This window comes from Pleurodeles waltl, chromosome 6, assembly GCF_031143425.1.
Source record: "Pleurodeles waltl isolate 20211129_DDA chromosome 6, aPleWal1.hap1.20221129, whole genome shotgun sequence".
NCBI classification, from domain to species: Eukaryota; Metazoa; Chordata; class Amphibia; order Caudata; family Salamandridae; genus Pleurodeles; species Pleurodeles waltl.
This window is the reverse complement of record NC_090445.1, coordinates 438,916,192-439,200,991: the sequence shown is the minus strand read 5'-3', so window position 1 is coordinate 439,200,991 and position 284,800 is coordinate 438,916,192. Positions and strand designations below refer to the sequence as shown.

Below are 284,800 nucleotides of genomic sequence, written 5' to 3'. Positions count from 1 at the left end.
TTGACAGATCTTTTTTGGTGATTCTCCATTCCTTTTTAGGGTCGAGGGCGCAAGTGCTCTAGCCTGCTGTAATCTCTCTGTGGGCTTTTAACCACGCCCATCAGTTTTGTTGGTTCGTGGCCTTGCCTTTTTAAAAATCGATTACTTTAATTTGTGAAAGGCATGCATACATCATGCCTTTTCTGTTGTTTAGCCCTCCTTGAGCGCACCGACCAGCTACTGAAAATATATGAGGTTCCATGTTTTCCCTATGGCTTCTGGACTCCTTTTTAAAAATTTCCTATGCAGCGCGATCTCGCTGGACAGTAGTTGTGCGCTTTGAATGACATCAACCATGTTACATGTTACATGGATAACTGTACATTTTCCAATACATTTGATGGCAAGTGAACTGTTTCCTTTTGTGTATTCCTTCATGCTCATGGCGTGACTTGCATATGTAAATCTGTATTACTTTTCCTTTTTAATTTATGTGGCAATAAAAGTCTGGTTAGGATTTTACAACGCTAATAGCTCTTAGTCGAGCAAATGCGAGATCCTTTGCATTGCAAATGCTTGTTTCCTTTGGTTTCCATTCTCACATTTCCTTTCTATGTTACATCTACAGTTGTTCCATCAGTTCTATCCTTTTACTTTGCCTCTTTTCAGTCCAGAACACCAGAAGACAGATGTCCTAATATAACAAAAAATAAAGATGCTTAGAGAAGAGAGCTGCCCTATACCTAACTGAAACTACCAAGAGATTTCCAGATAAGCAATGTAAACAGCTAATTATATAAATTGAATGACAAGGTCTGGGTATCAAAAAATTTCTTCCTGCAGGGCTCCCACACTATGTTATTTCCTATGTTTTTTGATCCTTTGTGTGTTTTAGCTGCTAGTGTGCCCTGTGGGCCCCTAGCCTTGTGGGTCCTGAAAGTGGATTCCTATAGTGGGTCCTGTAGCCTTGAGACTGGAACACTGAAACATTCCAATTGCAGTGATACACACTTCCAGGGTCAAACCTGCAGTTTCCTCTGGCCCACCAAATCATTTGCCTGTCCTCATTGATGGTACTGTGGAGGTTGAAGTAGGTGGTATCTGCAGAGACCAATTACAATTGCTTGTCTCGTCGAGGGGTGTATGGTTATACTTTTGAGTGATTGTGAAAGCTGTCTTCATCTGTTCATGTTTCCAAATCTGTGGCTAATTTTCGCTGGGGATTTCTTTATCAGTCTTCACTGAAGTCCAGCAAGGAGGAGAGTTCCCCTGGAGGGTGTGAGAGGTGCTGCCAGTTTTCATTTGTTTGGAGTCCTCTTTTGGCTTCCATCAGGGGTGCTCTTTTAGAACAAGTTTGTAATAATGAAACCTGCCCTTCATCATAGGACACTCTCCTGCAGGAATAATGATGGGTTGTCCTCTTGACAAGGTACTGTTGACAAGTGGACCTGTGCCTTCCTATCTGCCTCTCTCTAAAGGCACGCTTGTAATCATATGGCTTATATCTTTAGATACAATCAGACACAGCCATGCCCAACACAGGTTGGTGAATGTACTGAATATAGTTGCATGGGCCCTATGAATAAAACATTTGACTCTTTCTTTGCCAGGCAGCGCATAAGCCATGGATACTGTGATCAAGCCCTAATTAAACTCTGGGATCTCCCTTGCAGGTCTTATGCGAACATTCACATACCTCAGGTATGAGTACAATACCATTTCCATACAGTGACACTACAATGGTTCTAGTGGCAGATGGCAGTGTTAAGGGGTGGGTGTGGGAGGGAGGGTTAAATAAAAATGAACTTACCTTTCCCAACACTGCCAGACACCTCGCGCTCCTCTTCTGATGGTGTCCCAAAAGTCCCTGGGACACCAGCACATGCTCCCCACGCAATCTTGGTGGTGCTCTCATGGTATAACTAGCATGAGAGCAGCGTCAGGATTGGTCAGAACAGCATAATTTGCTGCTCAGACACTACGCTGGAGTCTGCACAGTTTCTCCAACTCGACTGTGTAACACAGCTGGGTTGGAGAAACCTAAGTACGCATATCAGTTTGGCCGGCCGTCTTCAAACATGCGCACTTAGGTGCATTCCACTCCTCCTCCCTCTTCCCTCGCCCATGGCCCAGCCCCACCCCTCCCTTCACACGCTGACTCAGCTGAGCGAGCAGCTGAAAAATAAAATTAAATATCGTTTTATTTCTCAGCTACGGGCTCTTAGCCATTGGGGTGCTGTTGCAGAGGAGCCGCCGCTGGGTAAAGGTGGGAGAATTGCCCTTCTTTTCTTTGAGCTTGAGCCAGAGAAGTCTCATTAGGCTTTTCAAAGCCCCGCGGAGAACCAGCTCGATGAGAGTGTAGACGAACTTGGGTGCCTCATTTCCCTTCTTATTGTGGCCTGCATAGATTGTTCATGCTGGTGAAGTCCTTCAATGCTTTGATTTTGGCATTGAAGTTCACCAGGTTGTCATAGAACTGGCATGATGGCCTGTCTGTGGTCATTTTACTCTCCATGAACAGGTGACAGGACAGGTGCACTAGTCTTCTATGCAAGGTCAAGGCAAATGAAAATTCCACTTTTGCTTTTTAGACAGTCTTCTCAGTAAAAAGGTTGTCACTGTTGGGCTCTTGGCACCATTGCTTTAGGAGTATGCCAGTTTGGATATATCTTCTCCAAGAACTATGCTGACAGTACTGATCTGGTAAACAAGCACTCTGCTGTCAGTACCACAGCTGCCACCTGCAGGGCCAGTGAGTTGGGTGGCCACAAGTGTCAGACTGGCCTGCATTGAAATCAGGCAGTGCCCAACGGGCTGGTCTAGCAGCTCAGCATGTGGGCAGTTTGTGGGCCCGTTTTCCGTTTTTCTGGATCGGTTTTAACTGTTGGTATCCCTGATATGAAAATACATTTTGCCTGCAGCAAGCTCAACCCCATCCATACCATACAAAACACTTTTACAGCGCATCTTTATAAGTTCAAAGCTGTGCCAGTTTGCAAGCATAGGACACTTTCTTTTTAGCTATCTAATTCATTAATGGGGGATGGCACCTTTTTTTGGTGCTCAGGACTATTTTCTGTCCCATTCCAACCTTGGTGGCCACTATAGTCCCTATGCATGGTTCAGGTCTTCTATTCACCAGTGTGGTGATATCCAACTCTGCCTGATTTGTATAGATTGAGAATAATTATTATGACATTGTTGTCAGATTACCAGATCAGTGAAGTTAGATCTAGTCCTAGCATTATCTGTGCCTTAGAGATGAGTGCAGAAGTGCCTCCCACAGTCATTTTCATAGACCAGCTGCCTTCTGAGGTGATCCAAAGGCACATGATCCACTTTGCTTCATATATCAGTTGTGCCTCCACTGGTGCAAAAAATGCAGCAGGCATCTGCCACTTTGCAGGAAAAAAGTTACAGAAAATAGAGGGGTGCTGGCGACAGTGGTAGGAAATCATATGGGTGGCTATAATTTTATAGAGGTCTCATCGTCCTGGCGCTGTCATAGTTTGACTCTTGCTCTAGGCAAGACTGCTGGCTTAAGGATGAAAGTACTTATGTTTGTAGGTGACTATGCCAATCCTACAACAAGTCGCAACTCTCGTCCCAACCCTCCCGGCTGACAAGCAGCACCTCACGTAAAACCCCAAACAGTAAAAGGTGATTTTTGGCAGCCTTTACGCATGAACTCAAGAGTGAAACATCTCAGGAAATGTCGTGGCTAAACGGAGATTACCCCTTTCTCACATGAACAACATCTCTCAATCAAACACAGGCAATGAAGGAGATGCAATAAAGTTTTCAATAGGTTTTATTAACAAAATTGCAAGCTACTATAAGTTGCATGGGCTGCAATGATTAGGATAATGAACAGTGCAATAAACATAATTCTGAAGACGGGAGGCATTAATACAAAGACCCCCACCATCTTACAATAACATGAAATGACATAATATGTGAAGTATGTCCTAATGCCCTCATATGATGAACCTAATCTCTAACCTAAAAAGAGCTAGGTGTGTTAAACCAGATCTGCCAATGCCATGTCCACGAGAAGAGACCCTGTAGGTGGTTGGCCTGGCTTATAGTGGGTACCTGATGGTACTTGCACCTTGTGCCAGGTCCAGTTATCCCTTATTAGTAGATTAGTAGTGTTCTAGCAGCTTAGGCTGATAGAGGTAGCTATAGCAGAGCAGCTTAGGCTGAACTAAGAGACATTCAAAGCACCTACTATACCACTTATATCATATAAGTACTATATTATGAGAAACACAATACTCTGAGTTACTAAAAATCAAGGTACTATTTTAGTGACAATGTGCCAAAAATATCTCATAGGATATACTCCCTTAGGAGGTAACTAAAATACACAAAATATACACACAAACCAAAATCAGGTGAGTAAAACAGTTAGAAAGTAGTGCAAACACTGAAGAATACAATAGGATGCAATAGGCCTAGGGGCAACACAAACCATATACTAAGAAAGTGGAATGCGAACCACAAATGGACCCCTAGGCTAGTGTAGTGTGTAGAGGGTCGCTGGGAGTGTAAGCAAACACTAAGGGTGTCCAAGATACCCCATCCCAAGACCCTGGAAAGTAGGAGTAAAGTACTGCTATTTCCCCAGGAACACACTAAACTCGTGACAGAGGATTCTGCAAAGACCACAACAGACTGCAAAGCACTGAAGACCGATTCCTGGACCTGAGGACCTGCAAAGAAAGGGGACCAAGTCCAAGAGTTGTGAAAGTGTCCAGTGGGGGCAGGAGCCCACTAAACCCCAGATGAAGGTGCAAAATGGCTGCATCTGGATGGAAGAAGCTGGAGATTCTGCAACAACGAAATGTGCTAGGAACTTCTCCTTCGTGCACAAGATGTTCCAGGGAGTGCTGGAGGATGCAGAGTTGTTTCTTTGGAGAAAGACCGCAAACAATCCTTGCTAGCTGCAAGAGTTGCGGATGAAGAAAAAGGATGCTGCCCAGGCCCAGGAAGGACCAGGATGTCACCACTTGGGAGAGGAGACAGAAGGGGACATCAGCAACGTAGAGAGCCCACGCACAGGAAGGTAGCACCCGCAGAAGTCCTTGAACACGGGTTCAAGAAGACTGAGCACAGCGGTCATCTCAACACTACAAAAGAGCGTCCCACGAAACTAGAGGTCAACTCATGGAGTTGAGCAATGCAGGATGGAGTGCTGGGGACCTGGGCTTGGCTGTGCATGAAGGATTCCTTGGAAGGGTGCACAGAAGCCCTAGCAGCTGCAGTTTACGCAGTGCACAGGATTACTGTCTGGAGAGGGGAGGCAAGGACTTACCTCCTCCAAATTTGGACAGTTGGTTCAACTGGTTCACTGGACAGTGTGGGTCACTTGGGTCCACGAACTGTGTTCCAGGGGCCACGCTTGTTAGGATGAGAGGGGTCCGGGTCTACCGGTGATGCAGAAGTTTGGTGCCTGCTGGAGCAGGGGGGCGATTCTATCAACCCACAGGAGATTTCTTTGTGGCTTCCAGTGGAGGATGAAGGCAGGCAGTCCCCAAAGCATGCACCACCAGGAAAGAATTGAGAAAGCCGGCAGAATTAGGCGCTACAATGTCGCTGGTAGTCTTCTTGCTACTTTGTTGCAGTTTTGCAGGCATCCTGGAGCAGTCAGCGGTTGATCCTTGGCAGAGGTCGAAGAGAGGTGCAGAGGAACTCTGGTGAATTCTTGCAAGTCGTTATCTGAGGAAAGGCCCACAGGAGAGACCCTAAATAGTCCTCAGAGGAGGATTGGCCACCTAGTCAGGTAAGCACCTATCAGGAGGGGTCTCTGACATCACCTGCTGGCACTGGCCACTCAGAGGCCTCCATTGTGCCCTCACATCTCTGGATTCAAGATGGCAGAGGTCTGGGACACACTGGAGCAGCCCTGGGCACCACCCCTGGGGTGATGATGGACAGGGGAGTGGTCACTCCCCTTTCCTTTGTCCAGTTTTGCACCACAGCAGGGACTGGGGCTTCCCTGAACCGGTGTAGACTGGCTTATTCAAGGAGGGCACCATCTGTGCCCTTCAAAGCATTTCCAGAGGCTGGGGGAGGGTACTCCTCCCCAGCCCTTAACACCTATTTCCAAAGGGAGAGGGTGTCACACTGTCCGTCAGAAGAAATTCTTTGTTCTGCCTTCCTGGGCTGCCCACACCCCATGAGGGCAAAACCCTGTCTGTTGGTTGGCAGCAGCGGTAGCTGTAGAGAATATTCCAGAGAGCTGGTTTGGCAGTACCCGGGGATCCCCGGGGATGCATGGGATTGGCACCCCAATACCAGATTTGGCATGGGGGGACAATTCCATGATCTTAGACATGTTACATGGCCATATTCTGAGTTACCATTGTGAAGCTACATATAGGTATTGACCTATATCTAGTGCATGCTGGTAATGATATCCCCGCGCTCACAAAGCCCAGGGAAATTGCCCTGAACTATGTGGGGTCACCTCTGCTAGTGCAAGGGTGCCCTTACACTTAGTAACTTTGCCCCTAACCTTCACCAAGTGAAGGTTAGACATATAGGTGACTTAAGTGCTGTGAAAAATGCCTGTGAAATAACGTGTACTTTATTTCACTCAGGCTGCAGTGGCAGTCCTGTGTAAGATTTGTCTGAGCTCCCTATGGGTGGCAAAAGAAACGCTTCAGCCCATAGGGATCTCCTGGAACCCCAATACCCTGGGTACCTAGGTACCATATACTAGGGAATTATAAGTATGTTCCAGTGTGCCAATTAGAATTGGTAAAAGTGGTCACTAGCCTATAGTGACAAATTTAAAGGCAGAGAGAGCATAAGCACTGAGGTTCTGATTAGCAGAGCCTCAGTGACACAGTTAGGCACTACACAGGTATACACATTCAGGCCACAAACTATGAGCACTGGAGTCCTGGCTAGCAGGATCCCAGTGAGAAAGGCAAAAACATACTTACATACATGTAAAAATGGGGGTAACATGCCAGGCAAGATGGTACTTTCCTACAGCCCCCCAACCCTCGTTACCTTGGGATGAGGTCTCTAGCTCAGACTCTGTAGGGACATGAAGACTGGGTCATCGTCAAGGCAATGTGCAGCATCAATAATAGCAATGGCATCTGGTCGGAATCCCTCTGACTATCTGTCTAAGTGAGGTGGATTTATGCAGATCTGCTCAAAACCCTTGACGTAGTTCTGTTCCCAAACAATAGATAACAAGACATGCTTGGGACTGCAATTTATGTAAACAATTCCCTCGAAGGCGTGAAGAGGGAAAATACCTAATGTGAATTCCTACAGTTTGTTTATCTTTGTAACTTGATAGTGACGCCTTAGCGTGGTGGCACTGATAACGTGAAACTAAAACATTGGCCTAACTAGAAACAATGCAGACATCTTGGAAACATACACTTAAACAATTGCGCTAAAACAGAGCAAGTTAAGTAGGGTAAAAGTCACTAGGTGATGGGTCACAGGTCCGCAAGCCAGAAGGCTAAGCTAACTCCTATTTCCCATTAAAACAAAATAGGATTCACTAAAGTGCATGTGGGATAGATGTTGTAATCTAAGGGTTTGAATTGGGGTTCAAACATTCTTGCGTTACACAACTCATTATTTGCGCTATACTTATATGTGGTCCCTCTTCTTTGCAAAAGGGTAATTAAAATAGACTTGCATCTACTACCATACACAGCGTCACCAAAGAGGGTGCGCCAATCAAAGCGCTATGTTGGTGCTTACATTAGGGCCCTTTGAAGAATTTTCTGGTCCAGGGCCATCACAAGTGGGGATGTGGTGCTAAAGGGGCCATTTTCGCGGTCTCCCTTAAAAAAAAATATTTCTAGATTTTTTATTGCAATCAAGCCTGCTACCTTCATTACAAATGAGGTAGGTTGAGTGGCCACACCACTAGACATGTTTTCACTTTCCCTGCTGAGCATCTTATTTTAATATATAGGAACAGGTACTGCTTTTTGGGATTGTGAGCAGCATGGTAGGTCTTGAAGGGAGCTGCAGTGATAAATGAGAATAAGTGTTGAGCAGTGCCGGTTGTTGATGCAGCAATCCTGCAAGAAATTGCAGTTTGAAGTGTCAGTGATGAAGGGATGGACAGGCTGGCAACCACAGGAGGGAAGTATAAAAACAGATGATCACTGTGGCAGACAGGGATAAAGAACAGAAAGAAACTAAGACTTGTGCAATTTAGCAACTCTCCTAAAAAGGTAAAGACCTATCCCACCAAGGGAACTTTTAAGAGACTTCCCCCTGGGCCCTCCCTGAAACAGAGAACAAAAACCAGAAAAGTCTTAGAGTTTCTTGATGATTTTCTGGGCAGAAGTGCTTAATTTGAGCCAGTGGGTGCCAGTTAGGACCACTGTTACTCATTTTTGGGGACAGACACTTGTTTTTCTGCTTCACACAGTTACAGAGCATGTGAAGGAAAAACAGACAGAGAGGAGAGACGGAGGAAGAGAAAGACAGAAAAACTGTTACAAAAGAAGAAAGCATGAACCTGTAAACATGAGATAAAGGGACAGGGAGTGTCTGGAAGCAGATTAAAAAGGCCTGAGGTGGATTCAAAACTAGCCTTGACCTTGAGCTCACCACCTTTTAATTGCATCAACTGTGGGCTTCTGAGTAGAGTTGTGGACACTGGCACTCATTCTCTCACAAATTAAGCACTGCTGGGCAGCATGCACAAAAGCACATGCTGGGTGGAGAATCTTGTAGGTTTAAAGATTCTCAGCTGAAAGATGTGCAGTGACAGTTTGCACCACTGAAATCAAAGGGGTATGTTTTTGCTCCAAAGAGACTCATTAGGTGCCTGGCTATCAGGAGGGTTGGCCTCCACGCCTACCAACAATCTTCATCCTTTTTGTTTCTCTCAAAGAGCAAAAGAGCCCCTGTCTACAGAGCCCTGTCGACCCGCCCAGCCTCAGGTTGAGGCCAGGCTGGATGGCCAGTCCCCAATGATTACTATGCTCACCAAATGGAATCCCTTCCCTAAAGTAGGTGAAGCAGCAGTTCTCTGGTGGATTAGAGAGAGTCCACAGATATTGTAAACCAGTCAGACCTTAGTGCTCTGTACTGTTTCCTTTTTCATGTCTCTCTGAAGACAATTCATCCCTGGATTTGGGGCGTTCATAGACCGAGGTTCCAAGGTCTACCTGCACAGGCCAGACACAGAAAAAGCACAGACAGCTCTAACTGGAAAAGGCTATTCCCCTCCAACTTAACAGGATTTCCTGTAAAGGTGCCAACTGAACTTGTGCACATGCATGTGACAAGAGATGGTATTTTGAAATGGTTTGTGAGTTTTGTGATTGCTTGCACAGCACAGATTGTGAATGATGTGTCTAATGTAGTTGCTTTAATGAGTCACTTGCCCATAGAAGGTACTATAGTCATTGGGAAAATCCCTGTAATTGATCAGATGAACTATGAGCACATGAAGGAATCTCTGATAAGATGGTTTGTACTAGCTCTAGCTGTGTACTTTCCAAGATTCAAAGAAAGCAAGAGAGCTGATGGTATTCCATTTGAAACTTGAATTCATGGTGTGTTGCATAATTGGAACGAGCAGATAAGACGGATGGGGGCATATGATTTTCATGGCCATCACCAACTGATGATAACAGAGAAACTCAGAATTGGGTGCTCTACCCCACTTTGGCAATACCTCTCTGATTTGACAGAGATGGATCCAGAGAAACTTGCAGTGTTGTCTTAAAAGTGGTTTGTTTACAGGGTTAGCTGAAGGCTGGGACAGCACAGCTCCAAGCCAAAGGAGAGATTCAATCTCAACAGACTGGTTTCAAACCAAAGGGCAAGGACCAGAGCAATTCCAAAGGGTCCAAAGGAGGAAACAGGCAGAAAGGAATTGCTTTTCAGGCCAGGAACAGAATGACAAACAGAAAAACATTTTCCTCCAGGCCGAAAGTGATTACCTGATATAGGTATCAAGTATGGTCATTACAAAAGAGAATGTCAGGTGAAGACACTGCATCAGGGCATCCATTATAGTGACCGTGTTGATTATGGATGAACAGACCCAAGAGGACCCTGTGGTGCTCAACCTAGTGGCTATGGACATTTGGAAAAGAGATCCAGGTTCCTTAAAATACACTTTTCCAAATACCATGTGATTTGTATTAGAAGTAAGTATAAATGGGAGTAATGTTCCTGCTCTTAGGCACATGGGTGGTTACAGGAACATGGTAGAGAGGAGGTCTCTCAAACTTGAAGAGATTGTCACTTGTGCCACTAGCACAGACTTGGTAGCAAGTGGGACGACATTGAGGGGCATTTTTATACTCGGTTTGCGCCGAATGTGCGTCAAAACTTTTGACGTACATTCGGCGCAAACCGTGCACCATATTTGAACTTTGACGCCCGAGCCCGCGAACGCCAAAATTCCACCATGTGCGTCATTTTCTGGATGCGGGAAACCGCCTTGCGTCAATGACATGCAAGGTAGGCGTTCCCATCCAAAAAATGACTTAAACGCCTGTGCGCCTTATTTATGCTACCGCGCAAAAATGACACACGGCCGGGAGGCGGAGGCGGAAAATGACGCACAACCCAATTTGTGTCAAAAAATAACACCTGGGTCAGGGCAGGCGTTAAAATGGGGCAAACACACCTGTACTTAAGGAAAACACACAGAAGCATCAGCAGAGCTCCAAAAGGAAGACATGGAGGTTCTTTTCATCCAGCATGCATGCAGACGCAGAGCACAGGACCAACAACAGCAGCTTCCACAACACCAGCAGGGACCCCAAAGGCAACACAGAAGGCAGGAGAGGATATTCTACACCAGGGCAACCCTTCTGGGACTCCGCCAACAAGACATCATTCAGAGGTACAGGCTCAACTGGCAAGCCATTCAGCAGCTGCTGCGCAACATTGAACACAGTTGGCACACAGCTTGCAGACACCCCGCACCATTCCACCAGAAACCAAGCTGCTAGTTGTACTCCACATGTTGGCAAGTGGCTCCTTCCAAACCACTGGTGTCCTGGTTGCCGGGATCTCACAGCCATCATTCTCCGCCTTCGTACCCAAGGTACTGGATGCTATCATCTCCCTCACATCCCACCACATCAGCTTCCCCAACACACAGCCGAAGCAGCAGGAGACAAAACAGGGGTTTTACCAAATTAATGGCTTCCCACACGTCCTTGGTGCCATTGACTACTAACATGTACGCATTGTGCCACCTGCTGCAACCGAACCTCTATACCGCAACAGGAAGCACACACACTTCATTAATGTGCAGGCCATTGTCGATCACCAGGGTTTGATCACCAACATCGTGGCAAAGTATCCTGGGAGTGTACATGATTCATTCATCTACCATCACTGCACCATCAATCAACACTTCCAGGATGGACGGTATGGAAATGGCCTACTTGTTGGTAAGTACAGAAACCTACTTATATACACACTGCATAGCAACCCTCTAGGACACACAACATATACACCACGACATCGACACATGGACAGGAACACACTGAGGTTGTGACACTGCTAGGCATGTTTGATATCCTCACCCAATGGGAGACACACCTAGGAACAAATGACAGTTCCAAATAAAAACAGATGCCACTCCACAGACACAAGGGAAACATTTTAAACAACACAATGACAAAGACATGGCCCCAACTGGCAGTACATTTGGGAAGATTAATCTTTCAATATCACATCAACAACACTCAATCCAACACCCTTCAAACCAATACGTACTGTGTAAGGGGTGTGTAATGTGTTTTGCTGCAGGTCAAACACCATGACCCACATAGCATGATGATGACTCCAATGAAGGTTACGTGCAAACATTGAGGCTGTACCAATATCTCACATCACTCATTCTCTCACATTGCCCACTACCAAGAAGCAAGTGGACTGTGCGAAGAACACATATTGAAGGGACAATATTGTGAGTGCACATTCTTACACATACGCATTGCAACAAATTAACACACACGCATCAGATGTACTTGCATACGGACCTTCTGAAACTCTAAATGATAACCTCACAACCAAGTTAGCCATCTGAACTAGAACATGTTCAGTAGTATAGGTACACGTTACAACATGAGTTGACTTGGCAAGGGCAGAGAAATAGGTCTGCAGTGAATTTGTCACACATGTGTAATTAGTGCATAGTCAATTGTTAACATGTCAGTGCTCACACGTACGGAGATGTTTTGCACATTGTCACCTTGCAATATCTAAGGGTCTCACTGATGGTTAAATAATTCTATTGCATATGTAAAATTGTTTGGGATGTCCAGAGTATATAGATGCAACCGTGTTACCACCACTGTCAAATTAAGACACAGGGACACCTATTTCACAAGTCACAATGCAAGGGAGTACACACTGTACTGCAACTCTACAAAAATACTGCTGACATCCGGTCAACAGCCAAACACCCGTTCAGATAAGGAAACTACCCAATGCTGATGGTACATCCTAGAAGCCTAGGAATCCACACAATAACATAAACACCAATGAGTCACAGACAACACAAGAGAACAACTGCCATGCAAAGCGATATTTATGGTGCAAGGTACATCAACATGTTCTCACTCATTTTCTCTTTCAGCTGATCAGGGGTATGGGATCCAGCCATGGATCATGACCCCATTTGCAAACCCAAGCACAGCATCATAGCGTGCCTATAATGAGGCACATAGAAGGACACACACCATAGTCGAGAGGACCTTTGGCATCCTGAAGTCATTCCCCTATATGAACCTGACCCACAAATGCCTGAAGAGGAGGAAGAGGAGGATGCTGTCCATCAACATGAGGGGGACCATCCAAACACAGCTGCAGGATTGCGTTGGAGACAACATATTGCCCAAAGTTTATTTTAACTCTACTCACCCATCACCACTGTCTTACCATATGTGAATAAACACCTATAGTAATCACTATATCATGGTCTGGATAATCATTTCTGCATAACATTATCTCTAACTATCAGAATCAAAGTGTAGCCTAATGGAGCATTGCTGAAATACCGATTGGGACACAGAACATTCCTAAACTAGTTTGATGCTTATGAATGTACAGCCACATTCACTCACACTGTAAATGACATATATCCTGTACATTTCACATTTGAAGGGCAATAGCAGAGGACCACACCTATTTCACACATACATGTTGGCAACATGGTTCATCGCAGCATATGGCACACAACTAAGACACCATCAGTCAATAAGGTAAGAAAATGCCTCATACATGAGGCAGTGGATGTGCTATTGCATTGGTAACAGGAATGTATGACCAGACCCTTGACAGCAGTAAGTCTTACATCACCTATCTTTGCAAGGACTATGTGTGACTAGATTTCCATATAAGCAGCAGATTCATAGCACAAGTGACCCAGGTATGACTAGCATTTCTCACATGATCTCCCCTGCACATGGCAGCCCATGTCCTAAGTCCAGACACACCCTTGTTCCCGGTCTCACCCCACCCTTCTCCAGAGGTCCCTGGAATGGGAATATGTGTCCCCAGATAATCCCTCCTCTACATACTCCCAGACTCACAACGTAAATCCATTGTGCTTCCCTCTTTAGTATGGTATGCCATAGTCATTGTACTTCTGTATGCATGGACATCAGGTTAAATAATGCACTGACTTGTAGTCTCTAGGACCTGTTATCACCTGTACATTGCTTCCCACGTGAAAGGTACTGTTGGCCCTTTGAACTTGAATCTCACCTACAGGACTTGTGAGAGACTGATGCTGCACACACCTGTGAGCACCTCCATGGAGACCAGCCATTTGAACATGCACTGCCCTTGCAGCTGCTTGGAACAGATAGAAGCAGCCATGTTATCTATAACACTGTTATGCCTTGCTGTATAAATCAGTTGTGTAACACAGCTCTTGGGTTAATGTGTTATGTTCCAACACACAGGACAAACACAGTTTTCCGTTTCCACTGTCTCTTACCTCCTTTGACCAGTCTCAGTATGACCACTGTGTATTTACCTTGTGAAATGTTTGGATCCTGATTGACCCTGCATCCTGTTAGCCTGACTTGCTCCTGTCTTTGCGTTACCCTAAAGTTTCCTTGGGCCTACATTTGTATCATAGCAGCTTTCCCAACCCTCATATTCCTCCTGGGGTATTGTGTCAGGTGGGCCTACAATGCATACTCAAATACATTGTATAGCATAATCAGTTTATTTATTGTACCATGGGGGTGAACTTGTCTCCAAATAGCTGAATCATGGCCTATCCCTTGTCTGGGTCTCATGTATGCCTGAGTGACAAATTGTGACAGTGTACCATGGCTGTATGCATGGATTGGGTTGACAAACAACGTCAGATAATGTGCATGAAATGTCCACACATGTTACGACCCAGACAGTCCACACGCTGATTCACATTGCTCCCAGCATATTGATGGGGCTTGTGTGGTGAATAGCTGGGAGATTAATCAGCACAGAGGCACTGATGTTCCCAGATGCAGTGGGAATTTTAGAGGCCAACCTGTGTACAAATGTTGTGAGGAAACCTGCTGGTATAAGAATCCTGAGACATTAACTTTGTCAGCACACCAAGGTTGCCCTGTTGACAGTCTCATAACACGTCTGCAGTGACAGGGTTGGACCATCCCTATGTGTGTTCTCAAATCCTCATTGCCTTTCCTTCTATTGATCTGCGAAGGATACTTTGTAGATACAGGAAATGGCTCCACAGACTCATGACTAGACCTGCACGTATCTGTGACAACATAGACCCCAATAATTATACAGGCTACACACTGGCCCACACACATGAACCAGACACCTCTGTGCATTTTATCACTGGAAATATGTGAACACATGCTGCTTGGTCTGCTGGTCCTCCACCGCCACAGGAGAGACATGGCTCAATTATATGACTCCAACTGTGGCATAACATTACAATTGTGTATTTTATTTGGGACTCCGTGTCACAAACACGGTACCCGCATAGTATGATTCCATGGCTGACCTTTGGTGGGTTAACAAACAAGTGCAGAGGAAGTAGTATCCAACATTCCAGGACATGTGATGGCTAAGTTTTGTGAAATTGACATGAACAACCATTTGCTATCTATCCAGTGCATGCTTTGTCATTGGTGGTGTTTATGTTCCAAAAAACCTAGGAAGTGCACACAGCAGTTGTTGCTATGGGTATGACTAACACATGTACTCTCTCATTTCCACACTGACTTGCATCTGAAGGTTGGACACATTGGCTCCACATGCATACAAGCAGATTGTGATGCTCACACAGTGGGTCAACAATAATAGTAGTAGCCAAATCACACACATTGACCCAAAGGCATCGAGTTATTGTAGTGAGCTGCGTCTCCTTGCTATCCTCTCTTGACGCAAAACATGCCCAAACTGGGTAATACATAATTGTATCCCACACGTTTGGCCATCTATTGCGTCAGTCAAGAGTGAAAATCCGGTACACCAAGTAGAGGATCATGGTCCGCAGTAGTATGATCTGTCACATGTGCCCATACACTGTAATGCCCAATGTGGGTGCAATCAGCCTATCTCTGTATTGTCACAACTGTCACGTCCCATTAAAAATGAGAAATTACCCAAACCCAGTTAATGACAGAAATTTTGATGCATACGCGTTAAAAAAAGACGCACATGCATCTAAAAATGATGCATATGCGTTGAAATATGAGGCACAATGCCCTGAAACATCCATGGGCCCTGAGCGGTAATTCCCGCACTGTACCCCTGGAAATTGGTTAAGTATGAACATATTTAACAATATGGATGCAGGGTTATTTCTAATCATGTGCGTAAAAAAAATGACGCACAGACTGTAAGCGTCATAATATTTTAACGCATAACAAGAAAAAGGCTCCGCATTTGAGGCAGGAAGTGATGTAAAAGGGTATCCTGTTTACAGACTTGGTAGAGTGGGTGTACTTTTACTTTCACTTTGCAGTCTGTGATATTTCCTGACTGTGTGGCTGTGTTTAGACTTGTCTCTTTGTGCACTTTGTGATTTTGTCTCCAGTGTGGTCTTTAAATTGTCTTTTTGTGTATAATAACTGTCTGTGGTATCCTGTCTGAGTGTTTTTTTGGTCATTTGTGTTGTCAATATTTGTCTTTGTTGTGTTAGGAGTCTGTTGTGGGTAGCGGCAGTGTGGGTATAGTTGGGCTGTGTTCTTAGTTATTTTGCATTTTCCTGTCCTACTTTCCCTCTATTCTCCTTTGCAGCCCTTTATCCTCTCTTTATTTTTGGTGCAAAAATGTTGGGTAGGCCTTGTCTTGGCAGGATGGGAGAGGTTGAGCTGGGTGGGTTTATTTGGCTGTTGTGCCACTTCCTACCCATGATGATAGAGGCAGGTGGTCGTGTGATCCAAGGCTATCACACAGAGGCAAGGAGGCTCCGGTGGGCAAAGGTGTTGTACCATCTGCAGAGAATATACAACACACCGCGAAATGACCACCAGCTGAAACACCGCTGGGCTGACCTTGTTGCCAGGGAGCAAGATCTGCTGGACCACCTGGGGATTGTGATTGGTGGCCTGTGAGGCATACAAATTTCCTACACATGACCGTCATTTGTTGACGCAACAGCTAGACTAACTTTCTAAACACAACAGGAGCCTGAAAATTAGTGCTGGCTTCACGTCAATTGATGATGGCAATGTGGCTCAAACATATGTTTTATGTGTGGTCGATGAGTGTATCAGGAAACATATCTTGGAATTCCAGAAATTTTCAAGAAATATTGTGTCCCTCAATTGTTTTCGGAGACATGTCTGAACTGGATTCTGACACATACGTATCAAGTTTAAACTTACCTCAGGTAACATCTTAGACTGATATTTTGAGTTTGTAGTGCCACATTTCAATTAGGCATGGCTGGCAAAAGGTATGCACACAGGTCCATATCTCTATGGTTGGTGCAACTCACCATAGCTGTGGCACATCAAATGAAGAAAATTATACAAATTGAGAGCTAACAACTGTCCCTGGCCCTCTGGTCATTGTACCTGTGTGTCTAAAATTGGTCTTAGTCACAATGTCTGGGTGACTGGTATTGCAGTCCTCACAGAAAGTGGCTTTGCATGTCTCTCATGGATACACATGATGAGAGGAATACACTCCATGATTTTGTCTGCTCACTAATGAAGGAGCATGTTTGCCACCACATGATAGTTAGGGCCACTGCATGTGTGCGGATATGTGTGTATCACTCACTTGAGTCCCCGGGTCTGTACATGTTTGCAGTGGTATGTAGGATGCAGTATCATCATGCCTGAGAAGCTTTACTTTCTGAGTTATTATTACACATAGTATTTGTATTTTGAAGTGTTGTACAGTGCACAGGCATTGAGCACGTTTCTCCCTTCCATGCCTTACAGGTGGACCTGCACCCTACACTATTGGAGAGGTGGCTCGATTTGTGGACCCAGACATCTCCAGTAAGTGTTGATATTTCTGTTCTGTGTTGTGTTTGCTGATGATGTGTGATTGACTCCTGTGTGTTGGACACATAGCAAGGTGTGATGCGCTGGTCAATCATCTGTTTTGTTCCTTGAGTGGAGTATCATTTTTTCCCCATCTTTGAGTTGTCCAATCCTTATCGTATTGTCATATTTTGGGATTCTAGGTCAGTCCTGTAGGCAAGGCAATGTGAATAGGGATGAGTTATGTGGATAAAACTTAAAATCTGAAAATGTAGCAGTGGACCACATTAGTGATTTAGTCAGCCAGTCAGACCCTGATTCTCCCAGAATAGGGATGCCAAAGTCTTACCCACAGACTTCAGCTTCCCTATTCACTAATGAACATGTTTGACTGTATGTTTAACTTCCTAGCAGCATGTAGCTCCACATGTTGTGCTACGAGTATTAGGCACTTGAGTACAATGGCCTAGGTGTGCCTGCAGCTCATGGCCAGAGGTGTGCCTGCATCTATCTGTTTGTTGTAAGTCATGGCTTACTGGTAGGAAATGATGTAGACAATGGTCTGCATTTCCACCGATAAGTGTTGATGGGATTGCCTAAGGTTTGGGTGTATCCTATTTGGAGTTCCTCCTTACCTGTGGTGTGCTGGCCAAACCAATGTACAGCTTTCCAAAGCTTCCTGGGTGTCCTTGTTGTTAGAAATTATTAGTTGCTTTGTCCACCCCCCCACTTCAGGCACAGGCGTAGGGTTGTGAATAGTGTACCTAGGACTGATGATCCAAGTTTGGTACACAGACATGTAAATCAGTAAATCACTTGTCCAAACCTAGGATACCCACTCATGATTAGCACATGCATTCTATACTGGCAATTCCATTTACAACTCGCAGATCTTGTGGCCCTAGATTGCCATCCAGAACATAGAAATTTGTTGGCCTGTCAGTGGTGGAGGATATGCAGTATGATTTTTACCTGACAAGTGGCAGAACAATGATGCCAAAGTCATTCCAGTTGTTACCCATCTTGTAGGGTTTGGATGTGCTATTTGATATAGTACATGTGTAGGCTGGCTTGCCATGTACTTACTCAGGGACTATCAGTGATCTGTATGATGATATGGGCTGTTACAGGTACATTAGATGTATTGTCTGATTTACTTCTTGAGCCATTTCACACAATGAAGTACCTAATGTTTGGTTTTCTATTTGTCTTAACAGCTGCCAATATGACTCCCATCCAGCTTCGAGAGTTTCAGCGCAGGGCAATGCGTTACCGCCACATTCTGGATGTGGAGTCTGGGTACTGCAACATGGCAAGACGATATCGCCATGAAAGAGCCTTCGGAGTGTGGAGGGCATTTGCACAAGGGGGCCCTTCCGTGTCCACCACAGCCACCACCACCAGCACCAACACCACCACCCAGGTGGCACCAACAGTAGCTGGGACCTTTGCTGGACCATCTACAGCAACAGGTCCAGGACCAGTCACAGGACCACCTGCACCTCAGCCTACGGACATGGCACCGTCAAGGGCCCATACTTCATCCACTGGCACCCAGACCACCCCTGCTGCAGCCATAGACCCTGCAGCTTTTGCCCAGATGCAAAGGAACTTGGACCGTGTCCTACGGAAAATGACCAGACTGCAGCAGGAGGTGGCACAAGTTAACCGGAGGGTGTGTGCCATCAAAAAGACCCTGAGGAGGGCCAACTTGTAGGCTTATACCCAGACATAATTCCCTCCCCTCCCTCCTCTTTCCTGGTTCTTTAACATAGTGGGTTTAGGGGGCTTAGTGTTAGGTTAGTATAGGCTGTTAGTTTAGTTAGTAGTAGTGGGTGGGTGGTGGGAGTTTCATACTTTTTTCTACTGTTTTTTATTATGTTTGTGGGTTGGTGGGTGGGGGCAATGTTGGGGTTTTGGTGTTTTAAAAAAAATAGAAAAAAAAATTACAAAAAAATATATATTTGTTTAGTATTAGATAGTATGTGTTTAGGTTAGTATCTGTTGTCCTCCATGTTTCCTGTTTTATAAGGGGGTTGGGGGGTTGGGGAGTTGATGCTTAGATCATTTCTTTAAATGTGATCAGCAAGTTTAGCTTAGGTTAGTTAGGGACAGTTATGGATAATGTGTAGTTAGAGTAGATTAGGTTAGGTTAGGTTAGGTGTTTCCCCTGGTTTTAGCTTCTGTTTTTACTGTTTAATAAATATCTAGGTAACCCTTTACAGTATGTGTCAAAGGCTTGTAGATCAGGGCCCTGCCATGAGTAAACAGTGTCTCTTTTGTATTAGCTTTTGTGTCCCATGCTGCAACCGTATCCCAACTGAGCTGTTACATTGGCAGCTGCACCAAAGCTACTCAGATAAGATTCGGCCATCCATTGCACCCACCACTCAAGGTTACTATGGACCCCAAAGTGTGGTTATTTTGTGCTGTATGTTTTCAATGTCACATACTTTGCTACCAGATTTGGTATTGGGGACACTGTGTTAAGTCTGCCTGCAGCCTGATGTCCAAGCAAATCCTTATAAGGTGAGTGGTAGTATGCTCTCATGTAGTATGGTATACATAACTCACACATATCATTTGTGACAATGTTCAGCACAGTTACTTATTTGTATGGAAACTCATACACATCCCTTCATGCTGTTTGGTGTGTGTTAGGTAAAAATTGGCGAAAATGTCACATACATAAGTTTTGACTTTCAGTAACAATCGAAGGCACTATTTTCTGGCTTAGACATCCCTTGAGGAGGCATTATTCTGTACAACACAGCTTTTGGTGTATAGTTTATATTTTCCTCAGAAATAACCCTCAGCGAGGGCAGATGATGGTACAGTCCAGGCCACTGTGCATAGTTATCAGCCAAGATTCGTTCAGGTCAGGTGTATGGACAATCAGTGATCTTTGACCTGAGGTTAACATCACTGATGACCATCACAGTTGATGTGTCACACTACACAGAGACAAAGTTGTTGTGTAAGTGCTATTTATTTAAAAGTGCTGTAGTACTATGTGTACATTGTCCATGATTGTGAGTCCATTAGTGTGACATCGTCCATTGTGATCCTACACAAGTGCAAAAGGACATGTCATTGGACATGCTGGGGTGAAGTGTCAAACAGTGCAGAGGGACAGGATTTGGCAATCAATTAGTGAGAGACAATCACAGGGCAGGCTGACAAGATAAACAGTGGGTTGAAGAACAGTGCTTGAGTACAGTTGTTGCAAGACTGGCATGTTACAAAGCACAGGACCTTGGTAATAGGTGGCCATGTGGCAGGGACTAGTGCTACCGGGTACTCTTACGGGTAAAGGTGATCTGCTCCACGTCTTAATCTTCTGATGTGTGTGTAGTCTCCTCTGCCCTTGGTGGTGGTGGTTGTGAAGGGGCAACACACACCTCAGTGTTTGAAGATGTGGAGTCAGACATCCCAGTAGCTGCTAACTGTAGGGGTCTTAAGGGCAGTACTGCAGCAAGGAGGAGCTGCTGATTCTTAAGAATAGCAGCCACATCATGGTGGTGGGCAGCCAGGTCGGCCCTGAGGGGTTCAATATTGCATTTGTGCACGCGTTGACAGGATTGTTGTTGTAGGTGTTGGGTCAACTCTATTACAGCTGTGCTGATTTCCTTCATCCTTTTTTCAACTTCCTGCAAGATTGTTGTTCGCCCTTGCATAGCTGCTGCCTGTTCTTCAGTTGACATCAGGCATGAACGCACCCCCTCTAGGCTGGCTGCCATAGTTTGCATCCCCACCCGAACCTCCTGGGCCAGCTCCCGCTGTACTCCCACTACAGTTCGCTCAAAGCTGGTGCCAGGGTCGTCAGAGTCCTCAGCTGTGCTGGAGCTGGCAGGTAGTACAATTGTGGTGGTGGGTGGATCCTCTGTGATGGCTGCTGTATCTGTGCTCCTTCTTGTGACTGAAAGTGGGGTCTGGAGGGTTACAAGGACATCTTGGAGGGTCTGCTGGCTGATGTTTGTCAGCTCATCATCCATGTCATCAGGGAAGTCCAGGACAGGCATATCAGCAGGAAAGCCATCGTCCTTTGCCATGAGATACAGTGCAATTAGTGTGTCTGTGTTGTGGGCTTTGTAATGTGACATGCCTGCCTTCCGATTATTTTAACATTGTGATCTTGGTTCCTGTTCATTGTTCCTGTCTTTCATATTAGCATTCTCCCAGGCCTATGCCCCACCTGCATGTCACATGTATTGTGGTCAGTTTGTGGACTTGTCAGCATCACATCCTCTAGGTGTTGGTTCAGGGCAAATTGTGAATTGCCACCTTCTTGTCCTACTCAACCCTCTGTCTACTTCCATTCTCATGGTGAGGCCTTTCACTGGCTGTGGGTGTTCTGAGGGCACTAGCACCACACTTAACAATCTGGACCTGCCCCAGTCTCTGATCTTTCACATCCACCTATATGTAGTTGAGATGTAGCATATACTATGTCTAGCTTTGTTATGGAACAATATGGATGTCAGCATTGGTAATGTGTACTGCTGATGTTGGGGAATGTGTGGTACATTGGATTGCACTAATAGTCTGTAGCAGTGTTCTACTTCCGCCTCTGACTGTGCAGGTGTATTTCTGTAACTGTCCCCCTCAATGCTGTTGTCTGAGCAGTATGACATTTGGGATGTTGCATGGTGTCATTGGAGCTATTGTGACCCAGGCACAGGGTGGACCCTGACATATGCAGCATGGGTATGACATTAGTGCTGTGTACCTCCTAATGTTAATGACAATGGCTGATGTTTGTAGCAACTTTGGACAGTCACATTTGACTGGATTTCAGGGGATTCATAACATTGTCATCCTCAACCTCTAATTTGGGTGTGTTTGATCCATGGGGACGTTACTGCCATTAGCTACTTGACCTGCACACACAGCAGAGGTGGTAGTGGCAACTGTTGTCAATGTTACATTCCACTTGCAGGTATGGCCAGAGGTTGTTAATTGGGCCCTAGTTACTGTAGGGAGAATACTGGCTGACGTGTGATGAGCTGCCAGTTTTACGTAGTACCCTGCTCTCCTGGCCTGGCTTTACCTTTGCAACATCCTTGGCATGGCAGCATACCCCCATGCAAAGGTTGTTGGTGTTGTGTGCCCCCGTGCCGTGCCCCTTTACCCATTCCACTCCATGAATATCATGACTTACATGCATTGTGTAGTAGGTATGTCCAACCCCCCCCTGCTTACAGTTAACATTTGTGCATTTTAATTCCCCATGCTACTTACCCTGCATGTGCGTTGTCTCCTGGTAGTCTGCGCTGTCCTGTCCTTGAATCCCTGTGAAGATCTCCTCAGGGATGACGGCTGCCACCATCTCCTCCATCTGGTCAGGGGCCTCCTGGTGTGCTGGACTCCCACCTCCAGTCTGCAGTGCTGCCTTCCTGTTCCTGGCCATCTTTTCCTTGGTCCCGCGCTTGCAGTCAGGCCAGCGTTTCTTGCACTCGATGACTGTTCTCCGTACTTCTGCCACACTGTTGATCTTGTCAACAATTTGTTGCCATATTGCCTCTCTCCTACTGATTGGCAACTTTGATGTGACAAACAGTTGGTGCTGGTGTTCCGTCACCTCTTTAACCAGAATTTCCTGCTCCTCTGCACTAAAGCAACACTTTCTTTTCTTCTTCTCCCTGTTCTTGGTCTTCTGTGGGTCCTCCTGGCTGGTTCCTGGTCTGTTGTCATCTTCCTAGGGTCTGTGCAAGCATCTGGGATCCATTTTGGCTCTCCTATGCACATTTTGCAGTGTTTGCGGCGCTTTTTGACGCAATTGCGTAAAAAAACGGCGCGTATCCGGTTTGCGGCATCATAAACCGGCTCACAGTCATTTTCGACGCGTTAATCTCGTTTTCCTTTATGACGTGACGCAGTGGTTTGAGTGAAAAAAAAGACTCACCCCTGTGGTTTGCGCCGCCGTGCGTCAAAGTATAAATTTGCCGCCCACACGGCGCAAAGAAATGGTGTTAGCCGGAGGTAATATTGTTGACGCAAAACTGCGTCGGTGCAGTTTTGCTTCAGAAAGTATAACTATGGCCCTGAGTACCTGATTGCCTAAATTGAGGTTGAAATCAATGGCAAGTAAGCAATGATTGATAAAGGGGTAAGAGAGAGGCCAGGTGATGGATGTCTCTTGGGCAGTCATTTGATTGTTCCTGTTTTAGTTCCATGACCAGAAGCCTACATGGCTTGGACCCATGCCAGTTGCGGTGATGAGGGCTCGTGAAAGTTAAATTATGCTGGCATAAGTCATGTAATTTTTGGAATTCCGCTGTATGCTTGTTATGGGAATTTCCCAGAATTATGCCATTATCCCTCCTAATTAAATTATGGGGGTCATTACGACCCTGGAGGTCGGTGTAATAGTGACTGTAGTACCGCCAACAGGCTGGCGGTACATACCGGCACTATTATGACATTGGTGGTTTGGCCAAAGCCAAACCACCAAGTTAACACACCGACCACCACGGCGGTAACGACCGCAGGGCTGGAGACGACAGTCTCCAGCCCAGCGGCCGTCACTAGGCCGCCCATGGAATTTTTACCCCGCCCACCGCTATGGTTTACATGGTGTCTGTACCGCCAAAAAAACATGGCGGTAGGCACTATCAGTGCCTGGGAATTTCTTTGCTGGCACTGATAGGGGTCTCTCCCACCCCCTCCCCAGAGTCCTCAACCACCCACGCCCTCCACCTCCCGACCTCCCCGGCATATACACACATATATGCACATACATACACACATGCATTATCACATTCACACACGCATGTATACATTCATACACACTCACAGCACCACTCACTAACATACATCCAGGCACACATGCACTCTCACGGCACAACATGCACGTACACACACACCCATTCAAGCACACACACATTACACACGCATGCACGCATTCAAACACTGTCGCACACACCCCCACACATGCACACAACACCCCCAACCCCCTCTCCTGTCGGAGAACCCGACTTATCTGCTTGCAGCGGGTCCTCCGGCAGGAGACGGGACGCGGTGCTGCTGCCAGCAGCAGCATCTGCCACAAAACACCACTAGGCTGTATCATGGCTCATGATACGGTCGGCGGCTGTCTGCTGAAGTGGCGTTGCCGCTGGCAGCAGCGCCTCCTTACCGCCGTCCACCACCATGACCGTTGCCGGAATTCCAGCTACGGTCATAATTCGGTGGATGGTTGGTAGCCACGACGACAGTAGGTTGGCGGCCGTCGCCGTGACGGTAGGCGGCACTTGCCACCAATCTTATAATGAGGGCCTATGTGCCATTTGCAGTAAAACATTGCATCAAATGTGACATTTGTGGTGAAAATTTTAAATAAACATCTACGTACAACAGAATGCGAACTGCTGCTGTTCGCTGTGCTTTTCTTCAAATGCATCCTTGCACAACAATTGATGCAAGGGCACTTTTCACGCTAAAATATAGTCAAAATATGGCACTATAGTGCAAAATATGGCGTAATTCTGCAGAATTACATGAAAGCAAATTACATTAATTTCACACACCCCTAGTGTTGACCAGATCACAGACACAACAGTCTCAGGAAGATACTGTTGCCTTCCCATATTTTCAAGTAACAATACAGGGTAATGAGTAGATCAGGGCAGTCTCTGAGAAAGCACAGGTCATGACGCCTCTTGCCCCTGCTCCAGAGGGAGAGGAAAGTTAAGCATCCAATGTGGACCAGGTGTTGGAGTCTGGGCAAATGCCAGAACTGCAAGGTTTGTTAGCCTTTGGAGGACATACAGGTGAGGGGTTCAGCGAGACATAAATTGAGTGCTCCACATTTGTGAGACTTCAGAAGGAGGACTAATAACTAGTCAACACAGGCATGTTTGGAAGGCATTAGGTTGGTTAGGAGGATGGATTAGTGCACAGTAAGGTTGGGGCCTTACTTGTTTGGTGCCAAGTTTTTAGTCCAGACAGATCACAAATCACTCATGTGGTAATGGCACTGAAAGGTGAGAATTCCAAATTGTTAAGGTGGTCTCTCTGTTTACAAGACCTATATTTCACTGTAGAGCACAAAGCCAGAATGAATTACAGGTATACATATGGACTTTGTCGTGGGTTTTGCTGATTTGACAATCAGACTTCTCTAAACGTGGAGTAGGATTTTGGGTAGTCTTATTTGGGAGAGTTATCTGTTGAAACTGGAATGATCCCTTTTATGATACACATGCATGTGCCCCTGCCCTGAGTGGCCCAAGTGCATGTGAAAATGGGATCCTGACTTTTTACTTGCCCAGATAATATGCCATGGGCCTGATTTTAAAAAAATGGCACTGCACACAGTGCAGCACCACTTTTCTTGCACCCTATAGCGCCCCCCTAAAGCCATCATGTGTGCACCGTATCTAAGATATAGCACCCATGGCGGTAGTTAGGGAAATTAGCATCAAAGTTTTTGACACTAGTTCGGATTTTTTCAGGATTACCGTAAAAAATGATGAGCCTAATCCTGCAAAGCCCTTTGAGGCCAATTGTAAATAATGGTGTGCCTCCTTTTAATGCCTGCTCTGTGTAGGCGGTGTGAGAAAGGAGCCTCTTTCTAGCATGGTTACCCCCACTTTAGGCCTGTTTGTGTGTGTGTGTCAGTGTGTTTTTACTGTGTCACTGAGATCCTGCTAGCCAGGACCCCAGTGTTCATAGATAAAAACCTATATGTCAGTGTGTTTTTGCCTGTCTCACTGGGATCCTGCTAGCCAGGACCCCAGTGCTCATAGTTTGTGGCCTAATGTGTGTGTTGTCAGTAGTGCTTAACTGTGTCACTGAGGCTCTGCTAACCAGAACCTCAGTGCTTATACTCTCTCTCCTTTTAACTTTGTCACTATAGGCTAGTGACTTTATTTACCAATTTCAATTGGCACACTGCCCCCCCCTTATAAGTCCATAGTATATAGTACCTAGGTACCCAGGGCACTGGGGTTCCAGGAGATCCTTATGGGCTGCAGCATTTCTTTTGCCACCCATAAGGAGCTCAGACAAAACCTTTCACAGGACTGCCACTGCAGCCTGTGTGAAATAGTGCGCACATTATTTCACAGCCATTTTCACTGCACTTAAGTAACTTATAAGTCACCTATATGTCTAACCTTCATTTAATGAAGGCTAGGTGCAAAGTTACTAAGTGTGAGGTCACCCTTGCACTAGCAAAGGAGCCCCCACATAGCTCAGGGGTGATTCCCGGGACTTTGTGAGTGCGGGGACACCATTACACGCGTGCACTACATATAGGTCAATACCTATATGTAGTTTCACAATGGTAACTCCGAATATGGCCATGTAAGGTGTCAAAGATCATGGAATTGTCCCCCCATTCCACATCTGGTATTGGGGAGGCAATTACATGCATCCTGGGGGCTCCACTATGGACCCCGGTACTGCCAAACCAGCTCTCTGAGGCTTGCAATGCACCTACACCTGCTGCCACCTCACAGACAGGATTCTGCCCTCCTGGGGTCTGAGCAGCTGTCACAGGAAGGCAAAACAAAGCATTTCCTTTAGGAGGAGGGTGTTACACCCTCTCCCTTTGGAAATAGGTGTAACAGGCTGGGGAAGGGTACCCTCCCGCAGCCTCTGGAAATGCTTTGAAGGGCACAGCTGGTGCCCTCCTTGCATAAGCCAGTCTACACCGGTTCAGGGACCCCTTGTCCCTGCTCTGGCACGAAAGTGGACAAAGGAAAAGGGGCGTGACCACTCCCCTGTCCATCACCAACCTAGGGGTGGTGCCCAGAGCTCCTCCAGTGTGTCCCAGAATTCAGCCATCTTGCTTTGCAAGGTGTGGGGACACTCTGGAGGCCTCTGAGTGGCCAGTGCCAGCAGGTAACGTTAGAGACCTCTCCTGATAGGTCCATACCTGATAAGGTAACCAATCCCCCTCTCAGGGCTATTAAGGGTCTCTCCTGTGGGCTCTCTTCAGATTCAAGTTTCCAGAAGCAATCCTCTGCAACTACTGCTTCAACCTCAGACCTCGGATAAACCGCAGCCTGCTCCAGGAACCACTGTAACAGCAACAAAGTATCCAGAAGGGATACTTTTCCTCTGCAACTTCAGCTCCAGCCAGCAACTGCAACAGTTTCCACGGTGTGCACGCTCTGAGGACTCCCAGCTTCACCCTGCACCAGAAGGACCGGATCAATCAATCAATCAATCAGTCAGTACATTTGTAGAGCACGCTACTTACCTGCGAGGGTCTCAGGGTGCTTGAGGGTGGTCAGAGGGATCTGCTACTGCTAGAAGAGCCAGGTCTTGAGGTGTCTCCTTAAGGTCAGCAGGTCCTTGGTCTGCCGTAAGTGGATGGGGAGGGTGTTCCAGGTCTTGCCGGCACGGCAGGAGAATGATCTGCTGCCGGCTGTTGTCCTGTGGATGTGTGGAACCATGGCGAGGGCGAGGTCGGCAGAGCGGAGCTGTCGGTTTGGAGTCGTTCATTGAGGTATGCTGGTCCGGTGTTGTGGAGTGCTTTGTGGGCGTGGGTGAGGAGCTTGAAGGTGATCCTCTTGTTGACGGAGAGCCAGTGTAGGTCTCTCAGGTGGGCTGTGATGTGGCTGCGGCAGGGGATGTCGATGATGAGGCATGCTGAGGCGTTCTGTATGCGTTGCAGTCTTTTCTGGAGATTGGCCGTGGTTCCCCGCATACAGAGCGTTGCCATAGTCCAGTCTGCTGCAGACGAGGGCCTGGGTGACCATCCTTCTGGTTTTGGTGGAGATCCACCTGTAGATCTTTTGGAGCATGCGGAGGGTGTTGAAGCAGGAGGATGAGACGCCGTTGACTTGTTGGGCCATGGAGAGCGATGAGTCTAGGATGAAACCCAGGTTGCATGCGTGGTTGGTGGGGGTTGGTGCGGCTCCCAGTGTGGTCTGCCACCAGGAGTCATCCCAGGCGGAGGGGGTGGGACCGAAGATGAGGACCTCTGTCTTGTCCGAGTTCAGTTTTAGGCGACTGTTCTCCATCCAGTTGGCAACGGCCTTCGTTCCTTCGTGGAGGTTGGTTTTGGCAGTGGCGGGGTCCTTGGTGAGGGAGAGGATCAGCTGGGTGTCGTCGGCGTAAGAGATGATGTTGAAATTGTGAGATCGGGTGATGTTGGCGAGCGGTGCCATGTAGACATTAAAGAGGGTCGGGCAGAGGGAAGATCCCATGGGGTGACGGAGTCACTCCCCTGCTGAAGCAGGCACCTTCTAAGTCGACGACCGGTTCTCTTGGACTCCTCTCCTGGTGATGAGCCTGCTCCTTGGAACACAGAGGGTGGACCCCATAGACACAGACTGTCCTGAGGTCCTGCTGTCCCACTTTGGAGAAGGTAAGACCTTGCCTTCCCCGAGAACGACAGTACCCCTGTGCACCACGTCTTCTTCACCACTTGAGGCCTCTGTGCACTATTTGCAAAATTCCTTCGTGCACAGCCTGGCCCAGGTCTCCAGCACTCTATCCTGCGACGCTCAACTCGCTGAGTTGTTCTCCGGTGGCGTGGGACCTTCCTTTGAAGTGCTGCACCAACTGCATTTTGCACCTCCTTTGTACCCGTGTCCTGGGACTCCCTTGGGGGCTATCTGGTGCTCTGAGAGCTCTCTGAAGTGCTGAGAGCCCCCTCTTCCTCCTCACACAGAGGTGAGGCCCCCAGGTCCCTCCTGAGTTCAGATAGCACATACTTGATGCAAAACACGACTTGGCCAGAACCAAGGCTTGTTGGAGGAATCCAGCGCCAAAACTCACCTGCATCCAACTTCAGGACATGGAACATCCAGTGCATCATGCAGGAACCCGCTGACATCTTCCTTGGGTGCATTTCTGCAGTCTTCGTCCAACCGGGGACTCTTCTTTTGCACCCTCTTTTGGTTGGCGGGGGCTTCTGTCCTTCCTGGAACTTCTTTCGACTTCTGGACTTGGTCTCCTTCCTTTGCAGGTCTTCAGGTCCAGGAATCCACCATTTGTTGTTTACAGACTTGGTTGGTTCTTGCAGTAACTCTAATCACGACTTGTAGTGTGTCCTAAGGAAACTTGCAGTACTTTACTCCTGCTCTCTGGGCTATGGTGTGGGGTAATTTACTTACGTTTACTGTATTCTTATTCTCCCAGCGATTCTGCACACACTGCACTTGTCTAAGGGGGAATTCATGATTTGCATTCCACTTTCTTAGTATATGGTGTGTGTTGCCCCTAGACCTATTTTCTCCCATTGCATTCTATAGCATTTTCTATTGTTTGCACTATCCTATGTTTAATTACTTACCTTATTTTGGTGTCTAGTGTATATATTGTGTATAATACTTACCTCCAGAAGGAGTATTGCCTCTAAGATATTTTTGGCCTTGTGTCACCCAAATAAACTACCTTTATTTTTGGTAACACTGAGTATTGTCTTTACTTGTGCATAAGTACTGTGTAACTATAAGTGGTATTGCATTAGCTCTGCGTGCCTCCTAGTTCAGCCTAAGCAGCTCTCCTATAGCTACCTCTCTCAGCCTAAGCTGCTAGAACACTACTACATTTCACTAGTAAGGGATAACTTGACCTGGTGTAAGGTGTAAGTACCCAAGGTACCCACTACAAACCAGGCCAGCCTCCTACATTGGTGGTGCAGCGGTGGGATAAGTACTTGCAATTGCTTTACCACTTTGATACTGGTGCTTTTCACAAGAAAAGCTTTCTCCGATACTTAGAGCATACATAGTATATACCTAGAAGTAATTGTCTAACTTTCTAAAAAGTTCTTTAAACTTTGCAAAAGTTTTACAAATTTCTGAAAAGCTTTCTTCGTTTCTCTAAAAAGTTAGTTCTGTTAGTCTACTAACGTTTTACTCATTTTCCTAAACTTTTTCTCTTTCAATATGTCTTCCGTAGAAGCTACCCCTAGAGTTGTGAAAACAACATATGAGAATCTTAACTTTAAAAGTTTGAGGGGTCTCTGCATTGAAAGACGTTTAGGGATTGGGAAGAACCCCATTAAGGAGTTCCTCTTAAATCTTCTCCTCCAAGATGACCAGGGACTCAGCACTGGTCCAAATCAGACAGGGGGTGGGGTAGAGGACGATTCTAACCAGGCAGGCTCAGAGGAGGAAACTGATAATCCTGGGGAGGGTCCTTCCACTGATCTATCTGTTGACAGACCCCTTAGTACAACTGGGAGTGGGAAGGATTCACTCGCTAGTAGGGCTCCTGTCACACCTTGAGGCCAGGTCACCAGGGTGGCTCCAGTTAGGAATAAATCCGCCTCTGCACATTCCCATGTTACCTCTGTTTCAGAGGCATCCCACACATCTAACCTTGAGGACCAGTCCCTAGATAGGGAACTCAGAAAGCTACGGTTAGAGGAGGCCAGACTGAGGCTATTGCAGCAACAGATGGCCTTAGACAGGGAATCCCTGGCTGTGGAAAAGTAAAGGCAGGGTTTGGGGTTAGTTCCCCATGGTGGCAGCAGCAGTTTCAGAAACTCAAATGTTAGGGAACCTTCATTTGATTCTAGGAATCTGCATTAAGTTGTCTCTCCTTCAAGGATGGCGATGACATATATAAGTAGTTTGCTGCACTTGAGAGGGCCTGTTGAACTCATGTTCAGTGGGCTGCTTTCCTGTGGCCATCCTTCTGTGACAAGGGGAGAGGCAGGCTCCTTATTGTTAGAGAGGATGATGCAGATAATTACCAAATTCTTAAAAGTGCACTCTTAGATGGTCTGGGCTTAACCACTGAACAATACAGGATACAGTTCAGAGAGACCAGAAAGGAGTCATCACAGGATTGGACAGATTTTGTAGACTGTTCAGTGAAGGCCCTAGAAGGTTGGTTAAATTGCAGTAAGGTGACTGACTATGAAGGCCTGTATAGCTTAATTCTGAGAGAGGATATTTTGAATAATTGTGTGTCTGACTTGTTGCTTCAGTATCTTGTGGACTCAGATCTGACCTCTACCCAAGAATTGGGAAAGAAGGCAGATAAATGGGTCAGAACACGGGTGAGCAGAAAAGTTCATACAGGGGGTGAAAAAGACAGCAAAAAGAAAGATGGTGAAAAATATCAGGACAGGCATGGGGATAAAAGTAAACACAAAAATCCTTCTTCAGGTCCAAAACACTCCTCTGCGGTGGGAATAGAACTTCTTCATCTTCTTCTAACTCTTTACACAATTAAAAAAAGCCTTGGAGCTATGTGTGTAAAGGTAAAGGCCATTGGCCAGGGGATAAGTCCTGCCCAGGTAAAGCCCCTGAGCTTACCACCACTAATACATCAAACTCTAGTGCCCCTAGCAGTAGTGGTAATATTGGTGGGACTACTGGCAATAGTCAAACTAAAGGTATAGTTGGGTTCACTTTTGGGACCATGATGGAAACTGGGGTAGACAGTCACAAGACAGTTTCAGTCACACCTGGTGGCATTGGCCTTGCCACCTTGGCTGCTTGTCCCCTTAACATGGATAAGTACAGGCAGTCAATCTTAATAAGTGGTGTTAAGGCCCAGGCCTACAGGGACACAGGTCCCAGTATCACTCTCGTGACTGAAAACGTAGGGCCTTATTTATACTTTTTGGTGCAAAACTGCACTAACGCAGTTTTGCACCAAAAAGTTTTGCACCGGCTTGCACCATTTTTAGCACCATATTTATACCTAGACGGGTCTAGCACCACAGTATAAATATGGAGTTTGTTTTGCACCGAATTAGAGTAAAAAAAAGATGACACTAATTCAGTGCAAACAGAGTATAAATATGCCCCTTAGCGTAAAAAAATGACGCTGATCTGGTTAGAGTAATTTATTTTGACTCTAATTTGCCTAACGTCATATTTTTTACACTAGCCTACCCTTTGCACCGGCTTGCACCATTCCATAAATATGGTGCCCGGCTGGTGCACAGAAATGGTGCAAGCCGGTGTTAAACATTTTGGTGCAAAACTGAGTTAGTGCAGTTTTGCACCAAAAAGTATAAATAAGGGCCAATATTTTGTAAGTTTGCGCCACTTTTGTGTCAAAAAATGACATTAATGCAGCGCAAAAAAAGTATAAATCAGGGCGTTGGTGCTAGACGGGTCTAGCACCAAAGTATAAATATGGAGTTAGTTTTGCACCGAATTAGAGATAAAAAAAAAGACGCTAATTCGGTGCAAACAGAGTATAAATATGCCCCTTAGTGTCACCTGCACAACACCTCCTTGGACAGAAGTACCAAGTTACCGATGTCAATAACTTCACTCAGTCTCTCCACTTAGCTGTAGTTCAACTTAGTTGGGGTGGAGTTACTGGCCCTAAGCAGGTGGTGGTATCAACTTGCTTACCTGTAGATTGTCTCTTAGGGAATGACCTACAGGCCTCAGGTTGGGCTGAGATAGAGTTTAGGACCCATGCATTCATGCTGGGTGTCCCTGAGGAATTGCTTCCTCTCATTCTGGTGAAAAGAAAAACCAAAAGAGAGAAAAAGGCCTGAAATCTCAGGATTCCTCTCCACCAACAGGTAAGAAAGGTATCAAAGTATCACTTCCCCATCCTGCCACTGAGGATACCATTTCTGTGGTGGGAGAAACCTCTCTTGGGGTGGAAACTGTACCAAGGGAGCCCTCAGCTACCAAAGGTGGACTCCCAAATGTAAAAGTACCTCTCTGTGGAACTACTAAGCCAGATGTGCAAAATTGCACCATTTTAGTAAATATGGAGCATCCCCCCAGCCCTCCCAGAGAACCTTTAGTGCAGCAGCCCTGCACTGCCTCTAAACACTTAGGACAGCAGCCCTGCCCTAGTGTGGAGCTTATAGGACAGCAGCCCTGCGCTGCTCCAACTCAAGAGAAACAGCAACCCTGTTCTCTTACAGCCATATGGACACACTTTTTGCCCAGCTATGTCTTTATTGAGACAGTATCACTGTCTAGCATTTATTGCATTTGACATAGGCCCAGTGGACCAATTCTACTGTCCAACTTTAAAACTTACTAATAGGAACTCTGAGAATTTACACTCACACTGTTGGTTAGGTAAGAATCTCCAAACAGGGTGGTTTACATCCCCACAGGGAAGTAACCCTATAGTGGATGATAAAGGGAGTAACCACTCTATTCTCCACTAATCACCACTTAGACAATAAAGTATCAACTGCCCAAGGTTAGCCTTATAGTCCTTCATTTGGGGGGAGGGGGGGAATTATGTGAGAAAGTAGCGCTTTCTAGCATGGTTACTGAGTGTGTGTCAGTGTGTTTTTACTGTGTCACTGGGATCCTGCTAGCCAGGACCCCAGTGCTCATAGATAAAAACCTCTATGTCAGTGTGTTTTGCCTGTCTCACTGGGATCCTGCTAGCCAGGACCCCGATGCTCATAGTTTGTGGCCTAATGTGTGTCTTGTCAGTAGTGCTTAACTGTGTCACTGAGGCTCTGCTAACCAGAACCTCAGTTCGTATGCTCTTTCTGCTTTTCAATTTGTCACTATAGGCTAGTGACTTAATTTACCAATTTCAATTGTCACACTGGACCCCCCTTATAAGTCCCTAGTATATGGTACCTAACTACCCAGGGCATTGGGGTTCCAGGAGATCCTTATGGGCTGCAGCATTTCTTTTGCCACCCATAAGGAGCTCAGACAAACGGTTTCACAGGACTGCCACTGCAGCCCACGTGAAATAGTGCATACATTATTTCACAGCCATTTTCACTGCACTTAATTAACTTATAAGTCACCTTTATGTCTAACCTTCATTTAATGAAGGCTAGGTGCAAAGTTACTAAGTGTGAGTCACCCTTGTACTAGCAAAGGTGCCCCCACCCCACATAGTTCAGGGCCAAGTCCCAGAATTTTTTGATTGCGGGGACACCATTACACGCGTGCACTACATATAGGTCAATATTTACAGGTAGCTTCACAATGGTAACTCCGAATATGGCCATGTAAGGTGTATAAGATCATGGAATTGCCCCCCCATTCCAAATCTGGTATTGTGGAGCCAATTCCATGCATCCTGGGGGCTCCACTATGGACCCCCAGTACTGCCAAACCAGCTCTCTGAGGCTTACAATGCAGCTACAGCTGCTGCTACCTCACAGACAGGGTTCTGCCCTCCTGGGGTCTCAGCAGCTCAGCCCCAGGAAAGCAGAACAAGGCACTTCCTTTTAGAGGAGGGTGTTACACCCTCTCCCTTTGGAAATAGGTGTAACAGGCTGCGGAGGGGTACCCTCACCCAGCCTCTGGAAATGCTTTGAAGGGCACAGATGGTGCCCTCCTTGCATAAGCCAGTCTACACCAGTTCATGGACCCCTTGTCCCTGCTCTGGCGTGAAAGTGGACAAAGGAAAGGGGCGTGACCACTCCCCTGTCCATCACCACCCTAGGTGTGGTGCCCAGAGCTCCTCCAGTGTGTCCCAGACTTCAGCCATCTTGCTTTGCAAGGTGTGGGGACACTCTGGAGGCCTCTGAGTGGTCAGTGCCAGCAGGTGACGTCAGAAACCCCTCCTGATAGGTCCATACCTGATAACGTAGCCAATCCCCCTCTCAGGGCTATTTAGGGTCTCTCCTGTGGGTTCTTTTCAGATTCTACTTGCAAGTTTCCAGCAGGAATCCTCTGCAACTACTACTTCAACCTCTGACCTCAGATCAACCGCAGCCTGCTCCAGGAACCACTGTAACAGCAAAAAAGTATCTAGAAGGGATAATTTTCCTCTGCAACTTCAGCTCCAGCCAGCAACTGCAACAGTTTCCATGGTGTGCAGGCTTTGAGGACTCCCTGTCTTCACCCTGCACCAGAAGGACTGACGAAATCTCCTGTGGGCTGACGGAGTCACTCCCCTGCTGAAGCAGGCACCTTCTAAGTCAACGTCCGGTTCTCTTGGACTCCTCTCCTGGCGACAAGCGTGCTCCTTGGAACACTGAGGGTGGACCCCTTCGACACAGACTGTCCTGAGGTCCTGCTGTCCCAATTTGGAGGAGCTAAGACCTTGCCTTCCCCGAGAAAAACAGAAACCCCTGTGCACCGTGTCTTCTTCACCTTCTGAGGCCTCTGTGCACTATTTGCAAAATTCCTTCATGCAAAGCCTGGCCCAGGTCCCCAGCACTCTATCCTGTGACGCTCACCTCGCTGAGTTGTTCTCTGGTGGAGTGGGACCTTACTTTGTAGTGCTGCATCAACTGCATTTTTCACCTCCTCTCACCCTGTGTCCGGGGACTCCCATGAGGGCTATCTGGTAGTGTGAGGGCTCTCTGAAGTGCTGAGAGCTCCCTCTTCCGCCTCACACAGAGTTGAGGCCCCCAGGTCCCTCCTGAGTCCAGATATAGCCTACTTGACACAAAATGCGCTTTTGCCAGAACCAAGGCTTGTTGGAGGAATCCAGCACCAAAACTCGCCTGCATCCAACTTCACGGTGTGGGACATCCAGTGCATCACTCAGGAACCCGCTGACGTCTTCCTTGGGTGCATTTCTGCAGTCTTCGTCCAACCGGGGACTCTTCTTTTGCACCCTCTTCTGGGTTGGCAGGGGCTCCTGTCCTTCCTGGAACTTCTTTCAACTTCTGGACTTGGTCTCCTTCCTTTGCAGGTCTTAAGGTCTAGGAATCCACCATTTGTTGTTTGCAGACTTGGTTGGTTCTTGCAGTAACTCTAATCACGACTTGTAGTTTGTCCTAAGGAAACTTGCAGTACTTTACTCCTGCTCTCTGGGCTCTGGAGTGGGGTAATTTACTTACCTTTACTGTATTCTTACTCTCCCAGCGATTCTGCACACACTACACTTGTCTGGGGGGAATTTATGATTCACTTTCCACTTTCTTAGTATATGGTTTGTGTTGCCCCAGACCTATTTTCTCCTATTGCATTCTATAGCATTTCCTATTGTTTGCACTATCCTATGTCTAATTACTTAGCTTATTTTGGTGTCTAGTGTATATATTGTGTATAATACTTACCTTCAGAAGGAGTATTTCCTCTAAGATATTTTTGGCCTTGTGTCATTAAAATAAAGTACCTTTATTTTTGGTAACACTGAGTATTGTCTTTACTTGTGTATAGGTACTGTGTAACTATAAGTGGTATTGCATGACCTTTGCATGTCTCCTAGTTCAGCCTAAGCTGCTCTGATATAGCTACCTCTATCAGCCTAAGCTGCTGGAACACTACTACATTTCACTAATAAGGGATAACTGGACCTGGTGTAAGGTGTAAGTACCCAAGGTACCCACTACAAACCAGGCCAGCCTCCTACAGGTGGTAAAAGTGCACAAAAATGCAGCAAAGAAATCTTTTAGATTTCTTTGTGCCATTTTTTTGCCCCCCCCCCCAACAGGGGAATGCACCCTTTGCGTACATTATGCCTGGGGCAGGCATAATGTAGCACAGAGGATTAATAGTTGCACAATGCATGCATTGGGCCACTTTGTAAATTTGGCGCTGCGATTTTTGCCATGTTGGGCCATATTAGTGTAAAACAAAAATGATGCTAATGTGGCGCAAGGAGGCCCTAGGGCTCCTAAATCTGTCCCTAGGTTTGCATCTGTCCATGCTAATGCCAATGTCCAGAACCTGTTCTATGACCTGGAGGCGCCCACCAACACTTCCACTTTTGTTGACATGGTACTATTATACATTTCCTGGGCTATTGACATGAAGCTGTGGTGGCAGTTTACCAATTCGTTTGAGTTAATAAGTCTGAAGAGACCTTTTTTCTCTCTCAGAGATTGTGGCTCACATGCCTCACTTGTGTAAATTTCAGCATCCGTGTAACACCTAGACCAGTGATAGTCAAAGTACGGCCCGGGGGAGAGGAGCAACACGGAATATACGGGTAGGGGAAAAATGACGAACGAAGGATACTTATACAATATCTCTCAATACTATATGCTGTGTAATTTTGGACACAACAAGATACTCTATGAGATTGAAGGATTGGACTTATCAGCTTTACAATTGTTTTGGCGAAGCCCTGATGAAGTCTTTGAGGTTATTACCTCATAGGACGAAACACGTGTTGGTGTTTGGCTGTTGTTGCTTTATGGATACTGACTCTAAGGACGGCTGTATTTGCTGAGATGAACTGCTCTTCTCAAAGAATAAATTGAGTTCTGTTTTAGTCACGAATTCCTGTCCCACAGCGAAATTTATTATGTTGATACTGGTACTAAATATGCAAATTGGACCATAAAACATTTACTTAAGACTGAGCTTTTTGATACACAAGTGCCCTGACATTTTGCTTATTGTTATTAGTTTCTACGGCCCGGGGGCCGCATGCGGCCCTCTCGACCTTGACATGTGGCCCCCTGGTGCACAGCAGCACTCTGCTGCTGTTTACACTAATAGATGCTAACAATAAAAAAAGGTGTTAAAGAAACAGGCAAGCATTTATTTAAAGCATTATTAGTGTTAAAAAAAAGAAGGTAAAGTCTCAAAATTCAAACGGTGTACTTAATTAACATGCAGAACCTTTTCACTTCAGTACATCAGATTATATCAGCGGATTGAGAAATATTATTTTAAAAGTGATAGTTTTCAAACATGAAGTTAGGAACATTAATTGTTCGCCCTACCCTGACAATGCCAACAGTGAAATGTGCCAAGTAGGTTGTTATGTGCACCCTTTGAGTGACCTGGGTTCCTATTATACAAGTAAAACATTATAGTTTTTTAGAATCAAACATAGGAGAAGTTTTTGTACAGTGGACATCATGAAGTCATGTATTTTTTAGGTCCTGTTTATGTGATAATAAAGGGAAGAGAAATAAAACTATTGCCTAGGATCACACAATTTGGTAAAGTGGGGGAGTCGGGATTAATCCAAAGTTTTCTGGTTTAACATTTTGCAATTCAGCAACTACATGTATATGCTTTGTTTCATCTACACCCACCTTACAACCAGTGCCCCCCCCCCCGCCCAATACCCACACCCCAACCACACCCCGCTGACATCAATGAGGCCCTCGGACACATAACAGACCACTTCTTTTGGCCCCTGGGAAAATGTTTGTGAGTAACCATGACCTAGACCATTGCACTGACATTCTGAATGCATGTCACAAGACTGTATACATAGTGTAAGTATGGCTCACATATGGTAGCTAGATTCAGAATGAGATATGACCATAATTGTTGGGACCAATGGGATCCATTTTGGATGGCCCCCGGCTTAGCATGGCATAAGATGGAGAGTGGATACTATTTCTCCAGTTATAGTGTACAAACTACATTCCAGTGGCTGGAAACTTGAGACCTAGATACTACAATGAGGGAGGATGCAGACAAGGATACCCTTAAAAAATCTAGAAGGACCTTATAGAAAAGCATTGCTGATTAGAATTCCCTGCACTCTGCTCTTTGGGGGTGGGTCCGCATTTTTCTTGTTAAGGATGAAGAGGTTTCTACGCAGGGCCTAACTCCCTGGGAGGCATTTGACTGCTCGTCCTGGCTACCCTGAAGGTCAAGTGTGCAGTGGGTGCTTTTGGCCTGTTTTACAGAGCCATAGTGGGCCGGACCGCAGGACACCAATGGTATATAATCCCAACTACCACAGATGTGCCCAAGAATACTTTTTTGCCGCTGTGAACCGCTGAAAGGGTGAGCAATACATTCAAATCAAGTATCACAGAGGACAGAGTGAGAGAGAGGTGGAGTGTACGCTCTAATGCTATATTTGCACATGTGCATTACAGCTGCTCGGAATAAAGTAGACACATCCTCATCTTGAACAAAGTAGACACCCTAAAAGTAACAGTTAACTCAGTACCTGCTAATGACGGAACCACAGGCCAATAGCAAGGACCTGCACTATTTGGGAAAGCTGACAAGAAGAGTTTCCAACTTGCTGCCCATACGGAGGGATGTCTGGTCCAGCTGCAGATAGGCGACTTGTGTTTGGAATGGAAGGAATGGATCTATGCCCTGATCTAAATTTCAGAAACACTTGAGTGTGCAAGTCCTTTTAATGCGACCTGGCGCACAACCTGCAGTAATGAAGGGTAAGATGGACATTCTTGATGAGCTCACACTAGCATAACCATTTAGCATTATAAATACTCTTGAACGTGGAAATATGATGAACTATGGGTTTATTCCCTGTACCTGGGATAGCCCAGTGGTGCATTCTCTCTCCCGATAGTTAGGATTCTGGGTTGTAAAGATAGAGCTGCTTGCTAAAGCTGAAGGGTTTTGCTTACCAGGGTTTTTGGGCTTGAGACTCTTCATTGTAAAACCGAGGTAGCGGACAGAACTGCACAGTGTTTGCAGATGGTGGCTGCAGCAGGAGCCCTTATTATAACCACGTTTACAGATTAGAAGTTGAGAGTTCAAGGTTGGTGGGATAGGCCGACTGCAACTACTCTGTGTCAGGTGGCGCAGTAGACTATGGCATCCAGTTCAAAAATCTATGTTTGTACTCATGGTGACAAGTTTGCATTCCGGTGGGTGCACTCAGCCTTTCATTCTCCCAGGGTCGATAAAATCAGTACCATTGAGTTAGGTAACAATAAACATCTATTATTTCAGTACCAAGGTACTCCTCAGAGTCAACGTATTCTTTACAAATAGAAGTTAAGATATTTTGTGTTGTACTCTCCCAATAGACCAGTGTCTGGATTCAGGTAAGTGGAAACCAGGAAAACTATGTGAAGCTGAAATAATGACCTAGGGACCTGGGTGCAGTAAATCCTCCAGATATTTTGTGTTTGTGTAGTTTTATATAACGTGAACTTGGACCAAAGGCACTGGACCAATTTACATGTGCACCGGTTACATTACACGAGATCAAATTAATTTTTATTTAAGGTCTTGGTAGATTAAGTGATGTGCCCAGAATCACAGGATGCTGAACTGACGCTGGGACCGGAACGTAGATTACATTCACTCTTTTCTTTTCTGTGGGAAGGCCTCATAGCAAGTCCCCTCTACCAAGGCCTAAAACACTCTGGGGCCGAGGTGAGGTCCCTGCATACCCCCTCCTCCCCTGCTCACCATGGTCTAAATGTGGTGGCCTGGTGGGTAAGGTCAGGGGAAGAAGAATGCTGCTGAGCTGGGTCAGATACATGGGGGGCTGAGATGAGAATGGCCCAAAGGCCAGAGCAACACGTGGCCCCAAGACTAGCTTCTGCAGGGAGAGGGTGAGGATGAGGTGAAAATGGCCCAACAGCCACATCACCTACCCCCAGGAGGCTGCTGTACTCTGCCGTCTCCCACCTCATTCTGACAGCATGGCAGGGGAATTGGACACTGCTTCTGAGGGTTGTTCTGTGCCGTCCTCATTGGGGCTAAGCGGAAGTCTGCCAGGGCCTGCACAATACTGGCCTCGCGCCACTGTAAGCTCCCGCCCTCTGACAGTCTGCCTGCCCATGATGTTGGCCCCACGACTCCGTGAGTGGTTGCTATGGCTCTAGAAAAACGGCCCACACGTGACCCTAAGGCACCAGCCCATCACCTAATGTCCAACTGTCTGCCTTCCCACTCCGACCCTGCGTATAAGGCAACAGTCACTCAAGGCTCCAAAACCCAAAACTTCTTTCGAGTGCCTCAGTTTCCTACAAACTTTCAGGAGCAAGGCGCTATTCCAATCGCTAGGCCGTGGTGAACAAGAACAGACTCCCCACACTTACAAAAACAACTCAAGACTGGCCTAGTCCCCTTGTCCATATATGTGCAAGCCCCCAGCTATAAGCAGTATTCCTGTCTGAGTATGATTTCAGAACTATATGTATCACATAACAGTGCGGGGGTGCCACTAAACAATTTTGATGGCAAAAGGACTGCGGTTTGATTCCCGAAATCAGATTCCCTCATTCCTAAATTGCTTCCCAAATAGTTCTTGATGTGCAGGGTTTGTGTCTTGGATCTTCACTGCACTAGCATGTCAGGCTTCCCGTGCAATGTATGATTCAACACAACAACCCCAAAGGGCTTTACTGTCTTCACAATGGACAAAATGGGACATGTTTTTGGGAGAATACCTTTTTGGAACACACCTCAGGCAACATCAATCAGAACTTTTCAATGTTATATTTTTAACTAAATTACCTTTTGAGTCTATGTTGACTCGACACACAAAATATTAGCTGCATTTCTGTCCTGTACAGATCGATTACTGGCAATCTTCCCGATGAAAGACTCTGTGCTGTCAGGTCCTGTGTCAAATGAGAGTCGGAGTCCCTTGCAAAGAACTGTCTGCAGATCCTCCCGTAAAACCCGGAGACCTGGAATAACTTCTCGGAAAACACTACTGTTGGTTTTCGAAAACAGCGAAAACGTATAAATGCAAACTGATTTATTACCAAAATTGTACAGTGAAACTGAACCTAAAAACAGTCTTACACTTGCATGGCATGATTACTTTGTTTCATACTGTTGTGGCAGCCATCTTGAAATTCACTTTTCTGGAAAAACAGTCAATGACAAATGTTAAAGTTGGTTCATGTTTCGATCACACCTCGCTCCCCTTCTCAATTTATAACTAAGCAATACTGTAATTAAGTATGTAACATATAAAACATCAGTGCCTGAGTTTTGATGAATACAACCTGTAAACCGAAGGCCAGAGGCAAGCAGAAGCAGAGCCACTGTAACTAGGAGAAGCAGAAAGCTTAGGCCACGTTTCTCACTTCTCGATTGAAAAATTATACAAACGGCACCCTGACAGATATTTACATTACAGCCAACAATCTCCAAAACAGTGAACAATCCACATTAATAAATACACTTGAGGAATTTTGACTTTGCTAATATATAAATATGAGGATGCATATATCTGAGGAAATGTACAGGCCTTGTGTCTTGGAAGGAAATCTGAAAAGGTGCACAAGGGGTTGGTGCCATTAGAAGATACCAGAGGATGTACAGAATGACAGAAGAGATCACTTTACATCTCCCCAGGGATCTCCTACACCGCACCCCCCCCCCCCACCTTGTGCAAACAACCATAAAGACATTCATCTAGTGATCTGAAGCATTTGTACAGAATTTAGGAACGGCTGTTTGTTTTTCCATCTCCGGTGTGGTCTAAAGCTGTGTTGTTTCCTTTATCAGTGCGTTCATGGTTGTTTTTGGTGTTTATGCCTTTTGTGTAATTGTTTTTCAGACCATCATTGTTGGTTTGCATTGGCACTAGACAGGCTTGCCATCTTCTTTAATGTAATTTAAGGGGCGTGGAGCAGAAAATGGGCCTTTTCTAACTCTCTTTAAATCTATGCTAAAAATTGCACTTATTTGCTCATAGTAAGAAAAGATGGCGGAGGATTGAGAAAAAACATCTCTAAACCAGGGACACTTGACAATCCGCGTTGCTCTGTGCCAGAGGCTGCATCGACTTGCTAGTGATCCTGATTGTGGCAAGAGTCTCATGATTTTAGGGCTCACAGATTCTGAGCCCTGGAACCCTTTTAGGTCAGTCACTTTCCAAAATTAGGTCACTTTCCAGAATTTAGGTCACTCACCAGAGGACCCTTGAAATGACACAATTTAAATAAACACTTTTCGATGATCGGTTAGAATTTCCAGTACAACCTTTAAAAGAAAACCTAAGTCATGTAAAAAAAAAACATTCTTTCATTTTATATTCATATTCATACTTGACTAGATAAGGCAAACAATGGACTGGGCAAGCAGCTTTATGTTTTGGTGCCAATTTTGTCCCCCTTATTTTTGGTTTAAAAAAAAGTTCCGTGTTTTTCGATAGCCAGACCTTGATGTATGAAATGTTCTAGCTGCTAAAAAATGTTCTTGATTTTCAAGAAGGCCTCCTCTTTTCTGCACTTTGAACTGGCAGCCCTTTGGGGCCACCCATATTATCTGTGGAGAAGTGTTCTGCTTTCCCCTCATAGATCTTCGAGTAATCCGCAGTGCCTTAAGTTGGGGTCAGTGCTGCAGAGAGTCAACCAGGGCCAGCATTATCACAGCGCAGGTTACAGCAGTGGTCTTCACTATGTTGGCCGAGTTTTCCACCATCATGCTTGTGCCTGTAAACAAAGCAAACACAAAGACGTTCAATGACAAAAATCAAAGATTTCGGTATGCTCACAAATCCATGAATTGCATTGAAAACCATTGCTTCGGGTACAAAACGACTATCAGGGGCATACTACATGCCCTGCAGCCCTACAGTGGGTCCCAAAACGTCTGGGGCCCCCACTCCCCCAAAGGCAACTCAATATCTGTGATATATGGGAGACTTAGGGGCCCTTCATCATATTCTACATTAGGGCCCCATCATTTGGCGTTGCGTCACTGGCTGTAATTCTTAAATGGGTATTCAGCCGGTGTTATGCACTGCATACGTGGCCAATATCCTACAGTTCATTCTCCAAAAGTCCCTCAGTAAATCCAAATTATTTATAGTGTTAAGCTGGATTGCCGTTTTCCCGTATCCACGACCGAATTACTTGAAAGTGAATGGCTACCTATTCCTAGTGATACTTCAAGTAACTAAGGAGTTGCAATACCACAGTGTGTATTAAAAAAAAAAGACATTAGAATCCATTTTATGTAAGTCACACTAAAAATGTGGTAGTTCAGAATGTGCAGAAGAATGGAATTTCTCTGCCTTTCCGCAGTGGGGCAACACTCCTCCGCCATAGCGGTGAGGCCTCCCCTGCTCAGGTGGGCCATCAGAAGGGTATGTCTCCGCTGTCTACACACTGAAGTCCACCAGTCTGTAAATCAGGTGGGTGGACCTTCAGTTTGGTGGAGAGGATACCCCGTCACCTTTCTGACTGAGTACCCTCTGAGTGAAACTCTAAATCGGGCACCTTGTGTACTGGTGCAGTGTTACACACAAAGCAACCGAGCTAGTTGCTGTGCCACTGCATGCTTAGTCTCCTGGGAAGAGATTCTTTGTAAGGCCCAAGTGAATGTTTTAAGTGAAAAAATATCGTAAAGGCAGCTTCATTGTAAGCTTTTTGAAAACTTCCGCTGAAACAGTAGAGAAAGTAATTTCTACGCTAAATCTTTAAAATGACTCAGTGTGCTGAGCACCTGCAGCATAGCTCTGCGCTGAACGGATAGGTTACAGGTTCGAAAATACATCAAAACCAACTCAGCTATTAAGAAAGTAATAAATTCACTACAGATGAGTTAGTAACACATATCATTTACACTGGCAGTGGTTCCCAACCTTTTGACTTCTGTGGACCCCCATTTTATCAATACTGGAGCCCGGGGACCCCCAGTGAATCATTATTGGAATCCGGGGACCCCCCACTGAGTCATTACTGATAGTTGGAACCTAATAATATAACATTTTCTAAGCAGTCGCGGACCCCCTGCGGAGGCTTCGCGGACCCCCATGGGTCCCCGGCCCACAGGTTGGGAACCACTGATTTACAGTGCCTAGAGGTAGTTCAATTTTGGTATGTGTTATAAATTGAAATTATGAACTAGCTATCTCTTTGGGACACAATGATCTTGCTGTGATTAGTGGAAGGACGGGGGTTAGAGAAGTGTAGCCCTACCACTGCTCCTTGGAATGTGGACCTCAATAGGCACGCCATCGCCACCCACACCGGTGGCCCTGATCTGCACTGTGGCATGACTGACATCCTCTGGCAGAGAAAGGTCAAATCGTGTCTTGGTGGTCATGTGGAGCGTTGGGGTGGAGTGAGAATCCAGGCGGTACAGCATCTATCAGGAGATAAGACAATCAAATTAACTTACTCCAATTTTTCTATTGCATGCATTTTGCTGAATATTTTGGATTGCTCTTCAGGGACACACAATAATAGTACATTTGCAATTTAAACACTGTCATAGGTGTTCAGACTTGAATATAGCATATGGTCAAAGGCAACAATAATAACTAGTAATAACTCATATGAGTGGGCTTTCTTACAAATAGATACTAATAGCCTGATTACAACCATGGCGGATGGGGTACTCTGTCACAAACGTGACAGAGATCCCACCCGCCGATTCACAAGTTCCATAGTATACAATGGAACTTGTAATACGGTAGAAGGAAATCCATCAAGTTTGTGACGTAGTATCCCATCTGCCAAGTTCGTAACGAGGCCCTAAGTGTAGGAGACAGGATGTAACAGCAATGCACGAGAGGATACGAGAGAAGCAGAGAGAAGAATTAGAAGAAGGAAGGGAATAAAGACAAAGGAGAGGAGATAGGGTTTTTAATAGGGGGAGTACACAGGGAACCGGTACCCAGATGCCAATAATGTAAATGCAATCCTTCAGAATATAGTGGTAATATGTTTCAGTGATAGCTGATTCTCCAGGCAGGTTTTGTAGGAGATAAAAGAGGGATCTTGCCTGGTATCAGTGGAATGACAAGAAGCAGCGGCAGAGCAAATAAGTCTCGCCTATGAGAGATATTGGCTTTGACTTGTAGCCATGCTGTACATCAGTGCGGCTGTTGTTCAGCATTCATAAAAGTAATGTAAAAAAGCGCCATGACACAGCATGCGCAGTTGCACTTTTTGTATTAAAAAGAAAAACAAATGGGGGAGTGAGAGTGTGAAAGGCAACATGGAGGGGGAGAGGGTGGGAGAGAAGGCCTGAGGTGGGGTAGAGGACACACAAAAGATTCTGGGGAAACACACAGACAACAGAGGGTGGGCGGGAACGGATGAGAAAGCAGGCTGACAATGGATGGTGGTAGTGAGGAGCTGTGGAGCAAGTTCACAACACATGGGCTGGAAGGACGAAAGAATGGCAACAAAGAGAGGATGTGACCGAGAAACATAGAGGGGGAGAAGTATACAAGGGAGACAACTGGAAAGCAGACACATTTTTGTAGATTTATAGAACAAAATTAAAAAAGGTGATACAACACAGCACAGCAACTTTACTTGCTACGTTGTGTTGCAACACTTCTTTGTAAGTATGCCCCCAAGAGACTAAAGGGGTTATTTAGAGTTATGATTGATGGACCTACCAGGTGTGGGGTAGAGTAGGGGGTCATAACGCCTGCCACCCTGGTAGATTTCTGCCAGCAATATTTAGATAACTCCACCTGCCTGGCAGAGATCTCTTTGCCTTCAAAGAAGCAACTGCTGTGGCCATTATTCTTGTGGCTGCTCCGCAAATGTTAAAGTTTATATTTGGAAAAACAACAAAACTAATGACATTGACACCCTGGTAGTTTCCTCCCAGGCTTGGGAGTCATTTTCATTTTTTCCTTTTCCAGACTGCCAGCTTTTTTCTGGGGTTGTGAAAAGGTAAAGAAATAGTAACTATAACACCCGTCCTGAATAATTTGGATGGACTAAGGTACTGAAATCAATGGCCTGATGCCGATCAAGTCAACAGTCTATGGTTTCCGTGACTGAAGTAGTGGGGATTCCGCTGGTGAAAATATGACAGTTCCTGTTGACCCTAGCTAGGGTGGTTGGACTGGTAGTTTGGCGGGCATGGTACTCTATCACACTTTAAATAAACATCAGGTTCCTAAGAAAATTCCTAAATAGGTTGTCCAGCCTCTAGTAATGTTGAGACTGTGGTATGGCATTGTTGTTCCCAATATTCCCAGCTATCTGCATGGCCCCATTAAGAGGTGTCCTACTTGTAGCTGCAAGGATAGAAGACACAAAGAAACAGTGGCGGCTCCTCTGCTAGGGCGGAGGAGCATTGCCCCCTGCCAGCAGCAACTGCTGCAAATCCTTTAACAAGGAAAGGATAATAAACTACATTTATTATCCTTTACTTGTTAAAGGACGGGGCATGTGGGGTGGCGAGTGTGAGGGGGAGTGCTCAGCACTCTCCCTCAAAGTGCATGTGTGTTTGGCCGGCCGTCTTGGGCCGGCCAAACACACATGCAAGGTAGGCTCAGCACAGTTGCCCTTCTGGATAGAGCATTCACGGGCTTCCAGTCTGCCTGGGAGCGCCCTGGCTGGGCGCTCCCAGCCAATCCTGACGCTGCTCTGAGCAGCGTCAGGATTGGCTGTAGGGCAGTCTGGGAGCCTCTACCTGGAGTGATGGAGGAGAGGAGCGGCTTGCGGAACAGAGTGGAGGTAAGTTTTAAAAAAAAGTTATTTTATTTGTATGTTTTTAATGTTCCCCCCCTGCCCCCCTCCCACACGCCTGCAGCCCGCCCCCCTGTGAACCCCACGAGCAGCGACTGCAAAGAAATCTGACCACATTGTGGCAGCACTTTTTGAACTAGGCCGGGTCCTGCTCCAAGTGCACTGCATGTTCAGGTTTGCCTGCTTTACATTCTAAGCTCTGAAGATAAACACCCTTTTTTATGTGAAAATATTCTTATGCTGATAGAAACATCTTCATAGCGCCAGCGAATTCCAATTTGAAACAGTTTTTTGAAACACCATCTCCACTCTAACATGATCGTTTTCGGTCTAAACTATATCCTGGCAGTTGGTAAACATGACCCTAGGTTTACATCTTTCAAACACTGTCCAAGCAATTGATTGCCTCTGCAACTGATAACCACAGTCTGATAGACTCCTATTCATTCTGTCACGTGAAGCATGGCCACCATAATTCCATCTCCTTCTATTTCCTCTGAAACTCTTATGTTGACAAGCTACAGGGACCTATTTATACAAATATACACACGGAACCTATTCTACTTTTCTCCACTGTTATCTGCCTTTCATGTCGTATATATGTACTTTTCCCTTTATTTATGGACTATGTACATTGTAAATCAATTGATATCCTGTGTAAAGAGCTCTAACACCCTCTTAGATCATATCAAATGTATAGAAAAATCCACATAATTAATTAAATAAAAGAAGTGGTACTTGCTCACTACAAATCAGTCAATGTATGGCCAACTGAGTTGATTGAGTAATCTGCCTGCCAAAATCTTGGTCTGCTCACCTTATTTAGAAATGAGTGAACCTTAGGGGGCTTATTTACAAACCCCTTACGCCACCAGTGAGTCACTTTTTATGATACTCCTCCGGCGCAGAGTGCAAACCCATTTCTTTGAGGCCATTTGAAGCCACTTTGCATGGCTTTGCGTGGCTTCATAGATATGGTGTAAGGCAATGCACCGTGAGTCGCTGCATTGCCTTACACTGCGTCAGGTGGGCATTCCATGGGCGTTTCACTGGGTTTTCCCAAGCAACACCCATGGATTTGATGCATTCCCGGATTTACAAGAACCTGTAAACCTGGGAATGTGTCAAATCTGTACGCCTCCCCAGGGGAGGTGTAACAAAGAGAAATATGCTTATTTCTCCTCATTCTTTTCTCTTTCTATGTGTGCTGCATTCTCTACAAGTGTTTTGATCTATTTTAGTTTTTTGGGCAAAGAATCGGTGGTCTCAAATCAGAGCAAGTTCATTTATGATGGGCTGGGATTCTTGTCTCTGTCCGAGTCCATTCATACAAGCATGGTGTTACATTACCACTTTATGCCTTCTCAGTTCAACTCTTGAGACCCAAGAAACTCCATTGTTGTGAGGACAAAACATTATTTCAGCTTATAGTTATAATGTATCTGTATTGGCCAAAAGAAAGTGTCTACCTTCCACCAAATGGTGATGTAAATCTGTTTTTCTTGTCCTTGGCTTGAATGATTCCCTGTCTATGTTTCCATCATTCATCTGTTCATGCATGTATGCATACAACCATCATCCATCCTTCTAGAGGCTCTCCCATTCACTCATCCGCCCACCCATCCATCTATGTATCAATTCACTAAAAAATCATCCATTCATCTGTCCATCATATGGAGCATTCATCCATTTGGGTATACATCTACTCATTTTCTGGATACACTCGCCTGTAACTCTTCTGTTCACCCATCCCATCTATGAAACCTTTCACCCGAGGATCTAGCCATCCATCCATCCATCTTGATCAAAGTACATTTGCGTGCGTGTATTTGAACCAGTTTCTAAAATACTCTGTTTGCCAGACAAGCGGAAACACAATATGGCTTTGTAACCTGATCCCAGTGAATTTCTCTTGAAATCTTTATTCTTTTTTTAATTAATTTGCTGGTGCTCAAGTGCGTCCATCCAGTTAGAATGTATATTTTGGAGGTGTGTCATTAACAGTAATTGCCTCCATATATATCAATGCTGGATGGGGGTGTCTTCCTTGATATAAAGTAATTCAGGTTAACAAGGGGCATATTAAATTGGCTTCACTTCTTAATCCCAGAATAGGTTAAACTTTGTCTGCGGGAGAAAAATCGACTGCAACTGAAAGCAGGCTGCAAATGCTGAACATAACGAGTGCTGTAATTCTGATTTCCAATTCATCCACACTTTAAATTGTTGAAATGTGTTCCTAATCTGATCAAAAAGAAGTTTGCTAATCTAATCTCGTGCGCACCGCAATCCTTTTCCAGCTACTCCCAGAATGAGGTGGGGCCATGGAGGCTTGTTCCCACTCCACCCTGTGACGATGGGCTGCAGTGCTACACAGCCTCCCTGATTGACAGCCAGCTTTGGAAACCCACGGCTTACACTTAAAGCCCCCAGGCTGTTTTCTGTGACCGAGGCTTCAGTGCGTCATAAGGGGCAGTGCCTTACAGTGTTGTAGGCTGCCTTAGGCCAGGACTGAGGTAACGTAAGCCCTATAAATCCTGCGACGGTCGGCACGTGCTGCAGCACAAGTGCCTTTGGAAAGTGCCTGGTTTTGCCTGACCCTCGCGCAGAGCGAGGGTCACACTGTTTGAAGTTTAAATGCATTAAACATTTGTCATGAGATAGCCATTGATGCAGAAATTGAAGCTGGGGCGGAGCCCTGCCGTCCTAATCAAGAAACCGCCCCTGGCTTTATTAAAAGACGATAAAGGCAAGAAGGTATAAAAGTCTGCTGTACAAAGGTGAGCCACTTTCGCTGTTGCTTCACCAGCGAGATAAATGTCATCTCTTTTCTTCTTTACAATACCCTTTTTCTCCCTCGGCGTCTGGTTGTATCATTCTTCTATGCTTAGATTCTATTCTACTTGCCCTATGCATCCTTTCCTCTTGTGACTGATACCTACTGGGTCCCACTTTTCAGCCATGATCCCCTTTTCTTTCTTCATATCAGTTTATTTTTCCACTCCTACCACTAGTGCAATTCTTGTCCCAATCGACACTTCCCATGGCCTTCTCACTGGTGGTTTTGTTCTTACCATTTAGCATCCCTGTGATCTAATGGCAGTGACGCAGAATTCCTTTTATTTATTTCTGGTTTACTTTCATTTTTAGTACAGCCCGAGAAAGATCAACACATATGTAGGCCAATATCTGGCAAGATGATTTTTTAAATTTTATTTTTGCTTTTTGACAGTTTCAAGACAGAATACTTTATTAACAGATTTTGAAAGGAAGAGTGCACGAAAAAGGGATTACAACAAAGGTAGCCAAGAATATTCAAATACACACAGTGACCTGTATTTTAGTAACCACCTGGGCACCTAGCCCGCCTCTTGCATGTGCCCTTCTCAATACATGCTCACTATGCAAACACACCACCAAGATTTAGGACCTCATCCCCACCCTCACTCCTGATGTCCTCTTCCTCACTGAGACCTGGTTCAACCCCACTTCCATGCCTGACATCACCACCGCAGTATTTGAAGGATACAAGACCAGCCCCCTCCACTGCATCAACAAACCTGTACGCAGGGATCGCCATCATACACAAGGAATCCATCCAGTGTACCCCCACAAATGACAAGATCACCCTAGCCATGAAACACCTCAACTTCCAATTCCAAACAGACAGCAAAACCTCCATCAGGGGCACCCTCGCCTACCATCCTCCAAGACCACATCCAGCCTTCTGCAGCTTCATCGCCGACTTCATCACCCCCCTCGCCATATTATTCAACAACTAAAATTTCCTCGGCGACCTCAACTTCCATCTCACCAACCACAATTACATCAACACTACTAACCTCCTTGGCAGCATGAAGAACACCTGACTCACCCAACTTGTCCATGACCCTCACAAACCCCAAGCTACACGCTAGATCTAATTTTCAGCTCCAGTGACCACATCAGGTACAGCTACACCATGGAACTCACCTGGACCGACCACTCCATTGTCCATTTCAACATCACCAGCTCACAGACCTCCATCCCTAGTTTGCCCAATGCCCCCCCACTGCAGCTGGAGCAAAGTCTCATAGGACACATGGATCAATGCCCTCAACACCATCCAGCCCATCTCCTCCAACAACCTAGACCAGAATGTCAGAAATGTCAAAAACTGGATCACCAACTGTAGACAGCATCACTCCTATCATCAACTACATCCACGGAAGGTAAACAAATGGAATGGAGATGGCACACCAGCAAGGATGCAACCAACAAAGCCACCTTCAAGACAGCCCTCAACCTCAAAAAAGACCTTAGCCTCACTCATCAAATCAAGCTCCAATAATAGCAAAGAACTCTTCAACATGGTCAAAGAATTCTCCAACCCCTCACCTGTATTAAACAACATTACCCCTGCACTTGGTCTACAAGAAGATTGCCAACATCTACAGAAACATCAAACCCCAGCCCAAGGCCACCAACTTCTTAAAGAACCCCAATGACCCCGCTACCACCACAGACATCCAACTAATCAAATGGAGCCAGCTCGTCGCATAGGACACCACCTCCAACATGAACTTGGTCGTTCAGAAGCCTCAACTGACCCATGCCCTCACCACATCTTCAACCTAGGCACAGCCATATTAGGCCACATACTCATCACCTTCTTCAACAATTTAATTGCCACAGCCACATTCCTCAGGGCTAAAAATGCATAAGTAACTGCCTACTAAAGAAACCATCAGTAGACCCCAGCAAACTCACCAACTACTGACCGATCTCCCTAGTCCTGTGCCAAAGTATCAGAAAGAGCCATCAACCAACAAATGTCCTCACATCTGGAACGGAACCTCCTACTTGATTCCTCTCAGTCCCGATTCCGCAGGAACCACAGCATCAAGACAGCCCTCATCTTGGCTACCAATGACATCAGAACCCTACTCGAAAGAGGAGAGACTGTGGCTCTGATCCCCCTTGTCCTCTTGGCAGCCTTCGATATGGTCTCCTACCACACTTGTCACACTGCTGCACAACATAGACATCCAAGGAGCCACTCTCAGACGGATTGCTTCTTTCCTCGCTGGAAGAAAGCAAAAAGTCTGCCTTCTCCCTTCACCTCCAAACCCAAGGAAATCATCTGTGGAGTACCCTCAGGATTCTCGGTCAGCCCCACCCTCTTCATCACTTATATGACACATCAAAACCCACGGACTCAACATCATATCCTATGCCGACAACACATAACTCATCCTCTCCTTACTGGAAGACACCACCAATACCAAGACAACTTCCACAGCTGCATGACAGACGTCATCAACTAGATGAAGGACAACTGCCTGAAGCTCAACACGGAGAAGACAGAGGTACAGATCTTGGAAACAAAAGCTTCCTATAGGATGCATCCTGGTGTCCCTCTCATCTGACCTACTCATACCCCCTCTGACCAAGGTAGGAACCTAGACATCATTCTGGACAACAAGCTAACCATGATGACTCAGGCCAACTCTGTCTCTTCCTCCTGCTTCTTCATCCTGTGAAAGCTTCATAAGCTATTCAGATGGCTATCCCAAAGCTCAGGATGCACCATCACCCAGGTCCTCATCTCCAGCCGACTGGGCTACAGTAATGCTCACTATGCAGCTCACCTCCTCCTCCGACTACAGACAATACAGACCGCTGCTGTCAGACTCGACCTGGAGCTCCCCAGACAAACCCACATCACCCCCTACCTCAGGAAGCTCCACTGTCTCCCAGTACAAAAATAAGTCAGTTCAAGCTTTTGACCCATGCATACAAAGCCCTGCACAACGGCAGACCTGCCTACTTGAACCACCACCTGAATTTCCATCAGCCCACCAGACACCTCCGCTCCGCTTCCCAGTCTCTAACACTCACTGCATTCATCCAACATAGCAGATGAGGAGGTTGCTCCTTCTCCTACCTAGCAGTGAAGACATGGAATAACCTACCCTTTAATCTCCTGACCTCCCCATCTCTTCCAGAGTTCCAAAAGTCCCTGAAGACCTGGCTATTCAGCTAATCAACTGGACCCTGCCAGCTCCTGGATACCCTCACAGGTGACAAGAAGTCCTCTTCAAGTCTACTGCTTAGTTGATTAATCCCACTCAAAAGAATAAAGTGCATTGGGAAATTAATTCTGACATAATAGATTTTAAAAGCTAATCTCTGCCCCAGTTCATAATACTTATAGTTTTGGTGGTTCACTAGATTTCCAATGATTGGTAATCAGTGATCTAGCTATTAAAACTGCTATACATACACCGGACTCCCAACTTTCTCATCCTTAAACCTAAATGTCAAAAACAGCCCAAAAGTATAGATTTTGAATCCGCAGAAATTGAGATTTCTAAAGTGTCTTGGATAAACTGGATGACCTTCTCCCAAAATCTAGATAGCTTCAAGCAACCCAGACCATATATTCCCATGTGCCCACTATGCAACACCTGGGACAGCTATCAGAAATGTTCACATTCCAACTATGCCATTTTTGGGGTGTATAGTAAACTAGTCACTTAACATCAGCATAAGGTAAAAGTTGGCCCACTCAGCACCCACAATTAAAGGAAGATATTTCCTGCTACTCTTCCTATGTAAGGATTATGCAGTCTCTTTCATCCACCAATTTTGCCCAAGGTAAAAGGCTTTGTTCACAGAGTTGCTATATCCCTTTAGCCATCTTACCCAGTTGCCAATTTTCCTTGTTGCATTTTGAGAGTTAAAGGTTTCCTCACTATTTGTCTTGTGGGTTCTATTTGAAAGGTAAAAGATTATGTTATAATAGTTTGGATTTTCAGAAAGTATATTGTACTCTCTGTCTGAAATGGGGGAAGCTTAGCCCTGAGAGACTCCCAAGGCATTGCTACGTTAATGCTAATCCAGTCTCCTATTTTCCCCATCTTGGCTTTTTTCTACTTCCTAATTGTACACTATAGATCTAGTGGGAATAAGAGTTCAAGGAGGATTTGGCATGAATTGGTGGAACAACAGCTGCCTTTGCTTTTGTTTGAAAGAAGATATAGAATTATACCTAACTAATTGGGGATTTTAATAGCAGGTCTTGGGAACTTAGGGTAAGGAAACACCCATTTAAGGTTTTTGGCAAGTACAAAGTATCAAAGATTTGTGCAACCATTACATTATCAAATCTAGCAAGCATGACTAGAAAGGCTGCTAGGTAGTAGGCTTTCTAGTGTGGGAGAGCCATGACTCACTCTTCTCAATGATGATTTAACTTCTCTGGAGTTATTCATGCTGGGTTCTTATTTCAGATAAAACTGGTAATCTTTGTATTTAATTCAGGAAATAAATCAGTTGTTATGGGACTGGGATTGCAGAAAATAACAAAATTCAATAAAAGTAGAATCCTACAATCTTGGGTACTTACCTGCCTGCAGGTCTGAACCCGAGTGCACCCAGCCTTTATAGGAGCCCACGTTAATTTTTCCTACACTTTGACATCTGCACCCGGCCGGACCCGTGTTGCTGGTGGTAGGTGTTTTGGGTTAACTTGAACCCCCACCTGTGGACTACCTAACTCCTGGATACTGGAACTGTAAGTGTTGTACTTACCTGTAAAACTATCTAAATTTTCTTCCCCCCAGGAATTGTTTCTGAAAATTGCAGTGTGTCAAGCTTTAAAACAGATTACTGACAATATTTCAAAAACTGTATAATTTATCGATTTCAAACAAAGTACTATTGATACATGTGTGAAATATGAATCTATTGAAGTACTTACCTGCAACTTGAATCTAGTGGTTCTAAAAATAAATTAAGAAAAGTTATTTTTGCTATATAAAAACCATTAGTCTGGAGTTAAGTCATTGAGTGTATGCTTCTTCTATTGTTTGTGTGTGTACAACAAATGCGTTGCACTACACTCTGATAAGCCTAATTGCTCGACCACACTACCACAAAAGAGAGCATTAGTATTATCTACTTTAGCCTCTGTTAAGCCACTGGGGAACCCCTGGACTCTGTGCACACTATACCTCATTTTTATATAGTATATAAGAGCCAGCTTCCTACAGCACTGCATTCTCCCCGCTCATGGAGTTGACTGTAGGTTTGGGCACTAATAACCTATTTTTCTAACAAAAGATTCGCAAGCCCCTTCTTAACTATCTCTCCGTCTAGATAACTCTGTCTGTCATTTGGTCAATGAAGTCTAGCCCCGGCTAGCTGGAGGACTGATTACTCTCAATGTTTTTAAGTGTATTTTGAAAAGATATATCTTCACCTCTCATTGCTATTTTATTTTCCAAGGGGGAGGTGTGGTTATTTCTTCAAAAATTAACCTAGTTGTGTTTCCCATTTCTTCCAGGAATATTCCCCTTTATTGTAGTGCTTTATCAAATGACTATGTATACGATATAATGACTACTGATTTAAGGGGAATTTCTAACTGAACAGCTGTATAATCTGAGAATATATTAGTCATATGCAACCAAACTTGGTTAAGAGAATTCAGTATAAGAAACAAATGCAATCCTGGAGGCAGTTTGGATGACCACAGAAATGAAAGTATATTGTTTTTGCTTATGATTTAGCATACACCAGGGGTCTTCTAAGCCTAGCTCTTTTTATACTCTATTGATGGCCTTTGGTACTTTCGGTTTTTGTTGAACACTTTTTGGATGGCTTAAGTCCATTGCTAAAGGTTGGATGAACTTAAAATTGCCTCCAATTATAACTGTTTGGGAAAATTGGGTTAGTTGAAGTAAAAATTGTTCAAAAGGATATAGGACATCCTGGACTGACCTACAAAGTGAGGCATGCGTAATGGATACCTGTTCTATTAGAATTTTCTCTATAGCCCATTCCCACCTTCATCCAAGAGTGTTTAAGTATGTTACCTGTCAACCTGGCCTTTGCTGCAAGCCTGTTATGAGCCATAGAGGTCCAAGAGAGTTGCACTAGTGAAACGGGGCCCTTTGTAACAACTTGCCTTTGCCCTTGCTTATATGGATCTTCTGAAGAAACACAACAGAAGGTTTTTGTTCATCAAGCCACCCCAAAATTGCCTTCTGCTTCTTTGAATTATTTAGACTATTAACTTTGACAGAGAAACACTTAATTTAGACAAACTCATGGGAGTCATTTTAGAAATATGGATGTCTCTACCCCTACTCTGTGTTGTCTTTCAAGCTATATATGCCTTTCTATTCAGCTGCCTCTGCTTAAATAAGGTTGAACTGACTCGTCAGATAACCGTCTTTTCTACCCCAGACTGCTGATCACTCTGGCAGTCAGCCTCCCCTAATCTCTTCCAGCCCCCCCACCCCCACCAGCCACCACCCTTCATCACTCCTCCTCCCCAATGAGGACCCATCCTAATCACACCACCAATGGTGCGATCTCTGGCAGCAGCAGAGCTTGGGGAGTACGGAGGCCACTCCCCATCATTACCTAAATGTGTATATGTAGGCCATCTTGTGTAGGCGTCTGGGTAAAAAAAGAAACCCTCTGGTACTTTCCTCCCTCTCTAACCAAATGTATTTGAAAATAATGAAACTCCTATTTTGTCACGTACTACCTCCTGTCTTTCTTTTAGAGCTCTTTTATACAATTTTGCAAATCTGAACACCGTCCAAAATCTTAAAGGATCCGTCTATGAGTGCCTTTACCTAGGCTGGATGGAAAAGCATTACTTGCACAACTTCAGCTCTAAAATGAGGTATCATTTCATTTAAATTCCTTTCTGTCTAGAAGTCTTGAAAGTCACATTGAAGAACATATGAAAATTAATGTCATTTACTGATTTGAATTCCTTCTGCTTAATCGTCTTATTTAAAATTCTTTTCTTGATTCAAAAGTCTGCAGAGTTCAGTAGTATTGTTCTCGGATGGTGATTATTTGTCCTTCAAGGTACCGGGACGCGATGTGCTCTAGTGATGGTCAAGTCCTCCTTGAATCTAGGCAAAATGTATGTCCTATGAAGACTTTCAATCAGGTTGGGGGCTGATGAGTTCTGTTATTTTGCCTCTGGAATTACAGCAAACCTGAGATTGTGTCTTCTCAATCTGTTCTCCTGATATTCTAGCTGCTGTTTCAAAGTTATGATGTCTTTCACCATTGAGGAATTTTGTTTTTTCTTTGTCACTTGTATATCCTTGCAATGAGACATTCTTTGCTGCAACTCTTCAGTTTGAGCCGAGAACCTATCCAATGCCTTATTGATTACACTGTTCTGCATTTGTAATGACAAAGCCATTGCATCTTGTTTTTTTTTTTTATAGATTTTACTTTGGTGTAGATTGAATAGAGTGGTTCAGTCATTTGGCTCTGACCCGTCACACTATGGAGGGGATTCTGTGATGAATCAATTCCTGCAACTCGGTCTAACAACTCTTGTAATGCAGAAAAAGGACTATGAATGGGATGGATTTGGCAATTCCCTTGATTTCCTTGGTTCTCTTGAAGGGGTAATTGCGTTCCGATTTCAGTTCTGATTTCTTCTCTTGTGTTACCATCCGGGCTCAGTGTCTTGGCTGAGGAAGAGGGACCTCTTGCGATGGACTGTAAGCTACTTTCCTTGTCTTTTTCCTCAGCTTTAATTGCTATTTGCCCTTACTTTGCTTCCTTTTAGTTTCCACCTGTTGTGTAGATGATGGATGCAAAAACATGGAGTATAATGCCTTCTCAATTCCTTTGGTGAGTGGGGGGTTCCATCTGTTCTCGATTTTGAGAAATACTATGTGTATCATGGGCCTTTCCTGAAAGGAATTGTGAGAGTCTTTGCTCTGGTATTAAAAATCAATTAGAATGTGAGATGGTACTTTTATACTCTAATACATTCCTCGGCCCAGCGATTTCACAAACAAATCAAAGTTATTTTCCCTAGTAGGCAAGAGAGCATTCGGGCAGACCCCTATCCAGTATGTTGAAGTTCATTTGAATATTAGTTTATTCACTAATACTCAACGTCAGAGTGCCCTTACACAAGGGACAGCAATACACCCTTTTCTCATTTGGTAATACCGGCATCTTTCCTGCGACTCTCTGATGCGGCCACCCAGCTCCCTGAGCCGCTCGCCCTGGTGTCATCGTCAGCTTGTGGGGTGTGGTGAATCTGGGAAAGACTTGAAAAGGCCTGGAGCGCTGGGTTTGCTCTGTCCAAAAAGAAGGTCGAGAAAATAAGGTGTAGCCGGAGAATTGGCTGCAAGTTGGCTGTGCTGCCTCTTCTCTCCCTTGCGAGTCTGCTGAGCAGATCTGGCTGCATCTGCTAGCCAGGTCAGTGTTGATGGGGTTAGTGTGGTGCTTATACTTAAACATTTTTTACGCTAGTGCAGCAAAGCACCACAGTAGCGTTAAAATTTTTGGATGCTATTGGCCTAACAACTACCACAGTGCAACGTATCATAAATACGGCGCTACCATGGTGTTGTTAGGTGCTGGTGGGAGAGGGCAAGAAAAGTGGTGCATCATCTATGATGTGTCACTTTCTTGTAAATAGGCCCCCTTTGTTTTTATTTATTATGTGCTTATAGAGATCCTACTGCCTGATGACATGTCAGTATCATGCACATATTTGACATCTTCAGCAGTGTAAACAGCAAATATCAAGACTATACTAAAGTACATACTGATTCCCCATATCTCCAACCCTGGGCATGTTGGGCAACTGAGAAAATGGAACAAAAGTGCAACATTACACTGCCATTTGGCAGACAGAAAGCCAGGGGTGTTGCTGACTAACAATCGCAGGCTATCCGGTCAACAGCAATCTAATGATGCAATTTATTCCACTCTTAAAAGGTATTTTCAAGCTCAAATGATGTTGTCTTTCACATAACAGTGCTCCCACATATTTCAAGCAAACTACAGGTTAAATAATTTTAACAGTGCAGTATCAAAATGTTCAGCTCACCACAGTCTACAGCATGGGGCAGTGGGCCAGCCCACTTCAGCTATCAGCTATTTTTACTATGAGTAATGGCATTACGTGATTGCACGTGTGCACATCAACCTCGGAATCAGTCCATTTCAGTGCCAGGGTTGATAGGCCTATCTGTGTTTTCATGTTTGTTTTCATTTACTTCATTTTGTGATGAATCATTCTTGTGATTGGTTATTTTTTATTTATGTTTTATGTAAGCACATGTACACCACTTGTAGACATTTATTCTTTTTTATTTGTTTACCATTTATTACACTTACACCTTTACTGCCTATTTCATATGCTTGAAAAAAATACATTTAAAAATCACAAACTTGTAAAGGCCAGGCCCATCAGCTCTCTCAATATTTGTTTTCTGTGCAACTACAGCATAGAACTGTTATAAGGAGCCGGGGCAGTAAACGTCAGCTACACCTGCATTGTGGGTTTACCTATGATTTTAGAGACACTGTGGAGTTTCTGGTAAAGTATGGAGATCCCACATTCATTCCATATCCAAGTGGTCTTCTTGGTCTTGCAAATTTGTCACAGGCACCAACCCTGAGTGCAAACCAACAATATCAATAGAACTTGCCCTACCTGTCTGAAAAGAATGCATATAACCTTCGTATGACATGGGCACTGTACCGAGGCCAGCCCAGTGCTTCGGTTGTCTTTGTCAAAAAGCTAATGCAGTAGCCCTTAAAATTCTGCGAGTGAAACTCACAAGTAAGCGCCCATACCTGAGAGTACCAAGCAATCACTAGTACCTTATATGAAGAATGTGATGAAACAGAACAGTCATTGAAGAATGCTAAAATCAAGATCTTAAAATACGCAGGTGTTATGAAGCTTTAATGATAAATATTAAAAAAATTACAAATAAACACCCTGAATTTCTCATTTGTGATATCTAATGATGAACTGCCGAAATGCTTGGCCCAGTGATGTTTATAAAGTACGGTGACATTGTGTAGTTGTCTGTGCTGCACCCTTCATGACACTTCCTGTAAGTGACATTCTGCGGTGCATATCCCAAAATTCCTACCACTCCCTTTACTATCAAACTGATGTTTATTACCTCTTCAGAAGGTGGCCTTACCTTGTACCCAGTGACAGATGATTCGTTTTCCATCGCTATCACCGGGTCCCACTCGAGGGTGATAATGGAGCCAGAGAGTTTCCAAGTGACGTTTCCGGGGGGGCGACTCGGTGCTAGAACAACAGGAAGATGAAACGTGGAAGGAGGTGAGGTGTTTTCCTCCCATAACTTGCGCGTCGCCCTCGTTCTCCTCTTCACTCTCCACCCTCGAAGTATCACAGGTCAGTTAGTCAAACCCTACCCCCACCCCATCTAACCTCGTTCCATTCCGTCCCTAAACGCACACTATTCCTTCTCTCAGGCTTGGTGAGCGTTCTCTCCCAAGCTTCGCACATTCTTTTTTCAAGCCTCATGGCGTTTCCCGCCCAGGCGTCGCATGTGCCCTTCCTTCTCTGTCTAGCCTCATGAATGTTCCAGGTTAAACCACAAGCCCCGTTCTCTAGCTCTCTCTTTCACACTCGCCTCCTTCCCTCTGTCTTTTCTTCTCTGCCCTATGTTTCTTGCTTTCTCTTTACTTCTCTCTCCCTCTTAGTGTCCCTCTATTCCATTTTAACTCTCTTTCCCCTCCTAGTTACCGCCATCTCTCGCCCTTTCTCTCCCTGTCTTTCCCTGTCTTGGCCTTTCCCCCCAAAACGTTGCACTTTTCACTCTGCCTGGCCACACACAGTTTTTGCTCACTTCTCATTTAACATTAATATCTTAGACCTGCTATGTTCCCCTCCCTAAGGCCTCTGAAGAGAGTGCCTGCGTCACCAGGTTGTTTACCCTTTAGCTACCAGAGGAGAAGGCCTGTGGGGCCCACTGTAATATACCTGGAGTGTTCTCTTCCTCCTTGGGCCCATTGTATTGACTTATAGGTGGAGCATTTAAAACGCACTAAGGGGCATATTTATACTCTGTTTGCGCCGAATGTGCGTCAAATATTCTGACGCACATTCAGTGCAAACCTTGCCCCATATTTAAACTTTGACGCCCGACCCCGCGGACGTCAGAATTTCACTGTGTGCGTAATTTTTCGGAAGCAGGAAACTGCCTTGCGTTAATGATATGCAAGGTAGGCATTCCCTCCCAAAAAATGACTTTAAGGCCTGTGCGCCTTATTTATACCCCAGTGTCATTTTGACGCACAGGAGGGGGTGGGCCTTAAAAAATGGCGCACAGCCTGATGTGCGCTGTTTTTTAACGCCTGAGTCAGGGCAGGCGTTAAGGGATCTGTGGGCTCGGAAAGAGTCCAGAGGCGCCCTCCCCTGCTCCCAGGGACACCCCCTGCCACCCTCGCCCACCCCTGGAGGACACCCATGGATGGGGGACCCATCCCAGGTAGGTAAAGGTAAGTTCAGGTAAGTATTTGTGAAAGTTTTTTTTAAGTGGCATGGGGGGGCCTAATTTGGGCCCCCCTACATGCCACTATGCCTAATGACCATGCCCTGGGGGCCGGAGTCCCCTGGGCATGGCCATTGGGGAACGGGGCATGACTGCTGTCTTTGCTAAGACAGGAGTCATGTCAATTGGGGTTGTGCGTCAAATAAAATGGCACAAGTCCGGTTTGAGGCCTGATTTTTGCCTCAGACCTGACGTGCACCATTCTTTGACGCACAACCCCCATTGTCACCGACGACAGCGCTGCCTGGTGTGCGTCATTTTTTTTTACTCACACCAGTCCGCAGCGCCGGATAACATCATTCCTTAAATAAGGTGCCCGCATGGTGCATTGGAATGGCATTAGCCGGCGGTAACATTTTTGACACACAACTGCGTTAGCGCAGTTGTGCGTCAAAAAGTATAAATATGGTCCTCAGAGTCATAAGTGAAAATATGTCAACCCCTCCCCTTCCTCTCCCCCCACCCCCCCCGGTTTGACCCCGTGAGGTGTGCTTACGTGCTTTGGTAGTGGTGAGGTTGGCGGAGGGGCTGGGCGGCCCAGTTCCTGCGCGGTTGTAAGCTCGGACTGTCACATAGTATGTGGTGTCAGGCCTCAGGCCGGTGACGCGAGCAGAGGTCTCCAGCCCGGCCGTCCTGACTCTGTCTGCTGCGGCCTCCTTGTCCCCGTCCTTCCAGTACCGGATCTGAGCAAACAAGAGGACTGTAGTTCATTTACTTCTTCTGGAAACTAGACAACTGCATTGCCCAACACACTGAGCTGTTTTCAAATATGTCGCAAGGACGTAACCTCTCACTCCGACTTCTGTAGGGTACCACAACTTACAATAATACCAAGTATTGGCAAAGGTAATTGATAGGTCTTGCCTTTCTAATGTGTCATGCTACATTAGCCAATGGTTGTTTGGAAAAGGATGTTGAAAAAAAAGTGTTAAAAAAAAACAAAATAAGGTATCTCAAAACTGTACTTTGAATTCGATATTTCCAGTTATTATAAATGGCCTGGCTTATTTTGTTTGATACTTTTAATTCAGAGAATGCTGGACAGAATTTAAAAAGCATAAAGAAGTGTCAGAATGTTAAAGAAAATGCTTGTTTTACTATCCACATGATTCAGAACTGAAACAAATGTTCCCGCCATAAGGTCCCCTTTGGTACCAAATGCAGGGCCTCCAAGAAAAGAGACTTCCCTTTCCAGTAATTCTAAGAATAACATTTGCCTTAAACGTCACGTCAGTGAATGCAACAGCCATGGTCTATAAAGGCTGTCTGTTGAGACCTAAAATGTATATTGGCTAATATTCTCTGGTAGTAGCTTTTTTGTGAGGTCACAGGTGATGCACCATATATTTCAATGCAAAAATAAACGCTAACGGATGATGTTTTATTAAATGCACAAATGTGGTTCGGTTCTTGATAAAGACAAACACAGAAATTATCACGAAATCTGTAGGAATTTCCACCTCAGAAAAATTGTGTGTGTATTTTTACTGACTTGAGGTATTAATGAAGAAACAACTATTGATACTCAGGAAGGCCCGACTTCATTGCCCCACAGACTTAGGGGTGGTGAGGGATCCTAGGGAGCTGGACGCCTGCCAGCCTCGCATGCATGATAAACCAGGATTCAAAGCTGGTCTGCTCTGATCTACCTTGTTTGAGCAGCTACAGAGAGTCTGAGCAGCTGCTCTGAACAGAAAGGAGCGAGCCAATGATTTGCTCTCTGCCATCTCTTGGCGCAAAGGAACTGTGTGACTTCCATGTTGCTGCTTAATGGAAAGCCTAGGTGGTGGGTCACTTCCCCACTCGCAAGAGACCAAGACATTTGTAGGCTGCGTGGCATAATGCAATGCCTAGTGCTACAGCTACGTGCACTACATTTACTAGTGAAATGCTTGCAATTTACAAAATAACACTGCTACCACCTTCCACAGTTTTTCTGAAGTAGCGTCTCTAATGTGCTGTCCACTTGCCGGTAGACTAGCCACTATTTTCTCCTACTCATGCCTTCAAGATGCCCTCCCCACACACATACCTAAAAGCTCCAGAGCTTTTTGCTAACTTTCAACCCCCCAATCCCAGGTCTCCTCTTTTGACATGTCATCTATACTTGCGAGGGATACTGCTTGTCCTAAGGAGCTGTCCACCTCTGAATTCACGGGGTCAGTTATTTAGTTGGACACAGAAATCTCTCCCATGCATAGATCAATTTTCCCCAAATATCCTAAAGTGGGAAGTGTCATTTCTGCGATCTCTACAGTTTAATTTACATCTACAGGCACAGGTGTTCACTAGTAGTTAAAAGTTTGGGGATCCATTAATTTCACCTCATTTTCCTGGCTTCGATGGGCAAGAGAAAAACGTTAATTAATCGTGGAAATACTAGCTTACACTAGGTAGCACTTTAACACTTTCAGCCTGAATGACAGCAAAACGCTCCAGGAACTGCTTGTGTTCCTGTCCAGGGAAAACAGCCTGGGGCTGCTTGCCTTCCTGTTCAGAAAGCACGTGGCATGGCAGGTCCGTCAGGACTAAGACTTATTTGCATATGGCTGGTCGCTTTCAGCCAGGGCACAGTGAGCATATACACTATGGACTAGAATGCCACCTCATAGAATTGCTACCGCTTATGATTAATTCAAGCACTTCATCTGTCATATTTTCATTTTGATCTCCAATACTCTCCCCAGGCGACACGCAGAGAAATATGGGTACGGCCAGATGTGCATTCGGTAACTCACTGTCCCATAGGAACTGATGCAGGGGTGTAACTCAGTGAGTGAGTATTGAGGGGTGTGAATCTGAATTTGCCAAATAAAAAGGAGTGGGCTGCAGGGTGGAGGGGAGAGACGACTAAGCTTCAAGGTGGACAGTTTCCATGAGTAACAGGATCAGTACTGATTGGCAACAGGCAGGCCTCTGTTTAGAGCAACCCATTGGGAGATAAACAATGGGTTGGAATGCTACTTTGACCCATTGCCACTGGTGAGACTATTTGCAAGAATTCATCCCATCACCTTTTGGATACTTGATTGACAGTAGTATGGCTGACAACCTGAGGCTGGCACATCTTTCCAAGCCTACTACTATCATTGTTTGTGAATTCCAAAACGTATTCAGTTTGCACCCATTCAAGAAATACTTCAGTGGGTGCAGATTTACTACTTTTTTGGTAAACCGTCAGTCACTTGAAAATTCTGGATTTCTGCCAGCACGCTCCGTCTGGATAAGTGACTAACGGTTTATCAAGTGACTGACTGCTCACCAAAAATGTTGTGAATCTGCTCCCATAAACTGCTCCTTGAATGAGTGCTAATGTACCACTTTTTGGAATTCACAAATATTGGCAGTAGTAGGCCTGGGAAGTTGTGCCAGTCTTAAGTTTCCAGAAATACTACTGGCAATCAAATACACAGAAGGTCATGGGATGAATGGTTGTAAATAACCTAACCAGTAGCAATCGCTCGGGATAGCATTCCAATTGTTCACCGTGTTTCCTTCCTTTCCCTTTTCACTCCTCCCTCCTTTCCTTTCACTCTTTGTCATACCTTCCATCCCCATCTTTCTTATATTGATTTAGCTTTCTTTCTTTTATCCTCCAATTTGTTCTTGTTTACCTCTATATCTCCATGCGATGTATTTCCCACTTGCTGTCCTTTATGCCACATTTTTATCATTTCTCCGCTTGTCCTTCACTTTACTTGGCTCATCGAGCAGCCCCTGACCCTCACTCCCCAGACGTGCCATGGTATGCCCTTATGGAGTTATTTTTAAGCTTTTTACCGCAAACTAGGCCCGGGTGAATTGTCAATCACGCCAGCGTAATTTTTAGGTTTTCACATTCAAATTCCCAAAATTTTGCATTCTGCCAATCATGTAATTATGATGCTGTTCATGGTAAAAAATATTGCAAGGGGGCGCAGAAACAGCATAAACAATCAGCATGCAAACTGCTGTTGTTAACAGCTACTGTGTTTTTGCACTATTTATTTAGTGTGAAATGTATCTTTTCATCAAAAATGTATACAAAATGCATATCCCTTTAAAATATAGTGTTAAGTGACGGATATGCATTTCACACAATTTTGCGTAATTTCCCCAAAATTTCACGTAATTATATAAAAGCAATTTTCACGAATCTTGCACACCCCTACTGCAAACATACATACTGAAAAGATAGCAGCCCTTCAGGCTCAAATGCTAGAACTGGGTCTCACAGCTCCAGTGACTTCAACTCACTTACCTCATAGCCTTGCAGCACTCCATTGATGTCCTCCTCCTCCACTGTCTCCCAGGTAACATCCATGTCTGAAGCGGACAGCGCCTTGGCACTCAGGCCACTGGGAGCCACACGGGGTTCTGGGAGACAAGAGAAAGAGTGGGACTGTAACTCACCCATACAGACTTCTCACTGTTCGGACAGAGACTGAGGCCAGGGTCACCTGTGCTGACTGATGCTGCATTTCTTTAAGGGGGTACTTTCATTCGTGATGGGAGTAGAGCAAAACCCTTGTCAGAGGATGTCGGCAGAAGGGCATACTAGTCCTCATTGTGAAAATGCACCAGGCAGCAGTGCCCGCCGCATAACGCAAGGGGAGGGGGAGTGGGGCTGTCAGGGGGTGGATTGGTAAAAATTAAAAAAACACAAAATTAACTTATCTTGGCTCTGTCGCTGCCGCCTCCTGCCGCCTCGTGCTCCTATATGTCTGGTGTCCCAGCAATCACTGCTGGGACACCAGCACAGGCTCTCCAGCAATCCTGGCGCTGCTTTCATGCAAAACCCTGCATGAAAGCAGTGCCAGGATTGGTCTGAGCTGCATACAGCTCCTAAATGCTCATCTGTGTTTGTCCAGCCTCAGATGGCCGGGCAAACACACATGCACACTTAGGTGAACTCTCCCCTCCTCCCCCTCCCATCTCCCGTTGCCCCGCCCTGCCCCTCCCCGAACTGCTGGATGTGCCAGAAGTAGAAAAATAAAACGATCTATCGTTTTGTTTGTCTGCGTCTGGCACAGCCAGTGGGGCGCCGCTCCTTCGCCATAGCAAAAGAGCCGCTCCTGGCAACAGGCTCTATTCAGAAATCCAGGATTTTGGAATCTGAGTTCCAGATCAGCAGGAAGTCTCAAGCATCAGTGTGTTGAATACTCGCTGCTAAGCCGTGTAGAATCATGATTTAGAATCACGGCAAGGCAAACCAAGCCTTTCACCCTCTTAAAATGACTACCATTAAAATGGGTAACAACAATTCCTGTTATTTACAAAGCTTAGGAATCACACAAGAGCGATATGAAGTGTGAAGTGCGATGTCAAATAGCATTGGCAATTCCAAGAGGCATGGCTTAAGTGAACTAATACATGTAAGTAAAGGCATAAATAAATGGTTTATGCATGTTTTCGCTCATGAAAGACAGACCTATTTGCTTTGAAGGCGCACGGTATTACCTAGTCATCATCACATCTTGATACACGTGAGGCGATTGTAAATCATGGCATTCTTTACAAACTACATCATAAAACTAACGATCTAAAATACATAGACAACCTCAACAGTCACAAATCACAAAGCAAATGCACACTACATCACACTTAGATGAGATTTCAATCAAGTGAAATAAGGAGAAGAGTGCTAATGTACACTGTTTGTGATTAATACTGTTTCGCAAACAGCTTTAATCAGCTTGCTTTGCCAAACAGCTCATTTATAGGCACATTTCTAACAAACAACCCATATTTCCCTTATAAAAGGAAATACATTTCTAAGTACAACAGTGGCACTCCATAGGATTCAATACGGTATCTTTAACTGCATGAATGATGATGTGGCTTCTTGCGCTTGTTCGGTATGAGCCAAGAAAAAACAGAAGTGGCATGAAGCCATGACAGCCAGGCACCCCAATCTACAATCCTGCTTTAATTTCAGTGACATAGAAAGACAAACAGGCAGTGCTTAATTTGTAAATAAAAATGTGCCGGTGACTAGGGTGACCAGCTGGCATTGAGGCAAATTCTGGACAGGACTATAAAAACTTCAGGACGAAGGGTCAAAATTCAAGACAAAAATTCAGGACGAAGGGTCAAAATTCAGAACAAAAATTCAAGACCAAACTCAGTTTTACAGACACACCCAAGAGAGGTCATGCCTCTCTATGTTTTCAGTGAATTTATTTACTCTTTTTTAACATAGCACTATTTATTCACTGTGGTCTTTTTGTGATTGCCACCTGGTATGGCACATTCAGGTGTCACATCACATCCTTGTTCAGTAGTAAATTAATGCCCTTCAGCACTGTGGCAAGGCCATCATTCCTACCCAAATCTACCCAATCTTTCTTGAAGAGAAAATAACAGCAACATTTTGATTATGTGTCTGAACATTTTAAAATGCCTGGCAAACAGTTTGGGAAACATTAAGGTAATTAACCTTATGCTAGTTTAAATAAATTGAACAAAAACATCTGGCTCTCCCCAACTGCCCATGGACTATTAACCTAAAAAAAATTAATGAGGCAGGGCAGATGGTGTAGGTGACAGTCTCACACCTAATGTCAGGATGTGAGGTACCCACAACTCATCTGTAGTCTCAAGGCACTAGAGTGTATGTCTGGAACTCTACATTTATCTCAGAACTGGGAGCCCAGACTACCAATCAAAGATAATAAAATTGGAGGATGAAATCGAGATCAAATGAGAGATACATGTTAACTGATTCAAAGGGTTGTTGCTAACAACAGGATAAATAAGGAAGAGAAAAACAAGGTAGGACAATTCCTAAAATCACACAAGATGGGTCCACCAAGACTATCAGAAGGTATTGGATACCTGGGGAGTTGTCTCTGCAAACAGGAGAGAAACAGAAGAGGCACTGTCAAGTGGTTGAACAAGCAGCATCCACCCACCTTGGCAAACTCTTTTGGTGCAATGGTCCTCTGTTCGTGCTTTTGAAGGGTGAGCAGGGGCCGTACCACTTGTAAGGCTGTCGGAGGCAATTGCCCGCTTTGCCCATATCTTAAAATGGTTTTGCAATTGAGAAAAAGCCAAACCAGTGATCTGGGTTATCCCTCAGTTTCAAGTAAACATAGAATCTTCAAAATGTTTGGGACGTAAATTGCACAAACAAAATGTAAACATTTTAAAACGCAATTAATGTTTCTTTAACGTATGGCACTGTTTTCCCCTTTATATACAATTAGATCTCTTGGCAGCGGAGGGCTACTTTCACCAGAGGCAGGCGACATTACCCGTGAGCTAGTCCTCTCTGCTTTACACCTACCCTGCCGGGAAACCTATCACCTTCACTCAGGCTCTGCTGCCATGGTCTCTGCAATACATTCTACATCTCATGGATTGCCATGATATACGGACCAATTGTAAGACTCTAGATGTGGAAGCCCCTGTGGTCCAGTGGGTAAGTTCCTGCCTTCCACCCAAACGACCAGGGTTCGATTCCCGGAGTTGGCACCAGGAGACTGATGGCAGAAAAGCAGAGGTAAGTTTTGTCTGCCTGGCAAATTGGTAAGTAAAGCGTCTGTACCTCTGTCTGTGTGTGTGAAGTGCAATGGCGTACTTGGGTGTCAATGGTGAAGTGCAGAGAGGTGCATGCATGAAGTGAGTCTGGGTGCTGGCAGAGTGAGAGGATGGGAAGAGTGACTTGAGAGAAGGGGCCACAGGTGGAGAGTGAGGTAAGGAGGCGGAGAGAGAAGGGTGGGGGGTGAGTGTGGGCTACAAGAGGGGGAGGAGTGAAGAGGTAGAGAAAGTGAAGACGAGGTGGAGAGTAAGGTAAGGAGGCGGAGAGAGAAGGGGGGGTGAGTGTGGGAGGAGTGACAAGGAAGAGGTAGAGAATGGGAAGAGTGATGACAAGGGGGCAGAGGTGGAGAGTGAGGTAAGGAGGTGGCGCAAGGGGAGTGTGAGGAGAGGCACAGGGTGAGAGTGGGAATAGGGACAGGTAAGGAGGGAGAAAGCATGGCAAGGTAAGTGGGCTTGCAGAGAAGAGTATGGAGAGGAGGAGCCCAAGAAGAAAGGATGGGTGAGTGCTAACGAAGAGGGAGAGAAAGGGTGGCTGGTGTCACTCAGGAAAGGCAGTGCCTGGATTTCAGAACAAGGAGAAAGGGTCCTAGATGAAGGAGGAGTCTGGGGCACTGAGAAAGTGTTGAGGAGGAGCAGCGGGGCATGTGCTGCCAATCAAGCAAGTGCGACCTTGGGCACAAAGATGGGAAAATGGGGGTGATTACAGAGGATGGAACTTATGGTAGGAAACGCAAACATTTTTCTTAACCTCACAGGCGGAGGGGCAGGGTGTTAAGGGGGGGTTGTGTGGGGGTCAGGTATTTAGGGGGAGCGGGCAAGGGGGCTGAGATGGGGGGGAAATAATCATATTTAGGGGAGCAGTATTAATAGAGGGGTTGAGGTTGCCTTATAAAGGGGTAATCACAGGCACAAATTGATGTGGCAGGTTTTTTTTTGGGGAGGGGGGCAGTACAGTGGTGTAGAGTGGAGTAGAGTGGCACAGAGAGCAGTGGCATAGAGTACAGCGGTGCAGAGTAAAGGGCAGTGGTGTACAGTACAGTTGTTTAGAGTGCATTGGCGTAGAGTGCAGTGGCATAGAGGGGCCTGGGCAGAGTAGAGTGGCATAGAGTGCAGTGGAGTAGGGTGGCATACAATAGAGTGGCAGAGAGTGCAGTAGTATAGAGTGGTGCAGTGGCATAGAGTGCAGAAAAGACTCAAGTGGCGTAGAGTGGAGTAGTGTAGAGTTGTGCAGTGCAGAGTATAGTGCTGTAAGGTGCAGTGGCGTAAAGTGGAGTTATGCAGAGTAGAGTGGTATAGAGTGCAGTGGAATAGAGTGTATTGGTGCAGAACGCGGTAGTACAGAGTAGAGTGGTGCAGAGTATAGTGGCGGCCAGTGCAGTGTTGCAGAATAGAGTGTCAGAGTGCAGTGGCATATAGTGCAGTTGTTTAGAGTGCATTAGCATAGAGTGCATTGAAGTAGAGTGCAATGGTTTAGAGTGCAGTGGGGCAGAGTGGCGTAGAATAGATTGTTTCAGAGTAGTGTGCAGTGGCATAGAGTGGATAGGTGCAGGGTAGAGTGCAGTGGCATAGAATGCATTTGCTCAGAGTGCAGTGGCGTAAAGTAGATTGTTTGACAGTAGAGTAAAGTGGCGTAGAGTGGAGAGGTGCAGGGTAGAGTGGAGTTGCGTAATGTGGCACATAATATGATGGCATAGAGTAAAGTGGTGTAGAGTACCGTGGCATAGAGTGCAGTGGTGCACAGTAGATTAGAGTGACGTACAGTGTATTGATGTAGAGTACAGGGTCATAGAGTTGAGTGTTACAGAGTAAAGTGCACTACCATAGAGCATATTAGCATAGAGTGCTCTACGCCACTGCTCCTATGCCACTCTACTCTACTCTACACCACCATGCCACTAACTTTTGTCTATGCTGCACAGCAGCCACTCTGGTGTATAACATGGCTAAAACACACTGGCAAAGCCAATAACTCTTGCGTAGATGAGACCTATTGGCTCTGCCAATGTTTGTTAGTACTACGAGGTACTGAGGTCCCTGAAAGAACTGTGAATGTGTGAGTCCTTATTTTAAACATGCATTACAAACATCATAATATAGGCTGCTACAAAATGTACAAATATATTTTGGTTAAATAAAAAAAGTCCTTCTAAAATACAGATTTGAATAATATACAGTTTATACCTAGTACTAAAAATTTTTATTACAGTCCATTAAAACCCCACACTCCACAGCTCACCTTGGCATACCATTACAGTACCTCTCTAAAAGAAAAGCCCCTTTACATTTGCATGTTTACCAGTTGCGCACATTTGCATTTCTTTAGAGAAGCAGACACCCTGGCAAGAAGACCTTTTCTTATCTGTCTGCCCCTCCCTCTCTCAAAGCACACAAGGGTCCCTGCCTTTCAATCCAGCTGGGAAAACTGATCTGTCCTCATTAGATTTTGTCCTTTAGGTGAAAGGCTAAAATTATGGACAAATGCTGTCCTTTAAGCCTTTCATCACTGACAACGGATGGCTAGGCGAAATTAAGGGCAGTCCATGAAAATTACGGACAAGTGGTCATCCTGCCGGTGACTAGAGCTCTTCTTTGAAACTCGCAGCTGCTGCATTTAAATGTTCGAGCACAGAATACTGAGGCTGCGCAATCTTGAAGCCATCTCAGGCCTCTTTAAACCATTAGCCACTCCCTGCCCCTTTAGCTCCCTCTTACAGCTTTCTGCTTTATCCCTTTGTGGCGCTTTTAAATTTTTCTCTTCCTCCGTCTTTTCCATATGTGTCTTTTGCTCTCAGTAAATGCTTGAGGCAGAAAAATAAGTGCCGGCCCTCAAAAATAAGTGCTGGTGCCCCGCACTGGAACCCACCGGCTCAAATTAAGCATTGCAAACAGAACTATATTGAAGGCTACCTTACAAACTGACAGACTTTTCCCATAAAACATAAACAGGACTACAAGAGCACCCTCAGTATACCAAGGAGTGAAACATAGGTCAGGTAGCTAGGAAGGTTTCATCATAGTACTGCATTTGTTTGTATGTGAAACAGAAGTCAATAGGAAAGGAACCCTTCATTTCTTTCTGTGGAAACGAACTTTGGATAATAAAAGGGCATTTTTAGTCCTGCTTTTCTTTCTATGACACAGACATAAAAGCAATATAATAATGGGGATGTACTTGCCTTGAAGATAGAAAAAAAGAAATATTGTGCTCTGGCAGCAGTGTAGATAAGTATAAAGACTCAGCCCGGCTGGGTGCTCAAATTACGAAAAAGGAAGGCTTGGCTCCAGAGAATTTTTATGAGAAGCTGCCAGGGTCTTAAAAAACAAAAAAGAAAATATGCAACTGCGAGGCTTCAGAACAGCCTTCTTTATGTAAATAAGAGAAGCTAGAAGACCATGCAAGGGGCAGGCTTGAACTTTAGCCGGACAAGTACATTACAAAAATGGCTGAAATATGAAATGATTTGTGTTAGTTTTGAAATTTAAATGAGTTCCTCCTGCATTGCAATAAAAGGTTTCGGCATACGTTGGTATGATACACCAAACAATAACCCTCTTTCAAAGTCGGTTTTATGTATATTTCTTAGAAAGAGTTTGACAAAAGCTCTGGCAGACAGCTGCACCCTTAAAGCCAGACCTAAAAACACAAGTTGTTATTGTTATCAGCTAATCACTTTTTCAAATACAGTGGGCCAGATTTACAAGGCCATAGTGCCACCTGATCATCACTTTCAGTGACACTCCGGTGGAGCTTTTCATTGCACCATATTTACAATGTAGATATGGGTCCCTCCCACGCAGTTTTCTGCATCAGAGGGGCGTGCAATGGGTGCTGCTGTGGGCTTTTCACCGTAACACACATTGCTTTTGACGACGCCCCAGATTTACAAGAAGGCATAAATCTGAGGCAGCACCAAAAACTAACACCAACCCAGGGGTGGCGTTAGCATGGCACAATGAGGAGGAATACTTTCATTTCTCCTCGTTTATTGCTCTTTCTATGTGTGCTGCTTCCTGCAGCACACATAGAAGGAGCAAAAGGCCATAAATGATTGTTTATGTGCAGGAAGGTATACCTTCCTGCACATAAACAATCATTCCAAAATGACACTTTGGTACTTCTTTGTGTGCTGCAGAAAGCAGCACACATAGAAGTGCCAAATCACCATTGTAGATTGTTTATGTGCAAGAAGGGACACCTTCCTGCACATAAACAATCTGTTCCCTCAACACAGACACCTTTACACTATGGTGCATAACGTCTGCGTTGGTGCAGTGGGAAACACAGGGGTGCGCCATATTCCTGTAATTATGGTGCATCCCTGCTTTTCAAAAGTGGCACAGAGCGGCACTGCTCATTTTAGCGCAGCACCATGCTGCGCCACTTTGTCGTAAATATGGGCCAATATATCCAAATTCTGGAGGAGCAGCCACTTATCCTAACGACCAACCTACCACCACTGTGCAACCCCTCATGACTGTATTTGAGCATAAGGCAGAGAAATGCATAGACAACTTCTAACCCGTCATAGTGGCCTATGCTGTACCACCATCAGTGCACAGGGATGTAGCTTGGTCAGGAAAGGGGATGTGAACTTCAGATTTCCCAACAATCACGCTGGCATATCATGTTAAAATACTTTATATGAGAAGCAGGGCATGGGTGTGGGGCCTAGAGGGCATAATGTGCATGGTTAGGAATACTTAAACATAATATTTTTCGAATCAACAAATATGTTTTAAAACCTTTGAAACAGACGAGAGAGTGTGCATGTCTGTTTGAATGTTAAAATTATAGGTGAAGTATGGCAGACACCTCACAATACTTGACTGAAAGCACTTGTACCCAAATATTTTATGCAGAATACATTTTTTTAGAGTGGTGTAACACCCCAAACACCCACCCTGAAGCTAGGCCCCTGTAAATTCATAAAATGAAGCAGAGATGTAATATGTCCCAGGCCTTTGTTTAGACCATAGTACAGTAGCTCACAACATTTGTGTTTTTTATGTTTTTTTTCTAGTTTGGGTTTAGGAGATTACATGATTGTTTTGCCTTGCAGGTTGTTCTTTTTCACCTGGTGCTTCAATTGCACCTGGTGCCTTTCACTCCTGCAGCCACTTCCCAATACGACTGCAGGGACAAGTCCAATCCTATTGGCTGCTGGTGCAATGTGGAATGGGCCCTTATCTGTGACAGTCCCGCCTCTTGACATTTTCTCATAAATCACCTCTCCTAGTTTTCAGTATTCAGGTGAAGGGCAAAGAGCTTAAGATGCCTTCTTCTGGCATCTTCCTTGTTTGGACCTGTTGGGACTCAAATAGGGCGCTCAGTCACAAATCCTACCCTTCATACTCCCTCCCATAAATGTCACCTGCTAGTTGCCGTGAACACAGTGATCCAAGAGTGTGGATGTCAAGGCCAAGCCCTCCATCTCCCCCTAGAGGTTGACATACCCACTTGCACTGAACCAAGGATGGTAAAGAAGACCCAGGCTAAGGGGAAAACGGGGTAAAGGAGAGAGACTGAGAGACACTCCTGCAGGCTAGTATTCGGAAAATGCAGAACAGATTTCAGAGGCACAGCGTCTCTCGGGAAAATTTAGGCTATCATGATCGCCAACTAAGGGTGAGAGAACACAATTACCAAACCGACGACTACATGTACTAAACATTGAACATAAGTCTAACAAGGTGCAGTAGTTACCCAGCAGAAGCAGAGGGGACACTAACTAGCCCATGGCATATTACCAACCTCGCAGAAGAGCCGAAGATGGAAACCACCACTGCCCCAGAAGCAAGAGAAGGAGACCAATTTAGAAGAGGGTAACAAACCAGGAATTCACAACAAACAGTAGGGAACCCAGAGTACAGAGGGAACTGAAAAGGGGAGAAAATAACAAAGTTGGAGAGTCGAATAAGCCAAGTTTGAACTATAGTGACGATCAGAGTAACAACAACCACTGTTGCAAAACAAGAGAATCCTACAAAAGTGGGGTTGAAATACTTTGTTCAACACTATCGACCTGGAAGTATGCCTGATTGTGCTGGCCCTCTAGTGGCTAGGACTGAGCATGAGAGTCTGGGAAATAAATATAGTAATTTGAGTGCACGTGTGTATTTTTCACCGTCTTGTATGCCATCTCCTCCAAGGTCTCTGACTCTTGGGCCCAAACATGTCTTGCAACCTGATTCATGCATTTCATGGACTTAGAAAATCCACGTTATTATGATCAGTCCAGATTGTAATACAAAATTGAGCTCCTTCGGAGAAATGGCTCCAATAAGAGAGGGCCTCCTTTATCACCAAACGTTCTCTGTCATAAATGGTGTAGTTGATTTCTGCTGATGTTAAAGTTTGAGAATAATAATGCACCAAATGAATTTCTTCATTTTCCGGATCCTTCTGTGACAGAATCGCCTCAACAACGAAAAAAGAGGCAAGAGTCTATGATGAAAGGCTTATACAATACATGCCTTAGTAAATGCTTCTTTAAGGGTGTTGAAGGTGAGTTACTTGCCCTTCTTCTTTTGGGTGAGTTTTGATATGGGGCAGACAATCACAGAGAAACCTTGTATACAATGCCTATAGAAATTTGAGAGCCCCAGAACCTCTGCACTTCTTTGATGGTTCTTGGTTGGAGTCAATTATGTACTGCTGTAAACATTTCCAAATCCATAGTTATTCCTCTTTGAATATGAAACCCCTGGAATACATCTTTAGGTACTTCAAAGAGACATATTTCAAGTTTTGTAAAAAGTGAACTCTCAATCTTCTAAGTGCTTACTTCACATGTATATGATGTCCCTCTACATTTTGCAAAAAGATCAAAGTGTTATCCAGATATATAATGGTGTATGTGTCCAAAAGATGTCAAAAAATATAATTTACAAAATGCTGAAGAGTGGCAGGGGTATTACATAAGCCAAAGGGAATCACCGAAAACTTAAGATGTCCGTATCTTGTGTTGAAAGCAGTTTTCCTTTCATCACCTGCTCATATCCTTACTCAGTTGTTGGCACCATGTAGATCAATCTTGGAAAAAAATCACAAAAGTAATGGTTGATTTGCTCTGATCTAACAGCACAGAGCTCAATGGTATTGGCCATCTATTCCTGATTGTAATGGCATTAAGTTCTCTGTATCCGATGCACAGTCTGAACGTACTCCTTTGGTTCAGGAAAGAAGAATATTGAGGCTCCCATAGGTAAAATGGAATGAGAAATAAATCCCTTCTGTAGATTTTCCAATACATATTCTTGAAGGATTTTATCTTATACTGTGAGCCAATATCTCCGCCTGCGAAGAATCTTTGCTCCAGAGACCAAGTCAATAAGACAGTCACAAGGATGATGCAGGGGTAGTTGATCCACTCTTCTTTTACTAGAACATCTTGGAAACCTTTAAATGTCTCATGTATCTGGGGTTGTTACGTTTCTTTCTGTTTTGTACAACAAATTAAGGGAAGTATATATTCCAAACCTTTCCATGGAAGACGACTCTTAATGCAATCTTGAATGAAAAGTGAATACTTTGTTCTTAGCAATAAATAGAACGATTATGATTCTATAACCAAAGTGTACCTATTACAATGTTGAATACTAGAGTGTCAATGAGGTCCAATTGATTGATCTCAAAATGTCAAGTTGGCACAACTTTTCCTAAAGGTGGAGTTTTCCAGCATACTTCTCATGATACAAGAGGTTTCCCATCTTTTCCTACAATGGGTTCTAGAATCACTTTTCCCTGATTTGATGCATGTCTTGCATTGAACCTTTTGATCTAAAAAGTACCCTGAAGCACTGTAGTTGATGAGAGCCAGTGTGGAAATAGGGACTTTCGCCGGCGGGAATTTGTACAGGGAGGTGGAAATGCTCTCTACCAAAGTTTTTACTGAAGGGGCGAACTTTGGAAAATTGCAGGCAATGACTGGGGTTTGGCCTTCACAGTCGTGTTCTGGAGTTTAACGTCTTATTCATGCATTCTATCACAAAGTGTCTTTGCAGTCTGCAAGAAATGCAAAGACCTCCCCTCTCTTCTTCAAGCTTTCTTGTAAGACAATAATGTTCTGTGAATGTTTCCTAACTGTATGACTCTGTTGGTGAATCTTAGGTTTTCATTAACTGCTTCTAGAAAGACAGGGACTGACATCTCTGCTGGAATCCACCTTTCGTGCTTACTTGGAGCTTGTTTGGTGTCACTTTGTAAGGGAAATTCAGTGCAGTAGTGTTTGTGGGTCTAGTCACCACTAAAGAAATTGTATTCTTCAAGCTCTCATGATGGACATGATCGACACCCTCTCTGCAGACTCATCTGTCTAGGTTACTTCAGCGATTAAATGTTGGAACTGACTAATATCGGACACCAGGCCCTACGTGCCTTGCTGTAGAGAAAGGAAAGCAGCATAGGCAACGGCCTTTTTTTTGCCAAAACGGCCATAAATTGCTATGCAAAGATTTAAAAGCTCAACAGCAGAGGATTTGGTTTCAAACTAAGGCAGTTGCCCAGGCTGAAATGTCTTTGCTTGAATACCTTCGCATAGATTGCATTGAGCCATAAACACTTGAAAGAGATATGCATCTTCCACTGATTTTTCGGTTTGCACCAAAACAGAAGAAACATAAGATGCCGGTCCCTCTTCTGCTGTTACCAAATTACTCCCTCCCGTATTTAAGGTGGCATTGACACCAGGGGGAGTCTCAGGATTTCATTCTCTTTCCATAGATCTACTGGGAAGGCTGACTGCCTGATTTAATTTCCCGAAGAGAAATTTGCTCTCTTGACTAGCAACTTTAAGATCATCTTGAATCTTATAAATTGTATTTGCAGGGAACTGGCCTCAGACTCCATTTTGTAGGGTCCGGCAATCTATCTTGAACACAGTGGTTTGAGAGTATGGATTTCAAGGCCAGTCAGTCTGTCTCTCCCAAGAGGCCTGACGCTGGACCAAAGATTTAAAAAACGATTCAAGCTAAGAAGAAAAAAGAAGTAAGGAGGGAGACACACACACACACTCCCACCTGTAGGCTGGTATTCAGAAAACTGCACATATTTCAGAGGCACAGATCTCTGGACAAGTTGAGGATACCAAGGTCTCCACGTAAGGGTGAGAAAACATAATTACAAAATGCACGACAGCAGGAAAAAATATTTAAACATAAGGATAACAAGGTACAGGATTTACCCGGTGCAAGTGAAAGGGATGCTATAACTAGCCCCAGTGTATCCCAGACCCCGCACAACAGCTGACGATAGAAACTCATGCTGCACCAGGAGAGAATAGGCCTAGGCAAGGAGACAAACTAACAAGATGGAATCAAAGCTAGAATTCCCAATACAGGGTCGGGACAAGAGGACGGAGGAGAACAAAAAGGTTTGAAACCAATAAAGGTACGGTCGAACAAGCCGAGTTGGAACTATAATGAACAGCAAAGAGTGACAACTACTATTAACAGACAAGGGTACGCTAAACAGTTGGGGTTAAAGTCCTTAGTTTGCAACAACTGAAAAGGAAGTGTGCCTGATTGCGTCTGTCCTATTTCTGCTGGGGCTGTGCATGTAAGTCTGGGAAATGTAGTTTTTTGAGTATGAGTGCATTTTGTACACTGTCCTCTGTGCCCTCTCCTCCAACTTCCCAATCTCTTGTGCCCAAACATGTCTTGAACCCTGACACTCTTCCCTTTTTTCATTAATCCAAATATATTCCTTCTCTATAGGTTTCTCAAATCTCATCTACCCCTGAGATTTGTGGACATAGTAGACCCTCTTTTGACATGTATGTGGTAATCCTGGGGTAGCACTTTCACCACCTTGGTTAGTACACACATTGGACGCTCTCTGGAGGTCCCTGTGAATTACTTGGGTTGATCATTCACCACTTTTGGCTAGTATACCTTAAACTCTTCATTGAGGTGTCTGTGAATTTCCTTGGAGAACCTCTTCATCACCTCTGGATGGGCCCACTAAATCCTTTACTGAGGTTCCTGTTGTAATCCTCCTCTGGAGACCACAGACTCACTACTTCGGCATCTACAGTATTCTCTGGGCCCTTCCTTCACTGCTTCATGATTGACTCAAAAGGGGTGAGGTTATCTATAAGAGCTGGGCATTAGGCTATATTCTCCTTGATTTGTGTCATGTGTTTAAGTCATTTGTCTAGAGCCCTTGATTGTTGGCCTGCATGCCCAGCTGTAAATTTGGAGCCCTGACTGCCTGTATGCAATGCATGCCTGTGGACTGCCACACTATCGCTGGTTGGTTGCTCACAATGATACACTCCTCAATGCTCCTGAACAGTATCCCTATGATGGCTAACTGCCTTCCCAGAAGCTGCACTGTTGCTACTCACGTCTGTAACTAGTGCATACCCTGGTCTACTTCTCAGTTGCTCTTCAAAGGACCCCATAGAGCATGTGACCTGACTGCCCGTAGTCAGTGAACTCCTGTGGGCTGCTTCTCTGTTACAACTGGGTAGCCCCTAGAAAACATTTCTGTGGATGTAGTTCACTTGTTTATGAGGTTAAACCTCATCACTTCTTTATGGGCTGCCTGAAGGCCCCTCACCTGTCATTCTACTACGTAATATTGAGCATAGGTCATAATATTGAAAGGTAAGTGCATCCAGAGGAAGTACAGGCTCACTATTCTTTACTCCACATCTATGCACCCTGAAGTTGTAAATATTGTCAAGGTGCATAGATGTGGAGTAAGGTACAGAAAATCTCTACTTACTTACCTTTCGATATTTCGTCCTCGATATTTTGGTCAGGATATTTCATGCCATCAAGATACCCATCTTGATAATCCGAAGCACACCCTCACTTGTCACAGCAATGTGGGGCTTGTGCAGCATCCGCCATGACTGCCAGTATCCAGTACATACCATGCCGTGAACGGATTCTACGAAGACCCGCTTAATCAGGCACAACAATGAATCAAAGTAAATTGCATGTATTCTCTCACTCCTTTCCCTGACATCACACACCTAGGAAGAGTGAAACAAGACTCTGTGATCTTTCACACATGACACAAGAATGCTCCCAACATAGGTCACACTGCAGTTCAACACTCTTCCAACCAAGTACTCCCATCATGTGGCAGTGCCCTACATGTCCTCTAATGCACTTCGCCCTTTGTCAGGAGTATGAATGCTGTATAATTGTGATGCAATAAACTAGATAATTTCTGGATATTCCCACAATGAGATACCTCCTCATGGTCACGCCAACCTAGAAACATGAAGGTGCCATGCATTCTGGAAAGGCACACAACACTCTCTCCTGGAGAAATGGGCCATGCTCCTTACCATCTTCTGCAGAGTATACCACTGCTGCCAAGCTCTCTGGCCCCTCTCCTTTGCGGTTGTAAGCTTTCACTTTCACCTCGAACGGCATGTAGGGGGCAATGCTCTCGTTGTGGTAGACGAAGTGCATGGATTCGGACCCAGGCACCTTGGCCGTCTGCCAGTCCACTGTACCCTGTTTGCGGAATGCCAGGATGTAGCCAAAGCCATCTCCGTTCTGGTACTCCCGTGTCATAGGCTGTAAGGACACAGGAGAACATGGGTTAGGAGTGTATTCATCGTCTAAGAATGCACAACTGTGCCTTCAGCATTGTGACATCACAGCACGAATTCCATTTCTCTAAATGCAGTTCTATTACACTACAGAGGCATCGGCCTTGAGTATTCTCTTACTACAGTGACGTAACTATGGGAGATGCCCTTATTTACTACTGTGAAATCATACTGGGGGTAGTTTTGCTTCAGTGGCAAGAAATTACCACGTGGCTCAAAAGACGTACAACTTTTATAGCGCGGCAGTCCGTTTTTCAACAATTGTGAAAATTAGCGCTATATTACATTGCTTTCTGAGACATTAGCTGCTTAGCTCAGACCACTTAAGGGAACAGTATTCAGATTTTTACAGCATAATAGGGAAATACACTTACTCCCATAAATATGACAAATATTTGGGCTTCTTAGCCTGTGAAAATATCTCACGAATGGCCGGATGCTCACGTGGTACCTCTGTCAATGACCAGAACCATATGGAATCACTTCAGGAGTGCCTTATGTAGATCTATGGGCAGAGACTCAGAGAAGCCCTGTTGTAGATCCACACCAGAAGTACATGGATACAGGCAGGGGCACTGCCCCACAAGGGTGACTGGTACAGTTAAGGAAGGTACTCCATGAATAGCTAGGCAACAGCAGCTGTGCCCTAGTACAGCTATTGAGGGTGTCTCTAGCGTTGCCTTGAGCTACTATGGTCAATGAATTCCCAGGATTTGCTAGGGAACAGCAATGAGATGCCACTGCTGGAATTCTTCGGTGTATCTATGGGTAGAAAATCCCCAGAATGACTAAGTGCAGCAATAGGTAGTAAAACCAGGAATCCCTGGTTGTAACCTTAGATGTTGGTTCTACAACCATGGTCCGTGACTCTATAAGTGTCTGGGTATAGCCATGTGCAATTACTGCTTGAGTGTTCCAGAAGTGCTGTTGGCACTTACTCCATGAGTGCTGAAGTATGGTTATGGGGAATAATTCCTGGGTTGTGAGAGCACAATAGAATGCCTGTGATGTGTGGGCAGCAATGGCCAATGGGACCCTCAAAGCTATGGCCAGCGCATCTAGAAGTGCCTGGGCATTAGTAATGTGACTGTTCCTGTTGGGACAAGATATCAGGTGATAGACTTTGTACCCTCCAATACTGCTTACAGTGGAATAGCTGACTGATCCTTCCATTGCTATTTAACCTTGCCATGCCCCCTATGACTGTGTACTGGATGCTGTCCCTGTGTGAACAGAAAATTCTCTTAACTGCCATAAATTCAAACTATTAATAGCAAAAAAGTGCCTGAATATACTATGTCTTTTTGTATAGGTCATAGAGAAGTTAGAAGCACTCTACATATGTATTTGACATTTAAAGAAACAGAATTAACAATGTATGCACATTGCACAAAATGGATAATTACAAACAACAATACCACACATAAGAAGATACTCCTAAATCAACAAATCACATATATAAACAAGAATCACATATAGGTTTCTACAGAGTCAATGACCCATCTAAGCCTAATAGGATCAAACCCCGCCTTCTGTGTATACTAGATGCTTTCCCTAGCATCACCAAAGACATGCGCACTATACGCCGTCCAGTGCACCACAGCAGAACCCTACATGACTTGCTCTCCATGGTAATACCAGCTGCTTCCTCTACAGAGAAACATTACTAGTTAACTTGAAGGCCACAATGACCCTGACTACCATAAAAAATGGCCTTCATCACCAGCTCTCACACATCCCCGAGTGACTCCATCACTTACTGCCCAGGTAATAATCAGTTCGCTGGGAGCTCCACCGCCTCCATTCAGTCCAGATGGTGCGACCGTAGGGGCTGACAAATTAAAAAGAGATAACATTCTTCAGTAAAATATGAAAAAACAAAAGTTCCACTCTGCTAGGTCGTGACCTACCAATCTTTCTGATGTTCACATCTATGGTGTTATGTTATGTAGAGTTTTTAATACAGTGTGAATCTTACCATGGAAACAGCATCCTGGTGCTAGGCTACAGGACAACCGAGTTACTAAAACATACTGTGGTATTGCTAGAGCCATCTTGTAAAATGCCATTTTTATTTTATGTACATAACTTCTGCTGGAGACTCCAAAAGGAGGCTCACTTTTAGGTAAGTAATGTTTTGAGGGAGATGCATAATACATATTGCATGTCAGAGTGTCTCAATTTCAGCAATGAAGCAGGCCAAGGGATCCTTGCAGAGATGTCGTAACTTGGCTGTGATGTTTTTGAATCTGGGTCTGAGTGCTGCAGGAAGAATTTGAGCTTGATGATAGTGAACAGGTAAGGATTTATTCACTGTTTTTTTCTCCTCTAGTTTATATCGAAGCTATCAACATTCTGGATTCTATCTGTTCAAATCATATGTAAATTGTTTAAAGGTTGGCTTTCTTTCTGATGGGTAGTTGTTTGTAGGCTCTTGTGTTGATCTTATTATTTACGGACCTTACTTGGTCAGAATGAAGGACTCAGGTGTTGGCTTTTGGATGTATGTCTAAGCCTGTGTTGGGTAACAGGAAAGGGCCATGGAGCTCTCAGTCTATGATTAGTGCTGGGCCTCCAATCCCAGTCAATGTGAACGCTAGATTGAGCTTGCAGTTGTATGAATGACTCCCTCCACATACTGCGAGTGTGTCAAGCCTATGTATCAGCTCATTAACTCTTCAGCTTGCATGTGGTCATATTCTCTATCAAGACACTGAAAGTCTTGTAGTGGTCATCACTGGTGTAATCCGCCTGCTGCTCTGCCTGTGTGTCAGCATTGTTGAAAAGGAACTACATATACCAGCGATATTTGAATGGGGAAAGGTGAAGAGCATGAAAGGATGTCCAGGGGGCGTGAGCCTCTGGCAAGAAGGGCAAGCAATGCAAATTTACATATTAATTTCAAGTTAACAGTAGCAGTTCTGACATCTTGAGGGGCCGTCACGGTGGTTCCTGTGAATGCTTTGTGAAGTTTGGTGCACAGGTATCAACATGACGGAGCCATGCACCAAACTGTTTTCTTTTTTATTTTCTAAAAAAAAAAACTCCCAAAGCAAGATTATTTTGTTTTACAATACAAAATAAATTACTTCCCACGCCATGGGAGTCATCTCCCAAGGCGAGGGAGCACTTAACAGTTTTCACTGCCCGGTAACACTGAGATTTTCCCAGCTTTGACGGGCAGTGAAATCTGACTTCTAATTTCGCCCATCTATGCAAGGGGAGTGAAAATACAAGTCTGCCTCCTATGGCCCTCACTCCGCAGGGCTTTCGGAGGGATTTAACCACAGCAGAAATGGAGAAGTCTCTGCCCTGATTATTCTTGTGGTCCACCGCATCTAAACCTGGTGGTCACATACATTATTGGTTGTAAGAATACTCTGTTGCCAAGAATTTAATCAGGCCCTTAGTCATTTGGGTGACCCATAGCAAGTAATTTCTTACTCAAGATGGAATGCACTATAAATTATCGAAAGACCACTGAACCAGATACTTTTATGGAAACTGAAATGATGGCTGTTTTTTATGTATTACATTCTGTTTAGAACTCCATGATTGTATTAAGTGTCCAGGCTGTGCCTCAAGGCACTTGCTGGACTACACCAGGCATTATTCTACATTTTGTGCTCTGAAAGCTGGTGTAAATATTACATGCTACTAGTTGGGTTTAACTCTTAATCTATAACAAGAGTGGCAAACTACAAAACTTCTGTCAACTATGAGATACAAGTGTGTTTGTCTGTCTGCTGCTGGGGTGGGTCACTGTAGTCCGTCTTTTGTCTTGCTTCCGACAACCATCCATTCTCTCTCTCGTGCCTCCAACTCCCGCTGGGCCCTCAATAGGTCCCCTACCCAGTAGACAGGGTCTCAAGAATACCATGTATATTATAAACAGAAGACAGAGCTCATAACCATTGCTTGCTTTAGTTTAATGGTTTGCTGTATTTGGGTATCTAGGCTTGATGGTGATTGATAAAGCTATGACCTCTAAGAGCTCCCCTTAGCACGTAAACAATAAGACTGGACTATCGGGATGAGGGTTAGTTTTTAAGTAGTGTTCATTCTCACATTTTCCAGCCTTCCTGTAAGACAGTTATAAATGATTATCCAGAGGGTGGCAGACAACGCTCCCCTGGGCTGTATGCCCTGTGTGTTGCTTTAATTCCAGTAAAGGCTGTTAGTTAAAGAGAGATGTTGGTGTGCTTTCTGAACCCGACACACGTATACCCGGCTCTTCAGTGTCATGAACCATCCAAGCCAGGTGACATGAAAAGACTCCTAACCCTCTTCCTGCTAACCATCCAGTTCCTCCTGACTTTTCCAATGTGAAGATGGGAGACCACAGAATCGTACTCTTCAGTACCCCATGAAGAGGACACTAGATGTGCAGGACTGGGTGTGTTGTGCGAGTATGAGGGTGTACTTCAGGAAGGAGGGACCTAGTGTGTGGAACGTAAATGACTCATAGGCGCTGGAAGTAGGGCTCCCCAAAATAACCATGCAAAAGTTCCAAAGGTAAATGAGCACTCAAGATTACTTTAAATGTTGTAGTTATCTTGTCACATTTGCTGTGCAGGTCAAAGACAGAGGTCAAATGTCAGTGTAGTGTTCTGACAAATTGCTGCCTATTCTTTTGAACTGGGGACTTGTGTTTTCTTTATTTTACTACAAAATGTAAAGATTTTGTAAAATGAACTATGTGACAATCCTGCTGGAGTAAAAGAAAAGGCTATATAATGTAATTTTATTCTAGCACACAACAAAATGTAAGTACCTATAAATTAACTGTAAATATTTCAAATTGAATAAACAGTTAGAGAAGCTAAATTGAAGTGTTTTTCTCTGATTCTGAAGTGCAACAGAAGCAAAGATTTTATTAGGACCAGAACAAACCAAGACACCATACATGGTAATGTGTAAATGATAAATTGTTGCTGAAACCCAATTTCAACACATTATCGTTTGTGTGCTATATAGTTTTGTCAGTCAAACTGTATGCCTGCAAATGTATTGATCAGTTCAATGGAAAATGTGCTGTCTGTAAATCACAGATCCTACCACACTGTGCTCTAGTAATATATTTGTGACAGTGTGTTCCTAAATGCCACACTATTTGCATACTGCACCCTTACCACTCTTTCATTAAATGGCTGTGGCTAATTTGCAACACTTATTCCCAGTGCAATGCTTGATTTTTTCAGGATCCCTATGAGTTCTGTGATGTAACACTAATAGCAGCACCCTACTCTGAAAATTGTTCTCGCTCCACTGAAATGAGTGTGACGATGATGCTGGATTTGGCTTCCAGTGTTTACTCTGATGTAGAGCCTATGTGACCTACAATGTCCAAGCACGTCATTCTGTCTGTCCTGATTGGGGTGGCCCGCCTTTACTCTTGCCTTTCCGTTCCCAGTGAATTGCTGTTCCATGGGCAGTAAGTTGTCCAATGAGTTGACTTATTTGTTCGTGAGCGGGTCTTTTCTGCTAAGTAAAATGTAGATGTTTGTATTGTCAGTGAGCCCAAGATGTGTCACTCTTTCATGCCTTATCTCATTTGTCACATGGACAGATGGTCTTGTGCTTTTCTCAGGCCTCACCTGCTTCTTTGGTGCGTATTTTTGGGGAGGGAGCACTGGGCTCTCCTACCCCTAGGATGTTGCTAGCCAGCACACGGAACTCATAGTCCATCCATGGAATGAGGTTCACCACATCAGCCATCTCGGCATTGCCCTCAATGGTTGCAGGTTCTGAAAATATAGCAGTGTTACAGTAAACATAATACAAAATCTTCACTGGAGGGTTACAAATGGGGGAAGGGGGCAACCAATTAAGGACCTCATGAAAGCATTGACATAACAGTGTATACAAGCACTGACAAATTCACACGGTCAAGACTTTCTAAGCATTCAGTTTGTTTTATTTTTTTGCAAGGTTATGCAATGTGCAAAAAATTACAAAATTAAAAAATATATATACAAACAACTGTGTGACCTAGCAGCCCAGACACACCATCCCTGGAAGTGAAGTGAACTCATATCAGACATCTTGGCATATGTGATAGAGTTGGGCGAGTCAACAAACTACCAGGGAGATCCACACTAAGGGTCTGGTTTGGCTCTAAGTGCCCGTGCATGAGCCGAGCCTTGAAAATATTTGCCATGTGAAGCAAGCGAAAGATATCAGGTAAAAATAAGATAGTCTCTTCAATACGTGTATTGCTTTAAGAGACAGACGTTTCAACTTATTAAATCAGATTATATCACTGCATTGAGAGGCATTTATTAAAATAAAAGTGATAGTTTTTAACTATGAAACATTGACGCAGCCCCCATGACGACAATGCCTCTAATGAACTGTGAAGCAAATCAGTTGTCATGTGTACCCTATATGTGGCCTAGATTGTTATTATGTAGAAAGCAACATTATAGTTTTTTTACAGTGCCCTTTCCAAACACACATATTTTAAGGTGCTTTTATATGTGATAAGGAAGAAAAAAGAAGATCAGTGAAACTAAATATTTGCCTAGAATCATACAATTTGGTCAAGCGGGGAAGTTGCGATTGATCCCAGGTTTTCTGGTTTCACCTTTTTCCATTCAGCCATTAGCTGCGCATCTCTTCCTCTGTCTCTTTTTAGAAATCAAAGGTCATTGCTTTGTTTTTCATTCTCTGTGCATGAGGTTCGACCATGGGTGGCAGCCCGGAGGTCCCCCAGCTGAGCCAGAGCACTGCATCTCTCCCGAGCACGGATCGAGTTTCAGAGGCTCTCGCACCTCTCATATGTGATCAGGCACAATACCATCACTCACATCCCACGACAATCAGTGACTGAAGCGTGCTGATTGCCTCATGCTGCACTCTATGGTGGGACGAAGCAACATGTGAATAAATGTCCCACAGGCCTATGGATGAACAGAGGTGACCGAAATCGCCGCACGTTGCATGGTGTGCAGCGCCAGGTAGAGAACTGCATAGTGGTGCAGTGGGAGTGGGACAGCACGCCGTTTGGGGTTCGGCTGTGGAATATTGGGAGCCTGGCAGCGCTGCGCTGAGATCGTGCCCGTACTACGCTGGGAACCGTGAAGTACTCCACATGGAACTGGGCGGTACCACTCTGCGAGCCGTCAAGAGCTTCACTGGGAGTGTTGGGAGCCGTACTTCACTGGAGCCATGCAGTGCTTCGCCTGGACTGAGCTCCACTGGGGGAAAGGCGGTGATTCACTGCAAGCCGGGCAGGGTTACATTAGGAGCCAGAAAATGGGAGTCAAACAGTGATAGGCGTGGGGTCATGCAGTGCCCGGCCTGAAGCTTGACAGTGCTGCACTGGGAGTTGAGCAGCGTAGTGCGGCTTTGAAAGCTGCTGGACAGTGCTTCACTGACAGCAGGCCAAGATTACAATAGGCGCTATGACTGAAGCCACGGAGGGCTCTGGCAGATGCTGGACAGCGCTTTTCGTGAAGCCGTGCAGTGTAACACTGGATGCTATGCTGAGGCCAGGCAGTGCTACACTGGCAGCCGGACTCTGCTGTGTTGGGATGCGGAGGTACACTGGAAGCGGGACATGAGTCGTGTGGGAGTCCGCTACGCTGGTTAATGCGAAGGAGGCCTTGCAGTGAACCAACCCTTAGTCACTACCGCGAATCTTACCAGTGCGCGCATGTTTCCAGTGGTTGGACAGAAGGCTGCGGTACTGGATGCTGTACTTGGCAATGGGGCTGTGATTGTCAAACCCATGACTCCAGCTCAGCTTGACGCTGGTCTCCCCGATGTCTCCGACCAGCACGCCTCCTGGGGGGCCGGGTGGGCCTGCAGGACGAAGGAAAAGGACTTTTAGGTTTAAACCACACGAGTATTATTTCATTCACACAATGGAGTAAAATATTAACTAAAGAGATTACCGTAAAAACAACAATAGTTTACCAGAGTCAAACTTCTTTTCTGTTAAATGAAAAGGGAAAACTTTTGCAGTGAGTTTTAAACCCCTGCAGAGGCGGCGGGCATGCGCTCAGACACCAACATTTCGGCTCAAATTTGATTTACGGTACCAACTCGTATCCAGCCTGCACCCTTAATATCATCAAGGTTAGTAGTGCAGAGCTCTTTAGTGACAAAAACCCACGACAGTGACAGGTCCTTGGTGTAAATGTGCAGTGCGGCACAATGATTCATGGTGCCAGGGGCAGTGAGGGATCGGAAGGAGCTGTGGACACTAGTCATAGGGGTTACCTACCTCTCACAAGCAGGGTGGCAGTCTCCGAGGCGCTGTCCACAACGGTCTGTGCTGTGCAGGTATATTTCCCAGCATGCTTCAGCTGGGCGCGGACTACGGTCAGATCACCAATGGCTTCATTCTGTGAACATAGGAAAAATAGAGAGATCATGCGCTCTGTGCGGACGTGATGAGTGATGAGTGACTGATGAGTTCTCAAACTATGGGCCTCATTAACAAGGGCATTGCGCCACCAGAACGTCACTTTTTCTGACGTTCCGGTGGCGCAATGCCCTGCTCCCTAGATACAAGATGGCGTTAAGCCAATTTACGCAGCTTAAGGCGGACTTGTAAATATGGGCCACCACAACACAATTTTCTGCATCAAAGGGGCATGCATTGGGTGTTGCTGTGGGCGTACCCACACAACACCCATTGCTTTTTGACGCTGCCCAAGATTTTCGAAAAATCGTAAACCTGAGGCAGCGCCAAAAACAAATGTCACCCCAGGGGTGATGTTAGAGTGGAACAACAAGGAAAAATTATTTTATTTCTCCTCATTTTTTGCTCTTTCTATGTGTGCTGCATTCTGCACACACACAGGGATGCGCCATATTCCTGTAAATATGGCGCATTCCTTTATTTTGGAAATGACGCAGCTCTGCGCAGCAATATTACTTGTGGCACCACACTGAGCCATTTCCTACTAAATGAGGCCCTATGATTCTAGCATTGGAGCATGCTGTCAGACTGTCACTGCATGACATCAGAAATATACTGTCACATAGAGAACTAATATTGTCAAGGTTCAGTTCATCTAACACTGTCATATAGCCAACATAATATGCGTTCTTGATATAATTAATGCTGCTAGTGCAGTGATGTCCAAGAAGATTTCCTCTAACCCTCTGGAGCCCCCAGCAGACTTTGTAGTGGTCATCGGATGCCTTCAGCAGCTGATCTGAGAAGCTTTACTTGCCCAGGTGTGCAAGTCATGGAAAGTAGTTTTTTCTATTCCCTGTCCCCATACCTTGAGATTTCAGTGTCTCTCTGTGCCTCACAGTCAGGAATGTAATGCAGGCCTCTGTTGGCCCTGTGATGCTGGGGATAGGTGGGGGCTGCCTCTAAAAGCCCCCCATTCAGCTTCAGGCCTTTAAATACATGTGAGGTAAAACAGCCTTGTGATCCCTCACCACGTTCTGCAGGGGGGGTTACAGCATTTTACGTTACACCACCGAGCATACCTTGGTGGGTACAGTGTCTATCTGTGCTCCATACTTTGAAGGTGCAGTGGGTGGCACATGCAGGTATCCCCCATGGATCCCCAGGTACTCACTGATGTGGTTGTGAGGTTGTGCCCCGATACCTTCACCAGGTCATCAAGGAGACCTTGCAAATCATGGATGTAGGACTGGAAGTCAGGGGTGCTTTATCTCTATCCCCTAGACCCCCCACCTTGAAAATGCAGTGCCTGTGCCATCTACCTTTGGGATGGAGAGGGGGGCATGTACAAATGTCTACATGGTCCCATGGATTCCCCAATACTCACAGTTGTGGTCATGAGATAGTGTCCTGATGCCTTCTCCAGGTCTATGGGGAGGCCTTGCAAGGCCCAGGTGAAGGATAGGTCCATGGTGGGGTCGTGCGATGCGTGGCACTGCAGAGTTACGTTGTCGCCCATGTTGATGTCGGCATTGGTAGGCGCCAGGGTGATTTTTGTGGCATCTGAAAGGTTAGAGCAGGGAAAGTAACTGAGTTAAAGGGCAGAATTAGTGGAGGCAGATCTGAGAGACAGGTGTGTGGGTGTGTGAAGAGTTTGTACAGTAACTTGGTCTTTTGGAATTCACAATTTGGAGCAGACCTTTGACCTCTGGTATAACAAAAGCTTACCGTAACGTTCTAGAGCGCTGACATGAATTAATGATGACACCTTTGTCACACTATTGTGATCCCGAAAGCCAACACATCTAAAGGGTTCTGGGTGTCCAGGTCTCCCTCACTATGTCCCACGTGTAGAATTCCTGAGAGTGCTTTTGTGTGCAGTGCTGAAGCATTACAAAGCCTTCCGTTCGCCATGAAGTGCCAAAAGGCAGTACAAAGGACAATGAGACGCATTTCAGAGTGCACTGTAGGAGGAGGAGGGCAAGGATGCCCCAGTGGATTTCCGCTTGACTATCGGTAGTGCTTGTCCAAGAGCTTGCAGCTGGAAGATGCCAAGGACTGAACAGCATAAGAGGCATCACCCACCGGGCTCTCTGAATGAGTGCTTGCCAGTATTTTACCACCTGGATTCCACTCTTACATGCCCGACTCTTTTGTCTCTCAGACAGACACAGTCCGCCCCTGACCTGTGCTCTTCTTGTCTAGGGCACGGCCTATGTTTGAAATCACCCTATCCCTGGATAGCTTGGGGGATAAATTGGTGGCAGTGAGCAGCGTCTTGAGGACGTCATCAGGGCCGGCCCACCCCTCAGTGTACAAATTATCCATAATGGATGTTGTAGGAATTTCCACACAACCCAGCCACCTTTTTCATTACTGGTGGTACCCTCTTCTAGTGCTGTGCAAATTCACTGGGAGGGATCCCAGGTCCTCTTTCTTTACTCAATCTAGTCTCACTCAGCGACGTGAGTAGCCAGTTGTCCAGCTGAGGTAATGACTGAGGTCCCACCTTCACCTGGTCTCCTGTCTCTGTATCTCTCCCATCGCAGGGTTACTAGATGGCTCCATCTCACTGAGTCCTCTCTTTGTTTCCATGAAAGCAGGCCCAGTTCACACAGGATCTGCCACTGCCTGCAGTTGATGTGTACATTTCCTGAAAATCACATCCAATTATAACGAAATATTTACAACGCTGACTTGTAAGGGAGTGCATCTGCTAACCAATAACTGGACTGGCTGCCCAGTGCCTAGAAACATATACTGTGGCACATAACAACGACCCCTTAGAACAGTATCACCAGTGACCTTCTTAACACAGGGGCCACAGTAAAAAACTTAGCACAGCCAAATAGGATTTGAAAATGAAGGAATATTTTGATCTTTTCGTAGGGCCAAAACAGGTCATGTCCCTCTTTCTTTGGAACTCGCCAGAGCCAAGATCTTGTTTTGGTCACCACACTCTTCTGAGCTAATTGTATTCAAACGTTCTTTCACTAAGACTGTAGTTGTGTAATGTAGTAGTCTGTGCACTACCTTTTAAAGATTCCCCATTCCACAGTCTTTCCATCTTGACTCGTCACCCTACCAGGCAGAGTTGTTATTTTAGGGATCTGAACACGTGGGCCGAAGACACCACAAGATGGCGAGATAGACCCTTGAATAGCTGTCACTTCCGGGTGGTAAAGGAGGTACATGTTCTATAGCACGCCATAGGCCAACCCTTGATTAACTCTTCTTTAAAGAATTGATTGACTCCATGCTCAGGGTTTCTGCACAGCTCTGCACCATGTAAAAGCAAAACCATTTTGGTTACAGCATTAACAAACATTGGCAAAGCCAATAGGTCTGACAATGGCTGCCAGCCTTTTGACTCTATTATGCTTGCCTTGTCATGTTTTTGCAAAACGTTATTGTTGGGGAAGTAACCAATCCATCGTCAATCTAAACAAAATTGCCTAAAAGCAAAACATATTTTTTGGTACCAAAAAGGGCACATTGCCATATTAGTCTATGGCACTTAACAGAACTACTTTGCACGTGAATGTGCTGCTTATGAAAAGAGCACCCTGCTACCACTTACAGTCAAGTTAGCCAATGGTTGAAGCAGGCTGACCCATTACCCCATGCTGTATGATGCACTGGAAGGGAGAAAAAGGTGAATGACACAACAACATACCAATGGATGAAAAGGGCTGACTAAAAGTCGCTAAAAGTATAGTATACATAACCTTTTAGTAAAATCAAAAGGTCCTGGCTAAAGCCGGACATAAGAAGATGGAAATGTTCATCTATATCATCAGAGAAGTTCCTTAAAGCCATCAATGCAGAGTCCCATCTAAGCCACCCTAAACTATTCACTCAACGATTTACTTCAACAGTACGAGCACCCACCTGCCATAGTTGCACTTTAGTCATTGCAGCACCCAAAAACACTGAGGTGCACAAAAGTCTTGAAAAACGTATACTCCAAGGTACTCAAATGAACTGCAAGCTATAAAAAGCCAAGGCTCTGTTGGAACGCACTTGGATGTGCTCCAAACTTCAGAAAGATAAATTACCATGCCGTACGCGACTTGGGGGTTAGAAATAATTAATTAAAGGCAAGAAAAAGCCTTACTGTGCAGAACTGATCTCGGAAGCAAGCCACGGTACTGCTGAATTATTCACAATTCTAAAAAAAAGTACCCAGTGGCAGCAGTCAAGGCAGTCATATCTAGCCTTAGAAGGATTTTTAGCTCCTCAAACAGATACTTTGTGAACAACCGATGGAAGCAAATATTAAGGATGTAACAAAACACAACTGATATAAATACAAGCCATCCCACTCGCAGACCCAATAAATATGACCCCTTTGTGCTGATCACTACAGAGGAGTTTGAATAATTCATGAATATGAAGAAACATTCCTCCATGTTGCTGAGTAGCTGCCTACTTCATTTAGGAAACCGCATGCCACGGTACTGACACCACACATTTAACAATGTCAAACTATCTCACCAAGAGGAGTGTTTCCCTGTAAGAAAAACGAATGTGGCCTCCTTGCAAAACAAAAGAAAAACAGATCCTCTAAGAGGACATTTTACATGAAAATTTAAATGTAATCCTTTCTGGAAAAATATGAAAAGTGTTAGTAACTATCAATCGCGAGGACCATTGGAGGCCAGCGTGTCATTGTAACTCAGTGAAGTATCAAACCAGGCCGGGGCACAGAGTTCTCATTGACTGCCTTAGGTATTGACCCAGGGAGGTTCCCTGACCTAGGTGAGATTGGTCCACTCCTCAGAATGGAACAGTATAAATTGTGCTATATTTATAGAAATTTAGGTGGTATAGACAGGTATTGAACCCTTGTCTTTGGTGTAGTTCACTCCTCAGATAGTAACTATCAAAAGGGCAAAGAGGGAATGTTCATCTTGGCAAGACTTCTCTTACATGTGGAGTCCCTTGGAGCCTCAGCACCTCCTTGTTTGTTTCGCCTAAAGAAATATTTTATCTGTCTGCTCTCGAAGACCTATTGTGTACAATGCCAGCACATAGAGTGGGCTTTGGGTCAGTCCATCGCTTATCCTGTCAAACCCATTTGCTTGCTTTTTATTCAGTGGAATTCCTTTCCACTTCTTAGGTTTATTTCTCCACTAGAACATAGCTTCATTGGTTGAATTGTATCCTTCCATGACAGATATCAAGAAACAACTTATTTCTTTCTCTTTCAGCACTCCATGGGAGTATATGTGTTTTCTTGCTCTCTCCCTTGTACTATTCATCTGTGCTGCTTCTCCCCTCACAACCCTGCCCTACGCTCTCTTGCTGTTGCTGCCCTCCCAGTCAGTCAGTTGATTCCACATCCCCCTATCTCACGTCTCTTTTTTTGGTGGCTTTTCTTTCTACTATCCCGCATCTCTCTGCATCCCCCACCTTCTCTGTTGCTCTACCATCACTCTCTGTTGCTTTATTATTATTTTTTTTGTATTTTTTTTCTTTTTTGGATGGACGTGAAGCTGCAATTTGCTCTCAATAATGCATGCACTTTTTTTTTTTTATTTGCCGCTGCAAGGTGGTTTCTCCATCTTGTAACGGTAATTTTTTAAAACATGGTCATTGCTGCATCGTGATGCATAAGTGTGCATGTGAGATGACACATGCATGTGGATACATCATTACGCTGGGTCTACCTTTTTCTTTTTTTCATTGATGCTGTTAGTCATCAGTTAACACGGATTGTATTTCATTTTGCCAATGCTATTAACAATTGGAAACAAGCACTGGCAAAGCCAAAAGGTCAGTTACTACCTTTGAAAGGCAAGACCTACTGTCTTTGCTAATGCTCGTTAAAATCTGTGCTAGTGATTACTTGCACACCTGAACTAGACATTCCATCTTCACTTTCAGAAATATGCAGATACTGAGAAAAAATCTGCTGATTTAAAATTTGCTATTAAAAAATGTGTTACCAATCAAAGAAAGGCCCATATATATTTGTTCTCTCGTTCCGAATGTCTGTTTTGGGTTTGTAGTCAGAGAAATGTGATTCTAAGCACTATGGGTCAATAACTAAAAATGTGAAGCCTACAATCACTGAAAGTATACAACTATTGCACTACTAGATTTGTTGGGCAACCCATACAATATGGGGCCAACTTAGGACATTCCTTTCCTCATCTGTCACTGATGCTTGAGTAAGATCTGAACAAGAAAATACTAATTTGTTATAGCCAGGTATTGACTGTATTCATTGTTAGTGGTCAATATTTACTTCTTTAGTTACATATTGTTCTAGTTCAAGCGTCCTCCTCTGCATTCACTTGCTATATATGCAATGGAAATACTACAAATATTATATGTGAGTGCATGTGCACGCCTAGGTTAGCTGTCTGTAAATAAATATTTACTTTTATGTTGTGCAATTTGTGCTGCTTCCTGAATCCATCTTGCTTCTTGAACCCTTGCTGCATTTCCATACCAATAAACAAACTCATTCTGTGTCTCAAGTGAGTTTCATTTTCAGAAGTCAGCTGCTGCCCAGCTAATTCCTCAGACGGGTTTTTGAGGCCAAGTTGTCACCTAAGGGAGTACGTCTTACAATGTAGTTGAAAAGCTTTATGTGATGGGATGCACACAAGGTTCTTCCCCTAGGGAGGTGCTTCCAGTTTGCCCATACACCTTACCTCGTACAGACAGGGTCCCAGTGCTGTTGGCCTTTCCCATGAAGTTCTCGGCAAAGCAGGTGTATTTGCCCTCATCTGAGCGGCTGATGTTGCGGATGGTGAGCGTGCCGTCCAATGAGATAGATACCCTTTGGAGACAAATGGATATGTTGCATAAACACCTTTCTACCTTATTAATGACCATTAAGGATCTAGACTGGCTACGCAGGGAGAGGGACTCACAGTAGATATCTTTACTTATGCATTTATTCATTTTGAAAAGAGCAGTTCCATGTCAAACAGAAACTCATGGCATGTGAGTTGACAGTAGCAGTCTGGGTGTCTACATTTTAGCAGGTGGTAATTATAGGGGAATAAACAGCAGTAGAATGACATGTGTGGCTCATATTTGCATATATAAGGGGGTTATGAATGAAGATGGAAGTCAAGAGTGAGTTATGCTCAGGGTTTGCCACCCATTTGGATTCTTGAGGGGGAGCAGATGAACTTGGGGGGCAAGCTTGAATGAGAGAAGCATGAGGGTTGCTCAGAGATTGATTAGGATTGCCTTCCCATGAATGGAACATCGCAGGATGATGGCTTCGAATTGGGGAGAAGCACAGGGTAGATCATGAATGGCAAGGAAGTGGAGGATAGGATGGGGTGTAAATGATTTACTTTGTAGAAGGGTATAGAGGCAAAGTGCTGTGGATACTTTTAAAGATCAGGGTGAAGATCTGGATGGGGCAGATGGTCATATATATTTTCGACAATACAATATTAAAAAATAAACCTAGGTTCCAAGCAAGGTGAAGGAGTCATGGTATCAGAAGGGAACATGTTAATGGAGATTAAGGCAGCCAGAGAAGAGATACAAGAGAATGGCTACTTTGGTTTTTAGGTTGAGAAAGCCATCTAGTATTAGGGAGTCCAGGATTAGAATATGGAAGAGAAGCATTTGAAGAAGAAAACAGGTTGTGCGTCACTGGGGTAGAAGTGATAGGGGGAGCCAAAGAGAAGGGGGTGTTACTGGGGAAGGCCGTTCAAAATAATTAGAATGGAGCGATGGGAGGCAGAGATTGCAAGGATCACCAGAAGACTGACAGGATCAGTCCATTTGATAATATAAGGGCTGCGATCTGGATGTCTAGGGATGCAAGAGCTGGGAACATTTCAAGAGAAGTCTCTGTCAAATGATGCAGAGAGGTGAAGGAGGAACAGGCAAGAGAGGAAAGAACTGATACTCTCAGTAAACTGATGGGCAGCATTATATACTAAGTAGATCACGTGTTTTGAGTGATTTCTTACATTTAAAATCATTCACTTTCTCTTGTATCTGAATTGGCAGTTGATTCCAAGCTTTTGACCAGGCAAGACTTTTAAAATTTGCGAAATTTCTAGAAAAAGTGCTGTTTGAGATATTGAGAGGCTGATAGGGAGATACTTTTTAAATTGATCCCATAGAAAAATCGAGCCGATGTTATAGGTGCTATTGTGCACTAAGCAGAGGCAATAAGTGCAAATCAGGTGCATGACAGGCTATCAGTTCCTTCCTTTTGAGCCCAAGAATTAGTCTAGCCATCTTCTTCTGAACCATTTGGAGTCTGGTCAGTAAATATTTAAGCAATACCACATAAAGGGAGCTCCTGTAATCTAGATGGATGTAATGGCTGTCTGTAATATTGTTTTGCGGCAATTTGATGTCAGGAGAGGAAGAATTTTTTAAAAGATTTTTAACACCCTATATGAATTTGGTAATCTGTGGTGGTAATGACAATTTATAGTCAAAAATGACTCCCAGATTTCTACCTGTCTCAGATGGAATAGAAGCGTGCCCCATATTATTCGGCCACTTCAGTGTCAGCTTAGATTTCTAATTTATTGTCCACAACTGGGACCACTGATTTTCCAGCATTGGTAGAGTTCGTTCTGCTTCATCCCATTTGTCTTGGCTATCAAAGTTTTGAAATATCTTTCAAGCCTGGGGAGCTCACCACCCAGCCCGTCTACTGTGTATGGCAAGAGAGACCAAAAGAGCGGATGAGAGTGACTAAAGTTCTCACATACACATTGAATAATGAGGGGCTGGTGGATGAACCCGGTGGGACACCTCAGGAGAGCCTGGATGAAGATTTGTATCAACCCGGCCGCACTGAATGGGATGTTTCTTGCAGGCCTCGTTGCCCCTGCAAAGAAGCACTGGGCGGGAGACAGCCAGGCATCACTATATGAGCTGTAGGAGAAGGAGCTGAGGAGGATGGCAAGGTAATGGGGTTTTAATGTCTGATGGGATCTAGAGAGTAAGGCAGATGAGGATGTCTGGTGTGACAATGCAAGACTTAAGGAATGCGCTTTCAGCTAAAAATAATAATCAATTAATGTTCACAGAAAAATCCTGCAATTACATGTTGTGGATCTTTTTTAAATATGTTGCAGCGCTTGCCCAGGCTGCCACTAGTAGGTGGAGGCTCTGCATTCACCAATGTTTGTGTGAAAAGCAACCTTACCGTTACACCTGATCCTCTTGTACGGAGTTTACACCATTGTAGAAATTCCCGGCGACCACCGATTGTGCCCCAGGACTCTCAGTTCAAGAGGGTATTGGTGGGTGAATTCATTAGACAGGATAATGGTAGTGCCCCTCAGCAGGACACGCCTCACAGGACACTACCACTATGGCAGGTCTTTCTCCCACAGTGCACCAGCTCTTGGAGTCATGTGGCACGCCTAGAGACCACCTCTCATGGTAGTTGTGTGACCAACCTGCAGATGCTCAGCCTGTTTTAGGGTGATTCTCAGTGCAAACTAGAGGGTCCTCTCTGTCCCGAGCCCACAGCAGCCGCTCTGCCGGTAGAGGACAGTGCTCGCAGGGCACACCTACTATGCCAGTTTGGTTGACCTAGTGAATATTACACATTCCCTGCCAGTGCCATACCTCCGTGCACACTGCACCTCTCCCACCCGACCTGTTGCCTTCATTGTACTCACCATTCCATTTCTGTCTCCTGCACTGCATTTGCTCTCCAGTCCCCATTTTTCAAAGCGCCCATGCATGCTATGCACTGCCCGCTGAACCTGTACCGCCCGCCCCGTGCCCACATCACCCACTGCTGCCGACCTTCTAGTTTTACACACACAATGCTTCTGCCTTCCCGCCCTCTGCTTGTAATGCTCACTGCGTCACACCTGCTAGTCCTGTCCCCCACGTTACAAATGTCATCTGTCTTGACAGTTTTGCGCCAGCAGTGCACGGTGCACCTGCCTCTTGGCCCCGGGCACCCCAGAGGACATATACCTGGAGTTGTTGACCAGCAGTTCCGTCCCCTTGCTCCAGAAGACTATGGGTGTGGGCGCCGCTCTCGGCTGGCACTGAATCATAACCTCGCCGCCTCGCGCTGCCGGAATCAGCCGCTTCACCGGGTTGAGCCTGAAATCTGGAGCAAGAGCTGGAAAGAAAGAGATATTCATTATGAGGATCAATGAAGACCCTTTAGAGCCGACATGCACCATCGACAGCGGGATCAACCGAGAAAAAGGGGTGCTCACGGTGGCATGGCCACAGTGCTCGGAGCGTACAAAATATCTTGTCATCCATTCTGGAGGTCTGAGAGGAGCTTAAAAGGAAGGGAGGGTTACCACCACTACAGCCATCACTCAGAGGGTCTGAAACAAGCTTTCACCGTCGCCTTATGCCTAGGCCTAGTCTACAAGGCAATGAGCCTCTCAGTGGTGGCTGGTGAATGAAAGCAGTGGTGGGGCACAAATACAAGACGGAATTGCACCTTGTGAGAGAGCCTCACTACCCACGTATTTCCATTCACCTACTCACCCACTGCCTTTGGTCGCCTACCCATTCACTCATCCACATTGTCATCCACTGCCATTCACACAAGCCCGGCAAACACTTATTCAAACAAACACACATTGCCTCACCCATCCAGTATCCAGCAGTTTCAGTGATAAAAGCTGCGCTTTTATTTGAGCTGCAGATTACATGTTTAATATGACATATCACGTCATTAGTCTGCTAGAAGAGATAAAAGGAGCATAACTAGCCATGATAAATTACTGGAACCATTACTGCCTTTGAGAGACGAAATCACCTACAGAGGCAGTGAAGGGAAGGGAGAGGAGAGCTGAGAGAACAGATTTTTTTCTTATTGTCTGTAAAAAAGATAGAGCTCCAACTTACTTGTGTGCAGGGTTGTATTTGGCATATTTATGACTTGAGGTCTTCAGGTCACTCTTCCCAGAGAGCCCTGGACGGAGTTATTTATTGTATTTATTCCATTTCTCTGCCACAGACTGCTTGTAATGCAGGAAAAGGGGATTTTGTTTGCGCAATGCCACATTCTTTAAAACATGACCTCTGGTACGTAACATGCTAGAGTGGGGTGTGGTCAGTAAGGCCTTCAGATCACACCCCACCATATGAGTATATAGGAAAGGGTGGATAATAATATCGGAGTGGCATGAAGTTTTCAGAAACCTGGGCTGAACAAAAAACGCTCCAGGCTGTTTACTATCAGGGCTTCTGTAAAGGAGGAGATAAGCCAGGGACGTCACTGCGTTCTGAGAAAACGTAAGGGCTTTGCGTGGGCAAGCCCTGTCAGCCCTACTGTGCAGCTTTCAGCCACATACTCACGCAGGCGCAGTGGGACTTTTGAAAGTGCACAACTTTCACTCGGAAAATGTTGTGCAGAAATTTTTTACTTTCATCATGTAATTAAATATATGCTTCACTAGAGAGGCCAGAAAAGGCTAGGGGCGCAGCCCCTTAGCCCTTGAACACCAGCCACCCCTGCTCTCAGTTCTCCAAAAGCGGTGTCAGTCAGTAGGGTCAAAACATAACTTGTCAACAATACACATTAAAGGGCTCAACCAACAAGGTATTGATACTTTCAGTTCACAAACAGATCCCAGCATCTATCCATAAATTTCACCCTTCCATCCACCGGCTAAAATCCACCATTTCACCTTTTCATTCTGTCATCCAGTCATTCTTTCATCCATCATTGAATCTGTCACCAATCCATCCATCCTTTAGCCATTCCATCTATCCATCTGTTCACTCATCCATCCATCCATCCATACAACCATCACTTGATTTACCCATCCGTCAATAAAGCCTTTCAATCATACCTTGATTCTTTTGTCCATCCATTCATCCACCCATCATCCATCCATTCCCTTAAATTTCCATTTACAATGCAATCCATCCATTCATCCACCCTAACTCTCACACTTCTATTTACTCTGCCACCCTTTCAATCACAATCTATCCATCCATTCAGAGTTCCATTTACTCCGTCTTCCTTTTACCCACCCATCAATCCATCTTCTCAGCTTTGCATTTACTCTGCTATCCTTTTACATAACCCATCCACCCACCCATCCATCCATACCTTCCGATCTCTATTTACCCTTCATCCTTTCACACACCCATTCATCCATCTATCCTCATGTTGTCATGTACCTCGCCAGGGCTTCATCCATCCCTCCCCTCAGATGTCCTTTTTCTCTACCATTCTCTCACCCACCCATTCACCAACCCATCATACATCATTTTATTCATCCATCCTCTCACATTTCCATTTAGTCTGCCATTCTTTCACCGAACCAAACTAATCCATCCATCAATCCATGCTCTAATATCCATTTACTCTGTCATCTTCTCATCAAAAGTAATCCATTCATCCTTGTACCCATTCTTCCTTCACCCACCCATTGATCCTTTCACCCACACATCCATTCATCATTTCACCCACCCATTCATCCTTTCCTTCGCCCACTAATCCTTTCATCTACTCATTCGTCCATCCTTCCGTCCATTTATCTTTGTAAATATGGCTCAGCGATTTTTGCCTTGTTGATTCACATTAGCATTTTAAAAAATTGCGTTAATATGGCGCAAGGAGGCGCTAGGGACTTATAAATCTGGCCTTAACTGTTTTGTGCACTGTTGTATTTTTACTTTTCCTTCGCAGTCTGCATGCTAAAGAATGAACCCTGTTCTTGGCAGAGGCACAGACCATTTTACAAAAGATACATGTGATGGACAGGAATAAAAACAGCTGAAACAGTCAAGCCTTCTTTGTTCATTATTACATTAACAAAACGTCTCAAACATCATAGGTACTGCCACAACATTACAGTAGTCGATATTTTAACCACAATGTTACTTCTCCGAGATCTGACACACACCCTGTCCTGCTTTTCTCAGTCTTTGACCCTTCCAGATCCTGTACCTTTCCCCACCAGCTGCCTACACTCCTTCTGGAAGCCATTTGACCATCCATCCTGGATGCCTCCATTTTACACAGTCTACTCATCCCATCCAAAGGCCACCACTTTACAGAGTTCACTCCCCCATCCCAAGCCTACCACCTTGCCCGAGAATGCTTTTTGGGGGATCGGCACCTAGTTTATGCAGAGTCCGCACCTCCTAGCAGCTAAGAAATATTGGGGGCGTTCACGCCCCATTCTAATTATGCATTTTTTTGTGATTCCTGACTAGTTGTGCTCTATTAGCCGTGTGTTGTATATTACTTTTTTGTTTATTGGAATATACAATGAACCACACAAACCTTCAAGTCAATTAACCACCATACTCTAAAGGTGCTCTTTGCAGGGTGGTAAACAATCCTTTATCAGTCGCAGAGCATTTTCCTCAGGGTGAGAATATGTTGTATGTAAAAATACAATGTTCACTTGCAGAGCTATCAAAGACGTATTTGGGGGTGCACTCTGAATCTTTGAGCATATATTTGGAGTTTTGTATCATAACACCATCCTCTAGCACAGGCCACTAATCTCTTCAAAAGATACAGGTCTGACCTGACATTGACAATGCTGAGTGGGATTAGTTTGCCAGATTGTATCAATCCTATTTGCTCCAGCTGGGGTGAGCCTTGCCTACTCCTTTGAAGAGTGAAGTCTGCAAATGGAGTAACTTGGTGTGAGAAATTGGGTTACTGGTTGGCTGAAGTGTGAGCCCTGGTCAAGCAGCAACCTCAATCCTTGTCAGGCTAAGGCACAAACCCCAAATTAGACTGTGCTCAAATCCCTGGTAGCTTGGCATAAAGCAGCCAGGCATAACTTAGAGGCAATTTGTAAAATACTCGTGCAACCCTTTAAACAGTAAGACAGAGAAAACACCACACAAAACGATCCCACAGCCAGTTAGAAAAATAGAGCAAAATGTAGTTAAAAAAACAAGACCAAAACAACAAAAATGCAATCAGTAGAATCAGAGATGTGAGTTTTTAAAAAATATTGTAAAAATAGCACCAAAAAGCACAAAGAGCAATCTAGGAATATCTGGTCATGCTGGACCGGGTAAAAGTCACACTTTCAGGCAGACCGTGATGGAGAGCAGGTCAGATACAGTCACCAAGTTAGGCCAGCTGTAGGTTTACCTTCTCAGGTTCATGCCAAGAGTCCCGTTCACATTGTTGAGGGCTGCCAGGAGCAGGGAGAGCATTGCAGGACGCCATTGGCAAAGTGCAGAGCCAGCCGGCGGTGCGGGTGGGTGTTGCTGGAGCTTTGCAGTGGCTGTTTCTAGGAGTGACTGATGCAATGCAAAGACTCTGGCTGACAGAGCTTGTGCTAATTTGTGGTGTGAGTGATGAGGTCTCAGTGCAAACAGGCCTGTTCGCAGTCTCCAGGAGCCCAAAAACTTGATTTCAGCACCCATGAGTCACACCAAGGGTCCAGCACCTGACAGGCACCATTTGGGGATCAGGAACTTGCTACAGCTGTGTCCGGGGGCTGGTGCAGGATGTTGGGGAGCCTTTTATGCCCCTGAGGCTCAGATCATGAGGCCAGCAGGCTAGCCTTTGGAGTCACTCTGGGGTCCTGGGTTTAAGCTGAAGTTGCAGATCCAGTTCTCCTTCCCTAGGCTAGAGAGCAGCACATCAGTACAGCAGGGCAGCAGTTCCTTCAGAGCAACAGTCCAGCAGAGTGGCAGTCCTTTTAGCAGCACAGCAATCCTTCTTCCGATCACAGTCTCTATAAGTTCAGAAATGTACTCAAGAGTTGTGGTCTGAGTTCAAGATTTATACACCATTGGGCCTTTGAAGTGGGGAGAAGCTTCTGAAAGTATGCCTTTGAGTGCAAAGATGCCCTGTCTCCCTTGCCCTGGCTCCTGACTAACTAAACGGAGTATGTAGCCCTTTAAGTGGAGGCAGGACATAGGGCCTCATTCTGACCCTGGCGGACGGCGGAGGCCGTCCGCCAGGGTACCACTGCTGAATGACCGCACCGCGGTCAAAAGACCGCGGCGGCCATTCAGACATTTCCTCTGGGCCGGCGGGTGCTCTCCAAAAGAGCGCCCGCCGGCCCAGAGGAAATGCCCCTGCAACGAGGACGCCGGCTCAGAATTGAGCCGGCGTAGTTGCAGGGGTGCGACGGGTGCAGTTGCACCCGTCGCGTATTTCAGTGTCTGCTTAGCAGACACTGAAATACTTTTCGGGGCCCTCTTACGGGGGCCCCTGCCGTGCCCATGCCATTGGCATGGGCACGGCAGGGGCCCCCAGGGGCCCCGCGGCACCCCCTACCGCCATCCTGTTCCTGGCGGGCGAACCGCCAGGAACAGGATGGCGGTAGGGGGTGTCAGAATCCCCCATGGCGGCGCAGCAAGCTGCGCCGCCATGGGGGATTCTAAGGGCAGCGGTAAACCGGCGGGAGACCGCCGGTTTGCCTCTTCTGACCGCGGCCGAACCGCCGCGGTCAGAATGCCCTGCGGGGCACCGCCGGCCTGTCGGCGGTGCTCCCGCCGACCCTGGCCCCGGCGGTCTTAGACCGCCGGGGTCAGAATGACCCCCATAGTCTTTTCAAGTGCCATCCTCCCAGTAATGGCCCATTGAGTCACACGTAAGCTACCTAATGTGTGTGGCTGTTTAGGAGGAATACACAAGGCCCAACTATCAGCTACACCCAGTCATGTGATCAGAGACAGGCTGCAGGCACCAGATGGCAAAGGCAAAAAAAATCAACTTTCTAAAAGTGCCATTTTCAGAATTGCAATTTAAAATCTGACTTCGCCATGTTAGGATTTTAAATTGTGATTCCACACATATCAAACATGAACTGCTAACCTACTCCCATTTGTAAATTACACTTATAAAATGTAATAAGGGAACTCCAAAGTTATCCTATGAGAGAGGTAGGACTTGTAGTAGAGAAAACCAAATGTAAGAGTTTTTCACTACCAGGACATGTAAACCTAAAAGTACAAGCCTACGTTTTAACTGTATTGCACCCTGCCCTCTGGGCTGTCCAGGATCTACCCTAGGGATGACTTATATGTATAAAAAGAGATGGTGTAGGCCCAGCAAAAGGTTTATTTTGCCCAGTTGAAATGTCAGTTTAAAAACTGCACACATAGGCTGCAATGGCAAGTGTGAGACATATTTAAAGGGCTACTTAAGTGGGTGGCACAATCAGTGCCGCAGACCCAATAGTAGCATTTAATTTACAGGCACTGAGCACACATAGTGCCACTTTACTAGAGACGTATAGGTAAATTAAATATGCTAATTGGGTATAAGCCAATGTTACCATGTTTTAAGGAGAGAGCACAAGCACTTTAGCACGGGTTATCAGTGATAAAGTGTGCAGAGTCCTACGTCCAACAGAAACAAATTCTGCAAACAAAAGGAAGCATGATTGCAAAAACTCTGGGGATGACCCTGCAGAAAAGGTCAAGACCAACATTTGGCTATTAAATTGGAATTAAATATCATCTTAGCCGCTGGTACAGCAATGGTAAACAACAGTGTCCACCACACGAACTGGCTTGCATGGCCTTTGTTCTCTTATCTGCAACATCAAGAAGACTTATAAGCAGACACTAGTGTCGTAGTGAGTGCTACAAAAATCCTAAAAGGATGTACAACAAGGTGGGTGATCAGACAGCACCACCCCTAGCACCGGATGTGGTCCAGTAGGTAGCTGGTTTTATTCATGGAACTTTGCACCTGGATATCTAATCCTGGATTTACAATTTACCCTAAATAGCTGGTAAGAAAATAATGTATTACAAAACTGATCAGGGAACCCACCACAGTGGCACTTCCGAGTGGTAGACTGCCCCTTGGCATCACCATTGGAACCAGCACCAGTAATGTTGTAGTAGAAAAGTTGTAAACTCTGCAGCCAGGAGATGTAGGTCCAGAACTTTCGCACAACACAATGTAGCAAGACAACTTGCTGCACTGCGTGAAAGGGAGAGGGCAGGAATGTGACAAATTTAACATTATGCGGTGCATTACTGCCCTTTCCTTGCAATGTCTTGCACCAACACAAGCACCCCTGTGCCATGGTGCAAGGTTGCCCTTGTTGTAGGCTGGCTTATTTGTGTGCAGGAACTTTCTGCACAGTAACTATCCTCTAAGACTTTTTCTTCTTTCTTTATGTAATGCAGAATACAGCACATGTAGACAGACTAAAACACAAGGAGAACTACACATATTTCTCCTTGTAATGCCTTACCTGGGAAGGCATAGCATTTTGTGGCATTCCCAGGTCTACACTCATAGCAAATATGGTAATGCGCCAACATTCATGGGTGTATGCGTGGAAATAACCAAGCATCACTCATGGAACTCATTACCTGGACAGAGTAACGCAAGGCAGCTATTTGTGCTACCTTACCATACTCCAGATTTGCCAAGTACCGCAGGGCCACGCAAGGTGGTCTTACACTGCTTGGTAAATCTGACTTTAGTTTTGTGTTGCTCTAACATTACCTTGTGTGATGTAAGGGCAACGCAACACTATGATAAGTCTGGTCTGCAAGACTTGCTCTTGGGCAATCAGTTTTTTTATATGTTCCTCTGCTCCAGTTTTTTGCAAGGGTGTTTAAGTATTTGGCACCAGATTTAACACTGACAGTAAGTGGGTGGTGAGTAAGCTGGAACATAACGTAACAGACATTGAACATTAATACCACAAGAAACATTCTCCAGTCAGCACCTCACAGGATCGTGCATGGTTTATTAATTTTATCTACACATTGTGCTCCGGAAAGCAGTGGTTTCAGAAAACCGCTGACCAATCACTTTTTGTGGTTTCACCTGCGCTTGTGCTGTGCTTGCGAAATCTCTTGTAGTATTAGGTTTCAATTGCACAATGCTAGTGCTGAGCTTGGGAAATTTCTTGTTTAAAAAAAAAAAAAAACTTAAAAGGGGCTTAGAACCCACCCAAAACTTACCTGAACTTACCATTTGTTGATTCCAACGTCACTCTAATTTACATGCTTCTGATTGGTCAGCACGTTGCCTGCTTTTACTTCCTGCTCTGATTTGCCTGTCCATGCTGTGGCGTGGAGCTTTGCCCAAGAACAGCTTTTGGTCATTGGCCACTGGCTAGTGGCCAATGTCCTTTCAGTGGCGAGGCACTTCAGAAGGTATTTTGTTTTTCATTTGGTACCTAGCACTCCATACGAGTGCATCTGCAGGCCATCTGCTCTCCTCCTTGGTTTTACAAACATCCTCTCCTCCTCAGTTTTACAAACGTCCTTGAACTTTAAGCTAGGCAAGCAGTTGTATCGAAACCGTAAGCATTATGGAGATTTCTGTTTCATTTAAGAGTCTCTTTTGTTTCCTGCGACATGGACTTCAGAATCCTGCTTCGAAGACGGTAGCTTGTGGCCCATGTCCCACATCAGAGGTGAGTGCCTGCACAGGGCAGTGTGCAGGGAATGTGTGTAGTGAATACATGGCCATTGTGAGAGCTGCACAAGAAGTGCAGGAACTGTCTGTGACAGACCCAGCTTTACTATTTTTTTTGTTTTTGCCTGCTAGGGTTGTGGTGCACCTTTGTGTTTTACTTCAACATTTACCAGACATAGAGATTGCTCAGTATTGAAGCAGGTTCTGTCAATTTATTTTCTCCCATCCCCTCCTCCTTCTTCAAGGTGCGCTTGAAGTCAGTTGATTTCCTTTTGGATAAGCATCAATCCAGAGGGAACAGGGCAATTGCATGCAGCATTACGCTACAATATGTTGTAGCTTACAAAATACTAATATTGTGTTGTTTTCTGCGGGTTGTGTCTCTGAAACTGGCTCGAGCTCCATCTCCTGCTCAGTTTACCCTTGTAAGGACTTGTAGCTGTCAATATAGTGTGTGGGCAACATTTCATAATCGGCAGGATTGGTGAACCTTTTGGGAGAGCTTATGTAATTCACAGTGATAAGCAGAACGATGGCGTGCATTCTGTAACTTATATTTATGTTTCCTGCCTAATCATGTGTCTGTGTAGTTATACCGCTCATGGAAAACACATTGACAAAGTCAATAGATTTTACATAAGTGAAACTTATTGGCTTTGCCGATGCTTGTTGAATCTGGCACCTAAGCTCCACCATAGGCCTTTTGCAGCACAGCCAGCAGAGAGCAACTTATGGTCACTTGTTACAAAAACATAATTCATTTTATTATTCCGCATCAAAATCATAAAAGTTAATGTGTCACACATTTGAAAATTCACCTCTTTAACTATTCCGACTAGGTACCAACACGTGCGTTTCCTGCTGAGAAACATTCCTTCCTCAGGGATTCAGTCACGACTCCAGTGAATCCCTGTGGGAGGGGTGCTTGTCAGCTTGGAACACAGGTTTTGGGAGGGAATCGGAAAAATGTTAACTTTCGTGATGATTTCTGATACGGAATAAAAGTAACGTTTAACTTTGCCAACGAGCGATTATGAGTGGCCCTCTTATGGCTGTACGGCAAAATACTTGAATAATACTCAATACAACACACAAGAAAAAGGTAAACACTAAAGCTGGTCAGAGCCTGAGGGTAAAGAGGCAACCCCTAAAGACAAACCCGGGGCGGTTTCTGCTAGGATTGTTGCTGGTCCCAACGACTGCTTGCTTCAGAGGGCAGACCATGAATAATTTCAAAAGGGGGTACGATACAGAGCTCTTTTTTTGGTTTGGAGAAAGCAATGGCAAGATTTTATTCCTTGGAGATAAACTTGAAACACCAAAGGGCAGCCTTGCACCCGTACGGAGATGAGCGAACAAATATTAAAATGATGTTAAAAAAACAGATCGATGATAGGAATCAGAAACCTGCGGGAGCTCCCCTCACTACTCATTGATTCTAATTCTAAACAGGAGGCTTTGGGACTGCGGCCCCACAATAAGTGATGTGACTCCAAACTCCGAGGGTGAAATACTGTATTATGGGTGAGTGATGGGCGCCTACTGGTGCCTTTCCTCAGCACCTCAAGCATGCCAAATGAACTGAAACTTTGTGAAAGGCAGGGCTCAGTGTAGGTTCTGTTAAACAACACAATTATGCACAGCACTCACTACCCGTGAATTGAATATTTAATATTTAAAGCGGGTATGGGCTCAGGAGACAAACATCACACTTGGAATGGGGCGTGGCCTTCTCCAATATGTGTTTGTTGGGATGTGGTGTGAACTCATCACAAATGTTATCGTCGGCGCAATATGTGAATTCTCGTGTATGGCAGCTACAGGGTCTACTGTGGAGTTTTTTACTTGCGATCTCTTCCACCTTTCAGACATCTCAATGGCCTACCAACTTCACAACGTGATCCTCTAGATTTCTGACCATGCCACTCTGGTGCAATGCCATCCGATGTGTGCTCTTTAAAAAATATATAAACGAAATGGCTGTGTAGACTGGCCCAAGCTGATGCTGACAGACTGGGCTTAGAGCCAATCACAAATGTGGTGCTGACTGATCGGCTAAGATGGGACCTGTAGGGCAGGACGGATCACCCACCATTCACAGAGCTCTAAGCATGCTGCTGATAATTTAAGCTGTAGGCATAAAATGCCTAGTCAGAGGGTTCCCTACACCTCCATTTGAGGATGCTTCAATCCTCATTCGTCAGTCTCCATGTGTGGGTATCAGGCAGCTTGCAAAGTGTTGCCCCCTTCTGTCTAAGAATGTCCAGGCCTGGGCTCCTTCCACCTCTGATCCCCGGAGACATAGTGAGGCATAGTGAGTGGTGGTGGTACTTCACTGGAAGCTGGGACCCATAACAGCTGCTCAGAAATTTCCTTCGCAGCCTCTCCCTTTCACCCTGTTAGACTGGCAGAGCGTGGTCAGATGCCACATAAGGTTTGAGGTGAGGCATCACTGTCTTCAATGGCACAGGTCTGAATCCTAGAGCTCCACTCAGCCCGGATTAACAAAATGAGGCCCAGTGAGTAAGGTTGCAATTTATATCTGTTATTCAGCATCAAGAACCCTTTCAGGGTCAGCGTGTACTTTACAAATACACGGATATCATATAATCTGTCTGTCATTGGTCTGCGCCTGCTGATGTGTTGTGTTTTGCAAACACATGGCAATGATGCCTTTGTCTCAGAAAAGTGAATGTAGCCTGCAGTAAGCAGCAGAACTGTACAGAGGTGTATGTGGTGAACAGATGGAAGTGGCATATTGGCTTTTATGGCCACATTTGGCATTTAGAGGTTGGAAATACCAGAAGGGGGGCATCAAGGGCATACAGGTAAGCGACTCCCGGGGCACACAAGGAGGGCAGTTGCAAACGGGTGCGGGGAGTACAGCAAGGATGCAATACTATCCAGTGCTCGATGTGTCACTGAATCATTTGCCAGGACTTCAGGCCAGGACAGCTAACCACTGGCTCTTGATGTCATGTGCAGTGATATCACCACTGTGGGGGCGGATGTGATGTTTCTGTTGACATATATTATACTAAATAGTAATTTTGACCCTCCCTTTTTTGGTCACAGAATTTTGGCAAGTATGGACCTCCCGAAATGGCAGACTCTTGATCAGGTAAAGTGTTACCAAAATTGTGAACAGTGTCTGGAACGGGAATGTTTCAAAAGAGGTGTGGACACGGGCATCAGGGATGGGGATTAGGGTGGAAGTGGCATCACAGGCGGTGTGGTCACGTTTCAACTTCCTCTGCTATAGTTTGATGTTTACCTGTTCTTCTCGACTCTGACATACCTCAAAACCCAGGCTGTTTGTCCGCCACCCCCTCCCGAACGTAAGGAACCGTATCCGAAGTATTCTGAATCATTACTCAGCCTTCTATGCTAGGTTCTTGCGAAGCTTCTATAGATGGTGTAATGGTCCTTATGCCTGAGCCCCGAACCAGCAGCTAGCAATCTGCAGGAAGTACAAAACGTGAAGGCACAAAGCATGCTGGGAGAACACAGACACAGGCTCCTCATCCAACTACTTCTGGCTCCCTCTTGAAGTCAGTAACAAACTTCAAAATGCTAACACTGCATTCACAATATCAGTGCAATGCAACGATACTCTATCTTACAAAGGGACGATGCATGCTCCAGACGGTTGCATTACCCTTTCCATCACCCAGGGACAAGCTAGCAATGAGCATGTCGCTCCTAAACATCCGAAGATAACATATTAACAATTAAGAGTACATCTGGAGGAATAGCTACCACTGTATTCTCTGAGTTTAGCTAATTTCATAAAGTTACTGGGAGCAGATTTCCATGAGGGTTACTACAATGATGTGTGATTTCGTTGCAGAAATATATAAATGACCATGGGTGGGGTGGAGCGTCGGTAGACCATGTAATAAAAAGGTAGCTTTGAGACAATGTTTGAACAATTCGAAAAACTGCTTCTGGGAGGAGCTCCGCCCAAAATGCCCCTGAGGGATGTCATACTGGCTAACCTTAGTGGGTGTAATAGGAGACAGGTATAAGCTAACTTTCGCTGAGCTACTCTCAGTCCACCCTCCATCTCTCGTAAAAAAACAGACACGTCCTAGTACTAGGTACTGCTTTGCAAAAATAAACTTATTTCTTCAAGTGAAACATGGGATTGAAACACTTGTTTGTTGGGTTATAGCAGCGGCTGAACAAACTTATAGGCCAGCCATATTAGAGAATGTAGTTAGGGGCCCACGAGACGCCCATATCTCAAAGATATTCAGAGACCTTGGGCTGGATGAGGGGGCTCTTACCGATGAGGACCACTCTGCGCCTCTAGGGCTGAAGGGGTCTGTATTTCACCCTTGTCTTATAGGTAATACCAGAAAGGACTTCACCTATCGAGCTAACCATGGTGCGGCAACTCCGCAGAATACCATTCTTAGTACAACATATATGTGTTAGTACTAGAGGGAACAGACTGGAGTAAGGCCAGGGTGATAATCACAATCGAGAGCGCGTCAGTGAAGTTATGCAGTTGGTTCTCTTCAACGTTGAGAGTCTTTTCTTCATTTCAACTGGACTTTCATTCAGAGGTGTACATTTTTATCATTTTTATGGTAACACGTTAAATGAACATTTTTGTGTGTGATAATAATAGACCCTGCCTCACTATCTATGATCTCATCTTTCACATCACCTAACCTTAGACAAACTATGACTGTGACTCCCATAGAGTCAAGCAAGCTTTGGAGGCCAGTCCTTTTGTGATACACTGATTTCCCAGTATACAGGTCAAGCTCTACTGCAACACGTACCCACAGGCTCTGAGAAAAGGCTTACAGTACCTCTTTATCAGGCCATGCTTTTTATCCTTGTGCCCGGAAGCACCCTATTGCAACTTTAAAAGAGCATTTTCCCAGCCTGTGTGTCCCTTGACCAGAGTTCAGGTTGTGTGATAGTACTTTAATACCAATCCCTGTTCCTTTTTACTAGGTCCTACATCTTCAGTGTGTGTCATGCCCTATGTCCCCTTGTCTCGTTGCCCCAGCATGTAACATGCCCTCTGCCCACTTGTCTCAATGCCTCGGACTGTATCAGACTCTCTTTCCACTAGAGTCAGTGCCCTCGGCTCGTAACACACCTTGTGTCCACTTGTCTCAGCTGCCTGGCTGGTACTAGGCCTTGTGTCCACTTGTCTCAGCTGCCTGGCTGGTACTAGGACTTGTGTCCACTTGTCTCTGCTGCCTGGCTGGTACTAGGACTTGTGTCCACTTGTCTCTGCAGCCTGGCTTGTACTAGGCCTTGTGTCCACTTGTCTCAGCTGCCTGGCTTGTACTAGGACTTGTGTCCACTTGTCTCAGCTGCCTGGCTGGTACTAGGACTTGTGTCCACTTGTCTCAGCTGCCTGGCTTGTACTAGGACTTGTGTCCACTTGTCTCAGCTGCCTGGCTGGTACTAGGACTTGTGTCCACTTGTCTCAGATGCCTGGCTGGTACTTGGACTTGTGTCCACTTGTCTCAGCTGCCTGGCTGGTACTTGGACTTGTGTCCACTTGTCTCAGCTGCCTGGCTGGTACTAGGACTTGTGTCCACTTGTCTCAGCTGCCTGGCTTGTACTAGGACTTGTGTCCACTTGTCTCAGCTGCCTGGCTGGTACTAGGACTTGTGTCCACTTGTCTCAGCTGCCTGGCTGGTACTAGGACTTGTGTCCACTTGTCTCAGCTGCCTGGCTGGTACTAGGACTTGTGTCCACTTGTCTCAGCTGCCTGGCTGGTACTAGGACTTGTGTCCACTTGTCTCAGCTGCCTGGCTGGTACTAGGACTTGTGTCCACTTGTCTCAGCTGCCTGGCTGGTACTAGGACTTGTGTCCACTTGTCTCAGCTGCCTGGCTGGTACTAGGACTTGTGTCCACTTGTCTCAGCTGCCTGGCTTGTACTAGGACTTGTGTCCACTTGTCTCAGCTGCCTGGCTGGTACTAGGACTTGTGTCCACTTGTCTCAGCTGCCTGGCTTGTACTAGGCCTTGTGTCCACTTGTCTCAGCTGCCTGGCTGGTACTAGGACTTGTGTCCACTTGTCTCAGCTGCCTGGCTTGTACTAGGCCTTGTCTCTTTATCACAGCTTGTACCACGCCCTATGTCCCCAGGTCCCAGTTCTCCTGACTTGTACCAGGCCATCTGTTGACTTGCCTCAGTTTGCCGGTTTGTAACAGGCCCTCTGCCCTTGTATCGGCGCCCCGGCTTGTAACACACCTGTGTCCCCTCGTCTCGATGCCCTCGGCTTGTAAGAGGCCCTCTGCCCTTGTATCGGCGCCCCGGCTTGTAACACACCTGTGTCCCCTCGTCTCGATGCCCTCGGCTTGTAAGAGGGCCTCTGTCCACTTGTCTCAGTGCGCCGGCTAGTAGTAGGCCCCGTGTCCACTGTTTCCAGTGGCTTGCCTTGTACCAAGCCCTGTGTCCACTTGTGTCAGCGCCCCGGCTTGTCACAGGTCGTGTGTCCCCTGGTCCCAGAGCCCCGGCTTGTAACAGGTCATGTGTCGTCTTGTCCTAGTGCCCTGGCTAGTAGCAGGCCCGGTGTCCACTGTTTCTAAAGCTCTGGCTACTATCAGGCCCGGTGTCCACTGTTTCTAAAGCTCTGGCTACTATCAGGCCCGGTGTCCTCTGTATCTAATGCTCTGGCTACTACCAGGGCCAGTGTCCACGTGTTCCCGTGCTCCGGCTAGAAGCAGGCCCCGTGTCCACTGTTTCCAGTGGCTTGCCTTGTACCAAGCCCTGTGTTCACTTGTGTCAGTGCCCCGGCTTGTCACAGGTCGTGTGTCCACTTGTCCCAGCGCCCCGGCTTGTAACAGGTCGTGTGTCCCCTTGTCCCAGCGCCCTGGCTTGTAACAGGTCGTGTGTCCCCTTGTCCCAGCGCCCTGGCTTGTAACAGGTCGTGTGTCCCCTTGTCCCAGCGCCCTGGCTTGTCACAGGTCGTGTGTCCCCTTGTCCCAGCGCCCTGGCTTGTCACAGGTCGTGTGTCCCCTGGTCCTAGTGCCCTGGCTAGTAGCAGGCCCGGTGTCCTCTGTATCTAATGCTCTGGCTACTACCAGGGCCAGTGTCCACGTGTTCCCGTGCTCCGGCTAGAAGCAGGCCCCGTGTCCACGGCGCCCAGGGGCTTGGCTCTACGGGGGGGAGGGGCGGTAAGGGCCGGCTTACCTTGCACTGCTAGCTCTGCGCTGCTGTAAATGGTTCCATGTTTGTTCTCTGCCACGCACTGATACATCCCAGACTCCTCCAGGGTCAACTTAGAGAAGCGAAGCTGTCCGTTCTTTACATCAACCCGTTCCTGCGAGGAGAGGCGAGAGTTCACGTTAAGAAGAAAACAGGGAAAGATGAAAGATGTTGCGGTCTGGTAGGGAAAGATTAGAGGTTGCGAACCTTGAGCAAGAGAACCTCACTACTGGGGGCACTGCGACACATCATAACTGCAACCCGCTTAGGATCACTCATCACTTCTCTATCCGACCTAGAGACCACGTATACATTCCCAGCCCAGCCCAAGCAAGGAACACTGCTTGATTTACTAACCAAGGGACAACAAATCACCTACGAACCTAAAAAAGATAAGGCACAGAAGTCCCTACCTGGCTAGGAAAGCTGTGGCCCACGCCCGCCCTTTGTGACATTTACCATCCCTACCAACTCATGCCCTAGCTCTCTCTCCCACCCACTGCCACACCCTAACTCTCTTATTCACCCAGGCTCAAACCTCAGCTTGCTCTCTCATCCTCTGCCACGCCCTAAGTCACTCCCTCTAGCCCAGTGTCAAGCCTTTAGTAGCTCTCCCACCCAACCACACCCTAGCTCACTCTTACACCCACTGTCACACCCTAGTTTAGGCTGTCATGCTCACTGTCACTCTTACCCACTTCCGCCCTAGCTCACTCTCTAACTTGCTGTCACGCCCTAGCTTCGTCTCTCAAATGTAATACCAGAGACTGGAAAACTCCACAGTATAATCTGAACTTGTTCTCAAGGCAAAGAAGTACAAAACTGTGAATACATATTTTCCAAATGGCAAAGTTATGATGACCGGCAATGTGTTGTTGACATCCATGGTTTTAGAAGAGGTGAATTGTGAAAAACAATATGGAGGACAAAGGCAGTGTGCGGAGAAGCCAGAGCCAGACACACCAATAATTTAATGATTTAAACCTAAATACAGCAGACCTTCCATCCACCTATGGAGGATGTGCCATTTGCGCTGAGTTCTGAAAGGGTACAAGTGGTTAAATGGACACAAATGGTATTTGCACCAGTTCTAACACTGCCAATCAATGCCAAAACAACAAAGGGGAATTCTAAAGCCCACAGTGGGGATCTGGGCCCATCAGATCATCAATAAATTATCCTACCCTAACCAAGTGACTCTCTGACACTCCCAACCAAGAGACACTACTTCAGTTCCGGACCCAGCGTTGTACAATCAAGGAGCACTACATTACCTCTAAATGTAGCCAAATGCACTGCTTCACTTTCAAAATCATTTTAATCCATGAATAAGTCACAGTAGCATCTCCAAGCTGAACCAAGTGACACTGCCTTTCTTCTGAGCCAACCAACAGAAACCCCATCTCCTCTGCACCCAACTCAAAGACACCACATCATCTCCAAACCCAGCCTGGGAGCACAACTCTGCTTATAACTCCTACCCAACATGGGAAACCAATAAAAGAGCTCATAAAGCACTTGCAGCCCAGCCCTTGCCTCACAGCTGAAAAACACAGAGGTGCCCTGATAGACATCTCCACCATTGTATTTGTTCTGTGAACAAATTGAGAGATATCGATTTCTGAACATGAAGTCACAAAAAGATCTGGCATAAGATGACGTTTGCGGTATGTATTGACAGAGATAAGACAGCCTGCCTGTGGACAAAGCACATACTAAGAACATGTGTGTGTAAGGAGCAGAAACTGCAGCCGGATGTGGAGGGAATTCTGAATGTTTTGATACCTGCGAGCTCAAAAGTTGACCATTCCTCAGCCACCGGATAGTAGGTCGGGGTTTGCCTGCAGCTGCACAGCTCCAGTGCAAGTTGGAGCCGATATTGGCCTCTGTATCTGTAATAACCTTCAGCCACTCTGGAGAAGCTGAAAGAAGAAAGGAAAAACAAAGACTATGTCAGCCACAGTGGGTCAGAGAGACACAGGTCAGAAAAGATAGGGGTGAGATGTGGTCATACATGAAGGGGAAGTAATATTTAGGTCAGCTGTGAAGTATAGAGTGATGGAGACCAGTTATAAGAGGGCAGAGATGGAGATAAGCCATGAGATGCATGATAGGGAGGTCAGCCTAAAGTAGGCATAGCGATGGATGTCAGCAATAAAAAGACGAGATGGGTGCCATCTTTCAAAGGTCGTGCAATAGAGTTCAGATAATACGTTCTACCAAGAGGGACAGGGAGATCTAAGTCAGCCATGAGAGGGCAGAGATGAAGGTCAGCCAAGAAGAGGGAGACGAAAGATGAGATCAGCCATGGCGAGGCTGAGTGTTGAATATCTAGCATGATGAGGAAGATATATGGAGGTCTACAACGAGTTAGAGACAAGGAGATCAGGCAGAAAAGCTAGATAGATGAGGCCAGCCGTGAGGTGGTAGAGATGAAGGTCAGCCAAGAGGGGTGGAGATGGAAATCTGACGTGGTGGAGGGGAGGGATGATGGTCCGGAATGAAGGGGAAGATATCTGGATGTCAGTCATGAGGGAACAAAGATGGGGGTCAAGCTGGCAAGCTATAGAGATGAGGCCACTCATGAGGGAACACAGATGGAGGGCAGGCAGGACTGATTTAACAGACAGATATCAGCCAGGTAAGGCAGAGGTATGGAGATCAGTCATCAAAGGCAAGAGATGTCACCTGACCTCCCATTTATGAAGCAACCCTACCATGACTGGGAGGACATTCATTTAAGTCACCCTTTTTTAGAGAGTCGTTATTACAGTAATGTTAGAGGTTTCAATTGCTGTGGGACAATATTTGTATTAAAATAGCATGGGGGCAGTATTCCCTTAGCACACCTCTGCATTCCGGACGTTGTGTTTTGTGGTTTGCATTGTGACACTGAAGTTTGGCACATCATGCTCCACATTTCCCAGATCTTCCCCATTGCACCAGGCCATTCTTCTTCTGGTGGCCCAGGAGCTGAGGTTTGCAGTTACCTTCTATTTTGTTCTCACATACATTTCCGCCAAGCATGGGAAGCAGGGTTGACAGCCAGCTGCAGTATGGTCAGAACAGTGTCCTCATAGCAACACCCCTGTTGCAGTGCCTCCTTGTCAGGGCACTTGTGACTGTGCACTGCATGGGAGTGGGTCCTACAGCAGGGTACATGCCCCAGGAGCAATCGCCCCTAAGCCCCCCAACTCAAGCACTGTTCCTAGACAGTATAGCTATGGAAGCCTCTTTGAAACAGTGTCTTCCTGAGACAGAACCTTCTCACCAGGAACCCATTAGGAGGGGTCAGTGGTGATAAGGCTCCACCCCTGTGGTAAGGACCCAACAGTGGCGCCTTTGTGGCAGTGCCTAGAGAAGAGTCCAGTGACTCTATGGCAGAATGACGGTGATAGTACCTCTGTGTAGCCCCTCGGTGGTGGTTTCCAATGCCAGTGCCCCTTTGGTGTTTTCCATTTTCTCCATTGCTGCAGTGTTGAGGCCACTGTGTTCCTGTGGCTTTGAACACTGTTGTAGCACCTAGTGGCAGAACTTGTGTATCCACTTTCAAATGCCCTATAGCAGTGTGCATTTGCCAGAGCTCTTACAACAACATTTTCATCAAGGGTGTTGCTATTAATAGTGCAGTAGGTGCAGTGACACCGGGGCCTCGGGGCCTCACGGACCCACTCCACTCATATCTCTTTTTATAACCACCAAACCAGATGATAAGAGGCCCATTTCCCTTGGTTGCATTAAAGCATTAGGCAACTTTGCTACGTCACTGATTATCCTAGCCACACCCAGCCATGACAGTGCCCTGTGGCAGTGAAAGCACCTCACTGGCAGACCCTCTCGCGGCGCGTGCACCCCCTCCCACCCCACCTTAACAATGTCTTTCTTCCAGCCTCCTTGTGCACACACCCTCTGAGGGAGTGCCTCCTCTCACCCTGAACGACGACACGCCCTTGGAAGGCATCACGCCCCTTGGCATTTGTGGCTTCACACTCGTATGTCCCCTCATCCTCAAAGCCCAGGTTGTCGATCTGCAGGGTTGGTTCAGTGGACGTCCATTTTGAAGAGAGTGCACCATCCACTTTACGCCATTTAATTTGAGGGACAGGGCTGGAGAGAAAAATTAAAAACAATAGTGAGAAAGGGAAGTTTTCCTAGCACCTGAAGCAGTATCGCACCCTAAACACAGAGTCATCATGAACCCTCCAGTTTAGTAGCTTGAGCGAGGAGTGGAACACTGGGAAGGTGTGGTCAACATACGCCCTTTAAATCGTTGCTTATGGCTCATTTTTCTTTTATTGGAAACATTGGCATAAAAATAGAAGCAAATTAATTCCATTGCAAGCGAATAGCCGTGAAGAACTATGGTTTTGTTTAGCGTGTGAATCAAGAGAGCACAAAAAGAAGGGAAGGAGGGTGGAATGGAGAGGAACATGTAAAATGGAGGGATGTGGAATGGGATAGAAGGAAGGATGGCTGGAACCAAACATGGAGAGAAGGATGGATGAGGAAAGGAAAGAAAGACTGACGGAGGGGAAAAAAGAAGGAGGGATGATGGATGAGAAAATAAAGGAGGAAAGGGGAAAAAGAAGATTTAATGATGGGTAACAGCAAATGATGAAGGAAAGAAAGATGAAAAAGAAAGGATCAGAGAAAGACAGATGGAGAAAGACAAATTATGCAGAGAGAAAAGATGCACGGGGAAAGGAGGAGGGAAAATTGAATAAAGTGAGGAAAGGAATGACGAGGAAGAAGGTATAATGGAAAAAATGAAGGAAATAAAGAAGAAAGGAAGTACAGAGAAAGTTATGTTGTAAATGTAGAAAAATACCTGAACAAGTAGATACGGAAATTGGAATGAAAGATAGAAAAAAGAAAAAGAAAAAAGAAAGAAAGGCAAAAAAGAACAAATGAGTGCCAGGTTTGGATGCCTGCTTGCTATCTGGGTGTCTTTGGGATATTGTGCAAGTGGGGTTATTTTATTTTTCGGGCCACTCTATTGCCTAGAGTCGTGAAACTGAATGCCACACTCATTAGCTTTCATATATATTTTATTTAATGTACATAAAGCACATCCATTAATCAAGTATTACAGTGCCACAGATAAAATAAATTGCAGGCGATGGGCATGGCAGCTAAAGCTTTTTAGAATATTTTCACAAACTCCTTCCACTTCTTCTGTGTGCAGCAAGATGACTGTCAATTCCTAATTTGAAACTGTGGGCCAGATTTATCACCATTTGATGCAGGGCAATGCAACAAGACAACTAGCTGCCCTGTGTCAAACGGAGAGAACAGAAATACGCCATATTTATCAAGATATGGTGCAGTCCTGCTTTCCTGCCTTGTCACTTTAATGGTGTGTTCAGTGCAGCCTAGTGCCAATGCAGACACCCTTGCTTCATAGTCTAAGGATGCCTGCATTGCAGGCATGATTGTTTTTGCACAGGAAGGGACCCTTGCCTGCACAAAAACAATCCTTAGAGGCATTTTCCTCTTTCTAAGTCAGCTGCAGAATGCAGCACACTTAGAAAGAGGAAAACAATAGGAGAAATAAAGAGATTTCTCCATGTTGCGACTCTATTGGGAAGACATAGCATTTTGATTTGTTACCAGGTTTACCTGTCTTGGTAAATATGGGATTGTGCCAAAATACATGGGTGAATGTGTGGGAACACCTACTCTCTACCCACGTAACACCTTCCCTGCGCAGAGTAACACAAGGAAGCGGAAGCGGCTTGCCCTGCTTTGCATTATTCCACATTTACCAAGCAATACAGGGCCACACAAGGTGGCCTTGCGCAACTTCTTAAATCTGACTTAAGGACTGCGTCGCCCTTGCGTCACCCAGCATGACGCAAGGGCAATGCAATCCAATGATAAATCCGGGCCTGTGCTTTTACGTTTCTATTTTTAAGGATAGTCAATACCTTAAATATGGGATGCACATCTTGCTTTCACCCGTAGGTTTTTTAAACCTTAATTGTAATTAATAACTCATGGCAATAAACGATGAGGGACAAGATACTTTGCGTTAGCACTACCACATGGCCATCTGTGGAAAACACCAGAAACAGCAATTTCCTTTCAATTTTGAGTAAAAAAGTAACGGAGCAAATGTTGATAGGAGACAGATATATGGAATTACATAGGTTAGTATACACAAGTAGTTTCTGCTCCTGTCGCTGGGTGGCAGCAGCACACCACGAGTCAAAACTGCAGAGGGTCTGACAATCACGAGTATCGAAATCACTATGTAAAGTACCGTAACGTCCCCAGGATCCTTCGTACACATCTGCCAGTCGTCTGCAATTTTCGCGCACTCGAGGCGTGACTATAGAGTTGCCGTTAGTGAACGGTCTGCTGTTCGAGGTGGCTCCTTACTTAAGGAGAATGCAGATTTATTGTAATACAAGACTCTATCAAAATTCTGGGTTTTGAGGTTTTTGTCCCAGGCATTTATTTAATGAGTGTCGGTCTCTCTGGAGTAATGTTTAACAGGGGGATGGTTTGTGAGGTGTTTCCAATGACAAAATACCGGCCATTCTTCACTGTTTTAAGATTCTGCATTCATGAAACTTTACTTAAATAGAACTTTACATCAACAAACGCATGTATTCATTTTTTTAGCATGGCTTTTCTGTCTTTGTTTACTTTCTTTGTCAGTCGGGGATCATCGAGAGAACTTAAAATATGCTGGCCATGCTGGTAAAAAAACAGCCATAGATAGAAGTATGAGAGTCTCTTAGAGACGCAATTGTAAAAAGCCAGCATCATAGCATGTCCTTAGTGTTACCAGATTCGGGTCAGTCCACAAACATAGACACAGCGTTATAAATTTGCGTTAGCTGAGGGGCACCGAAGGACTTAATTGATAACAGTGACCAACAAATGAAAGAAAGGCGGTGTGGCACTATGGGGAATTAAATGCAACTTTCATGGTACAATCAGTATTAACTAATTTGCTTTCTGATAAGGCCTAATAATTAATTCTGCTTCAGAGTACACAAATACGCACCCCCTCTATGTTTAGTCAACTGTCTCTGAAAACTGGGGCAAGGTAAATATACCGAAATTCACAGAAACAGATGGTGAAAAAACAGGACTCTCCCGGCAAATCTAGGGTGCCTGGTCACTGTAACCATGGTGACTGCCATAGAGAGACACATCCCACAATCCTATGAGACAAGCTATATTTTAGCAAGACAAACAAGTTCAGTATTCAAGAGATTGCATCCTTTGTTCCATTTCACTAAGCATCACCAGAGATCTCAAGTTGCCCCATGTGTAGCTCCTTCAGTCTTGTCGCATTCTGAAACTTCTAGTTTTGCATCTAAAAAGGTAAAAGCAGAACTGAAAGTGCCAGAAAGCAAATTATAAAACTATGACTTGATAAGAGTGCATATGAGCCAACAAGACAGAAGGGAAGATGATGGAGAGATACACAAGGGCTTATAAAAATGTTTGTCTTTGCAACAGTATGAAACCAAAAAGGAAATATAACATTGTTTATTTCTGAAACGTGGTACAGCATTAAAGTTTTGGCAACTTATCTCACATTTCAAATGAAAATAGTGCAAATTAAGTGTTTTCATTAAATAGGCCCTCTCCTCCACAAGTTGCACAGAAGCTAGTGGGAAAGCTTGGGCACCAGCTGAGGGTCTTCTTTGAGGCTGATGTGCCCCTCCTTACAATGTGCTGCGCTGTGCATTGGAGACATTGCAGCACCAAAGAAAAGTCTTTTAAACAACTGTAAAACAATTAACTTTTTTGCCTGGGTGAGGTAACAGGACAGGGCTGTAGTAACTGTGAGCCTGTTCCCTATATTAAATTTAATGTGCTCACTCACCGACCCTCTTCCCAAAGCCGGGACATTTATTAATTTTAATTGAAATTGTTAGTAAGCTGGGGCAGACCATGAAAAAAACAGGACTCTCTGGGGAAATCCGGGATGTCTGATCACTCTACAGTTCCTCAATGCCCATTCAGGGCCGGCTTTAGGACTGGTGGCGCCCTGTGTGACAGTTTATTGTGGCACCCCATGACCTCCTCCTCGGTTTCACTCCTTACCACCCAGCAAATGTGCCCCTCATCTCTCCATCGTTCCCCTTTCACATACATTCATGTGTTTTAAAGCACTTGTAAAGGCTGGCTTTACTAATCCAGTCAGCTAGCCACATTAAATATAGGGGCATATTCAAGAGCCACTAGCGCCATTCTAATGTCACATTAGCGTCATTTTCTTTACACTAATGTGGCGTTGGAAGGCTAAAAACGCTGTGCCATATTTACAAAGTGGCACAATGCATGCATTGCGCCACTTTCTATCCCTTTGCACACCATTATTTCTGCGCCAGGCATAATGTATGCAAAGGCGGCATTCCCCTGTTAGGGAGAGCCAAAAAAATGTTGCAAAGAAATCAGACAGATTTGTTTGCTTCATTTTTATCCTTTTAACGCCTGCTCAGAGCAGGCATTAAAAGGAGGCGTCTGTTGGTTACAGTGGGCTTCTGGGTGCTTTGCAGGATTAGCATCAACATTTTTTACGATAATCCTGCAAAGCGCTGGGCTAGCGTAAAGAATTCTGACACCAGTCCCCTAACTACTGCCATGTTGTGCTGTATTTTAAGTACAGCGCACACATGGTGGTGTTAGGGGAGCGCTAAGGGGCACAAGAAAAGTGGTGCAGCACTCTGTGCAGCTCCACTTTTTACAAATATGCCCCATAGAGCATGTTTAAGAGCCCCTAATGCCATTCTAACGCCACATTAGTGTACTTTTTTAAAGCTAACGTGGCGTTAAAAGGCCAAAAATGCTGCACCATATTTACAAAGTGGTGCAATGCAGGCATTGCGCCACTTTGTAACCCTTTGCGCTACATTATGCCTGCGCCAGGCATAATATATGCAAAGGGGGCACCCAATCGCAAGGGGGGGAAAAAAAAATGGCACAAAGAAATCTGACAGATTTCTTTGCTTCATTTTTTTCCAGCACTTATAACTCCTGCTCAGAGCAGGCCTTAAAAGGAGGCTTCCATTAGTTACAGTGGGCCTCTGTGTGCTTTGAAGGATAAGCGCCAACATTTTGATGTTAATCCTGCAAAGCGCCGGACTAGCATAAAAAATTCTCATGCTAGTCCCCTAACTACTGCCATGGTGCACCGTATTTTAAATATGACGCACACATGGTGGTGTTAGGGGGGTGCTAAAGGGAGCAAGAAAAGTGGTGTAGCACTGTGTGCAGCGCCACTTTTTTCAAATATCCCCCACAGGGCAGTGCTTAATTTTTAAATAAAAAGGTGCCGGTGCCCAAAGCCCTCCTCTTAAACACGCGGCTGCTGCAATCAAATGTGTAAACGCGTAATACAGAGGCAGCGTAACCCTGAAGCTATCTCGGGCCTCTTCAATCCATTTACAGGCACTCCCTGCCCCAGCTCACGCTTGTGGATTTCTGTTTTTTCCCATTGTGACACTTCTTCGTTTTTCTCTTCCTCCGTCTTTCCCATATGTGTCTTTTTCTCGCAGTAAATGCTTGAGGCAGAAAAATAAGTGCTGGCCCTCAAAAATAAGTGCTGGTGCTGCGCACCGGAAACAACAAGCACAAATTAAGCACTGCTATAGGGGCATATTTGAGGGCCCTTAGTGCCATTCTAATGCCACATTAGTGTCATTTTTTCACACTAATATGGGGTTAGAAGGGCAAAAATGCTGCGCCATATTTACAAAGAGGCGCAATGCATGCATTGTGCCACTTTGTAGCCCTTTGCGCTACATTATGCCTGCGCCAGGCATAATGTATGCTAAGGGGGCATCCCCCCATTAGGGGGGCCAAAAAAATGAGACGCAAAGAAATCTGTTAGATTTCTGTGCGTAATTTTTTTCCGGCACTTTTAACGCCTGCTCAGAGCAGGCATTAAAAAGAGGCTTCCATTGGTTACAATGGGCCTCTGGGTGCTTTACAAGATTAGCGTCAAAATTTGTGGTGCTAAACCTGCAAAGCGCCGGAGTAGCGTAAAAGATTCAGACGCTAGTCCCTTAACTACTGCCATGGTGCACCGTATATTAAATATGACGCACACATGGTGGCGTTAGGGGTGCGCTAAGGGGTGCAAGAAAAGTGGCGCTGCACTATGTGCAGCGCCACTTTTCTTAAATATGCCCCATAGTTCTGTTTTTTGCAGCAGGCATATTAACCCTCTATGCTACTTTATGTTGAGTCAAAGCTGCCACTAGGAAAAACTCCCATCTCTCTCTCTCTCTCTCTCTCTCTCTCTGGCAGGAATATTAATCACAAGGGGTATCTTGACATTTTGATTGTTTCTTGAAGGCTAAACGCACAAGGAAATTTTCAGCAGGTGCCTTTAAAACACAAGTTTCGGAAGTTACTGCTAAACACAGCGCCACCCTGAGGGCAGTGCCCGGTGCGGTCGCACCGCTCGCACCGCCCAAAAGTCGGCCCTATGCCCATTATCAATCAGGACCCTTTAGGTGCCACATGTGTTAGGCGATTGGTTCAACTTGCTTTTGAGTTTTGAGCTAGGGCATAATATTTCCAGGGAGGACATGGACAGTCTTGAGGGAGAGTTGAGCCACAGGTCTGGCTGGCCTCTAAGAGCCAAAGCACGAGCCATCACACTATGCAAACCGCAACAAATGGTGTGGAACATTATGATAACGTCTTCAAAATGAAAATTGTATATTTTTTAACATTTCTCAGAGTCTCAAGTAAGTACATGCAATTCTATCACTCAATTGAGAGACATTTATTGGCATTTTTTTATTTTAAACATGAAATATTCAAGAACACCCATGCCCTGACGTTGTTGCCACAAATGACCCAAAATGTGTTAGCTTCTAATCTTTTATGTTTGGGAAGCTTTGCTTTCATTCTTTGTACTGTTGGCCTGAACACATGTGACAGGGGATAATAGTGTTTTAGGAGGATATTTCATGTATTTTGTGTGCTCTGTCAGTTAATGCAATATTTTTCATTCTAAGTGTTCCAATGACAGAATAACAGGAGGGTTGGCTGTATTGTGGTTGAATTATTGACTCACAACATTATTGACTTCACACTATCAGCTACCACTACAGCATGGAGGTAAAGAGGTGTGCAGTTAAGAATAGTAAATTATTACTTCTCTTTACCATGACAGTGTGGCGGTATTTGTTATTGTGAAATCAATATTTTGTAGGTTAATATGTAGAGCTACATATAGTTGTATGCTAAAGAAAAGGAAACATGAGTACAATTACAATACATATAACATGTTTTCAAAGTTCATTACAAAATTAAAATTATTGCTGACATCATTTCTTTTACACACTTCTAAAACCTAAGCGTATTTTCCACAAGCATTATTTTATATACATCACAACAGTATAACACCGCATAAATAATATCATGTGGTGCAATCTGCCTTCAAAGTAGATGTGAGAGCTACTTCATACCGACCTCTGAAACAGAATACTATAAGAATACTATAAGCTAGCTCCGGGGAAACAAGAGAGCATCAAATACTGCGCACAGACGGGAGGAGATGTGGTTCCGTGCAGACTGTGGAGCCAGGAGACCGGTCCTGAACTCACAGCTATTCGATCATTGCAAATCACTTTACTCCGCGGTGCCTCATTTTTCTTATCTGACAAAACCGGCAGCTGAAGTGCACCGCAAGCAAAATGCTCACTCGTATGTGGTTCACTTGGCAAATATACCCCATACGCAGTAACAATATAGATTAATGTTAAAGTGCACACCACACACTGATTTGTCTCTTTACTCATTCATTTCAGCATCACTTGTAGGTGCATCGATTCAAATCATATGTATAAGCTTTTATTTTAGATTTTTATTAAGCACACCATTAAATCAGTTCTATATTTTTATCAATAAGGAAATGGGGTGAACGCTTTATGCCTGCAGAAAAAATGGGCATAAAGTTATAAGATGTAACTTGAGGGACCACAAAAAAACTTGAGATGACCATGATTGATGCTTATAATCTGAGGCCCATATTTATGGGCAATTGGCGTTAGGCAGCGCCGCAAGTCTTCTCGGTGCGCTGCCCTACACCAATGTGAAAGGTTAGGAATGCACCATATTTATGAAATATGGAGCATTCTTGCCCTTTACCCCTGCGCCAACGCACAATTTGCTGCCTAGCGCTAACACGGGCACCCTTGCACCATGGTGCAAGGGTGTCTGCATTGCATGAAGGATTGTTTTTGTGCAGGAAGGAGTACCTTCCTTCACAAAAACAACCCCAGTAGGTGTTGTATATTTCTCCTTGTCACACCACCCCTGGCCAGGCGCAAGGTTTTGGCACTGCCCCTGATTTACATCATTAATTAAATCTGGGGCAGCATCAAATGTCTTGGATGTTTCATGGGAAAACCCACTGCAAAACCCAAGGAATGTACCCTTGGTGCAGAGTAAGGCAATACAGTGACTTGTGCTGCTTTGCATTACTTCATATCTATGAGGCAATGAAAAGCCATGCAAAGTGGCTTTTCGTGGCCTCATCGATATACCTGAGAGGCTTGCGCAGCTGGATAACCAAAGAAAGTGATGCTTCGGTGGCGCAAGCCTCTCGTAAATATTCCTGATTCTGCTCAAGATATGTTTCCTAAGGTGGCACTGAAAGACTCCTTTTCTGGAATAGCCTGATATCAGCTAATGCTCAAAAAACGTTTTTGAGTGGCCTGGGATGGTTGGCATTAGAGAAGCGACCAGCAATTGATTAATGATCAGAAACTTGTGATCCTTTCTGTACATGTATCTTAAATTACGTTGTTATATCTCATATACTTACTTTCCGAAAGCGAAACACTCCAGGGTCAGTGTCTGCCCGGCCAGGGCATAGGTGTCTGCTGAGAACTTTACCTTCAGACTGGGGGCGTACTGACGGGCATTACCTGCAAGGACCAAAGGGGAGAGAGTGATGACACTTGCATCTAGTGAGCAGAAATTGTACACTGAGTGAGCATGGCAAAACATATGCTTTAAACACAGCGATGGCTAGGTGCCTTATTACTCAAACTGAATGAGGATGCTAAGGCTAGAACTCCAATTTCCCACTCTTAGCTGGGAACCCCCACTTTGGATCAGTGTGAACAAACAACAAGTCTGCACTCTTAAATCTCTAATTCCTCCTCCTATTGTGTCTCTTGACTCATCGGGAGTATTTACACTGAACAACACTCATTTGCCCACCTCTTTGTTAGTATGACTTAATTGCCCCACCTCCTCACCACTCTAGCTCCTCTCCAAACAATCCTCAAGCTATCTTGATTCTCCAGTTAGATGAATCTGTAAAATCTAAATAAATCTTCTACCCAACAACATCTGCAGGGTAGAACAACAAATAGCCAATCTTATGGCTGTGGCTCATCTACTCTACCCCTTCAAAACCTTGCTATCTATACTCATATCTGAGTCTCCGCTCCCAACCTCCTCACTACCTATGATTCTCCTATTAATTTTCCCATTTGATGCTGGTACCAACCTCCCCATATCTCCTCCATAACCTGCTCAACAAATTCTACCCTTTTGTAGGACCAGACAACACAGTATTAACCATAAATCAGCATGTCTAGGCAACCTCATCACTATAATAATTTTTTCTCATAACATTATACACATTTACTCAAATCACCAAACTGTGCCCTAATGAGCTGGAGATCCACCACTGCTAACACTGCAAGCTTTTCTTCGTTCAAAAGATCTGAAACTTTTAGCTTTTACTGAAACGTGGTTGAACTCAACTTTGCAACCTGTCAAGGACAACCTTCTTCCTCCAGGCCTCAATATCCTCCGCAAGGAAATACACTTTAAACATGTGGTGGAGTTGTCCTCATTTACAAAAATCATCTAAATTGCCAGCTCATTCAGACACAAGATGTTCCTTGCACCATCAGTCTCATTTATCATCCGCATAGAAACAATAAGTCTTTTGATGAAGACCTCATTGAATTCATGAGCGGCCAGCTTCTCAATTAACATAACTTCAACATCCCCTTGAATAAACACAGTAACAGAGCCATGAACTAGTTGAAATCTGTCTTATCTTATGAAGCTCGTTCCCAATATTCCACCTCCAACACAGACAACAATGACTCCATCACTGACCCCATCATCGCCAAAAACAAATTGGTGCAATTATCGAATCCTCTTCCCATGAACTGGTCAGACCACTTACCACTAGCCTTTTCATCTACCCCACCCCCTACCTCCATCTGCTTTTCTCAAGAATAAAAGCTTAGTAACAAACAACAGACTTAAGAAACTTAGACACATTGTCCTTCCAAGAGATGCTTACAGTGTCAGATACTTCACTACTCCAACCCAGAACCTCATTTCTATTGGTCAAAATTATAATAAGAATCTTATTGACATCCTAAAAATCTAAAGGCCCTCAATGTCTAAGGATAAATCATCAAAGAAACCCTCCCACAGATACTTAAGCCAACTCAATGAAAAACAGACACGTGGTAAGAGCGACTAAGTGTAAATGGAAGAACTATTTGTAGAGGACCATGCTTGCTCAGCTCAAAGCCTTAAGTTTCCGAGAACAACGCGTTCCTCTTTAAAGCTAGGAGACTTCACTTTAGAACAAACCTTACTCAATCCAGAAGGTCTCCCTGGGAATCGTTCCAGTTTCAGAAAACAGTCCTCTTCTTTGGCTTACCTAATGCCCAAGTCCAGATGCGAGAAAATTGCTAGTTAGGCAACAACATTGTTTCACTGAGAGAAGAGCTATACAACCTCTATAGCACCAGAATGTTTCTCACTCTACCCCTTCCCACATTCACGTTTCAGAAAACTATGATGTGAATAAACCTCTTTTGCCCCATCATATCTTACTAGGCGAATAATTCCATTTTGGCATTCAGAGTCAAGAAATTCTAACCCACCTTAGCACTTCACAAGATTCAAAGCATTAATGACTCACTTCAAGCAGGAGAAGTACCAGGTGCCTTAAAAATTGGACATAATCAACCTCTCATAAACAAAATGGCACACCCATTGAAAGCAGAATGTTAGACCTATCACTAAACTTTAATTTATCGCGAAAATCTGGCAAAATTCATATCATTGCAACTGAACAATCAAATCATCGAGAGCATTATCATTGGGCACATTCCAGTCTGAGCTGTGACCAAACCACAGCACCATAGCCAGCCTTCTTATGATTGTCGATGACTCTCTCTAAACTCTTGACAATAACAAATCCTGTCTACTAGTTGCACTTAAATGGTCCTCCACTTTTGACACCATAGACCATTGATCAGGGCATCCTCCTTTTACTTCTTCAAAACTGCTGAATTGTAAAGGCACTGTACTAGCCGGTTTTGTTCATATCTCTTAAAGTGTATACAACAAGCAAGGATTTCAAACTATGCCTTTGCCCCCATTGCATCATCCTTTGAGGTCTACTAGCTCCAGTCCTCTCACCTGTATGTTGAACCACTGGTGGAACTTCTGCAGAAACACAAACTTGCCTCCCACCAATACGCGGATGGCACCAACATCTTCGTAAGGATGGAATGCACCTTATAACCTCCAGAACATGTTACAGTACAAAGAGGGTATGTAAAGCTAGATGTGCCACATGAAACTGAAACTTACAGCACATAAAAGGGAATTTATCATTTTCTCCTCTAAGCTGAACATTGCAATACCACCACAGTGGCTTGAAAAACCAAGGATAATGAGCAGAACCCTCAAAGCCGTCTCATCATTGAATTCTCTAGCTACTATTCTTGACTCTAAACGTAGCCTCGCTACTCACATTAAAGCTACTACTAAATGTGCCTGTCTCTGTCTACCCACTTTTCTACCCACTTTTCTTCCCACCTCCCGTCTAAAACTCTTGGGTCCTGATTTAAGAAAAGGGTTGCTGCACCCAGTGCAGCGCCACTTCTCTTGCACCCCTTAGCACCCCCCTAACGCCACTACGTGTGCACCATATTTAATAAACAGTGCACCTTGGAGGTAGTCAGGGAACTAGCATCAGAATTTTTGATGCTAGTTCGGACCTTTGCAAGATTAGCGTAAAAGACTTTGACACTAATCCTGCAAAGCCCATTGAATCCCATTGTAAACCATGTAAACCAAGGTGTGCCTCCTTTTAACACTGCTTGGAGCCTTTTGATTTATTTGTGCCATTTTCTTAGCCCCCCAATGGAGGAACACCCCCCTTGCATAAATTGTTTTGCTTTCTGAAAGTGCAGTCACTCTTCTCCGAGTTGAGCAGCTCTCTATAAGAACCAAATAAAATAAAATAATTCTACACTGTTTACAAGAGCACCTCCCGACTCCAGTGACAATAGCGAAGCTGAGACCCTAAACGCTGCTATTAGCTGGATTCCGCCCGGCTCCTCTTCAGTGACCATGTAGAAGCCGGAACCCCAAACATTTGGAAGCCATCAGCAAAAGCAGAGCATTATTGAAGTCAGTCAAACAGTGCGGCAACACACTTTCATCACCCAATATGACCCGTTTCACTAAACATTCACGAACATTACCAATTTAGTCCTAAAACAAAATAAACTTCATCCTCTACAAAACTGGCCTTGAAAGAGATACAACACACCTGCCCTCGCCCCTCTCCAAAGCCAGTCAGCAATCCTTCCACCCTTCCATGCTGACAACCTGTTCAGCATCCTTCCATCTCTCAAAGCCACGTGAGCACTTCCCACTCTCCTCTCAATTCTCCATCTGCTATTGTACAATACCCAGACCTCAGTGACACCTTCTCATCCGCCCTGAGAGAGCCGTGGCACTGAAACGCCAGGATCTCCTTCAAGCCTTTCAATCTGAGCTCATCTCCCACCAGAGAACCTGAACACCAGCACTGCAAGTTGTCGATGAGCCTCCAAGTCACAAATAAATGTAACTGTCAACTCTGAACCTTTTAGGTGTCTGCAACACCGTCAATAACCAAATTCTACGTTAGACCACCTCTACTCACATAGGCATCTTTAATACAGCCCTTGACTAGTGCTCCCCCTTTCTGATGAAAAAATATGAACACATCCAACTCAATGTTCCAGAGCCCCTTTGCCCCTCAACAAATTCCAGTTGACTCAATTCAAGAACATAACAGGCGCCTTTGTAGAACACATGGCCACCCTGAAGGCATCTCTTTGTTTACACAATTAAGAGGTGTTTATTGCTATCTTAGTCGATGGTATTTATTTTACTGCCCTTGAAGAATAAACGACTCAGTTGTCGTTCTGTGATTCAAACCTGTGGCCATGGAACCAAACACAGGTCTCTGCAGTGGATGGATTTATCCACTCAACCAATAGGCACATCTTTACTCTCTACATGCGTTCCTACTGGGTAAAAACAGATCCCGCTACACCAACATGCTGCCTATGCAGCAAACGCACGTGAAGATGTCACCAGCAAATCAAAATATAAACCATTGACGGTGCTTAGACACCACCCCATCCTCAATGTTAGCCGTCTAGCTGAAGCTAAGTCTTACCAAGTGTAAGTTTATTATCATCAACTGGGAGAGATATAAGCAATGCATTGAAGACTTGCTTGACTTTGTGAAATTTAGCAGCGTTACCTTCAGCCTCGTCACTGGTGCAAAGTTCTACCAGTGATTCTACTTCACAGGGCATGTAAAAAAAAGTGTCAGGCAGACTCTTACACTTCACCTGAGCTTTTTCCCTGCCATACAAGTTTTTTTGTTATGGTGTAGGCCTCTGAAATCCACCCTGAATCATCTCACACTACCTTTTCTGCAGCTACCTGCCTGGTCACTGGTGAGCATTTCAACCCTGCCACAAGGTCACGTTGCATCGTTTAGAAGGCTAGTCACACCAACAAGTCTGACTGCAAGGATGCAAAACTAGCCTTCTCAGGTGGTGCGTTTGCCACCAGTACCACAAACCTAATAGTACTGGAGAAAGAGAAGAAAAATGAGAAGACACAGAAACAAGCATTTGATCCTCTGCCCAATCCCTTTGTGATGATCTCGTCCTCTTCCAGACACAAAACCCTCCCCTCTTGGAAAGAAGACAAGACACTCCAGTTCTCAACCAACCTCCCCCTCTCACTCACCACTCTTGCCGGAATCTATAGACAGTTGAGGATGTTCTACTGTACGTCTATGTAATTGTACACTTCAATGGCTGACACTAAGACCTTGATGTCCCCAGTTTCTTACGCAGTTACTCGCCTACCACCCGCACAGCTCATTCTGTGGCCTATGTGAAGCACTCTACTGTTCTCTTGGGTAGTTCAATGTTTTACAATAAATAAAATGAAACTAAAAAACTGAAAAAACGTTTGTAACTTTAAAAAAAAAGGATAGACAGCCTTGGTAAAAATTACTAGTTACATTTTAAACATTTTCAGTTTCAAATTCTAGCCTTTAAGAAACGATTACATACTGATTGAGCTGAAACTATACCTGGATTTCCATTATGGTAACACAATCATCTATTCACTAACAATTGACAAAGATGCTGAGACTGCAGCTCTAACACCCCATTGATATAAAGGTTCCCACTGACTCACCATCGCCCATTGCCGTGAAGGAACTCACTGCTGTTGAGGCATCTCAAGCGCCCCTATTATTAAAGTTTCACCCCACTGACTCACAGAAATACCAGACTCTGTGTCAGCATTGATGCTACAAGACAAGCCCTTACATTGATATCAATGCACCACCTTAATCATCTCCGCTGTTGATATTGACATGTGAGCAAAAGTCCTTACATTGACATCAGTGGTCACCTGAAGCACTGTCACAAAAGGTGTTAACACCGCACCCTGAGTACCTATAGTTAAGGAGGTATTCTTTGACTCACTGTCAGGGATGACCCTGAGTCTGCATCTCGAGCATCATTTGTTGTTAAGGTTTACCCCACTGAGACATCCCAGACTTTGTCGCCATAGACTCTAAAAGAGAAGACCTTACATTTTTGTCAATGCACCATCTGAATCACAGTCGTTTGAGACACTGACACTACAACAAAAGTCCTTACTTTGATACAAATGCACCACCTGTGTCATCCTCACAATTTACGGTGACATTATAACATGAGTCCTTACCTTGATATCACTGCGCCACTTGAATCACCATCACAATGTAATTGGGGTTACAATATGAGTTCTAATATTGAAATCAAAGCAGCATCTTAACCATCGCTGTTGAAGATATTGACCTGGACTCTGAGTCCCCCGATATTGAGGATACACCACCCCAATGCCCCATGTATATCCTGACTTACTGTCGCTGATGACGTTGAGGGTGCTGAAGGTGCTGAAGACGCTCTTGGCCACGAAGTCGAGGTTGCTGGTGGCTAAGCAGGCATAGGTTCCTTGGTCTGCAGCTTCCACTCGGGCAATGTATAGGTTACCAGTCACCTGTGACACAAAGTGGCGCTCGTCCACAGGCACAAACTTAGGGAATTCATTCAGGAGCCATCTGTAGTAGAGCACTGCTGATAGAGGGGCAAGTTCACTTGGGAAGAGGCAAGTAACTGTTAGCACTGTTAGTACATATGAAACACTGGATAAAGGGGCAGAGACAATCATTACCAGGTCGCAAGGACTTTGGGGACAACTGTAACCAAAACTCACCTCGGAGTAAGAACACATATCACCAGTAATTTCAATGGTCAACGCAATGGTGACCAGAGATCACTGCTGGGGCACAGGGGTCAACAATGACCAGAACTCAGTCATAATTAATGTCACTGCTAGTTGTTGCTGGCGACCCCAAGGAATCAACAGTGACTGGAGACACCGCACCTTGATGTCAGCAGTCTATGGATCTCGCCTCCAGTGTTTAAAGATCAGAACAGACCAGACTCAGTGTACTGGCATAGAGTGCAGTAGAGTGGTGTATGGTACGGATCAGAAAGCAGTGGCATAGAGTGCAGCGGCAGGGAGTGGTATGTTGCAGAGTAGAGTGGTGCAGAGAAGAGTGGTGTAGAGTTCAGTGGCAGACAGTGCAGCATTGCAAATTAGACTGTTGTTGAGCACAGTGGTGTAGTATAGCCTGGTGTAGAGTGCATTGGTATAGAGTGCAGTGGGGTAGAGTGGGGCAGCGTAAAGTGATGTAGAGTGCAATAGTGGAGAGTAGATGCTTTAAATGGGCAGGTGCTGTACGGTACAGAGTACCTGCACTTCTTTAAGTTGAAAGGGAGAGTACCTGCACGTCTCAGCACTGCTGAAATACATTTGATGGGAATAGTACTGCCACTGCTCAGGAGCAAAAGTCACTCTAAATAGTGATTATCTCCACTTCTATATTTCCATTTAAAGCACTGGTGGACAGCAAAGGGACAGACAGTGGGAGGAGGGCGTGACGAGCAAGCATGGCCAAGGACGCCAGGAGGAGGGAGGAAGCAAGCAACCCCACAGAGAGGAGGGAGCAAACAAAACCACGAATAAAGGGAAGACGGTAGGAGGGGGACAGGGTAAGCACAGACATGGAAGAGGGGCGACTGAATGGAGCTAACAACACCAGGACAGCGGGAGGAGGGTGGGATGTGGGTGGGGAAAACAAGGACTGGCGAAGGTGGACTGCAAACACATGTATTCTTATAGAATGCAAAGTGACAAATAAAAAAATGTACCTCCAGAAGCCCATGGTCAGTGGAGTGACACTGGCATGGACAGGAAGCGGTACTTGGTCTATGCTCCACTGAAGGGAAAAACACACAAGACAAAGTGAAGCCAGGAGGTGATGACCAATGAGAAGCAAGGAAACGAGAGTGACGCTGAAGCCAGCCAATGGCAAGCAATGGGCAGTCCCTAAACCCTTCATAATTTTTTGAGAACAATATGCTCGCAAGCGACAGCACACCCACTGTTTCAGGGGTGACCTAAAAATGAAAAATTCCCAAAATTCTCTCATTTCGAGCTGCATAACACATCCACCTTGTTACTGACTCCATGACTATAATGTGCTTTAAACTACTTTTTTTCCACTGTTCAGGAGCAAGTTGTTTAATTAGTCCTGTTCCCCAACAAGAATCTTAATGAGTCTGGCTCATATTGCCCACCTTCCTTAACCTAGCTGAGCAGTAAACTATGCCTAAAATCACTGTGTATACAATGTACAATGTTTTATGATATTACACAACTAGCTAACTCTAGTCACATGGAAGTCCTTTTTCATAACATCATTCTTAATTTATGTTTGCTGCATTTGGGGGCAATAACTTGGGACACAATGATGGTTCTTCATTGGTCTGGTTTACCTGCTTCTAGTGGTGGGACAAAGGATAAATTCGTCGATTTTGCACCAACTTGCATTGTCAGGGGAACTCTCTAGGCTGATACTTTGCCTCTAAATGTCTTTTGTTTGACCATGGAACCATAGGTTTCTCTTAATAGATCTTTTCATTCACACCAGGAAATGAAAACAATACAGGTGGAAGCCTTATTGAGTTGGTAATCAAACTGCAACATGCACACCAGCAGTACATGCCATAGGCCCTTTTCACAAAGGTGGATTTACAAGTGTAAATGTATTCATGTGTAAGTCTACTTCTACATATACACGGTTCTGCTAGTCACCATTTCCCAGAGTAGAAGTACACAACAGTGTAGACATACTAAACAAAAGACCATAAGGCCCGACTACATCGTGTGCAATCCGCTAATCAATGTTCCCTATTTTTGCAGAATCATTAACATGCCTGCCTTTGATGCAGATGTCTGGACTTATCTTTCCAACAAAATGTGAAAGTGTCAAGTCACTCAGACAATAATATAGATCAGAACACCTGATGTGGCATCAGTCTGGAGCAAGTGCCTCGTTATCTCCATTTCAAAGTCAGACCAGAACAATAACCAAAACTGTGAAGCCTGAATTGAATTATTTATATCTTATTCGTTTATGGGAATGCATCTAAGACTTGCATCTTGATGCACATAGGTTATGACAGACATTCGTTAAGTAATGTGAAAAAGTCTCATCTTAAATAAGATACAGTATAAAAAGGCTGCCACTAGTCCACTTGGGAGGAGAGGTTCTTAGCCTCAGATTATTGTGCAAGATACTACCAGAGAAGATCTTGACTGTCACAGCTGCCACTGCATCTCACTTTCTACTGGAAGCTGATATTGAGTCAGGACAGGGAGGAGAGGACCTGATGTGATGTGTGTTAATCCTTAGCAGGGAACACAGTCTCTCTGTCTTTGGACAACTACATTGCTTTGCCCTAAACAGGGATGCTTTGCGCTGATTCGCCTTAAGAATCTTTGGGCCAGATTTACAAGGCCCTAGCGCCTCCTTGTGCCACATTAGCATAATTTGTTTTACACTAATGTGTCTCAATAAGGCAAGAATCACTGCGCCATATTTACAAAGTGGCACAATGCATGCATTGCGCACTTTACGACCCCTTGCACCAGATTATGCCTGCTTCAGACATAATGTATGCAAGGGGGGCATTCCGGTGTTAGGAGGCCCGCAAAAATGGCGCAATGAAATCTTGTAGATTCAAGATTTCATTGCGCCATTTTGGCCGTTATTTTTAACGCATGCTCAAAGCACCCATTGAAATCAATGGGCCTCCTTGCATTTTGCTGCACTAGCGTCAAAATGTTTCATGCTTGTAAAGCAAAGGGCTAAAACAACATCAAAAAGTTTGAGGCTATTGGCCTAACATGCACCATTGTGCGCTGTATTGCAAATATGGCACACCCGTGATGTCCTTATGGCGGTGGGGTGGCGCAAGAAATCTGGCGCATCAGTACTGATGCACCAGATTCTTGTTAATCTTGGCCTTTAGGTGCAAGTTATATTATTCAATGCTCTCCTAGTGTAGCGCATAGAAGTAGATTTTAAATTTTTATATGGCATTTTAATTGTGGTAGAATTGTTCATTTAATTCTTGTTGTCAACAGCTTTCATTTGTGCTGCTATTGTGATATTTTATGCGATTTAGTTAGACATGCTAAGCAATAGATTGAGACTGTTGAAATAACATTTTAGTTAAAGTGTCTTTATTCAGTGCAGTTTGTGTGTTTGTGGTATTAAGGAGAATAAAATAGGTTTGTTTCCAGTCACCACGGCATCCCCGGAACTCTGTTTGTGGACTGCTAGTAACTGACAAGCATTGACTCCATCCACTTCAACTATGTATTCGGTGGAGTTCTGCGAGGCTACAACAACCTGCCTTTCACATTCAAGCGTTGGAGCATTAAATTGAGTTCACTCGCGTTACCGGTGGGTGTGAAAACATACCTTGTAGAGCTAAAGTCTTTGTTTATGCAACATTGGCACCCAACGCAGGGACTGGAGTTTCTGGGAAACCTTAAGTAGTTTCTTCTTGATATGCACACACATGTGAACCATTATTAGGTTATTGCAGGAACGTTTGTTTTAATCTTGGTTACCTCCTACAGGGAATAAGGGAGCACCTATTGCCGTAGGTTTACCAAGCTTGACTTTTGAAAAGGTTATTTCCCATCCTAGGGGTTTTCTAATTCTTTGAATTCATGCCACTTGAGTCAGTTTCAATTCAGTTTGATTACATGATGGCCACTATTTCGATAGAAGCCAATCACTGTGAAACAGTTACCCAGCATCTCAAGCTACGAGGTGCCCCCGATGTGAGGGGGAGGGGAAGTCCCTCTTGTGATAGCCAATCATTTTACTAATGGCTGGAGTCCGAGGCTAAAGACACTGCCTCTGAGCAGTTTCAGGCTTATAAATAATAGGCACCTGCTGCACTCTATAAGACATGTCAAGATCTGGAAATCATTTTGCCTTTCCAGAAACACCAAAACTCGTTTGCTGGTCAGTTGCCACATACACACAGGAATATCTCTTTGGGACCCCTGAGCAATGATGGGGCTGTGTGGCCAGTACTAGCTGGCTACACACCCTTTACACATCCTGACACATAAGCACTTGCCAATGTCAACGGGATCTTGAATTGCACCATCAACTCTAGACCAGCTCTAATGGCTGGACCAGTAGTTCAGAGACAGGCACACTCCATTAGTCTCCAGACTATAAATAATATCATGGGCAACATGCCCCCAATGTGTGATGAAATGGCCTTCTGGATTGCTGAAATCAAACCCTTTTAAAAGTGTATTTTCTTAATGCAGTATGAGTGTGTGGTATTAATGTACTAATGTTATGCGATAAGTGAACATTTCTCAAAATCTGCACTTATTTATTACAGGGTGTGACACTTGCAACACTATGAGCTTACAGCCCTTTATAACTGCACTTTTCTACAATTGTTTACCCATAGCTTTAGGTAATTCACTTTCTCTTTTCACCCTTGTTCCTTTGTGCTTGACATGGTTCACAGTTTCATATTATTTAGTGACTCTACCAAAATCGAGCACTCATTTGTAAGGTCTGTTCTGTGCACTGCGGGTAGATGCCTCATTTTCTATTGGTAGACTTCATTACATGCCTTCTTGGAGGATGTGACATTTTTGCAGGTTGGTGGGCACTCACTCCTCTGTGGTCACATCCACTCCAGGCAGGTCTCTGGCAAGGCTGTGTAACCAGTGAACAGAGGGACACAGATCAGGCATGGACGTCATTTAGGAGCCACCAGGGGTTGCAGCTGGGACTCTAGCTTGCCCCTTTCAAAAGGCTTTGCAACCCCGACCTCGGATGTGGCAAAATCATTGGCAAGAACACAGGGGCAGCTCTGCATTCTGTCATTCTAGTAATAGTGAATAATATTCTATTATTCAATATTTGTGTAATAACAAATGGATCATCCTTAGCTGAAACAGGGCTTTTGGTGGCAGTAAAAAAAAAGTAAGTAAAAATGGTTTTAAATGTATGTTGTGTGCTTGCTTGTGGATGAGAGTATATTTTTGTGGGAGAGATAGCGTCTGTGTATGAGAGCATGTGTCTGTATGTGTGTATTAGTGATAGTGAGTGAGAATCAGTGACAGGTAGTGAATGAGATCGTGTGAGGCCCAGAGTTACTATTCTTTGACACAAGGCAACATTGCATCAAAATTGCTGCACTGTCTTGTGGCAAAGGGAGAGAGAAAAAATACACCATACTTTTCTCTCCCTGTCTGCTGGTGTACTTTTGGCAGCCATGCACCAATGCAAACACCCTCGCGCCATAGTGCTAGGGTGTGTGTTCTTTAAAACATAGGTGTTGTAATTTAAGGGTCCCCTCTAGTACAATGTATGCTTTAAGGTTTTTCCCACTTTGTATGTGTGCTGTACAACACAGCACATGTACAAAGATACAAAAACGAGAAAAAATGAAAGTGTTTCTCCTCATTACACCTGCTTCAAGGCGTTGTAAGATTTTGGTGCAAATTCACGTCTACCAATGTATGTAGATAGGTATTGGCATCAAAAGCCATAGGTGGCTGCATAGGAACGCCCATGCACCAACCATTAACACCCCTTGTTGCAAAATAACACAGAGCAGTAAACGGTGCAATTTTGGGTTAATTTGGAATACTATCCTGCACAAATTAAGATTTGCTTTGGATAGTAAATCCCACCCTAACACTTTACCCCGAGTTTGCATAACAAAAGTGGCACAAACACAGTGCAAAATGTTAGTAAACCAGGCATGAGTGTCAGTAAGTATGAGTAAGTGAGAATGAGTGAGACTAAGAATGAGTAAGAATCAATAAGAATGAGTGTAAGGTAGTGTAAGAGATGTGAGTGAAAACAAATGAGTAAGAGTGACTGTGACTGTAAGTGAGAGAATGAGTACAAGTGAGTGCAAGTGAGAATAAGATGTGATGCCTACAAGTTTGTTGTTGGCCCTGGCATACTGAAAGTAAGTATTGTCTTATATGAATACCCAGGGCAAAATACTGGTGCTGGCATACTTGCCGCATTTTTTAGCATGAGAACACCTGTGACAAAATACTAGCACTGACACACTCAGGGTACTTCTTGATATAAAGGGAATCAATAGTAAAATACTGGTACTGGCATATCAGTGGTAGTTCATTCACAGCATATAGGGCACCTGTTGAATAATATTGGCATACTTAAGGAAATTCTTGGCATGCCGACACCAGTGTCACAATGGAGGTAATTAGTGGCATAAAGTTGGACATCTTGGCATATGGGAGAGCGGTAACTATGACAAAATCCTAACCCTGACATACCAAGGTAATTTTGGCATAAGGGTCACCTGTGGTATATTGTCAGCATATATTGCAAAATTTTGCCACTGGAATATTTTGCTATTTTTTTATATATGGGAGCACTCATGGAATATGGAGGTACCCATGACAAAATTCTGACCCTGGCACAAAGGAGGTAATTGTTGACATTTGGGGCACCCATACCAGATTTTGAAAAAAATGGGGCCAACTCCTGGGGAAACATGAAAGGATTTCAATATTTAATGAGTTCCCTTTCAGTGCCTATAGCATTTTAACATATTTATGAGGAACTTGTGATTTAAAATGCATGATTTCACATCAGTCTCTTTAAGATGTTCTTAGGTGGAGGAGATAACCCATGGAAGAGGTCTGGCTTAGCTGATTTGTTTGCTCACTACAATTCAAGCCAAGTATCATGCCTTAGAACAAGTCAATACCATAAGATAGGTGGTGTGTAGACTATACATGTGTGCTGTTCTGCTAATCATGCAGTTATTATGGAACTTCAGTGATGTCAATAGTTGTGATGTTAGGGTCGCATGACATGCCTTCCTGGCAAAAATCAAAGCCTTGGGTCGTTTGATGTCACTTCCTGTGATGTAATTATGGTCAAAAGGTATATGATGTCACTTCCACTACCCCCTGACATTTTGATGAAGGGACTCTCATGGGAGCAGGAGTTGGAACCCCCGTAGTGACCACCGCTCTGAGCAATATAAAGCACATTAACAGAGTGGCTTTCCCACTGGGTCTTAGAGACTCCCTGTCTTGCTTCTCGGGCAGTGCGTTATTATATGTATCCAGCCCGCCTATCAACCTCTCCAATCACATTCGATGAGGTGGTATTTGGGTGGTTCCCGGGTGTTAGGATTAACTGAAAAACACCGTTGTGCATATATAAAGAGCAGCACTTGCTGGCTTCATCTAAAAGTTTTTGACCTCGTCAGATATTTAAATATAACTCGCTCTAGTGAACTGGGCAGCAGTGCTGTGTATAAGACGTGAAAGCTACATAGAGAGATGAGTTAGTTTCCCGGCATCCATGCCGGACAGCATTTCTTTTGTTAAGATAAACATCTTAACCAATTTTGTGTATTTATTTTAAGGTTGTTTCATTAGTTCTGTCGGTGCTGCTCAGCAAGAAAATTAAATAGCCTTTCTTAAAGGCAATTAAGGCGTGGGGGATCTGCCAGGAGAAGATGGAATGTTCTGACCTGGGCGACTGTTGTATTAGATTCTTCAGTGCCCGACCTGGAGATCGATGACTGATGGCATGGATCCAGTTTGCCTCACACTGAATCACTGCAGCTGCTCTGTTTCTACAAATGTAGATTTATAGCTGGAAGAATGGCCTACCCCACGGCAGCCTGGGTTTGTAAATGACAGAGTCTTGCATTCATTAAACTTTAATCCAGCACGCCGTACTGGACTAGAGAGCCATCGGCAGTCTACCAAGTACTTGCAGCTCTCCGAGAGTCGATACGCATTATGTACCCAAGCAAGAGACCTGCACAGCTACGTGGTGGACCCATGCTCATTGGGCCCATTCCAATTCCAATGTGATGGCCTGGCCACAGTAACTGGCAAACCTCACAACATACGTGTGGTTATAGAGCAGAGCCACCATACGGTCAGGGATGCCCTAGACTCCTTGATTGTCTGTACCCCACTATGTCATTCACATAACTTATACCTGTAACTGGAATCCTCAGTTTTATTCAAAGTGGAAACTGTCACTCACTAGTCTCAACCAGGAATGGATTGTGTGGTGAGGTGGGGAGACAAAGCAGGGATAAACAATAGTGAGTAACATCTGAAGCCTCATCAGGTACCCATTCAAGCCAGGAGCTAAGTTACCCTCATGCAATAGACTACGAAGCACACATGCTCCTCACATGCTACAGCTTAAATCAGACTCTACGTTATCTTCTAACTCAAAGGCCTGGGAGTGGCCACCAGCTGAGTTCTAGCATGTGGGTTGGGTGGATGGCATGGAGAGTGGCCAAAGAGATAGATTTGCCTTCTTCCATGCCACCATGCCCTCCATGTATGACAGCTTCTCGTTGGGGTAGCAGGAGTGCTTGTCTCAGCCACGTCACCTACTAAGGGGCTGATGTCTTGGGGCACCAGCTTCCAGGCAGGTGGTGACCACCCATGGATGCAGTAATGTTTGGTGTCTGTGTTGGGCCTGATTGGTTAATTTGGAAAAGTTAAGTCAAATGCCACATATCTGATCTATTTATAGGGTAAAGTTATAATAAGGGCAGTAGGGCTCACTTATTTATAGTGAAAAACAAGTCAGAAGGCTTTGCAGGGTAGATTGCTATCATGCTATATTTTGTCACACCACATCTCAAAGATTAGTGTGGTAGACAATGGTTTTAGTGTTGGTTACCCCCTCTGACAAATCTTTAGGGTAGAACATTTGCATTATGATAATCCTTGTTAGACCCTTTTAGGAGGACATATCTATTGTTTTGCCAAATGTATTTTTGCACCTACTAGTAATTTTCAAATTGTCTGCCTAATGGTTACCTAGCTGGAAGGCTTATGCTTAATACAGTAGGCCTTAACTGCTTATTTTATCAAGCCAATGACAAAGGCTATATACTTAATTTATTCACTGACAAAATTTATTAGGAAAGGTACTGACAAAGGCCTGGCTTTTTTTTGTGAAAAAGATGTGCTATTGGATTTATGCAATTGTGCAGCGTGGCATTTTTCGCATAATTATAGATTTGCCGCACTTGCCACATAATCCATCATCTGCTGCATAAACTGCAGATCGTAACATAAAAAATGTTTTTAGCTCAAACGGTTCAAAGGTTACTAAAAACACAGCCTTGCGTGTTGCAGTTCTGTTGAAGACCCTTTGCAAAGGTAGACTGATCACCTTTCTGTTGCTTATTGCTATCTTTGGGTGGTACATTGGTACTAACGAGGTGCAAATAATATTCAGACAGTGGTAACAAGTATAACAAGCATTTGCAATGCAATAGGTCTCACTTTTGCTTGAGTTAGAACTACTGTCACTGTAAAGTCATAACTGGACTTTTCTTGCCACATAAATTGGTCAACCGTGCCTCATAATTTCATCTTTTCCTGGCATATAATTCCAGTGACCCTGCATATAACTAAAGCACTTCCATTTACCTTCTTCCTGTATCTGCAGCAAAAAATAAAAATGTTTCCCTTTAGCATCCTAATTTAAATCTGCCATGCTAATTCCAATAGAATACAACTTTCACCACCTCACCATCAGAGTTGCTGGCTGGCTAACACTTTCCCCCCAAAAAGACACAAGACAACCACAAAGGAGAAATAAACTAGAAGGGTCACCCAAACATATCTAGAGTGTTCAAACAGGCATAGTGTAATAAGGATGTTAAGCTGGGCTGAATCATGGTCATAAATGTAATAAGTAGAGATTATTAAAACATATACAATTATCATATAAACCTTTATCATAAACTTTTAGAAATAAACTTTTGGCATTGGACTGTAATGCTCAAAACAGACACTAGAGGGCACCATAACAAACATATCGTTAGTAAGAAACATAGACCCTCATTATGACATTGGTGGTAAATGCCGCCTACCGCCACAGCGACGGCCACCAACGTACAGTCGCCTTGGCAACCAGCCGCTAACCACATTACGACCGTAGACGGAATTCCACCAGTAGGCTGGTGGAATCCCGTCAACGGTCATGGCGGACAGCGGTAAGGTAGCGCTGCTGCCAGCAGCAGCATCACGCCAGTAAAACACCGTTTACCGTATCATGGTCCATGATATGGCCTGGCGGTGTTTTACTGGCGGACGCTGCTGCTGGCAGCAGCGCCACGTCCCGTCTCATGCCGGAGGACCCCCTGCAAGCAGCTAAGTCAGGTTCTCCGAAAGGAGAGGGGGTGAGGGGTGTTGTGTGTGTGTTGGGGGGGGTGTTGTGTGCATGTGTGGGGGTGCTGTGGGGGTGTTGTGTGTGTCTGTTTTTGTATGCGTGCATGTGGGTGTGAGTCACGTGGAATGCGTGCATGAATGACTAAATGTGAGGGTACGTGTATGTTTTGTGTTGTGAATGCTTGTGTGCGACAATGTATGTTAGTGTGTATTGCGGTGTGTGGGTATGTATGTGTGCATGCGTGGGTGGATGCGGGTACGCGTGTGTGTATCAGTGTGTATGTGTGCGCGTGTGGGTGTGTAAATGTGCGGGGGGTCAGGAGAGGGAGGGGAGGACTCTGGGGAGGGGGAGATGGGTGGGTGAGACCCCTATCAGTGCCAGGGAAGGAATTCCCTGGCACTGATAGTGTCTACCACCATGGTTTTCGTGGTGGTACGGAAGCCACAAAAACCATGGCAGTAGGCGGGGTCATAATCCCGAGGGTGGTATTGTGACGACCGCCTGGTCGTAATAGCCCCCATGGTCATGTAACCATATTGTTAGCCCCTAGAGAGCATAACCCCATGAAAGAAACAGGAGAAAGTAATGCAGTATAACCATATACTTAGCCTCTAGAGGGCTAGCAGGCCTACTGCAATGATATTGCAAACAAGGCCTTTAAAACAAAACTTCTCCCAGCCTGGAAACAAAAGTTCTAGCCATGAGAAAGCTTAAAAGACACTGAATGGTGGGAGGGATTATTATGTTAGGGCCCGCACTAACCTAGTGTGGGGACCCAGTGATGATGTAGACAGAAAGGGCGTTTTGAAGGTGGTCCCATTGTCCTCGTAATACCACTAGACCCTGCATTGCTTCCGCATTTGGAACCTTGCACTGCTTGTCTCAGACCATGCACTGCTTGCCAGCTTCTCCCTTTCAGACCTGGTGCAGGATTTACCCCACCCTTTAAGTTCCTCTCTCTTTCCCCAGTGCTGCACCTGAAGCTTCCCTGCATTGGACCACAACCTGCTCCCTGCTTGTACCCTGTACTGATCTCCCTACCATTATAATCATGATGAGGAGAAATATCATTAGCATCAGTGTCATTATTGAGTAGGTACTTCCCACATGATCGTCTCTTAGTGCGGGCCATCGATGGGAGAATTCACACAATTCACAATTCACACAAGCAGTTCTTAAGGTGAAGATTCTTTACTAATGCAGTTGGGATGGTTGTTCCACCAGCGAACTCCTGGTATCCCACCCTGCGGCCTCCCGCTGCGGTAACCATGCACTGTTCAGCTCTTGATCACAGTGATCTGGTAGGACTGGTGGATTTGATTTGGTCAAGGAGACCCTCCATTTGAACTCTACGCTGCCCCTCCCTACCTTCTTTGGTCCCTGTGCTGCTTCCTGCTGCCTTAAGCCTGAACTAATGCTGACCCCATGGCCCTGCGGCTCCCCGCCCCTTTGATCTTACGTCCTCACCCCTTTAGGCGGTGCACTGCCTGTCCCTGGACCCTGCGCCGCTCAGACCTCAACCTCTTTTTTTTTACAATCAAAATGTATTCCCAAAGCTCTACTAACATCCAAGACAGGTACAGCAACCTGGACAGCAACACAAACCAACAGTTACAAGACAGGTGTTACCAGAGTGTGCTTTGCTGACACAGACACACATGCACAAATACACATTCACGCATACAAGCGAAATGCGAATGCAAAAACACATAAATGGTAAACCGTGTGCAGCAGTGCACAATTCATTGTATGTGGGAATTAACCATGCATTACTATTAGCCTTCTAACATCTTTTCAATATATAAAAGCCCCAACGATTGGTGTTTCCAGTGCTTGCTGTTATTGGGTATCAAATGCCTCCTGACTGTAAGGTGTTTTCTTCTGAGAAAATGTACCACGCTAATCACAGGACACTCGACTATTCCCTCCCCCAAAAGACTCTTGACACTAGAACCATCAGCTAATCAGGCAGTCTATGGGGGTCATTCTGACCCTGGCGGTAATTACCGCCATGGCGGAGGTTGGCGGTAGCACCGCCAACAGGCTGGCGGTGCTCCGCCGGGCATTCTGACCGCGGCGGTACAGCCGCGGCCAGAAGTGGAAAGCCGGCGGTGTACCGCCGACTTTCCGCTGCCCATGGGGATTCTGACAGCCCATACCGCCATCCTGTTCCTGGCGGTTCACCCGCCAGGAACAGGATGGCGGTATGGGGTGTCGTGGGGCCCCCGTAAGAGGGCCCCAGAAAGAATTTCAGTGTCTGCTTTGCAGACACTGAAATTCGCGACGGGTGCAACTGCACCCGTCGCACCTTCCCACTCCGCCGGCTCCATTCTGAGCCGGCTTCCTCGTGGGAAGGGTGTTTCCCGCTGGGCTGGCGGGCGGACTTTCGGCGGTCGCCCGCCAGCCCAGTGGGAAAGCCAGAATGACCGCCGCGGTCTTTCGGCGGGAACCGCTTGGCGGGCGGCGACCGCCGTCCGCCGCGGTCAGAATCACCCCCTATATGTTTAACCAAGCAGAGATTAAAAAACTCATATTATCAAAGTCGATCCAGTAGGCAAAGCACATAAATAGATAAAACGCTGCATCCCTTGGGTAGTTGTGTGCATTTACCCTGATGTACTGATCTTCCAAAGTGCCTGTGTGAGACTTTGAAAATGGCTGAGGTGGAAATGTTACCTCTGACTCTAAATCCCATGCCTTCAGTTCTCCATCTCATCTGCGCAGTCTGTAAAATGGTAGACCAATTTTGTATCGTTGCACCCCCGCACCCCTCCCCAGGTGAACATATAATGTCTCAAGGGCTGAGGGTTCATCTTTGCAGATGAATTTAAACTTGTACGGTAATCACCGCTCTTAACTGCTCCAGTAATCGTTTTAGCGCTGACAATTTGGAAGAAAGTCCACAGGACAGCGGAGGAGACTTGGAGCACCACATAAAGGAAGTGAGTTGAAGCAGTCCCCCATTAGCACACCAGTGCAGAAGCTCCTTCACCTCAGCTTTAGAGAGTTTCAGTGGGAGTCTGAAAACCCACTGACCTCTAGAAGCAACTGCCCTTCTGAGCAGGGAGCTTGTTTCATGCTTGGCACAGGGTATGTGCTTTCGTCCTCCATTGTGAAAATACAGGCTGGGCACTGAGAGCTGCTGAGTGACAGGATTGGTTCAACAATTGGTGTCAGGAGTGGGATCTGTTTCAAACACTTGCTGAAGCACCTGGCAAGGCAATGCTGCTGTTGACTAACAAGACACAAATACAACAATTCCTGCTTACCTGGGTAATGTGGCGGTGGGTGGCAGTGGATCATCGCACCCCAGCCCTCGGTGGCCTTGACTGCTCCACGCTCCTCGGACGAGAACTCCTGCAGATCTGAAATCACAAGAGAGAGCTGAGAACAAATAGGGTGGTGATGGGAACATGGAATGTAGACATTGTTAGGGCCCAAAATCATGGAATCTGCTATAGTGTGGTTTCTATTAAATTACACATTCTACATGATCTCCGACTTCACCCATGCTCGCCTAGTAGTATCGTTCCATTAGCATTTAAAATTATTTTTTATTACAAGCATTGCAGTTCCGAATAAAATTCATTGAGCCATTTTCTGTTACATGTGGTGTAGTTTTGAACACAGCTGTGCTTTACATTCTGATGTTTGCCAGTTACTACAATACACACTTTTCTGTTCAATGAGCAGTACCTATTACCAATACTATATTAGAAGGGTTGTGTCCTGAACTAAAACACCAAGCAAGCTTGCTGTGTTGTAACATGACAACTGGAGGAAGAAGATTGTAAAATGCAGCCGTTGATGAAGAAATATAGCGAAATTAAGACCATAAACTAAACAAAGTTTACTAGTACTGAGTTCAGGTACCCAGATAAGCCACCAGGGTGATATCATTTTATATTGGGTTTCAGAGAATATATCTACTTTTTGAGCAGCGTGTTGATGTTTTGGGAATTTCACAGAAATTTTACTTCCAGGCATAGATCGACAGTCCCTTGCACTATACTAGTTAATTTCAAGACTAGCATATTTGCTCATTAGAGGGAGAGGAAGAAAGTTGAATTTGCAACTTAGAAATCATCCGCCCACATTAAAGTAGGGATGCTTAGCTCTAGTAGTATCTCAAGAAGAGGGTGGTGTTTAAAACAAACTTTAGCAAGCCTGTGGTTTCGCATTATTTAGCAGAGCAAGAGAAGAGGGCTGCCTTAGAGTAAACCTCAAGCATTAGGGATCCCTAATAAGATCCAGAAGCTCATTCAGACTTTTGGGGCACCTTCTTCACATGCTACCGATCCTGTTCTTGCCGAAGTCTGTTAGTAACTCTACAGTATTTGTTTCCAATGAGCTGAAAATGGAACGATATGTTTATTGGCATACTTACCACTAAGTATGTGATATTACATCTGTTGAGTTTAATCAGACAGTGTTTGTATACCAGAAGGGGCATGATTGAGATATACTTGCACTCCATGCCGCAAGACGTTTATCAGCATAGCCACAGTGGCTCTAGTTAATAGTACTCTCATATTTAAAGTTGTTAGTTGGTTTATGTCGAGTGGGTGGTATTATAACAATGACATGATAAGAATATGGGCCTGATTACGACTTTGGCGGAGGGGATTACTCCGTCCCAAATGTGAAGGATATCCCATCTGCCGAATTACGAGTCCATTATATCCTAAGGGAACTCGTAATTCGGCGGGCGGGATAATACCCTTCGCCAAAGTCGTGATCAGGCCCTATATGGGTTGTTTTACACGTTGTATAACTAGGCTTGAGGGAGTTGCTATTTGTTCATTTTTATATGCATATTTTATATTTTTGTTTTCATTGTATTTCAAAAACAGGAGATGAATTGTTTATATGGATAAGATCTATTGTACACTATGCTCTTCAATGTTTTATTGTCTTTTATGATTTGTGCTTCATATTGTATTACTTACACCTGTAAGCTAAAACAATAAAATATTGATTGCTTGGAAAGATAATGAACTCTGAGTGATTTGTCAGCATAGCCTCTCTTAAAGGTGCACAAGAACCTATTTTCCTCACCTTTGTATTCCCATCCAAACAGAGTGAAATAAGAATGTGATTGTTAAACATACCTGAGCGATGTGGGCCTTTAGCTGATAAAGTCCCATGTACACTACCTCTAGATCAAGAGATTTTTTATTAGAACATTGGAATGCTAAGAGACAAAATGAAGACAATGAAGTGGCTCTGGGCCCATAATATAGCCTTATAGACCACTGCTGTGAGCTATACCAGTTGTTCTGAGCCAGAGTTATAGGCCTAAGTTGCCGGTGAGGGCCTACCAACGAGGGAGAGGGCCTTTAACTGGAATAGCCCGAGGCAGAAGGGTTATAAAGTTATTAGAACATTCTACTCAATAAGGGTAGAATGTTCTGAATTAAAATGGAGAAACAAAAAGTCTAACATGAGAATGTTGGAGCCAAAGGCGTATAACAGCTATGATAAGCCCTGAGCCACTTCATTGCCTTTAATGGAACTCCCACCATTCCAATGTAATAATGGGTGGTACAGACCTTCTGTTCCAGCCTTCCAAAGTAAGTCTTTCTGTTTCTTCCTTTTAATTTAGAACATTGCACCCTCAGTGGCTGGAATATCTTAATCTTCTTATAACCCCTCTGCCTCAAGCTACTCTGGCTATTAAAGGCCCTCTTCCTCCTTATAGGCCCTTGCCTGCAGCTTAGGCCTACGGCTCACGTTCAAGGCCTTTAACAATCCATACAGTGGGTTATAATGCTCAAAAAATAAATGTCTCTTGAATTATTTGTTGAATTCCACAAGAAGTTGAAGACCCGGCTATTCACTTAGCCTTCTTGCAGGACCACCAAGACTGCCTGTATTCAGGCCCAGCCTCACCACACGCCTACTTTCACCTACTCAGCGCCTGTATTTGTGACGCCACAGACACTGGTGGCGCCCGACTTGCAGGCCGCTGTCAGATCGGCGGTCCGCGTCTCAGACGGCCGTTTCTGCCTCGGGCCGCAACCTGTTTTTTGGGCAGCGGCGTGATCTGAAACTTTCCTTTTGGGCTCTGTTTCGTGCTGCGCCCGCTTTTTGCCCTCATAGTTTTGCTTACCTGTTTTTTGCTGTTTTTCTTCTTTTCTTTTTTTTCCTTTTCTTTTTCCTTCTTTGGCCATATCTTCTCCTTCCCATGAGTCTTTGTTTCCTTCCCTGCATGCTTTGCTCACTACTTTTTACAGCTTGGCTATTTTCCCTTTCACATTAATGTGGCTTTTCCCAATCCAAGATGGTGTCTTCAATACTTCCTGCATGTCACGTCCTGTTTGTCAGTATATAAGCACAGTTGGTCTTCTGTTCCTTGTGCTGCAGACACTTCTACTGTTTTTCGCTTCCTGCATTTTTTTGTTCCAGACTTTTTTGTGCTTCTCTTTCTTCTTTAACATTTTTTTTCAGGAGTTCCTTGATCTGAGGTTTTTCCCAAGTTTGGGTTGGTGTTATATGCTACTGGTAAGGGTCGCAATTACCTTGTTCAATCCGGAACAAGCAAGAAACCAGGTGGTGCCCAGAGACAGGCAGATCACAGTGGTAAGAAGCGTTCAGGTCATGACAGTATACCCTTGCCGGTGATAAGCAGAGCTCTTTAAATCCATCTTACATTACATTTGGCTTGTTAGCTACCCGTCCTATGAAATACACACCTCCAGTCAGTCTACAATTCCTTTCGAAGGTAACTGCATAAATAAGCTACACATGCACATAGCGAACTATAATCATTCAAAGAACACAGAGTGCTGATTTTGTTTCAGTACTGAAAGGAGTCGGTCTACAGAATACCTAATACACTACTCTAGAGGTAAGGGCTAATGCTGTAGGCCACGCTCAGAGCATTCTTTACACTGTTGAAAAAGTAATTGTCCTGGAGTACATGGGTCAAACGACGGGGTCTGGAAGGTCTTTGTCATGTGTTCTTATTTCTTTCACAACTGCCTCATGGACTACAGAAGTCAGGTGTAGAGTACTTCAGAAGTGTCAATAGTAATGTGCTGAGTACTTTGGAAGTTTCAATAGTAATGCATCGAGTACTTCAGAAGACTCAATAGTAACATATCGAATACATCAGAAGTGTCAATAGTAACGCTTTGAGTACTTCAGAAAAGTCAATAGTAATGCATCGAGTACTTCAGAAGTGTCAAAAGTAACACATCCAGTACTTCAGAAGTGTCAATAGTAACACGTTGAGTACTTCAGAAGTGTCAACAGTAACGCATTGTCTCTTTCATAAGTGTCAAGAGCCGCGTGTTGAGTCTTCAGGGTTCCCCGTTGTCACCTTTTGTCATCGCTAAATATACCAGTTTACTTGGTAGCACCAATCGACTGTAAGCTCTTTTTAATTCATTCATCAATGATGCAAAAATCAATTTCCATGTCAAGAGAGGCCCAAAAGCCACACAGTTCAACACTGTTGTAAGTACATGGACGTCTTAATGGTGTTATAAGTTTGAAATAAAAGTCATACACCATCCTAACTGACTTTATTAAACACTTAAGCGAGAGAATGCCTTGTTTTAATCTGGCATGAGCAGTGCTTTAAATGGAAAAATAGAAGTGCAGGTACCCTGTAATAGAGTACCTGCTTGTTTCTGAGAAGTGCCGGTACTCTCCAATTAAAAGTATTACGTTTTTCTTGAGATATGCCGGTACTCTCCCTCTCAAAATAAAAAAGTGCCGGTACTCAGTACCGGTGAGTACCAGCCCATTTAAAGCACTGGGCATGAGTTTTAGATCACAAAGACTGAAAACCTAAAAAAGCACATCCTGATTGAAAACAGCCAAATTCCCACCTCCACTGACACCCATTCTACACCTCTCTTTGTTGTCACTGACAATAACCCCATCAGCAAGCTTTGAAATGCATATGAAAATAACAGAGTGTAGCCAGGTCTGATTCCCCGGACAGATTAAAGTTAATGCACTCAGACATTGTTGGTAAATGATTTCCCAAAACATATGCATTATAAGCTGCACATAGTTCTGCCTCGGATTCAGTCTGCTTTGTCTGATTCATTGCATCTGCAGGAAAAGTCCATTTTCTTTTACGGATGTCAGTAAAGGAGAGCAGGATTTCAGTGTTCATATTGTGTTCCCTTCCAAGAAGGAAAATATTGCCTCTAGCCTCCAGCAGCTTGAAGAAGTGGCTAAGTGCTTTATATTTAGCCCCTTTCCTCACCCTTTCTCCCCATCGTTTAAGTCTCTCGTGTCTAACAAGCATTTGGAATGCAATGGATCTCACGTTTGCTCCGATTAGAGCATTGTAAATTCTGAACTGCACTTTTCTTGCCACATAAACTGAAAAAATAAAACATTAGTTAACATAAGCGAGCTGATTCAATGCGAAATGAGCATGAAGGAGAGACACAAAAGGAAAAAGAAGTTCGGTCACAGTCAAACATATCGGCAATCATCCATGTAGCAGGGTCAATGTCCAAGGTGGTAACCAAACCACCCCAAGGAGGGACAAACGTAGAGCACTTACCAATGAGGACAAAGGATTTTTGAAAGGCAAGCCCACGAACGAGTGAAAGTGATGGGCATGCACTGGTCATGGTTAAAAGCCCACAATACAGGTCAATTTGCTTGACCTAAAAATGTGGGCGATGCTACAATACAGCGAAAACCGAGATGACTTCACTGAGCACAGGGTATAGAGGTGATATAGCCCGCAGGGCAACGCTGTACACTAAGACCTACATAACATATCAGTCTCTGTTGATAGTAAAGAGGCATTCCTTGTCAACACTGGGAGATACACTACTATTTCTGGGCCTTTATTCGGGGAGAAAATCTCTCACCGAGCCTGTAAACAGTACCTGCTTCTGCCACCTGTTCCTGCAAACAGTGCCCATTGCTGATATCTGACACTGAACAGTTCCCACTACAGTTACCTGTTGTGTACAGTAACAACTGGTGATATTATGACGTGTGAACAGTATGACCTGCTGATACCAGAATATGTGAACAGTGCCCTCTACTGATGTAGGCACCTTTAAACTGTACCCACTGTTGATCTCTGATAGTGAACAGTAACCGCTGCTGGTACCAGGACTTGTGAACAGTCCCACAGCTCATACCTGGGCCTGTGAATAGTATACGGTATGGGTCTTTGGACATATGAGTTGTACTCACTACTGATACTTGGACAAGTAAATAGTATCTGTAGGAAGTTGGCTCTGTATGTGCTATTTCAAAGTAAGGAATAGCATGCACAGAGTCCAAGGGTTCCCCTTAGAGGTAAGATAGTGGTAAAAAGAGATAATACTAATGCTCTATTTTGTGGTAGTGTGGTTGAGCAGTAGGCTTATCCAAGGAGTAGTGTTAAGCATTTGTTGTACATACACATAGACAATAAATGAGGTACACACACTCAGAGACAAATCCAGCCAATAGGTTTTGTATAGAAAAATATCTTTTCTTAGTTTATTTTAAGAACCACAGGTTCAAATTTAACATGTAATATCTTGTTTGAAAGGTATTGCAGGTAAGTACATTAGGAACTTTGAATCATTTCAATTGCATGTATACTTTTCAAGTTATTCACAAATAGCTATTTTAAAAGTGGACACTGCAATTTTCACAGTTCCTGGGGGAGGTAAGTTTTTGTTAGTTTTACCTGGTAAGTAAGACACTTACAGGGTTCAGTTCTTGGTCCAAGGTAGCCCACCGTTGGGGGTTCAGAGCAACCCCAAAGTTACCACACCAGCAGCTCAGGGCCGGTCAGGTGCAGAGTTCAAAGTGGTGCCCAAACGCATAGGCTCCAATGGAGAGAAGGGGGTGCCCCGGTTCCGGTCTGCTTGCAGGTAGGTACCCGCGTCTTCGGAGGGCAGACCAGGGGGGTTTTGTAGGGCACCGGGGGGGACACAAGCCCACACAGAAATTTCACCCTCAGTGGCGCGGGGGCGGCCGGGTGCAGTTTTAGAACAAGCGTCGGGTTCGCAATGGAAGTCAATGAGAGATCAAGGGATCTCTTCAGCGCTGCAGGCAGGCAAGGGGGGGCTTCCTCGGGGAAACCTCCACTTGGGCAAGGGAGAGGGACTCCTGGGGGTCACTTCTGCAGTGAAAGTCCGGTCCTTCAGGTCCTGGGGGCTGCGGGTGCAGGGTCTTTTCCAGGCGTCGGGACTTAGGTTTCAGAGAGTCGCGGTCAGGGGAAGCCTCGGGATTCCCTCTGCAGGCGGCGCTGTGGGGGCTCAGGGGGGACAGGTTTTGGTACTCACAGTCGTAGAGTAGTCCGGGGGTCCTCCCTGAGGTGTTGGTTCTCCACCAGCCGAGTCGGGGTCGCCGGGTGCAGTGTTGCAAGTCTCACGCTTCTTGCGGGGAGATTGCAGGGATCTTTGAAGCTGCTCCTTTGGATAAAGTTGCAGTCTTTTTGGAGCAGGTCCGCTGTCCTCTGGAGTTTCCTGCCGTCGTCGAAGCAGGGCAGTCCTCAGAGGAGTCAGAGGTCGCTGGTCCCTTTGGAAGGCGTCGCTGGAGCAGAGTTCTTTGGAAGGCAGGAGACAGGCCGGTGAGTTTCTGGAGCCAAGGCAGTGGTTGTCTTCTGGTCTTCCTCTGCAGGGGTTTTCAGCTAGGCAGTCCTTCTTCTTGTTGTTGCAGGAATCTAATTTTCTAGGGTTCAGGGTAGCCCTTAAATACTAAATTTAAGGGCGTGTTTAGGTCTGGGGGGTTAGTAGCCAATGGCTACTAGCCCTGAGGGTGGGTACACCCTCTTTGTGCCTCCTCCCAAGGGGAGGGGGTCACAATCCTAACCCTATTGGGGAAATCCTCCATCTGCAAGATGGAGGATTTCTAAAAGTTAGAGTCACCTCAGCTCAGGACACCTTAGGGGCTGTCCTGACTGGCCAGTGACTCCTCCTTGTTATTCTCATTATTTTCTCCGGCCTTGCCGCCAAAAGTGGGGGCCGGGGCCGGAGGGGGCGGGCAACTCCACTAGCTGGAGTGTCCTGCGGTGCTGTGACAAAGGGGTGAGCCTTTGAGGCTCACCGCCAGGTGTTACAGCTCCTGCCTGGGGGAGGTGTTAGCATCTCCACCCAGTGCAGGCTTTGTTACTGGCCTCAGAGTGACAAAGGCACTCTCCCCATGGGGCCAGCAACATGTCTCTAGTGTGGCAGGCTGCTGGAACTAGTCAGCCTACACAGACAGTCGGTTAAGTTTCAGGGGGCACCTCTAAGGTGCCCTCTGTGGTGTTTTTTACAATAAAATGTACACTGGCATCAGTGTGCATTTATTGTGCTGAGAAGTTTGATACCAAACTTCCCAGTTTTCAGTGTAGCCATTATGGTACTGTGGAGTTCGTGTTTGACAAACTCCCAGACCATATACTCTTATGGCTACCCTGCACTTACAATGTCTAAGGTTTTGTTTAGACACTGTAGGGGTACCATGCTCATGCACTGGTACCCTCACCTATGGTATAGTGTACCCTGCCTTAGGGCTGTAAGGCCTGCTAGAGGGGTGACTGACCTATACTTGCATAGGCAGTGAGAGGCTGGCATGGCACCCTGAGGGGAGTGCCATGTCGACTTACTCGTTTTGTCCTCACTAGCACACACAAGCTGGCAAGCAGTGTGTCTGTGCTGAGTGAGAGGTCTCCAGGGTGGCATAAGACATGCTGCAGCCCTTAGAGACCTTACTTGGCATCAGGGCCCTTGGTACTAGCAGTACCAGTTACAAGGGACTTATCTGGATGCCAGGGTCTGCCAATTGTGGATACAAAAGTACAGGTTAGGGAAAGAACACTGGTGCTGGGGCCTGGTTAGCAGGCCTCAGCACACTTTCAATTGTAAACATAGCATCAGCAAAGGCAAAAAGTCAGGGGGCAACCATGCCAAGGAGGCATTTCCTTACACAACCCCCCCCCAAACGAAAGAGGATGAGACTAACCTTTCCCAAGAGAGTCTTCATTTTCTAAGTGGAAGAACCTGGAAAGGCCATCTGCATTGGCATGGGCAGTCCCAGGTCTGTGTTCCACTATAAAGTCCATTCCCTGTAGGGAGATGGACCACCTCAACAGTTTTGGATTTTCACCTTTCATTTGCATCAGCCATTTGAGAGGTCTGTGGTCAGTTTGAACTAGGAAGTGAGTCCCAAAGAGGTATGGTCTCAGCTTCTTCAGGGACCAAACCACAGCAAAGGCCTCCCTCTCAATGGCACTCCAACGCTGCTCCCTGGGGAGTAACCTCCTGCTAATGAAAGCAACAGGCTGGTCAAGGCCATCATCATTTGTTTGGGACAAAACTGCCCTTATCCCATGTTCAGAGGCATCTGTCTGCACAATGAACTGCTTAGAATAATCTGGAGCTTTTAGAACTGGTGCTGAGCACATTGCTTGTTTCAGGGTGTCAAAGGCCTGTTGGCATTCTACAGTCCAGTTCACTTTCTTGGGCATTTTCTTGGAGGTGAGTTCAGTGAGGCCTGTCACAATGGATCCATATCCCTTCACAAACCTCCTGTAATACCCAGTCAAGCCAAGGAATGCCCTGACTTGAGTCTGGGTTTTTGGAGCTACCCAGTCCAGAATAGTCTGGATCTTGGGTTGGAGTGGCTGAACTTGGCCTCCACCTACAAGGTGGCCCAAGTAAACCACAGTTCCCTGCCCTATCTGGCATTTGGATGCCTTGATAGAGAGGCCTGCAGATTGCAGAGCCTTAAAAACCTTCTTCAGGTGGACCAGGTGATCCTGCCAGGTGGAGCTAAAGACAGCAATATCATCAAGATAAGCGGTGCTAAAGGACTCCAAGCCAGCAAGGACTTGATTCACCAACCTTTGGAAGGTGGCAGGGGCATTCTTTAAACCAAAGGGCATAACAGTAAACTGATAATGCCCATCAGGTGTGGAGAATGCTGTTTTCTCTTTTGCTCCAGGTGCCATTTTTATTTGCCAGTACCCTGCTGTCAAGTCAAAGGTACTTAAGAATTTGGCAGCACCTAATTTGTCTATGAGCTCATCAGCTCTAGGAATTGGATGGGCGTCTGTCTTGGTGACAGAGTTGAGCCCTCTGTAGTCCACACAAAACCTCATCTCTTTCTTTCCATCTTTGGTGTGAGGTTTGGGGACTAAGACCACTGAGCTAGCCCAGGGGCTGTCAGAGCGCTCAATTACTCCCAATTCCAGCATCTTGTGGACTTCCACCTTGATGCTTTCCTTAACATGGTCAGACTGTCTAAAAATTTTGTTTTTGACAGGCATGCTGTCTCCTGTGTCCACATCATGGGTACACAGGTGTGTCTGACCAGGGGTTAGGGAGAAGAGTTCAGGAAACTGTTGTAGGACTCTCCTACAATCAGCTTGCTGTTGGCCAGAGAGGGTGTCTGAGTAGATCACTCCATCTACTGAGCCATCTTTTGGGTCTGATGACAGAAGATCAGGGAGAGGTTCACTCTCTGCCTCCTGATCCTCATCTGTTACCATCAACAGATTTACATCAGCCCTGTCATGGAAGAGCTTAAGGTGGTTCACATGGATCACCCTCTTGGGGCTCCTGCTTGTGCCCAGGTCCACCAGGTAGGTGACCTGACTCTTCCTTTCTAGCACTGGGTAAGGGCCACTCCATTTGTCCTGAAGTGCCCTGGGAGCCACAGGCTCCAGAACCCAGACTTTCTGCCCTGGTTGGAACTCAACCATTGCAGCCTTTTGGTCATACCAAAACTTCTGGAGCTGTTGGCTGGCCTCAAGGTTTTTGCTTGCCTTTTCCATGTACTCTGCCATTCTAGAGCGAAGGCCAAGTACATAGTCCACTATGTCCTGTTTAGGCTCATGAAGAGGTCTCTCCCAGCCTTCTTTAACAAGAGCAAGTGGTCCTCTTACAGGGTGACCAAACAGAAGTTCAAAGGGTGAGAATCCTACTCCCTTCTGTGGCACCTCTCTGTAAGCGAAAAGCAGACATGGCAAGAGGACATCCCATCTCCTTTTGAGCTTTTCTGGGAGCCCCATGATCATGCCTTTTAATGTCTTGTTGAATCTCTCAACTAAGCCATTAGTTTGTGGATGGTATGGTGTAGTGAATTTGTAAGTCACTCCACACTCATTCCACATGTGTTTTAGGTATGCTGACATGAAGTTGGTACCTCTGTCAGACACCACCTCCTTAGGGAAACCCACTCTGGTAAAGATACCAATGAGGGCCTTGGCTACTGCAGGGGCAGTAGTCGACCTAAGGGGAATAGCTTCAGGATACCTAGTAGCATGATCCACTACTACTAGGATATACATATTTCCTGAGGCTGTGGGAGGTTCTAGTGGACCAACTATGTCCACACCCACTCTTTCAAAGGGGACCCCCACCACTGGAAGTGGAATGAGGGGGGCCTTTGGATGCCCACCTGTCTTACCACTGGCTTGACAGGTGGGGCAGGAGAGGCAAAACTCCTTAACCTTGTGGGACATATTGGGCCAGTAGAAGTGGTTGACTAACCTCTCCCACGTCTTGGTTTGTCCCAAATGCCCAGCAAGGGGAATATCATGGGCTAAGGTCAGAATAAACTCTCTGAACGACTGAGGCACTACCACTCTCCTAGTGGCACCAGGTTTGGGGTCTCTGGCCTCAGTGTACAGGAGTCCATCTTCCCAATAGACCCTATGTGTTCCATTTTTCTTGCCCTTGGACTCTTCAGCAGCTTGCTGCCTAAGGCCTTCAAGAGAGGGACAGGTTTCTTGTCCCTTACACAGCTCCTCCCTTGAGGGTCCCCCTGGGCCTAAGAGCTCAACCTGATAAGGTTCAAGCTCCAAAGGCTCAGTTCCCTCAGAGGGCAGAACTTCTTCCTGGGAAGAGAGGTTCTCTTTTTCTGACTGTGTTGCAGTTGGTTTCCCAACTGACTTTCCTTTTCTCTTGGTAGGCTGGGCCTTTCTTCCAGACTCCAGCTCTACTTTTTCACCCTGTGCCTTGCATTGTGCTCTTGTTTTTACACACACCAGTTCAGGGATACCCAGCATGGCTGCATGGGTTTTTAGTTCTACCTCAGCCCATGCTGAGGACTCCAGGTCATTTCCAAGCAGACAGTCTACTGGGATGTTTGAGGAGACCACCACCTGTTTCAGGCCATTGACCCCTCCCCATTCTAAAGTTACCATTGCCATGGGATGTGCTTTAGTCTGATTGTCAGCGTTGGTGACTGTATAGGTTTTTCCAGTCAGGTATTGACAAGGGGAAACCAGTTTCTCTGTCACCATGGTGACACTGGCACCTGTATCCCTCAGGCCCTCTACACTTGTCCCATTAATAAAGAGCTGCTGCCTGTATTTTTGCATGTTAGGCGGCCAGGCAGCTAGTGTGGCTAAATCCACCCCACCCTCAGAGACTAGAGTAGCTTCAGTGTGGACCCTGATTTGCTCTGGGCACACTGTTGATCCCACTTGGAGACTAGCCATTCCAGTGTTACCTGGATTGGAGTTTGGAGTGGAACTTTTCTTGGGACAGGCCTTGTCTCCAGTTTGGTGTCCAGACTGACTACAGTTTCGACACCAGGCCTTTTTGGGATCAAAGTTTTTACCCTTGTACCCAGGATTGTTTTGTGAAGAGGCTCTGGGCCCACCCTCCTGTGCAGGTTTTTGGGGGCCTGTAGAAGACTCTTTACTATTTTTATTTTTGGCTGTCTCACCACCTTTCCCCTGGGGAGGTTTTGTGACCCCTTTCTTTTGGTCACCCCCTGTGGAAGTTTTGGACACCCTTGTCTTGACCCAATGGTCCGCCTTCTTTCCCAATTCTTGGGGAGAAATTGGTCCTAGGTCTACCAGATGCTGATGCAGTTTATCATTGAAACAATTACTTAACAGGTGTTCTTTCACAAATAAATTGTACAGCCCATCATAATTACTTACACCACTGCCTTGAATCCAACCATCCAGTGTTTTTACTGAGTAGTCTACAAAGTCAACCCAGGTCTGGCTCGAGGATTTTTGAGCCCCCCTGAATCTAATCCTATACTCCTCAGTGGAGAATCCAAAGCCCTCAATCAGGGTACCCTTCATGAGGTCATAAGATTCTGCATCTTTTCCAGAGAGTGTGAGGAGTCTATCCCTACACTTTCCTGTGAACATTTCCCAAAGGAGAGCACCCCAGTGAGATCTGTTCACTTTTCTGGTTACACAAGCCCTCTCAAAAGCTGTGAACCATTTGGTGATGTCATCACCATCTTCATATTAAGTTACAATCCCTTTAGGGATTTTCAACATGTCAGGAGAATCTCTGACCCTATTTATGTTGCTGCCACCATTGATGGGTCCTAGGCCCATCTCTTGTCTTTCCCTTTCTATGGCTAGGATCTGTCTTTCCAAAGCCAATCTTTTGGCCATCCTGGCTAACTGGATGTCCTCTTCACTGGAGTTATCCTCAGTGATTTCAGAGTTGTTGGTCCCTCCTGTGAGGGAACCAGCATCTCTGACTATTATTTGTGGAGTCAGGGCTTGAGAAGCCCTGTTCTCCCTAAGTAGGACTGGAGGGGGGGAATTTCCCTCCAAGTCACTATCTTCATCCTCTGTGTTGCCATCCTCAGAGGGGTTGGCTTTTTCAAACTCTGCCAAAAGCTCCTGGAGCTGTACTTTGGTAGGTTTGGAGCCCATTGTTATTTTCTTTAGTTTACAGAGTGACCTTAGCTCTCTCATCTGTAGATGGAGGTAAGGTGTGGTGTCGAGTTCCACCACATTCACATCTGTGCTAGACATTATGCTTCTAAAAGTTGGAATACTTTTTAAGAAACTAAACTGGTTCTAGAATCTAATTCAAACTTTTAACAAACTTTTAAACTCTAAAAGAAATGCTAACAGGGACTAACACAAGGCCCTAGCAGGACTTTAAAGAATTTAGAAAACTTTTCAAATTGCAAAAATCAATTTCTAATGACAATTTTGGAATTTGTCGTGTGATCAGGTATTGGCTGAGTAGTCCAGCAAATGCAAAGTCTTGTACCCCACCGCTGATCCACCAATGTAGGAAGTTGGCTCTGTATGTGCTATTTCAAAGTAAGGAATAGCATGCACAGAGTCCAAGGGTTCCCCTTAGAGGTAAGATAGTGGTAAAAAGAGATAATACTAATGCTCTATTTTGTGGTAGTGTGGTCGAGCAGTAGGCTTATCCAAGGAGTAGTGTTAAGCATTTGTTGTACATACACATAGACAATAAATGAGGTACACACACAGAGACAAATCCAGCCAATAGGTTTTGTATAGAAAAATATCTTTTCTTAGTTTATTTTAAGAACCACAGGTTCAAATTTAACATGTAATATCTTGTTTGAAAGGTATTGCAGGTAAGTACATTAGGAACTTTGAATCATTTCAATTGCATGTATACTTTTCAAGTTATTCACAAATAGCTATTTTAAAAGTGGACACAGTGCAATTTTCACAGTTCCTGGGGGAGGTAAGTTTTTGTTAGTTTTACCAGGTAAGTAAGACACTTACAGGGTTCAGTTCTTGGTCCAAGGTAGCCCACCGTTGGGGGTTCAGAGCAACCCCAAAGTTACCACACCAGCAGCTCAGGGCCGGTCAGGTGCAGAGTTCAAAGTGGTGCCCAAACGCATAGGCTCCAATGGAGAGAAGGGGGTGCCCCGGTTCCGGTCTGCTTGCAGGTAGGTACCCGCGTCTTCGGAGGGCAGACCAGGGGGGTTTTGTAGGGCACCGGGGGGGACACAAGCCCACACAGAAATTTCACCCTCAGCGGCGCGGGGGCGGCCGGGTGCAGTGTTAGAACAAGCGTCGGGTTCGCAATGGAAGTCAATGAGAGATCAAGGGATCTCTTCAGCGCTGCAGGCAGGCAAGGGGGGGCTTCCTCGGGGAAACCTCCACTTGGGCAAGGGAGAGGGACTCCTGGGGGTCACTTCTGCAGTGAAAGTCCGGTCCTTCAGGTCCTGGGGGCTGCGGGTGCAGGGTCTTTTCCAGGCGTCGGGACTTAGGTTTCAGAGAGTCGCGGTCAGGGGAAGCCTCGGGATTCCCTCTGCAGGCGGCGCTGTGGGGGCTCAGGGGGGACAGGTTTTGGTACTCACAGTCGTAGAGTAGTCCGGGGGTCCTCCCTGAGGTGTTGGTTCTCCACCAGCCGAGTCGGGGTCGCCGGGTGCAGTGTTGCAAGTCTCACGCTTCTTGCGGGGAGATTGCAGGGTTCTTTGAAGCTGCTCCTTTGGATAAAGTTGCAGTCTTTTTGGAGCAGGTCCGCTGTCCTCGGGAGTTTCCTGCCGTCGTCGAAGCAGGGCAGTCCTCAGAGGAGTCAGAGGTCGCTGGTCCCTTTGGAAGGCGTCGCTGGAGCAGAGTTCTTTGGAAGGCAGGAGACAGGCCGGTGAGTTTCTGGAGCCAAGGCAGTGGTTGTCTTCTGGTCTTCCTCTGCAGGGGTTTTCAGCTAGGCAGTCCTTCTTCTTGTTGTTGCAGGAATCTAATTTTCTAGGGTTCAGGGTAGCCCTTAAATACTAAATTTAAGGGCGTGTTTAGGTCTGGGGGGTTAGTAGCCAATGGCTACTAGCCCTGAGGGTGGGTACACCCTCTTTGTGCCTCCTCCCAAGGGGAGGGGGTCACAATCCTAACCCTATTGGGGGAATCCTCCATCTGCAAGATGGAGGATTTCTAAAAGTTAGAGTCACCTCAGCTCAGGAAACCTTAGGGGCTGTCCTGACTGGCCAGTGACTCCTCCTTGTTATTCTCATTATTTTCTCCGGCCTTGCCGCCAAAAGTGGGGGCCGGGGCCGGAGGGGGCGGGCAACTCCACTAGCTGGAGTGTCCTGCGGTGCTGTGACAAAGGGGTGAGCCTTTGAGGCTCACCGCCAGGTGTTACAGCTCCTGCCTGGGGGAGGTGTTAGCATCTCCACCCAGTGCAGGCTTTGTTACTGGCCTCAGAGTGACAAAGGCACTCTCCCCATGGGGCCAGCAACATGTCTCTAGTGTGGCAGGCTGCTGGAACTAGTCAGCCTACACAGACAGTCGGTTAAGTTTCAGGGGGCACCTCTAAGGTGCCCTCTGTGGTGTTTTTTACAATAAAATGTACACTGGCATCAGTGTGCATTTATTGTGCTGAGAAGTTTGATACCAAACTTCCCAGTTTTCAGTGTAGCCATTATGGTGCTGTGGAGTTCGTGTTTGACAAACTCCCAGACCATATACTCTTATGGCTACCCTGCACTTACAATGTCTAAGGTTTTGTTTAGACACTGTAGGGGTACCATGCTCATGCACTGGTACCCTCACCTATGGTATAGTGCACCCTGCCTTAGGGCTGTAAGGCCTGCTAGAGGGGTGACTGACCTATACTTGCATAGGCAGTGAGAGGCTGGCATGGCACCCTGAGGGGAGTGCCATGTCGACTTACTCGTTTTGTCCTCACTAGCACACACAAGCTGGCAAGCAGTGTGTCTGTGCTGAGTGAGAGGTCTCCAGGGTGGCATAAGACATGCTGCAGCCCTTAGAGACCTTCCTTGGCATCAGGGCCCTTGGTACTAGCAGTACCAGTTACAAGGGACTTATCTGGATGCCAGGGTCTGCCAATTGTGGATACAAAAGTACAGGTTAGGGAAAGAACACTGGTGCTGGGGCCTGGTTAGCAGGCCTCAGCACACTTTCAATTGTAAACATAGCATCAGCAAAGGCAAAAAGTCAGGGGGCAACCATGCCAAGGAGGCATTTCCTTACAGTATCCAATATTCATATGTAAACAGTACCTACTACTGCTGCCGGAGACTTTGCACAGCACCCTTTACTGACATCTGGACTTGTACAGAGTACCCGCTACTGATATCTAAGTCTGTGGGCAGTACCCACTGTTGATACCTGGATCTGTGAACATGACTCACTGCTAACATCTGACAGTGAACAGTATCCACTACCGATATCAAGATAATGCGAGTGCCCATCCCTGGCCTCTGGTAAAAGTCCATGCCCAGCCACACCCTAAACCCAGGATACTTACAGCCAAAGCGGAAGATGGCTTCTCTGCTGAGCACTGTGCCCTTGGTGTTGGTGGCCACACATTGGTAGATGCCTGTGTCAGTGGTTTTCATTGGTCTCTCAATCACCAGGTTGCCCCCAACCAGTCTGTAGCGGGGGTCTGCATCCAGATTGAGGTCGGTGCCATTCATCTTCCACCTGGTGGGCAGAGAAGGAGATTATTCAGTTCTGCTCGATCCTGAACGAGGTCTGGTGTTCCCTTGGGTCTTGCTTCAAGGCTGGTCATGCTTTCTGAGCAAAAAGCATAGTCCATTACCTAGAATCGGTTGTGAGCTTTTACTTATAGTTGGTGGGTATTTATGAGAGTTTAGCTGTTGTTAGCATTGGGGTTACCCTAGGTGGTAGAAAGGAATCTGTAGTTGGGGGCTTAACCCTTGGTTTGTGGAGGCTTTAGGATAGTTGTGGGGTGTTACTTGTAGGTGGTGGGGGGGCTCACCAGTAGTTGGCGGGGGATCTAATTGTAGTTGGTACAGAGCTTATCTGATGTTCATGGGCGGGCCTGTTAGTTGATGGTGAGAGTTGTGTAGCTGATGGACGACTTACCCATAATTGGTGGACCCGTACCTATGATTAGGTGGGTTTTCTGTAGTTGATGAGGAACTTGCCTGTAATTGGTCAAGGATTTCACTACAAATTGCTAGATGATGACTTGGACTTGATTGTTCTTGTACCTGTTGTTGGTGGGAGGCCTACGGGAAGGTGGTAAAGGCTTGCTTATGGTTTACCAAGGATGTAATTGGTGAAAGGATGCTATATAGAGGGTGGTAGCTGGGTGGAGCGTCCTTATGGAGCAAGAGCCTGGGCTATTAGGCTGTGAATTTGTGCAGCAGACAGGTTATTTAGGGGGTAGGTGATGGCATTGTAGTTTGTAAGTGGGGTTACCTGTAAGTGGCTGGGGGGCTGGCCTTCACCCGACAGGCCAGGGTGATTCTGCTCTCTGTTGAACCCTCAGGAAAGAGGACATTGGAAGGCTGTTCTTCAAACACTGGTCCGTAGCTCGCTGCAGCGCACTCCGTGGGGGACCAAACTGGTGGTGTAAGCACAGGAGAAGAACAGAGATCATCATTTGGGTACACAAACACAACTCCAAAGGGAATAGAGCACACTCTGGCACAAACACAAATGCATCACTGCAACACAGTCCGCCACAGCTCCAGTCCCTGTTTGTCATCCCTGGTACACGCTTCAACTCAGGCTCACATGTTATACCGAAGCATGCTTCTCACCCACAGCAGGGCTTCAGTAAAGCATGTTTCAGACCCATGGGTCTTCAGCGAGGCATTCTTCACACCCCCAAGCTGTAAAGAAGCATGCCTGAAGCCCACACAGTTTCACATCCACAGGTAGTACTGCATACTTCAGCATGCTTCAGATCCACATGTCGTACTGTATACTTCAGATCTGGATGTTGGAAGTAAAGCATGCTTTAGACTCACACCTTGTACTGAAGCATACTTCACACCCACAGGTAGTCCTGCATACTTCAGATCCACATCGTACTGTATACTTCAGATCCAGATGTTGTCATTAAAGCATGCTTCAGACTCACACATTGTATTGAAGCATGCTTCACACCTACAGGTTGTACTGAAGCATGGTTCAAAACCACACTTCATAGAGAAGCATACTTCAGACTCACAATTCATCAGTGAAACATACGTCAACCAAGCCACAAAATCTATCATTGGAGTATGAACAAATGTCCTTATTTAAGGGGAAGTGGCTTAGGGCAGCGTCACTCGACTTCTTACTGAGTTGCCCTACACCAATGTGAGAGGGCAAGAATGCACTGTATTTATGAAATATGGTGCAATCCTGTCCTTTTCCCTTGTGCTTGCGCACAATTGGCTGCCTTGGACCAACCCTTGCACCATGGAAACATTCCTGCACAAACAAATCCGGAGAGGATTTTTCCTCTTTCCATGTGTGCTGCAAAATGCAGCACAAATGAAAAGAGGACACAAGGAGAAATATAAATATTTCTCCTCGTCACGCATGCTCTCGGGAGGTGTAAGGTTTTGGTGCTGGCCCAGGTATCCAAGATTTTCTAAATCTGGGGCAGCGCCAAAATCTATGGGTGTTGCATGGGAAACCCCACTGCAATGCACATGGAAAGCCTCCCGGACACAGAATAAGGCAATGCAGCGACTTGCGCTGCTTTGTCCTACTCCATATCTATGAGGCCATGCATGGTTAAGAGGCTTGCGCCACCTGAGCGTCAAAAAAAGTGACGCTCCGGTGGCCCAAGCCTGTCATAAATATGCCCCTAAATGAAAAAAATGAGCTCTTGGATGGGTTAGTCTTCTCCAAAACAACATTATCCTATTACACAGAGCAATAAGGTGTTGTGATTAGTTGATCTGGGTTGCACAGAGGATGGGGAGAAGATGAAGAGAGAATGCAAAACATGGGGCAGGAAATTGTAAGAGGCAAGTTCAGAGGGGAAATGGGCATCATTTAATGAAGTTAGGTGTGACAGTGAGAGGAATCAGGGCATGAGAGAGAATTAAAAAGCAGAGGATGCTGTTTGAGGAATATTGAGAAGATCCTCTGGGAGCCAGGATCCTGCCACAGCTCTTTCCCACTAACTTTCATGCAGTCTATCCTGAATAGATACTGGTACCTCTGTGGCAACAACTAAAAAAGCACCTTGAGAGAGGGAAGTCTTGAGGCTACAGAGTTTCCTAAGTCATTTTCCTACTGGAGGCACAGCCACTTCATGAGGTGGTGGTGGGGGGGCTTTCAAAGGATGCTGAAGGCTTGACCTGGAGCTTGCTGGTTTAACATTGTCTTAACTTGGCTTCTAGTGTCCAAGATATCACCCAGACGGCCTAGTTTGTAAGGACCATGGGATTTCAGGGAAGCACGTTCTGAAGCTCAAAAACAGGATGCGTTCAGGGTGCACATAGACTGCAGGGCACAGTAACCTGCCCATCTCATGTCAGGATTTCTGCGACAACAGCACAAAACAGATCTTCATAAGCTGGATCTTATGAATAGTATGCCGCCAGTGCAACAGGGGAGAGCCAAGCCTTGCAGTACAACAAAGTACTAGGTAAAATATTTAGTGTCATAATATGTGAGATCGGTCTTATCAGAGAGGACACTTGGGGGTACTGGGGTTGGACATAAAGGATGCTTTTGTAGGTGATGTTTCTAGGATGTCTTCTATGAAAATGGTGCCTTTTCTTTGTGCTATGTCTCATTGGTACATGCAGAAATATACTATGCCACTCTCATCTAACTATATTTTAGCCATGTCTAATAAGGTCTTTCCGTGCCCCACAACATAGACACCGGAGAGAGGGACCGAGACAAAGTCAGACACAGCCAGGCCTATAGAGAGAAGTGGAGATATCAAGACATGATGAAACTTCTGACAGGATTGGACAACGGAGCCAGACACAGAAGGTAGTAGGAAAACAAAGACATTTCAGGAAATGATGTGTCATCTGCCATGGGTAAGACCAGGACAAAGTTTAGAAAATGTAGGATCCAAAGTCCCTGGTACTGTGTCCATATGGCCACCTTCTCATCATTTTATATTGTTGACTGGCCTGTTGTTTTTTCTCGTTCACGTGTTGTGGGTTTCTAACGTGCTCTACAGTGGTTTCTTACGTTGCTCACTTGTGGAGATCTAGACTCTGTTAGGCAATAGGAGTACACTAAAAGTGGATGTTTGGCTAACTCCAGAAGCCGGGACATGACACTACTAATCACTCATTCCAGCTGATTTTGGTGCGAGCAATAGGTGATGCGCTACGGTCGGTGCATTACCTTGCTACAGGATCGCTCAGTGAACTGAACTCTCACCTCAAAACTGCTTACTTGTCTTACCTTAAAGGAGGAGTCTGTGCACGGGCGGCGTGCACCTGGCCTGAGAGCTCCTGAATGGGTGGGGGTGTAGGGCCCTCCAGGTCCTTTGCAGGGGTGGTGGAGGGCTTAAGTTTCCTTACGCCACTGAGTGGTAGATCCGGAAGTGTCAATGCCGGCTGAACTCTGACCTCAGCGTGTGAACTCTGACCTCAAACACGAGACGAGATCCTTAGGAAGTCTCGTACCACGGGGAGACTGTATGTTTTTAACTTCAAGTTTTAGGAATTGGCATTAAATTGACTTTCATGCAGCTTGAATATCATGCTGTATGTCTTTTGCTTAGTTCACTAAATGAAACAGAAAAGAAGTCTAAAACCCCGGGGCGGCGAAATGGTCAGGAGGGCCAGATCCTGGTTGTGCTACTAGAATCAGTCTTTCGGTGAGCTGTAGTATTACTAGTTCACCAGCCAGGCTCTAAGGCGCCCAGTGAAGCGAGCAGCGCTCTGACTCTCCCCGGAGCTGTCCATGGTAACGCGCTCTCGGCATTTCATTGGTCCATTGTAGTCTAAGGGACTCCGTTTTAGAAAACAGGCCCAGGAGATGGAGTGTACCCGAACACTGCACTTTCCGCCTTGGGGTGAGAGACTTCAGACTTTCACAGAAGAAAGGAGAGGCAACACTTGGACGTTTTACATCAAGGTCAACATTTATATGAAAGGTTTTAGGAATAAGAGGAGACTTTATGAGATAGCATGCGATCTGTGGAGGAAAAACTGTAGGGCGAAGCATCATTATTGCATGTGAGATACATGTGAGATGTTGCAATACAAAAGGAGGGGAAACGTTTTACCACTGCTGGGCTACTCTAGACCACCACTTCAGCAAGGACAACTGTTAGGCATGATGTTAGTTACTTAGGAAGGACCGATTTCCATAAAAAAAATGACATGCCTATAAATGTGGGCAATATGCATGTACATATTGTCAGTAACTGACAGGGTGGCTGTTGCTGGACCTCCAACATTTTATGCCCAGGGGTTCAAAGGTGGATCGGGCTAGAGAGACATACCGGTGTCATCTGCTTCCTGTTCCTATTTAATGTGTATATTCCCAATTACTAGTAGAGCTCTACTGGGGTCAGTCGCAGGGCTGTTATTTGCTCTTCCCAAAGCTGAATCTCCAGAGCATTCTGTCTTGGCTGGTGTCCAAAGGTCACACGTTGCTGCTGGGACCTGTACCAGCTCCCTGACATTGGTTACAGGACAACCTCACAGGCGTAATGTTTGGGTGCTAGAGTACAAACAAGTCACTTTTCAAATCAAAATCAAATGGACTGCAAATACCAGATAGCAACTGTAAAATGAACAATCCCATTGACAAAGAGGCAGCTAACACTGAGTGCCCAGCTGAGCCGGGACATGAACAGACAAATACATTTCACATTTCAGTCTAAAACTTGGGGGCATATTTACAAGCCCCTAGCGCCACCTTGCACTACCCTAGCGTCATTTTTTGTAATGCTAAGGCGGCATTACAGAGGCCTTTCTTCCATCCCGTATTTACAAAGTGGCGCAATGCCTGCATTGCGGCTCTTTATAAACCTTTGTGCCACATTATGCCTGCGCCAGGCATAATGTGTGTAAGGGTGGTGGGAGTTCTGACGCTGGGAGGCCCAAAAAAATGGTGCTGTGAATTTCAAATTATTTCACTGCACCATTTTTTCTGTCATTTTTAATGCGTGCTCAGAGCAGGCATTAAAATGACGCACCCATTTTAATCAATGGGCCTCCATGTGCTTTGCTGCACTAGTGTCAACATTTTTGATGTTAGTGCAGCAAAGCACCATAATAGTATAAAAAATGCTGATGCTATTGTCCTAATGACCGCCATGGTGCACCGTATTGTAAATAAGGTGCAAGTATGGTATCGTTAGTTGGGGCAGGGGCGACGCAAGAAAAGTGGCACATCAGGACTGATGTGCCACTTTCTTTTAAATATGCTCCTAGGTGCTCTCTAAACTGGAAACTCTCTCCAACCTCCTCTCCCCAACCATGTCCAGCAGAAAGTGTGCACCTTCTCACTAGGTGGCTCTCAGACATGGAACTGGTCTGAGTGCTTTGATTTGCAGTATGGTATTGAAGCCCATATAGTGCAGTCCATATTCGTTCATCAGTTGGAACCCAATGAAATGAAGTGGTTAACAGCAGGGTAGGCGAAGGCCCCTGTGCAGAGTGTGTGTGGGGGTAGCACTTGGCCAGCAGCCAAATGACTCACGGTGCAGAGGCTGTCCATGGAAGCCAGCAGGTAATGGCATAATTAATGAGGATGATGGAGGCTCGCCCATCCTTTCCATTTTATAACTGTTCTTTGCTTGCTCATTTTATGTTCTGGTGCAGTGGCGCTATAGTAAACTGATCCATGTGATATGACATGAAATCAATGGAAGGCCAGGAAGTAGATGGATTCATCACACATGATGGATGTACCATATAACAGCTCCATTTGCCCATTCATCATGCATGGTGGCCCTTGCATTGGGTGTCATGATGTTTTTGATATCATTTATAGGCAGTAGTGGAAACCAAATTCCGTCCTAGAATAAATGTTTAAACCAGCCACACGCTACACGAGTCTGTGTCTACATTGGGTCATGGAGGCTTTCAAGTTTGAGTCATGGCAGCCCATCTGGCTCTGGAACCAACCCTTTTACTTACAGATCAGCCCGAAAATGACAGAATGGGCTATCCAGAGATTGCCCAAGAGCACACAGTGTGGCAAAATGAAGAGACCGAAATTGAAAAACATGTATCTGCTTCCACAGTTTCTAACTAACCCACTAAGCCACGACCAGAGTCACTGGGGCTACTCTTCCCAGTGGAATGTCACTGTATTGTGGACCCTGTCCAGATTTATGATTTGGTGTTGAGTTTCACCACATTTAGGTAAAGTGGTAAACCCAACAATATATATTAATGGGATCAGCATAGGGTAGCTTTCCTGCTGTGCTGCCCTATGCCAATTCGAAAGGGCAGAAATGCACCATATTTGCAAGATATGGTGCATTTCTGTCCTTTCTCACTGTTCTGGTGCACAAATTGTGGCCTAGTGCCAACACAGGCACCCTTGCACCAGGGTGCCTGCATTGGCAGCAGGATTGTTTTTGTGCAAGAAGGCACACTTGCCTGCACAAAAACAATCCAGAGAGACATTTTCCTTTTTTCTGATGGTGCTGTTGTGCTGTATGTGCTGTTCTATGTGTGCTACATTTCTTTCTATGTGTGCTGCAACTGTGTGAGCATGTTATATTAGTTGATTTTGTATGCCTCAAATCCAAGGACCTGTTGTAGGAGGCTGGCTCTCTATGTAGAGTACAAAACCAGGCACACTATGCAGAGAGTCTGGGCAACCACACGTTTGTTTACAAATGTAAAAACTAGACTACCTAATGCTCTAATTCTTATGGTAGCTTGGTGGAGCAGTTAGGGCAATCTTGGAGAAGTGAAAAGTATTTGTTGTACTCAGAGTATTAATAAAGCAAGACACACTCATAAAAACAACTTAAGACCAATTTACAAAAATACTTCTGATTTTTATAAAATGCATAAGACCAAGATCATCAAAATTGGGTAAGTACTTTTTAAGTTATGATTTTTCAAAGTGTAGCAAAAATAGTCTTTTTGTGCGTAATTACGCACCATAGGAATCAATGGGAGAAAAACTTTAAAAATGCATAGAAAATCAGGCAATGCATTTACCAATGTCTCCTTTTGCATATAGGTCAAGGTCATCAAGATGTCCTGTGGGTCAGTCGGAGGAGATCAGGCGGTTCCCAGTTTTGGAGGGAAGATCTGCTGAAACGACATTGGAGCTGGGGCAGGACCACTGCGGGGGAACCACTTGGAAAAGCAATGCACAGGCAGACTTCAGGGTGAGTTCGGTGGGTCCCTTTGGAGTGTGGTGGTTGCAAGGGGTGGGGGACCCTTAAAGAACAGCTGCTTCTCCAGTGCAGGGTCCAGGGAGGCCAGGTGCATGGCAGATGGATGAGCCAAGAGTTGTGCGCAAAGGTGCCCTTGGAAGCAGGAGAGAGATCACTTTGAGGGTCGCTTGCAAGTCAGCAGGGCCACTCTGGTGGGTGATTCTGGTGTTTTCTGAAGTCCCTCAACTGGGGCTTTCTCTTGGTCCTTTCAGAGTCCAGTGTGGACTTACCTTCTTGGTGTTCAATTTTGATTGATCAGTACCCCAGGCTATTGCACTAAGCAGCCACTGGAGGTCACAGTGCCACCAAATGTAGCATACTTGAAGGGTTTGTCCTCCGGGTCTGCTGGGTGAAACTTGGTCCAGCTGCAGTGTCTAGTTCCTTGGTCAGCAGCGGGTCAGAGAACTGGACTTCACTGGTCTTTGATGTAAAAGAGTGATGGGTTCCCTCTGGAAGGAGATCTTCAGAAATGTTCTGAAGAGTGGAGGCCCTCTGGGGATTTGTAGAGTCCATCTGATGTCCAAACAACCCCTCTGCAGTGATTATCGTGTCCTGGCAGCATGCAGGGTTTGGCACATTTTTCTTTGTGCAGAGGGAATGCAGTTCTTGAGCCTTGGGTCTCCTTTGTTCCTGTCTTCTTGAGTCCTTGGAATATGATCTGCAGGACTAGGGGTGCCCTCTAAATACTGCATGTAGTGGGCATTTAGGCAGATACCTAGTAGTGACCAATGGGTCCTCTACCTTAGGGTGGCTATACCCACTATGTGACCACTTTTTGTGGGCAGAGGTCACTTCCCTGTCCCTGATAGGCTATTTTCTTACTATGCAAGATGGAGGAAAATGAAATGGAGTGGTCACCTCTCATGCAACACTTTAGGGGTGGTGGGAGTTGGGGGTGGCCACTCCCCCTATCCTTTGTGCATTTTCCTGCCATTGCTCCCACAAAAAGTGGAAGTTTGCAGCAGGGGCCGACATCTGCTGCTAGCAGCAGGGCTGGGGGTCAAGTTTCAAGGGCAGCATGCCCTTTGAAGCTTGCATCAGGGCTGTGCACATTCCTGGGGGAGGAGGTGTAACACCTCTGCCCACGAAGGGCTTAGTTCTCTGGACCCAGAAGGTACCAGGTCTCTCTTCAGGGCTCCAGACTTGTGTCTGGTGGTGGCAGGCTGGTTGTGACCAGCCATCAACCATGTTAGGGTTAGTTAGCATTTGCGGGAGTCACCTCTAAGGTGGCTCCTGGGTACATTTTGCAATAAATCCAATACTGGTATTGTTCTGAGTTATTTGATACCAAACAACCCAGGGTTCAGAGTGGCCATCATGTAGCTGTGAAACTCCTACTGGCCAGTGTCCAGCACATGCATGTAAAACGGCTGCTCTGTTAACGTACTGTGTCCCAGGTTTGGCAAGGACAGAGTAGGGGCATATTGCTCATGCATCTGTGCCCACACATGCAGTATAGTGCACCCTGCCTTAGGGCTGAAAGGACTGCCAGAGGGGTGATTTACCTATATTGCATGCAGTGTGTAGTGGACAGGTCACACAGGCTGTGTGCCATGTCAGTTTTGCATTTTAGGATTGTACCAGGACACTCAGCCTGCCATGGCAGTGATGGGTGCTCTTGGATGCATGGTCCCTGGGGGTAGCACAATTTTTGCTACTGCCCTCAGGGGCCTACCCTTAGTACCCCATGCCCTGGGTACCTAAGTACCATTTACTAGGGACTTATAGTGGTAGCTAAAAGTGTTGCCAATTGTGCCAATACTTTTCCAATTTTAGAGAAAGAACACTGGCTTTAGGGACCTGGTTAGCAGGATCCCAGTGCACTCCAGTCCTAGATGCATCCAGAAACCAGGCAAAAAGTGGGAGTGGGGGGTACTGTAACAGGGTGCAAGTGTCCCCACCTCTTGTGCTGGTCAACTCCCCGCCATACCCCCTTTGCACATATAGCCGGGAGTTGGTCCTGTCCAACAGAAGGCGCTTTTGGCACAGAGCCAATGTCAATTCTTTATGCAAAGTAGCCTTCACCTTTAAAAGTTGATTGTTGCTGCTGTTTGCTCCACTTTGCATCATGCATCAAAGCTTAATGTCACTGCAGCACTAAGCTAAAGGAAATTTGGGCATGGAAGAGTGCCCAATCAGATTCACAAGCTACTGATAGTAAGTACTGTCACGTCTTTAATTTTAAAGGGAGAGTACCTGCCCTTCTCAGCCCTGTTACAATATATTTCATGGGGGTGCACTTATACTTCTCAGCACTGTTAGAATACATTTAATTGGAAAGTACTTGCACTTCTCCGCGCTGGCACGATACATTTAATGGCAGAGTAGCTGCACTTCTCAGCACTGTTACAATACATTTAATGGGAAATTACCAGCACTTGTCGAAAGCAAACATGTACTCTGGACAAGGAGTACCAGCACTTCTACATTCCAGTTAAAGCATTGGGCCAAAGTATGTGGTTTAGATGCACCCCTCACTCACCCTATGGTACTCTTCCAAGCACCAATCCCATTATAAACCCTGGACAAATGCTCATCCAGCATCTGAACAGGACAATGAGCACAGACAACGAACACGTCTGCCAAGATCCGTGTCCCGATGGCCATCTTAAGCCAGCCCTCGAGCACAGCCTGCTATGCTAATGGGAGGGTCCATTGATACCTTTCCCAATGCAGCTTAGTCCTAACCTGCAACATTCAAATATTCATTGTTATCATACAGTGGACCTGACACAGAGTTATTATCTTCACCCCTGGCATGCTGCATGCCTGTGGATCTATTAGTGGGACATTGTTACAGATCTCGAAAGCATTTAAATCCTCCCTGCAGTATCATACCCTATTCCAATAGAGAACATTGACTCATCAAGTCCATCAATGCCTTTCAGTCACAGTGTCACACCAGGGCAACAGCAGCCAATCAGATTCATGAGCTATCAGTTAGGATTATATGACATTTCGGCTTTGTGGCCAGTATATTCACCAGTTGCAGTTCATGGATTCATGCCGTCTTGGGCCCCCAGCCAATCAGATTCACCAGCTGGAGGTCACCTCTAATACTGTGGATACAGCAACCAATTAGATTTACTGGCCTGAGGTCGGCCCTTTCTGTTGGGCGCCTCTATGCAGATTCAGCAGCTTTTAGCTACTTTGCAGCTAGAAACGCCCCCAGAAGGGGTAGGTTTCCATTTCTCCCCATACAGGAAACAAATACATTTTTACAAACATTAACTTGACTTCCCCTGTGGACAAGGCTAACGGTCCAAACAGATGCTGCTTCTACTACTACTGGTACCCGGTGGATTACAGCCCTTTGTTCGGTGTGACCTCCCCTGCTCCCCCTAGCAGACAGTTAATTATTGGGAGATGGAGGAGAAATATAGGGCCTAATGTGACATAATCAGTGACATAAGTACGGTAACAGGTGCAAATGTAAACAAGGAAATAGACCCTCGCTTCCTATAGGAGTAGTGAAGGATAGCCATTGTGTAGGTGCCTTGGTAATCTCATGCCTGTGGGCCCTGGTGCTTCTGCACCTGCTGCACTAATGATAGCTCTGCCCCTGGACTTTATTGGACTGAGTAGAAGATACGTCCTTCATTTAGGTCTGTGGTTATTGGCCCCTTCTCCCATCACTCACCTGCAAAGATTAACACCACCATGGACAGAAGCACGGATACAACAGGAGCTCGCATCCTGGTGGAGTAAGGAGAAGGTCTGTGGCAGCTGTAACTGGGAGGCAGTGGAACCTGTCGGAGATAGAGGAGTATTAAAGGCATGAGAAGAAAGAAATCAGATGAAGCTTAGGTCTGCGCCACCTGAAGATGGAATGACTCACTCAACGCAGACAATAAACAAGTCAGTTGGATGGCCTAGCGGTGTGCATGGCTACAGACCTGTCTCTAGGACACTGGTCCAGCTGTAGCAACACCCTCTCGTTCCACCAGCATCTCACTTTAGACCATAGCATCCCGCTGATCCCGACCCCCCGCTACCCCTGCGCATCCAAGCCAGACAACGACCTCATTATTCATCTACTCAGTCCTGTACCACTTGGAGGTATCAACTTATGGGCTGCATTAGTGGCTACAATAACCTTAACGAGTAGGAATTACAACCCCAGATATTGCGCAAGGAGTATGAGGTCACTAAAGAGAGGCGCATGTAGTATTTATTCTAAAAATACCTTAAACTACCTTCTCTAGTAACTATATAACTTATCTGTTTCCCTCAGGAGACCTCTTAAACCTCTGAACATCTTGAAAACTCACTTATTTTAGCATATCGTTCTCTGTAATTATTTTCGCTTCTTGCTTATACTAGTATTTCGATCTGATGTTTTAGATTATCTTTGGTTTCTGGCATTTCTTGTGCCCTACATTATGGCAGCCCATAGAATGTCCTGACATTTCCAGTGTGAGGAAAACATTTCCAGTTCAGTGTCAAATTCGGTTTATTGTTCAGTTTATTAAAACACTTTTCAATACCGTAACATATACGTACAAGCATAAAGAAATATAAACTCTCCAAAAATATAGCATAGCATCATCTATAAAATGTCATACAACACATAATGAATTATCTATTAAAAGCAATTTACCCATTTAAAAATGATCCAAAAAATATAAAGCTATTTCTGTGGCGAATTCTGCTTTATAGAATGCAACCAGATAATGAAAGGCATTTTCCACTGGCGTTATACTAACTTGTGTAATACGTGGTTTCAAGAAGTTTTTTCATTCATATAATTCGCTTGGGTGAATGAGTAGAAGGTATATACGTTTATTGTGATTTTTCATATTGCAAGTGCAATTCAGATATGCCATTTGCTGATCTGTATTGTGTATTTTAATTAAAAGACCAACTTAAATTAGAAATAAAAAAACTCTTAGTTCTCGGCAGGTTATTTCTTTTGAATACATTTCAGTTCCTCAAGATATCTTGTGTTTAATGAAGTGTTGCAGCATACTTTTATTGAATATCTCCTGAGGGCCAGATTTACCAGTTTGTCACGCAGCGCAGCAGCCAGTGTGCAGCAACCACAAATGCTGCGCTGCGTGAGAAGGAGAGAGCAGGAGAGCGCTCTCCTCCCCTCTCCCGAACACCAGCGCAGAAACGTGCAGCCGTACACCACGAACACACCTTTGCACCATAGCGCAAGGGTTTCTCTGTGACTCAAACATAGGTCTTGTACTGGAAGGATACCCTTCCAGGACAAAATACTATGCTTAGACTAACTTTAAACATTTCCCCGATTTGTATGTGTGCTGTACAGTGCAGCACACATGCAGTCAGAAAATAAAGTAGATTAAAAAAGTATATCTCCTTCATAGCGCCTATCTGTAATGGGCGCTGTTTTCTGACACTAAACCTTGTCTACTTTTGTAGGTAGATAGGGCTTAGCATCAGAAACCTTTGGTGGTTGCATAGGAATGCCCATGCACCACCCATGGTATGCCCCCTTGGCGGTAAGTAATGCAAACCAGCACTATGCGCTGCATTGAGCTACTTTAAAGTGAATTTCCACCATTAAACAAGTTTAGCGCTGGAAAACAAATTAGTGAAAAAAGATTTAGCATTGTTTTGCATCACTATTGTGAGCCAAATATAGTGCTAAAACGTAGTAAATAGACCCCTGAGTATCTTTAGTAAAAGCTATATCTTCCTTCTGTGTCTTTAAATATCTTCTGACGGCAAATGCAAATTCTACATTCCTTATTGGCTCTATATGTATGTCAGGATAATGCGTGTTAAATAATTTAATTATATTTTCACTTACTCTCTTTACAATACAACTTTCAATCTTAAAAAGTTTACTCAAACACATAGCAACCATTGAAGGGGTATTGTTGCTCACGAGCGTAGTCAAAAATTAATTTTCAGGCCCTAAACTTCAATCTCCCAGGTGTTCACTCCTACTTCAATACTTTTCACTTGCCCCTACCAAGACTTATTGCCAGGAGGTTTTTCCACTGGACACTTGGGACCCACTATTTTAAGTAATGATTTGGGATGAAGATTGCTTTTGGGAGCTGCAGTGAGGAAAGCTCCACGACCAGTGAATTTAGGCGCAGCACAAGCCACTTCTCTGCATCATATAGTATTATTTGTGCTTGACAGTAGATGTGATGAGTACGGTAAATGTATTCAGGCTCTAATGAAAAAAGTGGTATAGTTTGCAGAGACCAAGGAATACAGGATCTCAGGCAGTGAAATATAATATATTTGATCTCATCAAGAGCAGGTTTACTGAAGGAAAGAAAACACTGCTTACGTTACCACGCACACAATAACTAGCAGTCTTAGAGTAGTATTAGTACAGTTTGCAGTGCCTTGAGGGGGCAATCAAATATCAGTTTATGTGTTTGCTTTTAACAGTGCCTGAAATGAACACAAGGCCCTTGTGCTTGTGTTCTAATGCAAGAGTTCATTACAGTTCACTATTATAGATGCCTAATGGTGACAGGATATGTGAGGTACAGTAGGCAGTGTATTGCTGTTTCATGAGGGTTGAAGTGGTTTATGAGGCAAGTTGATGTGAAAGTCTGTTTTAGGGTTACAAATTACTTGAGAAAATGTATTGTTTATATCGGGCACTTTGGATATCTTGGAAGAAGGAGAACATAGAACTGTGTCCGGCATACATATGGCTGGCCTACGAGAAGTAGTCAAATGAGAGAGAGGGCAAAGGACTGCATAGAGTGTTGGGTCATTACAAGGTTAATGTGGTAAACTAACCATGTTTATCACTGGTGGAAGTTGCTGCAAAACCCTGTGAGAAGATGACTGGATTTGGTGGGGTGTTTTTCTGTGATGTGTGTAAAAGACATGCATATTTTGATTCTGATCTATCATTGCATGAAGTGAGTGAATGTGTGCGACTGGTGGAAAAAGAGTTTTAATAGATGTGTTAATGGAAGAAGGGGGCTAAGTATTTTCACTACTGACAGCTGACTTCAATTTAAATTGGAGATATACTTTCAGAACAGTGTGGTGGTAGAACATTAAGATACACTAATGGACTGTTGACGGTCTGCCAGACTGAAGAAAAAGGTAAAATAGATGTGAAACAGTTGCTTTAAAAGTGTCATCAGCTGGTGAGATGTGCCGTAAGGTGATTGTGAACTGGACAATGTCCCCACTGATCAGGGAAAATAAGTAAATTGACTCCTGGTAGTATTGTGAGGCCCTCCTAAACTTAATTGTGACATAAATATAAAAAATCTCATCATACCTTCCAATCTCTATCTCTTGTTCTAAGCCGTTAACCCAATGACTAGACGAGGTGTTAATACTAGCCTAAAAAAATCAAAGTGTCTATGGTGGTTGTGGAACTATGGCCTGGAGCCCTCTTCCTGCAATGCTCACCTATGTGTGCAATCAACAATACACACATGGTGTGCATTTCTCTTTCTAAAGGAATTATTCCCATTCCCTTGCAATCCATCATTATGATAAACTCATAAAGGAACACAGGAGAAACAAGAACAGCCCACCTCCATATCAATTTCTAACCTGACTTATTCAACCAAGTTTTGGAGAGAATGTGTCACATTAGCCAAGAGACTATCTAGAACACAATCATCTCCTATACGACCTACAACAGAGATTCAAACACACAAAGGGAACACATACTATGATCCCACACATCATGGAAGACCACCTCAGCCCCCTAGAACAAGGTAAGCAGGCTACGCTTATACTTCTTGATACCGCTGTAGCCTACAATATTGTGGACAATGAGGCCCTCCCAGATGGACTGTATAAGTAGCTGTCAGTCTCTTGGTGCCTTACAGTATACCCCATCATTCTTCCACAACTAAACTCAATGAGTATGCAAATGCTATGGCTGGTGAACACGAATGTGCTAATCTAGTCTAGCGCGTTCCCTTTGATAGTATACGGCGGAGACTTGTACAGTTATGAGTGGTTGTAGCAGAGCCTCATTTGTACCTGGTCTGGTGAGTGAGGAGGAAACAGTGTTCTATCCGGGCTGGTGTTCACACTGGGGATTATTATCTTGTGCATAACTCAGCAGTAGTCATTCAGAATTGTGACTGATTGTACTCATAGCCTCTGGCTTTTGGTGCCCAGCAGACAGGAAACTCTGACTCAGAGACACCTCAGTAAGACACAAGCAGCTCACCATCCATATACATCATTAAACCCCATCATTAGTATTTCATAAGGGTAGGATGTTTCAGGTTGATGTCCTTTTTTAGGTCAAGCTTACGACCTCTTGTATACTTCAGTATACTTCTCTTGTGGCCTTAAAGTCATCCCCCTGCTTTTTATTTGTTTGTCTCAGTGTCCTTTAAAACTCCTTGTTTAGCAAAAGGCCTGCCTCTTTGTCCCTCCTTTTTCTATTTTGTTCCTCCCAGGAGCAGGGACCAAGTACAATATCATTACGCTTTGTCGTATTTATCTGTTTGTGGGAAGACTATTTTATTCTTTTTTTCCAGCTCATGTTACACTATGGGTGCTTCAGGCCTGTAGCTGCTTGCATTTTATTTGGCGGAAAAGATCAGCTGTTGTGCTTTGATCGGAGCTGCTGTGACGGGGTGCTGTTCGGTGCTGGTTACAGCTGGAGGGCAGAGAGGCAAATCTTACTGCACAGCATCCCTAACCACCTGCCACAAAACTCACCTACTGGACCTGTTTGCCATGTCTGGCCAGCTCTGCTTTGATGCCGGCTTTTCTAGTGAGGAGGTGCTCAGCAGCCGCTACCCGCTCCACCGTGCCTGCAGGAACAGGGACTTGCGCGAGTTGTGCTCACTACTGCAGCCACCTCCTGTCCCCGAGGACGTCGGCCACCGAGGACTCCTTCTATGGCTGGACCCCAATCGACTGGGCCGCACATTTTGGCAAAATACTTGGCAGAAGCTTGTGCGTGTTTTTTGCTTTATGTGGTGTGCAGCAGCGTGCTTGTGTTCAGGGGTGGGTTAGGCTTTTCCTTTAAAGTTTCCCCGAATAGTAATATAACAGAAATTAAATGGTTTATGCGATATATACCGTTTATACCAGTACTGACTGATCTCGTCAAACAGCTGTTTAGCTTCAGTCACTGGTCTGCAGTGAAACCTGACTGCAATCACAGAACCACTTACCAGTTTAAGCATTCCCTGAGTCAACAACGGAAAGTCAAGAAAGGAGTTCATTATTTTAAATGTTTTTTTAATGCACTAGTGGTCTGGAACTAGCAGCGTGAGCACCAGCTGGAATAAAATCATGCACCCACTGCATTGCTAATGTAATACATCTAATCTTTTCAATGAGGACCAATTGACTTTAAAATGCAAATCCAGTTTTCCTTGCAAAAATAATAGCCACTGCAATTAAATGTCTATTTTCTCACAAAAGGCCACTTTGACCCTCGAAATGAAGGTCATCTGGCTTATGATAAATACGTCTGAAAGATATGTGATATCTTTATCGACAATTTGGCATGTAAAACCGTAAAGGCCGACGTTCTAAAACAAAAATCTTTTAATGGAATCTTAGAATGTACCAGACTTGCTTCCCTCTGAAAGTGCTGCTGTCGTTTCTGGACCAAGGGGTTTGGTGGGGTCTTTTTTTTGGGATTGTTTATGGCCTTTGAGGTTTGGAATGCATACAAAGAGTACTGCATCTTCAAATTGCATGGCAACTGCCCCCAGCAACAGCATTATCAGTTTTACCCAGTGCTTAATTTGTGCTTGTGGTTACCAGTGTGTGGCACCAGCACTTATTTTTGAGGGCCGGCACTTATTTTTCTGCCTCAAGCATTTACTGCTAGCAAAAGGCACATATGGGAACGACGGAGGAAGACAAAAATGGAAAAGCACAACGGTAGAAAGCAGAAAGCTGCAGGGGTGAGCTGGAGGGGCAGGGAGTGGCTGTAAATGGACTGAACCCTGAATGGCTTCAGGGTTACGCTGCCTCAGTATTCCGCATTCGCACATTTAATTGCCGCAGCCGCGTGTTTCAGGGGAGGACTTTGGGCACTGGTATGTTTTTATTTACAAATGAAGCAGTGGTTTTATCTCTGCAATGTATGTGGCATGTCCTGTTTGTGATCATTTGAGACCTCTGCAATACCCAAACCCCACACCCCACTCCATCCCCACCCCAGGCCAAGTGCTCGTTTTTGTCCGGTCAGCTCTGTGCTGATCCTTAAAGTGGAGCCTGAATAACAATACAGCTAACCTGCTTGGTCTAAGTCGCTGCTTTCCAAACAGAGCACCTTTAAACTATTGTATGAGAAAAGGCACTTCTTGTAATCCAGTCATTGATTTGTGAAGCGTAGCTAGCAGTTGATAGCATGTCATGGGAGGTGTCACATTCCTCTAAGTGTGACTTAGTCAACAGCAGGGGCATGCTAGGACTTGGAGTTCTACATTTTCAGACCAAAGTATGGGCCTACGAGTCCCAGTATGCAAAGCGTTGATTAAACGAACAGGGGAAGACGGCTGCTCAGCAACGAGGCTTACAATAACGTAGAATAACACTCAAGACTTTTGGTGGAAAGCACCTTTACAGACATCTTTCTGAGAGTCTGTGTACGGCCGAGCTCAGAAAATATTGTTCTACAAGTAGAGCTGAATGTGGTGTTGGGCTGTGTAACACACACTACCACACCATGCTGGTGAGTGTCCCCTTCCCCATACAGTTTTATTAGGTTCGAGCGTGCAAGCACTCTGGCCCCTGTTGTGATCTCTCTTTTAACCACACCCACGTCACGCCCATCACTTTCGTTAGTTCGTGAGCTTGCCTTTTAAAATTTGCTTGATTTAATTAGTGAAAGGCATGCATATGTCATAGTTTGTCATGAATTCATATAGCAACAATCCACATAAATACACTCCACACCTTTCCACATAATTCCAATCAGCATAATTTCACTTGTCACACAGTTCCAAGCCACACAATTCAACTCCTCACATTCCCAATCCACATCACATATTTTGACAACAAATCACATAATTCAACTCAACAACACAATTACACAGCACACCACATACATCCAATCCACACCACAGAATTCCACATCATGACACAAAATTCAACAGCACATTGTATAATTAAACTCCACTACATAACACTCCACAACACAAAATACCATTCCACATAATACACTCTTTGACACACAGTCCCACTCCACATAATTCCAGTACACTCAAAACCACATAATTACTGTCCACATATTTCCACTGCACACATGCCACATAATTCCACTATACAAATCCACTCCACGCGACACAATGCCATGTCACACAATTCCACAATTAACAATTCCAATACAACCCACATAATTCCACTCCACACCACATACGTCCACTCCACTCCATGACACGAGTCAAAGTCATTGCCATTTACAATGCCAATAGCTCTAAACCTCACAAAGGCGAGACCTATTGGCTTTGCCTATGCTTGTTCATAAATGCTCGCAGTTTGACCTCATTCTCCAAGGTTGTTTGGCATTCACATCCATCATTTGGGGAGAGGGGGCTCTTGGGCTGTCCATTTATAGAGACCACACAGGGTGTCCTGGGAGGTGAACATGGGCAGAGTGCTCTGACAGTCAACAAAAAGCCAGTGGTGGATCCTGTGGTTTCTTGGGCTAATACCACAGTACAGCACAAAGGGGATCTCTCACAATGAGATTGGAGAGGGTTTGCAGACAATTCTTCATACAATGCTGCCATTTTGGGGCGAGGTTGGCAGAGGACCTCCTTCATTGATCTTGTGATACATGTGTGCAGGTTCTGAGCATTTTTACAGTTTAGCTACCAATACTTGGAACCCAACAGCAGCAGCTGCTTTTCGATCAGAGATTAACCTACCCTAGACTCTTAAATAAAAAAAGCAACACATAATCCTGCCAGTCTTTTTCCCTGTGCTTGAGCACAGATAATCCTGTACATCAAAATGTAAATTGATAGTCTATCCTCAATGACCAGATTGTAACCAGAAGCCAGACTAGCTGAACATAGCAGGCCTGCATCTCACACAGTTGGATCACACAATATCAGCTCCCTTCAAACTGTCACCCGGTAAGGAGCCGGTATCACACAGTTCCAGGTAAAATGAGCTGAAACGAGGATGAGATTATTTGTTTAACATGTTATTGGTCTTGATATAATGGACTACCTGAAACATACGGACCCAATAGGACTGCAACTAATAGGCTGTTGCTGTTAAACATTGTTACTATAAGGACATGTGTGCACTTTCATGATTTCCATGATTTTCAGTGATTTTCTTCACATTTGTTTGGGGTTATTTGATCTTTGAATATTTTTCATTTGTACTGGATTGTTATGTGTTGACTATTTCCTAGTTTGGTTGGACACAAGTCTAAACCAAAAATGAAATATGGAGAAATAAAAAAAATGACAGATCCAATAATAATTGGTGTATTATTGTTGATTTTACACAGATGGTCTGATTTATCACTCAAGCGTTATAATTTTTGATACCGCCCGTAATCATGCCCAAGACTGAAGAAGGTTATTTCGGGTACTCCCTGTATTGTGTAGAGGGTGGAAACTGGCCCAGTCAGAGACACACAGAAAAGTGCTCAGCGGCCTGTGAGCGAGAAAAGGGGACTCCAACAGAGGACAGTAATCTGGTAAGGAGCAACACCTAAGAATAACTGTGGAGAATGCCTCAGGAGGCTTGTAATAAGAGTCCTCGTGCAGCAAAACATTTCAGGCTTGCCAGAAATTATTAAATTGGAACCAAGGTGGGGTGAGGTTACTTGGTCACGGACTCTCGATAAATAACTTACTTACAGGCTCCCAGTCGCAGCTCGTGGGGGGAGGGGAGAAAGTGGGGTGGTGTAGCACGTGGCAGGGCGGATAATAATATAAAACATACCTTTCCTGCTTCCTTCGCCGCGCCGCTCCTCAGTCCTCACAGCAAGCACAGGCTCCCAGCATGCCCTGCGGCCAGTCCTAACGCTGCTTTTCATGCTGCTTGCAAGCTGAACAATGTCAAACATTCACCCCCAGTACAGAGATCTCGGCCTAAATCCATCGTTTTTTTTGCTGCCCATGCCATTCCAGTTTGGACCCAGCCATATGTAAATCAGTCTTGACCCTGTTCCCCATAGGAACAGTCCAGCCCGAACTGCCAGGCCAGGTCTTCCCTGGACTGGAAACGAGCATCCTGGGACCGGTTTCGGGGTTTCACCCCTCATCAGCCAGGCTAGCTTCAATCCAGTCGGAATGCTGAAAAATCTCAAACATTCACCCCCAGTACAGAGATCTGGGCCTAAATCCATAGTTTTGTTGCTGCCCATGCCATTCCAGTTTGGACCCAGACATATGCAAATCAGTCTTGACCCTGTTCCCCATAGGAACAGTCCAGCCTGATCTTCCAGGCCAGGTCTTCCCTGGACTGAAAACAAGCCTCCTGGGACCAATTTTGGGGTTTCACCCCCTCATCAGCCAGGCTAGCTTGAATCCAGTGGCATGGGAAACACAGGACCCACGTCTGGGCATACCCTTCCCACATAGGGCGACAAATGCAAAAAGAACAAGTGATGGACGGAATGCTGAACAATGTCAAACATTCACCCCCAGCACAGAGATCTGGGCATAAATCCATCGTTTTTTTGCTGCCCATGCCATTCCAGTTTTGACCCAGCCATGTGAAAATCAGTCTTGATCCTGTTCCCCATAGGAACAGTCCAGCCCGAACTGCCAGGCCAGGTCTTCCCTGGACTGGAAATAAGCATCCTGGGACCGGTTTCGGGCTTGCAGCATGAAAGCAGCGTTAGGATTGGCCGGAACACCCTGGCTTGGTGCTTTGAGGTAGAGCAGTGCCAGGCTGGGGAGAGCACAGTGCGCATGTGTGTTTGACCGGCCCGAGATGGCTGGCCAAACATACATGGGCACTGAGCGGAGTGCAGTGCCCTCCACCTCTGTCCCTGTCACACCCCATAGCCCCATCCCTTTTACAATAAAATGAAACATAGTTTATTATCGTTTTATTGTAAAGGGTTTGTAGCTGCTGCTACTGGTGAGGGGTGACACTCCTTCATCATAGCAGAGGAGCCGCTGCGGGTTCCCCATTCAGTTACCTTTCACCGATTTTATTTAAAGGATGCACTTTTAACACCCTGATATACCTACAGTTTGCGGTCTGCATTTCCCACCCCTTCATGGGCAAGTGGAAATGAACACAAACAAGTTTTTCTAATTCTTAATTGATCTTTGAACTGACAGCGGTGCTTTACCGCTATCTTTTCAACCCATAAATATCTGTTATGAGCTTAAAAAGTGTACTGCATAGCTGGGACGTATTAATCTAAGCATGTGTCGCATTTTTACATTTAAAGGTTGGCAGATAAGTTTAAAGCTTTTTGCGTGGACCCGTTTTGTGATTCTCTAGAAAATCAATAGCTCTTCCCCATATTTCTTCTTTAGAAAAGTCAAGTTGAACAAGACAATTTTCACCGATTGTCCCCAGAGTCGTTAAGTCTTTCCTCTAATTTACATTTGCTTACAGTATTGCTTAAAAGGGCAACTACCAGCGACCTTCAAATTACAAAAAACAGACAAATGGAAAGGATTGGCCACGAAAATTTGGCTTCGCTGTGCTGCATGAAAAAGCTTGTAGTTTGCTGAATGTTCTGTAACAGTTCTGAATTTGAGGGGACCTTACAAAGCTGCCTCGTGTGCCGTACCTGTGCGCTGTGTATGAGGAAGCTTGCACTGGTGCCACTCTGAATTGGATACGATCCTGCAGATCTGTTAACTTCACAAAAATATTTACTGTGTGAGATTGTGGGCGGGGCCTTGGATGGGGTGGGGCTTTGTTCCAAGCCCTGCCTTGGAAGCACTTAGACCCTCTAGTCCACCAAAAAAAAGCTTCTGTGGCTGTGTTAGCGATCTGCAGGCTCCAAGCTCCTGTACGCTCTTTGTAAATCCCCAATATGTCTTGCAAAAGACAGCACATGCGCTGTCTAGTAGGTGAGACCTAAAACTGAATGACTAACCTTATTTGAAGGTTGTCAAATTCTACAATGAGCTCAGGTTAAGATTAGTTGAGAAGCCATGGCTTTAGGTCTTTCGAGAACTAATGGCCTAGCAATATTTTTCAATTCATCAGAGCCCATTGCTTTTATTCCGCAGAAAATATTAATTTCACCAATATAGAAAAAAAGGAGAATAACAATCCTTTTCAACCATCCCGTCAATTTCAACATCCACATTACAGAGAAACTTCACATGACACTATTTATTCCAATCTACTGAGCCTCTACTTGGTGAGTGTGAAACTTAGGTAAAAGGAGTGAGTCCCTTACTTTCCATGTTGCAATGTGTTGATAAAAACATACTTTAAATCTATCAGGTGTGCTTTGACACTGGGTGAGTATGATTTGTTAGTGTATTGAGTGTGTCTGCCCAGTGGATCTCCACTTAGGCCTAACAACTGCATTTGTAACTGATTAAGCTAGCCGCACTGTTGCGCTGTGGCCTGGCTGGTCTCTCTCTAAGGGTAGCACCACAGTCGCTGCGTGTCATACATGCTGACTGGCCTGCCTTGAGAATCGTGTCTCCTTTTACTGGCGCTGTGCTACACCGAGAGTGGGCCACTTAAGTCAGACAGGTCAGGGTCGAGGAGATAACTTTTCCAGTGTTATCCCCAAGAAGATGAAGAACGAGCCCCATGCAGGTCCATGCTCAATAGATCACACAACAGATCCACATAGGTTTTCGTGGTAATTTAAAGTAGTGACTTCAGGAGCCTAGTACGTATGTCGTTCCGAAGGATCTGGACTCTGGTTCTAGCTGGACAGAACTTTTACACTCTCTCTTTCTAGGACAACTTTTGTGGAAGGAGACGTAGGTAATTCCACACCAGGAACATCGGATACCTCAGAGATCTGAATTCAGGGTGTAAGATTATGGAAATATTTCGCGTTTTCAGCTGTGGAATTAGAAATTACTCAAGAGATCTCTGTTACCATACAGATTTCTAGAGGTAATTCTCATTTAGGGACCATTTTTCTATGACAAATGTTACCAGATTTGACTGGTGAAATATGTCCCTGAAACACACAAGTCCAATAATACTAAATGTGGAATCCCCAAATTACGCGGAAACTCCTGTTTTGACTCAAATGGAATTGCAACGTAACTCGGAATGAGGGGCTTAGTAGGAAAATGTGTGTATTCTAACCATCTCCAGACAGCGACAAACATGTCCATAGATGGGCAAGAATTAGCTGAAAATGGCTCAGGGGAAAGAGAGCCTCTTTTGGTGAGCATGCATGCAGTAGGGGTGCATTCTTCGAACTCATTCATTCAGGGGAGAATATCACCACACTCTTGATGTGGAAAGAAAAGTCCCTTTATGTAGAATGCATGTTTTTTATACATCAGGGACATTAGGTACAGTAAGAAAGGCCACATCCCCTAGTCAATAGACTGCCACCAGCCAGGCGACCTTACCAAAACCAGGTGAATGGCAATTCTCTCAGGAGAAGAAAACCGGGTGTGCACTCCGGATGCTTCACTAGCCAGGTAGAGAACAGGACTATTGTGGGAAGCACTATAACTGGCCCCTTTGTGAGCTCATGGGGTTAGGTGGTGTCTGAGATCACAGTATGAAAGAGTTTAACAGGATAACCTGCAGGGAAATAGCAAAAGGAAAACAAGGTGGGAAAGGTACTTCATACTACTGCAGACCTTCGTCCTTACACCTTCTATTGCAGACGAGGGTGGGAGGCCCTACTGAGTTCTGTTACTCGCCTTGTGAGAGCCACTTAAAGGCGTACTGAGAGATATGAATGGCTGCCACTCCAGGACTACATCAAGGGAATGCAAGGACCACAGGTAAGGCGTGTGGCAGGGGTACACCAGAGTATTCCTTTCAGGCCAGAAGACCTACTTAGACCTTCTAGGCTACGTCTGTGGTCATTCCATGTGTACATGCACACGGGGCAATACATTCACATTCAAAGAAGCCCTGTGGGCTCTTGGCGTACAGAGGGGGAATAAAGCAGTGGGATGAGGATATATTGGTATACCTAAGTTATTGCTGGATGTACTTCAATTTATCTATTTTAAAGCACAGAACAGGATTCCCACTGGAATATACTCTTACAAAAGTACAGAAATTGTGAACCATGTTAAAGTATTTTCCAAACAAATGCAAAGTACCGGAACGCAAGCAAGCAGGGTGATTTTTTCAATACAAAAACAGTAGCTTCAAACCAGTGGTATTCCCACAATGTAGACCTCGTTAGAATCCCCGTCCTGCATCGTGAAAATGATGTAAGGCTGTTGAGAGGGCGGGGCAAACTTATGAAAGTGCTCCCGGTAAAACGTATGCCATTTTTGGAATTACTGCCTGGAAGTTGCTTTTTTAGGTTGATTTTGTTGAAGGGGAGGAAAGGGAGTGAGGGTATACATAGGGAGACGTGGAGAGAGAGGTTCTGGGTAATGGGATTCCCCATTAATATGGCACTTGCAAATCCTTTATCAGAATTCGCAAGTAATCTAATTGGGAGGACCTTTGTAATGAAAAGAAAATAGTGAATTTTCGATGATTCAATTTCCTTTAATTCAAATAGGAAACATACGTTTTCATAAGTGCAATGTCCAGTGCTTTCAATTAGGTGTATTGTCTTTCGGTAGATTAAATTAGATGAAATTCTATACATCTTTATTGCTCTTGCTGGAATTCCTAGGGTAACCGAAGTCGGGATGCCTGCGGCTGTCCCCTCTTAGCTAAAGTGAGAGGCCCTCTAGCCAGAGCCAGCATCACGGAATGTTGAACCTGTTTCCCCACATCTCAGTGTGCCACCGCGCTGCACTGGTGAAAGGGTCGTGGCTGTGGTGAGGGGCGTCTGAATATTCTATCATCTGTGGATCTTGAATCAGGTTGTCAGCCTGACGCTGCGCTGTGAGCATGCCCCACCGTGGTGGCTCTGGTTTGAGGCTGTCAGTCTGTCCTTCCGTGGCTCATGTGTAATAAAATAATTTAAAAATACATCCTGGCTGTACGTCTGTCCTCCCTTGGCTCTGGTACGGCGGGGCTGCGCCTAGCTCGGGCGTCCGTCTGTCTTGGCTGCTATAACACAGGTATGAGGGAGTGCTCCGGAATACACGGTGCTTGTGCTAAGAGGAAGGCTCTGTGTCCCCCTGGGCCCCCGTCAGCAGCTGCTGCAATCCTGCAGAGTGCAGGAGGATGCTTCCCTTGACCCCAGCGACCCCATCTTTCACTTTTAACTCCACATCTGACAGTTACAGGAGCACTTCCCTTGTCTGAGTGGAAAGCAGGGCTATTAGCATGAGTAAGAAGTGACCTCATTAAATTACCCCCATCCCGCCCCGGGGAGGGCGAGACATGGGGAAGATTAAAAGATGTGTTTACCCAGAGACATGTCGCTGTCACTGATTCGCTAATAGAATCGAAGGGCCCCTGGGAGCTGGGCAGAGACACTACACCGCCCGAGAGAGGAGTATAACCACGTGTGTCCACAGGAGGGCCCCTCTGAGCCCCACACACTTTACCCCAGCAGGCACAGCGGCAGCGCCCTCTCAGGGTGGAGTGGGGTTTGAGAGGAGGCACTGGCACAGAAGGTAGGGACTGTCGCACCCTGGGGACCCACCCGACCCCAACAGTGTCCATTATAATCACAGATGTTGACTCTAAGCTTGGGTACCTGCTGTTCGAGCGGGCCACACGAGGCACTAACATGCTACTCCCAGTTTACACCTCAGACTGGCACTTATGCTAAATAAACTGAGTAGCTATTTGTCCAACCTTCCATAAAGTGCTTTGGGCCTCTGTATGGGTGGAAAAACACTATAAAAACAAGTATTGGCAAAGCCAATAGGTCTCGACTAAGAGCCATATTGTTTGAGCAATGCTTTACAGCCATTCTGTACCGTAGCACGGCTGCTCTGCAGCCGGAGCCAGACTGGGAACCAAAAGCTGTCCTGGACAAAGTGCTCAAACCGGTCGGTTTATCCGTCTCCTCGTACTATCTCCAGCGTTTAATTAATTCTCTCTCTCCTCTCTCGGTTCTCCTGCTCTAATCGCTTTCTCTCCACGTTCCCTCTCCCTCCCTGAAGCCTCCCCATGCCTGCTGCAATTAGCCTCAGGAGATGGGGACTGTGACAGGCCTCCAAAGGCTCCAGCCTACCGGGAAAGGTCCAAGTGGAATAAAAGGCGTGGGCGGGAGGGGCAAGCTGACAGTGGAAGGTGGGCGAGGGTAGAGCACATGGACAATAGAGGACGGGCGGGAGGATATGCTGTAGCACACGGATAACGGCGGGAGGAGAAGGGTAACACAGACACTGGAGGGTAGATGGGAGGAGTTGGGCAACTAAATGGAAACGTGGGTGGTGGGAAAGCAAGAACAGCAAGTGAAGGGAGCGGGGAGGAAGCAAGAATAGCAACTGAGGGAGGGTGAGAAAGAGGAACACGGAGGGAAGCACATGAAGGAGACAACTGAAAAAACACATGCAATCATGTAAGGTGCTTAAACAGAAAGTAAAAGGAAACACCTGAAAAATGCAGTGGAAGGACAGAAGTAATGCATCCATGCTCCAGGGGAGAAACAAACACAAGAGGAAAAAAGCCTATGAAGCTGATGAATAAGAAACAAGAAAATGAAAGTGACACTGAAGCCAACCAATAGTGAGCTGTGGGCGGACTCTAATCCCACTATAAATTAACACCATGTCTTGCAAGAGACAGCGCAGATGCTGATTTAGGTGAGATTAAACAAGGATTGGCAAAGCTACTAGGTCTGTTGTTGGCTGCCAACTTTTGACTTTGTCAATACTTGTTTTGCTCTGGTTTTCTAAAAGTTTTACTGTTGGGGGAGCTGTTGAGCCCTTGCCAATAGCTAAAAGCAAAAACATTTTTTGTTCTCAAAAAGCACACATTTCCGTAGTAGCCCCTGGCACTGATGGAAACTACTGTGTGTGGATGTGCTACTTGTGAAGCTAGTCAATGGCTGAAGTGAGCAAACCCATTCCTATTCCAATACTGGGGTCCACATACATATCAGTAAAGTTACTTAGTCGTTAGATTTCTGGGACCGGAACAAATCTCAGTCAATACACATCAATACTGACCTGTGGATTCTTCTGCTATCCCAGTACTGGGACTCACACACAACTCTGTCAACACACCTCAGACCTGCATGTAGAACTAGAGTTGGATCTCAGTCCTGTCCTACAGATTCCATTGCCCTACATGTATAGGAAAGACATTCTCGACCATCACACACATACTGATCTGCCAATATGCTTCAGTCCTCACCCTTGCAATCCCTTGCTATTTAGTTATTCAGGCCCTGTTTATTCCTCTGTACATTGAACAACATCTTGTACATCAAAACTCACACACATCTAATCAATGGTCCTCAACCCTGGCCCAAGAAATCATGTTATTCCATTACTGGGTGCCACACATAGCACTGGCAATGCACCTCAACCCTTGCCTGAGGATCCCCTTGACATTCTACTACCGACAATGTGGCACTAGTTAGTAGCCCCCATGTCTGTCCATCAGCTGGGGTTCAGTCTGAGGCAGTGCAGCTGCCCCAATGCGAGCTGGAGTCCAATTTGGCCCCAGTGAAACCAAGGATGTCTAAACTGTGGCCTGCTGCGAGCTACAGGGAATGCATAAATCTTTGGATGTGGGGAGGATCACTTGACCACAGCCAAAAAATGGTTGGCCATGTTCGAGGTGCGGGTGTGTGAAATACATAAAATTTTCTTTTGTGTAATTACCTGAAATTTCAGCAAAGTTATGCCAAGTGCAAAACTGTCCTTCAGGACTATGTTTTAGCGTGAAATGCATCCTACCTTCAATTTTAGAAGCAAGCGCATGTTGCTCTAAAAATGGTGCACAAAAACATTGCAAACAAATGCCACTCGCGTTCTGTTCAGGGGTGGACGAAGAATTGCACTCCGCCAGCAGAGTTTACAGAGTTTTTCCCACTCTGCGCAGAGTGCCAAAAAACTCTGCAAAGTGATGCAGAGCTGAGTTTTTCTTCTCGCTCACACCAATGTTAAGTTGGTGAGTGAGCGAAATCGCTAAGTTGGCGAGTATGAGCGAGATTTCTGAACGCAAGCGGTGGGCCACGACAGCTCGCGATGAGAAAGCTGTCGCTCGCATTGAGGAAGCTGCCGCTAGAGTAGGAAATCTACTCGAGCAGCAAAAAGAGGTTAGCGCCCTCTGGCCCTCCGCGTGATGTCATTCGTGCTGATTGTACAGCATGGGAGACACTCCTGTGCTCAAAATCAGTGCGAGCAGCACGCCTTACCCAAACTCCGCCTCTTGAGGAACTCCACGTAGTTGTGCAGAGTTTTTTTGGCACTTTGCGGAGTTCCGCGTAGCAGAACTCCACGAAGTCCACCCCGGCCGAGTTCTGTTGTACCCATGCATTTGTGATTATGGCATGTTCACATTAACCTTTTACAGTAAAAGGCGTGTAATTACACCAAGTTGGGGGTTTGGCACAATTTTGGGTATTTTTGTACAACAAGCAAAACATGAAATTCCCTAAAATACACAAGTTACGCCAAAGAAATTAAAATTTCACTGAGGCATTGCTGGAAGATGATAGTAGGAAGGGAGGTGCCTCTTTTACACAGTGTGGGAAACAGGGTACGATTGGGAATGATTCCCTTACTTATTCTCAGGGGCAAGGTGATTCAACTAGTGAAGAAGAAGGCAAGCACAGCAATCTACAACTGTTCTTTCTGCTCAGGAGAAATTTGGAGACATTGATTTAAAACAGAAAGATGAAGAGAAGCCCAAGGCATCTCAGGCCAGGAACTCAGCCAATGTCCCTTAGGGGAAGTAAAAAAGCAGATTAAGAAGGGAGTGTTTGCTGAGATTTTCGGCCTGATCTCTGATAAACCAATATCTTAGGGCAATTCCCACACTCAGCACAAGTCTAAAGCTGAGGATGCATTAATCAGCTGGATAAAGGGTGATGCCATTTAGCAGTTGATTTTTCTGGAAACGTGTCCAGAGTTGGGCCCCCATATGTCATGTTACCAAAACAAGATTGTTAGTGCACAGGAAGACAATGGGAGGGAATATTGGGAGGAATAAGAACAGGCTCTTCACTGGAAGAAAGCCTCTAAAACCAACATGCTTTGGGGTCGAACAGATGTTAATGCATCTTGAAAATATTGTAAGGGTGTTTAGAGGGCGGGGCAAACAATATGGGGTTATGAAAGTGCTCCCAGTAAAATGTATTTCATTTTTTGAATGGTTGTCTCGACGTTGCTTTTTTTCAGGGTGATTTTGGTGATGGGAGAAGGGACGTGATGGTGTAGATGGGGAGAAGCGGAGACAGAGGTTCTGGGTAATGGGATTCCCCATTAATATGGCACTTGGAAATCCTTTTTCAGTATTCACAAGTAATCTAATTGGGAGGGCTGTGTTGCGTGATGTTGCTGAAGTGGAATATGGCGAGTAGGCAGCCCTTTCAAGAATTACAGGCTTCTGAGGAAAATAAAGGAGCCTGCGGGGCATACAATAAAAATGCCTGCAAATTCAAAGCCAATTGCTAATTTTTTGGACGCCCTGAGTTCAAATGCTTCAAAAAGTCAAAGGACAAAGGAGCTCAGAAGTGAGGAGCAAGCACAGAGTTTAGTGAAAGCCATCTCACAGGTCTATTTATAGGCGGAGATCCATTGGCTAAATCAGTGGCTTAGCGTGCAAGGGGCTAAGTAACTATTTTGGTTTTCATTGTAGTTTTAGAATTCTAGGGCAGGCAGTGGAAGGCAAAATAGTGCATGGGAATAAGCAGTCTCTTTCAGCGAGCAATTAACTGGCTAAGAAAAAGATTGAAACGCAGAGACGTAGGGAAGCAGGTCTTTTGAGTAAGAACATATTGATAATTTCGTTTGCTCTCCAGTGGGAAATGTTGCCTAAAAAAGAACCTGGGAAGTTTTGCCTTATTCACAATTTTCTGCAGTCAAGAATGCTTCCTGGAACCACGTCACAGCCATGCTCAGGACTGTGGGATGGGAGTGCGGAGGTTCTTTTAGAGAAGGGAGACATAGAGTCCACTTTCAGGCTCCTGCCACCCTAAAGACTTCCACCTTTTGGGTTTTCCTTTTGAGTTTTCCTTTTACTTTGACGAGCACATGGTTGTGTATTGTGCAGTATCCTGTGTGTACTTTGAACTGTTTGGTACCCTACTGAAATGGGTGTTTAGGAGCGTGTCTAAAACAAGCCTTGTATTGCATTATATGGGTGATTTTTTTATTTCTTGGCCCATGAACTCTGCCTGTTGTAGGGAATCATTGGCAACCTTTGTGGACCACCTGTCAAGGTTACGGGTTGGCGGACAGCAAGACAACTCGCCCTGCTACTACTCTCATTTTTCTGTGTATTGTAATTGACACAGTCAAGGGATTTGCAGTTTGTACACAAGAATATGACTGCTTCCAAGGAGACAATTCAAATTTTCGTGAGCAGCATAGTTAACGTGCATCACCTTCAGATGCTGGTGGGAAAGTTGAATGTTTGCCTTTAACATCATCCCTATGTGGCCCACAGAGTTGGAGTTTGGGCTGGTGAGGAACGTCAAATTTTAAAGTTGGTTTCCACCATTTTTGTGTCCCACTGTGTCTGAGCAAGCCACTTCTGGGCCTTTTTGTGATTGTGAGTCAGCTGGCATTGATCCCTCTAACTTCAGCTCACACTCCTTCATGAGAGACTCTGCCACTTCAACAGTGGAAAGGAACTTGAGCTTGAAGGACGTTCACAAGATAGGGAGATGGAGGTCCGGCTGTTATAAGTGTTATGTGCGCTCAAACCTGATTTGAGAACTTTTGAACTTGATATTATTTAAGAAGGGGACAGTATTCAAGATAGCTTACCAAGGCTATATTTTTCCTCCCATGCCTTTGCATCAAGTGCAATAGTTCCATCTGAAGTATGGGTAGTAGGTTATTCTTATGTCCCACAGGCTAAGGTACCATTCCTGTCCAGTGATTTTGAGCAGTGGGCTCTGAAGCCGACTTCAGCATGAGATGGTTCAGCAGCATTTGTATTTGCATTGTGAAGCTGAAGCAGGTTGTTCAAAGGACTTTGGGCAGGTATCTCCTGTCGCTTGCTCTTCTAACTTTGCATATTGGTGTCAATAACTTGGTGTGCCATGGCACCAGGGACCTAATAAAACTGTTGAGAGTGGACCAAAGTCAGCCTGTGGTGGGGTGGGCTCATAGTTGAGCTTGTGAACACCTTTGATTCTTGCATCAAAATTTCATAAAAAATTATTTTAATTTTTTACTCAGGTGAGGCTTTTGCGGCTCTGTTTATGACAGGACACTGGATGGGTACTTATATGTCTGTTTCAGGCCCTCATTTGCAGGATGTTCCATTATTGGGAATGGAATGTACCCGGCATGGTATACAGCCCAACTTCGAGTATCTGGTATCCTGGTTCTGGATTTTTGCACCGAAACTCACACTAATATAGCGTGGTCTGCCTTGAGAAGAGTCTGGTACTGAACCTGTCCTGGACCAGGAGGAACGCACCAAGTGTACCCTCAATAGTGGACGAAGACCACTGCTCCTCTCACAGGCTCTTTTGTGTAATGCAGTGATGACAGAATATAGTGTTTTGTAGTGATCTTTGTGTGATTAGATCTTTTCACCTGTATCACAAGAGTGTGTGAGAAACATGTTACACACTGTATGAGTGTCTGAGTGAGCCAGAGTGACACAGGCCCGTGGGTTTCGCTTTGGAAGCCCTTGGCCCATTCATGTACACAAGATTAAAGTGAGGTTGCTTTCCCAGAGAGTGGAAGTGTACTGATAACATTTGTTAGACTGCATGCAGGGTCCTTTTCATACAGAGGTCCACTGATTAGTCTTCCTGAAAAAAATATTTGGTGTATGGCAGGGGTGAAGAATGGGACTGCAGTTCCAGCTATCAGAATGAGAACATTTTTTGTAGGATGTCAGTCTTTTGCTGTCTTTCTGGTAAGGTCATATGGGGCAGACTACTCATGTGCATCTAGTATGGGTGCTCCAGGCTGAAGACGACCCTGCTGTGAAGAACGTCACTCTTAATAAAACATGAATCTGAAAGATAGCTTGAGGAGGTTACATGAAAGGAATGACTTCTGAAACCATTTGTAAAACTCCAGACAGAGAATTCACAACCCCTCTGCCATCCTTGTAAAAGAGTAGGAGCTCTGAACCCCTTATTGTTCCAATTCCAAGTTCTCTCTGACCAAGGAGGGGGTGCTCTACAAAGTACCCAGAGGGCTACTGGGAAAGCAGAGCTGTAGCCTGCTTGACAACCAGCTTTCCAGAGGTGAGGGGACATCACCTGGAGTCCTATCTGGAGGAAGGACTAACTGTCTTCTGGAAATGGCTGAAAAGTCCTGTCTGACAGAGAGGCAAGGAACAAGCTACTCTATTGAGGGGCTTACTGCAGGTGTGGAGAGAAGCAATTGGCCTTGGTGCTGTGGTCTGTCCACCAGAGCCTTGTGCCAGTGGCGTAACAGAGGCCCTTACCAGCACCAGTGGTGCAGGAGGGACCATGCCTTCCAAATCATAGGGTGGCCCCACAGCTTCAGCTGGCCAGCTGCAAAATAGCAACTGAGGCCTCTCTGGTGTTCCAGATGAATGTGTGGAAACAGTATATACATGTCTCACAGTGAGGCTGCAGAGGAAAGTGGCGTGAAGGGGAGTATAAGAGTGATTGTGACACTGAGGCAGGGCCAGACTGGACGTAGCATGCATCACACATTTCCTCGGGAGGCTGGAAGGGTGGGGGCAGGTTTTGTGGCAGTGGGTGGCGGTTTTGTTACTGGGGGACAGTTTTGAAGCATTGCTGCATTATTGGCCCCCAGCAACAAAAGCAGCAGTTCTTCACTCTTGCACCGACAGCCCCTGCCACTCCTCCCCCACCTTACCCCAAGCTGGTCCGACAAGATTGCCAGGACTGGTTTGCTGCTTTGCGTTCCCAGTCCGGCCCTGTACTGAAAGACCACTACCCCTTCCACAGACTTCAGTATTGATAAATTGGAAGTATCACATTTTCAGAACTGAAACATCTTCAATTCAAATTTTCAACATCAATCTCATTGTATCTCGTTTATATGATACTGCTAACAAGCACTCGCAAAGCCAAAAGGGCTGTCTAATTTTAGGGGAATGTCCGTTGTGTGATGTGTTTGGATGCAATAACCAAAATGACACAGAGAAGCACTCAGACACTAATCGCGTACCAAAATATGTGAAGCACATGGCTTTATTTGACATGTTTGAAGCCATGCCCATAATTAGATTGGCTATGCCTTTAAAAAAAGATATTTATAATGATCAGACTTGTCAACTAAAACGGTGCAACCGTGTGACATTGACTTGACTCCCTTCACGGGGTCATCCCGTGAGGAGCTGATATCACAGTATGGCAGAAGAATAGAAATTAAAAGCACCGTAAACAGCAGATTTCCAGCACGTTTTCAGAGGCTTTGAACTGCTGAGGTCAATCAAGGGATGTGAGTGAAAACACTCCAGGACATCGACACCACCCTCAGCAAGGCTTTTTTCTTCTTATTGGAGGAGGGGATTTGGGGCAGTGGCATAAAAGTGCCTTTTAGGTACTTCTGGGCACGAGGCCCGGCCTCTCACTCCTCACACAGTGACCTTTTTGTTTTAGTTGGCAGGTATGAATAATGCTTCCATAGGCCTGCCTCTTTTGGAGACCCCACTCCACCTTTTTCATCATATGTCAAGCCCTGACCTTTCCACGGCTCCTTTAACATTGTGCTCTTGAGGCCTCAGGCTGCATCTGTACCAATCTCACTGTGAATTCTCCAAACAATATTTTTGTATCTCTCATTTAGGGTTGAAAGACTCTAAATAGACAACTACAACATTTTGTTCAAACGGAGCCCAGGCATGTACTATAATATGAAGTGTACCCATGGTAAAAATAAAATAAAAGTAAATGATGTTTAAACAGCATATTTGATGCTGCAGATTTCACAGAACCTTATATATTAGAGGTCTCAAAGTGCCACTGCCAAAATGAAAAACATGCATCTTAAAGTTCATAACTTAACTGCACCTGACAGCACAATGCATTTACTGCTAGGTGTAGCAGTCTGCTCAATCATATTTTTGGATTAGTTCCATGGGCCTTTACAGAGTGCTATGCACGTATATGATCACATATAGATGCATGCACATCCACCCAAACGTCAATTGAGAAACCTTCAGCCATTCCTAGGTTTTTAGCCAACATCACTGTGGATTCTGGTAGTTGTAGATTTGTTTTTATATTTTCAAATGTTACATTAGAAATCCCTCTTTGCACATTGTTTTTGGATACAAACTAGAAGTGACTGAAGGTCACATGTGGCTTTGTCATTTGGCAACTATACAGCTATCCATTAATTCATGCTGCTCAGGTACAATCTGTTTTATTCAGGTCCACATGTGACTGACTGTCCTGAGGTATTCAAGCAAGCCTTGCTTTTTGCTGGAGGAGCTGAGTGTTCTTTATTTTGACAGAGCCCCACTTCAATATATGGTACAGTGACCACCTACTGGAATGGTCAACTATAAGTCTACCAATTATTTGGTGACAATTGTTAGTAATTTCTATGTCTAGTGGATGCTTAAATTATTTTGTTATATGTGGTGATCTGGTGAATTCACAAAAGGTGTTGTAAGTGTCGGATTTGTCCTTAGTTGTCCTTGCTTAATCCCTCCCTGACCCCGAAAGGTCCCCTCATGATTGCCTGCCTACTCCCTTGCTTTTAATTACAGAGACCTGTGCATAACTGTTGAATGGACATTATCTTGAAATTCAGAACCCACACACAGCTCAGGCAATGCACCTCAGTCCTGGCCTAAAGAACCCTGTGTATCCAGCACTGGGCACTGGGACCACAAACACAGCTCTGTCATCGCACATCAGCCCTAGTGTAAGCATTCTCCTGATATTTTAATACTGAGCCTGGCACACAATCTGTCAATGCACTGCTGGTCTGAACAGTGGAACCCGCTGTTATAACAGGGTTGGGACTCGCACACAGCTCTATCAATGCACATCAATCCTGGCATATCAATCAGTCAATCAATCAGTCAGTACTTGAAGAGTGCAACACTATCACCCCTGGGGGTACTTGGGCGCTGGGGTGCGAGGTCTCTGTCAAAGAGCCAGGTCTTGTGCTTTTTCCTGATATCCGCCAGGAAGGGTGCTGTTCACAGGGGGAGCTGCAAGCTATTCCCGATCTTGTCAGCAATGTAAGAAGGAGCCGCCACCACTGTGATGGATTTGGGATGTGTGTGCGAGGGCTAGTGAGGAGAAGCACATTTGTCTGTGAGGGTTGATGAAAGTTCAGTCGATGGTTGATGTAGGCCAGTCCGTGATCGTGTAGGGCTTAGAAGACATGCATGAGGACAGTCGCGGCTCATGGGAGGGAAAAGTGGTGGGGTGGGTGGCATGAGGGGCAATAAAAAATAATAAAATAATTTTTTTTAAACATACATTTTTCACCGCGCCACACCGCTCCGATCCGCTCCGGTCCTGCATTGCAGGCATTACCTCCTACCCTGCCCTGCAGCCAATCCTAATGCTGCTTTCATGCTGCTGGCCGCATGAAAGCAGCGTTAGGATTGAACGGAACGCCCAGCCAGGGTGCTCTGAGGCAGAGTGAGAGCCACTGCCTGCTCTCTCCAACCTGGTAATGCAGTGCCCGAGACAGTCGGCCAAATATACATACGCAATTAGGAGGAGTGCTGTGCACTCCCCTTCTGTCCCTGTCACACCCATGGCCCTGCCCCTTTCACAGTAAAATTTTGTTTTACTGTAAAGGTTTTGGAGCTGCTGCTGCTGGCAGGGGAAGGGCGACACTCCTCCACCGTAGCGGAGGAGCTGCCCCTGGATCTTGAACTGGCATTTTTCTTGATAGAGAGCTAGTGGATGTTTCTGAGGTAGAGGGGGGTGATGTGGGCTTGTTTGGGGAGGTCCAGGATGAGTTTGGCTGCTGTGTTCTGTATGGTCTGGATTATTTTGCGGAGTTGGGTGGAGATGCCAATGTATAGTGCTTCGCTATATTCCAGGTGGCTTGTGATGAGGGCTTGGGTGACAGTTTTTCTAGTGTTGATAGAGATCCATATGAAGATTCTGTGGGGCATGGGGAGAATGTGGAAGCAAGCAGAAGTGACTGCATTGATTTGTCGCTTCATTGTCAGTTCGTTGTTGAGGATGATGCTGAGGTTGTGTACTTGGTTTTTCGGCGTGGGGGTAGGTCAGAGTTCAGCTGGCCACCAGCTGTGGTCCCCGATGGATGTGTTTCTCCTGAAGGTCAGTACTTTTGTCTTGTCGGAGTTGAGTTTTAATCAATTATTTCTCATCCAGTTGGCTACGTTGGTCATAGCATCGCAGAAGTTTGCTCTGGTGGTTTTGGGTGTATTCGGTGTGTGTGAGGATGAACTGCGTGTCATCTACATAGGATATGATGTTGAGACCGTGGGATCTGACAATGTCCGCGAGGAGGGACATGTAGGTATTGAACATCGTGGGACTGAGGGATTATCCTTGGGTACGCTGCATATGATGTTCATGGGTTTGGAGGTGAAGGGAGGCAGCCACATGCTCTGAGTATGGCCTGTGAGGAAGAAGGCTATCTATTTGAGGGCATTTTCTTGTGTGCCAATGTTGTGGAGTCTGTTGATGATGGAGTGGTTGGAGACGGTGTCAAATGCTGCTGAGAGGTTGAGGAGGATCAGGGCAGCAGTCTGTGGCTGAGATCACTGCAGACTCTGTGCTATGGTTGGCTTAGAAGCCTGATTGGGAGATGTCAAGTAGGTTGTTTTGTTCCAGATATTTGGTGAGTAGTTTGTTGATGGCCTTCTCAAGATTTTTGGCAGGGTATGGGAGTAGAAAGATCGGTCAAAGATTTTTGAGGTTGCTGGGATCAGTGGAAGGTTTCTTAAGGAGGGGTCTGATTTCTGCATGTTTCCATCTGTCTGGAAAGACTGCCATGGTGATGGAAGCGTGGAGGATGCTGGTGTTGTCTGTGCTGATGTGATGGGTTCAGAGGTTGAAGAAGTGGTGGGGACATGGGTCAGTGGGTGCTCCGGAGTGAACTGACGACATGACGCCTATGGTGATTTGGGTAGTGAGCGGTGACCAAGCAGTGATCATTCCGCTAGTGTGCACTGGTTGATCGAGGCTGTTGAGGTTGGGGACCATGGGTTGGGAGTCGAAGTTGTATATAGAACACCCTGGTGTTTCAGTACTGGGATCTACGCGAAGCTCTTCCAGTGCACTGCATTCCTGTCCTAAGGAACCCTGTTAATCAGTTACTGATGACTGGTACATCACACAAAGCTCTGTCAGTGCACCTCAACCCTAGTGTAAGGATTCTCCTGATATATTAAATCTGGGCCTGGCAGACAATCTGTCAATGCACTGCAGGTCTGAGCCGTGGAACCCTCTGCTATAAAAGTGTTGTGACTCGCACACAGTTCTATCAATGCACCTCAATCCTGACATACTGAACACCCTGCTATTCCAGTACCGGGATCTACAATGATCCTCTACAATGATCCTCAGTCTTTCACTGTCTAACCTCCCTGCTGTTCACTACTGAGACACACGCAAAGCAATACTGAATTAACCTTATCCAGGAAGTCAGAACACCTTGCTATGCTAAAGTTGGATCCCACACTCATCTCAGTTAATGCACCTCAATTACGACCCGAAGAACCCCCTTCTGTTCCAATACTCACACACAGAGTTATAGCAATGGTACTCAGTTCTGTCCTGCGGTACTCCCTGGCTATTCCTGTACTGGCTCTCACACGCAGATCTGTCAGGGGCGGGTGCAATCCAGTCATGGTCTGCATGAGATGGAGGGAGCATCTTTGTCAAAGAGAAGAGCTGGAAGGAAAAAGGCGGGGGATGGAGGGAGGAGAGCGTAGCTCCTTGTTATGTTGCCCCAGCGCCACCCTGAATAAAAGGGCTCAGTGTGGGCGAGGAGCGCCCCGGGCACCAGGAATGGAAGAGGTGGAGGGGTGCTGGGGCCACAGGCTGTTACTCTGTGCTGGAGGGTTTGACAGATGGCGTCAAGAACAAGCCCGCCATTCTCCTCCTAGCGCGGCCTTGCCAGAGGAATTCCTAAGTTCAGCGCGACGCCCTGGCTATGCTGCGTGTTGTGTGGGAAGGGGCACTGGAAGGGACACTGTCGTAAAAAAGCGCTAAACTATAAAGAAGGGGTGGTTTCTGATGAGACAGTCTGCGCAGAGGTCACTGACCCCGGACTGCTGTTGGCTCGTGGGATCCACTTCAGTGTCTTCTGGTGTTTTTCATGCCCGTAGATTGCCAAAGCTGGGGACATTTGGTGTATGTGGGGGAAGGCTACTACGTAGCAAGTATGGCAGGGCCCGATTACTCAATCCGTACGCATCAATGTGTGTCTCCTCAGCCCAGGGGAGTATCTTCCATGGAAGGATGCAGTGACCTCAGACACCAGGTGGGCGAGCGAGGACTGTGCAAGTTACTGAGGAATCGGTGGCTCGGTCTATTGGCTGGCATAACTAGGGGCATCATATGTAAGGGCGGGCCCTGTGCTCGCCCCTCAGGGAAACGTGCGCCAATAATTAGTCTGACTTTGGCGTGGAACTAAAGTAATGAGAGAAGGGACTGCACCGTCAATGGAGCGAGAGCTGCCCCGCTCTGTAGGCGCTGTTCCAGCGACCTCTGGTGTAGGAGAGAGGGCTCTGCAGATAACAGAGTGACAGGTAGCTCACTCTACAGACTGACATTATAACAAACTACAACTCACAGCCAACCAGCCAAGTAACGTGAAAGGGCGCCCAGGAGCTCGAGGTGAACTGAAGCGCATCACAACCTCGTCAGGGATATAAAGCGCTATAAAACTCTACTACAACTAACCCATCCAGGATACCGGGCCTTATGTATAATTGGACAGATTATAAACCAGTATGTGTGGTACTTATTCTCTCACAAATTTAGCGCTGCGAAGGAGAAATGAATATTAATGAGGCAGGAGGTATGTTGTACACAGGCCTGCAAGGGACAGCAGACCTCCATCCCTGCGTTCACATTTAAATGTGGACATTTTTTACGTAAAGCAGCTTGCGACAGAGGATGCTTTTTACAAATGTACAAATGATCACACTGATGCAAAGACATAAAGGGAGCTTAGAGCAGTCCTTTTACCACTGTTTGCCCCCCAGTGGCCACCAGAGGGAAAGATGACCCTCATGTCGGATGTGGGAAGCAGACCCATAGTTTGCAGCAACACTTGCAATCGTAAACCACTGATGCATACCATTGCAACTCTCAAATTGGAGGGGATATCCATTCACATCTGCCTATTTGTAATTCTTAATGGGTTTTAGAAGTCGTTTTGCAAGTTGAAAAGACTCTTTTGACTCGTAAAACAACTTTTGTACATTCAGTAAAGATGCTCTACAGTCACAAACCCCATCAATTCGTAAACTGCAAAAATATCTTTGCTCGTCAAGCCCATGGTTATTTTGCTGTTTTCCAAAAAACGGAGGGAGAACTTGGCTGTCTCATACTGTGGGTGTTTTGTGGGAGCGAGCTGGGAAAGCAAGGAATACATTCTTCTTTCGTGGGAGACAGGGTAGTAAAGTACTACAAAAATTCCACACAAGTTTCAATTGCGTGCCAAAAATAGTGCTTTTTTGTTTGTTATTTCCTGGTGCAGTATCCTATGGGGTATGCGGGAGAGAGTGGACTAAAGAGGTTCCCTAGGTTAGACATTTCACCCACAGGGTGATATTACACAGCATTGGCTGTGTAATAGAGAATTTTGTGGTATTTTACAAACTAATGCATCAATTTTTATAGCATAATTTTCATAGGCATTGAACAGGTGCATTGTAATGATGAAAGTCAAAGCAAATCTCCATTTTTTTACTTTTTCAAACAATAAGGATTTGTATAGCACAGCTGCTTCACGCATGAGGGTCTCAAGGCACTGTGGGGACATGCTGCATAATCATGCTGCCTTTTCCTGTTGGTTGAACATCCAGGTCTTGAGGTCCTTCCTGAACTGTTGGAGCAACAGAGCGGCTCTGTGGTGCAAGGGGAGGGCGTGCTAGGTCTTCACTGCCAGGTGGAAGAAATAGCGGCCTCTGCTCATTTACCAGCAGATGCGCTGGGTAGCTGCTAGGGAGAGGGATCTGGAATGCTGTTTCCTGGTAGGTTGATGGAAATTCACTAGTTTGTTGAGGTATGCAGGTCCTTCATTCTGTAGTGCCTTGTAAGCGTGGGTGAGCAGCTTGAACTGGCATCTCTTCCCGTCTGATAGCCAATGGAGTTTCTTGAGGTGAGGGCTGATGTGCTTCTGTCGGGGGAGGTCGAAGATGAATCTGGCTGCTGTGTCCTAAATGGTCTGGAGTTTACTCATGAGTTGGGTGTTGAATCCTGCTTAGAGGGAGTTGCCATAGCCATGTCTGCTGGTGACGAGAACTTGTGTGACAGTTCGCCTGGTGTTGTATGGGAGCCATCTGAAGCCATTCCTGAGCATTTGGAGGGTGAGGAAACAAGCAGAGGAAACAGAGCTGATCTGCTTCTTCATGGATAGCTGACTGTCAAGGATGATGCCGAGGTTGTAGGCATGTTCGGTGGGTTTGGGGGTAGGGCCCAGCTCAGGTGTCCACCATTCGTTGTTCCATAGTGTGTCCTTGCCTTTCCTAAAGATGAGTACTTCTGTTTTGTCTGGTTGAGTTTGTTGCCTAATACATTTATCAGGGCAGTAGAGGGAAAGAAAATGGTAGCCACCCATGATCTGAATTGCACAATGGCTAATCAGGAGACCTGGTTTCAGGCCCAGCTTCCAAGTCTTGACCAAATTCTGTGACCCTAGGCAACTACTTTTCTCCACTATGCTTGCTTTTCCATGATCACCACATTTTATGCACCTGGAAATTGTTTGGCATGGACACTGTACAACAACCTTCCTTTAATAGTCCATAATGTTACTTGAGGAAACAAAACAACTGCCTTGCCTCTTGAGTCGTTAATAATATTGTCACAGCAGAAAGGGTGTGGTTCACTAATTTTAATAGAGGCCACTCAAAGCAGTGATATAATCTAAGGTGCTAAAATGAAACAATCTAAAATACACGTTTTATGTAAAGGTTTATACCTTAGTTACAAATAAACTGGGAGTCACTAACATTTGCAGAAGAGTGGAGGTCTAGGCTGAGCCAAGAGTTGTTCCCTCAAGCCTCCACAGCACTGCCTTTCCAGACAGGATACAACACAGATGGGGCTGCTGAGAATTATGGGATCTGGCAGACACCACCTCATTACGACTGATTGGAGCAAAGCAGGAGCTGCCTTGGTGATGGGCATATAGCTTGCGTTCCCAAGGCCTATTCACTTCCACTGTCCACACCCATTTAGTTGGGACTGTGGTTTGGCAGCCTGGGCATGATCTGTTTCTGCGACAACAATGACTTGCTCTAGGAAAGATGATCCGTACTGACAACCTCACCAATAGCCTGTTGTGAGGCCTGCCCCATTGCCCCTTCCCATTCTGAGACTGGTTTATATGCTCTAATGAGCAGGCATTGTTTCACGATATTTGATGTGAGATACTTATATTCCTTGGGAGTACGTCTATCCCCAAAGCACCAAAACATGATAACATGGTGATAGATAGGAGAAGTAGGATCTGTTGCTCAGCCTTCCTGTATTTAATCATGTGGTAGTGAGACTGCAGTAAAAACATTTGTGTTCACCCACATAATATTTTAATATAGGTCTGACAGTTTAACAATCAAAGTACACAAATGTTGACATAAGTGATATAACTTCACCCAAACTAGGGAACCCATAACTAGCAGACTGTACAATCAGTAGACTTTAGTACTCTAAGATGCTTCCTAATGCAATATATGGATCCCAATGATAAGGCACATCACATTAGGTAGGAGAGCATTCATGATCTTATACGAGTACATATGAATGTATGATAATTCTTTAATAGGTTTGGATATTTCTTGCAGGAGTTTTGTACCCCCTGTATGTTTATAAGTATGTGTGAAAATTGTACAACAGCTCTTTAACGACCCACTTACTCTTTAGTGCATTGGCTACCATTGTTGTACCTGTCCTGTGTGTGTGAGAGAATCAAGTGATTTTGTTTCTGCTTCTGCTAACTGTCCTTAACTTATTATTTGTCTTAGCGAAAGTTGCCCTGCAGCTGTCCATGTTGTGCCTTTTTATCGTGTTGTGAAGGATGGTATAAAACTTTCCACTCAAAATAAGAAAACTAGATCCACAGTGCCAATGCTTGTTTTAATGCATGATGTCAGTTAAAGCGTGAACCCTCACAATGCATGTGTGGGGTGTTTACTTTTAGTTTTCAGAGTAAAACAAGCAGTCTTTGAAATCAGATAGGTGACATTGTACATTTCAAAAGACAGCTGACAAGTGGTTCCATGTCATGTGTAAACATCTCCAGCCAGTTTCAGCATTTTAGTCAACATCACTTTACATGCTGGGGTTTTCATCCCAAAGTGAATCTGTTAAAAGCAAAACTTCAACATGCTGTTGGTTGAAAAAAAAACACATAAATTGAACGTGGTATCCTATATCCTAATGAAACTGTTAAAATCAAATTTTGAACATGCTGTTGGATGAAAAAAGAGCACAAAAAACATGATGATAGTCTGTGTCGTAGTGCTGAAACAGAGAGAAGTGAAAAGCAAGATAGAATTTAGTTACAGGCTTTTTAGGTTGAGAATAGCAGCATGCAAGTGCTGCTTTTCTGATGTGTTGGTAACTATGTGGGCTTTTGACCACGCCCACCACTTTCACTTGTTCATGGACTTGCCTTTCAAAAATCCTTTGTTATCATTGGTAAATGCTTTACGTTTGTCCATCCTTGGGGCAGTTTTGTTACTGCCTTGGCCATCGACACTGTTACATGGATAATTGCACGTTTGCCAATATGTTTATTCTTGATTTACATCAATTGCCACGTAATTTACCCTCTGCTGCATAATTTCCAAGTTTTAACCTAAATGAAAGTTGTTTCTGGCTCAAACATATCAACATACAAAATAAATAAATAAATAAATAAAAAACAGTGTTTCACTGTGGCAGACCAGTTGCAAATGTTAGCTTTCAGTTGTAGTTTGACATACTCACGTGCATAAATTTTAGCAGCACGGTGAAATGCTTGCCCGGATAATATTCATGTGTTCAATTTATAAAAAAGCGAAGCATTACATCACAGAATATGCTGCATTATGCTGCATATTTTACCTTTGCTTATTGCATAATTTAGACAACCATTAGCATCATTTGGAATTCTCTTGCTGCATTATTCCGGTGTCCCTGTTCAAATATCATGTCAGGGACACAAAAAAAACTTTGTAATTTAACATTTTAGGCCTTGATTCTGGAAATCTGCAGATCCCAACAGAGAGAAGAGGCTCAGAGTGCCTACAAACAGACATGTTGTCCGCAGTAAGGAATAGGAGGCAGGGCTAAGGGGAAGGCTGACTTTTCAAGTAACCAGGTGTTCAACATTTTGCTTAGGGGGTGAAGTTAAGGGGTGGAGGGGACCTGAAAGGGCCACTCAAAGGCCACAAAAGAAGCTAGAAGAGGATGATGCATTTTGGGATTACCACGGTCTGACTGGTCTATAGGCAGGGCCAATGGATTCATGCGGCAAGCAAGGGCCAAATTATGCGTCAGGACTGAGTAAATTATGCGCCAAAAAAAGGCAAATTATGCCGCATAATTCAGCACATTTTGTGATAGTATTACTTCATTATTTTGTTAATAGGTCTCGACTAGACAATGCATGCGCTGTCTCTTTGAGACTATTGTAATCTTACAGTGGGCGGCTTAGAGCCTTCCCATTGCTTTCCACTTGTTGGCATGCGTGGCCTCATCTTTACAGCCTCGTAATTGGTCACTGCAGGTCTAGCATTATTTATTTTCCTGTCTGTGGAGCAAGTCAACTTAATAAGTGCCCATTCGCTGCTCGGACATGATTGAGGTACTTCTTTTTAACTTCCAGAGTCCTGCAAACAGCAGGTGTGTGACTGGCAAAAATGTGTGCAGGAGGATAAACAAAATTGCAAATTTTTATTTTCTATAGTTAACTTGTTTCTTTCAATTTGCCAAGGTTTTTTTTCTCACTTTGCACTCTTGTTTTGTTTTTCCTCGTGGGCACTTTTATCAAAAGAAGATGATTACCTTGTTCTAAATATTGCAAAGCAACATTGTTTCTTTCTTATGTGTAATTTCTGAAATTAAGCTTTAATACATAACCGTGCAGTAAACCCGAAAGCCACCCCACTCCAGTTCAATCCACCCCACTCCAATTTATGGTAATCCACCCCATCCACACTAGTCCACCCCACTCAATCCAATCCACCCCAGACAGTCCAACCCACCCCACTCCCAAATCCACTTCAGTCCACCACAATCCAGTCCTCCTAACCTACCTCAATCAAATCTGCCCCTATCCAATCTGCCCCACTCCAATCCAAAACAATCTGTCCCACTCAACAATTCAAAACAATCTGTCCCACTCCAATCAAAACAATCTGCCTCACTCCAATCTGCCCCACTCTAATCCAAAACAATATTCCCCACTCCAATCTACCCCACTCCAATTCAAAACAGTCTATCCCATTCCATTCCAAAACAATCTGCCCAACTCCAATCCAAAACATTCTGGCCCTCTCCAATAAAACCAATCTGCACCATTCCAATCCAAAACAATTTGCCCTACTACAATCCAAAACACGCTGCCCTGCTCCAATCTGCCCCACGCCAATCCAAAACCATCTGCCCCACTCTAATCAACAACAATCTACCCACTACAATCTAAACAATCTACCCCAGTCCAATCTGCCCCATTCCAATAAAAACAATCTGCACCATTCCAGTTCAAGCCAATCTGCCCCACTTCAATTCAAAACAATCTACCCCACTCACATCTTCCCCATGCCCATCCAAAACAATCTGCCTCATTCAAATCTTCCCCACTCCAATCCAAAACAATCTGCCCCACTCCAATCAGTCCCATTACAAGCCAAAACAATTGGCCCCACTCTAATCTAAAACACTCCAAAATAATCTGTCCCACTCAACAATTGAAAACAATCTGGCCCACTCCAATCAGAACTATCTGCCACACTCCATTCTAAAACAATCTGCCTCACTCCAATCTGCCCCACTATAATCCAAAACAGTCTACGCCAGTCCAATCCAAAACAACCTGCCCCACTCCAATCCAAAACAATCTGTCCCACTCCAATAAAACCAGTCTGCACCACTCCAATCCAAAACAATTCCCATTCCAATCCAGAACACACTGCCCCGCTCCAACCTGCCCCAGGCCAATCCAACACAATCTACTCCACTCTAATCAACAACAATCTACCCCCTCCAGTCTAAAACAATCTACCCCACTCCAATCTGCCCCTCTCCAATTCAAAACAATCTGCCCGACTCAAATCTACCCTATGCCAATCCAAAACAATCTGCCCCACTCCAATCTAAAACAATCCACCCCATTCCAATCTGCACCACTCCAATACAAAACAATCTGCCCCACTCCAATCTGCCCTGCTCCAATACAAAACAATCTGCTCTACTCCAATCCAAAACTGTCTGCCCCACTCAAATCAACAGCCATCTGTCCCACTCCAATCTAAAACAATCTACCCCATTTCAATCTGCTCCACTCCAATCTAAAACAATCTATCCCATTCCAATCTGCCCAGCTCTAATCTCAAACAATCTGCCCCAGTCCAATCGAAAAAAATCTACTCCACTTCAGTCTGCCCCAGTCCAATCCAAAACAAACTGCCCCACTCCAATAAAAACAATCTGCCCCACTCCAAGCCAAAACAATCTACCCAACTCCAATTTGCCCCATATCACTCCAAAACGATCTGCCTCATTCCAATTCAAAACAACCTGCAGCACCTACAATCTGCTCCACTCCAATCCAAAATAATCTGCTCCACTCCAATCTGCCCCACTCCTATCCAAAATAATCTTCCCCATTCCGGTCTGCCCCACTTCAATCTGTCTCGTTCCAATCCAAAACAATCTGCCCCACTCCAATCAAAATAATCTGCCCCACTTCAATCTGCCCCACTTCTATCCAACAATTCTGCCCCACTCCAATCTGTCCTAGTCTGCCCCACTCAAATCCAAAACAATCTGCCCAACTCCATTCCGCTCCAATCCAATCTGACCCACTCAAATTAAAAAAATCCAACAATCCAATCCACTCCAATCTGCCCCATTCTACGCCAAGCCACTCCTCTCTAATCCACCACAATCTACCCCACTCCAATCCAAAACAATCTGCCCCATGCCAATCTGCCCCAGTCTGCCCCACTCCAATCCAAAACAATCTGCCCAACTCTAATCTGCTCCACTCCGACTCACTTGAATTCAAAACAATCCAATCCACTTCAATCAGCCCCACTCCAAACCCCACTTTAATCCAATCCACCTCACCACAGTCCAATCTAATCTGCCCCACTCCACCCCAAGCCACTTCTTTCCAATCCACCACAATCTACCTCACTCCAATCCAAAACAATCTGCCCCACTCCAATCCAAAACAATCTGCCCCACTCAAATCCAAAAGAATCTGTCTCACTCCAATCCAAAAATCTGCCCCACTCCAACCCCCCCCCCCAAAAACATGGCCCCCTCCAATCCAAACAAATCTACCCCACTACAAACCAGAACAATCTGCTAGACTCCAATCTGCCCCACTCCAGTCCAAAACAATCTGCCCCAGCGCAGTCTGCTCTACTCCAATCTGCCGTACTCCAATCCAAAAGACCTACCGCTCTTCAATCAGCCCACTCCAATCAAAAACAATCTGCTCACTCCAATCTGCCCCATTCCAGTTCCAAACAATCTTCCCCACTCCAATCAAATCCACCTCACTCCAATCCAGTCCACCCTACTACATCCCAATTCACCCCACTCCAATCTACCACAATCCACCTCACTCTAATCCAATCTGCCGCACATCAATACAATCCACCCCAGTCTAGCCCAATCCAATCTATCCCACTCCAATCCAATCCTTCACCTCACACCAATCCAATACACTCACCCCATGCCACGCCACCCCAATCCACCCTACTCCAATCCAAGCCACCAGAATCTACCCCACTCCAATCCAGTCAGCCCCACTCCATTCCACGCTACTCCAGACCAGTCCACCCCACTCCTCTCAAGTCTAATCCACCCCATTGGGTTAGCAAGGGCTTGCCTACAAGAAAAAAACATGGTGTACACCAATGTGACTGCTGTTCAGTATAGCTAAAAGTTAGTGGCATGGAGTGTCATAGAGTGGAGTGGGAGCATAGTCCAATCTACCCCACTCCAATCCACCCCACTCAAGTCTACCCCGCTCTTGTCCAATCCATTCCACTACAATCCAACCCACCCCACTCCAATCCAACCCACCCCACTGCAGCCCAATCCACCCACTCAAATCCATTTCACCCCACTCCAGTCCAATCCGCTCCAGGCGAGTCCACCACAACCCAATCCACCCACCCCACTCCATCCCACTCCAATACAATTTTCCTTAATCCACCCCACTCTAGTCCAATCTAGTCCACCGTTATCTGCCCCCTCCATCCCAGTCCACCCCACGCCAAACCACCTTGATCCAACCCACTCCAGTCCAATCCATCGCACCCCAATCCACCCCACTCTACCTCAATCCAGTCCACTCCACCCCAGTTCAGTCTATCCCACTCCGATCCAATCCACCCCATTTCAATCTAATCCACCCCAATCCAATTCACCCCACTCCAATCCACACCTCTCCACTCAAGTCCAATCCCCCAAAATCCACCCCACTCAAATCCAGTTAACTCCACTCCAACCCAATCCACCCACCCCACTAAATTCCAATTCACTCACTCCAATTACCCCACTCCAGTTCACCCCACTCCAATCCACCCATTCTAACCCACCCCACTCAATCCAATTCACCCGCTCCAATTCAATCCATCCCACCCCAATCCAATTTATCCTAGTCCAATACAACCCATCCCAATCAGATCCACCCCACTGCAATCTGATCCACTCCAGTCTGCCCCAATCTAATCCACCCCATCGCGTTTCAATCCACCTCACTCCATCCACATCCAGTCCACCCCATCCACTTCACCCCACTTCACTCCAGTCCACCCCACTCTACCTCAATCCAATCCACCCCACCCCATTTCAGTCCACCCACTCCAATCTGCCCCACCCCAATCCACATGACTCTAGTCCAAACCACCCCACTCCAATCCAATCCACCCCACTACAATCCAATGAATCCAGTCCATCTCACTCCAATCCAATAAATTCAATCCACCATGCTCCAATTCAATCTAATACACCTCACTCCACCCCACTCCAATTCACTCCACTTCAAACCACGCCACTTTAATCCAATCCACCCCAGTCCAATCGACCCCACCCCAGTTCTATCACTCCAGTTCAGTCCATCCTCCACAAACTAATCCAGCACACTCCTTTCCACCCCACTCCAGTGCATCGCATTCCAATCTACCTCACCCCTTTTTAATCCAACCCACACCAATCCACCCGTCCATTCGATCAACCCCACTATAGCCCAATCCACCCCACTCTACTCCAGTCCAATACAGCACACTACCTCAATCCTCTCCACCCTTTTGCACCCCACTTCAATCTACAGCAGTCCACTCTACTGCACTTTACACACTCTGCCAATGAACTCTACTCCCACCTACTCAACTCTACGACACTCTACTCCCCCACTCCACTCTGACTGTGTAGTCCAACAAAACCACTCTACAGCACTAATCACCCACTCTACTCTATGACACTGTACTCCTACAAATCCATTCTACGCCACTACGCTCCCACTCCACTCTATGACACTCCATGCCACTAACTTTTAGCTATACTGAACAGCAGCCATACTGGTGTACAACATGTTTTTTCTTGTAGGCAAACCCTTGCTAACCCAATGGGTGAGAGGACAGGGATAACCTTTCATATGTAATACAGCATCTTCAGCCAAGGAAGAAAGATTAACAATCCTTGGAAAACCAGCTTCTCAAACTACCTAATTACCTGATCAAGGGAAGAACAAGCAAATTAGCCATCTATGATTGTATCTCTGTAGTTCTCTACACCAAGAACTTTACTATAAGTTATAGGAACGCTTTACATGAGCACCGCTTATGTAACACAAGGTCACATTCAGCCGACGGCTCACCAGATACAAAGTTGGCGGTTCTGACGTAACACCAAATGCTTGCTTTCCCTGCCTCAAGCAAGTGCAACACAGGCTGCAGGAGCCGTCACGCGAAGGAGACCAATGTACACATGCACAGACGTGCATCCTTTTATGGCCTGCTCACTCTTTGGCATTAGACATGGATTTAGTTCGTGTAGGTAACGACGGGCAGGTATATTTAAGTACAGCCTGACCAGAAAGTAAGTAGTTTGCAGTATAGACTACGTCAGCTTTAATAATAGGGTATAACGTGACGCAGGGTAACGGGCGCGCGCTCGTACGTCGCGCGCCGCTTCCATGGCTCCAGCATCCGATGCTTTCCCGCTCGGCCGCCTCCCGCCTCGCGCACGGCGCGCTGCATCCCAATCTTTTAATAGCCTCGCCGCCAACCTGCGCCAGCCAATCCCGCCGCGGCCGCCCCAGTTTTGGCTGCGACAGCAGGTTCCGGAGGGCAGCCGCGCTGTCAGCCTCCTGGAAAGCTGACTGCCTGCAAATCAACTGTCAATTTGTCTTCAACCTGGCACACTGCGCAGTTCGTCTGTCTGTTACCTGCACACCGACAGGATAGCTCAGGGGGTCAGTGACCATGCGGTTTGGCGTAGCGTCCGCGGCATCCGGTTTTCAGGTTCGAGCTCAGATACGCTAAATAGCAGATTAATTAGCACACTGCTGAAGCATATGTTCAACACTCAGCGGTTTAAATTACAAGACGTTCGAATCATTATTATTCCGTGTTCAATGACCTAGTGCCTCGAGTTCATTGATAGCGACTTTTGCTTTCTAAGCGCTTCACTGCAACAAAGGTCGGCTGAGAGAGTTAAGTAACGTCACTTTTTTTTGCCATTTTTGATAGGCGTCGAGGTGCATTCGTTCACGGTGCATTGTAATACACTGGATGCCATTATCCTAGCTATTTTCAACATTTGTTATTTTTATAGCGCTTATAAACTACAAAATGTAGTCTGACAGTTATTCTAGCGAGGGTGAAAGGTTGCAATAAGAGGAGAATGGCATGGGAGCAGAATACACGGACAGAAAAAGTATGTGCTGGAAGAAAGAACGGGTTGCAGAAGAAGAATGCAAGAGCAGAATAATAGTTGCCCGATAGGAACGATCACGAGGAGGGGCGCATGAGCAGAAAGCAGAGGTGGGGGTGAGGGCGAGTGCAGTTGGAGTGGGGGCGCAGATGGGGAGAAAAGGGCGCGGGGGGAGAAGTACGTGCAGCATTAATCATTAGGAGGAAGGTAGTCGGAAGAGAGAGGCAGTGCTTTAAATGGGCTGGCACTGAGTACCGGCACTTTTTATTTTGAGAGGGAAAGTACCTGCATTTCACAAGATAAAAGTTATACTTTTCATTGGGGAGCACCGGCACTTCTCAGAAGCAAGCAGCTACTCTGACACAGAGTACCTGCACTTCTGTTTTTCCATAGCAAACACTGAGAGGTGAGGGTCGGAGGGGGGAGAGAAATGAGTCAGGTGAGAGGAGTGATGCAGGAATGAGGGTTCAGTGGAAAGGAGGAGACAGAAGGAGGGTTGAACATAGAGAGGCGACTTTAGGGGTGCAGAAGGCGGGCTGTGAGAGGAGGGCTGAAGAGAGCAGAGAGGCAGGGGTAGATGAGTAGAGGGGGGTTCAGGAGTGGAAGGGACAGAAGTAGGAGTGAAGCCAGAGAAGAAGAGTTTAGGAGGGGAGTGAGAAGAAGGAGAGGAGCAGGAAGAAAGGAGTTCGGGAAAGAGGGGGCAGAAGAGCGGCGCAGGAATATGGGAGTAGGCAGCACCAGGGATGCAGACAGAGGAGGGGTTAGGGGCGGCGGGGGGAGATAAAGGAGTGCAGGAAGGGAGGGGTTGGGTTTGGTAGAGGAGGTGCAGATAGGGGGTGCATGAACAAAGGAGTGGTTTAGGAGGGGGCAGAGGGAGAGTGCAGGAAGATATAATGAGGCAGGAGCAGAGCAGAAAGAGAAGAAAGGTGCATGAAAGCAGGCACACTATGGGTTTGCTGGGTGAGATTTGAAACGGGGGACAGCAGCCGAGTCTGCCTTTATCGTCTGACAGCCGCGAGCCCCAGGGGAAGACGCAGCGGGAAACTCCTCTTTTCGTCCTACACCCCTGCCTGCACCCCTTCTCGCTTCCCAGAGGCGCAGCAGCCCAGATCTGTAACGGAACAGGCCACGAACTGACCAGCTTTCACTGGTCATTCGTGGTGGTGGAAAGGACGCTATCAACACAGCGTGGGGTCACTGGGAGAGAGGGGGCGGGATACAATGTAGCACAAATGAATCTGTGACGAAGACCTATGTTACACCAGGAAAGGGTCACTGAGTGATCGTGCATGGGTCAATGCTAGACCATGAATGGGACACTAAGAAATGGTGCGGGGGTCAGGCTTACTCATAGCAATAGAAGGTTGAGACGCAGGCGCAGAAGCCAGACTTACGTTGAAAACCTCACAATAGGTCGGGCGGGGGTCGTGGTGCACAGCGATCGCCTTGTTCCAGATGTGAATCTGTCGAGAACATATGTCAATATTAGAGCTAAAACTGCATATCTTTCCTACTGACAAGGAGCACAATGCATAACCCTTTCGGATTCGTCTCTGTCGAGCAACCGAGGCCTGGCTCTTGCGAGCTCTTGTGAAGGTTAAGTCAGACACAGAATAGCACAATTGACTATAGCAAACGCATTACAATCGATGCCTGGCCGGGAGCCCTACTTTTAAAGAAGTAACGATGCAAAAACGCAATAACAAATTTAGCAAACGCTTTCAGGAAATAAATAAAATATGATGAACATTAAAAGTGTGAAATCTCAACTGGTCTCTAGATATAGAACTAGATTTTCGGCTTGGGCGCCTTTGTAGGGTTAACGGAGCGGCCCATGGTTTCTTCTGCGGTTTGGGAGTGGCTTCGGGGAGCTGTGGGAATGCTTTCTAAACAAAGAGAACGTTATCCTATGGAACCTCAGCACCACAGACCGGTTAAGAGCTGACCTTGTTGGGAAATGTTTTCAGCATGGGAAGAAGCGGTTGTACCATGGGCTTAAGGTAGGATACTTGGGAGGTGTATTCTGAGGTGCGCCCAGTCTGTTTACTTCAGCTGCACACCCCCATTTCCCCCAATCCTCTTGCTTCACATGCCGCTTCTCTCCAGCATTGCGGCTTCTTTCCTTTGGATTTTTTAAGATAGCCCATAATCCCCAAATCAACACAAAACTTGACTCACTCAGTCAAAAACGTGCCCTCTTTGGTGTACCAAGACCACCTCAGACCTTATGTGAGGAGGTCACCACAACTGATGGAACAAATTTCTCAGAATCTACTATGTGTGTTATTACAATTTAAATACCCTTGGTGTAGCCATTGGAAAAGGCTGGACACTTATGACAATAATTATGCCCTTGGACTTGCCCATCCAGCAGACCTGTCCCTGCAGTGCTTCTTTCATCCCTGACCACTGCAAGCAGTGCTCCTTTCCTACATCACATGCTTGAATAGTACACATGGAAAAAGTGCCTGGGAACTCGGGACAGAGCTCGATTTTACGCCAAGCATGGGTCTCTGAGAGCTGGGGGTATGAACTGATGTAACATCAGAATCAGGCTGTACAACGCTGTACTGCAATGATTAATGTTACCCCCTGACTAGAACACCGAGAGCCATCACAGAAGTGAACCGTGGGAGCTGAAGCAGAGTTCAAGGTTACATTTTGGAGGGGGTCACAGAGAGCACCTGGAGGACATGGTCCCGGGTTGAGGCAGGATAACATTGATGTCTGGGAGCTGCCTTAATTACATAAACTTTCCTGCCAAGCCAGATCCATCCAAATTTATCCTTCAAGGAGCCAACAAAAATGAACATTCCTGTTGAACAATGCATACTTTTGATTAAAAAAAAAAAAAACTGGACCAGTGTACTGCTGTCTAGGACTTACTAAGTACGGGCCTCACCAGGTCCTGAAGAAAGCCAAATGACCCTGTGAGGAAAATTATATATCGTTTGAAACAGGTTGACCCTTAAACGCTAGAGATATTAACTCTTTCAATTAGTGTCTCTGTTTTTAATATTGTCAAGGGACCCTCCTAATAAATCAAAATAAGAGTACCATAGGCAGTTTTAACGTTTATGATGCCCTCTAAAAAGAATCTCAAAGAGCTTCCCGATTTCCAAAGTTGAGCCCATCCAGGTACAGTATGTAGACGATTACACTATGATGAGAAATATCACTAGTAACCTTAGTGGGTGGGAGCCCTATAAAACACTTAAGGTTGCTCTGATAAAGTCGGACAAGAGAGATTGAATATTTACTGAGAGTATATCGCCTTTCTATTAGTTAATTGCATGAACTTGTGAAGTCGAGGGGGCCTCTTAAATACTTTTCACTCCCTAAATTTGATTAAAGTCCAACAGAAAATAGCAAGTGTGTTTGGGGTTACTTAAAATGCTGCTTGCGGTATATCCACTGAAGAACCACTTTGAAGAGCTCAACCTCACCTCCTGGGCCTATGACACCCTCCGCAGTGAATGGTATTTGCACGTGTATTGCATCTACCCGTGACCACCGTGGAGCCTAACTCCGGGGCCAATACACCAGCACCAGTGTTCATGAACAGCTACTGCTTTTAATGTCCACACCAACGATTTTCCCTGTCGTCCGCAGCTCCTGAGCGCAACCCAGACACAGCAGTAAGTAGCAGGAGGGACCCCGGGACAGAAGACAATCACAAGTGTACAGATAAACCACTGTTAATTCCTCCACGCTGCTCCTGACCTCAACCATGAACGTGCCAATTCACACAGCACTCCAAAAGGCTTGAAATCCTCCGTTGTGATTGGTAGAATTGAGATTTGGGTCTATTTTGTTGCCCGGCGGCATCCAAATGCAAGGACGTTTACTCAGCTGGAAGCCTAGACACTAGAAAATCCAGCATGTGACCCTCGTGATCATTAGCCTCTAGTCAGATTTGTGGTGTGTGGTACCACGCAAGCCATGGCATGCTATTAATTATTTTAAGGTTGTACGTAGTATCTTTGCTTTTAGAGGCACAGGAACGTGGTCATTCCTTAAAGCCGGCACACAAAGTAAATAAACGTGTTTTAAGGTTTTTTTTGTGTGAAAGACAAGAGTTTTGTCATATTTCTTATGGGGACCGGTTTAAAATGACAAGGGACGGATGCCAGACTCAAGACTGCTCGACTCCTATTCTGGAATTCCAGTAACCAACAATAAATCTCAGTTTTGTTTGGAGCATTGAAACATACGTGCTTTATGCACCACTCAGAGAAATTCACGCTCAGCGTTAGCAGGCCCAGAGGAGAACTGCAGAGCTCCCCGTGGTGCTGAAGTCACAATGTGTTAACTGTGGCCCATTACACTCTACCTGGACCTGCAGCTCAAGGGCTTTCCTGAAACTAACATGGGAGTGTGGCGAACGTATCTGGACGGCTACAGAGTCTAAACTTGTGGCTAGTGAAAAAATTCTTATGAACACGGTCCCAAGGCTTTGGAAATAACCATCTCTGATAGAAATGTTTTCTTGTCTATTTGTTAACAATTCGCACTAGAGAATAAGAGATAGATTTATTAGGAGCCGCGCAGAGCAGGACTGTGCCAAATCCAGCGGAACTGCCCTGCGTGAAAGGACAAGGACTGCTCAGCATTGTTTGTATTTACAATGGGCTGCGCACCAACGACCGCACGTGGCGATGCAAACACAAGCACCGCGGTCAACATAAATGTGATTTAACGTGGTGCCACAGCGCAAAGGCTATCAGGGTACATTTTGTAGGATTTTACGCAAATAGTATAACGTGTACTCTTCACAATTTGCATCCGTTATAAGGAACTTCGCGATACGTGATGCAATGCGATATAGGCCTCTGGCCATGGAGGGTTTCTGTGCAAAAAAAAATGCTTGTGGAATTTGGTAATTACTGTTGTTCTCATCAGGCGAACACATAGCCAACTGTACTAAATCTGGGCCTCTACATTTTGACTGTCCATTTTTTTATTTCCGGAAACTTATTAAACTGTAGATAGCAGTAAAATACATATTATGGTACAGGGTTCAAGTGGGACTGAGTTAAACAAGATGTATTTGTACAGAATAACTGGTGGTTATTTTCATATATTCTACTAGCTGCGATAAACTGCATAGTCAGTTTTTTGCCTTGTGGAAGTTGATCAATGCTATTGCTTTCATCATGCTAACACCGTGCAAAACGGTAGTAAATCTGAAGCCACAAGTTTTAGGTATACTTCATTTTTTTTTTTTTTTGGCAAGATATGACAATTTCACACATGCCTCACTTTACAAAGTATGAAATCTGATAGCACATTGGCCTTCACTGCTTATGGCGACGCTATCATGCTCTGTTCAGTATTACCCTTCACAACACCTCCAATGAGTTCGGCCTCCACTGTTCAACAACTGTTGTAACTTAGGACAGGAATCCCAGGAGTCCTGGACCGTAGGGGAAGAATGCCTTTTCTCCCTCACACTGCAAGGTGCTCCCTGCTACCACCGGGACACGAATAAACAGGCTGAATGCTTGGGGACTGACTACCGTCTTATAGTGCAGGTGTAGTATAGTGATTGACTGCTGTGTTATAATGCAGGTGTTGTGTAGTGATTGATTGCTGTACTAGGTGTAGGATAGGGATTGACTGCTGCACTATCGTACATGTGCAGCTTAGTGATTGGCAGCTGTGTTATAGCGCACGTGTGTAGGTTAGGGTTTGACTGCTGTAAAATGGTGCAGATATGGGATTGTGATTGACTGTTGTGCCATAGTGCAGGTGTAGGATAGTGATTGATTGCTGTACTATTTATAGAGCAGGTTTAGGATTGGGATTGATGGATGTACCATAGGGCAGGTGTAGGATAGTGATTGATTGCTGTACTATTTATAGAGCAGGTTTAGGATTGGGATTGATGGATGTACCATAGGGCAGGTGTAGGATAGTGATTGACTGCTATACTATACTATAGTGCAGATGTAGAATAGTGATTGAGTGCTGTACTATAGTGCAGGTGTAGGATAGTGATTGACTGCTATACCATAGTGCAGATGTAGAATAGTGATTGAGAGCTGTACTATAGTGCAGGTGTAGGATAGAGATTTGCTGCTGTGCCAAAGTGCATGCGCAGGATAGTGATTGGCTGCTGCATTATTGTGCAAGTTTGGGATAGGGATTGATGGATGTACCATAGGGCAGGTGTAGGATAGTGATTGGCTGCTATACTATAGTGCAGATGTAGAATAGTGAGAGTGCTGTACTATAGTGCAGGTGTACGATAGTGATTGACAGCTGCGTTATAGTGCAGTTGCAGGCTAGTGATTGACTGCTATACCATAGTGCAGGTGTAGGCTAGGGACTGACAGCTCTACTACAGTTCGGGTGTAGGATAGGGATTAACAGCTGTGTACAGCGTGCCAAACACAAAACATTATTTTGTAAATACAGCACTATAAAGTGACACAATACAGCATTTGGAAGGAATATTCCCCCGTCGTGTGCTACGTCTACCACAGTAACACTGCACTATGTTGTGGAAAATCTATAGCATCATCTGATAGTCGAGGACTGTTCGAGGCCCCCTTTAGGGGTGCAATGAGCGTCAGACGGAGGTGCTCAGTCGTCTAAGCCCCTGCCGCTATGCCGTGGTCCTGGCACAATATGCGCCATATGGCGCAAGTAACTCTACACGCCTCTCCTGTTCCTACCCCGCCACTACCTTCCACTTTGGCTTCTACCCCCTCACTCAACTCCAGATAAGAAAACTCTAAATCCATTTTGGCGATGACGACTATGCACCGGAAGGCACTGGGAAGAGTGACGTGCTAAAGAGGAGCAAAAAGGAGAACATACATTTAAAGGAGACACATTTAGGTATAAACCCGTTGCCGCTAATTATACCAGTGCGAGTCTTTGGTGTGCTCATTGTTATTTTGGAGGAAGTGATGGACCCCAAGCTCCGCTACTGCATATGTACCCCAGACTTCTCACACTATCTGTCCATGTGCCTCAGCCCCCTTGCAGTTTCTATGGACCCCATTTTTTTACATCAGTCTGTCCATGTACTTTAGGCTTTTCACAATACCTGTTGTGCCACATGTCCTCCACACTCTCTATGTACCCATAGCTCCACATGCTGTCTGTGTACCCCCAACTTCACATAGTATCTATCCATGTGCCCAAGACCACTCAGTGTCAGTGTATCTCAAATTCGTTATGCGCTCTGTTCACATACCCCAACCGTCACGCACTGTCTCTCGACGTGCCTCAGGAAGTCCACGTTTACGTCCCTCAAAAAGTGGCGTAACGAAACGTGTGTGTGTGTGTGGGGGGGGGGGGGGGGGGAGTTCCACAGTACTTGGAACCCTCCTCCTTACGCACGCAGGAGCTCTGAGGCCAGGGCATTGTACCGAGGTGCCCCCCCAGAGCTCACCCCACGCACCGCGGGGGCGTTTGTTACGCAACTGCCTTCAAACTATCAATGTACCCCAAGCTCCTCTCGCTCTCTCTGTATCCGCGGGGTCCTCATATTGTGAACCCCATGCTCCTCGTGCCAAGATTCCCAGGCTTTTCACGCAGTATTTCTATGTGCCCTTAGGTTCCTTGCAGTTTCTGCCCAAGTGTCACTAGCTCACGTACTCCCCACACTGTCTGACTATGTGACCAGGCACAGCAGATTAGCTATCCGTGTCCCTCAAGTTCCCCATACAATGTCCTTCTCCAGGCCCCACGCGCTGTTTTCCATGTGCTCCAAGCTCCTGTTTACGGTTGGCTCCTCAGGCCCCGCACATGTGCCCCAGCTCCTCACACATTCGCGCCCCAAGCTCAGCACGGTATACTTCCACGTGTGTTCAACGTGGGTCACACGCTCCTCGCGCGCTCTGCTCACGAGCCCCGGCCTCCTTGAGGTGGCGAACGTCAGCTGGGATTATACTTCTAGAAGAGGCAGCGGTTGTTCTCTCTTGGTAGAACCTTGTAATGGGGATGTGGCCTCCCGAGAGTGCGCGTCTCTCGTGTGAGAGCGTAACTCTGATGCTGTGATGTGGAGGGTGGGCCCCTCACAGACCTGTGCTGCTGCTCGTGTAGCGCCGCTGTGAAGAGTGCCTGTCAAAGGTGGCCTGACTGGTGTCTTGGTGCTGTTACACCAGTGATGTACTACGGATGACTAACCCTTTGAAGCTAAAATCTATTGAATGCCCTCTCCCGCCACCTCTTAAGGCAGTGCTAAGGACAGCGTGCCTCTCTCTGGTCTATGCCATGCACTAAATCCGTCTTAGGCCTGTGCTACAGACGGCGTTTCTCAGGGTAAAGTTAGTGTTCGCCTGTGAGCTGAGCTGTAGCGTCTCCGAATATCAACACAACTAGAGCATAACTTTCAGTGGATGCTTACTGTTTCCCGGTCCAAATTGATGATTTATCTACCTAGGAAGGATGAAAGGCTCATCGTATCCACCAAGATTCGAACCTGTGACCAAATTAATAAAAACTGTATACAGCAGGGAACGCTTCAATCCCCCGAAACCCCTCTTAATTCCAGGCTGCAGCGCGAAGTTGCTATACAGCATGCCCTTCAATAATAACAGGAGGCTCACAGAGTAGAATGCCACCTTTTAGCTGTCATTGTTCTAGCCTCCAGGAGCCAAATAACAGCCTTCACACCATCCTACACATTCTCAAAGCTATGGTAAGAGAAAATACGCTGAAGGGCCATTGGTTGATTGCAGAGGCATGTTCGGTGCTACCTTTCAGCCCTTTCCCACTTCCCATCGCTTTGCCTCTGTGCTGCACGAGGCAGGATGCTGCTTTGGGAGCCCCTCTCCACTCAGCCAAGAAAACTAAAAAACAAGCATATGCAAAGCGAAGTTTTGTGATAAGTCCAGGGTGTTTTACTCGATTTGATTGCATGAACATCCTTAGGTTCTCTGGCCACATAATCCACCCCTCCCCACCTAACTCATTCGAAGGTCTTCTTAGACCCAGAGGCGAACTGGGCCAGAAAATAGGCCCAACCCCAAAATAAAAGTGCACCTGTTGGTTTATTAGATAGCTAACGAAGTGACCCAGATCTGCAGATGAGGGCAGTTGTGAACTTGTGGAGACACGTGGTATACGTTTTGAAATGCATGTGAATACACGGCTCTGTGTTTGCTGCAGGCAATGCTTGTGGTAATATCACATGTATAAACCGACCCAACCAGACTTTAAAACAGTCCCACAAACAGCAAAAAAACAACCCACGCACTGATCTGTCAGACCACCCTCCTGGCACTGCTAGATTGCCCTATAAACCAGTCCGACCCTACTTAGCCCCAGGTCACTTGGGGTGGGGGGATCTGGTCACTAGTAATGTTGGAGTGGTGGGTGAGCATCTCCCTTTGTATGCCGGGTGATGCACGCGCAGGGATCTATTCTCTCAGACACAGGCCCGCGAAACCATTGACCAAACCAGCGCGCGGGTCTTGGGATGCTCCAGTCTGCCGTGGTGTTCATGCCCCCCTTTGCTAGCACTGTCGGCAGAAGGCTGGGAGGGTACCTACCTGTGTGTCCTGGACTCCACCGGAGAATGCGCGACTCAAGAAGGGAGTTTCCTGAAAGCCCGTGCAGGGTTCATGGACTGAAGGAGCTGACAGGGTGCAGAGGCGGAAACGGGGTGTCCAGGAGTCCTTAGTAGAGAGCCCTCCGTGAGGCAATGATGGGAAGTGGTAGATCCTCTTCAGGTTGCCAGCATCAGTATTGGGGTCCTGGGTCCCCAGGAGCGCTGCAGTGAGCGAGGGGGTGTCCTGGGGTCGCCACAGAGTGCTGTGTGAGTGAAGGGGCGCCGAGTCCACGGCAGCGTGCTGGAGTCAGTGGCGAGCCTCCTGGGATCTCACCAGCGTGATAGAGTCAGCGACGGAGCCTCCTGGGATCTCAGCAGCGTGCTAGTCAGCAAAGGACCCCCCTGGGATCTCAGTGGAGTGCTGAGTCAGTGACGAGGAGTCCCGAGTCCCCAGGAGTGCCCCAGAATGGGCGATGGGCGCCCTGAGCTCGCCAAACGACAGAAAGAGGGACAGCGTGTGCCCCCGGCAGTCCACTGAGGATAGTGACAAGCACGCCTTGCTTCAGGGCTCCCCTCAGTGCGCACTGCTCAGTGATGGGGGTGAGGCGGTCCCATGCTATGTACAGATATTGCAGGCATTGGTAGGGGTCCCAGGTTCTCAACAGGCTGCACGCGCTGAAGTTAGTGGGAGGGGGCTTAACGTCCCCTACAAAAGGCTCGAGTGACAGCCGAGATCTTGGGGTCCTGGTAAGGTGCAGATCTCACGGGTGCGGTCTTGGGTCCCTTCGCAGGGTGCACAGGATTGTTCTAGAGTCTCCCGCCCCCGGCAGGAAGCACAGCCTTGTTAGCCTTGTTAACCTTGTTAAGCGGTCTCAGGGGTCTGCCGGCTGCAAACTCACAGTGAGTGCTGGGAGATGCTCAGACTCTGCCGTTGCCGCCAGGGTGGGTGTGTTTGTGCGTCTCGTACATCCACTGCGGCTTCCCTGCATCAGGAGCGATGCTCCACCTCCTGTTCTGCTCCCTCCTCCCTTGCTCCCTCCACCTTTTTACTCCTTTCGTCCCTCCTCCCTCCTTTCCCGCCCTTCTCACCCGCCTTCTCCTCGCCGCTCTCTCTGATCTCATACTCCCGAGTCCCCAGAGAGAAGCATCTGCTCTGAAGTCAGCATCCGCCAACATCCCGAGGACCAGTCCAGGATACTGAATACCGGCCCAGGATACTGATGACCAGCCTAGTCAGTCCAGGATACTGAATACCGGCCCAGGATACTGATGACCAGCCTAGTCAGTCCAGGATACTGAGGATACTGAACACCGCCCCAGGATACTGAGGACCAGATCAGGATACCGAATACCGGCCCAGCATGCCGAGGAACAGTTCAGGATACTAAATACGGAGGACCAGCCCAACATCCGAGGACCAGCCTAAGTGACTGAATACAGGCCCAGCATACTGAGGACCAGCCAGGCATCCGAGGACCAACCAAGATACTGAATACGGGACCAGCATACCGAGGACCAACCCAACACCCCGAGGCCACGCCCAGGACAGCAAGGACACTCTGGACTTCCCAATGGAAACCCCAGCATTCTGAGGAACAGGGCCACTCTGAAGAGCAATCCTACATAATCAGGACCAATTTGCATTCTCACACCAACCAAGCAAATCCAGAGACTCCCTCAGATCATCCTGTGGACCAGCATCCTAAGGAGCTGATGAATCCAGCATGCCTGCAGCCTGATAACCAACCCCTCATTCTAGTGTGGTAAGCCTCTGAGAGCATCTTGCATACAAGGCTTCTTAAGGATCATACTTGCATCCTTAGGGCCACCCTGGCATCATGAGCAAATGCACACCGAGAACCAGCCCCACATTCTACAGACCAGCCCAGCTTCTCGAGGACTATCACTGTATTATTAGGCCAACATTCTGACTGCCATCCCATCATCATGAGGACAATTCGGATCTGCACAAGACAGCATCCTGACCGCCACTATAGCATTCTGAGGATCAACATATTGAAAGTGTATGTCTAGAGTACCATCCTATCATTCCTGAGGGTAGTCCCAACATTTTGAGTATCAATATCCTTGTCTCTTGATCTAGAAACTTGAGCATTAGCCAAGCACCATGAGTGCCATCATAGAATCTGGGGGCTCAGCATCTTGAAGAGCCTTTCCACCAGGAGTACAATCCTGGCTTCCTGAAGAACAGCACCTCTTGGAACAGCCAAATATGGACCAACCTAGCACCTGGACAACCTCCACAGCATCCCAAGGTCCAACCACGAATCCTGAAGACTCCAGCCCTACCTCACCTTTTCACTACCTCATCCATACCTCCACTTTTTAATCATCATACTCCCCAGCCTCCCCATGCTCTCTTAGTCTCCCCTCATACCTTTCATTCTTCTTTCTATGACCTCATACAGCTGGCATCTTGAGCACAGAGGACCGCAGCCATCAGATGCCAAGGATCATCTCACTGCTCTGGAGCCTACTATACACATTCTGAGGGCCTTTCCCAAATACTGAGGACTTGCCCCACATTTGTGGGACTAGCCCAGGATTCATGAGCTCACTCAATCATATTAAGGACTAATTATGCATTACAGAGGGCTAGTCTTACATTCCAATTATAAGCCAAACCTTTAGAGGATCATTTAAGCATCTTGAAGAAAATCCCAGCATCCTGAGGACTAGAACCAAGATAACATCCCAGCACACTCAGGGACACTATACGGAGAAACATCAAAGCATCATGTGAACCAACATCACGAGGGTCATCCCACCATTATGAACGTCAGACAATCATTCGGAAGACCTTCCAGGATCCTGAACATGAGGACCTGAAGTTTCACCCTAGCAAGGTGAGGAACAGAGGACATTTTGAGTATCAGTATACAGAGCACAACCCTGTTATTTCAGGCACCCCTGTGGCACCAACATTCAGAGGACCACTCCAGCATCCTGGAGATTAGCGTTCTAAGGATTAGTCAACCTCAAGGACAAGCGTACGACTACAGCCCAGTTCCTGGAGGAAAATCTCAGTATCCTGTGGATCAGCAGACTAAGTAGCAACACAAGTACAATATCAGCAGGTTGATGACCAGCATCCAGAGGACCATTCAAAATCATGAGGACCAATCAAGTACAGAGAGGACCAGAATCCTAAGGCCTATGAGAAACCAAGTACCCTGAGAATCAGCCAAACTTCTGGAGTAACACTGAAGAATCCTGATGATTGTCATCATGAGGGGAATCAACCTGAGGATGAGCATTCTCAAGAGGAGCCAAGCAACAAGAGAACCACCCCAGCATCCTAGGACCAAACCAGCACCTGTAGGACCATGCTGGGACTCTCTGTACCATTCCTTCACCTCAGGGCCCATTCCAGCTTCTCAAGGAGATTCTGAGAGATAAGTCAGCTGACTGATGAAAACCCATGATCCAGAGGGCGAGCCAATCATTCCCAGGACAACCCTAGCAATCTAAAGATCAGTACTCTTACGAGAAGTCCAGCAGTCTGAGCTGGGCATGCTGATATCCAGCCCAGGATCCTGTTAACCAGATTCCTTAGCAGCTGCCCAGCATTTTGGGGGCCGTCTCAACTAGTAGTCCAGTATCTCGAGGCCAACTTACTTTGTTTCACAAGGACCAAGGCACCACCTTGATGGACAGTCCAGCATTCACAGGATTGAGAAAAATGAGGATAAGCACAGCTTCAAAACAACGAATTCACTGTCCTGAGGAACATCATTGTTAGAACCAGCGTGTAATTTCCAGAGAAATAGCATCCTGAGAGACAGGATCCTAAGGACTAATAAAACATTATGTAGCGTAGCTGCCAACATCTTGTTGACCACCTCAATAAAATGGAAACTATTTCAGGAGCCTTATAAACAGCTCAGCCTCCCAAAGACCAGGTCAGCATCATGAGGGGTAACTCAACAAGCTTACAACAACCCAGCATTAAGGGCCAACCTAGCATTTTCAGAACCAGTCCAGCTCCCAGAAGAAGATTACCCCCCCAAAACAGCGACACAGCCCGAGAACCAGCTTTTTGACTTGTGGAACAACCTGGCACACTGGGGACCAAACTTGCATTCTAAATGCAGCACTGATCTTAAGAACAATTCCTTCAGGCAACAAGCACTGCAGCAAGCACTGTGAGAGCAGGATGGTCACCCCATGGACCATTTAAAGAGCACAATAACCACCCAGAATCCCCGTGACCAGTCCTTAAAACTGAACATGAACATAGCCTCCTAAGGACCAGAATCACTAGGACCAGTCTTACATCCAGGGTACCTACCAAAGATCCTGAAAATTAGCATCCTGTGTACCATCATTTTGGGGAGCAGAATAGTATCTTGTAGACAAGCCCAGTTTACTAGGAAATAACCAAGCATTTTAAGGACTAGCTTCCGGAAGATCATCCCTGCCTTCCGAGGACCAAGCCAGCACCTAAAGGACAAACATCCCATGGATTAATCTAGTAACACTAAGACCAGGTTAGAATCTGGAGAATCAACGTAACACACAGAGTACAACCCCAGAACTCTGAAGACCATCCTAGCATCCTGAGGGTCATGCCATCACCTAAAATGAGCACTTTGACAGCGTGTTAACGTTTTCTGGAGCCCCAGAGAAGACAAGGGCTGATAGGGTAATAATGCAAGCCTTTTACCACTGCTGTCTTCAGGCTCTAAGCTATTTTTGAGCCCAAATCTGAGCACTAAGTACATCTCTTTATCACCCTCAAGGTAGTGATGTTAAGCAACCTAAGATTTATTCATGGAAGTTGTATCACAAAGAAAGTCAGAACTCAATGAGACATAAATGGTATCTAATAAATCATTGTCCTTCCAGTGCTTTTATGTAACATGAAAATGTATTTTACATTCAACATCAAAACAATTGGGTAGTACAAAACTAGAGTGGAGAAGTACAGTACACAGTTTTCAATGTAGCAATCATTGTGTGGTGGAGCCTAATGGTATTAGCTTAGGCTGTTACTATTAGCAATGTACTATACAGGAATACAGCAGGCACAAGTTAGTGCACATTGACCTCCTAGGGGGAAATGGTGGGTGCAGATCTCCTGACACATCTCTGTGTTCCCTGTTTTTTCTTCCCAAAGTTAGCTATGTCTAGGTTTTTGTTAGCACTTGGATTGTTGCAAAGGTCACCGTTCTCCCCAGAATGCCACATTCTTGCAATGTATCTTTGTTTTAGTCTTTGGCAGGAAGAGCCTGCTTCTACTAGCTGTCAGTTGATGCTGCATGTCCTCTGGTGATGCACAGTTCATCACGGCCCACTAGGATAGGTCGCACTGACTGCCTTGGCCAATGCTGCTGTGGTCTCAGGTCTCCATGTCGCATGTGCAGGTTCTCAACTCTAACTGCAGTGGTGGGGCAGATTATAAGGGGTACATGGGATACCATGCCTTTTTGGCTCTGATCATAGTCTGGTGGATCATGTCTCAGGGTTCTTCCTTGAACTCAAACACAAATTCAACCCCTGAACAAAGCGAACAGCCCACTCCTGGTCGAAGGGGTAATCGTAAGTGGAGGTCGAGTTTACAGCCAGTGATTTCCCTCAACTTAGTGCCAAGTTCCAGAGGCTCTTTTTCATCTTTTGATGAGGCTGATGAAATGCAGTCATGACTTGTGTGTGTCCCAAAACATCACAGGTGATTTAGGTTGTTCTTGTGTAACTGCCAAACATGGGAGTGATTCTCAAGTCATCAGAGGTGCTCAGGTTTTTCAGCACACAGCAGGAGTACCAAGGTCTAAAAGCCTCACCACACAGCCTAACAATAAAAATCTGTCCATGAGCTGTAGCAAGCTGCTTTAGTTCTTCCTCCTGATACATGTTCTAGATTCTTCTAGAACACAACCCAGTATTCTAGAAACGCTCTGAATCAAGGACTTAGTCAATGTGCCAACGTGAGACAGAAAACAAGTTGAACTGAAACCAACCCGCAACCCTCTAAGTCAGTGGTTCCCAACCTGCAGTCCGGGGACCCCTGGGGTTCCGCGAAGCCTCCTCTGGGGGTCCGCGACTGCTTAGAAAATTAAATAACATTAACATTTTAGGTGCCCAGCTTTCAGTAATGACTCAGTGGGGGGGTCCCCAGATTCCACAAATGATGCAGTGGGGGTCCCCGGGTTCCACTAATAATAAAGTGGGGGTCCACAGAGGTGAAAAGGTTGGGAACCACTGCTCTAAGTAATAAGTAACAATTAATCCTACGAGAAATCACAGGGAAAGATAGTGGAACATCAAACCCTTTTTCATTAGGAAGGACACACTGAGGAACACCAGGAAATCATGCGTACATTTGAAAGATTTTTTTTGAAATCACAGCCCTGCCCTAGTGTGCACAGTATGAATTTTAACTACAATAAACATAAACAGAATGGTAACTGCAAAGCGTGAACAGCCAGAAATAGTCCGTCATATCGTCATTGTGTTATATAACAATCCCAACATAATTCCTTTACCTACTATGCTAATGTTAGCACCAAAAGAAGGGCTAATTTACATTTTTGATTATTCACACCAGCAGTACTGTTTGCCAGGTTTTATTTTCAGTATAATAGCAAGATCTGCAGTTCTTGTCTGCGCTCACAGCTGGGCTGATAAGCTCAGCAAGAGAAAGCTGAATGCTTCCCGCTAGCCTTCAGGAAGAGAGAGTAATGCAATTCAGCATGGCCTGTCTCATCTGTGTCATCTGGCATGAAGCCCCTCTCTAACCCTTCATATGCTTTGACGAGCTCACATAATATTGTATAGTAATTGTTGAATAATTCAAGATAAATAAATAGCAGAAGACAGTCTGGTGCCCTTTTAGTTATTCTTATTCTGTGAGACCACGATCTGTAAACAATAACAGCAAACAAGAAACATAGTTATCAGCTTTCCATAGAAGCTTGTTCACAGCTTCATAATAATCAACTAGAACAAAATAGCAAACTCAGATTAAATACTGTAAATATGTTTAAGCAGACCTGATTATAATGTTGCAAAAGGAAAAGTGACCTAAAACAAATATGCATTTCATATTAATCATGTGCATTCACTTTTAAATGATTAACATGTGTAGGCTAAAAGAAGACATCTCAGAAGATGAGCATAATAATTATAACACTGCCGTAGCCCCCCTAGTCCTCATTCTCCAGGCAAATTCTCCTTCAGAAAGTGGTACCTCCAGCATCCCTCCTCTGTAGTCAAGCAGCTTCTTCCCTTAAGCTGGTGTCAAGGCTGCTGTTCCTGGCAGATTACAGAATTCTCCAGATTCCTGGTCCTGAGTCAGCAAAATGGAGTTGGCAGTCAGTGACCTCAACCCAGCAGCACAAATGAGTTTCTCAGTCTCTGCTTGATGTGGGGCTCCAGTTCCGGGTTGATAAGAACTGTTGGTCTCTGGCCCATGCCTACATAAAGCACCCCCATATGTGTCTGTCAAGAGAACCACTTTGGTCTGGATAGCCTGCAGATTAATTGCATTTCTGTGATGCATGGCAAAGTGCATCTGCCATGTAGAAAAGGGCTATTTGTTAAATATTTATAAGTCAACACTAAAGTGTGCCTTGTGAGCCCACAGGTTCGGGTGCTAATACATTAAAATAGGGCCCAAAACATATTTTATTCATCCACAGTGAAACAAATCCCAAAAAGGTATTTCACAATGTAGGCATTGCTAGACTTTACCGTGAGCACACCTGGATGTGGTTACAATCACTAGTTCCATCTACATATGGGAAAATGCTAGTAGAATATTTCAAAGCTATTTCTTAATTAATTTTAATATTTTGTGTTATTGGTGGAATCACATTTTTGATAACTGTAGTGGAAAAGCAAATTTATAACAATGTACCTTGGGCTCCCTGAGCCAGAACTGGTTTGAAATCAGTTCTGTCTCTTGCCACACCTCTGAAGCTGGATTTTACATCCTCGGGAGGGAGAGTTAACAACTTAGGCTCAGAAAACAATAGCTTGCTCCTGAGCTCAGAAAGGGCAGATGAGTGTTAGCTAATGATGATGTAGCAGGGATTAGTTATCTGGAAGTGAACAGGGAGGCTTGGCAGAACAAAGGGCAGCATTAGCACTACTTTCGTAACTGGGAGATGCCACACAGGGCGTCTCGTGTTCTTTCCTAGGTCCCTTCTCGACATCTTTGCTCTAGTGACAGTAGGGAAGAGAACTTGTTTGAATTCTGTCACATGGGAGGGGAGAGCTCATCTAATTAGGGGAGTGGCCAAGGAGCTGAAGGCAGGTGTGCCTGGTGGCTGAAGGGTTATGTCATGTCGCAACAGGGGTTCCTGGCTAATTGTACAGTAAGGCAAAGAGGAATTTGTGCAAAAAGAGGTTTGGGGGCTGAGAGAAAACAGGCTTGGGTAACACAATCTCTCTAATTAGCTATTGTACAGCATGAATCTGGCACCTCACTACTACATCCTAGGACCATTCCTGGCCCACATAAGTGAATGCCCTGCTGGAAGAAATAAGGCTCCTAACCCCTGCTGGAAGAAGATGATTCACTCAAGGAGTCCTGACTCCTGTGACTGGAAATGCTCTCGAATAGACAAGTGGTGGTCTCCTGTTTACCTACTTCAGGGACCCAAAAAGCAGACGTACTCCTGACTCCATAAGGGCCCAGATGACCAAAGAGGTCAGTACTCCACAGGAGATCTGTCTTGAGAGAGTCATGGTGCCTAGACACCTACCCTGAGAAGCTAGGGGCTGCAGGACTGATGAGAAGGGAATTTCCAATTAGTTGGAGATTATGGGCCAATTTATATCTAGATGGATGGAGTATTATCCAACAGCATAGTACCATCATGCTGAGGATACTTTGGCCATCGTATTAAGATATGTCCGTCCAGCCAGCAAACATATCCAACATTTCCAGGAACCACCATCAGGGTGGTTCCTGGAAATGCATTGAAAGTTTGACACACAGCTCCATCAACAAGATGTAGTCTGTCAGTCTTTCAAGTTTTTATATTTTCAAAGATAGAACCCCAAAGCGGGATTTTGTTGTTGAAAATTACAAACAAACACCCCTTGCCTTGGGAGTTATCTCCTAAAGCCAGGGAGGTATTTTTAGGCTCAGATTTACAAGAAAGTGGCGCATTGGTCCCGATGCACCACTTTTCTTGCGTCGCCCCTGCCACACCTAATGACACCATGGTTCTGCCATATTTACAATATTAAATTATGGTACTAGTGCAGCAAAGCACTAGGGGGGGCCATAGGTTACTATGGGTCTGTTACTTTAACGCCAGCCCTGTGCAGGCGTTAAAAATAATGGAAAAAATGACACTGTAAAATCTTGTAGATTTGAGATTGGCATTTTTTTGCGGCCTCCCTGCGTGGGAACATCCCCTTGCATACATTATGCCTGGTGCAGACATAATGTGGCTCAAGGGGGTTACAAAGTGGTGCAGTGCAAGCATTGCACCATTTTGTAAATGTGGTTCTGGGGAATGGCCTCCTTAACGCCACATTAGCTTAAAAGAATGACACTAGTGTGGCTCTAGGAAGTGCAAGCGCCTGGTATATCTGGCCCTTAGTTTTTTTACTACTCCTTACCGCACTGCACTTTGTTTGCCTGTTCGTAACCTGCAGCAAAAATTGGGGGATATATAGCCATTTCTCTAACATGGAAAATGGAGTAGTCTCCGCTATTGCCAAACTATAAACTGCCCACAATTAAATCAAGTGGGCAGACCATCATCTTGCCGGTAAGAATACTCCATTGCCATTGCGACAGAGTATTCTTACCGCCAGGATATAAATCAAGCCCTATACTTGAAGGTAAAATCTTTGATAGTAATGACCTGTTTGAGGTCTCTGGCCTCTGCTTCATTGCATTTTTGCCTGAAATCGACCTTAGCTCCTGGTCAAACACAAATTGTTATTCTTCAATGGCACTTTACTTTTTCTAGACACCTTTTGCCTTAAGACCTCAAACAGTCATTTCTTCAACCCCTGGCAGAGGTCTTTATTAACTAAGCTTCAACTGGGCAATATCCAAAGTCATCTCTGTATTCCCCTTGGCCAATATGAGCCTGCTTCTTTTCTTATATGCCTGTGTGATTACTCCTCCACATAGAATTTGTGATGCACTTTGTATTCTGCAAACCTTTCACTCGTCCTTGTTAATCATTAATGGATCTCTCATGAACTGTTTTTTAACATAAGTGTATTTTATTATGATGTATTTTTATGATTATTCTATAATATTTAAATAAAGATAAAAAAAAAAAAGAAAGATATTCAGGGGCTGTGCAGAGATGCTTTCAGAACAGTGTTTTGACCTAACCAGATTTTGTTTACTAAGTTGGTAGTGTTCAACCACCTCCCAAATGTATAACCCAATTTTTGACAATTATCATCTTTATCATTCAGAGTGCTCAAGGAGTAAGATAGGGGATGTACCATAACCTCTATGAAAGACATGAAAAGGGGGCAATACAAACAAGCCCATAAATTAGCAAAACAGAGTTAAAAAATGTAGGAAGTTGGCTCTGTATGCACTATTTTAAAGTAAGGAATAGTATACACAGAGTCGAAGGGTTCCCCTTAGAGGTAAGATAGTGGCAAAAAGAGATAATTCTAATGCTCTATTTTGTGGTAGTGTGGTCGAGCAGTAGGCTTATCAGAGGGTAGTGTTAAGCATTTGTTGTACACACACAGGCAATAAATGAGGAACACACACTCAGAGACAATTCCAGGCCAATAGGTTTTTGTGTAGAAAAATATATTTTCTTAGTTTATTTTAGGAACCACAGGTTCAAGATTTACATGTAATACTTCAAAGGAAAGGTATTGCAGGTAGGTACTTTAGGAACTTTGAATTAGCAAAATAGCATATACAGTTTTCACATAAATGAAATATAGCTATTTTAAAACTAGACAGTGCAATTTTCGACAGTTCCTGGGGGAGGTAAGTGTTTGTTAGTTTTTGCAGGTAAGTAAACCACCTACGGGGTTCAAGTTTGTGTCCAAGGTAGCCCACCGTTGGGGGTTTAGAGCAACCCCTAAGTTACCACACCAGCAGCTCAGGGCTGGTCAGGTGCAGAGGTCAAAGTGGTGCCCAAAACGCATAGGCTTCAATGGAGAAGGGGGTGCCCCGGTTCCAGTCTGCCAGCAGGTAAGTACCCGCGTCTTCAGAGGGCAGACCAGGGGGGTTTTGTAGGGCACCGGGGGGGACACAAGTCCACACAGAAAGTACACCCTCAGCGGCATGGGGGCGGCCGGGTGCAGTGTGCAAACAAGCGTCGGGTTTTCAGTAGAAAGCAATGGGAGACCAAGGGGTCTCTTCAGCGATGCAGGCAGGCAAGGGGGGGGCTCCTCGTGGTAGCCACCACCTGGGCAAGGGAGAGGGCCACCTGGGGGTCGCTCCTGCGCTGGAGGTCGGATCCTTCAGGTCCTGGGGGCTGCGGATGCAGTGCCTTTACCAGGTGTTGGGTCTTTGAAGCAGGCAGTCGCGGTCAGGGGGAGCCTCGGGATTCCCTCTGCAGGTGTCGCTGTGGGGGCTCAGGGGGGTCAACTCTGGCTACTCACGGTCTTGCAGTCGCCGGGGAGTCCTCCCTGAAGTGATTGTTCTCCACAAGTCGAGCCGGGGGCGTCGGGTGCAGAGTGCCAAGTCTCACGCTTCCGGCAGGAAACGCATGTTGTTTCAAAGTTGCTTCTTTGTTGCAAAGTTGCAGTCTTTGGTGAACAGCACCGCTGTCCTCGGGAGTTCTTGGTCCTTCTAGATGCAGGGCAGTCCTCTGAGGCTTCAGAGGTCGCTGGTCCCTGGGGAAAGCGTCGCTGGAGCAGTGTCTTTAGAAGTGGGGAGACAGGCCGGTAGAGCTGGGGCCAAAGCAGTTGGTGTCTCTGTCTTCTCTGCAGGGTTTTTCAGCTTAGCAGTCCTCTTCTTCTTAGGTTGCAGGAATCTGAGTTCCTAGGTTCTGGGGAGCCCCTAAATACTGAATTTAGGGGTGTGTTTAGGTCTGGGGGGTTAGTAGCCAATGGCTACTAGCCCTGAGGGTGGCTACACCCTCTTTGTGCCTCCTCCCTGAGGGGAGGGGGGCACATCCCTAATCCTATTGGGGGAATCCTCTATCTGCAAGATGGAGGATTTCTAAAAGTCAGAGTCACCTCAGCTCAGGACACCTTAGGGGCTATCCTGACTGGCCAGTGACTCCTCCTTGTTTTTCTCATTATCTCCTCCGGCCTTGCCGCCAAAAGTGGGGCCGTGGCCGGAGGGGGCGGGCAACTCCACTAGCTGGAGTGCCCTGGGGTGCTGTAACAAAGGGGGTGAGCCTTTGAGGCCAGTTCCTGCAGGGGGAGGTGTGAAGCACCTCCACCCAGTACAGGCTTTGTTACTAGCCACAGAGTGACAAAGGCACTCTCCCCATGTGGCCAGCAACATGTCTGGAGTGTGGCAGGCTGCTAGAACCAGTCAGCCTACACGGGTAGTCGGTTAAGGTTTCAGGGGGCACCTCTAAGGTGCCCTCTGGGGTGTATGTTACAATAAAATGTACACTGGCATCAGTGTGCATTTATTGTGCTGAGAAGTTTGATACCAAACTTCACAGTTTTCAGTGTAGCCATTATGGTTCTGTGGAGTTCGTGCATGACAGACTCCCAGACCATATACTCTTATGGCTACCCTGCACTTACAATGTTTAAGGTTTTGCTTAGACACTGTACGGGCATAGTGCTCATGCACTTATGCCCTCACCTATGGTATAGTGCACCCTGCCTTAGGGCTGTAAGGCCTGCTAGAGGGGTGACTTATCTATACTTCATAGGCAGTGTGAGGTTGGCATGGCACCCTGAGGGGAGTGCCATGTCGACTTAGTCTTTTCATCCCCACTAGCACACACAAGCTGGCAAGCAGTGTGTCTGTGCTGAGTGAGGGGTCCCCAGGGTGGCATAAGACATGCTGCAGCCCTTTAGAGACATCAGGGCCCTTGGTACCAGGGGTACCAGTTACAAGGGACTTACCTGGATGCCAAGGTGTGCCAATTGTCGAAACAAAGGTACAGGTTAGGGAAAGAACACTGGTGCTGGGGCCTGGTTAGCAGGCCTCAGCACACTTTCAAATCAAAACTGAGCATCAGCAAAGGCAAAAAGTCAGTGGGTAACCATGCCAAGGAGGCATTTCCTTACAAAAAATCACTTATATGTGCTCAAGAATGTTCATTCCCCAACTTCCAGGAATCTTTTTTAACCAAGATCAATAATAAAGTGTAAGGGGCTACCCAGTGACCCTAGGATCCAGGTACGATAAATAACATTTCACAATTGGTCCTGAAGGGGGAGGAATGTGCCTAGACTTCCATGACAATGATTTGAGCTACGCCTTCTACGGCCAGGGTAGGCTATCGAATAAGCTTATTAATACAGAAATTTTTTTTTTTTTTAATTTAAACAACATCACCTCTATATAAAAAAAGACAGTACATCTTAGACATAGGTGCTCCTGTTGGTGGCACAGCACAGCATAGGGGATTTGGTGAAAAAACGAAAGAAAGTGCACAAGTGTTTATATAAAAAACAAATGTCTGGTAGCAACATATATGATAAAAACAAACAACACTTTGTCAAACTAATGTTGAATTCCTTTAGATAAATCTTTCCAAAGACCAGTCCACTGCAAACAATTGTCAAAGCTTCAACCCCTGATGTGATTTGGTAAAGGGTCATCATCAGGACTACAAAAACTTTAACTGGAGACACCTATGGAACGAAGAAAGTTCTTATACATAATTGAATCTCATCTGCATACAATAGTTGTTGGACATGGCCTTTCTTAGGGTATTTCCCTGAAACCTTTTGCTTTTTCCTCCCAGGTTTTTACTGACTCTCTTTGTGTGGCATTAGGTCTCTGTGCACTTCCCTACTGTATTGGAGTGGGAAAATGCCCCTGCCCCTAAAAGACATGCAAGGAAGAGGCATGTACGTGATTGGTTCAGGTGCTGTACCCAGGAGTGCCCTGTAAAAAGGTACATCACATACCCAGGGCAGGTACGGCTCTGGATACTAGTGGGACGTTGCACTGAGTGTGCCACCCACCAGAATAGCCTGTCAAGCATGTATCCAGCCTCACAATGCAGGCCTGTAGAGGCACTGTTGTGCCTGTGCTTGAGTTGGCACTTCTAAGTCTGTAGCCGATCCATAGAGGGGCCTCTGCTACTCTAGAGCAACCCCTGAAGGGGGAAGCACGTGATAGACAAAAGGCTGGGCAGGTACACCTGGGTGTCCCATGCCCTGGTAGTGAAGAACTTCCACATTGGTTTTCCTTACTTAGGGGAACAGCTCTTCCCATAGGTTATGCCTATTCGTGATCCAGTGGCCTTAGTGCCCTGGGCACTTACCCACTGTACGTACAGTGTGTACATGCATGTGCCTTTCCTACATATGTTAAGAAGTGGCACTGGCCAGTGCATGTGCGCATGCCCACTGGTGTTTCAAACATGTGCTGAGCCTGCCATTTCAGGTCTGTTTGTGTGCACGAGCACCTATGGTGTTCTTAAACATGTGTCAAGCCTGTCATAGCAAACCTGTGTGTGCACACTTGCACCTATGGCGTTCTTTTTTTTTTTTTTAATGATATTTTTATTTGCCTTTAATTTGAAACATAACATTTCCAAGACATTGCATGTACGGGTTACAGTATAGTGTCTCTGGGAAAAAAGATATATGTATTCAACAATGAAAATAACTCTCCCTGCCACCCTCCCTTTCCCCCAATTCCCTTTGTGGCACCCTGTATCTCTTTGATCAGCCCCACCAGCCTTTTTGTTACTTTTCATCCCCATATCCCAAGTTACGATCCCTCCATTGACAGCCCCTGGTCCTATTTCTCTCATGACTCTCCTGAGGCCATTTTCAGTCTGATCTATATCTCCAAGGAGTAATATGCAACCCAGTTTCCCCAAATCTTTTGACATTTTTGTGGGCATCCTCTATTAATATACATTGTCTTTGCCCCCATCATGAACCCATCCATGCCCTTTCTCCATATGCTTATTGTCGGGCAGCTTTCAGCCCCCCATTGATGCACTATGGGGGTCATTCCAACCCTGGCGGTCGGTGTTAAAGCGGCGGCCAACCCGCCAACAGGCAGGCGGTAAAAAAAATGGAATTCTGACCCTGGCGGAAACCGCCAACAGAGACCGCCACTTTAACACTCCGACCGCCACGGCGGGACAAACAAACAGTGCGGCGGTGACCGCCAACAGACAGGCGGGAGACAATGTATCGCCCACCCTATCACAACCCACCAATCCGCCACCTTTTCCGGGGCGGTAGCCCCGCCGATAAAAACACAGCGGAAACAGACATTACGAACGGAAAACGCTCACCTCTACACACTCCACGAGGAATCTGGACAGCATGGAAGCCGAACTACACATCCTACCAGCTATTGTCTTCCTGCTCCTCTACCAGGAGCACGAACGCCGGTGCAGAAGACAGCGGTGAGTACTGCACCTACGACACAGGGGAGGCAAAAAATTACGGGGACACACATACGTGACACACCCACCCTCACCCTCACCCACAACTACATACACATCAATGCAGAGCAACAACTCAGAGTGACACCCCCCGGAAGAATGCAAAGACAAAATAAAATGACCATGAAATTTGAAGTATATTGTACGGCTAAGTTAAAAAATATATCAAACATCTATAACTATATATACATATGTAAATCGTCCTGTCCAAATTGGGTATCAGCCATTGTTCGTGGGCCAATGGGCCTAAACACATGGGCAAAGCCCACACAGGATACCCGACTCCAATGGAGAGAACACTGCAGGGGCATCAGATAGCAAAACTACAGGCACCTCAGGGGGAAGTGAAGGGGGGGCACCTCAGCCAGATGAGTCCACGACGCCAGATCCACGAGGGGCCTCCATGGCCACTGTTCAATCCTGGGGAGTGCAAAGCCACAGTCTCACAAGTCTCTACAGTGGGTGGATTGCCCACTGTGCCATCCTGGGGAGTGCAAAGCCACAGTCTCACGAGTCTCTACAGTGGGTGGATTGCCCACTGTGCCATCCTGGGGAGTGCAAAGCCACAGTCTCACGAGTCTCTACAGTGGGTGGATTGCCCACTGTGCCATCCTGGGGAGTGCAAAGCCACAGTCTCACGAGTCTCTACAGTGGGTGGATTGCCCACTGTGCCATCCTGGGGAGCGCAAAGCTACAGTCTCACAAGTGGATTACAGACTCCACTGGTTCTGGAGGATTCATGGTGCCCAGAGTGCTTCGTGCAGCCCTGCCCGACACAGATGCGGGCCTGCCCCTTCTGCCAATGGGCCAGCGGTGCTTGAGACGGCGGTGCCCAGTGGAGCGGTGCTTAAGTTGAATGGCCCAGCGGAGCGGTGCAGAGACGGCGGTGCCCAGCGGAGCGGTGCTTGAGTTGAAGGGCCCAGCGGAGCGGTGCAGAGACGGCGGTGCCCAGCGGAGCGGTGCTTGAGTTGAAGGGCCCAGCGGAGCGGTGCAGAGACGGCGGTGCCCAGCGGAGCGGTGCTTGAGATGAAGGGCCCAGCGGAGCGGTGCAGAGATCGCGGTGCCCAGCGGAGCGGTGCTTGAGTTGAAGGGCCCAGCGGAGCGGTGCAGAGACGGCGGTGCCCAGCGGAGCGGTGCTTGAGATGAAGGGCCCAGCGGAGCGGTGCAGAGACGACGGTGCCCAGCGGAGCGGTGCTTGACTTGAAGGGCCCAGCCGAGCGGTGCAGAGACGGCGGTGCCCAGCGGAGCGGTGCTTGAGTTGAAGGGCCCAGCCGAGCGGTGCAGAGACGGCGGTGCCCAGCGGAGCGGTGCTTGAGATGAAGGGCCCAGCGGAGCGGTGCAGAGAAGGCGGTGCCCAGCGGAGCGGTGCTTGAGTTGAAGGGCCCAGCGGAGCGGTGCAGAGACGGCGGTGCCCAGCGGAGCGGTGCTTGAGTTGAAGGGCCCAGCGGAGCGGTTCTTGACTTGAAGGGCCCTGTTCAGCGGTTCTTGAGACGGCGGTGCCCTGTTCAGCGGTTCTTGACTTGAAGGGCCCTGTTCAGCGGTTCTTGACTTGAAGGGCCCTGTTCAGCGGTTCTTGACTTGAAGGGCCCTGTTCAGCGGTGCTTGACTTGAAGGGCCCTGTTCAGCGGTTCTTGAGACGGCGGTGCCCTGTTCAGCGGTGCTTGACTTGAAGGGCCCTGTTCAGCAGTTCTTGAGACGGCGGTGCCCTGTTCAGCGGTGCTTGACTTGAAGGGCCCTGTTCAGCGGTGCTTGACTTGAAGGGCCCTGTTCAGAGGTGCTTGACTTGAAGAGCCCTGTTCAGCGGTGCTTGGCTTGAAGGGCCCTGTTCAGCGGTGCTTGACATGTGTGTCCAGGTCACCAGATCCGGCCATTACATGGATTTCACTCGCCACCAGACATGTGGCTGCCGGGCCCTTCGTGCACATCTGTCTTCTCGCTTGCGGGGCCCTCCTGTGTTGCCGTCCCGGGCCCATGGGTGTCCTCCTGCACACCTGGAATGGGGCTGGTGGGGCCCTCCTGGGCAGCTCGCCCGCTGCCGGGCTTGTCGGGCGTGCTGCCCTTGCCACCCTTCCCTGCTCGTCTGTGGCCCTTTCCTCCCTTTGGCGGTGTGCCAGGTGGCACCCCACTCCCTGACGGTGCCAGGGTAGTGCTTTTGGAGCCTGCTGTCTTTGGCCTCTCGCGCCGGGCACTGGCTTTCTTGGCTTTTTTTTCAGGGGGTGGGCTGGCCGTCTCTTTACTCCTAGCCGAAGTAGCTGGCCTTGAAGGTGGTGGACTCCAAAATCCTTGGACTATTGTCTTTGTAGGTCCAGGTTTTGTGGTGGCTGAGGTGCTGATTGGAGTCTTATGAGATGGAGGGGGTTGGTCAGTTGTTGGAAAGAGGTCAAGGTTGGAAAGGAAAATAAATTTAGAAAGACAGGGACCTGTAGTTGTAGTGGGTATGGGAGTGGAGGAAGAGGATGTGGTTGTAGGAGAGTGAAGTCTGGTGTCTTTGGGTGCAGGTGCTTGTGCTGGAGGCCGTCGTGAGGTGGATGGCTGTTGGGTGGGTGACTGCCTGCGTTCGTGTGGTTTGGAAGAGGGGGTGACAGACACACTGGGAGAGGACACAGGGGACGTGTAAATGGTAGTGGGGGTGGTGACTGCACGTGTGCGGAGTGTTTTGATGGGTGTGCTGGTGATGGACGTAGTGGCTGAAGATGTTGTGCATGCAAGTGTGAGTGGAGACGTCACAGGGAGGGAGGAGGGAGACGAGGAGGAGTGGGACACAGAGGAGGCAGTGGCTGTTGGCATGTCTGCATGTGGATGTTGCTTGGTTGAATGCTTGTGTGATGTGTGGTGCTTATGTCTGGATGAGCTTCCCTTGGGTGTTGAGGTGTGTGCACGCTGGTCTGTAGGTGTGTCTGGGATAGGCAGAGGTACAGGGGAGTGGGACTGGGTTGAGGAAGTTGGAGGAGGGAGGCAGGAGACAGGGACAATGGCTGCCGTCAGTGCTGAGGCCAGAGCGTTGAACGATCGCTGATGGGCAGCCTGACCCAAATGAATGCCCTCCAGGTAAGCATTACTCCGGTGCGCCTCCGTTTCTACACCCTGGATGACATTCAAAAGGGTAGACTGCCCAACAATGAGCGTCCTCAGGAGGTCAATGACCTCCTCACTGAGGGCAGCAGGGGTAACTGGGGCAGGGCCTGAGGTGCCTGGGGCGAAGGAGATGCCCACCTTCCTGGGTGAGCGGGCACGGGGCGAAGGCTGAGGGGCTGCTGGGAGGGCAGAGCTGGTGCGCTGGGTGGCGGCTGTACCTGTCGTTGCGGTGGGCACGGATGTTGCCGCCACCACAAGGGAGCTCCCTTCCGAGGACGTGTCTGTGTCGCTGGTGTCACAACGTGTCCCCGCTGTGGAGCTCCCCTCGCCCTCCGTCTCACTGGTGAAATCCGAGTCAGTTGCATGGCCCTCCATGGCCATGTGAGATGCAGCTCCCTCGTGCTCCGATGCCACTTCTCCTCCGCCTGATGATGCTAATGCACACATGAACAGGAAGACCACCAAAAAAGGGGGGGTGGGGTGGAGAAACAAAGACATGTTGAGTGCATGCATTGGCGACACCGTTGGCGGAGGGGACAGACACAGAAGCCCACTGCACTATGCCGCGCACTTGGGGTACACTACTCAATCCGTGGGACATGGCCTACAAGCCTATGGACGACAACTCCACACACAGATGACACAGGGCCATGAATAGCTGTACTAGGCAACCTACAGAGGTGGGGGGCGGGGGCACAGGGCCATGCCTAACGGAGGGGCCTAGCCTACAGAAATCGCCCTGGCCTAGGGATACCCACAGCCCTCCTCCCCCACCCAGACACCTCCAATGTGTGCAAAATCAGCAGAATGTGCTTGTACTCACCCCCTTGTGTCTGCTGTGATGTCCTCACGCGCCCATCCAAATCGGGGTAGGCCACCGCCAGGATCTGGGACATCAGGGGGGTCAAGTACGACTGGCACCCCTCCTACGTTGGGAGGCCATCCCCAGTAGAGCCTCCGCGGTCTTCCTGCTCCCGCGGCGGATGTCCTCCCACCTCTTCCGGCAGTGGGTGCCCCGTCTGTTGTGGACCCCCAGGGTCCGGACGTCCTTGGCGATGGCACGCCAAATGTCGATTTTCTGATGGGCGCTGACCTATGTGACATGTCCCATGGGAGAAAATAAAAAATCATCACCTTCTGCATGCTCGATGTGAGTGGCCCTCCATCCCCACCCTTGCCATGTGGCACATGCTCTCATCTGTCATTTGATGCATGCCTCATTCGCTCCCCTCCCCACCATCTTTCATTCACCCCACTCAACCCAGGCATTGGCCACAAAGCATGGTCCCAGTGTACTTACCTGTTGGTCTGGAGGACCGTAGAGTAGCGCATACTGGGGGAGGACCCCATCCACGAGTTTCTCCAATTCTTCAGAAGTGAAGGCAGGGGCCCTTTCCCCAGTCGCAGCAGCCATTGTCTCTTCCAGACCGAGGTCACAGCAGCACTTGCAGTATATGGTCCTCTCCTGTGGATGATCAGGTATCGAGTGATTAAGCAGATAGAAAATGGCGGTCACGCCCGCGGCGGTGCGTACCGCGGCGGGGCGTACCGCGACCGCCGGCGCACATCGTCATTGGCTCCTGAAACCCATAGGGTTCAATGTTAACCAATGCGGCTTTGCGCCGCGGTCTTCGACCGCCTACCGCCACGGTGTGCCACGCCAGCGCATTGACCTCACATCCCACTGTTGCACTTCACTGGTCAGGCAGCCGGCATTTCAAGGGCCCCCATAACTTAATTTCTACTGCGTCACACATGCCTAGGCCTTGCATCAACACTCATACAAGCCATTCAATGCATTGAGAATCGTGTACTGTGCAAGCTGTGGGAACGTACCTGTGGGTTGATTGACTCTGTGCTCCATGTTGTCCTTCCTAGGCACCGTCCGCTGGGACTTGCGAGGAGATGGAGGAATCTTCCCGTGTACAGACCGCTGGTGGACCTGTCGACAATGGAAGAAAGACATGTCATACTGACATACAGGCTTGACAGAGCCACTATACAGGAACTGTGTGCCCAGCTGGAGCCAGACCTGATGTCACCCATCCGCCAACCCACAGGGATCCCCCCTCTAGTGCAGGTTCTGTCAGTACTCCATTTTTTGGCAAGTGGGTCATTTCAAACAACAGTGGCCATTTCATCAGGGATGTCTCAGCCTATGTTTTCCAAGGTGTTGTCCAGAGTGTTGTCTGCCCTGCTGAAATACATGCAGAGCTACATTGTTTTCCCTGAGGTGGGCGATTTGGCTACAGTGAAGGGTGATTTTTATGCGCTTGGACATATTCCCAACATCATTGGTGCAATTGATGGGACACATGTTGCTTTGGTCCCCCCCAGCACGAGTGAACAGGTGTACAGGAACAGAAAAAGTTATCATTCCATGAATGTCCAGGTGGTCTGTTTGGCTGACCAGTACATCTCCCATGTAAATGCCAAGTTCCCTGGGTCAGTGCATGACACGTACATCATGCGAAATAGCAGCATCCCTTACGTGATGGAACTACTTCAGAGACACCGTGTGTGGCTAATTGGTGACTCTGGTTACCCCAACCTGTCATGGCTGCTGACCCCAGTGAGGAATCCCAGGACAAGGGCAGAGGAACGGTACAATGAGGCCCATGGGCGTACTAGGAGGGTGATCGAGCGGACCTTCGGCCTCCTGAAGGCCAGGTTTAGGTTCCTCCATATGACAGGTGGATCCCTAATGTACTCACCAAAGAAGGTGTGCAATATCATCGTGGCCTGCTGTATGCTTCACAACCTGGCTTTGCGACTCCAGGTGCCTTTCCTGCAGGAGGATGGTCCAGATGGTGGTGTTGTGGCAGCTGTGGAGCCTGTGGAGAGTGAAGAGGAGGAAGACGAAGAGGATGACACAGACAACAGGGACACAGTAATACAGCAGTATTTTCAATGACATACAGGTAAGAATCCACACCGGCATTTTACATTTACTTAAAGTCTCCTGCCTCTCTACTGTCTGAGTTTCCCCCCAGTGTATGTTAACTGAGTTGTGACTTTCCCTTCCAATTTCAGAGATGTGGGCCCCACTCCGTGACCTCTGCTTTGTTTCCCCATGGACTACAGCTGTGTGACAGTGGTATGTTGTCATCACAATGTAACTGGACATTTTGGCACGGTTCTGTGTAATACATTTGTTCAAAAATACAGGCAGACTCCAGATTATTTTTGTGCAATAAGTGCGTTTATTAAAGTGCTCATTTTTGGGTAATGGTTTCAATTCGGTGATGGTGGAGGAATGTCCATGGCAGAGTCCAGATTTTCAGTCTCACAGGTGCATTGTCCATATGCCTGTGGAAGGTGGAGCAGGGGCAGTTTAAGGTTGGACAGGGTGACAATGTGGGACAGTGGGATGACAATCAGGGGGTATCCTTTCCTGGCGGGGGTCTTGGCATCCTACTCTGTCTTCTTCCTAGATCTCAGGCCCCGCTTGCGGGGTAGTTCTCCTTCTGCAGGGGGTGGGGTTCTGGTGGCCTGTTGTTCTTGTGTCGGGGCCTCCTGTCCACTAGCGCCGGCGGAGGTGGTAGCCTGTTCTTGGTCCATGCTAGTGACAGGGGCCCTTTGTGGTGCCACATGGTCCCGCAATGTGCTGACAATCTGATTGAGAGCCACAACGATGGTGCCCATTGCGGAACTGATGTTTCTGAGTTCTTCCCTGAACCCCATAAACTGTTCCTCCTGCAGTACCTGGATCTCCTGGAACCTGGCCAGGACCGTCGCCATCGTCTCCTGGGAGTGGTGGTATGCTCTCATGATGGAGGATAGGGCCTCGTGGAGAGTGGGTTCCCTGGGCCTGTCCCCCCCCTGTCGCACAGTAGCCCTCCCAATTCCCCTGTTTCCCTGTTGTTGTTGGGGTGGTGGGTTAACCTGGGTGCCCTGTAGTGGTGGACACACCGCTGATTGACGTGTCCTGGAGACAGAGGCATGGGCCCGCTGGGTGGGTGCTGTGCTGGTGTTCCCAGAGGGGGGTAGGTCTGCTGTGGCCTGTGGCTGTCTGAGGGGAACCGACTGTGCCGAGGTCCCCGATGGGCCGGGCTGGTCATCTGGGTCCAGGGAGACAGAGCTTCTGTCATCACTGTGGGCCTCTTCTGGGGGTGGAATGGACATTTCTGGACCCTCCTGGGCGGTGTCGTGGCGTTCGGGTCCTGCAGGGGTATAAGAGTATGGTTATTGCTTCTGTGTGTGCCATAGCGTGCAATGGGTGGGTGCCCGTGTACCCCAGTGCTGCCATTCCCTTGTGGGGTCTGTTGTGACGGTGGTTTGGGGGGGGATGGGTATGTGCAGTGGGCATGCTTAGGTGATGGGTGTCCATGGTTTGTGGTCACATGCAGGGCTTGGTGTTGGGATGGGTGGGTTGTGATGGTGAGACATTAGCAAGGAAGCTGTGTGATGGGGGTGGGGGTGGAGGGTGGGGGTATGATTTGGCATGCCGATGGGTGGGGGGGGATGAAGTAGTTGAGATTAGACTTACCAGAGTCCATTCCTCCGCCTACTCCTGCGAGGTCCTCAGGATGCGGGATCGCCAAGACCTGTTCCTCCCATGTTGTAAATTCTGGGGGTTGAGGTGAGGGTCCGCCGCCAGTCTTCTGCACAGCGATGTTGTGTCCGGATACCATGGAACGCACCTTCCCCCGTAGGTCGTTCCACCGCTTCCTGATGTCGTCCCGATTTCGTGGATGCTGACCCACAGCGTTGACCCTGTCCACTATTCTTTGCCATAGCTCCATCTTCCTTGCAATGGTGGTGTGCTGTACCTGTGTCCCGAAGAGCTGGGGCTCTACCTGAACTATTTCCTCCACCATGACCCTGAGTTCAGTGTCTGAAAATCTGGGGTGTCTTTGGGGTGCCATGGGGTGGTGTGGATGAGGTGTGGGGTGGTGTTTGTGGTGATGAGTGTGGTGAGTGTGGTGGTGTGTGGTGTTTTGTGCGTGGATGTTGTGTGGGTGATGGTGTAATGTGCCTGTGAATGCTCTGTACTAGCTGGTGGTGTCTCTCTCTGGCCTTAGTCAATAAATGGTGGTCGTAGGGGTTTGTGGGTGATGTGTGTTTTATATTGTGTTGGGTGTGTGGGAGTGGTGTTTGTATGTGTATCAGGTGTGTGTATTTCAAAATGTCCAATGTGGCAGTGTTTTGGAGCTGTGTGTGTATTTTGACCGCGGCGGTGTGTACCGCCAATGGAATACCGCGGTTGAAAGACTGCCGCGTGGATTCGTGGGTCGGAATGGAATGGGCGTATTTCTGTTGGCATGACGGTGGAGGTTTGGTCATCGCCAGTTTTTCGCTGGCCGTTGGTGTGGTGGACTTTTGTGGATGGCGGGTTTTTGGCGGTTTGCCTGTTGCGGGTCAAAATGGCCGTGGCGGTTTCCCGCGCCCGCGGCGGTGTTATGGCGGTCTTCTGACCGGCGGTAAGCGCCTTTTACCGCCGAGGTCAGAATGACCCCCTATGTCTCTTTTGGCCACCATCAGCCTTAGCCCGCAGAACAGGAGCTTCCTTCTGGTCATGTCTATATCATTTGATATGCCTAATATTATGTATTTCGGGTCCAGGGGGATCTGCTCCGCTAGGACTCCGGCAAGAATTCTTATCACCTTGTTCCAGTATGCCTTAATCTTGGGACATTCCCATAGGACATGAAAAAAGGATCCAATCCCACCACATTCTCTTCTGCAGTCTGGATGCCTAGCCCTCCCCATTCGGTGTAGTCTTTGCGGGTCGTAGTATATTCTGTGTAGAATCTTAAATTGTATTAGTCTGAGTCGTATCCTAATTGCGACCTCCCTGGGAAACATCAAAGCGGTTTCCCAATCTATATCCTCTAAGGGGCCTATTTCTGTCTCCCACCTGGTGCGTTGGCCGGTCAATGTATTTGGCGGAATGTGGGGTGTTCGTCTGTGGCGAATACCCAGTCATTCACGTTGATGAGATGTGCCGCCAAATAGTATGCCTCTATATCCGGTAGGGACAGACCTCCAGCATATTGGTTACGTTGCAGCGTTTTAAGGGCAATTCGTGGGTGTTTCCCTTCCCATAGAAAACGCTGTATATCCCTTTCTATGTCCCTAAAGTGGCCTGAGGCAAGTTGGTAATACGTGTTCTGCAGAACGTATAGGAACTTTGGTAGAGAAATCATTTTGACCATAGCTACCCTTCCCATCAACTTCAGATGTAAGGTTGTCCATCTGTTAAAATCAGAACTGCATTCCTTCATCACCTTCCCCAGATTATTGTTATGGCTTCTGTCCGCCTCGTGTGTCACATAAATGCCCAGGTATGAAAATCCCTCTCCCGTGCACTGTAGCCTCATCGGCAATGGGGGCATATGAGCACCTCACTGCGGTGTGTTGAGGATCGACTTCTGCCAGTTAATGCAATAACCAGACTGACTCCCATATGCCTCAATTAGCAGAAACAATCGCGGGAGGGTCCGCTCTGGGCGGGTGATGTAAAGGAGGACGTCATCCGCATACAGGGAGATACGTTCCTCTTCACTTTCATCTGTCTTAAGTCTAAAGCCATATAGGCCTGTTGAGTTCCTGATCTTACACGCCAGAGACTCGAGCGTAAGGGCAAAGAGCAGGGGGGAGAACGGGCATCCCTGTCTCGTACCTCTTTCTATGGAAAATGCTGATGAAAGGACTCCATTAACCCTCGCCACCGGTTTTGTGTACAACAGTCTCACCCACGCTGCGTACTTTGGGCCGAAGCCAAATCTCTTTAGCGTGGCCTCCAGGAAGCGCCAGTGTACGGCATCAAAGGCCTTCTCCGCGTCCAGGGCCAGGAATAAGTGCGGTTCCAAGCGTTTCATGATTGTGGCTAGCCATACATGTGCTCTTCTTAAGTTGTGCTTTGTGGACCTTCCCAGCATGAAGCCGGTCTGGTCCAGATGAACCAATGAGGAGATGACCCCTATCATGCGAGTGGCCAACACTGTGGCGAGGACCTTTACCTCAACGTTCAGTAGGGATATCGGCCTATGTGAGGCACAACTGTATTTGGGCCTTCCCTCTTTATGTATAACCGCAATCTCCGCCCTTCGTAAGTCTGGGGGGAGGACTCCTTGTTTCCGCACCTCTAAATACATGTTCAGTAAGTGGGGAGCCAGTATTTCATGGAGGTTTTTAAAGACCTCTGCCGGGAAGCCATTTGGTCCTGGTGCCTTGCCGGGTCTGAGCCGTGCCATGGCAGTCAAGACTTCCTCTATCGTGATTTCGCTCTCAAGTCCTTTCCGTCCCTCTTCATCTAGAGTGGGGACCTCTATTTCGTTAAGGTATTTCTTAATGTGCTCCGCGTCTGCCAACGGTCTAGCTTTATAGAAGTCTTCATAATACCTAGCAAATGTCTCCGCAATGTCCTCGTCTGCGGTCACCCTAGTCCCGTCTTGTGTCTCAATCTCTGGAACCCAGCTAGCTTCTCTTTCTTTTTTCCCGAGCCAGGCCAGAAGTTTCCCGGCCTTGTCTCCAGTTTCACATAATCTATTATGTGCCACCTGGAGGCGGGAGCGTGCCTCTCTATCTGCTGTCTCTCTATATTCAATCTTCACTAGCTCTATCTGTCTGATAAGTGCGGGTGTGGGCGTCTGTATCACCTTCGCCTCTAACTCGAGGAGCTTTCCTTCGATATCACTCAGCTGTTTATTATCTCTTCATCTTTTTTGAGCCACTAAGTTTTGAGAGCTGTCTCTAAGCACAGTCTTATATGCTTCCCATAATGTCACTGCAGAGTCCACTGTCCCTACATTTTCTTGGTAATACAATTCTGTGTCTATTCTCAGTCCTCTAGTCACTTCATGGTCTTGGAGGTCCCAAGAGTTCAGTCTCCAGACTCCGCGACCCTCCCCTTTCCCACCTATTGTCACCAGTAGGGGAGAGTGGTCCGACAGTCCCCTTGCTAGGTAGTCAGCCCTGGTCACCTTTCCCACCTCCCCAGCCGGTGCAAAGACATAGTCCAGGTGGGAAAAAACTCTGTGTGCCCCTGAGAAGTATGAATATTTTCTTTCCATGGGGTGTACCCTTCTCCATAGATCTGTCAATCCCAATGAGGCCGTGAACCCCTGTAGTTGAGTGGCCTGTCCTGTTATCGGTCGTACTCCTGATCTGTCCAGTTCTGTGTCCATCACGTCATTGAAGTCCCCTCCCAATATGTGTAGGGATGCTGAAGATGCTAGTAGGAGCCCCGCGATCTTGTCCAGTAAGGGGCCCTGCAGTCTCGGGGGAGCATATGCACTCACCAGTAGGATTTTCCTCCGTCCCCATGACCCTTCCACTCCCACAAAGTGACCATCTGTGTCTTCCCATTTTCGGGAAATCCGAAAGGGGGGGGATTTATGGATTATAATTGCTACTCCTCTAGAGCCGGCTGTGTATCCTGCATGTGCGAGAACTGTATAAGGGCCTCTACTCAAAAAAACACATCTTGTACCTTTGAGGTGGGTCTCCTGTAGGAACACTATATCTGGCTTTTGTCTTTTAATGTATTGGGAGACTAGACCTCTTTTCACTCTATCTCCAAGACTGTTAACATTCCAAGAGAGCACACTAAAACCTTTTTCATTTTCGGGGGGTATCACCCTATCCGCACTGCCAGGGGCCATCACGTTCTATAGAGGTCACAATATCGACCTTTATGGCCCAACTAGGGGACCCTCGGGTGTCATCATGCCGTTTGGGGATATTCTCTGGTGTCTCGTGGTTCTCATCTACTCGTCTCAGTGCCTGTGGGCTTGCCATATAACTTAGAAATAACATTTGAGTGTATAACTGATGGTAACTGAACTCCCCTCCCACTCCCCTCCCTACCTCCCATTGACCCCTGTGAGCATGTGACTGCATAGTTCTAGTCCACAGGAGATTGGAGGTCTGTATTTCCTTCTCCCCTCCCCACCCTTTCAACCAAGTAAACTAGTTATAATATTCAAGCCACCCTGCTATAAGGGGTGTATAACCTTTTAACAAGTTTGGGTTGAGATTAAGACGCCTCACCACCTTTTTCTGACACTATTTTGTGTCCACCCATCCGGACTCGGCTGAGTCCGTGCCTCTTGTTCCACCGCCATTCTGTCAATAGCCTCTAACAATGGGTACGGGGACCCTCCACCCCGGCCCCCCCCGTTCTCAGACATCTGCGGGCTTTTCCTTTCTTGACCCCTTCGTGGCCGGGCTCGTACACTACGGCCACCCTCTGAGTCTGTTGTATCCACTGTCATATCTGTATGTCTGGGGATCCGCCAAGGCGTGCTTCTTCCAGTTCTCAGTCTCCGCCTGCCTCTACGTACTTGTAGGGACCATTCTTTGGGTCTCGCGCCCGCTGCTGTCCTTTGTGACTTTTCAAGTTCTTTAGATTTCCCACTGCCGAGCCGGGGTCTCTCCTCAATCCAGTCCCAGGCCTCCTCCGGAGACTGAAAAAAAAAGGATTTCCCTTGAAACAGGATTTTTAAATTTGGCCTGGAAGAGGAGCAGATATCCAAGCTGGAGGCCCCGGAGCCGTGCTTTTACTGCATCAAAGGCTCTTTGCAGTTTCTGGACCTCCCTTGTGTAGTCCGGGAAGACAAGGATCTTTGTATTCTCGTGCCTGACTTCTCCCATCTTGCGGACTTCTGACAGGATCATGTCTCTATCCTGATAGTTAAGAAAGCAGGCAATTAGTGGTCTTGGAGGCGCGCCCGGTGGGGGCCTTCCCCCCAACGCCCTGTGAGCACGTTCTATTATGAAACATGTCGAGAACTTTTCGGGCAAGATAACACATTTAAGCCATTTATTTAGGAAGCGGTTCATATCGGTCCCTTCCGCTCCTTCCGCAAAGCCCACAAATCGGAGGTTATTGCGTCTTGCTCTATTTTCTGAATCTTCCAGCCTCCATACTACATCTTTGTTGATGACTTTGATTTCTGCTACCTCTTTTCGTAAGTCCCTTACCGTATCTTCCATTTCTGAGATGCGAGTCTCCGCGGCCGTGGCCCTCTCCACTACCTTGCGAAGGTCTTGCCGGAGTAGGGACACCTCTAAGTGTACCTCGCCCATCCGTTCCTCAAGGGCGCCCCGAGAGGCCTGTATGGCCGAGAGGAGCTCGCTGTTGTACGGGGCAGGCACAGTATCCCCCGCCGGGACCGGGGATGTCACTACTTTTGTATATCTGTCCATTTTGCCCTGTCGGGGTGGCTTAGGGTCTTTGTCTCGTGCCATCTGGGGTCCCCAGTGCCCTGGTTTCAGAAAGGCCCAATAAACCCACTGCAGGAGTACTTGTCTTTTACCACAGTGGGCAGACCGCGACGGTGACTCACCCCCGAGCCACCCCCGCAGCCTCAGGATTCTCCTCTCGATCTTATGGGGTCATCGCTGATTCCAAGTTCTATATAGGGTGCTTCCCTCTTCATGAAGTTCTGGCGGATTATCAGTTTTCAACTAGCGCGTGCCCAGTTTCATGTCGCCCTTGTGCATTTTCTGGGTCTTCTCACCTCTGGTCTGCATTGTGTATGGCCTTATTTTAAATCCCTTGCGTTCCCCGTCGCCCCTTGTGAGTCTTACGTCCGCAGCAAGAGCTTGGCTCCCGCGACCGCCGGGCCCTCCACTGCACAGAGGAGGAGAGGCCTCGGTCAGCCGATCTTCCCTCGTCCCGGCCCCACCACTCACCGGGCCTCCCTCTCGACCGTGGGGCTTCCAATCGGGCTCCAGCTCCAGCGGGGCCCTCTGCTTCCGGGGGGGGGGGGGGGGGGCAGGCCAGCCAGTTGCTCCCGGGACAGCCGATCTTCCGGGGGGCCCAGGGCGCGCCCCAGCACCCGCAGGCCACTCCAACGGGTGCCCGGGCCCTGCTTGCCCCAGCGCGAGGCACCCCCAGTCACCGGGACCCCCAATGCCCCGGGGAGGGGCAGCCAGGGCCAGGCAGGCCTCGGGGCCCCTCTCCTCCTCCCCCGGCTCTTCCCTCACCGGGTCCTCCACTTGGCCGCGGGGACCCAGAGCGGGGTTCTGCTCCAGCTGGCCGTTCCGATGGGCGCGGGGGGGCGACCCTCCCCAGGTGCTTCTTTCAATCCTGTACCGGGGGCCCTCCTTGCACCGGCTATAGCCTCGTCAGGGGGGAGACAGCCCCACAAGCACCGATTGTCTCCATCACTCACGGCCCATTCGCGGCTGTTCTCTCTTGGGCCTGCGGAGTCACTGCGTCTTTTCCTTAACGGGCCCTTCCTCCACCAGGCCACGTATTCTCTCCGCAGCGCGGAGGCGTGGCCGCAACCCCCAGGCCGCCAGTCCCGGCTGCACAATCTTTCAGGGGGGGGCCTAAGGGCAAGGGGGGGTCCCTGATCTCCAGAAACAGGTCTGGGAGGGGTGAGGTGAGCATTCAGGATCTTAATTTACGGAGGTCGTCTCGGAGCTCTTTGAGGCCCATCCGCTCACGGCGCCATCTTCCTATGGCGTTCTTAAACATGTCCAGCCTCTCATAGCAGGTCTGTGTGTGCGCACTTGCACCTATGGTGTTCTTCAATCAATCAATCAATCAGGATTTGTAAAGCGCGGCTAATCACCCAATCGGGTATCCAGGCACTTGCAGGTCCCAGAGGCTTATTCGAACAGCCGGGTCTTGAGGGCCATTCGGAATTCTGGAAGTGAGGTGATGGTCCGGAGGTGCGTGGGGAGGCTGTTTCAGGTTTTTGCTGCAATGTGATAGAAGGAGAGTCTTCCACTTCTGCTGTAGTAGATGCAGGGAGTATGGGCAAGTGAAAGTGAGGCAAAGCATAGTCTTCTTGACGGTTGGTGGAACCTGCTTCCAGCCTGCCACTGCAGGCTTGTGTGTGGAAAAGAGTATATATGCCCAGGAAATGAAGAATACCCATGTGTGTTTTCACTACCCATGAGAGTTGCTCTGCCCATAGGTTAAAATGGGGGAAGTTTACATTTACTCCTAGCTGCAACAGTGGATTGCAGCGAAGCAGCCTCATAATGTTTCCTATCATTTTATCATTGAAGTCTTTCCTGTGGTAAAGATAATTTTGTCAATAATAACTTGGAAATGCCACTTCTAGAAAATGGCCATTTCTATGCTCTAAAACAGTTTGTGTGCCTTTTAATTCAAGACTAGTCCGCACTGAAGGCTGGGGGAGCACATCTGTGGATTCCCCAGTGACAGCTATAAACCTTGGGCATACAACTGGAACAATAGACCTCTGCCATTTGAGGGCCTGGCTGGATAGATTGGAGGGAGAGGGTTTGACCCTTGCCCTCTGGGAGCTAAATCATGGCCCCACTATAGATTACGATCTGCATTCCATAGCCCAATGGCAGACAGGCCTAAAATTTAGGGGAGACATCTATGGTTGAAAGGGGAACCCTCTGAATCACGCCCAACTTCAAGGAGCACAACAGTATAAGTACTTGTGTCACACTGCAGCAAAGGAGACATACGCCTTGGGGGACTCAGGACCAGAAATACTGGACTCTGTGGTGCACACTGCCAGTGGAATTTGTTGTGCACAAGGAGGATTACTGCATTGAAAGGGACTTTGCACCATTCCTGAATAGTTGCTGGCCTGGGCTGACTGCCTGCTGCTGTGTGGCACACCAAAGTGTGCTCTTCAATGGCTTGTTGGCTTGTCCCCTGTTCTCTGGTGAAGGTCTCAAGGACATCAAAAATCTCCCAGGATGGACCTACACCCTCTACCTGTGACGCCTCGAGAGCGATGCCCTCTCATGTGCCCGCATCGTCTGCTGGATCCCACCTGGTAGCAGAGGTATGAGCATGGAACCAGGTATTGTGCCTGGAGACCGGATTGCCTGGTGCGGAGCCCCAAAGGATCTGCCCGCATTCAAGGAGTGTGGCCCTGCATTGTGCATGAGAGTCTTGTTGGTGGTGAGCAGATTCAGTGGTTGCAGGATCCCAAGTGGCCCACTTTGTCGATCGTGCCGCATTTATCTTGTGCGACATGTCAACTGCATACTCATTTCGTATGGTGTCCGATTCACAGGTTGCGACCCTCAGAAGTGGGGGTGTACCCATAGCAGTGCCGCATTCTACCTCGTGTGGCACTTCTGAACGTGCACCTGTGTGAGACCGAATTTGCCTGGTGTGACTCAAGTCACCACTCAACAGATGTTGTGCCTCATTTCCAAGGAGGTACAGAATTGGTAACTCTTTGCCTGTGTGACCGGAATTGTCTGGTGCGATTCAAGTCACCGTGCACCAAACGTTGTGCCTCATTTCCAGGGAGGTACAGAATTGGTAACTCTTTGTTTGTGTGATTGGAATTGTCTCGTGTGACCCAAATCACTGAGCACCAGACACTGTGTCTCATTTCCGGGGAGGTACGGAATTGGTAACTCTTCGTTTGTGTGATCGGAATTGTCTGGTGTGACTCAACTCAACACGCACCAGACAAAGTGCCTCATTTCCAAGGAGGTGCTGAATTTGCTGCTCTGCATTGTGTTTGATCAGACCTGTCTGCTGAAACTCCTACCATTGCTCACCCGACATTGTGCTTCCTTTTAAGGGAGACACAGGGAATCAAATTTGTGTTCTGAAGTGCCAGGATTACCTGGGGGCGACTTTGTTCAACATGTTTCCTACGGGACACCACTTCCTTCAGGGCATCTTTCCTGCTTCATCTCTCACTCATCAATTGCTTCTTTGGATCCCCTCAGAGCAGCGGACCAACTGCCATCTCCTCACCCGGCCTGACAACTCCTTGTTATCAGGAAATATTGATGGAACGGGCCTGGGTGGTCAGAGTAAATTAATGGGCTACAAAACACTTCTGAAAGTAAATGATAAGCAGGTCCCAAGATGCGGTGACCCTCCCCTTGTGCCTCGCAGAACTGCAAGTGCCTGATGGCATGGTAGGGCGACCTTTGACTGAACTTGACGAAGGGTGGCCAAACCTCTATTTATCGAATGCCGCCTAAAACCACCTGTTATCCATCCCTCCACCTTTCTCCCTGGGACCCTGAATAAGTGTGACTTCAGCTGGGATCTGCCTAGTGTCTGGGGGAAAGGGGTATTCCTTCAACTCCAGTCCGTGGGAGGTGGGGTAGTCCAGATTGGCTGAAGGGTGTAGGAGGGTTTTGGGCAACGGGGTCTACGAGTACAATATCTACTGACCTGCCGGTTATCAGTGCACTGCATTAGGGTCCTGTGTGTATGTGAGTGTGAGTGCGTGCCATACAAACCTGCCTGATATCCGTAGCACCGGGTATTGGTGCTGAGTGAGTGCGTGGAATTGACTGCCTGTGATTAACAACACTGCACTGTGTAGACACTGTGATGGTGACCTCCCTGCCGGCCCCATCTGACTTTCCAGCAGACAAAGCCCATTACGAGGGTAATGGGCTTTACGGGGGCCCCCTGTGGTGAATCCCCCATGAGAAGGCTGGCAGAGAACTAGGTTGTAATCAGCAGGGCAGCGCTGCGTGAAGCGCCGTCCTAGCTGATTGCAACCTGCACCTGTTGTCAGCCTATTGGGATTACGGATCCCAGTGGAGACAGTGGTCCCCTGGCAGTCGAACCGTATAGGACGAAATGTGGCAGTCGAACCTCCACAGTAGCGGCGGTCTGACCGCCACCGCGGTTCTGGCAGTCCTAGGACCGCCAGACTCCTAATTAGGCCCATAATTGCTATACATTACTGCCCCACCACATTTCTCAGTCTTACTGCAGCCATGATTAAATTATATACCATAATGCAGACAAATTCAGTCTGCAGTAGTTGCAAATAAAGTAGGGCCTGCCTTTATCCTCACATAGTAAGTGGCCTGAGTAGGGGATTATAATCAGTTTCTTTGGTGGAGTAACAAGATTACAAAAGAAGAAACAATATGTAACATAGATTGTACATAGTCTGAACCACATGAGTATGGCAAAAGATGTGTTTTGCCAAACACATCTTTAGGATAAGAAACTAGGAAATGGGCTATATTACATAGGAATCTAACTAGGTAATACCTATGATGCTGGTGAGGTAAAATGTATAAATAGAACTCCATGTAATTTGTGGTGGTTAAAATTTGATGAGCAGCCATTCTCCTCTTACTGCACTCTGAGCATCACTTCTCATCAACATAGTAAACAATTCTAGTTTAACACTTGCTATGATTGAGGAACTAATACACAAAGGGTTGTTACAACATTCCAATTACCCTAACAGGGTAAAATAGTCCTTTACATACGCCAACCATGGAATGTTGCATGCTTTACTATGGTGCAAACAATCATTGATGATGGCTTGATTAAGAAGTACTTCTGACGTTGACCAAACAGAAAGCCATAACATTAGGGGTGCACGTTTTACATATTCTTCCATGTACTGTAACCCAATTCCTAATGGCATGCATAAGTGGGAGCACTAGTGGGGACAGATAACAATCTTTTCAGAAATGCATTTTCAATTACTTAAATTTGTGCTGCATCACAAATCCCCCAAATATCGGCACTGTACATGGCCACAGAGATGCATTTGGCCTTATAAATAGTAATCAGCACGTCCAGTTTTTCAGAAAACCTAAAAATTTGAGCTATTGTCTGATCAAAGTGAGTCTTTCTTTCTTTCACCAGATGCGCCCAGGTGCCTTTTTTTATCAAAGGTACCCCCAAATATGTAAAAGTTGGTAAGCATAAGAGCCTTGTCTTGCTAATATAATGAGATTTAAGTTTTCTAATTGACTGACCACAAACTATGGTATATGATTTAGAGATTCTTGGCAATAAAATGCAATCATCTGTGTATATCAGTGCAGGAAGTCACCTAGCTCCCACCCTAGGTCTATCTCCCTCTACATGCAACAAATATGAATCAAGTTTATTGATGTGTAGGCATAAAACAAAGGACGTCAATATGCACCCTTCCCTAACACCTGCTCTAATCTTAATTGGGGAGGTGCACTTACCATTGGGCCACTAACTAAGTACCCTGTCACATCAGCATGAAGTTGGTTCAGAAGTTGCACAATTGAGGGGTCCTCTCTCATTTCAACATCTTCCCACAAAGCTTTCCCCAGTGAACACAATCAAAAGCAAATTAAGATCCATCATTGATACATGTATACAGCCCCTCTTCACCCTAGTGTCCTTACTTAAGGTGAAGGTTCAAACATTGATCTATAGTCCCCAAGCTCTGTCTATACCTATACTGAGCCTTTTTTTTCGATAGCTCACAACTCCAAGTGATCTAACAAGATTCTACCTAGCACTTTGGCAGTAGAGTCAATGAGAGAAATGGGACAATAATAATAAGGATCAGATTGATCCCCCTTTTTGAAGATGGGGATGACAATTGAATTAGACTTGGAGGGTCTACATTTTTTGCACTCCTTAATATGTTGACTAATAAAGGGGGCCACCTACCCCACTGAGCAGATCAATGTGGACCCCATCCGGAACCCAGGACTTTATTCCTTGGGCTCCGTTCGATTTCAGATTTTACCTTCTTTGGAGTGATTGGTGAAAAATCTTGGGAACAGAATGGCAAATGTCTCTGTGCTGTCTCGTGCATGAAAGAGAGCTGCATCTTAAAAATAGAAAGTCCCAGATCGATCATCTATGCCACTACGGATGATCATTACTCTGGAAAGAAGTTCAACATAAGAGAAAGATTAGGCTGATTTGGGTTTTGTAGGTATGGGCATGTTGCGCTCACTATGATAATGCAGCTTCCAATTTCACAAGCCATTCCTAAAGCAGTGTCGGCAAGGTGGATAGCAAAGTGCAATTGTAAATCCTAACTCGAAAGTGGCATGAGGCTGGTGAATTATCACATCCAGAAAAGAAATGCGAACCATATCGGGACCATAGACATTGCTTTATTGGAGTGATCAGGTAGCTGGTAGGCTTCCCATTACTGAGGTTGCAACCCTTAACCATGGGAGGAGGAGGAGAAGCATGGTGTGAAGTGATGGGAGCCTGAGGCACCAATAAGACCATCTCTAATACCATGAGTAACATGACAGGGCCGAGCTAAACTTGAGTAATACTTTGGGGCAATCATTCTTCCCTGTTTATTTCTCCGTATTGCTTTGGGGACTTTTTTTACAATCATGTTTCAACAAGGTACTCTTTTCATTATCCAGGGCACACTCTCGTAACTCAGTAAGATCCTTTAACATGGGCATGAGAACTGAGTAACCTAGAGAACAACTTAAGAATTGGGGATAGAACAGCCTTTATAGCAGTTCAGACAGCTAAAGTCTTAACTTCGGAGACCTTGTGAATGGTTTGATGAGCAGCATATTTAACAGTAGCAACTTTAAAATGCAATTGGAGAGTATCAAGGTCATGATAAACTCTGAATACATACTTTCAATCAGTGAAAATGGTTAAAGCTACTTGAGCAGAGTATGCTAGAGCTAAACATGGATTTTCAATAAGATCATTTATAGTGCAAATAGCAACCAGGGACCCTTTCTTGTTTCTGAGACATGAACCATCAAAATAACCTTCCAAACCACAATGCAGCAAGGGAGTGTCCATGATATCGGTGTAAGGTTTGCATAGGCGGGCGATGGTCAGCAAGCAGTGGTGTGACTCTCCATCGACAGCAGTGGGAAATAACGAAGCAGGACTCAACACAAGACATTATACCAAAGTAGTATGAAAGGCAGTCAATAAAGTATTTCTTATTTATACAAGCTAGCCACAACAATGTGCTGCATTTTTATGTGGCAACAAAAAGCGTGGGGTTTGATACGAATACAGTGTTTTCGGACACTTGAGCCTGGTGGACGAGAGCCATTACAGCGTGCAGGCACCCCTGCAATAATTGCATCAGAGAAGTAATAAGTAATCTCTTTCTTTTTGTTCCACGGTCTCAGCACTCCACAAAAAAGCTCTCCCTCTCATGGCAATACAATTTGAAAAGTTTTGTATAAGCTGTAAATCGTAAAAAATGAGCAGAAGAAAATGCTTGTTTCAGAGACACATATGCTTTTTCTGTTTCCGTGGACCAGGGTAATGTTTCAGGGGTGTATTTCTCAATAAATCTCTTATGGTTTAAAAATATTAGCATAATCCAAAACCTGCTGTTTACAGTAGCTCGACATTCCTAAATGATTGAGTACCTGGGAGCACACAGTTACAGGTGTGGGAGGCTCACAGATCACTGTGATGCAATCATCAGACAATTGCCCTCCTAAACAAGAATATTGTGAACGAAATGTTGAATATGGAGTAGATAGATCTGCATTTTCTTTCTTGCGGCTTTGTGGCCATTTTACTATCCAATTCACCGAGCAGAAACAGATAATCAACATTGCATTGGTCTAGCAAGTCAGAAGCAGCCAACAAATCACTAATATATTGAACCAAAGTGAGTCCTCCCAGAAAGTCAAGGGTGTCTAGATTTTTCTTGAGCGTTTGTCAATAGGTAGAAGATGAAATCTGAACTTTGCATGAGGGACCTCGAAGGAGGATATGGGAAGCTGCGCAGAAGGTGTTTGGACAAAATACTAAGTTTTAAATATCGAAATACAGAAATATTGAAAAAAAATATTGTGATACAAAGGTTTGTAGGAGTTCAGGGTGGGAAGTTAATTAAGTATAATTAATTAGCAATTGATTATTCATTTATTATTATTTAGTCAATTGATCAATAATTATTTACATTGTGCTGTTATATTTTTAAGTTATATATTAGGTGTGGGTTGCTGTGTTTGTAGGGGTATAGTGTGAGTAGATAATTAAGTAACAATTAACAATTAATAATTTATTTAGTAATAATCGTTTAGTTGATTAAATATGTAAATTGTGTAATTATATATTTTAAGTTCTATATTAGGAGGGTCATTTTGAGTTTGGTGGACGGAAAATTCTGTCCTCCAAAATCCTGACAGGGTGGCCGCTGCCTACTTGGCGACCTCCCTGCCTGAGATATTATGGGTTTCCTGCTAGTTCAGCAGGTGGAATCCTAAGTTTCCACCCACTGGCCTAGCGGGTAACAGGCTACAGCATTGTCTCAGCTCATAATCGAGCTGGCGGTAATGATGTAGCTCACAGGTTGCACCAGCACCCTTGCAGATAGTGAACATTACAATGGTGCTGGCCGGGGGCTCTGCACTGCCCCTGCACCCGTTCTCTGCCAGCATTTTCATGACTGTGGTATCGCTGGCAGAGAAGGGGGTTGAAGTTCCCAGGGTAGCGCTGCTTGCAGTGCTGCCCTGGTGGATTAGGACCGCCACCACCTGCAGACAGCTGGGATCCAAGATCCTGGCCGAGCTGGCGGTTCCCTGGCGGCCCGACTGCCAGGGTTGTAATGTGGCAGTCAGACGGCCACATTGGCGGTGGTACAGAACGCCACACTTGTAATTACCCCCCCAGGTGTGGGTTGTTGGGTTTGTAGGGATATAGGGTCAGAAGTTAAATAGGTAATGCTCGATTATTAATTATTTAATGTATTAATTATTTTATTGATGGTAAATTATGTAAATTGTGTAATAAGTATATTTTTTAAATTATGTTTTAAGTGTGGGTGTTTGGTTTGTAAGGGTATACAGTGGGAAGTTAATTAAACGATAAATATTTTTCAATTATTATTTTGTTATTATTGATTGATTATTAATTATGTAAGTGTTTTAATTATTATATTTTTAGTTATGTATTAAATGTGGGCTGTTGTGTTTGTAGGAGGATAGGTTGAGAAGTTATTTAACTAATAATGAATTAATTATTCAATTATTAATTATTTAATTGATTATTACATATGGTAATTGCGTTATACTCATTCATTTTAGTTATATTTCAAGAGCTGCTGCTATGATTGTGGGAGTATAGTGTGGGAACTTAAATAATAAATTAATTACATTTTTGAATTCACATTTAATTATTACTGTTTTAGTAATCATGTACATTTGTTAATTATGTTTTAATTTTTTATATAGAATTTCCTAATAAGACTTTTATATTATTGGTCAACTAATAGTTTTATTTAAAAATGTTATGTGTTTGAAGTGAAGTACTTTCCCTAATGTTGCACAGACTGGAGTGGGAATAGTAAAATTTACCCCACTAAATTTTAGGGCTTTCCCTACTGTTGCACAGACTGGAGTGGTAACAGTACATTTTACACTGCCTAATTCCAACCCTTTCCCTACTGTTGCACAACAGGGAGTGGGGATAGTAAATTTTACCCCTCGGAATTCCAATACTTTCCTCACTGTTACACAGACTGAAGTGGGAATAGTAAGTTTTACCCTTCTGAATTCCAATGCTTTCCCTACTGTTGCACAGACTGGAGTGGAAATAGTAAATCTTACCTCTCCAAAGTCAAATGCTTTCTCTACTGTTGCATAGATTCAATTGGGAATGGCAAGTCTATTATGTCCAGACTTTAATACTATATGCAATAATATTATTTGATTACTTGTTTACTTTAACAATATTTGTCTATTTTTAAATATATTTTTAATAATATTTTAGTAAATTAGTTATTTTATGTTTAGGTATTTCGGTAAATTATTATATATATAAACATACATATATATATATATATATATATATATATATATATATATATATATATATATATATATATATACAAAACAAATTCCCAAGAGGAAAACAGCTCGGAGCACTCACGGGTTTTGAAGTCCATTTATTTTCAACAGCAGATGCGTTTCAGCAGGTTTGCCTTTATCAATGCTACTCCAGCAAGTAACATCACATGATGTGCATTTAAATCTGGCCTGCCTTTCTCTTATTGGAGATATGTTGGTGTCGACGTATTTAGCTTTTCAATGTCGTCATTTTAAAGGCATACCATTCATAAAAATTTGAGATTTTCTCTGATGTTTAAACTTGCGGTTATAAAATAAAAGATCTGTTACCCTCGTAACCGCACTTGCCTTTTAATCTATGCACACGCGACGGCATTAGTCTCGTGACCTTTGCTGTTCCATTTAGTAATGTCAAAGGGGTTGCTCCCCTAGCGTGAAATTTGCGCAAAAAAAAAACCCTGGTGCCTAGTGGTTTCTGCTCCCCCCGGCCTAAATAAAACAGGCCAGTCTGCCCCCAAGTGGGGCAGAAATACCCTAAAATAAATTCCACCCCACCCCCGGGGAGCGACTCTTGCCTAAGGGGTCGCTCTCCTTATGTGAAACTGACCTAAAAAAAAACCCTGGTGTCTCGTGGTTTCTGCCTCCCTTGGGGGCAGATTGACCTAATAAAAATAGGCCGATCTGCCCCCAAAGGAGGCAGAAATTACCTAAAATAAATGTACACCCCAGGAGAGTGACCCTTGCCTAAGGGGCCGCTCCCCATGTGTAAAAAAATAAAATATATATCCCCGGTGTCTAGCGGTTTCTGCCCCCTCGGGGGCAGATCAGCCTAATTACAATGGGTCGATCTGCCCCCGGGGGGCAGAAATGGCCTTAAAATAATGTGCCCCTCTGAGGAGTGACCCTAGCCCAAGGGGTCGCTCCCCTTACAATCATAAACAAAAAACAACAACCTCCCTGGTGTCTAGTGGGCATTTCTGTTGCCCGATCGCTTCACAATCGGGCAGCAGAAAACCTCAGAGACATCAAAGGAAAGGAAAGGCCTTTCCTTTCCTTTGATGCCTCTCCCACCCCCAGCCTGTGATTGGAAGATAACTGCTTTTGCATTTCTCTTCTGATCCTGGGGGCAGCCTCTGCGCACGATCGCGCTAACGCCATCAGATGTCACCAGGGGGTACTGGTGGGCTGGGGTGGAAGGGGAAGCGATTCCCCTTCCATCCCTGCCCATGTGAGGGGGGTGCGAGGCCCTCGGAGGAGCACTAGTGCTTTCCCCGGGAGCCTATCATTGGATGAGGTGGTTATGTCCCTGGTGCCTGAGCGCCACGGCAGCAGCCGTAACCCCCTCATCCAGGGCACCCGAGGGGGTTAAAGAATATTCTCACACTCCAATCAAAATCTGAAGTGTGTTATTAATAAAAGGAAAACAAATAACCTGTGATACAAAGGATTATTCTGCTAGAGTTCCCCCCAGCAAGGTTGAACGTAACTAGCTGCTCGAGTGATGTCAAAGCACAATTTTACACACCAATGCCTATACCTTTTGAATAGGGTCATGTGAATAATTCTTTAAAAAATACAGGCATGTGTCTAGGCTGAGCTCATGAGAACAAGTGAAAGGACCGTCACATAGTAACGATAATATGTCAATTCTTCAGCTGAACAAACTAGTCTTCATTTTTTCACATTTGAAGCCAAGAGGTGAGAACATCTTAACGTCAGAGATCGGTACATCCTGTGGGCAATGTTAGCATTAGCAAGAAAACATGGCTGAAGTAAGTTATGGTTATGCTAATGAAATTTTATGTCACAATCGTCCCGGAATAATGGTGCAGGGTAGGGCAAGGGTTACCCTACTCTTCTAAGGGACCCTCTCTCTTCCTTCTTCCACAACAAAGGATCTCAGGAATGCTTTGGAGAAGCCATGCAATTCACATTGCTGCCTCAGTACACTCTAACCTCCATATTATGTACTACTCCAGTGGAGAAATTCAATATGGATTTCATGACTGCCAAAGCCACGTGTACGCACTCCATGCACATCCTACAGCACACACACACTAAATCAGTCATAGCCCTCTTGGATGAAGCAAAGGACCTGGTTGCAGGCAGCCGGCGGATTATTTATAAAACACAGGAAAAAATCAGCAGGCAACTCACTCTGACATGCAATAGGTAAAAATGTCAGTTCTACCACTAATGAGTTAATGTCACTACTATCAGTCCCCCCAACCCAATGGGCTGGTGTTAATAATGCTAAGACAAGGAGGATCCATGTGGTGTGCCCCTTCAGACCACAGAGCACTACTGTGGATCACATTCCATGTCGGGGTGTTCAGTGTACATGCATGATTACTACTTGTGCTGAGGCCAAAATCCAGAAACCATGGGAGACTTGATTTGAGAAGTGCAGAGCAAAGGTGCATGCTCTCCAAAGCCATGCAAGATCCCTTTTCTAGCACAACAGAGCGCTAGGGTATCAGCCCTAGGGCAGACTAGGATCCAAAGAGACTTACAATCTAACACTTTAAGTCACAGCCACGCCTTTTGCAGACCAAGCCTTTATTATGAGATCTAAACAGGCTTTTTAAGGAATAGTCCAGCTTACTGTGAAAAAACTCAGTAGAACTCAGTAACCTGTGGACAGCCCAGCAGACTGCAGAGTGCACGAGCTCTGCACTCTGAAGGCCCGTCCATCATCCTGTAAACCAGTTCAACATTTTAAGGACCAGTCCAGCAACATGATGACCAATTGAGAATTCAGAGGACCCAGCCAGCATCCTTATCACTGTCATGCCTTCTTAGAGCCTGCTCAGTGTTAGGTCATCCTGAAGACTAGCCCAGCATCAAACGAGCATCAAACGAGACGCCTGTGGACCAGCACAGTACCCTGATGAACAGCCAAGCCCAGCATGCGGAGGACTGGACAAGCATCTTTCAGATCAGCCCAACTTTATTAAAACTATAACACGATCTTTAGGACAAGCTCAGAATCCTGACATCTAGTATAATATCCCAGCACCCTGATTTTAAGTCTCACGTTTTGTGATTCGTCCACACAATTTGAGGACAAAAATCAGTTGAACCAGCACATCATCCTGAAAACCAACTCCTCATTCTGTGAACAATCTCAGCACCCTAAAGACCAGCTGTATCTCCCTGGAGTCAGCACTGCATCCTGAGAATTAATATACCATCATGAAAAACAGTTCAACCTGACATCTTGACAATATTCACAGCATCTAGTGCACCAGCTCAATCTCCTGCAGGCTAGAATTCTACAAGACGACATTCTAAGTATATCATTCTGAGTAAAGGCATTTTGGTGACCAGCATTCTACAGACCATGTCACCATCCTCAAAATTGGCAGTAGAAGGACTATCCAGCATATGGATCCCACACCCAAAGGACCAATTCATCATCATGGAAATTGGCATAGCTTTCTCAGGACCAGCACCACATCCAGTCAGCATCCTGAGTAGTAGTCATGAAGTTTAAAAGTATGCCTAGCATATTGATAGCCATTTAACCTCCAGAGAGCTAGATATCTTAATGACTATCCAAGCACCCTGAGTACCAGCTTAGTCTTGAGTGGATAACCCCAGCACCCTAAGGTACAGCATTCTGACTGTTTTCTAAGAATAAGTGTTCTGGTGACAAGCATCCTAAATCCCTTCCCAGCATCCTGTGACTCCACATCCAAAGAGCCAACCTATCATCTATAGCAACACTCCACTGCCCATCATATAGAGGACCAGCTGCACATTTTGAAGATCAAGTCAGTGCAGTAGGACAATTAAAAAATCTGGATTGCCTTTCTGGCTTCCTTACAGACAGCATCCTAAGGTTCAGCCCTGCATTTTACAATATGCTTCAGCATCTTAGTGACTGGCATCCTAATGACTACTCAGGCATCCTGAGGAGCATCCTTACCACATCCTTTCCTCCTGGACAACTATCCCTGCTTACTAGAAATCATGCCTAGAAGACAACTCTGGTTGAAAATTGTATTCTCCTTTCGACTACAGCACAAATCCTTTTTCTCTCATGGCTTGACCCAGCACCTGTGATCAACCGAGAAATGTTGGGACTCACTATCATATATAAGACTGTTTCAGAATCACTGGTAGGTTTGTAGTCCAGTTACTCATATACCAGGTGCACTCACATCACTAAGACAAAATTATATCAAATTTCAGGATTGTAACTCTAGAAAGCTGATAGGGCTGGAGAAAGGTCATTCACATCCCAGTTTCACATCTAAAAGGTTGGTAAGCCTTGAGTGCCATTAATTGCATCTCTGTTCGGACACTCAGTGGAAGGCATGGCAGGGATACAGTCAGACACATGTCAGTACTGCCTATGTCAGGGTGATAAGGCTGGTGAAGAGCTAGTCACATAAGTGGATGGAAGGGCATTATAGTCTCTTGCATGTGCAAAGGCAATACATGAGGGTTTACCATTTTCTATTTTCACTGTAGCATGTCTATTCTGAATGTACATTCCTGTAACAGCAGAATCAAGCACTGTACCTCTGACCAGTGTTAGCTCAACAAAATGTATTCTCAGTTTCCAGTGATCATTCAGGCACTATGGCAAATGCAGATGCAGCTGCTTTGTCTTGCATACAATATAAAAACATTTTATCCGAGCTAATGAGATGTCTCATAGGCTAGAAACAATGGATAAATTAAAATTGATTTACAGTCAGTCATAGATAAGGTCACATGATTTCTAACTGAGTGTGGAAAGGGCCATTGTCCAAATGAATCAAATGCTGGATATGTCCAACAGATAGCTGTACCTTTATACCCAACTGCTCCAACATACCTTGAGCAGCCCCCACCTTATATCCCTAAAACCCAGCTACATCCTTAGATGCCTTCTACTGCACGGACAAAGGACAGCAAATGTTATGCACCCCCTTCTTGGTAATAGGACAGTATGTTTAGGATGGCACCACTGCTGTGTGTGGGAGACCTACACCATTAATAGCTGTCGTCCTAAGTCCTGGCTAGCTCACATTGCCTCATCCAAACCTCCAAACCCACAGGGGTTAAAGGTGTTTATGGCAACCTGAATATGACACTCTGACTCCCCAGGGAAGCTGTGGAAGCAGATTGTGCCCCTTTCGCTCAGTTACTTACTCATGGGAAAAAATCACAATCTAGTATAAAGGCAAGTATAAAGGCATGTGCTGTGATAATTATGCAGATGAAACAAAATAAACATTACGTTCAGGGTAAAGAAGATAAACAACCCCGCAATTATATACTTGGTTCTAGATGTTCGAGAGATTCCTACCTAACCCTATGTCTACATTTCAGAGCATAGTTCTTGTAACCCTCCACCTGATATAAGGAATTAGCCCCAGCCCCATACTTTGATAGATTTTCAGGAATTGGCCTGTCATGTAGATGGTAATCCTGTCAAGGAGCTGGAAGATCAGCACTGGCAAAACTGCATGTCATCCAGTACATGTCCCAGGATGGTCATGACCAGAATGCCCTATACCCTGCTTGGGTCAGTGTACAGTTTACACAGTAACCCATGCCACACTGGGACCACAGTTCTGAGGTAATGCTGTGTCTTGGTGATGGAAGCTGTCTCCTGGTCTAGCAACACAAGTTAGCATATTGTGTTCCACGCCTCACAGCTTTGGACAAAGAGTACTGATTGTAAATAGTGCAAACGTTGATTAAAAGAGCAGCGTGCTCCTTGCTTTCCTAAAATAAAGCAGATTGATAAAAGTCTGTAAAAGCCTTACCTAAAACAGTATTGCTAACAGGAATAAAACATACATAAAATGTGAATAAAAGCACAAGCTGTAGAACTAAGCTAAAATGGAGGTGCCCTACCTGGCAACGAAAAACGGTACTCCTGACCCAAAGATCAAACATCTGTACAGTCAGAGGATAATAATGGGAGCTCACATAAAGTACCAAGGGCATCTAGCGATATCCTAGAATTACAAAAGGCATTCTCATATGCAGAAAAAAAATAGCATTGGCAAGTAACACAATGATTAATCCATCACGAATGCCTGAAATACAGTTAGAAGACCCTTTAAATGAATGCCATTTTACATCAAACCCCAACTATGATAGCAGATTTAAGGCTAATAGGACCAACCATAGTCCCTCTACATCCACAGGCAGTCAGGCACTTACTTTAAAATGATAAAGTCTTATTTCCAATAGCGATGAACTAACTATAGCAAGTTTGGTATCAAATTAAATGTAATAATAAATACAACTTGCCAATGTTGAATTTAATATAACTAGCCCACGGAAAGAGTTTTAGTTCTCTTTCTGAAAGTTACCAAATTCAGCCCTGTAGTGCTGTTTCCTGATTGGTAGCCTGATTCAGGCTACCTCAGTGAGGTGTGAAATGGCCTGGGCTGAGAGAAAGGAAGCATCTGGTGAGTGGAGAACTGCTGCAACAGATGGCAGAGCAGGATAGGGGAAGAGTAGCCGAACTGGTCTTCAAAGGAAGGAAAGCCACTTGGGACAGAAACGGTACCTCCCCCATTCCTGCTCCCCCAGACAAATGGGAACTCCACTGATTAGATTAGGAAAGGGTCTGAAAGGGGTGTGTTAAGGAAAACTTAGCTACACCAGTGGGTGGACTCAGACAGATCTAACCTCCAAGAATGCATTTTCGCCATCTGGGATTTTTAGAGAATGTTGCTTTCTGGAACAGATTTTTGCCAGACTCCACCCTATTGGACAGGAGCACCCCTTGCTTACCACCCCAGGAGCAAGGATAAATATGACAGAGCTGCCCCTCTATGCAGATCCCTGCTGGAATAATATACTGGAGAAGAAGGACCTGGCCTGGACCTGGACACTGCACTCACAAAGACTGCACCAACTGCACACTTTAGGCTTCACCAAGAAAAGGACTTTGCTTTGCTTCTGCAACTCCAGCAGTGGACACCCTGTAAGCTACAGGTACAAATAAGCTGGCCAGAATCCCCAGCATCAAGTCCTGCAAGAAGAGCCCAGCTGAGCAGCATTCAGTGGTCATTTGAGGATTCTGACCAGGTGTATTCTGGGAACTGTAGCCCCAACTTCCAAGGAGCAACTCAGAGCTTCTGGAACCTTGGATCAAGTTTGTGGACACTTCAAGGACCCAAAAAGAACTTCTGGGAGAAGATCCAGACGTTTGGAGCAACTTTGGAAAAAAGCTCCATAAAGTGACTGACCCTTCGATGAGAGTCAAGCTGACGACATCGAACTGTGACCCAGCCTGAATTTCAGGTTCATCCTGCTGAAGCTCTGGAGATTATCCCCATCAATGAGACTTCCAGGAGTTGTCGGGGACCCCATGCTGAGTCAAGCTGCCGTCATCGCATTGCAACCCGGCCTGAAGAAGAGCCTCTCCCAATGACAAGAGAAAAAGCTCCAGAAAAACTTCTAAGTGTGAAGCTAAAACTTTGACAGAGGCCTCCCACTCAGTGTACTCAACTAGGGCTCCATCGCAGTCGGCCTCAATCGTGGTCAGCCTCAACTTTTGACTTCGCCCCGGTCGAGTGCAACCAGATGTTCCCGCTTGGCGCTTTTGATTTTTAGATGCTAGAAAGCATTTATTCCATTTAGGGGCTCATTATGATTTTGGCGGATGGGGGAGGCCGCCCTCAACAGTCCAGCATCGGGATGACCGCCTATGCGGCTGTCCCTCTGTGGGCCCTTTTACGAGTTTCCCGCTGGGCCGGCGGGTGGAAACAGCGTTTCCACCCGCCGGCCAAGCAGTAAACTCACCACAACATTGACGCCGGAGGCAATGTTGTAGTGCATCCGTACAACTGCACCCGTTGTGCTTTTCACTGGCAGTAATTTAGGGTTGTCCATTTCCGCCAGCCTTTGCATGGCGGTCTTACCGATTACGACCGCTGAGACTGCCAGGCTGTCACTGGCAGCAACCTGGCGGTGCCTGCGACCGGACCGTGGCAGCTCCGCCACAGTCGTAATGTGGCAGTCGGACTGCCACTATGGCATCGGTCCGGCTGCCACCATGAGTATGGCAGTCTTAAGACTGCCACACTCGTAATGAGGGCCTTAATCTTTAAAAATTCATATCTGCGGTTCCCTATATTAGATTTTTGTGATTTTGCTGTCATTTTAAAGATATAAATATTTTCTATTTTTGTAAAGTGGTGTTGGATTATTATTGTGTGTTGTGTTTTACTTATTTACTGCTTTGTTGATATAAAATAATTTACACACCTGTCTTCTAAGTTAAGCCTAACTGCTCGTGGGCCAAGCTACCAAGATTTAAGCAAGGATTAATTTACTGTAACTTGAATGGACCTAATGGGGGTTTGAGACCTATTGCTAAGTGAAGGTACCTAGCTGCCCTTACCAATAACCCACTTTCCATCAGGGAACAACTGCATGAGTAATAAACGTTTTGCAGGCAGTTAAATACTGCCTCCATAGTTAAAACCTCAGCTAAGTTTGAAAAGATCCTGTAGGGAGCAGATGTATTTTGGAGAACAGAGCAATCTTATCAGTCCATACAGGTAGGGCATCGCCTAGACCCCATAGGGGGCAAAAGGCAAAATATTATGTCCCATAGCTTGGCAACAATGTAACAGTAGGGGAAGAAAACAAGAAAGGGACAGATATAGGGGAGACTGAACATGATGGGATAACCCCATGGAGCTTGTGGGATGCAGAAAAAAATAACTTCACAGTCAGAACTGCAGAGGGCATCATCAAACCATTACCTGGCATGAAAGGCCACAAAGTACGCCCTAGACTTCAGAAATTACAATAACAGGTCCATAGATTAGGAGCAGTTCTAGTGCCTGTCTTAAACTCCAAAGATGGTGAGGATTTCATGTTCCTCAATATCCCAGTGGGAGGATCGGTACTAGCAGACAGAGACAGTGACAAGTCTCCCGTGCCTGAAGTATTAATCAAAATAGCTTATTTACAAGCTGATAATCTTGGTCAGGCACAAATAAAGGCCACCATAAAGGGAAATGGAATCACACTGTTACTAGATACTTGTGCAGCAAAGACCATGGTAACATGATCATGCATAACAACCAATAATGTACACTATGATGTTGCAAGGCATGTATGGCCCACCGTATGGATTATCCATACAAATCTTGACAGTGGTCCTAAACAATAAAAATTACAATTTCAAACAGAAGTAGCAACAGAAGGGATACAAAATTTACTGACGGCAAAAGATACGAAGCAGTACAGCTCTGTTGTAGATATGTCCAATATTATCCTACTACAGGGGCCTCAGGGGACACAGCGAGACCAACTCACAATGTCATCACAACCTCAGATACAAATGATTGCATCCACGCAACCCACTCCTACAACCACCACAGACCAGTGATTCTTAAACATCCTTATGACATACATCCCCATTATGAGCACAAACAAAACATGTAGGCATCGGCAAAGTACAGCCAGAGATTGATGGGAGATTCAGTGCAATAAATATACCCCATTCCTAGAGACAGCATACCCAACAATAGTCAAGTAATTAAAAAGCTATTGCAGCACAGCATGATTGCACCTGCACTCACACAGATGAGGTTCTATGCTACCTGCTGGCTAATAGCAAAAAAGGCAAAAACTAATGGGCAGGGGGAGTACTGCTTCTGTGTAGATAACTAAGAAATTTAAATCCCATTATATACTTAGGGATTTAGATTTCAGTCGACAGGATATCTGTCACTGTTGTGGCAGAGGAACACGTCCGTCAATATCTAAATCAGGTCCTAAATAAAGTTCTAGCTTCCAAGGCACAGGTCTTGGCTGATTTTCCAGAACTCATAAAAAGATTCAGCCCCCAAATCCACATTGTATTTGATAAATGGAATTTGGAGTTGCCCCTCATGGAAAGTATACTGCCTTTCACTTTTGTGGTAAGCTGTATGTCTTTAATGTGGTTCCCCAGGATTTAAGAACATCACCAGCCATTTTCCACAGGATAGTAGTAGAAACGTTTGCAAATATACCTGCCATGAAAGAGTCATGCAGTATGTGAATGACATCTTGATTGCCAACCTGTCAATGTTGCTGAAGTATTGCAGACATTACAGCAGGGTGTGCTACTGATAAATAAAGATAAACTGACACTAGCATATCCTTCAGTGAAGTTTTTGGGCCTCTCTATACACCACAAAGAGAGATCCAAGGCACAAGACAGGTTGCAGGCTATAAAGATGTTGCTCCTATCTACATGTGTTAGTGACATATAGTTCCTGTTAGCAACTTGGAGCCAGATGTACAAAGCTATTTAACAGTCCCATACGGCAAAATTTGCTGTTTGCAACTGCTAAATGGCCTTGTACCAACTGTATTTTGTGAGTCAGTAACCTATTCCGACTTGCAAAATAGGGTTTGCGACTTGCTATTAGGAAGGGGCGCGCTAAGAGCGTCCCTTACTTATAGCGAGTCACAGTGGTATGTGTGAATGTTTTGCAGCCAGAATGCGGTTGCAAAACATTTGCAGATTACCTTTAAGGTGGTGGTAACCATTCGCATACGGGCTTTGGGAATGTGGGTGCACACATTTCTTGAAGGCAGGACATATGTATATAAGCTTTACGGGGGTCAATACAACATTGGCGGTAAAAGGCGCTTACCGCTGTGCAGAAGACCGCCAATACACCGCTGCGGCGGCGGCATTCCGCCACAGCTATTATGACACACATCTTGGAATCCGCCGAAATTCAGACACCCACACAACACCGCCACACCAAAGGTCAGTGATAAACTGGCAGAAACAAATCCTACACCTCCACGCCAACAGAAACACGCCCATGCTATTACGACCCACAAATCCATGCGGCGGTCTTTTAACCGCGGTATTCCATTGGCGGTACACACCGCTGCGCTCAAAATACACACACATCTACAAAACACCGCCACATTGGACAATTCGAAATACACACACCTGACACACATACAAACAACACTCCCACACACCAAACGCAATATAAAACACACACCCACATCACTCACAAACCCCTACGACCAAAAAGTAGAAACGAAGGCGACAGAGAGAGAGCACAGAATAGACAACCCCACTACACAGAGGCACACAACACCATCACCCACACAACATCCACGCACAAAACACCACACACCACTACACTCACCACACTCATCACCACATACACCACCCCACACATCACCACCCCATGGCACGCCAAAGACACCCCCGCTTCTCCGAGGAGGAGCTCAGGGTCATGGTGGAGGAAATCGTCCGGGTAGAGCCACAGCTATTTGGCTCACAGGTACAGCACACATCAATAGCCAGGAAGATGGAGTTATGGCGCAGAATAGTGGACAGGGTGAACGCCGTGGGACAGCACCCAAGAAATCGGGAGGACATCAGGAAGAGGTGGAACGACCTACGGGGGAAGGTGCGTTCAACGGTCTCCAGGCACAACATTGCGGTACAGCGGACTGGCGGCGGACCCCCATCTCCCCCCCCACAACTAACAACATGGGAGGAGCAAGTCTTGACCATCTTGCATCTTGAGGGCCTCGCAGGAGTCGGTGGAGGATGGGACACTGGTAAGTCAAATCTTAACTATCATATCCCCCACCCTACCTGCATGCTATCACACACCCCCTCCCTCATCCCCTCCTCTATCACTACAACTCCTCACTAATCTACCCATGACACAAACCACCCATCCCAACACCAAGCCCTGCATGACACAACTAAGCATGGACACCCCTCACTAAAGCATGCCCACTGCACATACCCAGTCACCCCCCCAACCATCATCACACAAACTCAGACACAGGAATGCATGCACTGGGGTACACAAACACCCACCCATTGCACACCATTACACACACAAATGCAATAATCATGCTCTTATGCCCCTGCAGGAACCCGAAGGACCATCACCACACCAGAGGGTCCAGACAACACCACTCCACCCCCAGAAGAGGCCCACAGTGACGAGAGCAGCTCTGCCCTACTGGATCCTGATGACCAGCCCAGACCATCGTGGGCCTCGGGACAGTCGGTTCCCCTTGCACAGGCACAGCCCAACACCGACCTTCCACCCTCTGGTAACACCAGCACAGCACCCACCCAGCGGGCCCAAACCTCCCTACCCAGGACAGGTCAATCAGCGGTGTGTCCACCACTACAGGGAACCCAGTATAACCCACCACCCCAACAACAACAGGAACCAGGGGGCAGCGGTAGTGGGCACACGGTCCAGGGGACGGAGGCACAGGAACACAGGGGAACTGGGAGGGCTGCTGTGTGACAGGGGGCGGACAGGCCAAGGGAACCCACTCTCCACGAGGCCCTATCCTCCATCATGGGAGCATACCACCACTCCCAGGAGACGATGGCGACGGTTCTGGACAAGTTGCAGCAGACCCTTCGCCTGCAGGACCAACTGTATTTGGGGTTCAGGGAGGAGCTCAGGACCATCAGCTCCGCCCTGGGCACCATCGTTGGGGTGCTGAAGGACATACAGCAGACCTTGAGGGACACCGTGGCACTCCAAGGGGCCCCTGACACTAGCCAGGACGATGAAATGCCCACCACCTCCGCCGGCGCTAGTGGACAGGACGCCCCGCCACAGGACCCACCCCCTGCAGACGGACAACCACCACGCAAGCGGTCCCTGAGATCCAGGAACAGGACAGAGCAAGATGGCAAGACCCCCGCCAGGAAATGACACCACCCTGATTGTCCTCCCACTGTCCCACTTTGTTACCCTGTCCATACTTTAACTGCCCCAGCTCCTCTTCCTATGCCCAGATGGGCAGTGCACCTGTGAGACTAATAGACTGGACTCTGCCATGGACATTCCTCCACCATCACCCATCCTCATTTTACAACCCCCTCCCATATCTGAGCACTTCAATAAACACCCTTGAAACACAAAACAATCTGGAGTCAGTCTGTGATTTAGTAAAAATGTATTATCAATGACAGTGTCATAATGGGTGTACCATTCTAAAGCTAACATACCTATGTCACACATCACAAGCCCTTGAAGGATGCAAGCAGTTGACACGTAGGTAACCACACCTGTGAAACCGTAATGGAAGGGTACAACTCAGTTACCAAATGTTGACTTAAATCGAAAAACAGGATAGAGGTAGACGTGTGAAAGTTAATGTAATGCTAAAAATGAAAATGTTCTCACCTGTGTCTCACTGGAAATATTGCTGTATGACTGACTCCCTGTTGTCGTTGTCTTCTTCATCAGCTTCATCCTCATAACTGTCCACAGGCTCCACAGCTGCTACAACACCGTCATCTGGATCATCCTCCTGCAGAAAAGGCACCTGGCGTCGCAATGCCAAATTATGGAGCATGGAGCAGGCGATAATGATGACGCACACCTTCTTTGGTGAGTAGAATAGGGATCCACCTGTCATATGGAGGCACCTGAACCTGGGCTTCAGGAGGCCGAAGGTGCGTTCGATCACCCTCCTAGTCCGCCCATGGGCCTCATTGTAGCGTTCCTCTGCCCTGGCCCTGGGATTCCTCAATGGGGTCAGTAGCCACGAAAGGTTGGGGTAACCAGAGTCCCCCAAAAGCCACACACAGTGCCTCTGGAGTTGACCCATCATATCAGGGATGCTGCTATTCCGCAGGATGTAGGCGTCATGCACTGAGCCAGGGAACATAGCATTTACCTGTGAGATGTACTGGTCTGCCAAACATACCATCTGTACATTCATGGAATGATAACTCTTCCTGATCCTGTACACCTGTTCACTCCTGTGGGGGGGGACCGGAGCTACATGGGTCCCATCAATAGCACCTATGACGTTGGGGATATGTCCAAGGGCATAGAAGTCACCTTTCACTGTAGGCAAATCGTCCACCTCAGGGAAAATGATGTATCTCCTTACGTGTTTCAGCAGGGCAGCCAACACTCTGGACAAGACGCTGGAAAACATAGGCTGGGACATCCCTGATGCCATGGCCACTGTTGTCTGAACTGACCCACTTGCAAGGAAATGGAGCACTGACAGCACCTGCACGTCAGGGGGGATTCCAGTCGGATGGCGGATTGGTGATATCAGGTCTGGCTCCAACTGGGTACATAGTTCCTGGATTGTGGCACGGTCAAACCGGTAGGTTACGATGACATGTCGCTCTTCCATTGTCAACAGGTCCACCAGCAATCGGTACACCGGAGGATTCCGCCATCTTCTCATATGTCCCAGCAGACGGTGCCTACGAAGGACAACAGCGAAGAATCAGTCATTAGTCCTCCAGGTATGTACCCACAGTCACACACAAGACTACAGCACTCACATAACCCTTCCTGTATGTGTGTTGAGTGTAGGCCTAGCTATGTGTGACGCAGTATGAAATGAAGCCATGTGGGCCCCTGAAATGGCAGCTGCCTGACCTCTAAACTGGGACAATGGGATTGTGGGGTAACTGCGCTGGCGTTACACACCATCGCGGTAGGCGGTCGTAGACCGCGGCGCAATGCTGCATTGGTTAACATTGGACCCTATGGGTCCCTGGAGCCAATGAACAGGTGCGCCGGCGGTGATGATGCGCAGCACCGCGGATGTCACCGCCGCGGACCTCACCGCCATTTTCTATCTGTTCAATCACTACATACCTGACCTTCAACAGGAGAGGACCTACACCGCAAGTGCTGCTGTGACCTTGGTCTGGAAGCGACGATGGCTGCTGTGTCTGGGGAAAGGGCCCCTGCCTTCACTGCACAGGAGTTGGAGAAACTGGTAGACGGGGTCCTCCCCCAGTACACGCTACTCTACGGTCCTCCAGACCAACAGGTTAGTACACAGGGAGCACGTTGTATGGGCTAGGCCTGGGTGGAGAGGGCTGGTTGGAAGAGGGAAGGGGGCAGAGTCCATAGAACATTAATGCATGGGAATGAATGGGCCACATGGCCAGAGTAGGGAGGGGGCCACTCACAACGACGGTGCAGTTGGTAATGACTGTTCCTCTTTCCTTGTGCATGTCATGTAGGTCAGCGCCCACCAGAAGAGGGACATTTGGCGTGCCATCGCCAAGGAGGTCCGGACCCTGGGGGCCCACCAGAGACGGGACACCCACTGCCGTAAGAGATGGGAGGACATTCGCCGCTGCAGCAAGAAGACGGCTGAGGCTCAGCTGGTGATGGCCTCCCAACGTGGGAGGGGTGCCCATCGCACCATGACCCCCCTGATGTTCCGGATCCTGGCGGTGGCCTACCCGGAGTTGGATGGGCGCTTGAGGGCATCACTGCAGACACAAGGGGGTGAGTACAACCTCATTCTGCGGACTTTGCATGCAGTGGCGGTGTCTGGGTGAGGGAGGTGGGCTGTGGGTGTCCCTAGGCCAGGGCGAGTTAGTTAGGCAAGGCCCCTCCGTAATGTAGCCCATGTGGCACTCTACCCCACCGCAGCAGAGTGCCAAGTCGAGGTATAGTTGCCCCTGTGGCATCCATGTGCGCCGATGTCCACCATTGCCATATAGGCCATATCCCAGAAATTGCATGTGCAGAGGGCAGGAGCACGGCGTAATGCAGGGGGCATCTGCACGGTAGCGGTATGCCATGCACTAAAACCCTCTTTCTTCTGTCTCCCCCCCTTTGTCTGCTCTCCCTGTCCTTTTGTACATCAGCATCAACAGGCGGAGGTACAGTGGCACCAGAGCACGAAGGAGCTGCATCCCACATGGCCATGGAGGGCCACACCACAGACTCTGAATGCACCAGTGGGATGGAGGGCGAGGGGAGCTTCACGTCGGCCACCGGATTACCAAGCAGCGACACAGACTCGTTCGACGATGGGAGCTCCCTTGTGGTGGCGGCACCATCTGTGCCCCCCACCTCTACAGGTACAGCCGCCACCTCCCCTACCAGCACCGCCCTCCCAGCAGCCCCTTAGCGTTCGCCCCGTGCCTGCTCACCCAGGAGGGTGGGCATCACCTTCGCCCCAGGCACCTCAGGCCCTGCCCCAGTCACCCCTGCTGCCGTCAGTGAGGAGGCCATTGATCTCCTCAGGTCACTCACTGTTGGGCAGTATACCATTGTGAATGCCATCCAGGGTGTAGAACTAGAGTTGCAACACGGTAATGCATTCCTGGAGGGCATTCATTCTGGTCAGGCTGTCCTTCAGCGAACCCTGCAATCTTTGGCCTCAGCACTGATGGCAGCAATTGTCCCTGTGTAGCCTCCCCCCTCCAACTTCCTCCACCCAGACCCAATCTCCTGTACCCCAGCCCATCCCAAGCACACCTACAGACCAGCATGCACACAAGTCAACACAGCCAAGTAGCTCAAGCAAACATAGGCACCACACACACCACAAACACTCATGCAAGCCTCACACACATACAGACACAACAACATCCACTGCCTCCACTGTGTCCCCCTCCTCCTCTTCTCCCTCCTCCCTCCCAGTGTCGTCTACACTCTCACCTGCATGCACTACATCTACAGCCACTAGGACTCGCACCATTACACCCAGCACCACACCCCGCTCACCTGCACTCACCACCTCCACTGCCATTTACACGTCCCCTGTGTCCTCTCCCAGTGTGTCTGTGACGCCCCCTCCCAAAGTATACAAACGCCGGCAATCACTCACCCAACATCCATCCACCTCACGACAGCCTCCATTACCTGCACCTGCACCCAAAACACCTAAAGTGACACCTCCGACAACCACCTCCTCTTCCTCCACTCCCAGACCCCCTCCAGCTACCCATCCCAGTGTTCGTCAGAAACTGTCCCTCTGTAAAGTTGACCTTTTTGCCCCCACCCCACCCCCTCCAATTCATCAGTCCCATCGTAGCGCCTCAGCCAAAAAGCCTCCAATACCAGTGGTGCCTGTTCAAGGTTTTTGGAGTGCACCGGCCACCAGGGCAGGCAGTAGGACCCGGAGCCAAGGCACTGGCAGCCCACCCCCTGTAAAGGCAATAAAATTGGTGAGTGGACGACGGGACCGTGTTAAGACTGCAGGTGGGAAAACAACTGACATGGGTTCCAAAGGGATTGGAGAGTCAGCTGTGACTCCACCAAAGGTGGGGAAAGGCCAGAGGAAGTCTGCCCAGCCTGTTGTGAGTGTCACGGCGGAGAAGTGCGCCATCATTTCCGGAGGTCGACACACAACCGCCAGCACCGTCGTTACTGGTCCAGAGACCACCGCCAGAGTCACAGCCCAGGAGGGCCTCACTATCGTCACTGGTCCGGAGACCACCGCAAGAGGCACAGCCCAGGAGGGCCCCACTATCGTCACTGGTCCGGAGACCACCGCCAGAGTCACAGCCCAGGAGGGCCCCACTATCGTCACTGGTCAGGAGACCACCGCCAGAGTCACAGCCCAGGAGGGCCCCACTATCGTCACTGGTCCAGAGACCACCGCCAGAGTCACAGCCCAGGAGGGCCCAGGTACCGTCACTGGTCCGGAGAACACCGCCACCGCCGGAGTAAGTGCACAGGAGGGCCCCACTATCGTCAATGGTCAGGAGACCACCGCCAGAGTCACAGCCCAGGAGGGCCCCACTATCGTCACTGGTCAGGAGACCACCGCCAGAGTCACAGCCCAGGAGGGCCCAAGTATCGTCACTGGTCCGGAGACCACCGCCACCGCCGGAGTCAGTGCCCAAGAGGGCCCCACTATCGTCACTGGTCAGGAGACCACCGCCAGAGTCACAGGCCAGGAGGGCCCAAGTATCGTCACTGGTCAGGAGACCACCGCCAGAGTCACAGCCCAGGAGGGCCCAAGTATCGTCACTGGTCAGGAGACCACCGCCAGAGTCACAGGCCAGGAGGGCCCATGTATCGTCACTGGTCAGGAGACCACCGTCAGAGTCACAGCCCAGGAGGGCCCAAGTATCGTCACTGGTCTGGAGACCACCGCCAGAGTCACAGCCCAGGAGGGCCCAAGTATCGTCACTGGTCAGGAGACCACCGCCACCGCCGGAGTCAGTGCCCAGGAGAGCCCCACTATCGTCACTGGTCAGGAGACCACCGCCACCACCGGAGTCAGTGCCCTGGAGGGCTCCGGCTGCCACAGCCCTGCTGGGCAATGATGAAACGTCATGCCACACACCAATGTCCTTATCAGAACCGCCATGGCAAAGCACCGCTGAACTGTCCTGAACCGCCATGTCAAAGCACCGCTGAACTGTCCTGAACCGCCATGGCAAAGCACCACTGAACAAGGCACAGACCGCCATGTCAAAGCACCGCTGAACAGGGCACAGACCGCCATGGCAAAGCACCGCTGAACAGGGCACAGACCGCCATGTCAAAGCACTGCTGAACAGGGCACAGACCACCATGGCAAAGCACCGCTGAACAGGGCACAGACCGCCATGGCAAAGCACCGCTGAACAGGGCACAGACTGCCATGGCAAAGCACCGCTGAACAGGGCAAAGACCGCCAGGTCAATGCACCGCTGAACAGGGCACAGACCGCCATGTCAAAGCATCCCTGAACAGGGCAAAGACCCCCATGTCAATGCACCGCTGAACAGGGCACAGACCTCCATGTCAAAGCACCGCTGAACAGGGCAAAGACCGCCATGCCAATGCACCGCTGAACAGGGCACAGACCGCCATGGCAAAGCACACCTGAACAGGGCAATGCACCGGGTAGGAATGAATGGCCCGCCACATCAGGCATCCTTATCCCATGTGCAGCTGGGACAGTGACAGGACACGAACTTTCATGGGGAGACTCATCCAGTCTGGGCACTAGTCCCCCCCAGTACCAGTAGAGACCTGCAGCAACTTGAGAGACTGTGGCTTTGCACTCCCCAGGATGGCACAGTGGGCAAACCATCCACTGTAGAAACTTGAGAGACTGTGGCTTTGCACTCCCCAGGATGGCACAGTGGGCAAACCACCCACTGTATAGACTTGAGAGACTGTGGCTTTGCACTCCCCAGGATGGCACAGTGGGCAAACCACCCACTGTAGAGACTTGAGAGACTGTGGCTTTGCACTCCCCAGGATGGCACAGTGGGCAAACCACCCACTGTATAGACTTGAGAGACTGTGGCTTTGCACTCCCCAGGAGGGCATGAATGGGCATGGGGCCCCGTCGTGGATCTGGCTTTGCAGTCATCCGGCTGAGGTGCCCCCCCTTCCCTTCCCCCTGAGGTGCCTGTAGAATTTCTATCTGTTGCCCCAGCAGTGTTCTCTCCGATTGTGGTCAGGTATCGTTTGTGGGCCTCGCCCATGTATTTTTGGACTGATGGTGCACGGACATTGTTATGTACATATCTGCACTACTTCTCGTCTTGTATATAATTATGACTGATTTTCAAATATATATCTGTATATTTTTGTATGACATGTATATTGGCACATTACATTGTTTGACCGATTTTCACTTTGTGTATTCATTCTTCCGGGGGGATTGTGGGTTGTTACTGTGATTTTTGTGAATGCATTGGTGTGTATGTTGTAATATGCGAGGGTGGGGGTGTTTGGTGTGTGTGTCCCTAACTTTTGCCTCCCCCATGTCGTAGGTGCAGTACTCACCGTTGTCTGCGGCGCCTACGTAGCTGTTGGTCGTAGAAGAGCAGAAACACAAGGGCAGGGAGTATTTGGAGTTCCGGCTCCATGGAGTCGTCGTTCCTCGTGGGATATGTTCAGGTGAGCGTTTTCTCATAGCAAAAGCTGTTTCCGCCGTGTTTTTATCCACGGTGAATCCGCCCCGGAAAAGGTGGCAGATTGGCGGGTTGTAATAGTGTGGGCGGTTCATTGTCTTCCGCCTGTCTGTTGGCGGTGACCGCCGCGCTGCTTGTCTGTACCGCCGTGGCGGGCGAAGTGTTAAAGTGGCTGTCTTTGTTGGCGGTTTCTGCCAGGGTCACAATTCCCTTTTTTTGTCCTCCGGACTGTTTGTGGTATTTCCGCTGCTTTAACACCGTCCGCAAGGGTTGTAATGACCACCTACATGTCCTAGCATTGAAAAACTCCTAAAGTTGTTTTTCATTGTTGTAAGGTTTATCTTCCTCATTGATTGACACTGGGTTACTTTGTACTTTAGTACATTTGATAAGTGATAGCTCTAACGTGGGAGCAGGCCGGCGGTGCCCCGGCGGTGCCCGGCAGTGCCCGGCGGTGCCCCGCAGGGCATTCTGACCGCGGCGGTAAAGCCGCGGTCAGACCGGCAACACTGGCGGTCTCCCGCCAGTGTACCGCCGCCCGTTTGAATCCTCCAAGGGGATTCCGACCCCCCCTACCGCCATCCAGTTCCCGGCGGTCCGCCCGCCGGGAACCGGATGGCGGTAGGGGGGGTCGCGGGGCCCCTGGGGGCCCCTGCAGTGCCCATGCCACTGGCATGGGCACTGCAGGGGCCCCAGTAAGAGGGCCCCTACGAGTATTTCACTGTCTGCTTGGCAGACAGTGAAATACGTGACGGGTGCAACAGCACCCGTCGCACCTTCCCACTCCGCCGGCTCGATTACGAGCCGGCTTCATCGTGGGAAGGACG

At 46.3% G+C, this 284,800-nt stretch overlaps 1 protein-coding gene across 2 annotated transcripts; it reads right to left on the bottom strand.

The window, feature by feature from the left end:
• Nucleotides 1–41,627: 41,627 nt before the first annotated feature.
• Nucleotides 41,628–226,274, bottom strand: CNTN2 (contactin 2). Of its 2 annotated transcripts, none has more exons than XM_069238524.1 (23): nt 225,286–226,274; nt 176,078–176,186; nt 165,528–165,672; nt 164,608–164,783; nt 147,949–148,044; nt 133,929–134,138; nt 127,487–127,589; nt 118,610–118,785; nt 116,464–116,600; nt 114,664–114,793; nt 99,114–99,264; nt 95,840–95,967; nt 90,562–90,737; nt 89,034–89,154; nt 88,451–88,609; nt 86,401–86,550; nt 82,564–82,634; nt 80,534–80,768; nt 65,950–66,065; nt 62,206–62,392; nt 60,327–60,439; nt 44,821–44,989; nt 41,628–43,329 (listed from the first exon to the last, which is right to left on the bottom strand). In XM_069238524.1, the coding sequence occupies exons 2-23, from the start codon at nt 176,130–176,132 to the stop codon at nt 43,229–43,231; spliced, it is 3,105 nt and encodes a 1,034-aa protein (XP_069094625.1). In that variant the 5' UTR covers nt 176,133–176,186; nt 225,286–226,274; the 3' UTR covers nt 41,628–43,228. The 2 variants fall into 2 exon arrangements, with proteins under 2 accessions (XP_069094625.1, XP_069094624.1); XM_069238523.1 differs by having other exon boundaries at nt 133,929–134,141; nt 225,286–225,645.
• Between the last annotated feature and the right edge of the window lie 58,526 nt (nt 226,275–284,800).

Coding starts and splice junctions, on each gene's coding strand:
- CNTN2 (XM_069238523.1), bottom strand. CDS start 176,132: ATGCGAGCTCCTGTTGTATCCGTGCTTCTGTCCATGGTGGTGTTAATC. Junction 116,601..118,609: donor AGGGCGTGTCGTCGTTCAGG/GTGAGAGGAGGC, acceptor TTCTTCTTTCAG/CTTCTCCAGAGTGGCTGAAG. Junction 62,393..65,949: donor GAGTGCTGCAAGGCTATGAG/GTAAGTGAGTTG, acceptor TTGTTTGCTCAG/ATCCGGTACTGGAAGGACGG.